Source organism: Bos mutus, chromosome 9, assembly GCF_027580195.1.
Source record: "Bos mutus isolate GX-2022 chromosome 9, NWIPB_WYAK_1.1, whole genome shotgun sequence".
NCBI lineage: Eukaryota > Metazoa > Chordata > Mammalia > Artiodactyla > Bovidae > Bos > Bos mutus.
The window spans coordinates 96,496,205-96,784,562 of NC_091625.1; the positions used below are offsets into that span (position 1 = coordinate 96,496,205).

At 48.2% G+C, this 288,358-nt stretch overlaps 2 protein-coding genes across 12 annotated transcripts in view; both read right to left on the reverse strand.

Annotated features, from left to right (window-relative positions):
• Window positions 1-6,067: 6,067 nt before the first annotated feature.
• AGPAT4 (1-acylglycerol-3-phosphate O-acyltransferase 4) lies at window positions 6,068-142,837 on the reverse strand. Of its 4 annotated transcripts, none has more exons than XM_070376993.1 (9): window positions 142,739-142,837; window positions 89,033-89,296; window positions 35,752-35,921; window positions 23,378-23,539; window positions 19,855-20,008; window positions 16,006-16,108; window positions 15,172-15,247; window positions 8,347-8,545; window positions 6,068-6,566 (listed from the first exon to the last, which is right to left on the reverse strand). In XM_070376993.1, exons 1-9 carry the CDS (start codon window positions 142,767-142,769, stop codon window positions 6,472-6,474), a joined length of 1,254 nt encoding a protein of 417 aa, XP_070233094.1. In that variant the 5' UTR covers window positions 142,770-142,837; the 3' UTR covers window positions 6,068-6,471. The 4 variants fall into 4 exon arrangements, with proteins under 4 accessions (XP_070233094.1, XP_070233093.1, XP_070233096.1 ...); XM_070376992.1 differs by lacking the exon at window positions 142,739-142,837 and adding an exon at window positions 142,058-142,285; XM_070376995.1 differs by lacking the exon at window positions 142,739-142,837 and adding an exon at window positions 125,503-125,547.
• A 36,507-nt stretch (window positions 142,838-179,344) lies between these two features.
• The window catches only part of PRKN (parkin RBR E3 ubiquitin protein ligase), a 1,238,243-nt gene continuing 1,129,229 nt past the window's right edge, over window positions 179,345-288,358 (reverse strand). For 3 of the 8 annotated variants that reach the window (XM_070376999.1, XM_070376996.1, XM_070377002.1), the window contains 2 exons: window positions 221,013-221,096; window positions 182,885-189,245 (listed from right to left, as the gene is read on the reverse strand). In XM_070376999.1, coding sequence (XP_070233100.1) covers window positions 188,931-189,245; window positions 221,013-221,096 — 399 coding nt within the window. In that variant the 3' untranslated portion in view covers window positions 182,885-188,930. Of the gene's footprint in view, window positions 182,377-182,884; window positions 189,246-221,012; window positions 221,097-288,358 lie in introns of those variants that run through there. The other 5 variants (XM_070377000.1, XM_070377003.1, XM_070377001.1 and 2 more) reach the window with 5 other exon arrangements.

Consider the following 288,358-nt stretch of genomic DNA (forward strand, 5'->3'; position numbering starts at 1 on the left):
ACGAGCCCGATCCCAAGGTGTGTGCACGTGGTAGCATTGTGTTAATTGCACCATCCCTTTTTATTGCTGAGTGTTGATCCATTGTATGGATCACCACGTGATTTATTTATTCATTGACTGCTTTCACTTTCTGGTTGCGGTAGATGACGCTGCTCCGGACATTTGCATACAGGTCTTGGTGTGGGTCTGTATTTTCATTTCTCTTGAGAGTGGAACTGCTGGCTCAGAGGGTAAATCATGTTCAATTTTTTAACAATCTGTCAAACTGACAGAGTGGCTGCTGTGTTGGCTTAAATTCCCAACCAGCAACACAGAAGGTTCTAGCTTTTTCCAGCCCTTGCCAGCTCTTGATACTGTCTTTTTATAGTAGCCATCCCGGTATATGTCAAGTGGTGTCTCATTATGGTTCTGGTCCGCATTTGTCTGACCATGGTGAGCGTTTCTTGTGTGTGTTGGCTGTTCATCTGTCTTCTTTAGTGAGGTGTCTATGTGAATTTTTGCCCAATTTTGATTTGGGTTACTTGTCTTCTTACTAAGCTGTGAGAGATTTTTATACATTCTGGATACAAATGCTTTCCCAGATACTTGACTTGCAAATGTTTTATCCCACAGTCTGTGGCTTATCTCTTCACATTTTAATGGTTTCTTTTAAAGTATAGAAATCTTAAATTTTGAAGTCTGGTGTACAACCTGCTTCTTTATTGCATGTGCTCTTGATATCATGACTTGATTCAAGGTCATGAAGTATTTATACCTATATTTTCTTCTAAGAGTTGTATAGTTTTGGCTCTCATATTTAGCTTGATAGTCTGTTTTTAATGTTTATATATCATATCAGATAAAGGTCCAAGTTCACCCTTCTGCATGTCAATATTTATTAGACCTTGCATTCATTTGTTAAAAAGACTTTTTCTCTGTTGAATTGTTTTGGCATCCTTGTTGAAATCACTTGAACACAAATCTAGGGGTGTACCTCTGGACTCTCAGTTCTGTTCCGTTGATCTGCACAGCTGTCTTATGTAGAACCCCGCTGTCTGGATTAATGTAGCTTTGTAAAGGAAGTTTTGAAGTTGGAAAGTGTGAGCTCTTCAACTTTGTTCTGCTTTCTCAAGATTGTTTTGGTTATTCTGGGTCGTTTCTGTTTCCCTAAGAATTTTAGGATCAGCTTGTTAAATTGTGGCCCCCACCGCCCCCCGCCCCAGCCCCCAGCCAGAAAACAGATCTGCTCTGGTGAGAATCATGTTTTTGTCATGATTTTGACCTTAGCTGGCAACAGTCGTTCTTTTATCTTATGGTGTTCCTTGTGGGCTTTTCATAAATGCCATGTATGAGGTTGAAGATGCTTCCTTGTTTTCCTGGTTTATTGAGTTGCTATCATGACTAGATGTTTGACTTTGCCTGATGTTCTTTCTGCATCTACTGAGATGATCAGTTGGTGTTTGTGATGGAAACGTCTGTGCTGTTTGGACTGCTTTGCCCTCCCTGTAGCCTGGCAGCCTCCTAAGTACCCAGCCTCATCCTGACTTAATGTTAGAGGGTCGCCAGTCCTCTGTTCTGAGGTGGGCCTCTAGTCACATGTTGCAGCGACCTGCCATCTCATCCTCCACTTGTTCTCTTCTTGAGTCAACTGTTATAAATTTTAGAAGCACATTTCTTTTCCTACATTAGGTGATTTTTTTTTTCTTGGTCCATTCAGATCATTCCTGTTTGAGTGACTTCCTCACATGTGCAGCCTTAGTGGTTTCTGACCCACCTTCTGAACGGATTGTTTTTCAGCATCCCAAACTTTGCATTCATACCACTTACTTCATTAAAACTCAAGGGAACATAGATGCTAGAAATTTCAAAACTCTCCAGTCACTGCAACATGTGAAACGAGACTGTGTAACAAAATAACAAAGGTAAAAATTGCAGGAATCTTGGTGGGTGAAGAGCTTCACCCAGGGTCCTAGGAGGTATTTTCTAGATACTGAAAAGGTCTTAAGTAAGTGCTTATTATTGTTTTTTAATTAATCCATAACCCTAATATTAAAATAGGACAAGGTACAGGGACTGGGGAATGCCTCATTTGTAGCTACTTATCCTTTACTGGAGAAACCCTTTGCTTTTTTTCCCCCCACTGATAACTGAAATTCACAGTGGTGACCAATTTCACTTTGGCTTCACTGTGCTCCAGAAAGGTTTCTATTTTTACTTTAGAGAAAGGAGTCAAAAGGAGACAACTGAAATTCAGTTATTAAAGCCTCTACATCAGTGTCCCTTCGTGACTGGCTGCCCGCTGTGGCACTGCAGGGGGGTGGGGAGTAGACAGGGAGGAGGCAGGAGCCGGCCTGCCCCCTGCAGAGGGGACAGCACACTAGCTGTTGAGGTGAAGCTGGGTATTCTGCTGTTTCTGCCCAGAAGAATGGTCATCTCCAACAGCCGAGCGCCATCAACAGACACCAGGTGGTGGCAGGTGCTGTGAGTGGGTCTCAGCTGTCCCAGGTCAAGAGATCCAGGACTGTGCGCTGAGCCTGCTCTCTGGGGGGTGCCCACTGCCCCGGACGCGCGGGTGGCAGGCGGGACAGGAAGCCCAGGGGCGTCTGCAGCACTCGGTTTCTGTGTAATGTGGTCAGAAGCTCTGAGACACCGACGCCAAGGATGCAGGCGGCGGAGACGCAGCCTCAGAGCTTGGGATGCCTGCTCGCGCGTCATTGCCGGGTCCGCGCTGCGGCTCAGGTGATTGGCTGAGAGCTGAGCCCCCCGGCTTTCTGTGCAGGGTGGGGGTCATCTCGGGGGGCAGAGGGACCAGCCCCGGGAGGCTTGCCCACCTGCACGTGTGGAGGAAAACCAGCTGTGTGTAACCTGCGGCTCCTGGAGGCAGGGCGCGCGAGTCAGCTGCTTAATCTGATGCTCTGTAAACAGCAGGAGGGGCTGCACAGTTAAGGCATCAGGAGCACAGCTGCTGAAGGAGGTGACGCTGACGCGGAACAGGTCAGCCTGAGTGACCGGCACACACTCAGCGGGACAGTCAGGCCAGCGGCCGCCCTCCTGAACATCCCCAGAGCAGGAGGGGAGGTCGGCAGCTGCAGGTGGAACCGCAGCCCCCGCAGGACCCCAGAGGACGCGCTCCTCCCACTCAGACCCAGCAGCGCGACAGACAAACGCTGGACGGAACCTCCTCTTGTGAGTGGGGAACGGGTCCCTCCAGTCTGCCTTCCCATGTCCGTCCACAGTTACAAGTGAGTTCTTAAAGTCTCTGAAAAGCCTCATCTGTTTGGCTTGGGGACCAGCCAGGACGCTGCTCCGCTTCTCTAGGAGGAAAACCAGAAACCGCTGGGGCCCTGTCTGTGTCTGTCACAGCTGTTTCTACATTGCGGCTGGACAGTTGCTGGACTGTACATCTCAAGCGTTGTCTTTCAGATCCATTTAGTGTCTATTAGAAAAGCACATCTAAAAATCTTTAAGTATCTTTAGCCGCTTTTACTCGGCTCTCTTTAGAGAAGGACATTCCAGTACTGCCGTGTGATCGTACGAAAAAGGCAAACTGTGTTTCCTCGACGAACGGTAAAGAGGTATCGGCCAGCTCAGAACGTGCATCCACGCTTTCTCCACCTCAGTCACAGAATGGTCCACTTCCCTTAAACTCATCTCACAAGCTTGGTGGTTTTTAAATCAAGTCCCTTTGTGGGCTTGGTTTCCTGGAAGAAGGGCATTCAGTGCCCCCTGCCTCAAAGCTGCAGGCCTAGGACGTGGCTCCTAACACCCGGGAGGACCCAGCGCCAACCCAGCGTGAAGCGAACTTGGCATTTTCTCTTCCACGTCTGGTCTCAGAGCAGGCTGAGCAAGGCCGACCTCAGCCGCCACGGAGACGTCAGACAGGATGTGACCCTGCGCTCCGTCCTCCACTGCTCGGGGAGAGGGGCAGCTTCACACCCACAGGTTTTTAATTCTTAGAAAAGTGACGCCCTGGGAACCAGCACCGCTCCCTGCTGAAGAGGCCGTGGCATCCGGGAGACCCTGAATGCAGGTTAAGGGACTGGGGAAGGGGTGATGTGTTTCTCCGTGGCTGTCTCTGCCATCATGGGACCGGAGAGGAGGAATAGCCAGGTCCCCGTCCCGCCAGACAGAATGCCCTCTCACAGAAGAGTGAGCCTCTGAAGCGCTGTTCAGGGTCCCTGCCGGCTCCGCACACTCTGGTCCTACGGCAGTGTCAGAAGGAGCGCCCGTCGGTCCTTCCCTGGGAGGATGTTCTGCCGCCCTCCCCTGACCCGGACCCTGAGGTCTGCACTGTCCGCAGCCTTGTTCGTTTGCTCGTTGTTTTGTGTTTGGTCCCAGAGACGAGTTCAGGAGAACGTTAAATGCCTGTGGGTCCCTTTCACGTTCCAGGCAGAAGGCGTGGGTGAACGCTATTAGGACTCAGATTACTGCTACTGAACGGGAAGATGACAGAAAAATGACACATTTTTGGACACCCCAAGGTAATTTCTGAGCATTTTGTTGAGACACAGCAGCATGGAGACAACTTTCTAATTGTTCTAATCCTTATTTGTTCAGTGCTGTGGGGTTCTTAAAGTGTGTTCACATGTATGGCCTCATTTCACCCTTGAGGCGACCCAAGAGGTGGGTGTTATCACCCCCGTTTTCCAGTTGGGAAAACAGGGTTTTGGAGCGAAAGAGCTGCAGGGTTTGAGCTGTGCAGCCTGGAGGGTGGCTGGTGTTCCTTAACGGCTCTCCTTTGTCTCCCAGGGTGCTGGGAGGGCCCGGGGCAAGACCGCCCGGTCCAGGTGGGGGGTGGCAGGTGCATGCCTGAGCATCTCGGCTCCTGGAGGAGGCTGCACTTGCGACCCCCGCGCGTGGCCTGACGCAGGGCGGGAAAGGCACGGGGGTCTCCTGCGGGACAGCAGGAAGAGCCAACCCTGATGGCCTCATGGACCCTCCCTTCCCACGACCACACCAGTGTCCCCTTTTCACCTCTGCGGTCTTGTCTCAGTGGTGCCCCGCCCTCCCTTAAGCAGAAAGCGCCTCTTAAACCCTCTTGCAACGTCCCTTGTGCCCGGTGAGCACTCTGTGACTTAAGAGCGAACCCAGGACGGGATTCAGAACAGAGTAAGCCTTTACAGAGCATCTGGCCACCGTCTATACGGGACAGCTCATCCCGTTAAAGAGTTTCAGCAGACCAGCAGGAAGGACCGGGCGGCATGGAGCGGCCCTTCCCCCGCTCCGTGCATGCATCCGGGGGACCCGGTGCCGGGGGCGGCGTCTCAGCCTGAGGTCACGTAGCGTCGGGTTTCGCATCGTCCTCCTCTGGAAATATCACTGCTTTTCTCCGCTCTTCTTTTGCACCTGGCGTCTGACGGCTGGCAGCTGTTTGCTGGAGCCCTGTACGCAGACTGTTACTCCAAATGCGGCCTTAGGTGCCACGGAGGAAAGGTCCTCCCAGTCAGGGGAATCTGCGCTTCCAGAAGGAAGGCAGAAGCAAGGAGGGGGGCGGGGACCGGGTACCCACGGCCGCTGAGTCCGAGCCTGTACAGAGGGGCACCTGGGCTCCTGTGTACGGCCCTCTAGTAAAAATGAGCCTGCACTGCTTTAGGGGACCCAATGTCTGCTTGCTACGGGGATAAACAGAGGACGCCAAGCCATCTCTCACATCCCTGCAGGACTGCCAGCCGTCATCTCAGTGTTCAAGACGAGTCTGCTCCTCGAGGAGGGTCTTTAGGGAGTGGGTGCGTCGTCACTACTCAGGCTGGATGGACTGCACCTCAGGGTGGCCCAGGGAACCAGGGCTGCCTCTGGGGCGTCCCTGGGCCCCGCACGTGTGCCCGGCTAGCCTCCTGGCACCTGCTGTCTCCACACAGAGTCTCACAAGCTCCCGCCACCGGGAACCCACCTCCTCCAGCCACCTGGCCTGCCCTCCACACCCCCAGCTCCCAGCTCCCTGCTCGGGAGCGCTCTGCGGTCCAGAACTCCAAAATACAGGAAGGGGGGTCTGAAGGGAAGGAGGGCAGCGCTGTGTGCACACACCAGAGAGAAGCCCAACAGTTTAATTTTTGTTTGTTTTTTTGGAGGCATAATTTAGTCATCTTACCAAAGTGTCTTTCACTCTGTAGTGAGCCAGGGTTAACAGAAAACTCAGCACCAAAGGATGGCAGGGAACCCCCCACCCTCCGAGGTCCCCATTTCTGCCCTCCCCCCGCACCTCAGATACCCTCGCAATGATCCCACTCAGCATACCTCATTCTCACGTATGTTCTTAACACACACATACACGCACTCACACAGACTCACACACGGAAAGAACGAGACCCGAAGCCCACTAAAGCGTGCTGGGGGAAAGATTTAAGTACATCCTCCTCCCCACCTGACGCTGAGACCGCAGCCCCTGCCTCCCCAGCAGGGGCTCCCCTAGCTTCATCACTGGGTCCCGCCCAGGGTGATGGCGGCGTCCACCAGTCCCCCCAAGGTCCCCTTCAGGTGGTGACACATCCCGGGTCAGTCGCTATGTTTCTGCTTGCTGTCCATGTTGCCGTAGGCAGAGCCCTTGTCAATTTCCGTGACGCCTATCATCCATCGGACCCCCATGGAAGCTGCGGAAACAGGAAGGGCAAGTCAGAGGCCTGTGGGGACTCCGGTGGGCCCTGCCTGACGGAATAAAGTGGGGGAGCTCTGTGAACCTCAAGCCTCAGCTGAGAGCTGGGTGGTCTGGGGTGCTTTTCACCATCCCTGCCTCACAGCTGCCCTTGAGCATGGGGCCAGGGTTCTAACTGGCCTGAGAGACGTTAGAACAGAGCCAGGCTGTTCTGTGTGGTGAGTTTCAGTCCTTGGACAGTGGAGGTGAGCGGAATGTGCTAAGCTGTATCTCCCGGTGCCCCTCCCTAGGACAAACGGTTCTTCGGTGAATACGGTGCAGCAGCTTACAGGCACCCTTCAGCAAAGCATAAGGAAGCGCGTTCCTGGACAAATAGCTATTTTAGTTTCCAGCCTGTCTCAACACAGCTTCTTGTGCGAGTTTCAGAGCAGCAGACAAGCCGCGTCCCTGCCTGCCTTTTCTCCGACAGCGGGATTTGGCCCAAAGAGATAAGAAGTGTAGGATGTACGCAAGAGCCCAGTTTAACCACCAAGAGGCTAAAAAACAGGATACGGAGGCAGGAGCTGTGGTTTACACGCTCCCTCCAGAGAGGACAGACGTGGTGAGCTCCTTGGGTGCGGGGACCACATCTACCTCAATCCCCTTGATGAGCCCGGCACCCATCACAGCCTGACTGCACAGTCTGCAGTAGGCGTGAAAAAGTGGATGGAGGAGGAGTGGCCGAAACCTCCCAAGTCGCGATGCATGAGTTTCCAGAGCCTCAGCATCCTGTCTGTGAACTATCAGACCAGGGACCCGACGAGGACAGGGGTCCACCCAGCCCACGAGGCTCATGGAGCCCGTGGGTCCGTTATAACGGGCTGCCTTCAGCCTGGGGCCAGCTCCGAACATCAGCCCCCTACCCCAGTATTAGAACTTTGTGCTGCGGAGTTGATGGCGTTGTGGAGCGAACCTGACTCCAGAGGTGAAAAGGCTTTGTGAGAGGACCAAGGAACAGTGATTCAGGGAAGTGGGAGGCAAGATGAGGGCTCAAGGGTGCTGAGGTCTGGGGAGAGAGTAGTCGGTTCCTCAAAAGCTGGAGGCGCCCTGTGTCTCCAGCCGTCACCTGCGGGGAGCCCCAGCCTCTTCCAGAGGGCGCTGCCTTCCTGCTGCTGCTGTGCAAGGCGGGACCCATCCCCTCCGGTGGGGCCTGGAGACCACAGCTCACCCCGACCCCATCCCACCCCCACCCCCCGCCCCCGGACACACGGCCAGCCAGACCCGGCCTGTGTACACAGACCCGGCCTGTGTAGCGGGAACTGGCTGCCCCCGCCATCAAAAAGCAGCAGTATCCAGGGAAGCGTGGGCCGTGGAGAAACGGCAGTCCTCTGAAACGACGCCCGTAGTGATGAGCCAAAGGACTGAGCTGACCATCTCCACGCGGCAGCCAGCCAAGGAGAAGCACCCATGCTGACTTCCCCCTAAAAGGTCCTGACCTGCTCTGAATGGCAAAGAGCCTCTGTCGCCTCCTGCTGGGACCCAGGAAATGGTTTTATTGCAGGTGAGGAGGAAGCGATTGTGACACAAGCCCTCTGCAGAGGCCAGGAGCTCGTCCCTGGAGGGGCTGGCTCCCTGTGTGCACAGGGCCCCGTGCATGCACCGGGAGGGGGCAAGGCAGTCCTCCAACCCCGGGATTCAGGACTCTGATCGGGGTGCTCCCCTCTTCCAGGGCCTCGTCCTCCCCTGCCCCCAGAGGCTCCCACCCGGCCCCAGCCCTGGCCCCGGCAGCCCGGACTCACCCACAAAGAAGACGAGAACAAAGCTGGCAAGCGTCAGGGAGGAGCCGCTGCTGACCATGTTGACGACGAAGCGAAAGAAGGGGTAGAGGAGCATCGAGGCCCAGAAGAGCCAGTTAACAAGCGTCCAGGGCCGCCGCGGGGGCACCACGGGCGTCTCGGGGAAGGTGCCCGTGCGGGAGTACTCCTCCTGGAAGGCGTCCTGTGGGCACAGGGCTGCTGATTGCCGGCCACCCCAACCCAGGCCCACTGGGTCCCACCCTCCCCAGCCCAGGCAAGACCACGGGAGTCTCCCCAGCTCAACCCAAATACCCTAACAGTATCCCAGGGCCGACAGGGCGCTCGCCCAACAAAGCGCATCAGTGGTCCAGACGGCCGGCTCACCCATTATGGCCCAGTTCTCCAGGCAGTTGAGTTTTCTGGAGAAATGAGCGTCCATGCACCCGAACCCTCTACCTTAAGTGCTGAATTTTGATGCTAAACCAAAATTAAGTGCTAAACTTTTATCCACTTGAGAAAGAGATGTCTAAAGTTGGCCATACTCGTCTTCTTCCCCAACCAAGATGTACTGGACGATGCCATGTTCCGAATGAATCCTCAGATGGGCCGCTTTGGAAGGAGAGCCTCTGGCCCTTCTTGGGCAGTTCAGGGGCTCTGCATGGCGGCTCCCGCCCGCCCCCCCAAACTCCTGCCCCTCCTCAACTTCCCTCCTGGGTCTCCTGGAGGGTGGGGGCAAGTCAGGAGGGTCTCAAGAAAAGCACATGATCAAGCAATTGTAAATAGACTGGACCGTGTGTGGAGTGTCCCACCCTCAAGAGGTAAAGGAGGGCTTCTCCGGTGGCACAGCGGATAGGGGCCTCCCTGCCAATGCATGAATTTGACCCCCGGCCTGGGAAGATGCCACAGGCCACTGAGCAACCAAGCCGTGTGCAGCCACTCTTGAAGCCTGTGCGCCCTAAGGCCCCTGCCTCACAGGAGAAGCCCACGCATCACAATAAAGAGCAGCTCTCTGGCTTGCGGCAGGAGAGGCCGTGTGCAGTAGCACAGCAAGGCAGACCCAGCACCAACGAACAAAGGAGGTGAGGGAGCCACAGCCAGTCCGCTAAGCGGAGGACTTCCTTGGAAGTGACAGTGACGTGTGGATGCCCCACAGGATGGTACCTAACTTGCCAGGGCCTCTGGTTCCACTTCTTGCCAGAATTGGGTGGTTTTTCTCATCGCGGTGAAGCCTGGTAACAAGGCTGCAGTGGGCTGGAAGTCTGCGCCTGTCTCCCTGAATTCCATGCTGAAACCTTAACCCCAAGATGAAGGTATGAGAAGGAGGGGCCTTGCAGGGTGTTACAGGTCATGAGAGTGGAGTCCCCGTGAATGCGATTATGAAAGAGACCCCCAGAGAGCCGTCTCGCCCCTCAACCGTAAGGACGCAGCAACGTGGACGACGGCTAGGACCAGAGTCCGCCCACGCGGGCACCCTCATCCTGAACTCAACATCCAACCTCCAGAACTGTGGGGAAGAAGTTTCTGCTGTTTACAAGCCACCCAGCCTCTGGCACTTTGTTTTAGAGGCCTGCCTGGACTAAGACAGGAAATGGTACTTCTGTGCCTTAAAAAAGAAAAGCAAAAGCTTTACTGGGGTACATTTACATATCATAAAATTCACCCTTTTAAAAAATGGGTGAGTTTCCTTTTCTCGAATTTTTTCCTTCAATAGCCTTGATCGTGCTTTTCTATTGTAATAATGTTGGGCTTCCCTGGTGGCAGTAACGGTAAAGAACCCGCCTGCCCAGGCAGGAGATGTAAGAGTACTGGGTAAGATCCCTGGGTTGGGAAGATCCCCTGGAGAAGGGCATGGCAACCCACTCTTGCCTGGAGAATCCCATGGACACAGGAGCCTGGCAGGGCACAGTCCATCGGGTGGCAGAGTCGGACACGACTGAGCACCTTAGCATGCACTGTGATGTCACAGTGGGGAACCGGGGATGCCTTTTCCTTCTCATTTCCACTAAGACACCTGCTAAGCCAGGATTTTTTCCTGTGTACCTCTAACAAGAGGAGAAGGCACTCCCTTTCTTAGGAGTCAGCAAGATTCAGAATTCATATTGAGAGTTTTTTCCTCTGGTTCAATTAGAAAACCAAACCTCACCCAAGACCCCACTGTTCCCGTGTCCCTGTGACTCCCGCCAGCCTCCCGGGCTGTGTCCCTGTGACCATGTCAGGTAAGACGCGGATGCCTGGCTCGGGGCCAGATGTCAGCTCCGCAGCCCTCTCTGGGCTGTGTTATTTCTTTTGTAGTAAAGTCCACCCAGCAGGGAGGAGACGGTTAATGGTGCCTCCATTTTTGGTCTCGCGTCTTACCATCCTCTGGCACATTATACACCGGAAGTGGGAGCTGATTCCTAGAAAGAAACATCAACCCCAAAGTCTGTAGGAGCAGGAGAGCCTGCTGGCGGAGGACAAGGGCCCCAAGGCTACACTGAGAGCAGCTGCCACCAACGCACGGGCCAGGAGGGCATGGAGGCTGGGCGCCCACGTACAGTTGGACTAAGCGGGCCTTGCCAGCGTTCACTCGGCAAAAGAAATTTTCTCTTATGACCCTGGGGTAGAAAGGGAGGAAAAGGGGAGGAAAAAGAAAGTGGGACGCAGAGGGCTGGGGGGTGGGCGGGGGGAGGCTTCTGGGAACAGCTCCCCCAGGCGCCAGCCAGGGCTCAGGCCGGGGAAAGTGGCGTTTGCAGAGGACGGTGCTGTGGGGCCAGGCCTGCCACCCTTCCGAGGAGTGACGCCCTCTGTGACAGTGGAACACCCAGCGGCAGCTTGAAAACCACGTAATTCCAGTTCCCGAAGGCCAGTGCTCCAGACAAAGCCCCTCCCGCCGGCTCCCTGCCCTGTGCCCCCAGCTCTGCACCGACTCAGACTGCCCTTAGCCTCGGGGACCCGGGGAACACCCACAGAGCCCCTCACAGCGTTGCCTCCTTCGCCCGTGCCTTAATTGGCACAGCTGTTGTTTAGTCGCTCAGTCGTGTCCGACTCTCTGCATCCCCAGAGACTCTAGCCCACTGGTCTCCTCTGTCCATGGGATCTCCCAGGCAAGAATACTGGAGTGGGTAGCTATTCCCTTCTCTAGGGGATCTTCCTAGACCCAGGGATCGAACCCATGGCTCCTGCATTGCAGGCAAATTCTTTACCACTGAACCACCCGGGAAGCACCATGAATGGCAAACTGCTAATCCTTTCCACAAACTTCAAACTATAACCCAGAGAAGCACTTTCAATTAGAGATGAAAAGTTACAAACCACACAAATGAGAAACCCTGAAGGCTCTGGGGAGCGAAGGGTCTAGCATCACGGGTAAATGGTGGCATTCACTTGGGAGCCAGCCGTGGGTTGCCAAGGAGAGTAGTCCAGGGTGGTCAATGCTTCTCAAAGCTGGTGCCACCCCCAACCCCCAGCCGGGGTGGGGTGTCCCAAATGCTGACATGTAATACATGTACATTTTCTAACTGTGAGATCTGTCCCACTTAAAGGATGGCCCTGTTCGCACAGCTGATACCTTCCTGTTTTAGAGAATGCTGAAATGGCAGAAGCAGCTTCCTCTTTATTGGCGTCCCTGCTGGAACAAAGTGTTGGCCCAGAGTCCGTGGCTGCCCGCCCCCTTCGTTTTTTGTTAAGTCTGAGAGCTGCACCCCTAAAACCCCAAGCCTGGAGTCAACAGAATTGTCTTTTGACACCGTCCACTGGAAACGTGAGGGTAAAAAGAAGTCCCCACCCCTTGGCCCCACGTGGTGGGTCACCGAGATTTTAAGCATGTCAAGCCCCAGACCCACGCAGGCTCCTGAGAAAACGAGGCTGACGCGGAAACCACAGAAGTTCGATCATGTTTCCTCGTGGAGGCACCGCTGACCACCTTCTCTCACTGGTCAGTGGTTGGCCCTCAAGGGAAAAGGGCAGCCTCAAAGGTCTGCTCACCGCCCCGGAGACGGGCTGCAGTCCCAGGCCTTTGTGGGGGCAGGCCCCAGCCCCCCAGCCTCTGGCTTTGATGAATGAGCTGGAAGATGCCTGCTGTTCCCTTGTCTTCTGGACCTTACTTTCCTCATCACGAGCTTGAGAGCTCTGACCTAGATGCTCCTTTTGAGAACTCCTTCCAAACTGACCACCGTCACTTCATGCTAAACAGTTTGGAGGGGGATCCAAGACCGTAAGAAGAAAAGGGGGCCTCTGAGGAAAGCCTGGTGGACTCGCTTTGCACAAAGACAGGCGAACGTCTGTTGCCAGTGGAGAAACACCTGCTTTGCTTCAATGGGGTTTGGAGGCCATGTTTGTAGGTTTGTGTGTGTGGCTCTTTATGAAAGGATTCAGCTCTGAGGCCTTTTCTTAGCACAAATTTCAGGTTTTTTTCTACCACTAAATGACACCGCCCTTATGACAGAAAGTGAAGAACAACTTAAGAGCCTCTTGATGAAAGTGAAAGAGAAGAGTAAAAAAGCTGGCTTAAAGCTGAACATTCAGAAAACTAAGATCATGGCATCTGGTCCCATCACTTCATGGCAAGTAGATGGGGAAACAGTGGCTGACTTTATTTCTGGGGGCTCCAAAATCACTGCAGATGGTGATTGCAGCCATGAAATGAAAAGACACTTACTCTTTGGAAGGAAAGTTATGACCAACCTAGACAGCATATTAAAAAGCAGAGACATTACTTTGCCAACGAAGGTCCGTCTAGCCAAGGCTATGGTTTTTCCTGTGGTCATGTATGAATGTGAGAGTTGGACTGTGAAGAAAGCTGAGCGCCAAAGAATTGATGCTTTTGAACTGTGGTGTTGGAGAACTCTTGAGAGTCCCTTGGACTGCAAGGAGATCCAACCAGTCACTCCTAAAGGAGATCAGTCCTCAGAGTTCATTGGAAGGAATGATGTTGAAGCTGAAACTCCAATACTTTGGCCACCTCATGCGAAGAGCTGACTCATTGGAAAAGACCCTGATGCTGGGAAAGATTGAGGGCAGGAGGAGAAGGGGATGACAGAGGATGAGATGGTTGGATGGCATCACCTACTCGATGGACATGAGTTTGAGTAGACTCTGGGAGTTGGTGATGGACAGGGAGGCCTGGCGTGCTGTGATTCATGAGGTCGCAAAGAGTTGGACACGACTGAGCGACTGAACTGAACTGAAATGACTAAAGCAGAAAACGGCACAAGGAAAATGCTGCCTTGTGCAGGAGACCTGCGGGAAGGGGCTTCTGCTGTCCTGTGTTCCTCTGTCTGGGCCCAGGCCTGGTGCCAGCACGTCGGAAACTCAGCATCTCGCTGCTGACAAGCGTCACTGGTTCTCCCTCAAAGCCCCTAAGACCCCGAGGCTGAGGCCCAGGAGTCTGCAATTCCATGCTCTGGGGGCAGGCAAACCAGTCTCTCCTAAGTGTTCGTGAGAGGAGAACAGACAGGTCTGCTGTAAATGCCCCCAAAAGGAGACTAAAGGCGGCTCGGAGAGAGGGTGTCTACAGTCATTGCTGGAAAAGCTCGTCCTTAGGAACACAGACGCGACTTCTAACATGAGAATATAGCGCCAGGATCTGGATTCCAAAAACCGAGCACATTTCTAAGAGCATCTCTTCCATCTGATGGTGGAGATTTGGGAGTCTTTTAGACCGAAATCCTAACACATTCTCAAAGGTAGGATTAAAATTCTTGTTTAGTGAAGCGCAGGCCCCCTTAAAGCTCTGTGTGACCATCTCTTAAGCCGTGGGGCGGAAAAAACGTGAACATTAGCCAGCCCGTATTCATAGACTTTGGTGAAAGGAAATCAGAGGCCTATGGAATGTATCTGATTCTAGATAACGAACTGGTTTGGGTTCCAAATGGATGATGGATTCAAAAAGACGTTTTCCTGTGCCTGAAAATGCTTCCCTCACCAGGTGGAGGCTAAACTTCTCCTGCGTTAGAGCGAGCAGTCGGTGCAATAGTGATTAAGTTTCCCTCTGCCCTGTGCATGTCTGTGTGGGGGAAACCACTGAAAGATGAGGCCTTGCTAAGAGGACAGAGAGAGAATGGGGGGATCAGAGATGCTGTCGGGGGCGGGGGGAGGCGGCAGGCTGGACACAGACAGGCGGCCGGGGGCTGGGCAGGGGTGATGGGGTGGGCACGGCACAGTTCAAACCTGGCCCGGCTGAACCTTGTGGGCCTTTGTCCTGCTTATGCTGGTGATGTTTTGGGACCAGACATGCTACCTAACTATGGACTCAGCCATGGCTGCTGCAGAGAACACCCGTACCCTCAAGAATATTCTGCCCTGGGACCAGTGGCAGGAAAATGGACAAGAGCTCCTGGACCCTTTTTTTTTTTTTGTCCACTACACCCGTAACATAGTTCCATTCTTTCTCTGAAGTCCACTTTTAAAAGTATTTTGCAAGTTCTTTTCCCTGTTGCCTGAGCTTCCCTGGTGGCTCAGATGGTAAAATCGTCTACTTGCAACGCTGGAGACCCGGGTTTGATCCCTGGGTCGGGAAGATCCCCTGGAGAAGGAAATGGTAACCCACTCCAGTGTTCTTGCCTCGAGAATCCCACGGACGGAGGAACCTCGTAGTCTACAGTCCATGGGGTGGCAAAGAGTCGGACACAACTGAGCAACTTCGCTTTCGCTTTTTCGCTTTTCCCTGTTGCCAAGTAGAGTGTTAGCCCCTACTGACTATTATTATCTGGGGTGGTTGTTATCCGGAGCATGAAGTCTCCCCCACAAGAAAGGTTCAGCCGCCTCTATAAACTCCCAAAGGCCCCAGCACCCACAGCTGCTGCTTGGAAGGGAGCTTTGGACGGCGCGGAGCTGGGCCCCAGCACTGACCTTCTCCTGGTAGAGTTTGTGCAGCCAGGCCGCACACTTGTCCTCCTCCTCCGGAACTTCTTCTAGAGGAATCCGCCTGCAAGGCAGAGAGTGGCTAGCAGAGGGGAGGCCCACGGCAAGTGCCCCGAACACCGGTTCAAACTAACAACGTTCAAACTAACATAACTAAAGGTGTTAGTTCAAACTAACACCTTTCAGCTTCTATTTCGGCAGCCTGGATAGCGTGCAAGTGAGAGGGTAATGCAATTGATCAAAGGAGGGGAAACCCACACCCTCCTTGGACTGGAGAAATTTAGGCCCGATGCAGTCACGGCCCACCAGGGGATGGGCCAGGGCCCATTCAACAACCCAGACCCGTCCAGGAGGATGCCTGCCTCTCCACACTCCCTAGCCTGGACTATAACACATAAGTGAGATGCTGCTAAAGTGGTCTCCATTTGCTTCTAGGTCCCTTTGTAAGTTCTAGAATGCTTGTATCTGTGTCCATTTCTATGGAGCAGATATATCCTCCAAGAAAAGGGTTCAATAAAATAAACTCTCACACTCAGCTTCAAAAATGACTGTAAAATACTGTCTCTCATTTGTTCAGACCCGAGCTCTTTGATGAGAGAGAGTCAGAGAGTGGCTGGGGAGAAGAGAGTTTTAACCTAATTATTTACAACAGAGCATGAGTCTCTCGATACAAACAGGACTGTGAACGCATTCCGTTCAATGCCGACTGCAGACACGAAATTATTGGCACACTCCCCTGGGAGAAGGTCTGTGGGTCATTTGTGACTTATTTGCTTTGGGATGGGCATTCCATTTTCTGGAAAGGAAATGGAGCCGACTTACCTAACGTATAAATCGGCGTGATATTTCTTGCCATTGAGGACTCCCAGCAGTGTTGGGTTTTCATTGTTTCTGAAATTGAGTGTACAGTCATATACAGCTGAAACTATAAAAAATAAAACAGATACAAGGCAGTATATAGCGTGTGAACCCAATTCCGGTTTGTAATATACATACTGGAAAACAAGAATCAAATTGCTGGCTGATTATCTGGGAATGAAGGAACTATGGTTTCTTCTTCACACTTTGCTATATTGTCCAAACACTCTACATTGAACACACATCACGTTCCATCATCATAAAAGCACACTATAACTTGGTAATAGAAAACACTTATTATTGAGGTCATATCAATTTAAAGCAATGCTACAATGACCCATCTAGGTGTGCTACAACAGGTATGTAAACAAATATTAACAGATAAAGCAATCCAAAGAATACTGTCTAAGGAAGTCTCTGAGTCATGGCAATGTAACCATTCTATGGGCATTTTTCCCCTAGAAAAATATGATTGTTATAAAATGAGAATAAGATACTGGAGACTTCCTAAGGAGTTGAAATATGGTGTAGTCAGTTGACACATGGCTGGGAAACAAACAAGATTGTGTGATTTTAATGTCTACCCAATGGTGAGTTAACCTGTCAACATACTGAAACGGGACAACAGAGGGTGAGATGGTTGGATGGCATCACGGACTCAGTGCACGTGTGTCTGAGCAAACTCCAGGCGATGGTGAAGGACAGGGAAGCCTGGCCTGCTGCCGTCCATGGGGTCGTAAAGAGACGGACACGTGGCTAAGTGACTGAACGATGAACAACGAATATGGAAGTTATGTCGACACCCACCGCTGCAGCCCCAGGGCCTGGCCCAGGCTTCATGAATGCTTCTTGGATGGGGGAGGACGCCCGAAGGAACAGTGAGGGGAGAGCAGGGTGGAAACACGGAGTGCCAACTGATGGCCCTTCCTACACAGCCAGTAAGATAGGACCGGACAGTGAAGAGAGCAGGAATTTTGCAGTCAGCCTGGGTGTGAGCCCCAGGACCACCTGTTCCCAGCTGTGGGATCTCCTCCTGGACAGTCCACTCGGCCTCCCTGAGCCTCATTCTCCTGGAGAACGGAGGTGACTCAGGACGATGAAAGTCAGCGCCTCCCAAAGGGTCCAGCGCCCTGTGCTCGGTAGACTTTAGCCAGAGCCCTGCACAGCCGCACTACCACCAACAGAGAGAGCGGCTGATGGGCGGGCAGAAAGTCACGTGGTCTGTCTGTTTGCTTCTGATTGGCTGCCCAACCACCACCTGGGGCCACAGCGGGGGCTCCGGCAGCTGGACCAGGTCTTAGCCAAGGGCCCTCCCGCTGACCTGAAGGGGTGAGGGCAGGCAGGTCCCCACCTCCCACCCCCAACCCAAGCAAGAAGACCACTCCCCTGTCCTCCCTGGCGGGGAGAAGAGGTCCCCCCGACCCCAGGAAGAGAAAGGCTGGTGGAGAATAACTTTCTCAGTTGAGTACATCGCCCAGCCATTGTAAGCACAGAATGAATGACACAGAAGGAAAATCCTTCAGGCTGCAGAGCCCCAGGGTATGAGGGTTCATGCTGGGTCAAGGGTTTCAAAACACACCTCCTTTCTTCAGGCCGCTCTGACATAGGAGCCTGACGCTTGCCACAGAGGTGGGGGTCCCTTTGATTAATCAAGCATAGGGGACAGCCCCCAGGAGGTCCCCCAGAGAACAGCCTAAATCTGTAGGGTTCCCTCCTTTTCCAGAAAAGAAACCTTAGGTCTTAAAGTGACAGAACCGGGCCAGGCACTAGACATACCTGCCTGCAGAGCCCAGGAGCACGAGGGTCCGGCCCCGCCCGCCAGGCTGCCTGGGTGTGACCATGGCCCACCGTGTAAGGGTAGAGCCGCTTGGGATAAGTTCCCCCATCCTTCAGCCCCAACTTCCCCATCTGCGAATTGGAAATCAAAACGTGTTTCCTTCTCTGCGTCCAGCGGGCACACACTCCGGTCATGCTGTGTGTGAGATGCTTGTGTTGCTGGGTGTCAGAAGTGCCCCGCCATCACCCATCATCATTATTACTATCCAGGGAAGTGGGGCAGCCTCTGGGCAGCCTGGCCCCTTCCGCCTGTAGGCAAAGCTCAGGGAGTCTCACGGGTCACCCCAGGCAGGGAAAATCAGAACCGGAAGCTCGACACCCCCGCCTGGAAGAGACCGCGAGGGGTGAAGCGGGCAGCAGAGGGCTCTGAGTCAGAGCCAACGTTCAATGAGATGTTTACGACGTGCCAGCCCTGATGCTGAGTCACCCACGTGTATTTTCTCATTTAAGCCCTGCTCATAACCCTAAGAAGTTTTACAGAAGAGCAAACGGAGGATCCGAGGGGTGGGGTGACCTGTCCCCGGGGTCTACAGTGGTGAGGGGAGGAGCCAGCGCCATCCCCAGGCCTCCTGACCCTGCTGGATGGAGCAGCTGCCAGGAGGTGTGTCTGCGAGATGGAGCAGGGCCAGGCATTCCTGTGCTGGTTGCTGGACTTCACCAGGGAACGACAGGGAGCTAGCTGACAGGGAGGTTCTAGCCTTTGGGGTGATACCAGAGCAAACCAGGTGTGCTGGCAGACAGCTGGGGCCCCTCTGAGGCCCGGCTCCCAGAGGGAAGGGGAGAGGGGCCACCTCCAGCAGGTCCTCGGTGCTGGGAGCTACTGAGTCCCGAACCAGTGGTCCCTTCCTCTCCCTGGAGTGATGGCGGGTTGCCTGGGTGATGTGAGGATTAGAGGCGGTGATGCAGGTAGCAGGGGGCCAGTGAGGAGCAATGTGGGGACCGCGGGCAGGAGGGAAGCGAGGGAAGACTCAGCGGAGGGGCCAGGGTCGCCGGGAGCAGAGTCCGAGACCTTTAGGACCCGCACGTGCTGGAGTCAGCATTGCCACTGTTCCCTCCGCGGGACAGGTCAGCGTGATCACAGGGACCCGCACGTGCTGGAGTCAGCATTGCCACTGTTCCCCCACGGGACAGGTCAGCGTGATCACAGAGCTCCGGGGGGTCCCCCCGCCCCGAGGCATGGGGACGGCAGAGAAACACCGCAGTGTCCACACCTACATCCCCCTACCCCCATCCCCAATGCAGGCCTGGGAGGAGGTGGAGGACTCGGCCTCACCGGGCGATGTGGCTGGGATTCAGGGGGTGCAGAGAGGGTGCAGGGGGGCATCAGGGTGGGGTGGGGTGGGGGGACTAGGGTGAAGGAGGGGAGGAGATCCCCTAGATCCTGCCTCCCGAGAGATGAGGGACAGGCAGTGGGGCCTCCAGGGCAGCCGCAGGGCAGGAAAGGGTAAAAACTCGCGTTTCCAAACCCAAAGGGAGGAGGGTTCAACTGGAGACCAGAGACTGGAGCAAGCTGGCTTTGTGGCTACTTGCGTCTCGTCTTTACCTACAGTCATCCAGGGCTCGGACGACAAGGCCACAGAGATCATTGTCTGGGGGTGAGGAGGGGGACAGCTAGTGCCACAGGACGGGCAAGAAATGCCACACAAAGCAAAACCACCCCAGAAACCTGGGCTGACCTGGCGCGGGACCCCCAGGGAACCCAGCGCCGCCCGCAGCCTGCAGTACCGGCACCAAGCAGTAGAGGGTAGGGTTGGCCTGGTGTGCACGCGTGTGCACGTACTGCACGGTGTCTGGGCACGTGGTCGGTGTTCACAGTGGTGTGTGTGCAGTCGTGAAGGGCTGTGGCCACTCGTGCGACGCCGGGAGCCTGGACCCAGGCTAACCAGGGGTGACCTGCCAGCCTCCGTCCCTGGCTCCCCTCTGGGTGCTGGGGGTCCCTTTCCCTGGCTGCAGGGGGCCCCGCGGGGTCATCCTTACCTACATTTCTCAAACTCCTCACGGTCACCGCGAAGCCCTTGGTGCGAGGCAGCAGGTGGTGCTTGAGGCTGGGCAGCCCCTTGGCCTGGGCCACCTGCATGCTGATCTGGTGTTTCTTCTCTGTGAACCGCGTGCCCTCGCAGTGAATCAGGAACTGAAGGGGACAGGACGGCCATCACAGACATCCCTGTGGCTGCTCAGATAGCTGTGAGGTCACATGCTCAGCCCCGCGGTCACACACTCAGCTCCAGTGTCACACGCTCAGCCCCCAGGTCACATGCGCACACACACAGCCCCGAGGTCACACACACATCCGTGCGGCCGCTCAGATAGCTGTGAGGTCACACACTCAGCCCCGCAGTCATACGCTCAGCTCCAGTGTCACACGCTCAGCCCCCAGGTCACACGCTCACACACACAGACCCGAGGTCACACACACATCCGTGTGGCTGCTCAGATAGCTGTGAGGTCACATGCTCAGCACCACGGTCACATGCTCAGCACCACGGTCACACGCTCAGCTCCAGTGTCACATGCTCAGCCCTGAGGTCACACGCTCACACACACAGCCCTGAGGTCACACACATGTCCGTGCGGCCGCTCAGATAGCTGTGAGGTCACATGCTCAGCCCTGAGGTCACACACACGTCCGTGCCCGAGGTCACACGCTCAGCCCTGAGGTCACAGCCTCAGTCCCGAGGTCACATGCTTAGCTCAGAGGTCACACACACAGCCCCGAGGTCACAGACTCAGGCCCAAGGTCACATGCTTAGCCCCAAGGTCATACATGCAGCCTGGAGGTCATATGCACCATCCCCCAGCCACGCCACAGTCACACACAGCCCCACAGGAGCCTGAGGAAGTGACCAGGGCAGTGGTGGCCTGACAGCTGAGCCTGCCTCCCCTCAGGGCATGACCTCTGGCCCCCACGTCTATAGTGTTCAAGTCTGTGAGCTTCGAAGAGAGAGGGATTGTGTTTGAGGAGGCTCAGGAAGCAGAGGGATGAGTGTGTGTGTGACCAGGGCCCTTGAGTGTGTGAGTGTGACTGGGGCACCCCAAGTGTGTGTGAGTGTGACCATGGTACCCTGAGTGTGTGTGACTGGAGCACCTTGAGTGTGTGTGAGACTGGGGCTCCCTGAGTGTGTGTGTGAGACCAAGGCCCCTGAGTATGTGTGAGTGTGATTGGGGCACCCCAAGTGTGTGTGATCAAGGCCCCAGAGTGTGTTTAAGTGTGACCAGGGCACCCCGAGTGTGTGAGTGTGACCAAGGCCCCTGAGTGTGTGTGTGTGACCAGGGCACCTCGAGTGTGTGTGTGACCAAGGCCCCTGAGGGTGTATGAGTGTTACTGGGGCACCCCAAGTGTGTGTGTGAGACCAAGGCCCCCAAGTGTGTGTGAGTATGACTGATCACCCCAAGAGTGTTTGAGTGTGGTTGGGCACCCTGAGAGTGTGAGTGTGACCAAGGCCCCTGCAAGTATGACCCAGGTGCCCAGAGAGTGTGTGACCAGTTGCCCTGTGTGTGACCAAGGCCCCCCAAGTGTGTGTGAATGTGACTAATCTCCCCGAGAGTGTGACAGTGATCAGGCACCCCAAAAGTGTGAGTGTGACCAGGGCCCCCAAGTGTGTGTGAACATGACCTGGGCACCTCGAGTGTATGTGTGTGACCTAAGCACCCTGAGTGTGTGTGAGTGTGACCTGGGCACCCTGATTGCGTGTTTGATGATCTCCCCGAGTGTGTGTGAGTGTGACTGGATGGCAAGAGCATGTGTGATGTGATCAGGCATCCCAAGTGTGAGTGACTGTGACTGCTCCAAGAGTGCGTGAGTGTATTCAAGGCACCCTGAGTGTGTATGAGTGTGACCAGGGCCTCTGAGTGTGTGTGAGGATGACCTAGGCACCCCGAATATGTGTGAGTGTGACCTGGGCACCCCGAGTGTGTGTGTGACAATCACGCCGAGTGTGTGTGTGACCTGGGCACCCTGAGTGTGTGTGTAATGATCGCCCCAAGTGTGTGTGAGTGTGACTGGATGCCCCAAGTGTGTGTGAATGTGATCAGGCACCCTGAATGTGAGTGAGTGTGACTGATTGCCTCGAGAGTGCATGAGTGTATTCGGGGCACCCCGAGTGTGTGTGTGACCTGGGCGCCCCAAGCATGTGTGAGTGTGACCTAGGCACCCTGGGCGTGTGTGTGACAATGGCCCTGAGTGTGTGTGAGTGTGGCCGAGGCACCCCAGGCATGTGTGTGACAATCACCCCAAGTGCGTGAGTGTGACCTAGGCACCCCGGGCGTGTGTGTGACGATCGCCCTGAGTGTGTGTGAGTGTGACCGGGGCTCCCTGGGTGTGTGTGTGACCAGGGCTCCCCAGGCATGTGTGTGACGATTGCCTGAGCGTGTGTGAATGTGACCAAGGCTCCCCAGGTGTATGTGTGATGATTGCCCCAAGTGTGTGTGAGTGTGACCTAGGCACCCTGAGTGTGTGTGTGATGACTGCCCTGAGTGTGTGTGAGTGTGACCGGGGCTCCCCAGGCATGTGTTTGACGACTGCCCGAGCTGTATGAGTGTGACCAGGGCTCCCCAGGCGTGTATGTGATGATCGCCCCGAGTATGTGTGTGACGATCACCCCGGGCATGTGTGTGACGATCACCCCGAGTGTGTGTGTGACCTGGGCACCCTGAGTGTATGTGTAATGATTGCCCTGAGTATGTGTGAGTGTGACTGGATGCCACAAGTGTGTGTGAATGTGATCAGGCACCCTGAATGTGAGTGTGACTGACTGCCTCAAGAGTGCGTGAGTGTATTCGGGGCACCCCGAGTGTGTGTGTGACCTGGGTGCCCTGAGCATGTGTGAGTGTGACCTGGGCACCCCAGGCATGTGTGTGATGATCACCTGAGTGTGTGTGAGTGTGACTGGGGCTCCCTGGGCGTGTGTGTGACCAGGGCTCCCCAGGCGTGATTGTGATGATCGCCCCGAGTGCGTGTGAGTGTGACCTAGGCACCCCGGGCATGTGTGTGATGATCGCCCCGAGCGTGTGTGAGTGTGATCTAGGCACCCTGAGTGTGTGTGTGACAATCGTCCGAGTATGTGTGAGTGTGGCCAGGGCTCTCCAGGTGTGTGTGTGACAATCGCCCTGAGTGTGTGTGAGTGTGACCTAGGCACCCTGAGTATGTGTGTGACGATCACCCTGAGTGTGTGTGAGTGTGACCAGGGCTCCCCAGATGTATGTGTGACGATTGCCCGAGTGTGCGTGAGTGTGACCTAGGCACCCTGAGTGTATGTGTGACTATCACCCGAGTGTGTGTGAGTGTGGCTGGGGCTCCCCAGGCGTGTATGTGATGATTGCCCCGAGTGTGTGTGTGTGTGACCTGGGCATCCTGAGTGTATGTGTGATGATCGCCCGAGTGAGTGTGTGACCTAGACAGCCTGAGTGTGTGTGAGTGTGGCCGGGGCACCCCGGGGGTGTGTGTGACGATCGTTGGAGCGTGTGCGAGTGTGACCGGACGCCCCGTGGGCCGCGCACGTACAAAGTACTTCTCGGGGTAGTCCCGCAGGTGCAGGAGGCTCTCGGAGACAGTCTTGCGGTCCTGCTCCCACTTGCGCGTGCAGAAGACCATCTCGGTGAAGTACCACATCCAGCCGATGATGGGGACGTAGGCCAGCTCCTTCTTGGCCAGGACCTTGGAGCCCTGAAACAGAGAGGGGGAAGCCCAGGCATCCGTGAAAGGGGGCATGAGGCCCTCCCCTGGGGCTGCCAGGGAGCTCCCTAGAAATAAGAGTGACCGTGCACTCCCAGCCCACAGAGACCACTTGTGTCTTGCCAAGACATGGAGGCAAGGAGCCACTGACCTGGCCGACCGCCCACCAGTCAGCTGGAGATCAAGGCCATGCCAGCCTTGCCCCACGAGTGAGGGGGCAAGGGCCAGGCTCTCTGGGGGGCAGACAGGCGCTCTGTGGGGAGGACAGGCTCTACAGTGGGTGGACAGGCTCTGTATGGGGAGGACAGGCTCTCATGGGGAGGGGAGGCTCTCCAGGGGGCGGCCAGGCTCTCTATGGGGAGGACAGGCTCTGTATGGGGAGGGGAGGCTCTCTGGTGGGAGGACAGGCTCTCTGTGGGGAGGACAGGCTCTGTCTGGGGAGGCGAGGCTCTCCTGGGGGAGGACAGGCTCTCTATGGGGAGGACAGGCTCTCTGGGGGGCGGACAGGCTCTCTGGTGGGGACAGGCTCTCTATGGGGAGGACAGGCTCTCGGCAGGGGGGACAGGCTCTCTATGGGGAGGACAGGCTCTCTATGCGGAGGGGAGGCTCTCTATGGGGAGGGGAGGCTCTCCAGGGCTGGGGGCAGGCTCTCTATGGGGAGGGGAGGCTCTCTGGGGGGCAGACAGGCTCTCTGCGGGGGGTGGACAGGCTCTCTATGGGGAGGGGAAGCTCTCTATGGGGAGGCCAGGCTCTCTAAGGGGGAACAGGCTCTCTGGGGGTGGCAGAGGCTCTCCGTGTGAAGGACAGGCTCTCCGTGTGGAGGACAGGCTCTCCGGGGGCGGGGGGAGGCACCCAGAGCGGTCGGGAACCCCCGGGGTCGCGGGGTGCCGCGTCATCCTTCACCGGGTCACGCAGGTGCCCGCCCCCAGGTGTGCTCCGCCTCGCACTCCTCCCTGCTCCTCAGTGCCCTTGCTGGCTCTGTGGGTGGGGGGACACCACTCTCCTTACAGACCAGGACAGCAGCCCAGTGGGGTCTCTGGGTTGGACGCTAGGAAACCAGGAGGTGAACTCAGATCCGTAGGGGTACTGGGCGCGCTCCACCTGTGCCCTGGCCAGAGCCTCGCCAAGGCTGCATGTGTGCAGGGATCTGGTTGGGGGGGAAGGGGCAGGGGACACACAAGACCAGCTTTGGATCTGAAAGACTGCGTTCTACTTTTTTGCCTCTAAGGTTGGAATTAACCAAGATGCTCCTAGAAACAGCCGTTATCCACCAGTGGCAGAGATGATGGAGGCAGTGATACGGACCGGTGGTGGCCTTAGCTGTGACAAGTGTCTGGCTCTGCCCCTCCTATGAGGCCCGGAATAAAGAACGATACTCCACCACAATACTCCAAAACAATTTTCACTCTCTTTTCCTCAATACTCCCGTGACAGCTGCAAAGCTCAGCAGAGAGGCAATCCCCCGAACCACTCACGAGGGCCAGAAGAGAGGTGTAAACAGCCACCTGCTCCCTAGACCTTAGAAAAATAGCAAATATTCTAAAGGACATCAGTCCCGAATAATCAATGGAAGGACTGATGCTGAAGTTGAAGCTCTAATACTTTGGTCACCTGATGCAAAGAACTGACTCATTGGAAAAGACCCTGGTGCTGGGAAAGATTGAAGGCAGGAGGAGAAGAGGATGACACAGGATGAGATGGTTGGATGGCATCACCGACTCAATGGACATGAGTCTGAGTAAACTCCAGGAGTTGGTGATGGACAGGGAGGCCTGGCGTGCTGCAGTCCATGGGGTTGCAAAGAGTCAGACACAACTGAGCGACTGAACGGAGCTGAATTTCCCCTTTGGGAGAAGAAAAAGCAAAGCTGCCTTTCAGGTGGCGCCTCGCCACGTTTTGACTCTGGTTCCAGTTTTCCCACACACCAGTTTCCACACCTGCAAATCCCCTCGAAGAGAACCAAGCCTGAAGAATTCCCTGGCGGTCCAGGGTTTAGGACTCCAAGCTCCAAATGCAAGGGACAAGGGCTCGACCCTGGCTGGGTTACCAAGATCCTGCATGCCAATCAGAGCAGCCAAAACAAGCAAAAAATGGAAGAGAGGCAGGAACCGCGCCGTAGAATCTGATGGCCTGCCCCAGAGGACCAGAGGGAGGTCCCCGCAGGTGGGGGCACTCGCTGACAGAGGGCTGGGGGCTCACGGGGTGCCAGGCACACAGGTCACTCTCTCCAGCTCACCACGCCCCTCGTGGAGGCCAGCTAAAGCCCAGCCCTTGTGTCCACGGATGGGTCTCAGGCCATGGGAGCCCCCCGGAGCCCCCCCACCCCGTCAGCCCGACTGTTCTCACGGCCCCTGCGCACAGCCTAGGGATGAAAACAAAACATCCTCACAATGAACTGAACATACCTTCTTGGCAGGTTAGGATTATTTAGAAAATCACATGTTCCTGAACTCTTTCCAAAAATAATCTGTGGCAACTTGAAGGACTTACAAACGTGATCTATCCTATAGCCAAGAATGTGTGTGCGCCTAGTCGCTTCAGTCGCGTCTGACTCTTTGCCACCCCATGGACTGCAGCCCGCCATGGTTCTCTGTCCATGGGATTCTCCGGGAAGAATATTGGAGTGGGTTGCCATGCCCTCCTCCAGGGGAATCTTTCAACCCAGTGGTTGAACCTGTGGCTCCTGCACTGCAGGCAGAGTCTTTACCACTGAGCCACAGCCAAGAGAAGGATCATATACTCCAGAGTAGCAGCCATGAGGTCTGGAGAAAGATCCTGTGTAGTAGATCACAGCTGTCTGCTGAGTACCGATACCCTCGGGGCAATTTCCTATTAGTAGAAATTAACCGTACCTCAATTTTTAAGAATTAAAGACTTCTATGAATCATGTTGTATATGATATATCATATCAAACAAGGGTAGCCGGTGGGCCAAATCTGCTCTGCCACCTGGTTTTATAAATAAAGTTTTATTGGGACACAGCTGCTCTCACATACACGTTGCTTACTGCTGGGAAAATGGCTGCTTCCATGCTCCAGCAGAGCTGAAAAGTCATGACGGAGGCCACATGGCCATGAAGACTAAAATATTCAGCTTGAATAATTACACACTCAGTTCATCAACACTCTTGATTTATAGCCGATGAAATTTGTTTTCTATGAATATTTAATGGCTGGGAAAATGAAGTCTAACTTTTTTTTTTTTTTAACGTAGACTCAAAGCTGAGTTAATAGTCTACTTGGAAAATGGTAAAAGCAGAGAAAAATAATAGTAACTATTGCTGGATAGTTAGACTAGAAGTGATTTTTAAATTTTGTTAGATTTTCCTGCTTCTCAATCGCAAAACTACTTTGCAGGGTCCCCTAACAACGCCCTTTTTAGGAAATGGCTGACATCAGCACATCTTTAGCCATTTGCTTCTGGAGCACAAGGCTCCGGATCAAAAACAGTCTGGTTATTTTTCATGAGAAACAGAACAGAGGAGCCATTTCCGGTTTTATGCGGAATTAGTCCATCTTTCAGCCTTAAAACCCTGGATGCTATCGTTAGGCCTAGGCCTTGGTGTGGATCACATTCACTTGGTGGGCCTGAACTTTCCTGGCTGTATTAAGAGCAAAGTCATGCTTAACTGAAAGCATGGCTGTAAAGATCTAATGTTACATGGAGACACATAGAGAAAGCTCCTCACTGAGAACAGGACACACAGGTGTTCAATAATGTGTAGCTGTCATTGTCACCACCAGGCAGGCACGGCGGCTGAACGTCCCTTTTAACTCAACCCATTTCTTAAGCCAGGTTTGGAATGCAGTAATAACAATAATTATACTCAGTAGAGCACTCAGCGATAGGCCCTGGGCCAGGAGATTCACAGGAGCCAACTCATTTATGACCAAAAGACTTGAAATGTATACTATTTAAATATGCTTACAGTCCTCCAGGACACTTGATACGCTACCAGTGACATGACTCCCCCAGGCCAAGCAAAGGTTTCTGTGCCTTTAGGAAAGAAGGTACGAGAAAGTATATATCTGACTTTGACTCATTAAAGAAAAGCCAGAGGATTTTGTTTGATAAAAAAGAAAATTTGGAGTGTCTAACTCAGGACTATACTTCAAAAATAAAGGGCACACTACCACTTCCAGAAATACACTTGGTTATGAGCTCAAGAAAAAAAAAAGAAAAGGGGTTTCCTAGGTGGCTCAGGTGGTAAAGAATCCACCTGCAGTGCAGGAGACCTGGGTTCGATTCCTGGGTCAGGAAGATCCCCTGGAGAAGGGAATGGCTACCCACTCCAGTATTCTTGCCTGGAGAATCCCATGGACAGAGGAGCCTGGCGGGCTACAGTCCATGGGGTTGCACAGGGTCAGACAGGACTGAGTGACTAACACTGCTTTTTCATGAGCTCAAGATGCATCGGCACTGCCCAGGGACTCCTTTCCATAGCAACGATTCTCCCAGCACCCGGGATTAGAAGGGTTTTCACCTCGCCCCGATTCTCTCGGGGTCCTTATCTGTGTCATCCGGACCCCAGCTAGCCTGGCCCAGCTGGAGAACGTGCAGAGGCAGAAGGTGGCCCCCTGCCTCCTCCCAGAGCTGCGGGTGCCTGGAAGCAAAGCGGACAAAGCTTCGGATTAACTGATTAACCGGGTGGGAGCAGGAGGGGAGGAGTCTCCCACAGACCCACCTGCGGGCACCCGAATCCGCCCTAACAGGGCTGACAGAGCCATGGCCGCGGGGGAACCCCTGGAGAGGGAAACAACACTTCTCCACATCGAGAAACTTCTACCCTCTCTGGAACCAAGCGCCCATGAAGAAGCCGGGATGAAGGCAAATGCAAAGGGACCTTGTGGTTCGTAACAGTGATGGGAGACTGCAGCTGCACAGGACCCAGGGCCAGGAGAGCGGGTTAAATCCCACTCAGAGGACACTCCGTCTCTCCTGCGTCCTCCACACCTTACCCTACTTTCATAAGGAAACTTTCAATGAGGGGAAACGGATTAGGGTCAAAGACACGAGTAATAACGCTGTGCCTACTTTGTGCTACGCACTTGATGAGGGATTTGACATACAGGAGTGTAGTAGTGCGTGTGCTCAGTCATGTCTGAGTCTTTGCAACCCCACGGACTGTAGCCCACCAAGCTTCTCTGTCCATGGGATTCTCCAGGCGAGAATACTGGAGTGGGTTGCCAGTTCCTCCTCCAGGGGATCTTCCCAACCCAGGGATCAAACCCGCATCTCTGTGTCTCCTACACTGGCAGACAGATTCTTAACCACTGAGCCACCTGGGAAGCCATTTAAATATATATATATATAACATATATTCATGAAACTCTTAAATAGCATGAAATGGGAAGGGTTCACCGAGGTTCAGAAAAGTCAGATAACCTCCCCGAGGTCCTGGAGCTGGTGAATGTAGGGGCCAGGCTGCCAGTGACGTGGGCAGGTTTTGCATACCCCTCTGTCTCTGCCCTGCCACCCTTACCAGAGAACTGGAGCAAGCAGATGGAAACAGAAGTGTCTGTTCTGGACACCTGGGCCCACATTCATCTCTTAGGGCATCTCCTTTCTTGCTTAGTTCTACATGTTTGAAAAATAAAACACAGGAAACCTACAATTTGGGGGAATGTGATCGTTGATGGGAGGTTTATAGGAAGTAACGTTCATGTAGCCTTTCTGAACAAATTGGCATCGACATTCTTCTTTCAGAAATCCATGATTAGAAAAGTGGTCCTTTTGGAATCAAACCCCAAGAAATGTGGGTTTTCAGATGCATGTGATCTGGCACAGGATGAACCATGTTTCCTGCCAGTGGTCAGAAGCATCCTGGAGAATTACACTGGAATAATGACATTCTGGGTTCAGTTCTTGATTTTCTCGGATTTTATGGTATCTCTTTTCTGACTTGGGTTAATAGGTTATGAAAGGTGGACTATAAAGAAAGCTGAGTGCCGAAGAATTGATGCTTTTGAACTGTGGTGTTGGAGAAGACTCTTGAGAGTCCCTTGGACTGCAAGGAGATCCAACCAGTCCATCCTAAAGGAGATCAGTCTTGGGTGTTCATTGGACAGACTGATGCTGAAGCTGAAACTCCAATACTTTGGCCACCTGATGTGAAGAGCTGACTCATTTGAAAAGACCCTGATGCTGGGAAAGATTGAGGGCAGGAGGAGAAGGGGACAACAGACGATGAGATGGTTGGATGGCATCACCGACTCAATGGACAAGAGTTTGGGTGAACTCCGGGAGTTGGTGATGGACAGGGAGGCCTGGCGTGCTGCGGTTCATGGGGTCGCAAAGAGTCCGACATGACTGAGTGACTGAACTGAACTGAATAGGTTCAAAATCACCCCGCAGTGACCTTGAGCAGGCAGCAGGAATGCTGATCTGGACCCTTGGCCACAGCAGGAAGAGTCGGTCAGCAGAGCCTGGGACCACGGCAGCTGGCCACACCCTCCCCGGGCTCTCCCTCCAGCTACCTCCATCCCCTGCCTCTTGTTTCTTCCTTTACCTCCGTCTCTTATCTCCTCCTAAAACCACCCGCCTCCTTCAAGGCCTGGGCCCGGTGTCATCACGGTCTGGGACGTTTCTCCATCCCTGGGCACAGCAGTCCGTGTGCTGGTACTGCCGAAATGTTATTTTCCAGTTGTTAAAACACTGAAGTCCTTCCCCACAGGTTGGTAAACAGAGCTGCCCCCGAACTCGCCCCTCAGATTCCACCTGTACCACCGTGACGCAGCTCCTCCCGGGACCTCTGTTTCCTGGCAGACAAAGGGGTGACACTCAGAATGAACCCCTGAAGCCGCTAGATGGCTGAGTGGTCAAATATCACACACGCACAGGGCGCCCCACGTGGACACGATCCCCCGCATTACAGTTCAGTGCCTGCGTCGCGTGGGCTTATGTGACACCTCATTGCCTCTCTGTATGATCTGAAGTCACTGAGAGCTTTCCACGCATCCTTGACCCGCCATCCTACCCAGCACAGTGACTTCTGCAGAAAACCTACGCAATCCGCTTGTTGGGTAAACATTTGGAAGACGCGTCAGTTGCCCTCATCGACATCTGCATCCTCGTGCCTGGAAGGCGCTGGGGAGCTTCGAGAGGGCCCGCTGCTTAGGAATCAGAGTTCCCTTCTCCTCCTTCCGCTCCTCCTGCACGTAGACACGTGACAGGAACTCAATCTATTTTCAGGTGGAGCTGTAATAGATCATGTTAGAGGAGCCTGGCGGGCTGCAGTCCATGGGGTCACAAAAGAGGCGGACAACAGCGACAGATGGAAACGCGAGGCTGGAGGCTGAAAGGGGTGGCGGGCAGCCTCCACGATGGCCCCTCTGATCTTTGTCCCCGGGTACTTCCGGGCACCTCCTCGCAGCCCCACCTGCTTCCTGGAGGGAGCGGGGCTCGTGGACTCCCCTATTGGGCAGAAGTTTGCGTTACAAGAAGGCTGTGGCTTCTCCCTCACTCGGGTGTTTTCTCCCACCCAGCTCGTATTGCTCCCCTGGGGATCAGAGGTGCCTGAGCAGAGACCCAGGCGGGAGGGTCACCCTGGCCACAAACGGGGCGAACCTGGACGCGGGTCCCTGCACAGCAAGCCTTCAGATGCCACCACCACCCAGCCCTGGAGGGACCCCGCCACGACCCCCACGGAGCTGAGCTGGGATCTCGGGCCACTCAAACCGTGACACTTTGCGTTTGTTTTGAGCCACTACATTCGGGGCTTGTCACCTGCTGTAGATGACTAACACCCAGGGCTTCTTTAAAGACCCGAACACAACATCCCAGTTGGCCTCTGGGGTAACCGCCAAGCCACAGTGACCCCAGCAGATAAAAATGGACACAAACAGCTGCCTTTACAGAGAGCTTCCCAGGCCCTGGAGCTGCTCAAAGACCCGACAAACACCATCTTAGGCAACCTTCAGGGCCACTGTGAAGGAGCTGGTGCATATTTTTACTGCAGCAGAAACATAAACAGACCCGAAGCTTCAGAAGTCATGACTCTTGCATTGCACACCCTGGCCCGTCCACACACCACACTCACTCAGGGCGGAACAAGTCAGCGAATCCCTTAAAGACCACGACCAGGGCCCATGCCAGCCCTCCAGCTCTAAGGGAACCAGAGTCACAGGGACAGGACCCTAGAATGACCAAATGGGGGAAAAGGTCATAAAAGACTGGAAGGCCTCCCCTTTTTTCTCTTTTTTTAAAAGAATCCCATTGCTTTCTCCCCAAATCCAATTTCACATTTACTAACTCTCCTCTCAAGAATTTCAGGACTCCTCAGTTGGCATTATTGGTGAAGAACCCGCCTACCAATGCAGAAGATGCAAGAGATGTGGGTTTGATCCCTGGGTTGGAAAGATCCCCTGGAGGAGGAAATGGCTACTCACTCCAGTATTCTTGCCTGAAGAATCCCATGGACAGAGAAGCCTGGTGGGCTACAGTCCAAAAGGGTCGCAAAGAGTCAGACACGACTGAAGCGACTGAGGCCGCATGCAAGAATGTCTTCGAATTTCACTCACTTCAATTTCAACTCACTTCCTCTTGGGCTGTTACGTGTGAAGATGAAAAATGCCTCATCAGGAACCTTCCTTATTATGTCCCTTCTCTTCTAAAATGCAAACTTCTTAGACTCCAGAAGGATCTCAACATCATGTGTTACTTTAAAAAAAAAGGGAAGAATCAGGCGAGTGTTTCTGAAGGTCAATGAAGACAGAAGCACCGCTGCACCATCCCTGTAACGAGATGCTGCCTGGTTCCTTTCCAGGGTAGAAGGAGAGAATGGGCGTCTTTGGAAAGGAGCCAGGCAGCTCCTCCTCCAGCCTCGCGCCCTCCAGGCAGACCTCAGCTGCTCTGGGAGACACAAATGGATGGTAACTGTTCCCTGCTTGGGAGAGAAAACGTCCCCCATCCCCGTCCTTGCCCCCACGGGAGAACAGTCTGCCGACTTCCACCTTCACGGGGCCCAGCCCCACAAGGTCACGGGCATCCTGTCTCATCCCCTCAGCGCCTCTGCCAGCACGTGGCTTCATCAGCATTTGTACAGACAGCTATGGTGGCCACAGCACCCGCTGTTTCCCCAGTGCTGGGCGGCGGGAAGACGTGGTCACTTGCTGCCTTCCCCCAAGCCTCCACTTCTGACGCCAACTCCAGGGCCCCAGAGAACATCTCAGCAAGAATCCAGACAACCTGCTGGCCCCCAGAGCAGGGATGCCTGGGCTCCTGCGAGGACGGAAACTGCATCGTCCCAGCCAAGGTCCTGAGACCTGCCTATCCAACCCTGGGTGGGACTCCTAAAACTCCTGAACAGTCTCCAGACCGAGGGGCAAGGCTCATGTAACGTGCTCGCAACCTTAGTTGTTTGGTTTCTAAGAGAGAAACGCAATCCGATCGCGGTGGTATTCATTCAGGAAGTCAGGGCTGGAGATGAGCGGTCCCCATGTCGTGGGCTGGACAATCACTCTGCTGGGGAAACCAGGATTTCAGAGTCTCTGCTAGAAAAATGCTCAAGGGCGCTGATAGTCACCGCTCCACAGAAGCCTCCTCTTCTCAATCCTGGTCCCCCTGTAGTCCCGGGACCGCTCTCCATGGGTAACTTCCCCTCCAAGCACCCCGCGGGGCCCACCCTCTTCACTGTGTGGCGCCCCTCCCTGTGGCTGCTGATTCTGTTTCCCTGAGCATCTCTGTGTTCCTGCTTCCTTAGTCCTGCTCCATCCCTGACCCTGTGAAGGTACTGAGGGTTTTCTCTCTTCAGAAGGAGTTGGAGGTGGGGGAGAAGACAAGACTAGAAACCTTCCCTCCCCGGGTTGCCCTGGTCATTTTCTGACACAGAGGGGACCGCCCACCACCACCAGCCGCCCCTCACCACTCCCCAGCTTTTCCTCTTAATACCGTCCAAGAGGAAAGAGAAGCAACTCAGAAATCAAGAGTTACTAATTCCCATCCTGGGGCACATTCTTTACCCAAACTGAGGCCCTGGCCGTCTATGTATAAGAAATAAATGGTGAACAGTGATCATACCATGTGGATTGGAAGCAGCACAAATCCAGCGAAATACGCACAGGAGAAGCCCAAGGTCATAAAGCCACCAGGGGGGCCACAGGTACGGGAAAGCACCTCTAAGTTCAACAGCTTGCTGTTGCCTCAAATTACACATCTCACATCCTAAGTGTGGACACACCCAAGCCGCCTGGGAAGCCGAGAAAATCAACAGCTACCCCCAGACTTCGCTTGAAGAACGGGTGTCCTGGGAAGCCTCCTTGAAGGCTTGTACCTCTAGTTCCAGTCAGGATGCGAGGACACCCCAGACCCGCTCCTGTGAGGGAGGAGGGTCTGTGTTCATGATGGGGCTCGGGTTAGGGTGGTTTTTCTCTCCTCTCAGAGAGAATAAAGCCACAGAACTGCAGCTAAGAGCTCTGCCCGAGGCCTCCACAGCAGAAAAAGGTGGATACTCGAATCTCTGGTTTTGTTCCTGAAAACAAAGTGCACACACACGCACACACAGGTCTGCACAGACATCATGTCAGAACAAACAGGAAAACAGAAAACTGCTGGCGAGCAGGCCTGTCCATTCCTGGAAGCCCCTTCAGCACACTCAGCCCCAGGCAATCCAGTTTTCTACAAGTCTTCAGGTAGCAGCAGAGACTCAACTGTTTCCATCTCTTGAAAAACTGCTAACAACTTTAGTTTAATGGCATGACAACCAATATTTGTCCCAAAGACATTATTGGAACCTGTTTTCAAGTATATTTCCTTCTCTCTCCTTTTGCCCAATAATTTTTTTTAAGAAAATAAAATAAATATAAAAATATATATATATTTTATTTAAAAATAAATAAGGTTACTGAGAACCTGTTAGCCAAGGGTCTTTCCAACAGGCAGAGAGCAACAAGACCCAAGGTTCCAAAGTCACTCTGGACCCACAGGCCACCAGGGACTGGACACACGGAGACCGTCCCTGGGGGATCTGATTCTTGGTCTGCTCCACTCTGCATGGTCTTCAGACTCCTACCTTCTCTGCACTGTGGTTCTGTCTACACGGGCCACCAAAAACAAGCACGCTGTGCGCAGCCCCCCTGAGTCTTCGGGGGCTGCTCTGGGTGCCACACGGGACCCCCAAGTTCTGCTGTGAGCCTCTCCCAGCCCTGGGCAGTATCTGCCACCCTTCCTGTAGGGACACCTGAGCCCGAGGGCCTGGTACCTGCTCGGAGCTCAACCATCACTCCTCACTGCGCTCACCATGATAGGAGTCAGTGGAGAGGCCCAGTCCCTAAGGCAGGCAAGAGGCCAAACGAGTTGGAGAAAAGCAGGATTTCGTATTCATTCAGAATGCTGAAGGTCACACGCCCTGGCATTGGCATTCAGCTTTCTCAGGCCCATGAAGGTGGACATTTCGGAGGCGAATGCTGCCTGTGACTCAGGGAGCCAGCAGAGCACAGAGATTAAGAAAACGAAGCTGTCGCAGGGCACCGGGGCTGAGCTCCCTGCGGTCTCCCGCAAATTCCTACTGGCGATTTCGGGTATGGTATGTCTATGCTTCAGTGCTACTCTCTCGATTCGTCCCCCCTCTCCTTCCCCCACTGTGCCCACAAGTCTGTTCTCTGTGTCTCTATTCCTGCCCTGCAATAGGTTCATCCATACCATCTTTCTAGATTCCATATATATGCATTAATATACCATATTTGTTTTTCTCTTTCTGACTTACTTCACTCTGTATACCAGGCTGGGGAGCGAGGTTCAAGAGGGAGGAGATGTATGTGTACCCGTGGCTGATTCATGCTGATGTGCGGCAGAAACCAACATAATATTGTAATTATCCCCCAATTAAAAATAAATAAATTGAAATAAATAAAAGGGAGGGAAAAGAATATGAAGATGGACGAGATAAAATTCAAATCGACTTAACAGTTGTGTGATCTGGAGCAGGGTAGTGAAGTGTAGAGTTTATATAAGGGCAGGTTCCTGACTCCCAAATGTTTCCACAAGGGTTAAATAAATTAATTGTTGGTAAAATGCCCAGCACACCATCACTGATGAATAAATATGATCCTTGCTCACAGCAGATGTTCATCTTGATTCTGAGCAAGAAGGAAAAGCAGTCAGTTAACATTTCAACAAGCCTATTAATGCTGCTGCAAGCGCTGAACGACTGAGAGTAAAGGGCCAGTTATGATGTTGGACAAAAGAGGTGTGCAGGTCTGACTTACCCCTAAGACCCCAAAGCGCTCAGCCAGGCTCCAGCCGCAGAGAAAGTCGATTTCAAACTTGTGGTTCAGAACGACAATGGCGTTTTCCTTCCCGTACTTGGGGTAGGCGCGGGGGTCCGTGTAGATGACACACTCCGTACCCGACCACCACTCCAGCAGCATCACCAGCTCTGGAACAGAGAGACAGACAGGCCTTTATTTCATGCACCTCTGCGACCAGAGCTCTGGACCCCGGGACAGGTTGGCACAGCAAGGCTCTGCCTTCCTAGCTGGAAGGGAAAGCAACTTCGAGGGGTCAAATGCAGGATGGTTTCAGCCAAGATCCCAATCCTTGACAGGGTTTAGAAAGAGAAGGAAAAAAAGAAAAAACAGAAGAGAAAACTCCACAAGTCTCCAGGGGAGGAGAGGAAGCTTTGAGAAGGCAAATGACTTGCAATCCTTGATTAAGTACCTTAGGGAAAAGTAAATCCAAAAGCCTGAATCCATGCCCTGGTGTTTACAGAGCTCTGAAGGGCAGCAGGAGGCGAGATACAGAATTATTAACGTTCTACGAAATGACTAATTGGGACACTTATACAATCCATCCAAAGAACACTAAATACCCAATTTTTCTCTCCTGTGAACGATGCTGGAATGTACCAGGAATGATGAAGCCCTGCGGGGAAATAGCAGCACCTGAAGGGCCAGGATGAATTAGGGTCATTCCCTCGTGGGCCTCAATGAAACTATAAAAACATTTTTAAAAGAGCTTGTGAAAACGGAAAAGTCCTTTTTCGGGCAATAAAGACCAACTTGCCATTTTTTTCTTCAGTGATACCTCTAAATCAGGTGACCAACTCCCCACCTGGTGCCCTGAGGACAAGCCTTTATGGTAGAAATTGTCCAGAAGAACAGCGGAACCTCGGCAATTCCAACTATAGCTAAAGAGCAGCTTTGCACTGGAATGCTACAGTTAAGTGTGTTCAGCAGGTAGGTAGGTGGGTGGCTGAGGGAGCCCTCTGGGAAGGATGGCTTAGTCGCTCAGCTGACTGCCAACATTTTCATAGTGACGCGAACACTGTTATAATAAAGGGTTCTGTGAGCACGCTTAGTCTCCAAGTCATGTCACATTCTTTGTGATCCCATGGACCGTAGCCTGCCAGGCTCCTCTCAGTTCAGTTCAGTTCAGTCGCTCAGTTCTGTCCAACTTTTTGCGACCCCATGAACTGCAGCACGCCAGGCCTCCCGGTCCATCACCAGCTCCCAGAGTTTACTCAAACTCGTGTCCATCCAGTTGGTGATGCCATCCAGCCATCTCATCCTCTGTTGTCCCCTTCTCCTTCCGCCTGCAATCTTTCCCAGCATCAGAGTCTTTTCAAATGAGTCAGTTCTTTCCATCAGGTGGCCAAGGCATTAGAGCATCAGCTTCAGCATCAATCCTTCCAATGAACACCCAGGACTGATCTCCTTTAGGATGGACTGGTTGGATCTCCTTGGAGAAGGGAATAGAAAACCATTTCAGTATTCTTGCCTTGAGAACCCCATGAACAGACTCCACTCTCAATGGGATTTTTCATCAAGAATACCAGAATGGGTTGATATTTCCTCCTCCAGGGGATATTCCCAACCCAGGGATTGAACCTGCATCTCTTGTGTCTGCTGCATTGCAGCTGGATTCTTGTACCCACTGAACCACTGGGGAAGCCCTGTGAAGGACATGCCCCTTTTTATCACCACTTAGAGGTATATGTCGGGCACTCACTCACTCATCACCTGCCCCAGCACATGTACACAGGCACGCCCACACACGCACCCCTGCATGCACAGACACACACACACACACACACACACACAAAGCCCAGCCAAGCCTCACAAATAAAAGGCTGGACTTGCTGCCCTTGGAAGTCTCTCTCTCCTTGAGGCTGGAGACCGGCAATGAGGTGCTGGAGCCAGAACTCTCTGGAAGGCACTACAGTCTAGTTTCTAAGCCCGAGCCCTCTGGGGCTTTGGACAGGTGAACCCCGAGGCACCCCAGCCTCCTAATCTTGGAAGGGGTGGCCTCAGGGGCTTTTGTGAGAAGCGATGGGTGTCACATACAACAGGCTCTCTGTGCAGAGCACGTGCCGGGCCCCCAGCAGACCCAGGCTTCACTGCCCACCCGTGTCATCAGAAAACAAACCAGAACACACCCCCTACTGAACACCATAGAGTCTGCCTGTTCCTAGAGCTGAGAAAATGCCGAGCCCCCAGGCAGCTGTCCTCCAGGGGCAGCAAGCCCGGGGGAGCCATCGGGGGAGGGAGGGGGACGGGTCCAACCCGTCCCGGTACCGTTCACGGGGGTGGACAATCCCAGGGCAGAGCCACATCCAGAGGCCGCCAGGTCAAGTGGGACGGCTCCCGGGACGCCTCCGGCCGCCACCTCCTGAAGGCCTCTCTGGGCCCTGCTGCTCCAAGTCCAGGGCAGGCCGGCCCTGCTTCCACTTGCCCAGTCCCTTCCAGGGTACTCATCGCACCCTGTGACATGGTGCGATGACCCCCTGCCCCCCCTACAGGCCACAGGCCCCGCGAGGCACAGACCCTAACCTCAGCCTTTCACCCCAGGACCCAGCACGGTGCGGGCACATGTCTGCTTCCAGCAAACACCGTCTGGTGGCCAGACGTGTGTAGGCAGAATATGCCAGGAGGCTGGAAGTGTGGCCACACGCCTGGGTGGCTCCCGGGGTCCCAGCCTCAGAGCCTGTGACCCAGGGAGCAGATAGCCTCATACCAAGAGGCGGCGAGACCGGGAGGGCAGAGGTGCTGCCTGGGACAGATGCTGTGCATGGATCTGGGGGCCAGGATCCTGTGCCAGGGGCACCACTCGACGGCTTTAAGACTTCCCGGTCTGTTTGGCAACGTCCCAGAAGCCTCAGCATCTTTGTGAATCCAGACAGGAAAAGCTGCTGGAGGTGCGATGGCTATGACAGCAGATTCTGTGGTCAAGGCGCCCAGAGTGATTCTGCACACACACGGGATGGTGAGCAGCCAGCTCCCGTGACTGTTACACACACGGCCCCCTGGACAGCAGGCATGGCTCTGTGACCACCAAGGGGAAGCGGGAAGGAGTGGAGAGGGGGACAGAGTCACAGCGGCTTCCGCACCAGGGTGGGCGGTCGTGATTTATGGTTGCACCACAGAGGCCGTGAGGCGTCACCGGAGCATTTCTTACAGAGGCTGCGGCAGCACCGAATCTGCGTTCTGAAAAGAGCATTCAGGCTCGAGCGGGTGCAGAGGAGAAGCAGAGGGGCCCGTGAGGGGTGGCTGCAGAGGCCCAGGGAGAGGCGATGACAGCTGGGCCAGGTGGGGACCAGGGGAGGCCAGGATCCCCACCTCGCCTCAACAGGCTGGAGTTACTCAACTCAACACTGAAATCTCACCGGATAAAAGGTCTTCCTTTTTCCTCCTAAGGGGTTTCATTTTTTTTTTAATTAACAAGAAATGTATTTATAGTCATAATGAACAATAATTCAATTAATCCAGAAGAATTTAGAGGAAACTGCGCCATTCCCCTTGAGGGCCCTAAGGCATGTCTATCCAAATCCCCTTTCTGGTGTGTTTCCAGTTGTAGCTCAGCTGGTAAAGAAGCCGCCTGCAATGTGAGAGACACCTGGGTTCGATCCCTGGGTTGGGAAGATCCCCTGGAGAAGGGAAAGGCTACCCACTCCAGTATTCTGGCCTGGAGGATTCCACGGACTGTGTAGTCCCTGGGGTCGCAAACAGTCGGACACAACTGAGTGACTTTCACTCTCACTTCAAAGGCCCACTCGGGAAGGTCTCAGGAGGCTGGGTGGGCTCCACAGGTCACACACGTGGTGGCTGACGTGCTGATTCACCTCCCAGAGAGAAGTGGCAGCCGCACTGCAATGGCTCCTTCCTCTCCATCCCCTTGGCTCCTGACTCCCTGGCCCAGCTGGGTCTGCTCCTGCTGGGGGGCTCGGCTTCTGCCCCCACACCGCCCACGTCATCTGCCCCCGCCCCACCCCAGGTGCAGTAAGAACCCACTGCGGTCTCAGTCTGGCCTCGGAGGGGGAGCCTGACCTCTGAGTCCCCTCCGTCCACATCCATCGCCCCTTCCCGAGGGCTGGCCCTAGGCCTTCCAGCTCCAGCAGGAGCTGCACAGACCACAGCCCTCCAGGGCCGGTCAGCCCCAACACATGACTAAGGACCACTCCCTTCCAGGGGGCGGGTATCTGCCAGCAGCTCCGCCTCTCTGGTTGAACGCTGGGCACTTCCTCACCAACAACCACAATCCAGCTCCCTTCCTCAGGGTTAAACACAAGAAACAGCCTGGGGGTGGCCTTCCAGGCCTGTCCTTAGGGGGTTACACAAGCACTTGTGCACATGCACAGTTTTTCCCCCTTGAATGGGTTCAAACTGTATTGACCTTTGTAAACATATGCATGCAGTTATTTTCTCCAGTGTATTTGGGGTTGCTGCTGCTGCTGCTAAGTCGCTTCAGTCGTGTCCGACTCTGTGCGACCCCATAGATGGCAGCCCATCAGGCTCCCCCGTCCCTGGGATTCTCCAGGCAAGAACACTGGAGTGGGTTGCCGTTTCCTTCTCCAATGCATGAAAGTGAAAAGTGAAAGTGAAGTCACTCAGTTGTGTCTGACCCTCAGCGACCCCATGGACTGCAGCCCACCAGGCTCCTCCGTCCATGGGATTTTCCAGGCAAGAGTACTGGAGTGGGGTGCCATTGCCTTCTCTGTATTTGGGGTTATTTCCATGTTAATACAGATAGATACACAGAGGTATCAGCAACTATGGACTGGGCTCTGGATGTGGGCTGGGCCATGTTCCAGGGCCATGTTCCAAGGCCACGTGCAATTGCATTAAATCCTCATGTTTAGTGGTAAAGAACCTGCCTGCCAATATAAGAAATGCAGGTTCAACCCCTGGGTCAGGAAGAACCCGTGGAGGAGGGCATGGCCACCCACTCCAGTGTTCTTGCCTGGAGAATCCCACGGACAGAGGAGCCTGGCAGGGCTACGGTCCGTGGGGTCGCAAAGAGTTGGACACAAATGAGCACAGGCACAGAATAGAACCCTGTGGGAGGAAATATGATTGTCCCCATTTTAAAAATGAAGAAACAGAGGCACAGGGATAACTCATCCTTTGTTCAATTCAGGAAATTCCCATTTTTCAGGTCAAAACTAGTCCAGAAGGGCAATTCCACGTGGGATAACCAGCTGCATGGCAGTTCCTGCTTCAGACATATTATGATTTATTCAGCCATTCCACCATCAATTAGGATCCCTCCCCAACCCTGTTTCTTATTGCTACAAATATTATAGTAAACATCCTTGAAAATGCATGTTTTTTAGAAAATTGTGTAAGGATTTCTCTAACATGGGTATACCAACAAGTAGAATTATGGATTGAAGGGTATATGTATGCTCAGTCGCTAAGTCTGACTTTTTGCGACCCCATGGACCCCACCAGGCTCCTCTGTCCATGGGGTTTCCTGGGCAAGAACACTGGAGTGGGTTGCCACTTCTTCCTCTGGGGCGGTGAGCAGGGGGTGGGGTGGGGATCTTCCCGACCCAGGGATCAAACTTGTGTCTCCTGCATTGGCGGGTGGGTTCTTTACCACTGAGCCAGATGTAAAAAGAAAGCTATAAACGGAAATGTCAGTATTTGTTTAAAGCAGAAGCTGGAGTGGATGCAGGGGAGACAGGAAGGGAGAATCCGCCTCACACAGATGTGAGATCCGTGGTCAAGTGGGTGGCCGGCTGGCCCAGGGCCTCATCACCGGAATCGGCTCCTCCATCCTCCTCCCTCCCACGGCCCTGAAAGGAGCCAACACTTAATATCATCATGGTCCTTCTGCCCACTGAAATCTCAGCCTGTGTATTAATTCCTGGGCCTCGTAGGAGGGAGGGGACACCCCAGTCACCCTATTCTCCCCAGAGGCGTGGACTGGGCCCACAGGGCCCCCGGTGTGGGGGGTGGCCGTCAGACACTGGTAACAGACAAGATGTGTAGCTGAGGTTTCTTCAGTATTACACAGCAATTTTGAAGCTTCCTGTCCCATTTTAAAAATGTTCACTTTGCTCAATTTTGTACTTTATTATTATTATTATTTTTTTGGCGGCCACGTCCCGAGGGCAGGGTGGCCAGAGACGCTGGAGAAGGCCCACACAGGCATCTTCCGGGAGCTCGGGCACCTCTGGATCCTGCGACACGGGGCCACGCCTGGCCCTGGCCAGTCATTGCCACCTGCTTGGCAAACTCCGCGTGGAGCCGGGTGGGGCTGGCTCTGAGCTCTTCGAGGTAATGGCCAGGGCGGGGTGGGAGGGAGGGGAAGTGACCATGGCTGCAAAATCTCAACCTGCCACCTCGGATTTCAGAGGCGGATCGGGGTAGGGGGGCCAGACTCTGGCTGCAAGGGTACATCGACTGAGGGACACATCTGTGCTGCGTAGCTCGATCACAAATAGGAAAGAGGTCGTAGATGAACAAAAAGGAGAGTGCGGCCAGGGGAGAAGCACCTGGTTCATATTTGCAAAGAAGGAGGAAAATGGTAACAGCCAACATCCCCTGAGTCAGCACACACGTCACTGTTCCCATTTCACAGATGAGGACATGGAAACACTGAGGCCCAGAAGCTGGGCCAGTTCCCAGTGCCCCGAGGCCAGCGTGCTGGGCCTTGAACCCAGACAGGGAGACTTACGAGAGTCCGTGAGGACACTAAAGCCAGAGTATCAGGTGACGGGGAGAGAAAGCACGTTGAGGGAGGGAAGAGGTCAGAGTTTAGAGGAGAAAGCTCGCACCTCTGACCTTGGGAAGCCCTTCTCTGTGAGAAGACGCCCACCTCAAGGCTGCCGGGAAGGGTACATGCACTAAAGCGATGGCAGCATTTCACACTTGCCCGCCCTGGAAACAGGGTTTTTCTCCTCCTGAATGCTATGACCAGCAGGGAAAACGCAGCAATGATGGCAAAAGAAATGATGAAGGGACAGAGGGAACAGCCAGGAAAAATAAACAGCAGGTGACATCCCTGCCTTCAGCCCTGATGTTGGTCGTCCAAGTCCAGATGCTGGGCAGCTGTAAGACCCGGCTCCTACTGTGCCGGATCCTAAGGATCCACATGCACCCAGGAACCCCAGCAATCCTCCAAACCCACAGCCGACCCCTTCTGCAAGCCCAGGTGATTGTGGGGGACTCCCTCCTCCCCACCAAACCTCTCCCCGTGTGCCCACTTGCACCTGCCATGATTGACATTTCACTTCTCTCTGCAGCCCTTTCTGGAAGCAGTGTCGAGAACACTAATAAGACAGGGAGGCAAAGTTCCTGCAGAAAAGACCTCGAAATCCAGACTGTTGTTTAGAGTTCACTGTTCAAACATACCAGCAGCCTCTAGAACCCCCCATGTCGGGGATATGGGGAGATGTCATCAAGATTGAGGAAAATGGTATTTTTATAATTAACTTCATCCAATCTTAATAATTACACAATCACATACATAATTTATATGTAATCTATAAACTAAGTGTATATAATTATGCACTTATAATTTTTTTTTAATAATTTGGCTGATAATAATTGAGGTTAAAAATGAAACCTCTCAGCCACAGGATTTTCCCAAATGCAGAATGGAAGAAGTTTCTGGGGTGTGATGTGAGACTGCTCCCTGTCGCAGACTTACTTATATTTCAGTTTGAACTGTGCTGTGTGCCAAGTCGCTTCAGTCGTGTCTGACTTTGCAACCCCATGGACTGTAACCCACCAGGCTCCTCTGTCCATGGAATTCTCCAGGGAAGAATACTGGAGTGAGTTGTTAAACCCTACTCCAGGGGATCTTCCCGACCCAGGGATCAAACCCACATCTCTTACATCTCCTGCTTTGGCAGGCAGGTTCTTTACCACTAGAGCCACTTGGGATGCCCCTTATTTGGAACTATTTCTAGTTAATTCCCCAGCATATACCTTTTTGCCATAACCAGATTTCAGTACTTTCTTTCCATGACACCAAACTGGGGGCCCAGTTGTACCTGCAACATTTCCATCCACACCCCAGTCACCCGGGCACTGCTTTTCCCACTTAAGTGCCCAGGTCACTGAACGATGCTAAGGCACGAAGCCCATAAACAGATACACAGTGTATCTGTGCTACTAACATTTCATAGGATGATTAGAAAAACAACATCTACAAAAGCTCCTTAGGATGAGGGGAAGGTTGGGAAGCCCTGCAGGACATCTCTGATAGAGATGGCAACACCAGAAGCCAGTTCTCCTGGACCACACGGCATCTCCATCACACCCTCCCAGCCCTGGACCACACTGCATCTCCATCGCGTCCTCCCAGCCCTGAACCACACCGTATCTCCATCACGACCTCCCAGCCCCGGACCACACAACATCTCCATCATGTCCTCCCAGCCCCGGACCACACAGCATCTCCATCGCATCCTCCCAGCCCCGGACCCCACAGCATCTCCATCACGTCCTCCCAGCCCCGGACCACATAGCATCTCCATCACGTCCTCCCAGCCCCGGACCCCACTGCATCTCCATCACGTCCTCCCAGCCCCGGACCCCACAGCATCTCCATCGCGTCCTCCCAGCCCTGAACCACACAGCATCTCCATCACGTCCTCCCAGCCCTGGACCACACCACATCTCCATCATGTCCTCCCAACCCTGGACCACACCTCATCTCCATCGCATCCTCCCAGCCCCGGACCCCACAGCATCTCCATCACGTCCTCCCAGCCCCGGACCACATAGCATCTCCATCACGTCCTCCCAGCCCCGGACCCCACAGCATCTCCATCACATCCTCCCAGCCCTGGACCACACCACATCTCCATCATGTCCTCCCAACCCTGGACCACACCTCATCTCCATCGCATCATCCCAGCCCTGGACCACATCTCATCTCCATCGCATCCTCCCAGCCCCGGACCCCACAGCATCTCCATCACGTCCTCCCAGCCCCGGACCACATAGCATCTCCATCACATCCTCCCAGCCCTGGACCACACTGCATCTCCATCGCGTCCTCCCAGCCCTGAACCACACCGTATCTCCATCACGACCTCCCAGCCCCGGACCACACAGCATCTCCATCATGTCCTCCCAGCCCCGGACCACACGGCATCTCCATTGCATCCTCCCAGCCCCGGACCCCACAGCATCTCCATCGCGTCCTCCCAGCCCTGGACCACACCTCATCTCCATCGCATCATCCCAGCCCTGGACCACACGGCATCTCATCATGTCCTCCCAGCCCAGGACCACACTTCATCTCCGTCACGTCCTCCCAGCCCCAGACCACACTGCATCTTCATCACGTCCTCTCAGCCCTGGACCACACTGCATCTCCATCGCATCCTCCCAGCCCTGGGGACATGCCTGTTTCTGTGCAGGATTTGCTCCTGGCTTCCCTGGTGGCTCAGATGGTAAAGAATCTGTCTGCAATGCAGGAGACCAGGCTTCGACCCCTGGGAGCAGGGTATGGCAACCCACTCCAGTATTCTTGTCTGGAAAAACCCCATGGATCTCATCTAGCCTGTGCCCAACGCCAGCTTAACACCCTCATTGAGTCCTCACCATCCACAGAGGAAGTGAGACTCCTTCACCAGCCTTTACTGCTGGGCCCACCCTCTTTCTTCTGCATCCCTTGAGCTAAGGCCAAGTTGAACTGCACACTGTTCCTTGAACCACCTAGAACTCACCATACCTACCCTTGGCCTCTTGTCCAAGTTGTTCTCTTGGCCAGAAAAGCCTTTCCCTTCCATAGCATCCCCAAACCTTCTCCGAGTTCCAAGCTTCAGCTCAGATGAGATATTGTCCATGAACTTGAGACCACCCCCACCTTCTATGAGAAGTAATCTGTCTCTCTTCTAAATCCCCCTTAGGGACACTGTGTCAATGCTCCTCTGAAGTCAGGCAGACCTGATCTGAATTCCCGCTCTGTCATTTACTAACCACCACCCCCTGACATGGGCATATTACTGAAGCTCTCTAGCCTTCAGTTTTAGATGTGAAAAAACTGAAGTTTTGATGTGAAAACACTCACAAAACTGTTATCAACATTGAAGAAGACTAACGCTTGGGACCTCCCTGATGGTCCAGTGATTAAGAATCCACCTTTCGAGGCAGGGGATGTGGGTTTTATCCCTTGGGAGGGAACTAAGACCCCACATGCCACAGAGCAGCTAAGCCTATGTGCTGCGAGCACTGAACCGGAGCACCTCAACCAGACCCCTCGCATCGTAGCTAAGACCACCCTCCCCTGATGCAGCCACAGAAAAATAAATAGTTTTTAAAAAGACTAATGTTAGACTAAAGGCTGAGCACCGAAGAGCTGATGCTTTCATACAGTGGGGCTGGAGAAGACTCTTGAAGACCCTTGACTACAAGGAGATCAAACCAGGCAATCTTCAAGGAAATCAACCCTGAATATTCACTGGAAGGACTGATGCTGAAGCTGAAACTCCAATACTTTGGCCAAGAACTGATGTAAAGAACTGACTCACTGGAAAAGACCCTGATGCTGGGAAAGATTGAAGGCAAAAGGAGAAGGAGGTGACAGAGAATGAGATGGTTGGATGGCATCACCGACTCAGCGGGTAGGAGTTTAAGCAAGCTCTGGGAGATAGTGAAGGACAGGGAGGCCTGGCGTGCTGCTGTCCAGGGAGTCACATGTGACTGAGCGACTGAACAGAAGCGTTTGAAAAGGAACTACAGGCAGCAGTGGTAATGAGCTTCCTCCCTTGGATCTCATGTTCCTTCCCACGAATCTGGTTCTGTTGGGTCTGGGTTGGTTCTCCTTCCATGTGGACCATGCAGTCCCTCAGGGAGGGTTTGTCTCATCCACTTTGTTGGCCTGCTGCCTGCAGCACACAGAACAGGGCTTGCACAGATAAATATCCACAGATTTCCATCATTTCACAGCTGCTGATGGCATAATGTGCAGCTCAGAGAAAATTCACAAGGATCCAGGTCATGTCAAAAATCCGTTAAGTGTGGCAGAGTCCTTGGGCCCATTTAATCCCACTCCTGGGCATAAATCTGGAGAAAACCATAATTCAAAAAGACACACGAACCCCAGTGTTCACTGCAGTGCTATTTACAATAGCCAGGACATGGGAGCAACTAAATGTCCATCAGCAGAGGAATGGGGCAATGATACACGAAGAAGATGTGGTGCATACATGCAATGGACTATTACTCAGCCATGAAAAAGAATTTTAAAAAATTTAAGCAACATTAAGAAGTTATTAATCTCTTTAGGAACACTTAAAGTGTAAAATCTACTGAAGATAAGTATCTACTAGAAATTGTCATCCTTTTAATGTTTCCTCTCATCTTCCCTCATCAAAATATAGTGAGCCTTCCATTCATACATGAGATTCATTACTGAGAGAAATACATATACTGTGATTGCTGAAAGGATTATAAAAAATGGAGATGCTGAAATGTACACAATTCCCAAACTAAATTTTAGGGCCAGAAATGTGAGGCAGAAACTACACTGCAATTATTTATTAAAAAAAGGTTTTCTTCACAAGAAATCATTTCCTTTTCTCAGCCTAGGAGGCCACGGGTTCTTGGTTTTGTCTTTTCTAATGCAGAAATGATTTCTCTGTCAGAGTAACTTATTTTCAACCGGTCATCTGCTTCATTCAGTTTTGGCTGTGCTGGGTCTTCACTGGGTTTTCTCTAGCTGTGACAACCGGGGGCTCCTCTCCAGTTGCGGTGCACAGGCTTTAGAGTGCACAGGCTTTAGAGTGCACGGGCTTTAGAGTGCATGGGCTTTAGAGTGCATGGGCTCGGTAGCTGTGGCAGTCGCACTCAGCTGTTCCTCGGCATGTGGAATTTTCCCAAGCCAGGGATCGAAGCTGTGTCTCCTGCATTGCCAGGCGGATCCCACTGCACCACCAGGAAAACCCTGTCAGAGTCGCTTTTAATTGCTGAGAGTAACATACAGATTGTTTGCTCTTCTCTGACTTGTGATAAATGAGACCACCAGAGAGCTCTGGACCGATCCTAACATCAGTTATTTCATACAAAACTTCTTGCGCTTTCAGCAAGGTAATATTCTGTCCCTGTTAAGGTTACCAGACAGAATGCAAAGTGCCCCATGAAATTTGAATATCAGATAAGCTTCAAATGATTCTTTAGCATACGTACATCTCCTGAAATACCAGATGAAAGATGTACTAACCTATCCACCGTAACATGTCTGGGAGATACTCATAACAATTATTCGATGTTTATCTGATATTCAAATTTAACGGGGAGTCCTGAATTTTTATTGGCTAAATCTGGCAGTCGGAGTCCTTATCAAGCTAGCAGTAACCATGGCAACAAGCACTGATGTGGCTCTAGGAACGAGCTGGAAACGAACGGTCAGGGTTGACTGGCACCCACGGCCCCATGGGGCTCCTGCCAGCACCACCTCAAGCACCCCGAATGGCCATCTGCTGAGACAGACTAGATGCACATTTATTCCCCATTTCACAGATGACAAAATGGAACGCACATGGCTTCCCCAAGGTCACGCAGATTTGGGGGAGCAGGACCACCACGCTCGGGGGCTGCCACCTGGAATTCCCCAGTGGATGGCAGGGTTCTGTCACCCTGCTGGCCTCATGAATATGCAGGAATCGTGTTCTGAGAATCTTGGCAACTTTCAAACAATAAACCTGTACTTCAATTATATCTCAATCTCATTCGCAAAGGTCCCTGACAAATCTTTTCCCTGGGGCTTGTCTGAGCTTTATCTAATCAAGTCCTGAAGCCAGTGGGTGGGCACCACAACCAGCTACTAAACCCTAATTGCTTGGCAGCCCTGGGAAGACCAAGGCTAAGAATTACGAGGCTCTGCCATCTGCGAACTGCCCTAGGTAATCCCCATCCAGCCGTCGTGAATTCTGGCTGAGTCCAAGTCTGATGCAAAATCTCCAGCACCCAGAGGGCTTGCAAGGCAGTGAGAAAGAAGGTGAGGTGACCCAGCCCAGGCTGACCGCTGGGGAGACAGCGTGTGTGTGTGTGTGTGTGTGTGTTAGCTGCTCAGTCGTGTCCGACTCTTTGCAACCCCATGGACTGTAGCCCACCAGGCTCCTCTGTCTGTGGAATTTTCCAGACAACAATGCGTGCCCTCCTCCGGGGGAGTCTTCCCCATCCAGGGATCGAACCTGGGTCTCCTGCACTGCAGGCTGATTCTTTACCCGGGGGACAGTGGAAGGACATACATGAGATGGAGGAGAAGTAAAGGTGGAGAAGCCAAGGATGGAGGGAGGAAGGGCTAGAGTTCCCTACTGAGCCCGAACTGCATGCAGGCAGTGAGCCTGTCACACACAAACCACTATTCCTCTGGCCCCAGAGTCAGCCGGCAGGGTTAGCTTTACTTCATACAGACGCAGAGACTGAGGCTCAGAAAGGTCTCATAACCCGGCCAGGGCCACCGAGAGACTGAAGATTTCTCTCTGGCTTGTGCACCCCAGGACCCAGGCTGTCCGGGGGAGGGGCCCAGACTCACACGGTCCCTCAACTTCCTGCTGCTTTACTTTCTGCATCACCCCCACCAACTCCCCTACAAAGCCCTCACTGACACCCCAAAGAGGCCAAAGTGGAATCATGGTGCAGTTTTTTCAAATATTTATTTTAGTTTCAATAAAGCACTGTCTTTGTGCAGGCCCTGCACTCTGGGTAGCATCTTATTAATTCTACTGTTCTCACTCTAGTATGCCTGAGATCAAGGGCGCCCATGATGTACCTAGTTTAATGTCTTCTTCTTAAGAAGTATATAAAATAAGGAGGTACCTTACAATTAACAATATCTTAGATTCTATGAAATACAGAAATTTTAAAAACAGGGTGACCTCAGCAAGGTGGCTCTTCAGCGGGCTGCATCTTGTCTGTGGCCGTGTGTCTGGAAAGTGCCGGGTGCTGGGGGTTGGGAAGGCAAGGTGAGCAGGTGGAAGACAGAGCATGTGAGGGCAGGCGACGAGCCCGTCTGACACCGCCAGGTGGGTATGTGACACCACCATGCGATCATGGCATCACTATCATATTGCTATGATGTTATCATGAAGATTCTCTGGAGGGTGACTCCGGGAGAGAGTAAAGGACAGGGAAGCCTGGTGTGCCGCAGTCCACGGGGTCGCCAAGAGTCAGATATGACCTAGCAAATGAACAGCAACATGATTTTATTGAGACCCACAGGCAGTATGACACAAAGACCCCTAAGGAACATTATGGACTTTAGGAATCTCAGTGTATCGACACAGGTTCGTCAGGTGTAAAAAAGGAATCACATCAATGAAAGATAATAAGCTAGGGGAAACTGTGTGTGTGAGTGTGTGTATGTATCTGTGTGTTGGAGCAAGGGGCAGGCAGTATATGGAAACTGTACTTTTGCACAATTCTCCTGGAAACTAAAAACTGCTGGTAAAAAAATAATAAAGTATATTAGTTTTAAGAAAACACAATGTGAGTTGATCTTTTATATTTCCTCCCCCCCCAAAAAATGTAACAGAAAACACAAAATTTTGCTTTCTGTTTCTGTCTTTGCCAGAGTTTCAGCTAGTTTCAATTACCTATGACAGATCAATACAGGAGCGACAGGCCTTTCACCCAGACGAAAACAAAATGAAGTGCTATCAGATTCTTAGGTCATAAGATTGTGATCAAAGAAGTAGAAAGATCCCAGCTCCACCTCAGCCTCTGAACACCAACTCACTCTCCAGTCACAGGGACGGTAAAAGAAGATGAGCAGTGTGCCAGGCCCCAGCAGGTCTGAAGGGAAGCGGAATGAAATACCTGCTCTAGAGGAAAGACAGTCAGAAGGAAATCATTAGAAAAGCCAATGGCTTTGGCCCTTGGGTCATAATTAAGTCCACTTGGCCAACAGACTACGTGCCTGCTAAGTCCCTTCAGTCGTGTCTGACTCTGCGATCCCATGGACTGTAGCCCACCGGGCTCCTCTGTCCATGGGATTTCCCAGGCAGTAATACAGAGGATGAGATGGCTGGATGGCATCACTGACTCGATGGACACGAGTCTCAGTGAACTCCGGGAGTTGGTGATGGACAGGGAGGCCTGGCGTGCTGCAATTCATGGGGTCGCAAAGAGTCAGACACGACTGAGCGACTGATCTGATCTGATCTGATCTGAATACTGGAGTGGGTTGCCATTTCCTTCTCCAGGAAACCTTCCCGACCCAGGGTTCAAACCCGCATCTCTTATGTCTCCTGCATTGGCAGGCGGGTTCTTTAAGGATAACAAACAAAATACAGTTTGTTCTTTGTTCTGGACAAATAAACCTCGAGAACAGTTCCCCAGACCAGATTTCCACGAACAGATTCACTGCCACTCTTGTGTGTTCACATCTCTCCAGCATCAGTCCACTGGTTTTTGAACCCTTTAAGAATATAATACTAAGAAGGCTGGCAACCGGATTCCAAATATAGTGACCCACTGACTAAGTGCTTATTATGGGCATAGTGACAACGTTTGCAGACAAGGATGCCAAGCAACAGAAAGAAAATGAACCACACATTTAGATAAAAGCGAAGGGATTTTCCACTTCCAGAAGTCCTGATAGTTGATGAAGCTACAGTCAGACAAGAATAGATGTGTATTTTTTTTTTTTCTCCACCTGTCATGGTCCTGGAGACATTGACTTGAGTAGTTAAGAACACAGTCAAGGCTAAATTGCCGCCATTTGACTTCTGTAGATTGACATTTAAAACATCAGTAACAAAGATTTGTCAGACATAGATTCTATGAGCTGAGAGATGGCATCGCCACCCGTCCAGCTGGTAAACATAAAGTTGCAGAACAGACAGGTAGTGTGGGCATAAAATACAGGGAGGTTACCGTGGCCTCCGCTCGTGCAAACTCTGGAGTCAAGGCAGTCTGATTAATGACTCTACTTTTTCTAGGCGATGATCTTTGACAAATTGTTTAATTGTTTTTCTTTCAATCTTGAAGACAGAAATGGTGCTTTCGACTCTTAACTCACACCTCCCCACCCCCTTTCTGAACACAACTGTACAGTGTATGACAGCAGGAATTGTTCCCCTTCCTGGATGTATAGTCACTGTCCAATCTTGTGCACTCTAGGCGACCCACACTTTCTCCTTCTTGCCTTCTTTCGGAATACATCTTTTTTTTTTTTTTCTGGCTGTACTGTGTGGCATGCAGGATCTTAAGTTCCCTGACCAGAGATGGAACCCACTGTCCCTGTAGTGGAAGCGTGGAGTCCTGACCACTGGAGCCGCAGGAAAAGTCACTGGAATCAGTATTTTAAGTCATTTTCCATGGGTATTTTAAATCAGTTTAGAATATGTAAAGTCTTACCATCTTCTAAGTAGTTACCCTGAAATACTTTCCAGAGATGGTCTGATATATCAACCTTTCAGCTGTGGGCACCTCTCCGTACTTCTGGTTTGGTGAACAAGTAGAGATCTTTCTCTAGGGGGATGCCTGCCCTCCCAGCACGCCTTTACTCACCTGCCCCAGTAGGAAGTGTACCTTACAGGACTAGCGAGTCTGGGAAGGTTAAACGGACATTCCTGGCTTGGCTCTGCCCGTCCTCCTCAGGTGAGCACTCTGCCCCTCCCTCTTGGACCCTAGGAGGCTGCCCTGTGCCTCTCTGGGCACATCTGCCCAATTTGAGGGTTCAGTCTATTTAAGTAACTTCACATGCAGTTATAACTTCCAAGATAGGCTCTATCATCCATCAAGAAAATAGTCTGTCTTCCATCCATCCCCCAAGCCTTTGCTTAATTTCTCGAATTGTTCAGACAAATAACTGAGAAGGGTGCTGTTCTTTAGGGCCCTCTTGGAGCTCTCAACTTTATCCAAGTCCAAACTTATTATCTAAAATTCCATATAGTGTTTTCTTAAAAAAAAAAAAAACCACACACACAATTTTATTTAACCACTTCAGAAACATTCAGAATTTGAAGCAAATGTCTCATTGAACTTAAAATCAAATTGAAGAGTAACCCAAGACAAGAAATCGGCTACAATTTTCAGAAGGAGGTTCTCGCTTTCCCTTTCCAATGGCAGTCTTCCCAAATAACAGGGGAAAAGCAATTATTCAGAGATAAGCATGGCAGGATAACAATTGGACTGGAAAACAAATTGGATTATTGTTGCTGTTGTTCAGCCCTAAGTCATATCTGGCTCCTTGCAACCACATGCACTGCAGTCCGCCAGGCTCCTCTGTAAATGCCAACACCAACAGAGAAACTGACCTAGAACTGTACATGTTTTCAATTGAATACGAGGTTACGCAGCCTGTTAAGGGAAAAATATGTGTGTGGTAGTTGCTCAGTCATGTCCGACTCTATGAGATCCCATGGACTATAGCCCGCCTCTGTCTGATTATAGACATTTTTTAATCTTTTTTTTTTAATTAGAGAATAATTACAATTTTGTGATGGTTTTTGCCAAACATCAACATGAGTCAGCATTAGGTATACATATGTCCCATCCCTCTTGAGCACCCCCTCCCACCTTCCTTCCCATCCCACCCCTCAAGGTTGTCCCAGAGCACTGGCTTTGAATTCCCACTGGTTATCTATTTTACATACAGTTACGTATAATGTTTCAATGCTACTCTCTCATGGCATCCCATCATCTCCTTCCCCCACTGTGTCCGAAATGTCTCTGTCTGCTTTGCTGCCCTGCAAGTAGCATCATCAGTACTGTCTTTCTGGATGCTATATATATGTCTTAGGATTACAGACATATTTTAAGTGAATGTTCATAGTGCGGTGTGTCCTGCAACGAATAGAGTCATCCAACGAATAACGCCACAGAGGGATTTCCTCATCCTTAGAATCAGCAGCTGATGCAGCAGCCAGTTATCTTTAAAAGCCCCAAGTAGGTTCCCAGAAGGCATTTAATGTCCCTCAGCATGTCCGCGGTGTATGCAGTAAAAGCATACTTAGCAGACCTCATCGAGGAGTCGAGACACAGAAGGAGAAAAGAAGCCTTGCAGCAGCTATCTGAGGCATGAAGTCGTGCCGGACACCACTCATCCTCAACTACTCTAAAAGGGGAAGAATTCTAGGAAAGCCATCCCTTATCTCAGATCTAAAACTACACGCGTAGAAACTCTACACAGGGCAGCTTAACACTCCCCGGGGCTCGTGCGACACGTGCTATTTTTATCCTAAGTCTCTCTGGCAGATGCGGTGGCCATTGGGCAGATCAACTCCCCAGGCTGAGGCGTTTTAAAGCCAGTCTTGAATGTGGACGTTCTCCAGGTCCGCTTTGATCTTATTTTTTTCCGAGGCATTCTGACCTCGTTAAAGCTCCCAGACTCTTCTCAGTGACCCGAGCATCTCAGTCTCACAGGTTTCATGATTCCTATGTTGCTGTACGTCTTGATATTCTAGAAGTCTTGAAGATGTCAGAAGTTTAGGACAAACGAGACTTGATGGACCTTATGGATACCACAAAAGAGAAAGATCAGGCTGACCTCTTCCCTGAATCACCGGGCTCAATCAACGCAGCAGTTGGGAACATGGGAAGTTACATATTGAACCCTGAGTGTTCAACTTTTACCAACATTTAAAGTAATGGTGAGAAAAATTCAGGAACTGGAGAGTCTGGGAGGCTGGAGAAAATCAAGAGAAAGGGTCTTGAAACTACGAGAAAATGTTTTAGGAAGAAAGAAGGAGGCAGTCAGCGCCAAATGCAACAGAGAAATCATATGGGTAACCTGTGATCGAGTAACTCAGCGAGGAGTGGGGCACGGTGAGGGCCACCTCGCCCTCAAACAGGTCGGAAGCCACAGGGTCAGGGTGAAGGCTGGACAGAGGGGTCACAGTTCAATGTGACGCATTTAATCCTAGAAGCAAAGAGAAGAAAGTGTTGACGACTGAGCAGCAATGGGATGCCTGGGAGAGTTACATCTGGACAGATCCTCGGGGGGCACTCGCTGGTGGCCAGCACTGTCCAAGGCACTGGGAACTCAGTGATCAAGAGAAGGAAATCTCTGCTCTTGTAGAACTTGTAGACGATCGGAGGAGACAGGACAGAAAAGCAGGCAGTGGTGTGCACTGGTGGGAACTGGAAAATCATAGAGGAATCTTTGTGACTCTAAATGGGAGTGAGGAAAGCATCAGAGCTGGGAAGGGCAATAAGTCCAAGCTGGTCAAACAGATGCAGACTTTACAACCCCCTAAACCACCTTCCCAAACTCTGTTCCACGGAACCCCAATTCAGTAACAAGCTATTGAAGTGATGCTAACAAGTGTTCAGATGGTAAAGACTCAGCCTGCAATGCAGGAGACCTGGGTTCAACCCCTGGTTCAGGAAGATCCCCTAGAGAAGGGCATGGTAACCCACTCCAGTGTTCTTGCCTGGAGAATCCCATGGACACAGGAGCCTGGGGGGTACAGTCCATGGGGTCGCAAAGAGTCGTACACGAATGAGCCACTAACACAACCACACGAGTGTTGTGGGATATTGGTCTTTTGGAAAAAACAAGACCAACCCATCTCTCCACCTCTGGACTTCTCAGAACATTTAATGTGCTGATGAGATTTTTTTTTAAAGAGGGGTCAGAGCACTGAGCCCTGCCCTCCACCCCGCTCCCCATCCCTGCCTTACCACCAGAGATGTTAAGGATCTAGCCTTCCAGGAGACCCTGGGTGGTTCCTGATGAAGTGCACAAGCTTCTCTTCATTCTTGACATTGTCCCCTCCATGTAATCGCGGTATACCTTTTCAGAGTCTAAGCCTAGTCCGCCCCTCTTTGGGAAACCTTCACAGCACTCGCTCCCTTCTCCAGCTCCCAAGGCACCCAAGGTCCGAGCCAGGCCGTCAGCCCCAGGCTGGTGCCCCTCCTGCCTCCGGGGCAGAGCAGAACCGTCATCGCATGGAAGCTCGTGGAAGGCTGAGGGGGGAGAGTGGAGAGTCTCCACAGGAAGGCTGCGGACCCAGCCCCCTCCTCGCAGCGAGGTCGCGGCAGAGGCCACTGGCCAGGACGGTCAAGTGTGCGGGCGTTCGAGTTCTGGGAAGGAAATTACTTCAGCCCTAGAGGTAACGTCCTGATCACGTCACCGCTGATTGGCTGAAATATGGTCTTGGCCTCATGGTCCACAGAAAGGAAAAACCACGCAGTTTACGCAAACTGCTCAGACCTAGCAACTTGTACATTCTCGCTTAATAGTTGCTCTTTTTGTCGTGTATGTAATTGTCACTTCTGCTTTTACCCCGCTCTTCCTCAATGTCCCAGATTTCATTCTTTCTTCACTCTCTTTTTACACTTGAACATCTTTCCCTTAGAAAATGAAAGTAAAGTCGCTCAGTTGTGTGGGACTCTTTGCGACCCTGTGGAGTGTAGCCTACCAGGTTCCTCCCTCTATGGGATTTTCTAGGCAAGAGTACTGGAGTGGGGTGCCACTGCCTTCTCCAGGGGATGTTCCTGATCCAGGGATCGAACCCGGGTCTCCTGCATTGCGGGCGGGCGCTTTGCCGTCTGAGCCACCGGGGAATGTGCGTATACTTCTATTGTACTTGCTGACATGCTTATGGAAGAGTTTTGTGCATCTTTCTTTTTTCCTTTTAATTCATTTATTTTACATTTTATTATTATTATTGGCACGCAGGATCTTTGTTCCATAACCAGGGATCGAACCCATGCCCTCAGAAGTAGAAGCGTGGAGTCCTAACCACTGGAGAGTCAGGGAATTCCCAAGTTTTGTGCTTCTTAATTTTTAAAGCAGATAGGTAAAATGATTTGTATATTCTTTCCAAAATATAATGAAAGCCTCTAACTTACACTGCTTATTTTTATAACTAATTGTAATCTTTAAATCATTCTCCCCTCCAGAACCATGGTTCTCAGCTGAGGGGCTCTGTGTCCCCTCCCCCATCCCTGGGACCTTTATTTCAAGTCTGGAGATATTTTTATGGATTCCTCTTGGGGGAAGGGAGAAGGCAATGGCACCCCACTCCAGTACTCTTGCCTGGAAAATCCCATGGATGGAGGAGCCTGGTAGGCTGCAGTCCATGGGGTCCTAAGAGTCGGACACGGCTGAGCAACTTCACTTTCACTTTTCACTTTCATGCATTGGAGAAGGAAATGGCAACCCACTCCAGGGTTCTTGCCTGGAGAATCCCAGGGACGGGGGAGCCTGGTGGGCTGCCATCTATGGGGTTGCAAACACGACTGAAGTGACTTAGCAGCAGCAGCTTGGGGGAGGGCTGCTCCTGGCATCAGACAGTAGGAGCCAGGGATGGGACTAAATATTCTACACAGCACGGAAGAGACCCGTGACAAAGAACTTTCCAGCCCACAATGTCACTAGTGCTGAGGCTGAGAAACCTGCTTTATAGCCTCCAACACTGAGAAAGTTAAGCCAGGTTTGCCTACAGTTTTAGGGCTGGATTTGGATACAGACTTGCCGAGTCTGGGTTGAATCCTGGCTCCTTTCTTGCTGGTTGTGAGTCTTCGGATCACGTGCTCGACCTCCCTGTGCCCGTCTTCCTCATTTGCAATGGTCGCTCTGAGCCAACACGTGAGAGTGCCAGGAACACTTTATGCATCGTTACTCTTTTCCCCTTTATTTTAGCTCAGTGTGTAAATGTCAATACCAATAGAGAAACTGACCTCCAACTTGTACGTGTTTTCATTGAATACAAGGTAACGTAGCCTGTTAAGGGGAAAATGTGTGTGTGTCAGTTGCTCAGTTGTGTCCGACTTTGCAACTCCACGGACTGTAGCCTGCCAGGCTCCTCTGTCCATAATTCACCAGACAAGAATACTGGAGTAGGTTGCCATTCCCTTCTCTAGGGGATCTTCATCACCCAGGGATTGAACTCATGTCTTCTGCTCTGCAGGTGGATTCTCACCATCTAAGCCACCAGGGAAGCCCCTGAGAGGAAAATACCTTGTTTATATTATCCAAGATTCTATATTTTAAACCCTAGAAAACCCTCCAACCAATCTATACCAGAATTATTGCTAATACGGATTCATTCTCTGAAGTTGTAGGGTTTGTTTCCACAATCCGTGATGCAAGAAACCTTGAGAATAGACTGTCTGTATTCTAACCATCTTCCCCTGGCCTGGTATAGAACATGTGGATACGACATGCCTACCAATGTGGGTTTTAAAGGATTCTAGCTTAGTAATTATAGAGCAATTACAAAGGCCATTCACTGACCTCTTCGCCTCTTCTGCATAAATAATATGTTTCAATACTGCATCAGACTTGCAGAAACCTATAAAAACTTGGCCTCAGGACTGCAGACATCTTGGGTGGGCATTTGGGTACCATTTCCTCCACGGACCTTCTTATCACACTCAGCTTCTTGTCATACTCACCACCTCTACAACTCATTCACTGTTCAAAGCTCTGGGTCAAAGAGGCCAGGGTTAAAGGTTCCAAGCAGGGGTTGGTTCCAGCCATGGCTGGGGTAATGGAGTTTTAGGTGTAAGTGGGCCGGGAGATAGCAATTATTTCATCAAACACTAACCTAAGGGTTGCTGGCCGTGAAGGTACTTTGTAGATGTGGTGTGTGTATGAGTATATAACCATATCCTGTTCCTCTTGGGAACCTGATTAATACAGCTAGCCCACCAGCCCCTTGATGATGGTGATCAGCCACGGACAAGAGAATGGTGGCCACATTCATCATGTGATGTCACCTGGTGTTATGCCCACTGCAGTGTGAATTCTTGCATCAAGAGTTTATGCCTCTTAAGACTTCCAGGCAGTCCAGTGGTTAAGAATTTGCCTTCCAATGCAGGGGATGTGGGATCGATCCCTGGTTAGGGAACTAAGACCCCACAGGCTGTGGGGCAACTAAGCCCATGCGCTGCAACTACTGAAGGAAGACACAAGGAAAGAAGGACAATCTTCCATTCAGTCCTAGTCTAATGACTCCAGCGAGGGAAACGCAAAATTGTGCATCACATCTACGAAAAAAATCACCGTAGCAGAATGCTAACGACCGTTAACACTGGAATATTTACTGTTCACCTACAAGGCATTCAATAAGTGTTATTAATGTTTTAAGTTAAAGCCTATGAGCCAAGCATGATAGTAAAGGATTTACAGGCCAGTGAGTAACGGTGTGGGCTTTATGTTAAATTCAGAGCGCTTTATCTTAAATAACATGCAGTCTCGTCCCCGAACGACAGAAATAACACCCTCATGACCTGTGGGAAGAGCTGTCCTCTCTGGCCACCTCTGCCCGGACCCTCCCCTCAGCTGGGCTGGAAAAGGAGAAACACAGTAAGTGTCTGTGGGCATAAGTCACGGTGCAGAGTAAGCTTATTTTCTGAAAGCTCAGGAATGCTTCGGAGGCAACTACCTGGGCCACTTCCCTCTTATTTATAACCTCGTCCTTTACTCTGACCAGGTGCACTGGGAGCCTCTTCTTCACCCTCTGTAAGGAATCAGGGACGAGCAATTGCTGCTCTGCATTCAAATGAAGACCTGTCTTGGGCCACTCAGCGTAGGCATCGCTTGGCTCTAGTCTCTAAGACCTTTCTACTCTTATTAACTCGTTGCTCTGTCGCTCAGTCGTGTCCGACTCTGCGGCCCCCTGGACTGTAGCCCACCAGGCTCCTCCGTCCATGGAATTCTCCAGCAAGAATACTGGAGCAGGTTGCCGCTTCCTACTCCTGGGGATCTTCCCAACCCAGGGATCAAACCCTCTACCACTAGCGCCACCTAGGAAGCCCCTGGGATGACTCTTCTAGAACCAGCCTGTTCTATACGGCCTCACTTCCTGATCGACCCAAACTCATCAACAGGGAGCTCCTCTGCCACCTGGTTTCAGGATAGTGGGTCCCGGTCACTGTTTGGGTCATGGCTCTAGCTGCAAGAACCCCAGCTTGGGGTCTGACCCAGGCAAGGCTGAGCCGGCCCGCCGCCCCCTCTGGAGACTGGGAGGTGAATTGCAGCCGCCTGCAGAGGCATCCTGCCCTCTAGCCGGCTGCAAGATAACCGCAGGGCAAGGAAGTCATCATCCACCCAGCGGTGTTACAAAGGAAGTCTTGTCCCATTGATCAGCTCCACTTCCTTGGCCACATTGATCTTCCAGGTCCTTCCCAGGGAAAATGAGCTGGCAGGGAAGTGGGGACTGGAAGCTTTTCAAGGGAGACTTAATTCTGCGCCTAATCAGATAAGGCGAAGGTTAAGCAGTCATTCAGGAAAAAGGACAATTTTCCTCGGGATGAGATGAACACTCACCACGGTCCTGAGGGAGATGTCAAAGTACTAAAAGAAAAGGAAGGTACAGGAACTAATTTACTTTTTTGTTTGTTTTTAACGTCTTATTTCTCATTCAAAGAGTCCTTTGGGTTAAAAATAGAAGACAGGGGTAAGAAAGTCCCTTGTAACGACTAGGGAAGACGGTCTCATGTCTCGTGTTATCTCTGTTTTCAAGGCTGTCGTCTGAATTCCAGTCTTCCTTTGCAGCTCAGTCAGTAGAGACTCTGCCTGCAGTGCAGGACACCGGCTTCGATCCCTGGGTTGGGAAGATCCCCTGGAGAAGGAAATGGCGACCCACTCCAGTATCCTTGCCTGGAAAATCTCATGGACAGAGGAGCCTGGGGGCTGCAGTCCATGGGGTTGCAAAGAATCGATTAACACTTACCTACTTACTTACTTATCTGAATTCCCCATCACAAGCCCTACCCATCTATGAGGTGTGAGGAATCCCCAGCGGGTGCCCAGCCTCTGGCTTCTGGAGCAGAGCTTTCCAAAATCCCACAGGCATTGGCCGCACCCAGCCATGCTGTTACCGTGAGGTCTGAGTGGCGTGAACCTGCTGTTTTAACTGCTCCAGGTGATGCTGAGGCTGCCCTGGGGTGCAGGGGTAGGTGAATTAACGCACCCCAACTAACTGGTCCTGCTCTCAGCTCTGTAAATACATTAGCTCTACTAAGTCTCTGAAGAGTGCAAGGGGAAGTCCCCATTTTAAAGCTAATCAGTTAGACTTCGGTCACCATTCACCCATAACTAACGCCCTATTTCCAATGTTCTTAAGTGGTACAAGGACACATGCCTCAGCCCACCATTCATCTGAGCCTTTGAAGGCGCATCTCATGTGTCTCCTCCTCCAGGAGGCTGTCCCGGCCTGGGAAGCCGGGACAAGGTGGCTTTCCTATATATGCCCAGTACGCACTGCCATGTATTTGCTCTGGATGCATGGTTATCTATAACTTTCTAGCAAGTGTCCCAAAACTTAATGCCTCGAAAACAACAATATACATTTATTATCTCTGACAATTTCTGGAGTCAAGAATTCAGGAGTGACGTGACTAAACAGTTCTGGCCTGGAGACTCTTGGGAGGTATGCCCATCAACAGCTAACTGGTTTCAGAAGATATGATACATATATATACATACACACAACACACACAGAGGAAATGGAATATTACTCAGCCATAACAACAGAATGAAATGCCATTTGGAATGAAAGAATGACAAGCAACAGATGGACCTAGACATTATCATACTAAGAGAAGTAAGTCAGCTAGATGAAGACAAATATCACAGGATACTACTGATGTGCGGAATCTAAGAACAAATGATACAGGTGAACTTGTTTACAAGACAGAACCAGACTCCCACCATAGAAAACAAACTTATGTTACCGAAAGAGAGGGAGGGATGGATGGAGAGATAAGCTGGGAGGTTGGGATGAACATATATCCACCACTAAATATAAAATGAGTAAACAGCAAGGGCCTACACATGGAACTATGCTCAGTGTCTTGTAATAACCTATAATGCAAAAGAGTATAACAACGATCTGTTGTTCAGTCACTGAGTCGTGTCCGGCTCTTTGCGACCCCATGGACTGCAGCACCCCAGGCTTCCCTGTCCGTCACTACCTCCCGGAGTTTGCTCAGATTCATGTCCACTGAATCAGTGATGCCATCCAACCATGTCACCCTCTGCCCCCGCCCTTATCCTGTCGCCTTCAATCTTTCCCAGATTTTATATATATATATATATGTGAATCGCTTGGCTGCACACTTGAAAGTAACACAGCACTGTAAATTACAATTCAATTTAAAAAGAAAGAAAGAGATATTTTTAGAGTTGACTGGGGTGGAGGATCTGACTTCAAGGTGGCCGCTCACAGGGCTGGTGCTGCGGTGGGTTCCTCCGTTCCTCTTCTCGGGGTCTCTCTTGGGGCACCCTGAAGGTCCTCCCCTGAAGTGGTGGGCTGCCCCAGCAAGGGAGTGGGAGGTAGGGGGGAAGTCAGGCTGCACCTTTCTCGGTCTCGCCTTAGAAGTCACAGACTGCTCTCTAGGCTCAGTTTTCTAGAAGAGTCACTAAGTCCTGCCCACTCCTAGAGTGAGAGGAATCAGGTCCCGCTCTCTGCAGGGAGGATGGTCAGGCATTTAAAATTCCTGTCCTGCAACAGATCGTGCCTTCTAAAGACGGCTGTGCTTCTGCTCCTCTGGAAGGAAGTGGTTGCCCTACGGAGAGGCAGAATCGAATTCCCCGCCCCTCGATTCCCAGAGGGCCACAAACATGCTTGTAACCAACAGGACGTGGTGGCAGCAAGGGTCGGCTCTCGAGGCTAGGTCATAAAAAGCAGAGCACGTCACCCTGAGCTAGGACCCTCGCTTTGGAAGCCGGGCACTGGCAGCTAGGAAATCCTGCTACCTCGAGCTTGCCGCACCGTGAGGACGCCCAGGCCACACGGAGAGAGTGTGCAATTAACAACCTCAGCTGACATCCCGGCCAACAGCCCAGACCTGTGAGGAATGACACCCTCAGGGTTCCGGCCCCCAGCTCCGGAATCTTCCCACTGAGAACCAGACCTCCTGGAACAGAGTCTAACTGTTCCCACAGGCCCCTGTTCAGATTCCTGACCCACGGGGTCCATTGGCATGGAACGGTTGCCTGAAGCCACTAGATTTGGGGGGTTGTCTTGTTACACAGCAAGTGATAACTGGAACACACACTGCATCATGATTGTCTATTCTCTCTCTCCCTGAAGATCCTTGGCCTGCAAGCTCCTCGGGCTTGTGTCTTCATCCTTCTTATAACACCAGCACTCGGAATAGTGCCTGGCATGTAATATGTGTTAAGCCAATGTTTGTTAAGTGAATAATTAGTAAGAGTTCATACAGTTTTGCTAGGATAGTTGTTTTTGGCTGGAATTCATAAGAACCATGGTGGTGGCTCAGATGGTAAAGAATCTGCCCGCAATGCAGGAGACCTGAGTTTCATCAATGGGTCCAGAAGATCCCCTGGAGAAAGGAATGGCTACCCACTCTAGTATTCTTGCCTGGAGAATTCCATGGACAGAGGAGCCTGGTGGGCTACAGTCCATGGAGTCGCAAAGAGTCAGACACAACTGATCTATTAACACTTTGACTTTCATGGATGGAAGAGAACTTCGCCTGTCCAGGTAGGATACCCATCTCCCTGCTGGAGAGGTGTTTGTTGCACTTTCATCCCACCCTCTTGTGACCTTCCAAATTCACCCTGAAAGCATTTAATCAGGAACTCTCTGCTGCCCTGCAAAGATGTACACCATTAACATAAATAAACAAACCATGATTATAACCGTGGTCGAGACCACAAAGCCAAAAAGATATTTATGTTACCTTTGATTCTAGGCTGTTAAACGTCTGGAAAGCAATTTCCAACTCTTGAGTTGATTTTACCTTCTTAATTTTAGATATTTAGATTATACAGGCTGGAAGTTGTGTTTAAAATTTTTTCTTAGTTGCATTCAAGAGTTTTTCTTAGTTGCATTCAAGATCAATGCATTTGATCTTCATATTAATAAATGTACAAAGGGGATTACAGCACAAACGGGGTTAATAGTGCGTTGGTTAACATTTTGCATTATCTTTCTGAAAATGTGGAGTTTATTTTAAACAAGTCTTAAATTTAAGAAAATGGCATCCAGTTAGTCTGCATGGAAGTTTCAACCACTTCATTTTCAAAATGTTCTTCAGTTGCTCCAGTGCCTTTTTTTGGATTTTGTTTTACCTATTTTTTGGATTTTGTTTTGCCTATTTTGTTGGATTTAATAATGAATACCTCCAATTTAGTATTCATGCAACCAATTTTATAACCAGCTCCAGCCTTGAAGGTAAATACTCCAGTTATTACTAATCCCCCCCACCAAGTCTCCCTCTCCTTCTATATTTACCCGGAAGCCACAGACAATTATCTGGAAACTGCACTCAGCCTTCATTACCTCATTTTCTCATGATTAAGTTTAACTCTCCCAAATTTTACAAATGCTAATTAAATCTTAAAAAGCAAACAAAACGTCAATCAAGACTGATCTACAGTTGTTTGTCATCAGCAGCTGTTAAAAAAAAAAAAGTGTTTTCTCAAACTCAAAAAATGTAGATGCTTTGGTGTCAAGCATAGTAGATATATGCTATGATGCGGCTGACGAAAGAGACAGGAATTTTTTCCCCCCCAGAATTAAATGTGTATTTGCAGTGAATCCAAGCTTCATCCCTTTATCCCCACTGTACTACCCTGTAACTATGCTGCTGCTGCTGCTAAGTCGCTTCAGTCATGTCCGACTCTGTGCGACCCCATAGACGGCAGCCCACCAGGCTCCCCCGTCCCTGCTCTCCCTGTAACTATGAGAGTCAGCTAAAAGAATAATTTCAGTTACAGTTAGTTCACAATCACCCCCAAATCTGAAAGATAACCAAGCTTAAAAATAAACCTGCTGTGAACGCCTACGTAACACTGTTGATTAAAGAGCCCTGGGGAGAAACCAAAGATGGCTCAGGCCTCAGCCTCACAGCTGGAGACTGGGCAGGGGGACCTGATGGTCCATCTACGGGCACTCGATGTTGCAAAGAAATGCCAGCTTGCCCAGGACGAAACAGACAAATGACTCACTGCCATGACTGACCCCAAAACACATCCCTTCCACCCCTTGTCCCTCCCGCCTCCCTTCCAGGCCGCCCCACCACACACAGTAGGCATGTCCAGCCCCCTGGCCACAGGGTCCCAGACAAGCTGCTCTCCAGGCTCAGCTGGGGAACAGAGGCCATGGACAGATGGCCAGCACTAAGCCCAAGTTTCCTTTCACCTCCATCTCCCGATGCTGAGGCTTGAGCAGTCTTTTTCTGTGTTGACTCTGGGCAATAACTCAGGCAATATGAAGGGTGACCCAGAGGGACACTTTAAGGTTAAAAGTCTGTAAGAGCAACACTCTCTGGAGAGAGAGGGCAGAGGCTCCGAAGCACATCTCAACTGAAAATGAATCCAGCTACTTCTATAAGGATGAGACGGTTGGATGGCATCACTGACTCACATCACAACTCCTGAGCAAACTCCAGGAGATGGTGATACACAGGGAAGCCTGGCATGCTGCAGTCCATGAGGTCGCAAAGAGTTGGACATGACTGCGTGACTGAACAGCACCACCGCTCTGATCCCCATTAGCAAAGAAAGGCCCAAGTGGGGGACCATTTTCAGGCTTTAACGAGGCATCTCCCTCAATTCCTCTACCTGCTGGGTGGTGTCAGAGATGACTGGCTGGGGAGCTGGAACTTTCACCACCCTCCAGTGGGAACCAGTCCCCCTGCCTCGGACATAACAAGGCACCCCTTCAGGGTGGTATTAGTGGAGGCCTGCAGGGAGCCCAGATGCCCACTCTGCCCAGCAATGAGGAGGCACCCTCCACCCATCCAGGGTGTCCATGGAGATGCGGTAGGGAACACGTCCTTCCACCCCTGCCAGGCAGTAAGCAAGGCAATAATGCCTCCTCGCACTAACTCTGTGTCAGAGAAAGCCTGCTGAAATAGGCTGAAATGATATCCAGAATCTCAAACCATAATGCCCCAAATATCCAGGATACAATGGAAACACTGTACAAGCAAGAGCCAGGGAAGTCTCAACCTTAATGAGAAAAGACAGTTGACACAGACCCACACTGAGACTGGTGTGTTTGAACTGTGGTGTTGGAGAAGACTCTTGACAGTCCCTTGGACTGCAAGGAGATCCAACCAGTCAATCCTAAAAGAAATCAGTTCCAAATATTCATTGCAAGGACCGATGCTGAAGCTGAAACGCCAATACTTCGGCCACCTGATGCTAAGAACTGACTCATTGGAAAAGACCCTGATGCTGGGAAAGATTGAAGGCAGGAGGAGAAGGGGACGACAGAGGATGAGATAGTTGGATGGCATCACCGACTCAATGGGCATGAGACTGAGCAAGCTCCAGAAGTTGGTGATGGACAGGGAGGCCTGGCGTGCTGCAGTCCATGGAGTCGCAGAGTCAGAAGTAACTGAGGAACTGAACTGAACTGAACTAGACACTGAGACAACACAGACGTTGGAATTATCTAACAGGAATTTTAAAGAGGCCATCATAGAAATTAAGAACACACTTGAAGTGAAGGAAGAGTAGAAAGTCTTGGCAAATAAACAGAAGATACAAAGTAGAGCCAGATGGCAATTTTGGAACTGAAAAAGCAAAAACTAAGGGAAGAAACACAATTGATGGACTCAAAAGAGGAAAGAATCAGTGAACTTGAAGACGGAACACAAAAAATTAGCCAATCTGAATAACAAAGAAAAGAGGCTGAAAGGGTAGAGCGAGATAGTCCTTCTGGTTACTTGATGGGCTATTCCAAGGAATCCCATGGTTCCTAGAAAGTATAACGCTATTATCCAGGTATTATTTCCAATACAGATGTGAATTTAAGAGTCTTACATTTTCTCCTGTGAAAAATAGTGGGCACGCAATCAGCAATTCTACAAACCCTCTGGAAGTAAATTTGCTAAAACCTCTTTTGCTGCCCTTGAAAGTAGCAATGGAATCAGTCACTGAAAAGATAAGAGCACCTCTTATCTAGTGCACTGGTTTGTACCCTCCTGTCCTCTGGTGAGCACCAGGGCCTCTCCCCTCCCCCAACAATGAAGCAAGTCTGAGGGAAACAAACCTCCCAGGTCACAACATGATGGGTGTCCAGGCCTTTTTGGGGTACCAGCTGTCATTCAGGGCACCAAGTTATGCTGTGAGATACTATAAAGCTGAGCCGTGAGATGCTTGCATGGCTGCACGCTCAGCTCAGTTCAGTTCAGTCTCTCAGTCGTGTCCAACTCTTCACAGCGCCATGGACTGTGGGCACGCAAGGCTCCTCTGTCCATGGAATTTTCCAGGCAAGAACACTGGAGTAGGGTGCCATTTCCCACTCCAAGAGACCTTCCCAACCCAGGGATCGAACCCATGTCTCTGCATTGGCAGGCAGACTCTTTACCACTGTGCCATCTGGAAACCCCATAAAGCTGGGTAACCATGCTGCTGCTAAGTCGCTTCAGTCATGTCTGACTCTGTGCAACCCCATAGACAGCAGCCCACGAGGCTCCCCCGTCCCTGGGATTCTCCAGGCAAGAACACTGGAGTGGGTTGCCATTTCCTTCTCCAATGCATGAAAGTGAAAAGTGAAAGTGAAGTCGCTCAGTCGTGTCCGAGTCTAAGGACCCCATGGACTGCAGCCTACCAGGCTCCTCCGTCCATGGGATTTTCCAGGCAAGAGTACTGGAGTGAGGTGCCATTGCCTTCTCTGAGGGTAACCATATTTGATAAAAGAAATCACAATGGATTCATTCTTTCAACAAATATTTATTCGTGCTGCTGGATGTCAAGCACTGTTCTATACAGCAGGGATATGGATGGGACCTAGGGACAGAAAGATCTGAAATACGCTCAAATTCTGGTGGCGTCGGGGCAGGGAGGGATGGAGAGAAATGATGATGAACAATCGAAATAATGAATTAGTTCAGTACAAAGTGACATTCCTCTGCTTACAAAAAAAAAAAATAAAGGTGGTTTAGCGTAAAGGGAATGCAGACGGGAGTCAGGGTCGATGGGGCAAGAGATGGAAAAAATCCCAGGGAACGAGAGTGGTGACCCACTGGCAGAGCGGGGGAAGTGTGAGAAGGGCTTCAGGGCACGGTGGTGAACTCGTGGGCCACACCCCTCCAGGAGCGGGCAAACACAGCCTGCAGCCTGAGTGGGAGCTCAGGACTAAGACACATGGATTCAGAGTCCTCCAGGCAGGGCCTCGAGGATCCGTATCCTTCGTGTTCTTAGAAGAGGCAGAACCACGAGAACTGACGGACCGCCGTTTCTGAGGCTTTCTTACCCTCCCCCAGTCGCAACCCTGCTGGCCTTGCTCAAAGTGAGGCTGGGTTGGGTTCCAATTCTAGTAGGAAGGACACTGTCAGTCAGTTTAAAGAAGGTTTTTCTGAAAACCAACTTTACATTTCAGTCTTTTTAAAATATGAAATTAACTACCAAGAAAAGCACTGTAGTACTAAAAAGGGAAGCTATGTGATGTTCAGATAGGTCTCGAGAGATGTTTCTACGGGGAATTAGCCCCCAACAGGTGTTTGTATGCCTGTCTCTGCAATGTTAGCCATGTTCCCTTTTTATTCCCACCTTAAAGTCCTTTGTTCTTTTTTCCTTATTTTTTACTTGAAGTAGAGTTGATTTACAATGCTGTGTTAGTTTCTGGTGTACAGCAAAAGTGATTCAGTTATTATTATCATTCATATATATTCTTTTTCATACTCTTTTCCACTATTAAGATACTGAATACAGTTGCCTGTGCTGTACAGTAGAATCTTGTTATTTATTTTATACACAGTAGTGTGTATCTGCTCTTTCCAAACTCCTGATTTATCCCTCCCCCTTCCTTCCTCTCTGATAAACAGAAACCTGTTTTCTACGTCTGTGCATCTGTTTCTGTTTTGTAAATCAGTTCATTTGTAGTACTTTTTAGATTCCACATACAAGTGATATCATAAGGTATTTGTCTTTCTCTTTCTGACTTACTTTACTTAATGTGATAATCTCTGGGTTCGTCCATGTTGCTACAAATGGCATTATTTAATTTAAAGTCCTTTGTTCTTAACAGCTCAATGCAACACATACATACACATTCCAGATGATATTAACATCTGCAGATCTGCAGGCTTTTCGCCCCCACAACACTCAAAATTTAAGGCAGAATCCAATAAGGAATAAACAACTCCTATCTCTGGAGGTCAAATCTGCATTCACCTCAAAACAACAATAACAACAACCAAAAAAAAATGGGCTTGCAATGGTCAACTTGATTGAAAAAGTAACCATCATTCAGATTTTCAAGATTCATAGGTAGAGAAAAAATTTAGAAGAAATAGAAAATAAGACGTGCTCGAAAGAAAACTATTGAGCACTGATGGATTTAAATAAAGAATCTTTCCCAACTATTTACATTAGGCACAAAAATAATCTTAATTCCATCAATTCACAATTGGTAACATTCAAACAGAAGCCTGGATGAAATGCTAGCTGCCCAACAGGAAAGAACAGCGAACAATAAGATGGAGCCGTGTAATCAGAACCACTGCTGTGAATGGAAGCAAAGAGGGTGAGTTCATGCTGGAAGAAATCCCTGCAACTATCACCATGACCTTGGGGGTCAGTTCTTGGAAAAACACATCACATCCAGCAAGGAAGACTGGCTCTGCCAAGGAAGTAGAAATGCAAACCAAAGAGGAAAAGCTGGGTCACCCATGAATCAGCCTGAAACCTGGTGATAGCATGAGAAAGACTCCTCATCAGAAGTGGAAACCTGACCCGGGAAATGGGTCTCCTCCTCCAGGGGACAGATAGATGGAGCGGGAAATCCCAGAGCCTGGCTCGAAGGTGATAACACAGACCCTTCCTCTCCTGCTGGAAGTGATCCCCGCGCTCACATCAATTTCTCCAACAGCCTGTGATACAGGGTGTGCCACGGGGCTGCATTAAAGGCTTTTGTGGGCACTCCCTTGTGAGGAAAGTGCTGCCCAGCCACTAGAAAGAATTTTTGCAAATTTAACTATAAACTATGTTTATGACCGTGACAAAGGCAGGAAGAGGAGGAGGTTTCTGCTGTCTGCTGTTACTCATCTTGACAGCCTGCACCCAACGTCACACAGTGAGGCGCTGGGGCCAGAACAGGGGCCTCTGAAGGCACTGGCCAGGTGAGACTGAGAACAAGGCTTTGAACTAGACAGGGCATGAGGGCACTGGGGCATCTGAGCGATCCTGCAGAGGCAGAAACCAATCCCAGCCTCCCGTCTGCCTGAGTGAGCTGAATTCGGGGGTAAGTCACTTCTTTGGTCTACTCTGTGCTTCCCTATCTGTGCGTTGGAAGAAGTCCACTGGCATCACTTCTGGACTCGCAGGAGCTGCCAAGGGCATGTTTAGTCCTCAGGGCCAGCAGTGATGTGCCTGGCACCTGCACTCTGCCATCAGCATCCCTCCTGGGGTAGTGCCTGCGAGAAGGACAATGTTTCAAAGCGTCCTGTGCTATGCTTCGGGGGAGAAAAGTATGCCCTTGCCACCTCCCAAGCCTATTCTGCCAGCTTTCCTTAGACAGAGCTGAGGAAAAGGCAACAGGACCTGGACTTCCCTGATGGCCCAGTGTTTCAGAACCTGCCTTCCAATGCAGGGGACTCCGGTCTGGTCCCTGGTCGAGAAACTAAGATCCCAAGTGCCACAGGGCAAAGAAGCCCTTGGGCCATAACCAGAGATGCCCTCGTGCCTCAGTGAAGACCCAGCACAGCCAAAACACAGGCAGCAGACCTGCCAGGGCAGTTTTGTAAAAGAGTCCACACACAGCTCAGAGAAGGCACTGGCGACCCGCTCCAGTACTCTTGCCTGGAAAATCCCATGGGTGGAAGGAGCCTGGTGGGCTGCCGTCTATGGGGTCGCACAGAGTCAGACACGACTGAAGCGACTTAGCAGCAGCAGCCACACACAGCTTGATGCCAACAAGTGTTTCCTTAGTAAGATTATAACCATCCTTTTTATATAATATTTTAAATACTGATTTAAATCTCCCAAAGGGAAGATCTAGAGGCTCCTCATTTCTGCAGACCTAAGCAACAATTGTAACACTCATTATTAGCTGAGTCCTGTGAAAAAGTTGGCTTAAAGCTCAGCATTCAGAAAACTAAGATCATGGCATCTGGTCCCATCACTTCATGGAAAATAGATGGGAAAACAGGGGAAACAGTGGCTGACTTTATTTTTCTGGGCTCCAAAATCACTGCAGATGGTGATTCCAGCCATGAAATTAAAAGACGCTTACTCCTTGGACGGAAAGTTATGACCAACCTAGACAGCACATTAGAAAGCAGAGACATGACTTTGTCAACAAAGGTCTAGTCAAGGCTCTGGTTTTTCAGTGTCATGTATGGACGTGAGAGTTGGACTATAAGAAAGCTGAGCACCAAAGAACTGATGCTTTTGAACTGTGGTGTTGGAGAAGACTCTTGAGAGTCCCTTGGACTGCAAGGAGATCCAACCAGTCCATCCTAAAGGAGACCAGTCCTGGGTGTTCATTGGAAGGACTGATGCTGAAGCTGCAACTCCAATATTTTGGCCACCTGATGCGAAGAGCTGACTCATTTGAAAAGACCATGATGCTGAGAAAGATTGAGGGCAGGAGAAGAAGGGGATGACAGAGGATGAGATGGTTAAATGGCATCACCAACTCAATGGACATGAATTTGGGTGGACTCCGGGAGATGGTGATGGACAGGGAGGCCTGGCGTGCTGCGGTTCATGGGATGGCAAGGAATCAGACACGACTGAGCGACTGAACTGAACTGAACTGTCCTGAAACACAATGGCACCCTAGTGGGAGAGGGACGGTGTGAGTGGCAACAGGAAGGAGGCATGTGGTGGGAGTTCGGGTCACACGGGGTGCGGGCAGTGCTGACTGTCACCTGGCCACCGGGACGGGTCCATGTGGGCAGCACGGCCCCTGGCCGGAGCGCAGCCAGCACGGGCTGGACCAGAGGTTTCTGGCTCTTTGATCCTCTTCCAGGGCTGAGCCATGTCTCGCAAAAGACCTTCATGTCCCGAACTGAGTAGCCGTCCCTTCCAATTACTTCCTCCAGATAATTAGGATGCTTACAAACATGTGACTACAACTTCTTTGAACAGATTAAATTCCCGTTTCTCCCACTAGAGGCAGGACGAGCGAGAGAAATTAGGGAGGAAACCCAGCACTAGCATCCGCCTGGCTCCACCCTGGGCCTGGATGCGGTCTGGAGGGTGGCAGGAAGCTTTCATCACAGGTCTCCACCTCAGCCCTCCCCCAGCACACCCTCCATCTGACACCCGAGACAGTTCTGCAAGCACACGCAAGCAGCGGAATGCCCCTGAATTCAATTCCGTCAGCAATTATGGAGCACCTTCTGTTGAGCACGGCCCAGGCGTTGTGCTCGCGGGGCTGGGTGCACAGGGATGAGGGGCCCCAGCTTCTGACCTCAGATACCGGTGCCCCCACGTCTCTCCTTAGCTGCACTTCCCACCCCCAGCTCCATGCCTCCTGACTTCCAGGTGCCAGGACCACGTGCTCCTCGGGGACTTAATCCCTGTGCGTTCACATCACCGGCCCTGTGTCTACTAGTTCTTTCTGCTTGTCAGCTTCCCCCTCCCTCCTCCCAGCCCTCCTCCCCTCCTCCTTTCCCTTCTCCCTTTCCCCCTCCCTCCTCCCTTCCCTCCTCCCCTCTTCCCTGCCCTCCCTCTCCCCTTCCCTCCTCCCTCTCTCTTTTCCTCCTTCCTCCCTTTATTTCTCCTAAATATACTCTGCCCATCTTTCATGACTGAAATGCCATGAATCAGGCCGGAGCTGTGAGACACCCAAAAGGAAACTGACAAGGAACTGATGACGGGAAAGCCTGAAGTCAAGGAAAGCACGCCGTGAGAACAGCACCTTCAGCAGGTGGAGGACAGGATCCAACCCAGCCAGCGCTAGGGAGTCGGGGAGGAGGTGAAGACTCAGGTGGAATCCCGGAGGAACAACATCTTAAAAAAGACAGCTGAGGGACCAGACGCTGTCTGAGCATCTCTGGAGTTTTCATGAGTACAGCCCAGTACAAGGGAGGGGAGGGTGGTATGAAGGCCATTTCACTCGCAGATGAAATAGCCGGAGGATACACGGAGGTGGCTGAGAGCTGTCTGCCCCAGGGCAGGGGAGACTGGGGCCCCAGTGCCCCGCCTCCACTCAGCTTTCCTCCCAGGCCCTGACAGCATTGCCCTGGCTCCCGAGATCTGCTCATTTGCACCCAGCCCTGCCCACACCCCCAGCGTGGAATCACAGCTCTTTCTCCAACAGAGGCAGCACCAACATTGTTTCTGGTCCAGATGTGTCCCAGTCTCCTTTGTCAGACTATGAAGGAGCTTTGTCAGATCTGCAGTGACGTGAACCCTCCGAAGCCTCGCAAGTTCGGCTTTAGTTCAATGTCATCTTTTGTTAGTCTTCTGAAACCCCCACTGTCGACAGGCCATGGAGCAAGAGAGAAGACAGTAGGTCTGAACCAGAATACAGAACAGCCTTCCATTTCTGGGGGCAGAGGAAGGTTGACACCCTTCGTAGAAGGATGAACATAGAAAAGTTTTACCTGTGGACATAGATTTAACTTGCTTTTGTCTACTCCATCCAAGCTGAAGTGCATATGGAGTGGTTCAGTTCAGTTCAGTTGCACAGTCGTGTCTGACTCTTTGTGACCCCATGGACTGCAGCATGCCAGGCTTCCCTGTCCATCACCAACTCCCGGAGTTTACTCAAACTCATGTCCGTTGAGTCGGTGATGCCATCCAACCATCTCATCCTCTGTCGTCCCCTTCTCCTCCTGCCTTCAATTTTTCCCAGCATCAGGGTCTTTTCAAATGAGTCAGCTCTTCGTGTCAGGTGGCCAAAGTATTGAGTTTCAGCTTCAACATCAGTCCTTCCAATGAATACCCAGGACTGATCTCCTTCAGAATAGACTGGTTGGATCTCCTTGCAGTCCAAGGGGCTCTCAAGCGTCTTCTCCAACACCACAGTTCAAAAACATCAATTCTTCGGTGCTCAGCTTTCTTTGTAGTCCAACTCTCACATCCATACATGACTACTGGAAAAATCATAGCCTTGACTACACAGACCTTTGTCCACAAAGTCATGTCTCTGCTTTTGAATATGCTGTCTAGGTTGGTCATAACTTTCCTTCCAAGGAGTAAGCGTCTTTTAATTTCATGGCTGCAATTACCATCTGCAGTGATTTTGGAGCCCCCAAAAATAAAGTCAGCCACTGTTTCCACTGTCTCCCCAAACCCACAGGCTAAGGCAGTGATCTTCAAATAATTTTGATCATTTAAGTTGAAAAATTAAATAGGCACCATTAGCATATACAAATTTTATACACATAAAATTTTGTTTTGTATAATTTATAAAATATATGCAATTTTTAAATCTTATCCATATATACTATTGTTGCTGTTGTTTAGTCGCTAAGTTGTGTCCAGCTCTTTTGTGACCCCATGGACTGTAGCCCGATAGGTTCCTCTGTCCATGGGATTCTCCAGGCAAGAATACTGGAATGGGTTGCCATTTCTTCTTCCAGGGAATCTCCTTGACCCAGGGATGGAACCCACTTATCTCCTGCACTGCAGGCAGATTCCTTACCACTGAGCCACATGGGAAGCCCTCTATCTATGATAAATGGAATATAAATTAGAAGCTCTAAGGTTTTCTTTCTATAATCTATGGCTCGTCTTGTTTTCCCCCCAGGGAATACCCAGCCCACTTTGAAGAACACACCCAACTGTTTTATCAAGTTACAAGACACCAAAGTCAAACTTACAACCTAATTTGAAAGCCGTAACCCAAGTCACAAGTGAAATTTAATGCTTGCAAAAACAAACGGGCACCTTGGCTGAGAATTAATTTATTTATAAACCACTTCAACAGCTCAGACACCTTGCTCCAAGGCAAGCATCTGCTCATACAACTCAGTATCACAGTTGTATTCCTAAATCTGCTGTTTCTTTAACACGTCTTAACATGTCTATTTGAAGTTGTGAGTGATTAAGCTTTCTATTTAAAATACCAGGTCATTTTTTTGTAGGAACAATCACACATACACCCTGCACTGTGAGTAAAACATATATATTTACGTGTGTGCACAAATATGGGGCTTCCCAGGTGGTGTAGTGGCAAGGAATCCACCTGCCAAGGCAGGAGATGCAGGAGACTCTGGTCCCAACCCTGGGTTGAGAAGATCCCCTGGAGAAGGAAACGGCAACCCACTCCATATTCTTGCCTTGGGAAATTCCATGAACAGTGTGTGGCAGGCTACAGTCCATGGGGTTACCAAAGAGTTGGACACGCCTGAGTGAGCACACATGCACACACACATATTGAAGATGCAGAAATGGATTGTTACTCATAATAAATGCTACAGCATAGTTACATTACTCTATTTTAAAAATCCAGGGCCCTTATCTATCACATCCCCTTTCAGTGGATCAATTGCATGAGACCGGCTGTATATTCACTATGCTTCCAATTGCCAGGTGTATCAACTACTTAGCTGTGATATTTATCGATGAATTGATCTGATAACACACTGATGTAATCATCAGTTCTCAAGGCCAGTATTTTTTCCCCTATGCAGACAAAGAATTGTTGGCACAAAAGGCTAATTTTATAACAAGCTTTGTGCGGGAAAAGGGAGCAAAGTAAATGTCCCATTCTAGATAGAATCTTTCCACTAGGAATCAGGCTGGAGTGTAGCACTGATTAGGAAGAAAAGACATTGGATCTGAACGAAGCTAGGAAGACAGCTTTCTGGATGCTTCCGAATGAAAGACACAGACGTGTGCAAGCCACCGGAACAGACTTCCTGGGTCAGATGACTTCATTCCTGTTACTTGTTTGCGCAAAGCAGGGAGAGGAAGAAAAGATTTGTTGTTCCTTTAATGGCCAGAGAGGCTGTTACTAGGACAGACCTGAGCATTGCTTTACAGACGGGCTTCCACACTTGATCCATTCGCCTCAGAGAACTCCCTCCAAGTTCGAAGGAGGGTTTCATTCTGGTTCTCCCAGGCAGACTGCTTTGGGGATTGGCCAAAGCAGTTCTGGACTTCAGAGTACTCAGAGAGATAAATGTAAACACCAGTTAAAAATACAAGGAAAACAGGGGGAAAGAAACCCAGCAAGACTTCATCTCCATCATCAAAGCTCCTCTGCACAGGCCAGCCCGGCTGCACACAGTCGCCAGCTCCACTTCACTCACGGACTTTAAGAAGCAGGAAGGAGGGCTTCTGTGGCTTGGCGCTTAAACACAAACAAGGCCTTCAGTCTGTGTAAGCTCTCATTCCCTGTACTGCCAGTGAAACAACTGGGAGTGGGGGAAGCCAGGTGAGGTGGGAGGAGAGGGAAATAAACAGCACCACCCCTGCCAGTGCCAGAGAACGGCCTTCACTTGGCACTTCACACGCACAGTGAGAGGGAAAAAGACCTGGATCACAGAGTGACGGTGTTCTGGGACTGCTATAAAGTACCCCAAAAGTGTTAGTCGCTCACCCGTGTCCGACTCTGTGCGACCCTGTGGACTGTAACCCGCCAGGCTCCTCTGTCCATGGGATTCTGCAGGCAAGAATACTGGAGTGGGTTGCCATTCCCTTCTCCAGGGGATCTTCCCCACCCAGGGATCAAGCCCAGGTCTCCCACATTGCAGGCAGATTCTTTACCAACTGAGCCATCAGGGAAGCTCTAAAGTTCCCCAAACTGGGGCCTTAAAACAAGAAATACATCGGGTTTTAATCCACCAGAATTTCTGTTCTTAAACACTTGGTGTGGCCAGGGCTGCCTCCCTGGAGGCTTTGGGGCACCTGCTCTCCTGGCTTCCAGTCTCCATGTTTTCACACCGTCCTCCTCTGGGCCTGTTGCCTCTGCATCTATTTGGGGTTGTTGTTCAGTTGCTCAGTCATGTCCGACTCTTTGCAACCCTATGGACTGCATCATGCCAGGCCTCTCCATCCTTCACCATCTCCCAGAGCTTGCTCAAACTCATGTCCATTGAGTCCGTGATGCCATCCAACCATCTCATCCTCTGCTGTCCCCTTCTCCTCCTGCCTTCAACCTTTCCCAGCATCAGGGTCTCTTCCAGTGAGTTGGCTCTTCATAACTGGTGGCCCAAGTATTGGAGCTTCAGCTTCAACATCAGTCCTTCCAGTGAATATTCAGGGTCGATTTCCTTTAGGATGGACTGGTTTGATCTGCTTTTGTGATCTCCCCTTTTACAAAGACACCGCCCTTAGCCGTAAAGTACTGGGGCCCACCCGCAGGACCACATCTCAATTTGACGATGAGCGAAGACTCAGCTTCTGAATAAAGCCCTATTGACAGGCGCAGAGTAAGAACATATACATCTTCTGGTGCGGGGCAGGGGTGGGGGGGACCCTGGGGACCCAGGGACGCAGCTCTGGGCCCTTTCTCTCGCCTCCACTGTCCTTGGTCACTGCGGCGATGAGAGTCGAATATGCTCTAGGCAGGCCCTGAAGGCGAGGCCTGAACATCGCATCACTCCTGGGCCCAGGAATGGGGAGCCCCCGCCAGCACACAGGAGGCTTTCTCACAAACACACACACAGTGCATGAAAGGCCCACTTTATATTTCCCTTTTCTAACCCCTTTCCTAGCTAATTCTTTCTGTTGTCTGGGCTTTTATTTTGTTTGGGTCTTTTTTTTCCCCCAGTTAATAAATACTTGGTATAAAGGCAATTAAGAAAACTCATCTCTAATTCTGATGCCTTAAAGCAGCACTCCGATCAACTTACTTACAGTCTGTATTTATGAAATTGGTATTACACAGCACCATTTTGCCTCATGCTATTTTTACGTAATATTATACTTAGGGTGTAACATGGTTCAAGGAAATAATGACCCACCCGGGTATCTTCCTATAAAAGATTATGTGTGAACAGATCTTTAAAAAAAAAAAAATTAACAGTTTCTCAAGGCACATTTCAAACAGAGCTGCTCAGGGCAAGACAAAAATAAACCTTGAAGGAAACGGATGGTTTACACGGCTTGGAATTTCCGGAGATGGCTCTGTGGGTGCGTCCATGGACCAAGCCCGAGGTGGACCAGCCACGCTGGGCGCCACTGGACACCACTGTCCTCCAGGCCATGGGTGGAGGGCACCCAGCTCCCGCCTCCTGACTCAGCAAGGTCGTGATGACACGTGGTAGGTCCTGCAGCTGAACAAACCAGCTCCCTGAACAAACCGGTGCAGATAAACCAGTACGACACCTGGCGATGCTGGAATATGCTTTTTCCTCAGCTCAGACGACCTTTCCCCTTCTTGCCGACATATCACACCTCCCGCTCATTCAGTAACTCCTGGTAGGATGCTGCTTCCATGGACCAGCCTCCATCCCTCCCCAGGATGGACTTGCTCCACGTTCCCTGCGTACGTCTAGCCTGGCCTCAGTCTGGCTCCTCTGCAGTGGCTGGCTCACATGCTTTCCCCAATAGCCTGGACCGCTCTGAAGGCAGCAGCTACATCCCCTTCACCTCTGAGCTCCAGGTGCTGGCCCAGGGTCAGGCCCCCAGGATGAACCCAAATGCACGCTTCTTAAGGAAGTGACAGACACCCTGCACAGCCCCCTGGGGCTGAGACAGGGCGTGGACACGCGCAGGGCTGATCCGAGCAGATGTCTGCTTCACACCAACCGTGGGTGATAAAATAAAAACTCTTACGCACACTGTCTTCTTCATTTTCCAAAATGTAGGAGAAAAATGGGACTTCCCTGGTTGTCCACTGGTTAAGAATCTGCCTGCCAAGGCAGGGAACTTGGGTTCGATCTTTGGTCTGGAGAGATTCCACATGCTGTGGGGCAGCTAAACCCAGGCACCACCACTGCTGAAGCCCACGGGCTCCAGAGCCCTTGCTCAGCAGCTACAGAAGCCGGAGCACTGCGGCTGGGGAGTAGCCCCCGCCCACCGCAACTAGAGAAAGACCCAAAGATGCATTTTTAAAAAAGGTAGGAGGAGAATGGATTTGGGAATCTCAGCTCTCCGACTTCCTGTGCTACCTTAGACAAGTCACCTGACCTCTCTGAGCCTCAGACAACTGATCCATGAAATGCCCTCTCTCTGCTTAGTCGCTCAGTCATGTCCGACTCTTTGTGACCCCCATGGACTGTAGCCCGCCAGGCTCTTCTGTCCATGGGATTCTCCAGGCAAGAATACTGGAGTGCGTTGGCATGAAACTATCAGGGCTTCCCTGATAGTTTAGCTGGTAAAGAATCTGCCTGCAATGCGGCAGACCTGGGTTCAATCCCTGGGTTGGGAAGATCCCCTGGAGAAGGGAAAGGCTACCCACTCCAGTATTCTTGGGCTTCCCTTGTGGCTCAGTTGGTAAAGAATCTGCCCACAATGCGGGAGACCTTGGTTCAATCCCTGGGTTGGGAAGATCCCCTGGAGAAGGGAAAGGCTACCCACTCCAGTATGCTGACCTGGAGAATTCCATGGACTGTATAGTTCACGGGGTCGCAAAGAGTCAACACGACTGAATGACTTTCACTTGGCATGAAATGGGAGACTGCCTATTCAGGGTGGTTATGTGTTTAAACAAGGTAAGGACATGAAAGGTCTCGCGTGAGGCCTAACACGTACCGCACGCCACAGACTGCAGGGATTACACGGATCAGCAATGGCAATAGCTGCGTGCCGTGACTTCACAATCGCCGCCGCCCTGTGGAACGCCGCCTACACCACCAGTGGACACGTGGCCTCGGCTCCAGAGCCTGGCTCCTACACCACCAGGCCGTGCTGGGCGGTGCTGCAGAGAGAAGTTTGCGCTCAGATGGCCCCAGTCTCAGCTCCTCCAACTTCCTGTGTGACCCTGGGCAAGCTGCTTAACCTCTCTGTGCCCAGTACTCAAAACAGCAGTTAGAATGGCAAATGCCTGCTAAGGATTAGCTGGCTGGAAGTCTACGGAATAAAGCAGCAGAATTGAGAAGCCTGACCCCGCTTAGCTTATACACACTCTGATTCTCTTCTTTTTCTCCTACCTATCATTCTGGTGCCATTTAAGTGCAGACACGTGCGCTCTTTGACTCTATAACACACTGTAAATAAGATCTACCTCAAGTCCATTTCTGGGTTGCTTCTGCTACTTCCGTTCAGAACGCTGAGTTGCTAACCAGGTATGGTTTTTCCTTCATTTGGTTGGTTGGTTGGTTGCCGTGCTACATGAAAAGCCTCAAAGTGAGGACAAGAGAAAACAAGGTTCATTTTGCCCAAACATGGGGCAAACAGGATGGTTTGGGTCTGTTCCTCACAATGACTTAGCCAAGGTGCCCTTGCAGGAAATGATTATGAGACTTCCAGAAAGCAGACCGCAAGCTCTCTGGGGGCGGGCTCATAGCTGTCTTTCTCACCACCAGGTGCCTAGTACCCAACACAGCGCCCGGCACACACCAGGCGCTCAGTGCTTGCTGAATGAATCACCAGGAAACCACTTAGAGCAAGATCTCTGCCGCCTGACGCGGTGGCGTCTTATTTCAGTTATGGAGGCCGCTGCCAAGGCCTGGGGTCTCCAGGGAGATACACACACACCCCTGGGCTCTTCATCAGCCCCGAGGGCACGGACTAGACAGCGTCTGTAGAAGCTGCCGAACCTCCCAGGCCCGGCTGTCAGAGCTGTAACCCCAGACGAAGCAGAGCTTGCTTGTGAGAGTCGTAAGGGCGTGGAGACCGACACACGGCGGAAGCAGGATATGGTACGAGCACAGGAGACAGAGTGAGATGAGCAAAGAAAGGACTGTCCCAGGAGAGGAATCCGGGTGCCCTCTGCTCGGTCCAGGGAGAGCCCTTCACCTCTGGGTCAGAACCACAGAAGCACCAGGAGTCCATGATTCGGCAGAATCAGCGACGGGAAGGGTCAGGACCAAGGCTCTGGGGCCAACCTAGCAAAGACCTTTCCCGACATCTTGCGGGTGATAAACTATTGCTCCAAGGGAAAGAGCCAAACCTGCTCCGGACCGGAAAGAGTGAAGAATCCGCTTGGACAAAAATAAGCAAGGCAGTCCTGCCATTCATCAGGCTGGGAAGAGACACGGAGCAAGCCAGCTGCCAAGTGAACGGCTCGTGTTATTTCTCCCAAGGTCACCGTGGAAAGTGCCACAGCATCGCCTCTTTGCTGGATCACCTTTTATCAAAGACACTCCGGTCTGGCCCTGTTCTTTCATGCAAAATGGGAGGGCACCCAATTGCGGCCCCCGCCTCATGACACACACAGGAATGTGTCTAAGCCCGGCTTCTCCTGGCCCTACTCAGAAATAGAAACCTCAGGAGGGCTGATCCTGCTTCCTTAGACAGCCCCCGACTCTGCCCCAGGATCTCCAGCCCTGCTCCGACCCCACCCTGACCCCAGGATCCACCGTGAGGCTATAAATACCCAGTGGGTCAAAGGGGAGGACCACTTCCCCAGGGCCTGCTCCCAGGGATCCACCTGCCTCTGAGAAACCTCCTACCAAAAGGATCAGTAACAACTCCCGTCTAGAGGAAATCCAGGGACAGACCTTGGGGGGCTCCTGGGCGTGTTCGCTCATCTGGAGCACCTCCTTCCTGTCCTGCCCCTCCCCCTCCCCTCCCCCTCCCATCCAGCGCTCCTGGCCCTGGTCCCTCTGCCCCCGAACAGCTGCTGTCTCCCGGCTACACCCCCACCAACTCATCTCAAAGCAAGGAAACTAATACGTGCCCAAGAATCTGGAACTCAAACCGAGACATTTAAAAAAAACAATTCTTATCCTGATTCAGGAGGGGCTATGGTAGGAGGCAGGTTCTTCAATTCCAGCGAGAGACAAACGAAAGGAAAACAGCAAAGTTCACGCTATGGGTGACGGCCTCATATTAAAGCGAACCTGGCCAGGTACTTGCCTGGTGGCCCCGTGGTTAAGACTTCACGCTCACAATGCAGAGGGCACAGGTTCGACCCCTGGTTTGGGGACCTAATCCCATATGCCAAACAGTTTGGCCTAAAACCAGCAAACTTTTTAAAAAAAGAAAGGCTTCCTTGGTGGCTCGGTGGTAAAGAATCAGCCTGTCAATGGAGGAGACACGGGTTTGATCCCTGGTTCAGGAAGATCCCACATGCTGCAGAGCGACTGAGCCCACGCGCCAGTTATTGATCTGGGGCTCGAAAGCCTGTGAGTTGCATCTAAGAGCTTGAGCTCCGAGACAAGAGAAGCCCCCTCGATGAGAAGCCCTCCACCACAACGAGATGGCAGCCCCCGCTCAGCACAACCAGAGAAGAGCCCACGTGGCAACGAAGACCCAGAACAGCCAAAAATAAATAAATTAAATTACTTTTAACAAGAAAAAACAAAGCACACCAGACCAGCTCCAGAGACCAGCCTGGCACCCAGGAGAATCAGACTGATCGTATGGCCAAAGTTGTTGTAGGGAGTGGGGGGAGTTGCTCCAAGAACCCGAGGTTCATCACCCCACAAGAGAGATGTCACCCTAAAAGTGGAACAGGGGAGCATCTTCAGTGAAGCCTGGTTCCCCGGGGCTCAGGGGAGGGTGCCTATCCATCTGAGACACTGAGCCCCACCCTCGGGTCACAGCTGGGTATTATTGTTAACAGCAGGAAGACTGACATCTGTTTCAAGCAAGGAACTGTGAGCGGTGTTATAGTTGGAGAAATAGAGCTTGCTTCTCTCATGCTCAGCCACCGTCTGCTGCAAATCAAGCAGCCGATAACCTTCAAGGAGCAGGGGGTGGGAATGCAGAAGGGAGGTGCTAAGAAGAGAAGTAACAAGTGCAAAAAGAAAAAACAAACAAACAAACTCTTTATTAGAAAAATACTGGAATTTGGTCAATTCCACTCCCTCCCCTTAATTCAAATGTAGTTCATTTTTTGAAGGTACCCAACCAAGTAAACTGCCATAATGAGAAGAAAGATGATAGCCTTACCTGTCCCCCCCACACCCTCCCCTCTGCAGTTCTCCTTCCCTCCGCAGACACAAATTTCAGTTTTCATCCTAAACAGATGTGCGTTACATAGCTCACGAAGCACTTTCGAATGTAGCATGTCATTCTGTTTCTTTGACCAGCCACTGTGATCCGTTCTGCTGCTCTATGCTGAACTCAGAGCGTTTGTGGGGCTCGCCCAAGGTGACAGCCTATAAGCAGGAGGGCAGGATGTTCTTGTTTCATCTCTGCACCCCAGATCCTGACCCCTCCTCAGCGTCACCAGCCCTTGGCCGTCAGAGGCACCCAGTGGATCCATGCATTGGGATGGCCGTGGAATCCGGGAGCATCACGCTCCAGAAAAAGTAAGAGACAGGCTCAAGGCACAGAGGAGGGGGAGCTACAGCATGGAATTTGGAAACCAGGCACCAGGGCTGGTGTGTGGGTGGGGTGTGGTGTCTCAATGGCAGTTCTGTGTCTCCAGCCCTTCGTGGAACATTAAGGTCAGCTGTCATCCTCCACTCTCCCCACCCCCACCCCCCCCACCCCACTTTTAAAACCTCTGCCATTAATAGGTTCTCCTAATTCTTCTCTGCTTTTTTTGAAACACACACAGTCAGGGAGAAGGAAAGCGAGCCAGCTGGTCTTGGCCACCTTTCCCTAGAGACTAAAGGGCACATCCTGGACAAGGGAAGGTAATATACAATTCTGTGTGGCAGCCCACTTCTTGTAACTTCCTTCCCTCTCCTCACCTTGCAGAGATCGGCTCCATACCCCACCCCCAACCCCCACCATTCAGCATGCTGCTGCTGCTGCTGCTGCTGCTAAGTCGCTTCAGTCGTGTCGGACTCTGTGCGACCCCAGAGATGGCAGCCCACCAGGCTCCGCCGTCCCTGGGATTCTCCAGGCAAGAACACTGGAGTGGGTTGCCATTTCCTTCTCCAATGCATGAAAGTGAAAAGTGAAAGTGAAGTCGCTCAGTCATGTCTGACTCTTAGCGACCCCATGGACTACAGCCTACCAGGCTCCTCCGTCCATGGCATTTTCCAGGCAAGAGTACTGGAGTGGGGTGCCATCGCCTAAGCCAGTCTATCTCAGCCTCTCAGGCTTAGGGGCCTACAAAGCTAGGCAAAAAGGAACTGCAACAGCCCTCCCAAAGCAGCCATCCAAGTCAAACAAACTCTCAAACTGTTGCTCCTCGTGGCAGCCCTGGCCACTAGTCTAAGGTCCTCTGCCTGTGTGTCATGATGGAAACCGACTCTGTTTGTCATTTACATCAGTGGCCTTTCGCATGCCATGGCTGGTGACTACTTGGGACTCACCTAGTGTGCCACCAAGCTGTTGATAAACATTAAAAAAAAATAAAGACGCATACAGACACAGCTGCATTAGTAAAAAGCGAGCAGGCAATGGAGGGATCTCGAATGTCTAGGAAACAATTTATCTGCTGTTTTTCTTTAAGAAGTCAGCTGCGAGAATGGTGAATGCGGCTGATTTTCTAAGCTTTAGAGTGGTTCGCTAAACCCCATGAAGAGTTTTTGTCTTAACCTGGAGAGGAGGAGAGTGACAGCAGAGAGGGCCTGATCACCTCTATTCTGCGCTGTTCAATAGCCCACGAATGACAGCCTCTGATGAGGCTTCCCAAACAGGCTGTCTCTTACACGTCTTTGGTTGTTGCTGCAAAACACTCCAAGGATCTATCAACTACAGAGGACAAGTTCAGAGAGAGAACAGCTTTATTTCTAAGACATGCTGGGATACCAGGAATGGAGATGCTGAGAAGACAGGGGGCTGGGGGTGGGTGGGGGGGCGGATTCCTCACCATAGTGAGTGCCCACAGCCAAACCCAGGAGGCATCACCCTCTCCAATTGCTACCACATTCTCCTTTCCCAAAAGCTAGACCTGCTCCTCCGGAGAGATGCCCTCCGTCCCTTTTCAGGTGACTGCTGCATCTGCTCAATCCAAACCCGTGGAAGCTCTCCTCTGGGACAGTAGGCAAACAGCATGGGGGAGACATCCCGGGATGGGAGGGACCTGGCCATGTACTTCTGACCCTGCTGTGAAATTGGACTGTTGGCCATTCACGACACCCTGGATGGAGAAACACCAGTGGTCTTGGATGGTTACGTTTCATTTGGAATCATGCTAAACAATTATTTGTCATGTTGAGAATCCACCTTGCTTTCTGAATGTGCTCCCCATCTTAATCTCCATCACAAGATCTCACGTGTTACATCTAAGACCCCCCCAGCACAGCCAAACACATAAATTAAATAAATAATAAATATTTAATAGAGAATATTGCCTTGGCATGTCTCCACTGCCTCCCAAAAGCAAAACAGACTCTTAGGAACTCTCGTTCCAAAGCCTATCTCTTATTTCTCAACTCCAAATGAAAATTCATTGCTTAAGCATCCACCTGAGATTTCAACAGAGGTCACAAGAATGCAAATACACGATTCCCAGTTGCAAACCGACAGATTTTGGAATCTCTGTAGGTGTGTGCAAGTCATATAAATGCAGGCTTCGATGAAAAGTGCAATTAACATTGTTTGTTAAACAAGTTTTGTTAAATAGACACTTAAGTGGAAAAAGACATTTAAAATTATAAAGTAAATCTGAAGCAATTATCTCCTTGATTATGCAAACTCCTTTCTCTGCAAACAGTTACAAGTCCGCGTCTGACCTCTCCTGCTGCCTCTGTCCTGCCTGAAAGGCTGTTCCCTCTTCTGTACCATGGTAGGTGCTTCAGTACTATAAACAGGATCAGAGTGAAATGCATGACTAACAAATTTGCATGACTGCACTGAGTGGGTGGCTGCAACCAATGGGCCATAGACAGGAGGATTAAAGATACACTCTTTGCAACTGTAACTTTATGGTCTTATGAACGTGCTCAAGACATTTATGTAAAATATTCCAACCCAAGACACAGTAGCTCTAGCACGCAGGCCACATTAGAAATAGTGGCAGACATATCTGCCAGTTCTGAGTCAGTGCAACATTACAAATGAGGATGTAGCTGTTATTCTTTTTCTCATAAGATCGTATCTTGAAGTTTCAGAAATAGCTCATTGAATCAGTAGTAATCCATCTGGACAACTGTATGCACCTTGTATTATTTTGATGCAAATTAAAATCTGATTGCTTCATTGAAACGGTTCCAAAGCAATATCCATAATTTTGAAATTCTTGGCATAATCAAAGGTAGCTGAGATTTTTTTAATTGCTTCATTTGAAAAAGTTCATTTAAAAAAATATATTCACAATCATATGTGTAATCAGAATGCTGATACACACAGCATTCTGTGCTACTGAGAACAGGTATAGATTTCTGGTCAATCAACACCAAACTCATCTCTAGACATGCCTGGATTCACTTTGTATTATTTTCATTTTTGAAATTCTGGCCAGTTGAATTATAGTCTAGTATAATCACACACACACATACACATGCACAGAGACATGAATGTAAATAAAACTGGAGAAATCCGAATAAAGTTGGTGGACTGTGTCAATGTCAGTTTTCTTATTGGCATGTTACACATTAGACGTGCAAGACGTCAACATCGGGGGAAACTGGCTGAAGGGTGTATGGGGTCTATCTGTATTGTTTCTTACAATCATATGTGCACCAATTATCTCAAAAAGTTAAAGAAAAGAACCAAGAAGGACAAACAATATATTATACCAGCATTTAGTCTTAAAAAGTATGTGTCCAGTTCACTTCAGTCCCATTCAGTCGCTCAATCGTGTCCAACACTTGGTGACCCCATGGACCGCAGCACGCCAGGCCTCCCTGTCCATCACTAACTCCAGGAGTTTACCCAAATTCATGTCCATCCAGTTGGTGATGCCATCCAACCATTTCATCCTCAGTCGTCCCCTTCTCCTCCTGCCCTCAATCTTTCCCAGCATCAGGGTCTTTTCTAATGAGTCAGCTCTCCCCATCAGGTGGTCAAAGTATTGGAGTTTCAGCTTCAACATCCGTCCTACCAATGAACACCCAGGACTGATCTCCTTTAGGATGGACTGGTTGGATCTCCTTGCAGTCCAAGGGACTCTCAAGAGTCTTCTCCAACACCACAGTTCAAAAGCATCAATTCTTCAGCGCTCAGCTTTCTCTATAGTCCAACTCTCACATCCATACATGACCACAGGAAAAACCATAGCCTTGACCAGACGGACCTTTGTTGCCAAAGTAATGTCTCTGCTCTTTAATATGCTGTCTAGGTAGGTCATAACTTCCCTTCCAAGGAGCAAGAGTCTTTTAATTTCATGGCTGCAATCACCATCTGCAGTGATTTTGGAGCCCCCAAAAATAAAGTCTGAACACTGTTTCCACTGTCTCCCCATCTATTTGCCATGAAGTGATGGGACCAGATGCCATGATCTTAGTTTTCTGAATGTTGAGCTTTAAGCCAACTTTTTTACTGTCCTCTTTTACTCTCATCAAGAGGCTGTTTAGTTCTTCTTCACTTTCTGCCGTAAGGGTGGTGTCATCTGCATATCTGAGGTTATTGATATTTCTCCTGGCAATCTTGATTCCAGCCTGTGCTTCTTCCAGCCCAGTGTTTCTCATGATGTACTCTGCATAGAAGTTAAATAAGCAGGGTGAAAATATACAACCTTGATGTACTCCTTTCCCTATTTGGAACCAGGCTGTTGCTCCATGTCCAGTTCTAACTGTTGCTTCCTGACCTGTATAGAGATTTCTCAAGAGGCAGGTCAGGTTGTCTGGTATTCCCATCTCTTTCAGAATTTTCCACAGTTTATTGTGATCCACACAGTCAAAGACTTTGGCATAGTCAATAAAGCAGAAATAGATGTTTTTCTGGAACTCTCTTGCTTTTTTGATGATCCAGCAGATGTTGGCAATTTGATCTCTGGTTCCTCTGCCTTTTCTAAAACTGGTTTGAACATCCGGAAGTTCATGGTTCATGTATTGCTGAAGGCTGGCTTGGAGAATTTTGAGCATTACTTTACTAGTGTGTGAGATGAGTGCAATTGTGCAGTAGTTTGAGCATTCTTTGGCATTGCCTTTCTTAGGGATTGAAATGAAAACTGACCTTTTCCAGTCCTGTGGCCACTGCTGAATTTTCCAAATTTGCTGGCATACTGAGTGCAGCAATTTCACAGCTTCGTCTTTTAGGATTTGAAATAGCTCAACTGGATTTCCATCACCTCCACTAGCTTTGTTTATAGTGATGCTTCCTAAGGCCCACTTGACTTCGCATTTCAGGATGTTTGGCTCTAGGTGAGTGATCACACCATCATGATTATCTGAATCATGAAGATCTTCTGTGTATTCTTGCCACCTCTTCTTAATATCTTCTTCTTCTGTTAGGTGCATATCATTTCTGTCCTTTATTGAGCCCATCTTTGCATGAAATGTTCCCTTGGTATCTCTAATTTTCTTAAAGAGATCTCTAGTCTTTCCCATCCTGTTGTTTTCCTCTATTTCTTTGCATTGATCACTGAGGAAGGCTTTCTTATCTCTTCTTGCTATTCTTTGGAACTCTGCATTCAAATGGGTATATCTTTCCTTTTCTCCTTTGCTTTTCACTTCTCTTCTTTTCACAGCTATTTGTAAGGCCTCCTCAGACAACCATTTTGCCTTTTTGCATTTCTTTTCCATGGGGATGGTCTTGATCCCTGTCTCCTGTACAATGTCACGAACCTCCGTTCATAGTTCATCAGGCACTCTATCAGATCTAGTCCCTTAAATCTATTTCTCACTTCCACTGTATAATCGTAAGGGATTTGTTTTAGGTCATACCTGAATGGTCTAGTGGTTTTTCCCTACTTTCTTCAATTTCAGTCTGAATTTGGCAATAAGGAGTTCATGATCTGAGCTACGTGTATGTCTTATATATCTATACACATACAGACCCACCTGCTTACACGTGCAATTGTAAGAGCCATACATACGTCTTTCCTTATAGAAATAACATATATATACACACATATATGCTATTTCTGTAAGGATAACTAAGAAATCACTGACAGTAACTCATTGGAAAAGACCCTGAGGCTGGGAAAGATTGAGGGCAGGAGGAGAAGGAGATGACAGAGGATGAGATGGTTGGACAGTATCATCGACTCAATTGACATGAATTTGAGCAAACTCCGGGAGTTGGTGATGGACAGGGAAGACTGGCGTGCTGCAGTCCACGGGGTCGCAAAGAGTCGGACACGACTGAGCGACTGAACAACAACAAATGATTGTTTCCGAGGAGGAAACCTAAAGAAACAGAGATGGAATGTTTATTCGCTTTTCCTAGGATCGCCTCCGTGTCTGCTGAATTTTGGCATTTGGCGGTGCTGTTGGCATTACTCATTTAAAAAATAGCTTGAGAATGATGACAAAAATAGACATCTTGCATTTTGTCAAAAACGCAAACAAACAGAAACAAACAAACAACATATCTAAGCATATACTGCAAGCCTAGTAACCTACATAGGAAGTCCTAACAGTAACGCCCATGCAAACAGAGAGCAGAAGGGAAGCCTCTTACGGCTGGAGACGCAGTAGGACAGCCGGCAGTTGATCTTCCGGAAGAGCTGCTTGTTCACCGGCCAGAGAAGGAGCGTGCAGAGCTGAATGGTGTTGATGATGAGCCCCGAGACAATGAAGACGTAGCAGAAGATGAGGTGGCAGAGGAAGTGAGACTTCAGCAAGGCGACGAGGTCCATTCCGGGGTCGTGCTCCTCGCCCAGACAGCGAACACCCACCGCAGAACACGGCCAGCGGGGCGGGAGGCTGGGACTCAGGAAAGCGCCTGAAACACACACCGAGGCCAAACGTTAGAAGAAACATTACTGCGCTCTTAGAGGCAGGGGGAAAAACACTCGGAAGACTAACACACTCTCAAGATTACACTGTACAGGCGTGGATTTCTCTTTTGTTTTGCAAACATTTATATAGTGCTTCCTTTGCCTCGGGCACAGTTTCAACCCCTTAAAAGAATATTGTTGTTGTTATTGTTGAGTCGCTCAGTCGTGTCCGACTCTTTGAGATCCCATGGACTGCAGCCCACCAGGCTTCCCTGTCTATCACCAACTCCTGGAGTTTGCTCAAATTCAGGTCCATTGATTCGGTGATGCTATCCAACCATCTCATTCTCTGTCATCCCCTTTTCCTCCTGCCTTCAATCCTTCCCAGCATCAGTCTTAAAAAGAATAGTTCTCTGATCGTCCTAACACATGTTAGGCAGGTACCATTGTTACAGAGAAGGAAATGAGGTCCAGGGAGGTTAAGCAACGGTGCCCATCACCACGGAGAACCTGAGGACCAGAGTCTGCATCTCCAGGACTTCCTGCCCGCCTGAATACTGTCCCCCAAGGACTCCCCTCCCCTCCACTCCTCATCTCCAGATCTCAGCCAAACATCCCTTCTTCTGGTGAGACCTCCCTGCACGCACGCCTGCCCTGGGGAGAGTGGGGGCCACTCCTGGGGTCGTGCTGGGGGTGGGGGTGGGGCGGGTGGCACCCCCTGAAGTTACGGTGTTACTAGTTCAACTGTTGGCCTTCTGACCCTGGACTGTCCCTTCTCCGGGGCACACAACTATTCTGAAGGTCGTCACCGTCTCTCCAGCCCTTGGAGCAGTCACTGGGCAGAACTGAAGCTTAATTTTAAAAATACATCTAGGGACGTCTCTGGCGATCCATGGGGCTTCCCTGATAGCTCAGTTGGTAAAGAATCCGCCTGCAATGCAGGAGACTCCAGTTCGATTCCTGGTCGGGAAGATCCACTGGAGAAGGGATAGGCTACCCACTCCAATAATCTTGGGCTTCCCTGGTGGCTCAGCTGGTAAAGAATACACCTGCAAGGCGGAGACCTGGCTTAGATCCCTGGGAGGGAAGATCCCCTGGAGAAGGGAAAGGCTACCCACTCCGGTATTCTGGCCTGGAGAGTTCCATGGACTGTAGAGTCCATGGGGTCACAGGGAGTTGGACACGACTGAGTGACTTTAACTCTCAGTGGTGGTCCACTGGGTAAGACTCTGAGCTTCCACTGTGGGGGAGCAGGTTAGATCCCTGGTCAGGGAATTAAGATCCCTTATGCCAAACAGCCAAAAAAAAAGGAAAAAAGAAAAATAATTTCTTGAATTGAATACAAATGAAATACAACGTATCAACTTAAAAATTATGAAAATATATATATATATATATCTGTGGAATGACTTAATGAAGGTTAAAGAGAGATCACCTTTGGGATGTCGGTAAATACAAATAATCAGCTATGAAGGCAAGAGAACCACCCTTCCACACTCCTGATGTGCACACATACACACATGCACGCTTAAGAGTTCTAAAATCGAACAGAAACTCAAAATATGCACAACAGCCAGACTCACAGTCCTGTCATCAGTCTCCAACCCCTGAAGAGAAAAATTAAATAACTGTGCAGGTAAAGTTATGACCAACCTAGACAGCATACTAAAAAGCAGAGACATTACTTTACTGTAATGTTCCGTCTAGTCAAGGCTATGGTTATTCCAGTAGTCATGTATGGATGTGAGAGTTGGACTATAAAGAAAGCTGAGCGCCAAAGAACTGATGCTTTTGAACTGTGGTGTTGGAGAAGACTATTAAGAGTCCCTTGGACTGCAAGAAGATCCAACTAGTCCATCCTAAAGGAGATCAGTCCTGGGTGTTCATTGGAAGGACTGATGCTGAAGCTGAAACTCCAATACTTTGGCCATCTGATGTGAAGAGCTGCCTCATTGGAAAAGACCCTGATGCTGGGAAAGATTGAAGGCAGGAGGAGAAGGGGATGACGAGATGGTTAGATGGCATCTTGACTTGATGGACATGACTTTGGGTGAACTCTGGGACTTGGTAATGGACAGGGAAGGCTGGCGTGCTGTGATTCATGGGGTCGCAAAGAGTCGGACACGACTGAGCGACTGAACTGAACTGAAGCAAATAAAGCCTTTGAGGAACAGCCTAAAGACAGGAGGCTGAAATACTCTGACAGAGAAAAAATAAGCTGAGGGCAGCTGAGATCATCACCCACAGCAGACTCACTCCTCCTGGAATCAGGACATGACTACAAACCGCCCCAAGAAGCGCCAAGATTACAGATTACTTTCTAAAATTAAGAGTTGGGAGAGCCTAGACTTCATTACAGTCTTTACTAATAATACTCCTCCCCAAAATCCGTTTGACAGTATCACATATATGATCTCAATTTAAGCCTCAGATGAATCCCATGAATAGTATTATCATCCCATTTTTTGGAGGAAGAAACTGAGACGCCCCCTAGCTTGGGTGATTTGCCTGAAGTTGCCACAGTCAGTAATGAATCCTCAGATTCAGGTGGACCTCCAAGCTCTTTTGCTTCCAGCACTCCGGGCAGTTTTGTTCCTGGGGGAGTGATGTGGGGGCTTCTCTTGGGCTCAGAACTCCCCTCTGGAGAGCAGCCCAGAAATGAGCCCAGGGCAAAACCAGGGCTGCCTTCAGAGAGGTTCTCAGTCCCAAACTACGCACAGAGTGGGGGCATGGGGCTCACTTCCGGGTCTCCTAGGCTGTTTTTTTAAATTTTTGGCTGCACTGGGTCTTCACTGCTTCGCCCTGGCTTCTCTAATTGCAGCACGTGGAGGCTACTCTCTAGGTGCAGTCCACCGGCTTCTCACTGCGCTGGCTTCTGTTGCAGAGCATGGGTTCTAGGGTGCAGGCTCAGTAATTGTGGTGCATGGGCTTGTGTAGCCCCAAGACACGTGCGAACCTCTTGGACCGGGGACTGACCCACGTCTCCTGCATTGGCAGGCAGACTCTAAACCACTGGACCACCAAGGAGGCCCCCCGTGCTGGTTCTGAGGAGTCTTGGGCAGAAGGACAGTCACAAGGGGCTTTCCTAGAATACATTACCCTTGCTTAGACTATTTGGAAGGCAAGCTCCGATTCCTGAGGATGTTTCTGAGAGGAGGGAAATCGAGAAACCACTGTTGGCCTGACTTCCCTGAAGTCAGCTCAGCTCAGCTCAGCTGAGGCCTCCATTTCCCCAGAAGCCCTGGTCTCTGGCACAAAACCAAGACCCCGCAGGGGCTGGAGAAGCCCACCTTTGACCTTTTTCAGACAGCTTGGCCCAGAGATACCTCCAAGCTGTCAAACTGTTCACCTGGTTACAACACACCCAGTGTCTCTCGAAGGAACAGACATGAAGCTGCCAGCTCCCTCTCAATGCACGTGAATTTCAGGAGCTCATGAACAGGAGTGATGGACGTTGGCTACAGTGTGGAAGCAGCTACTGTTCGAAGTTGAATATCCTCCTGCTTTATTCATTGCCCTTGGATTAGCCACTAAAAGCTCCCAGACAGCCTGCACCAGAAGTCTGATTCTTCATCAAGTTTCTGGGACCTAGTGTTTGGAGAGTATTTAACAAATCCTTCGCTTTGTTGACTTAACACTTAGAAAGGGAAGTCAGCTGACACCGGAAATGCGAGGGATTAAATGCTGCCTTCCTCAGTTTCCAGGCAGAGTAGGGCATTACGAAGAAAAAGTTTTGTTTTTCTTTATAAAAGTCCAAGGACCAGTATGCCCTTTAGTAAAATCCTTGCTAGCCCTGCAGGAATCAGGGGGTCTAACACAATGTCGGTGATGCTTAGGAATCGTGAACAAGGCATGAGGGGGTCACAGACAGACAGACCTTGGATGGCGTGGCTCTGCCCCGATTCCTTTCCTAGACTGGTGTGGGCTTTGGGTTTGAAGCTCTGTTATACTTCTTAGTGGTCATGAATTAACTTTTCTGAATCTCAGCCTTACACACTACAAAAAAACAACACTAAATTGCACCCAAAACTCCAAGGAGGCTATTGATTTTTGTAAACTTCAGTTGATTCTCAGATTTATACTCAGGAGCAAACCCCACTAAAGTATTGAAGGCATTTGATGATGAGGAGTAAGGTAAGTCATGCTATGAGAAGTTTCCTGGTGGTCCAGTGGTTAAGAATCTCCTGGAGACAGGTGGACACAGGTTCGACCCCTGGTCTGAGAAGATCCCACATGCCATGGAGTGACAAGGCTGGCATGACACAACTTCTGAGCCCAGGTGCCCTAGAGTCTGTGCTCCACAAGAGAAGCCACCGCAACACAAAGTCCACATGCTGCGACAAGAGCGTAAACCCACGCTCACCCCAACTAGAAAAAGCCTGTGCAGCAATAAAGACTCAGCACAGCCAAAAATACAAAGTAAATAAACAAAATTAACATTAAAACAAACAAAAAAAGAAGTGCTATGAGTTTGTAAAACAATTTAATTTGACTTTAGCCTCAGGGCTCATTAATAAAAGAGAGGCATGGCTAAATTACTTGGGCGGGGGGCGGGGGGTGTCTAGTGGGTAAATATGTGTTGTATGTCTTAAGCTTATTCCAGTTTGAAGTTGGAGGGAGGGGACCCTCCTACCCTTCTTCACTGAAGGCGAGCTTTCTCTCTACTGTAATTTGCCAATTTAGTGGCATGCTGAGGATAGTAAAGAATGTGCCCGCAATGCAGGAGACCCGGGTTCCACCCCTGGGTCAGGAAGGTCCCCTGGAGAAAGGAATGGCAACCCACTCCAGGATTCTTGCCTGGAAAATTTCATGGACAGAGGAGCCTGGCGGACTACATTCTCAGGGTTGCAAAGAGTCAGAGACACGACAGAGCAACTAACAGTTGAGAATGGATGGTATAAAGATCTGACCCGTGATGAAAACAGGTAAAGAGAAAACATTTTAAAGTTCTTTACCCTTTACTCTGATTTTCAGTGAAAGGGTTATGGGTGGTTTCTCTTTTCTTCCTGGTGTTTATTGTTCTTTCCTACGATGAGATACTCCCCCTTCCGGGGCACAGAGCCCGATGGGCGCATTTCCCAGCATCCCTGCTGATGGTTACATGCAGCCAGTGGATAGAGCTCCCAGGCTGATGGAGCTGGTACCTGCCGGCAAGAGGAAGGGCTACAGGGTGGGCTCGCCCATTAGGTGAGTGGAAAGGTGGAAATCCAACCCATCAACCAGAGAAGCTTTGGAACGTGCAGGCAATCTGAGACCACCTGGACTCCAAGCACTGTCATGGCGAGGGTGGTACAAGCGTCCCCAGCAGCTAGAGGGGAAGGATCTGTGCAGGAACATTTGAATCAGGCAGCTCTGGCCAAAAACCCGGGCTCAGCCACCTTCTAGCTCCATCTGCTACTGAACTTCCACAGCCCCCGGCTTCCTCCTCTGTGAAATCAGAACAATATCGCCAATACGAGGTTGCTGTAAAGCCCAAGTATAATAAAGCCTGGGAGGCTGGGAGCCGTAATTAATGAAGCCCACACACCCTCGAGCCTCTGCTCCTCAACGAGAAGACATCATGATGAGAACCCTGAGTGCTGTAACGAAGAGAAGCCCCCACTTGCCGCAACTAGAGAAAGTCTGCACAAAGCAATCAAGACCCAGTGCAGCCAAAAATACATTAAATAAGTGAATAATCCTTTTTAAAAAAAGAAGAGAAAAGAGGCAAAGAGGGAGCAGCTAAGATGGACTGCTTTGGAATCCTTGGGAAAGCCAAGGAGATATAAATCAGTTCTCCTTCTCACTCCATATCTAGATCCTGATGTTTTCTTTCATTTTCCGTAAGTATGTTAGAACATTTCCTCCCCTGCTTGTTTTCACTCTAACCTGTCCTTTACTGCTAGTGACTCTGAAGTGGGGTGTAATACGTTCACCAAAACTCACGTGGACGGTACCCTCTTAACTAGGCAAAGTCTTGGCACAGCGTGGGGATGATGAAGTGGATTTCAGAATACAGAGAAGTGCCAGCCGGCAGGATGCTTTCATTAGCCTCGTATTTCCCATGCAGATATCCACCCTGAAACTGTACAGCGCAGAGAAGCAGGCGTGCAAACACAGCAGAGCTTTGCTTCCTGGGACTCCTGCAGGGCGAGGGGTGGGAGTACAGACAGCATCACGTGCTGCCCGCCCGCCATCCGTGGAAGAATCTATAGAAGCAGCTCAGAATCTCACCACCAGAGAACTCAAGCTGCACCCTTCTCTAAAGATGCACATTGAGCTTCAGCATAAAGCATCAAGTTTGACAACGAATAGGAGGACCTGAGTTAAGCTCGAGTTAAGATTTAAGTCTCTGCCCTGGTCAATACTCTGCAACTCTTAAATAAGCATGAACTTTAGACACACACAGGAAGAGACTAGACTGGAAACGGGATGAACTCCCTCACTAGCTTGGTTTTAAAGATGTTGTCTGGCTTTTTTGTACCTGTACAGGACAGAAGTAAACCAGGTCAGGGTTTCTGAAGAAGCCAAGCTTCCTTCTGAAGAAACCACTCCAAGGGGAATTGCTGTGATGCCTGTGATCAATCTAGTGTCTTCACTGAAATCTTAACCCCTTATTTAGGCTCTTTTAATCCCAAACACCAGAACACTGTTGACAAAACAGAAAAGAAACCGAAGAAATGTTAATTGAAACAATACTATGTTTTTTATATTCCAAACTAAAATGGATAATACAGCACTTTAAAGGAGACGAGGTAAATCAGGACCCATGCTGGGTGTGAGGACAACCACTGCGGCTTTCAGAAAGCAATGCGACATGCACAGAATTAGCTCAGAGTCTTCACCACCTGAGGTCGTAAACCAACCTTTGACAACCCCTCTCAAGGATAAAATTAGCTTTCAGAAAATTCTCTCTGCACCAAGATATTCAACCAGTATTATTTAGAGGCACCCAAAAATAGAAACCACTTACATTTCTGACAGGAGGAAACAATCAAGTGAGTTATGGGAAACCCACACAATCAAAAGAAGAACGTTGCAGTATAATAGGTTTGTAGTAAGACACAGAAGAGGGCGGCAGAGGATGAGATGGCCGGATGGCATCACCGATGCAATGGACATGAACCTGGGCAAACTTCAGGAGATGGGGAGGGGCAGGGAGGCCTGGAATGCTGCAGTCCACGGGGTCGCAAAGAACCGGACGCGACTGGGCGACTGAACAACATGGATAGATTTTTGTTATGATATTAAGAGATAAAGGTCACCAAATTATATATAGAAAGAATAATCACAACTCCAAAAAACACTGTGTGTGTGTTAGTCCCTCGGTTGTGTCTGAGGCTTTGCGACCCCATGGACTGTAGCCCGCCGGGCTCCTCTGTCCATGGGATTCTCCAGGCAGGAATACTGGAGTGGGTAGCCATTCCCTTCTTCAGAGGATCTTCCCAACTCAGGGATCGAACCCACATCTCCTGCACTGCAGGCAGATTCTTTACCGCCTGAGCCACCAGGGAAGCCCTCTAAAAACAGCACCAGCAGTTATCTTTGTGAGTGTGTTCCTGGACCAGTACTTGGGGTCTGGAAGGCACAAAATGTCCAGGGACAGGGTGCCCGGAAGGCAAAGGATGCAGGTTCTGACCCAGGTGAGATGAGGGGTAGGGTGTTCCCGTCATCCAGTTTTCAGATCTCAGTTCTACTTTAGGTTAAATACATTTAGCAAAAATCTCCAAGAGGGCAGCAACTGACTTGTGGCAGCCCGCGGCCGTCACTCAGCACTTCCTCCTGAGAAGCAAGGATAAATTTAGTTTTTGGATTCCTGGGAGTTACACTGGCCCACGGCCCAAAACAAAACCAAAGAGAAAGTGTTCTACCCTGAATCCAACTGTCTCGGGGACCATCTCTAACTAAAATATTCCTCAGTTACAAAATGATCACTGACTAATGGGCTGGCAGAAGCCTCTATAAAATTAGCTTATTTAAAATTTGATGGATCAGTCCTTTGTCTAATATTCCTGTACTCTCCATGAAGTCCATTAAAATAAACCAAACTCCAGAGAAGTCATAAATCATACTCAACTTTTTCATTATATCCGATAATAAATAACCCTCAGTCTCTTTCCAGAATCTAATTTTAGGATAATAAAAACATAAGTCTGCAGAAAACTGAAGTTTCTAAGTTTAATAGTTGTTTCTGAACAGCTTATAAGAGAAAAACAAATTCTAAAGAGTTTTAACTCTAATCTAAGGAAACCAGGGCTCAGCTAAACCCAGATGGATAAGCTAGGTAACTTTTTCTGTCATGAGAAAAGGCAAAGATAAAAGGAATTAAATGAAGCATTCTCTAAGGCCTTTCGTAGCTCTGGCATCTACCAGACTGAAATATCAGGAGTGAAATTTCAGGCCTCCTGAGCAGTAACCAGGGCGGCAAGGTAAGTCTACTGAAAGTTTCACACGCACATTATCTCAATAACTGTCACCAAAACCTACTCTGGAAGGCATTGTTATCCCCATTTTACAGATAAAGAAGCTGAGGTTTAGTGAGACTACTGAAAGACAGTGTTAGTCACTCAGTCGTGTCCTACTCTTTGTGACCCCGTGGGCTATAGCCGACCAGGCTCCTCTTTCCATGGAATTCTCCAGGCAAGAATACTGGAGTGGGTAGCCTTTTCCTTCTCTAGGGGATCTTCCCGACCCAGGGATCAAACCTGGGTCTTCTACTTTGTAAGCAGATTCCTTACCATCTGAGCCACCAGGGAAGCCCTTAGTGAGATTAGGTAACGTGCAAAGGTCAAAAGGGGGGTAAAGGTCTGAAGCCCCAGCTCAGGTCAGGCTGCTTTTAACACAGGAAGTCCAAGGCAGCTGCACTCCACATGCACTTGGCCTTATTTCATGGACTTGGTTCCACATTTCAGCTCCTGGTCCTGTCTGACAGTTGGGCTGATCACGAGTTTCTGAGCCACTGCCCCACCAGTCAGTCTTGCAGAGCCCCCGTTCGCACCTTCCTTCCAGGTGGAATGCCTGCCGTCTCCAAACCCCATCTGGCTCTCCCACTGTTCCTGGGAGCCAAGAGCTCTGACATCACAGCATTGGGGCAGCTGGAGGGGGCTGGCGCCTAACTGCGTCTCCAACAACCGAGAGTGCGTGAACTACTTCATAAGACACTCAGTCTGAAACACATTTCTAAATTATGTTCAGTCCCTGCAAGTTTCCAAAAAATTTTATGAAGTCCTGATACAACTCTCATGTCACGAAACCCAAAACTGAAATGAGATGAGGAAAATTAACCTTCCAAGTGAGGAAACAGCCACCTTTCTGCCTTGAGTCTATGCCAATCAATCATGAAAGCTTTTCAGAAATGGAGGATGGGTGGAGGCTGAAAGGAGATGCTTGTGATCTTCACAGGCATATTGCTGCCACATGGCATGGCTGTCCGCTCAGCCACACACCTGTGAAGGCTGAAAATATGGAAACGGAAGGAGAGGAAGGGCGGGGAGATGGCCAGCGACCAGCTCTGGGCCCCCGGGAGCGGGTGTGAGGGGCATGCATCACCAGTTGGCGCCAGACACAAAAAGGAGAGCTCTGTTCAGTTTAGAAACCACCTCCTTCCGAGGCCTACCGTCACCACGGCAACCCGGTCAGGACAGCGGTCTCACCACCCTGCCCACCTCTTTCCCTCCCACTCTGGCCGTGACAGAGCCTCTGGGCCAAGGAACCCAGCCCAAGGGGACCCTCAGCAGGCGGCTGCTGGTGTCGACTCTATCTACCCACTGTGCGACCTTGGGAAAGGAACTTGTCACCTCTGAGCCTCAGTTTCCGTATCTGTTTAATGGAGGCAATAATCCCGCCTCCAGGATTGCTGCCCCAGGAGATGCAGCAGCCAGCTCAGGCCACGGAGGGGCTTCTGCGTGCCTGTGTAACCAGGCTGCTGGTCACACGCCCCCTCCTTCAGCCGCTTCCCACCCCCCAGCCCCAAACCAGCTACCATCATTTCTTACTAAACTTTCTGCTTGTGGCTCTCACGAGTCATTCCTGTTGCTTGTTTTCATGAGATTTTCCTCATTTGCCCTTCTTTTTCAGACATCCACACAATCCAGAATGACTCTGAGCCAAAAGTAGGCATGTAAGACCCCAAAAAGTCCATTCACCAGTTTTAATGAAGTTATTGTGTCTCTGTTCCTGACCGAAGGAAGGTAGTTTCAGAGCCGTCAGTTCTGAGGCTCTCTTCATGATGATGGATGCGTGCTAACTTGCTTCAGTCATGTCCTTCTCTTTGCGACCCTCTGGTCTGTAGCCCACCAGGCTCCTCTATCCATGGGATTCTCCAGGAGAGAATACCGGGGTGGGTTGCCATGTCCTCCTCCAGGGGATCTTCCCGACCCAGAGATCGAACCGATGGCTCTCATGTCACCTGCACTGGCAGGCAGGTTCTGCAGCAATATACCACCTGGGAAGCCCATAATGATGGGTAACACCTGTCAGTTCCCATAGAGACTGAATTAAAGAAACGAGTTGAGGAAGAGTATGGAGGGCCTCATAAAAACTAAAGGTAGAGTTGCTATCTGATCCAGCACTCCCACCCCTGGGCATATAACCAGAGAAAACTACAATTTGAAAAGACGTGCACCCCTATGCTCACAGCGGTACTGTTCACAAAAGCACTCTTCACCTAATGTCTGTCAACAGACGGTGGCCAGAGATGTGTACATACATACAAGGGGAAAACAAGCCCGGGAGCTGACTGTGGCTCAGATCGTGAGCTCCTTATTCCCAAATTCAGACTTAAATTGAAAAAAGTAGGGAATACCACTAGATCATTCAGATATGACCTAAATCAAATCCCTTACCATTACACAGTGGAAGTGCCAAATAGATTCAAGGGATTAGATCTGATAGACAGAGTGCCTGAAGACTATGGTCAGAGGTTCGTAACACTGTACAGGAGGTGGTGATCAAAACCATCCCCACGAAAAAGGAAGGCAAAATGGCTGTCTGGGGAGGCCTTACAAATAGCTGAGAAAAGAACAGAAGGGAAAGGCAAAGGAGAAAAGGAAAGATATATCCATCTGAATGCAGAGTTTCAAAGACTATCAAGGAGAGGTAAGAAAGCCTTCCTCAGCCATCAATGCAAAGAAACAGTGGAAAGCAACAGAATGGGAAAGACTAGAGATCTCTTCAAGAAAACTGAAGATACCAAGGGTATATTTCATGCAAAGATGGGCACAATAAAGGACAGAAACTGTATGGACCTAACAGAAGCAGAAGATATCAAGAAGAGGTGGCAAGAATACACAGAAGAACTGTACATAAACATCTTGATTACCCAGATAACCACAATGGTGTGATCACTTACCTAGAGCCAGACATCCTGAAGTGTGAAGTCAAGCGGCCCTTAGGAAGCATCACTACTAACAAAGCTAGTGGAGGTGATGGAATTCCAGCTGAGCTATTTCAAATCCTAAACAATGATGCTGTGAAAGTGCTGCACTCAATATGCCAGCAAATTTGGAAAATTCACCAGTGGCCACAGGACTGGAAAAGGTCAGTTTTCATTCCAATCCCAAAGAAAGGCAATGCCAAAGAATGTTCAAACTACCGCATAATTGCACTCGTCTCACACTCTAGCAAAGTAATGCTCAAATTCTTCAAGCCAGCCTTCAACAATACGTGAGCCGAGAACTTCCAAATATTCAAGCTGAATTTAGAAGAGGGAGAGAAACCAGAGATTAAATTGCCAACATCCATTGGATCATCGGAAAAGCAAGAGAGTTCCAGAAAAAAACATCTACTTTTGCTTTATTGACTATGTTAAAGCCTTTGACTGTGTGGATCCCAACAAACTGTGGAAAATTCTTAAAGAGACGGGAATACCAGACCACCTTACCTGCCTCCTGAGAAATCTGTATGCAGGTCAGGAAGCAACAGTTAGAACCGGACATGGAACAACGGACTGGTTCCAAATTGGGAAAGGAGTACATCAAGACTGTATATTGTCACCCTGCTTATTTAACTTATATGCAGAGTACATCACGAGAAATGATGGGCAGGATAAAGCACAGTTGGAATCATGATTGCTGGGAGAAATGTCAATAACCTCAGATATGCAGATGACACCACACTTACAGCAGAAAGTGAAGAGGAACTAAGAGCCTCTTGATGACAATGAAAGATGAGAGTGAAAAAGCTGGCTTAAAACTCAATATTCAAGAAACTAAGATCATTGCATCCGGTCCCATCACTTCACGGCAAATAGATGGGGAAACAATGGAAACAGTGACAGACTTTACTTTCTTGGGTTCCAAAATCAGTACAGATGGTGACTGCAGCCATGAAATCAAAAGATCCTTGCTCCTTGGAAGAAAAGCTATGACAAACCTAGACAGCATACTGAAAAGCAGAGATGTTACTTTGCTGACAAAGGTCCATATAGTCAAAGCTATAGTTTTTCCAGTAGTCATGTATGGATCTGAGAGTTGGACCATAAGGAAAGCTGAGGACCAAAGAATTGATGCTTCTGAACTGTGGTGTTGGAGAAGACTTATGAGAGTCCCTTGGATGGCAAGGAGATCAAACTAATCCATCCTAAAGGGAATCAGTCCTGAATATTCATTGAAACAACTGATGCTGGAGCTCCAATATTTGGCCACCTGATGTGAAGAACTGACTCATTAGACAAGACCCTGATGGTGGGAAAGATTGAAGGCAGGAGAAGGGGATGACAGAGGATGAGATGGTTGGATGGCATCACCAACTCAATGGACATGAGTTTGTGCCAGCCTTGGGAGCTGGTGATGGACAGGGAAACCTGCCGTGCTGCAGTTCGTGGGGTCGCAACGAGTCAGACATGACTGAGCAACTGAACTGAACTGATATAATGGAATACTACTCAGCCATAAAAAGGAGTGAAATAATGCCATTTGCAACAACATGGATGTACCTAGAGATGATCAGACCAAGGAAGTCAGAGAGAGAAAGACACATACCAGACGCTACCGCCTGTATGCGGAATCTAAGCGGTGACAGAGATGAACATCTCTGGGAAACAGAAACGGACGCACAGCCGCAGAGAACAGACGGGGTTGCCAGGGGGTCGGGAGGAGGGGGAGTGCGGAAGGACGGGCTGGGAGTTTGGGGTTGGCAGATGCAAACTGTCTCGTACAGGATGGATAAACGAGGTCCTCCTGTACAGCACAGGGAACTAGATTCAATATCCTGTGATAAACCAAAATGGGGAAGAACATCAAAAAGCACGTATGTACGTGCATAACTGAACCACCTCACACTGCAGTAGAAACGAACACAGCATTGTGAATCAACTATACTGCCGTAAGATAAATTGAAAAGAAATGAGTTGAACATACAATAAAGATGAACCTTTTTCTAACCTCGTGGAGGAAAAATAAAAACTGGCATTGACAAGACCCAGCCCTCATCACTTTGCTGCCCTGTGAATAAACCAGTTATTTCCCTGACCTCAGAGAGCCTTGCAATAAAGAGCTGAGAACACAGCTCTGGCCAGACAAGATGGACGATGTAAAGGATAAGCAGATACAAGCTGTGTCTGCATCACCGAGGGAGCAGATTGGGGTGGGCACTGTGAACCCGGAGCTGGTTACTATCGCAGACAGACACGTGCTTGGGTCCCCAGCAAATCATAGCACCTCCATTTTTTTTTTCCATTAAATCTGCTCTTCAATATTTCAGAATAAACTGAAAACCAATAAAAATAAAAGCCTTTAAAATTAAAGACTTGTGAGACTTCCCTGGTGGCCCACTGGCTGAGACTTCAAGCTCCCAAAGCTGGGGGCCCAAGTTTGATTCCTGGCCTGGGAACCAGGTCCCCCATGCCGGAACTAAAAGATCCCCCATGCCAAAACTAAGACCCAGTGCAGCCAAATAAATTAATCAGTAAAAATATGTATAGAAATAAACATTAAATGAAATAAAGGCTTACAGCAAGTTCCAAACTTTGTTGGAAATTTCCTTACACTTATAATTTTCATGTTCAATATGTATCGCAGGAAGGGTCACAACTTTAACCTTTCCAGTACTGAGAAGCTCTAACCTTTAAGCAGGCCCCCATATGGACACACGACCGCACGTGGTCTGTGGGTGGCCAGGTCAGGACACTGTGGGGATGCCACCAAACAGACACAACCAAGCCCAGCCTCTGGCATCGTTTTCCAGGAAAGATGAGACTATGGCCCAAATCCCTCCACTCCATCTGGCCTAGCCCGCCTGGTCTGTCTGGGTCACCGGCTTCAGCAGGAGCAGTAACTCTTCATCATCACGCACACGCTGAAACACCGCCCATGGCCACATGAGCAGGGCTTGCTACCAGCAGAGGTCCCCAGAGAGCGGCCATCTCAGAAAGCCAAGCAGATGTGACGTGATAGTAGCCAGAGCTTGAAAACCAGGTCACAAAACCACGAGGGCATGGGAAGCTATGGTGCAGTCGCTAAATCGTGTCCAACTCGTGGGACCCCATGGACTGTAACCCATCAGGCTCCTCTGTCCATGGGATTCTCCAGGCAAGAATACTGGAGTGGGTTGCCATTTCCTTCTCGAGGGGAATCTTCCAACCTAGGGATCGAACCCATGTCTCCTGCATTGCAGGTGGCCTCCTGACTGTTGAACCACCAGGGAAGCCCACGGGAAGCTATGCATGGCAGTTAAAGGTGCAAATGCAAGTCAAGGGTATTAAATGTCCGGGAAGGTACTCTGCACTGGGACACGGCCACTGGACTAGGGCTCTCCTTGGGAACCCAGAAATGGTGACTCTACTAGTGATCAAAGAAACAAATGCGGAAGTGGAGGCAGCAGGATTGAGTCAGGGGGCTGAGTCTGACCCCTGAGCATCTATCTTTGTGTCCATATCACCTTGGTGACTTGGCCTCTAGAAATCTCACCTCCCTCCTCTGTTAATGGGAGAATCTGGCAGACACACTGAACCCACACGAGTGGTGGGAGACTTCAAAGACATAAGGACATGCAGGGGTTCTCCTGGGGGTGCTTAGGTACCTGCAGCCACTCTTGATGTTATGGCTCAGAAAATGGGAAATGGGGCCATTCAGCCAGGCGCCCTCAACTGGAACGCTTCTGATTTATGGAAGTCCACACGGCCTTCATACCCTGGGTCCTTACCAGAGAGTAGGGTTGGGAAGAAGCACCCTGCTGACTCTGTCATGACCAGCAGAGACCTCTCTGTAGGTGGGGCCTCGGAAGAGCTAACTTGAGGGAGGGGAAGTCAACAAAAAGAAAGAAAAGAAATCTTGGCCTTCTTTTTCTTCTGCATCATAGACACTAGCAAACGGGCTCTTTCTCTCAGCGGGCCCCTCTCCATCGTCATTAGGCACACTTGACCCTCGAATTCTTGAAGACCGTGCTGTTGCCCACCCTGCTCTGGTAGGGAGGGTGGGGTGGTGGGTGGTAGGGAGGGTGGGGTGGTGGGTGGTAGGGAGGGTGGGGTGGTGGGTGGTAGGGAGGGTGGGGTGGTGGGTGGTAGGGAGGGTGGGGTGGTGGGTGGTAGGGAGGGTGGGGTGGTGGGTGGTAGGGGGGGGGGGTGGGTGGGGGGGTAGGGGGGGGGGTGGTGGGTGGTAGGGAGGGTGGGGTGGTGGGTGGTAGGGAGGGTGGGGGTGGTAGGGAGGGGGTGGTAGGGAGGGTGGGGTGGTGGGTGGTAGGGAGGGTGGGGTGGTGGGTGGTAGGGAGGGTGGGGTGGTGGGTGATCGAAAGGCTGGATTTTAAACCTTCCATTTCTCTGAGTTTCATAGACGGATGTCAATGAGCCCAGGCAATTCCTCTGACTTGACTCATGCATAATGGACCCGAAGTGAGACTTACTAGAAAACAAATGCACTTAGACGCTTTCCTGACATGAATCATTGATTGAAGTCAGAACTGCTGGCTGTTAGCGCCCAAAATAAGTTGACTTACAGTATCCTTGTTTCTCAATAGATCTGAAATACGACCACAGAATATTGAAGTACTCAGTGGTGAATGATGCTTTTGGGGTCATTATGGACTGGCTGTTCCTCGAAAAGTTTCATTAATAACAGCAAAGACAAAACACAGAGCAGGGCCCTGTCTCTCTCCTCTTCTTTTTCTACGTTCTTCAGTCACAAAGCTCAGGAGCAGAGGATGAGCAGTGAAAGCAGTGACTTTCTTTCCAGCGTCTGTTAAGCAGCATCTGGACAGGTTTTCTGGGATTCAGGCAAGCATTCATTCATCCACTAACAACTTAATTCATTCATTAGATCATCTGTCCACCAAGCTATCCATTCATCCATACATCAAAAAGTCACTGCTTCGTATTTATTGTTATGGCTTTGTTTACATCACTGCACTAGACTTCTGAAAGCAAGCACAGCGGATTCTTACAGAGCCCTGCTCCATGTTTTATGTGGGTCAGTATCATGGTGACTGCAGCCATGAAATTAAAAGACGCTTGCTCCTTGGAAGAAAGACTATGACCAGCCTAGACAGCATATTAAAAAGCAGAGACATTACTTTGCCAACAAAGGTCTGTCTAGTCACAGCTATGGTTTTTCCAGTAGTCATGTATGGATATGAGTTGGACTCTAAAGAAAGCTGAGCACTGAAGAATTGATGCTTTTGAACTGTGGTGTTGGAGGAGACTCTTGAGAATCCCTTGGACTGCAAGGAGATCCAACCAGTCCATTCTGAAGGAAATCAGTCCTGGGTGTTCTTTGGAAGGACTGATGCTGAAGCTGAAACTCCAAAACTTTGGCCACCTGATGTGAAGAACTGACTCATTGGAAATGACACTGATGCTGGGAAAGACTGAAGGCAGGAGAAGGGGATGAGAGAGGATGAGATGGTTGGATGGCATCACTGACTCGACGGACATGAGTTTGAGTAGGCTTCAGGAGTTGGTGACGGACAGGCAGGCCTGGCGTGCTGCAGTCCATGGGGTCGCAAAGAGTCAGACATGACTGAGCGACTAAACTGACTGACCAGGTTAAATAAACTAAAGCACTTACTGAGTAATTATTTCTAGGCCTTGGATGAATCCCCACTCTTGCCCTTCTTACAAAATAAATAGATGCTTAGTAGATGTTGGTTCAAGCAACATCTCTAGATGATCTAATTTGATTTAGTCTCCATACCAATAACCCTGAATTGTCAAAAACAATGTACCAAAGGATAGCAGAAACGAGAAAGTCCTATGTTTCTTTCCCATTACCATAAGAGTAGAGCCGATGACCCAACAATTTATTCTCCCTACAGAAGCCATGCAGATAAACCCACAGAATTTCTTTCTAAACCATTATATCCTGTAACCAAGCATAGAATCCTCTTCTTCTAGAACACTGAAATTGCATGAAGCAATGTACCAAATTGACAAGAAAATAACTAAAATGAAAGCAAATTACCTACTTAAACCCCAGTAGGGGAGTTCAGATGTTGGTTGAGAAGAGTTGACTCTTTTTAAGCAAAGAATCTTCTATTAAAATAAAATCTGATAAAACTAAAGGAAATTACTCTCACTGAGTAAGCCACTTAAGTCGTGAAATTTTTTAAAGGCAATTTCTCCCATTATAACAGTACTTCACATTCATTATAAAAAAATCTGTAGTTCTGAAAGGTAAAACCTTTACCACCTGTCACAGCTATCGACGTTTTGGGTTTACTTTCTCCTAGTCCTTGGTGAATGCACTGGCTTTTTTTTTTCTCTGCTAGATAAAACCGTTGCAGAGGCTTTTAGTTTTTAAATATAGCTGAGGTCTTAACATTAAATCAATTTTATATGCCCTTTTATTAACCTTCAGTGAGATCATTTTCAATGTCCTTATCACAATACACATAATCTAGTAGCTGCACTGGACATATCATAATTGTTAATTTATCACCTCATTGTTGTTTTATTTACTGTTCTTTTGTCTTTTTATTAGTAAGTAACAAAGAAAGCTTGGCATCAAAGAATTGATGCTTTTGAACGGTGTTGGAGAAGACTCTTGAGGGTCCCTTGGACTGCAAGGAGATCAAACCAGTCAATGATAAAAAAGTCAGTCCTGAGTATTCATTGGAAGGACTGATGCTGAAGCTGAAACTCCAATACTTTGGCCACTTGATGCAAAGAAATGACTCATTGGAAAAGACCCTGTAGCTGGGAAAGATTGAAGGTGGGAGGAGAAGGGGACAACAGAGGATGAGATGGTTGGATGGCATCACGGATTCAATGGACATGAGTTTGAGCAAACTCCGGGAGTTGGTGATGGACAGAGAGGCCTGGCGTGCTGCGGTCCATGGGGTCGCAAAGAGTCGAACACGACTGAGAGACAGAACTGAACTGAATGAACATACCAATTATTTAATAGCAAGTCCAGTTATAAAGTTTTTTTTCCCCTGAATTTTGGATAATTTCTTTAGAATAAATTCCTAGACACAGGATTTCCGGGCTCAAGGAACAAACATCTAATGGCATCTGGTGAATTTTGCCAAACTGATTTCCAAAAAGTTAATAGTTATTTATGTTCTTACCAACAATTTACAAAAGTACCCATTCCACCACGTTTGTCAACAATAAGAATTCTCATTTAAAAGCAATAAAAACCAGACTAACATTTCATGCTTTAAAAGTTACGTCTCACTGTTTTAATGTGTGTTTTGGGGGCCACAAGTGAAGTGGATTTTTTATTCATCTATCTCTTGTATGTTGACTTGCACGAGCTCGTCATATATTAAACAGAACACACATCTTACCCCTTTCATGTACAGTGACCAATTTTCCAGTCCAAAAGGTCAAAGGTCAAAGCAATTCACTGACTCTTTGAGATCCCAGGCTCTGTAGCCCACCAGGCTCCTCTGTCCATGGAGTTCTCCAGGCAAGAATACTGGAGCGGTTGCCATTCCCTTCTCCAGGGGATCTTCTCAACCCAGGGACTGAGCCTGAGTCTCCCACATTGCAGACAGATTCTTTACCATCTGAGTCACCAGGGAAGCCCGGTATTTTGGCTTATTAGAGCCTTAAATTATTATGGAGTAAGAACTGTGATTTCTTTCAGAAAGTTTAAGCTTAGAAAGGCCTTCCTTCCACCCTTAATTCTTGTCCTGCAGAGAACTGACACACATTTGCTTGTTTCACCTCATTTTTCCACGATTAACTTTATATCTTTTAACTCTTAGACCTGACGTTTATTTTTGGTTAGAATCTAAATGGGCTTATTTTCAAATCTTTAGTGAGCTGTATCCAAGGCATTTACTCAGAGATCCTTCCCTCCTTCATTAATTCACACTACAATTGCACACATTAAATACCATAAACAGAAGAAATGAACCGTAGGGATCAATACACTAACCGTTCATTAAACAGATGAAGCACTGGCAGTGACCAGCCCCACCCCTCGGGCAGGAGGGACGAAGCTCTGAGCATTCTTCCTCCCCTTGTGGCTTGCCTTCCTGCCCACCTAACCACTCCTCCCTTTGTTCTTATCACTTAGCCGCTCAGCCATGTCCAACTCTTTGTGGCCCCATCAACTGTAGCCCGCCAGGCTCCTCTGTCCAAGGGATTTCCCAGGTAAGAATACTGGAGTGGGTTACCATTTCCATCACTTCATCTCTTAGAGACAGTAAAACATTACGTTGCACGACAGATCAGCGTTCCCCGAGCACTGGTTAAATGTCTGTAGCAAATCAGGAAGCCAGACCTTAGAACTCCATTCACGCCAACATAATCTCAGATAGGAATGAGGGAAACCAAGCTGGACATGGAAGCCACTTCCTGGGCTGTACTCTTCCCATTCGAAGACCAGAATGATTCTTGATACTTCTACGGGGACTACTAGCTCTGACGCTGTACCAGTCTACCCATGGGAGGGTTTGTGCAGGAGAAAAAAGAAAAGCAGACAGGAAAAGTACTTCAGAGTTTTAAAAGGGGTTCCTCACCAACAAGTGATTGGGGAATGGAAGTCAGAGCAGGGAGGACGCTTAGGCTGCCTTCACTGTGCATCTTGGGGCTTCCCTGGTGGCTCAGACAGTAAAAAAATCTGCCTGCCATGCTGGAGACTCGGGTTCAATCCTTGGTCAGGAAGATCCCCTGGAGGAGGGCATGGCAACTCAAATCCAGTATCCTTGCCTGGAGAATCCCATGGACAGAGGAGCCTGGCGGGCTACAGTCCGTGGGGTTGCAAAGAGTCAGACACGACGAATAACTTGACATTTCACTTTCATGGTGCATCTCAGGAACCCAGAGCAAGAATTCCACAAGAAAACAGAAACGGATTCACAGACTTAGAGAAGGAGATTGTGGCTGCCCAAGGGAAGGATGGACAACGGGACAGTTAGGGAGCTTGGGGTGGACGTGTACACACTGCTATATTTAAAATGGATCAACAACAAGGACCTACTGTATAGCACAGAGAACTCTGCTCAATGTTAAGTGGTGGGGAGGGGAGTCTGGGGGAGAGCGGACGCATGTACATGTATGGCTGAGGCCCTTCGCTCTCCGCCTGAAACTGTCACAACACTGTTTGCTAATCGGCTCTACCTCAATACAAAATAAAAAGTATAAAAAATAAAAAGAGAATTTCACAGGAATAGAGAGGATGGCAAAGCCTCACGAGGCCCCTGAAACACTTTCTGCTAAGGGACCAACAGCCTAGAACACAGGGATACTGCAGGAAGCCCCGGACACAGTGGGGACTGAGTTCTGGAAACAGGGATGAAGAGAATCCTTTCCAACCCAGAGGTATGTTTGGTATTTTTGGCAATAGTATATAAAAGCTCCAGTTGCAAATTCCCTAACTCCTCAATGGATTGTTTGTGTGCTAGCTAAACCAGACTTGAACTTCTCTGCTTTTAGGTTCTGAGTGCCTCCAGTACCACAGACCAAATATATCATAAGTGAACTAGAAATAATTGCGACCCCATGGACTATACAGTCCATGGAATTCTCCAGGCCAGAACACTGGAGTGGGCAGCCTTTCCCTTCTCGAGGGGATCTTCCCAACCCAGGGATCGAACCCAGGTCTCCCACGCTGCAGGCGGATTCTTCACCAGCTGAGCCACCAGGGAAGCCCAGAAATAATTATGAACAATTACAAATGAATAATAGAAAATAATTATAAGATATTAACAGGAAGCCCCAGCAGTTACTACTTCCAAAAATTATTTCTGAAAAAAATTAATTGGAACAGGAAGTCTTGGGAGGGTCAGGACAAACAATGAGGGAAGTATATTTAATGACGAAAAGGTTTTTACAATATACAGAGTCAGTTAAAACATGCACCCTATGACATAAATTGTAAAGCCAAAACCCCCAGTGCATCTCTGTGCTTCAGAAGTATAGTAGTTGGTTGATAAGTCAAACATTTTTCTAATATCAGAAATATTTCAAATACACAAAACATTTTACTACATTGATATTTAGCCACATTTACTTCACTTTTTTAGGAAGTAAGACATAGATATTGAAGCCACCTGTGCCATTTGAGCTTGAAATGAGTGTTTCCATCAGTGTTCTTATTCTTTTACTGTATATGAATTACAACATATAAATTTTGTGTTGTAAAGATGTATGTGATTTCCTTTCTATACTCAACACTTCAGTTTTTAAAATGTTATGCATCCAGTTTAGTCATTTCAATTGTGCAAGAATATTCTTTTGTACACCTACACATGGAAAATTAATCTATTACCACATGGATGGACATTCGGGTCTTTCTAGTTGTTTTCTCTAACACAGTGCATGAATGAGCACTGGGATTGGAATTGCTGCGTCATTCTCATGCGACTGACGTCCTTGAGCTTCGCTGTGTGTGTGTGTTAGTCACTCGGTCGTGTCCGACTCTGTGACCCCATGGACTGTAGCCCGCCAGGCTCCTCTGTCCATGGAATTCTCCAGGCAAGAATACTGGAGTGGGTTGCCATTCCCTCCTCCAGGGAATCTTCCCAACCCAGGGGTCGAACCCAGGTTTTCTGCATTGTAGACAGATTCTTTACCATCTGAGCCATCAGGGAAGCCCCTCAGCTTCATTGCTGCTGCTGCTGCTGCTAAGTCACTTCAGTCGTGTCCGACTCTGTGCGACCCCATAGACGACAGCCCACCAGGCTCCGCCGTTCCTGGGATTCTTTAGGTATTAACAAATATTAACAAATTTCTTTTCAAAATGGTTGGACGAATAATATTCTGGGAAGATGTTTGGGGCTAGAGAGAATGGGAAATAAGACTTCTGCTTTATGCTTTCCTGTATATTCCAGCTATTCAACCAACCGTATTACTTGGGTAATATATTAAAGTTAAAAAAAAAAAGTTCAAATTTTTATGCTACATTTTCAGATTACTTACGCATGTTGACACAAACTGCTTGATACGGCCCTCTGACACTGCTCTCTGATTTCTTAGTGTACCCATTTTACACATAAGGAATGGAGGCTCAGGAGAGCTGTATGACTTGTTTTTTTGGTCAGTAAACTGCCCCATACCTTCTCTGAGCCTCAGTTTCCTCTTTATCTCTTCCACCGGCCTACCCCACAAATCTACTGGGAGTGGAAAATAAGACCGCTGACTTAAAGTACCAAAAAAACTTTCAAGTGATTTATAAATATATATAATCCACTGGCTATTTTTTCACGATTATGTTCTTTACATCTCTGTCCCTCTTCTGCACCTAGTAAGAAATAACTAAGTACCTAGGAATATGGGGGAAAGTACTTTCTTACAAAACCTCAGGTACCATTTCAACTGGCCCTTCCCACGGAAAGAAGTATGCATTAGCCAGTGGTTTACGGCTAGGAGACTAACCAACTCCCTGATCCTCGGTCTGAGCTTTATTCTGATCGGAACTTAACTCTGAAAGATGAGGAAATAGCGGCTCAAATGACAGAACAGAAAATGGCTTCAGAACTAAAAGCAAGTGCTTTCTGGTCTCGGACAACACTCTGCAGACAGCTTCCTAGTTTCTAAGAAAGCAAACCCTGGCAGAGCAGAGAGCTCGGGAAACACAACAGCGGGACTCAAAGAGCTAGTGCCCAGGAACTGTTGAGGAAAAGGCAGAAACTGTTGCACGCACGCAGCGAACCATCTGCACTGTCTGAGGGCAGTATGGGCCCAGCTGCCCTGCACAGCAATTACATTTTCCACAATACCCCATGCAAGCGCCAGGACGTGAGCGGAGCCCTCGGGACAGTCACTTCTTCATTCCTTTCCTGTGCTATTTCACAGATCAAGTTTTCGTGCAGTAATTCCATGGTAACAATTTGACGTGGATCTAAATACCAAAGGGACTGGGATTCAAAAATCTGAGATATCTTTGCAAAGTAGCATGCTTCCTTAGCTTCAGAGAAAACTTGAGGAAGTGAAGGGAAAACACCCAGCTCTAGTCCCTCAGATGTTAAACTGATCTGCCAGAGGACCCAGAAATTCCACTCATAGGTAAAAGCAAGCAATCGAACCGGGGTCTCCTGCATTGCAGGCAGATTCTTTACCAGCTGAGCCACCAGGGAAGCCCAATGAAAACGTTAAGTCCTCGCAAAAAAAACCTCCAGTGACCATCAACTGACACACAGATAAACAAGAGATGGACCTGTGGCTCCTCCACAATGGAATACTGTTGTTTAAGCTGAGTCCCAATCTTCTGCGACCCCACAGACTGTAGCCGCCAGTCTCCTCTATCCATGGGATTCTCCAGGCAAGAACACTGGAGTGGGTTGCCATTTCCTCCTCCAGGGGATCTTCCCGACCCAGGGATCAAACCTGTGTCTCCTGCATTGGTATGAGGATTCTTTACCACTGAGCCACCTTGGGAAGTCCACAATATTATTCAGTTACAGAGAAAAGAATAACTATTGATACATGTTACAACACGGATGAACTTCAAAACCATTACACTAAATGAAAGAGAAGGCCTTACACATTGTGTGAGTTTGTTTATATGAAATAGCCAGAAAAGGCAAATTTACAGAGACAAAAAGTAGCCTAATGACTGTCCAGGGCTGGAGGGCACAGGGGCATAAGGAACGCCCATGGCAAAGGGGTTTTTTTTGAGATGACGAAAATGTTCTAAGAGTAGGTGGTGGTGAGGGTTGCACAACTCTGAGTATCTTACAATATATTGCAAGCCACTGAATCATACACTTAAAATGGATAACTTTTATGGCATGTGAATTACCACCATTGTTTAAAAACACAAGACAAACCCTGGCCCTACAGAAGACAACACCTAAGCACAGCCAGCTTTCAGTCCACGTGCGATGTACACACGCATGTCCCAGCAGTGTTTGAATGAAGGACCAAATGGGACCGGGAGGTCTAGCCTGCAGGAAAAAGGCACTTCCCCTTCAGTAGGGAAAGATGGCCCTGTTGGCTGATGCCACAGTGCCAGTCCCAGTGCTGCTGGGGTGTAAAGGGGGTCCTCCTACACTGGTGTGATCTTTGTGAGCCTGGGCCAGAAATGAGGGAGGTGGGACCTCACCTCAGATCCTGAGTGTAGTCTGTGGGAAAGACTGGAAGCTGTTTATCACCCCAGCATTGTCCAGGAACCTCAAAGAGCAGAAGGAATGCACTCCCAGACGCACACAGTTAACTATTGCCACAATCGAGGCTTTGGCTTAAGAGCCAGAAGAAAGTACAGCAGTAGAGCAAAGGTGTTTTCCCCTTCAGGCAGGGCTGCTCTGAATACCTGAGGCTGAAGACTGCCTCTATTCATTACTACCGATGCCACCCACTCAAGTCGGGCTCAACTAAGACTCGAGCTCATGTTCGGTTGTGTCCGACTCTTTGCGACCCCATGGACTGTAGCCCCCCAGGCTCCTCCTTCCATGGAATTCTCCAGGCAAGAATACTGGAGGGGGTTGCCATTTCCTTCTCCAGGAGGTCGTCCCAAGCCAGGGATCCAACCTGTTGTCTCCTGCATTGGCAGGCAGATTCTTTACCATTGAGCCCACCAGGGAAGCCTACACTCAAGTCAGGAGTAGGCGATATATGCTCTAGCAGAATCACTGCGATGAAATTCAGATGAAATTTCAGGGTTCCGATATGCAGAAGAAATACCACTAGAGCCACAGATCAGCTGCCCTGCAATGCCAACCAGAGGCTTCCCTGGTGGCTCAGACGGTAAAGAATCTGGCTGCAATGTGGGAGATCTGGTTTGACCCCTGGGTCAGGAAGATCCCCTGGAGAAGGGAATGGCAACCCACTCTAGTACTCTTGCCTGGAGAATTCCATGGACAGAGGAGCCTGGCAGGCTACAGTCCGTGCAGTTGAAAAGAATCGGACAAGATGGATCAACTAACACTGTCTACACTTTCTCGACTTTTAGGTTGCGATTGTTTTTTAAGTCAAGCCCTTGCTAAGGAGGTCTGTGTATCCCACCCCCCACCCCCATCCCCCAGTGGAAAATGGAACTTATTTCTAACTCCTGCTTTGGATCAGGAATAAAAATAGTAAACTTAAATTTAGATGAAGGCTAAAAACAATCCAAATGCCCATTACCAGGTGGACAAGTGAACAATCCCAGGTGAGCAAATGAACAAGACACGGTCTACCCGTACAACAGAACAGCGATCAGCGGAGCAGAAGTGTGCCACTGACCGGCGAAACGTGGGGACAGACCTCAAAGCACTAAGCCTCGGGGATGGCAGCCACTCCCCACGAAGTATCCCCGTCTCTTAGCCCCTTTCTCAGAGGGTGCCTCTCACTCCAGGAACAAATATTTACTGAGGTACCATCCTCCGGGAGTGGAGGCACAAAGTAGCCTCAGGAACTTTCTATGCCATGGGAAAAACAACAAGAAAATTTAAATTGTGAGGTGGAAGGGCAGCAGCTACTCTCCTGCAAGGCGCCGTGTGTCTTCAGGATAAAAAGCCAGATGAGGGTACCTGGTGCCTGGGGCAGGGGCGGGGAGGGGAGGCTGGGTCAGGACAACCTTTGCGCAGAAGGGCCCGCTTCAGTGAGTGTCCACCATACCCAGCTCCTGGAACTTTCTGGACAGTTCCCATTCGTGCTTCTGAGTTCCTGCATCTTCCATCCCATCTGCTTGATGTCCTCCCCCTGCCTCCCCTCCCACTGCTGACTGGACAAGTGTGTGTACATCCTTCAAAATCTGCCCTAGCCCGTACCATCCTGCTTCTCTCACACAAGTGGAGAGATGCATCCGACCGTCCCTTCTACACTCGCTGCTAGGTTCACTATTAGAGAACTTAAAACCATGGTGTGCTTGTGAGCACTCAATGGCCTGAGTTAACGAAGTGAAAGGCTCAGCACAGTACTGAGGCCACTATGTAACATCAGCAAACGACATTTCCCTCCTGGTATGTCTGCCTTCCCACAAGCCTGAATTCCTTAGGCACTAAAGCGACTCTCATTTGGTACCCACAGAGTCTGGCAGGGACTTGGCCATGACAAGTGTTTAATAAATATTCTTAATATGAACGACTTGCACAGTCAGTCACACCCGGCATGCTGCTGAATAAAAATGCCCAGCTTAGGGCGTACTTGTGACCTGACTACAGTGTCAGGGGACTACAGCTGCTGTCCTGCCCCCAGATCGTCATCAGCAAAGCAAGCAGGCAGGTGGGATAGTTTACTTTCCCTAAATCCAGCTAATACTGCAACAGGACCAAGCTATATTTGATGTGGGAAAACTCAGTAATTTAACTCCACCTCTTCTAGAAATATATGTTGGTCAGAGATAACAGAAACTTCTAGACTCTTTCTACCATAACTTTCCACCACACCATTAAAGTAAAATCCAAGAATGTCAGGAAAAACAAAACAAAATCAGGGATAAGGAGGTTCTCTGCCATTGGCTCTATCTTCTTTACGTCCTTTGTCTATAATTGTGAAGGAGGCTGGCTGCTTCACATTGCCTTGTTACAACAGGTGGCCTTGAACCCACTGAGCATCCTAGGGGCTCCACAGTATAAAGGCAGCAGTCTGCACACCTGAGCAGCGGTTCACGAGCCAAGAGCTGGTGTGCCTTCACAGGCTGTTCAACCCTGGGCAAATTACTTAACCTCAGTGTCTTCACTTGTGAAATGGAGACAAGTAATATTTCCTGCCTCATAGGGTTGTGGTAAGGATTAGCTGTTTCTAGAACCCTGACTGGTACATGGTAATCTGAAAGGTAGCTACCATTGTCATCAACATTACCATCATCATCACCACCATCACCATCATAATCACCATCACCATCATCGTAAAGAACACCATCATCATCACCATCAACACCATCATCACCATCAACATCACCGCCTCCATCACCATCATCATTGTCACTATCATCAACATCACCATCATCACCATCACTGCCTTCATCACCATCATCGCCATCATCGCCATCATCATCATCACCATCACCATCATCAGCATCATCATCATCACTGCCATCATCACCATCACCATCATTGCCCTCATCACCATCATCACCACCATCATCATCACCATCATTGCCTTCATCACCATCATCGTCACCACTATCATCATCACCGTCATCATCGCCATCATCAGCATCATCACCATCATTATCATCACCATCACTGCCTTCATCACCACCATCGCCATTATCATCATCACCGTCATCAGCATCATCACCATCACTGTCATCATCACCATCATTGCCTTCATCACCATCATCACCATTATCATCATCGCCGTCATCAGCATCATCATCAACACCATCATCATTATTACGATCATCTTCACCATCACCCTCATCAGCATCGTCAACATCACCATCATCATCATCACTGCCTTCATGACCATCATCATCGTCACTATCATCAACATCACCATCATCACCCTCATTGGCATCATCACCGTCATTGTCACCATCACCACCACCATGGCCATCATCATGATTACTGTCATCATCACCACAACCACGGCCTGTGTCCAGGCTCCGGCTTCCTTTTTCCCCATCACTTTCCTGCTGGTCACGCTTCTCTCATCAGTGGCCCAGTTCTCCCCAAGTATTTCTAGAAACATCTAGAAAACTTAAGAACAAAAGCAAGGAAGCAGAAGGTTGATCATCTGATTCACGTGGGCCGAGGTGGAGCCCACAGCTGAGACTCTGCCACTGAGACCTGAGTCTGCAGCCCTTCAGCCAAGGCAGCACGTTCTCCTTTCACAGGATCCACAGCTGGTCCTCTGACTGCAGCGAAGCCCCAGCATCGGCGCAGGCCGCCAAGGCCTCCGCCCGTAGCTCCACTTCAGCTCAGCTCCTGGCTTTGATCAGCCGCTCCTCCTCCTATCTTAACGTCATGCTTGGAAGACCTGCCACTTCAGGTCTTCCTGAAGAGTGCCGCTTCAGGAAGGAGGGCCAGACCAGGAGCAGGCCACTGGACCCCCCACCCCTACCCCACACAGCAATCCCCTCACCCAAATCAGCCAGAGACCTCAGTGAAAGAACTTTCTGGAAAGCGAAGATGTCCAACTAGAATTGCCAAAAGATAAAACTCATCCCTGCATCAGGCAGATCCCCTGGAAGAGGGCACAGCCACCCACTCCAGTACTCTTGCCCGGCGAATCCAATGGACAGAGGAGCCTGGTGGGCTATGGCTACGGTCCATGGAGTCGCAAAGAGTCAGGCACGACAGAAGCAACTTAGCGTGCACGCATGACAGAACTTTTGTTTTGGTGACGGTCTTTCCAGCGTCACCAGGACTCTCCAGGCTTTGTAAGTGAAATACATGGGGACAGCACAGACCATGGGCTGCTGTTCATCAGCGAGTCTCAACCAGCAATCATCTTTTTAGTTCATTCTCCGTTTCTTTCCCTACCCTGACGATTACTGCTTTTCCAACATTTACCCAGGAAAACAGATAACCAAGCTCGTTAAGCCAGTCATTTCGGCATTTGCGTGTTAAGTAGGTTCCGGGTAAAATCAGATTAAGCCTAATGAAGCGCACAGGCTTTTGACAACAACGTTTCTCACTCTGTACTTTAGATCTAGAGCTGCTTTCCTCATGGTTGAGTCCGTCCCCAACTGGATATGTACCCATCTCTTCAATGGAATGTAATTCAGCAGACTTGTCAGTTTAACTTGAATTAGATAAACTCCCTGTGCTCAGAGAGCTGCTTTTCTCCATATTCCCCCCAGAATGCCAATCCCGTCATCTGTGTCAAACATTCCAGCAGATGATAGTACTTCTAAGCCAAAGACTGTGTGTGTGTGTGTGTGTGTGTGTGTTAGTCAATCAGTCCTGTCTCTTTGCCACCCCATGGACTGGAGCCCCCCAGGCCCCTCTGTCCAGTGAATTTTCCAGGCGAGAATACTGGAGTGGGTTGCCATGCCCTTCTCCAGGGGATCTTCCCGACCCAGAGACTGAACCCAGGTCTCCCGCATTGCAGGCAGTTTTTTACTGCCTGAGCCACTCGGGAAGCCCAAAGCACCTCGATAATTCGACAGCATTATTTCTATTTTCAAATGATTACTAGGAAATGTTGGGTTAAGGGACACTTCGTATCTGTGCTTAATAACCTGGTTTTAAAGAGGGCATAGTGGGACTTCCCTGGTGGTCCAGCGGCTAAGACTCCCACACTCTCAGTGCAGGGGGCCCAGGTCCCAACCCTGCTCAGAGAACTAGATTTCGAATGCCACAACTAAGGGTTCACATACCTCAACTATTTGGCACAGCCAAATAAATAAACATTTTAAAAAATGAAAAAATAAAAAGGGTACACACACACATATATAAGAGAAGTCCACCCTTCTTCCTTATTATTCTCTAATACATTAAAAAAAAAAAACACTTTATGCCTGGGCAAAAAATCCATCCACAGCTGCTTAGGTTTTTCTCCTCCAATGTCTTATTGTAAAGGGGAAAAAAAAAAAAGGAAAAGAGTTCTCTACTTGGGGTGGTGAGGTACTGGGTTCTTTCAATGTCTTACAATGAGGTCTACCCAGGGTTCTCATTTCACACAGCAGGTTTGGGTGAGGTTATTCTCCAATCCCCCTGGAGAATATGAGACCATTTGAGTGGCAGGTACCTTTATGACAGCTGAAGAGTCGGACACGACTGAGTGACTGAACTGGACTGAACTGTTAGTACCTGAACTGGCAAATTTCACCTGCCCGACTGCTGAGATTTTAAAATATAATCCTACGAAAAAAGGCTTGATGAGAATAGGAGGATAATTTAGTGTGTGTGTGTGTGTGTGTGTATGTGTTCCATTGTGTCTGACCCTTGGTGGCGCTAGGAGCAGTAGCCCACCAGGCTCCTCTGTCCATGGCATTTCCCAGACAAGAATACTAGAGCGGGTTGCCATTTCCTTCTCCAGGGGATCTTCCCGATCCAGGATTGAACCCAAGTCTCCTGCGTCTCCCGCAATGGCAGGCCGATTCTTTACCACTGCGTCACCTGGGAAGACCCATAACTTACTCAGATCAGATCAGATCAATCGCTCAGTCGTGTCTGACTCTTTGCGACCCCATGAATCGCAGCACGCCAGGCCTCCCTGTCCATCACCAACCCCTAGAGTTCACTCAGACTCACGTCCATCGAGTCAGTGATGCCATCCAGCCATCTCATCCTCTGTCGTCCCCTTCTCCTCTTGCCCTCAATCCCTCCCAGCATCAGAGTCTTTTCCAATGAGTCAACTCTTCGCATGAGGTGGCCAAAGTACTGGAGTTTCAGCTTTAGCATCATTCCTTCCAAAGAAATCCCAGGGCCGATCTCCTTCAGAATGGACTGGCTGGATCTCCTTGCAGTCCAAGGGACTCTCAGGAGTCTTCTCCAACACCACAGTTCAAAAGCATCAGTTCTTTGGCGCTCAGCCTTCTTCACAGTCCAACTCTCACATCCATACATGACCACTGGAAAAACCATAGCCTTGACTAGACGAACTTTTGTTGGCAAAGTAATGTCTCTGCTTTTGAATATGCTATCTAGGTTGGTCATAACTTTGCTTCCCAGGAGTAAGCGTCTTTTAATTTCATGGCTGCAGTCACCATCTGCAGTGATTTTGGAGCCCAGAAAAATAAAGTCTGACACTGTTTCCACTGTTTCCCCATCTATTTCCCATGAAGTGATGGGACCGGGTGCCATGATCTTTGTTTTCTGAATGTTGAGCTTTAAGCCAACTTTTTTACTCTCCACTTTCACTTTCATCAAGAGGCTTTTGAGTTCCTCTTCACTTTCTGCCATAAGGGTGGTGTCATATGCATATCTGAGGTTATTGACATTTCTCCCGGAAATCTTGATTCCAGCTTGTGTTTTTTCCAGTCCAGCGTTTCTCATGATGTACTCTGCATAGAAGTTAAATAAACAGGGTGACAATATACAGCCTTGACGAACTCCTTTCCCTATTTGGAACCAGTCTGTTGTTCCATGCCCAGTTCTAACTGTTGCTTCCTGACCTGCATACAAATTTCTCAAGAGGCAGATCAGGTGGTCTGGTATTCCCATCTCTTTAAGAATTTTCCACAGTTTATTGTGATCCACACAGTCAAAGGCTTTGGCATAATCAATAAAGCAGAAATAGATGTTTTTCTGGAACTCTCTTGCTTTTTCCATGATCCAGCGGATGTTGGCAATTTGATCTCTGGTTCCTCTGCCTTTTCAAAAACCAGCTTGAACATCAGGAAGTTCACGGTTCACATGTTGCTTAAGCCTGGTTTGGAGAATTTTGAGCATTACTTTACTAGCGTGTGAGATGAGTGCAATTGTGCAGTAGTTTGAGCATTCTTTGGCATTGCCTTTCTTTGGGATTGGAATGAAAACTGACCTTTTCCAGTCCTGTGGCCACTGCTGAGTGTTCCCAATTTGCTGGCATATTGAGTGCAGCACTTTCACAGCATCATCTTTCAGGATTTGGAATAGCTCAACTGGAATTCCATCACCTCCACTAGCTTTGTTTGTAGTGATGCTTTCTAAGCCCCACTTGACTTCACATTCCAGGATGTCTGGCTCTAGGTCAGTGATCACACCATCGTGATTATCTGGGTTGTGAAAATCTTTTTTGTACAGTTCTTCTGTGTATTCTTGCCATCTTTTCTTAATATCTTCTGCTTCTGTTAGGTCCATACCATTTCTGTCCTTTATCGAGCCCATCTTTGCATGAAATGTTCCTTTGGTATCTCTGATTTTCTTGAAGAGATCTCTAGTCTTTCCCATTCTGTTGTTTTCCTCTATTTCTTTGCATTGATCGCTGAAGAAGGCTTTCTTATCTCTTCTTGCTATTCTTTGGAACTCTGCATTCAGATGTTTATATCTTGCCTTTTCTCCTTTGCTTTTCGCTTCTCTTCTTTTCACAGCTATTTGTAAGGCCTCCCCAGACAGCCATTTTGCTTTTTTTGCATTTCTTTTCCATGGGGGATGGTCTTGATCCCTATCTCCTGTACAATGTCACAAACCTCATTCCATAGTTCATCAGGCACTCTATCTATCAGATCTAGGCCCTTAAATCTATTTCTCACTTCCACTGTATAATCATAAGGGATTTGATTTAGGTCATACCTGAATGGTCTAGTGGTTTTCCCTACTTTCTTCAATTTCAGTCTGAATTTGGCAATAAGGAGTTCATGGTCTGAGCCACAGTCAGCTCCTGGTCTTGTTTTTGCTGACTGTATAGAGCTTCTCCATCTTTGGCTGCAAAGAATATAATCAATCTGATTTCGGTGTTGACCACCTGGTGATGTCCACGTATAGAGTCTTCTCTTGTGTTGTTGGAAGAGGGTGTTTGTTATGACCAGTGCATTTTCTTGGCAAAACGCTATTCGTCTTTGCCCTGCTTCATTCTGTATTCCAAGGCCAAATTTGCCTGTTACTCCAGGTGTTTCTTGACTTTCTGCTTTTGCATTCCAGTCCCCTATAATGAAAAGGAGGAGCTATCCCACGTTGAAGGTCAGGAAGGGCGGCGGTGAGGAGATACCCCTTGTCCAAGGTAAAGAGCAATGGCTGTGCTTTGCTGGAGCAGCCGTGAAGAGATACCCTACTCCCATAACTTACTATAATACCACAAAATGGTGATATAACAGATACTAGCCAGCAGTAAGAGTTGATTCCTTATCCAAGAGATAGCCGAGGTATTTGGAGAAGAAGAGAGATCTGAAAGAAAAAAGTAGGGCCGGGCTCCTCCAGAGAAGAGACTATTCCAGTAACAAGGGAGGGAGGAGCCACAGGGTGATCAGAGACAAAGGGAAAGACCCAAGCACACTTCCATCAGCCCGCCTGTCTGCAGCAGACACAGAGGAGAAAACAGTCAGGAGGGCAACTTCTCGGGCAGGACTCAGGCCAGCCACATCCCACCCCGTCCCCAAGACTCAGCACTGGGGGCAGGAGGGAGGAAGAAAGTCATCCAGCTCAGCTGTCCTCTCAAAAATGTGCACAAGGCTTCCCTGGTGGTGCAGTGGATAAGAGTCCGCCTGCCAATCCAGGGGACATAGGTTCAATCCCCGGTCTGGGAAGATCCCACAGTGCACAGGGCAACTAAGTCTGTGCTCCACGACTGCTGGTGCCCATGTGCCCAGAGCCTGTGTTCTCAACAACAGAAGCCAGCGTGGTGAGGAGCCCGAGCACCACAGCAGAGTAGCCCCCACCACAGCCTGAGAAACAACGAAGACCCAGGGCAGCCACCAGCAGTTAGTGCAGTCGCTCAGTCGTGTCCGACTCTGAGACCCCATGAACCGCAGCACGCCAGGCCTCCCTGTCCATTACCAGCTCCCGGAGCTTCCTCAAACTCATGTCCATCGAGTCAGTGATGCCATCCAGCCATCTCATCCCTTTGTCCCCCTTTTCCTCCCGTCTTCAATCTTTCCCAGCATCAGGGTCTTTTCCAATGAGTCAGTTCTTCCCATCAGGTGGCCAAAGTACTGGAGCTTCAGCATCAGTCCTTCCAACGAATATTCAGGACTGATTTCCTTTAGGGTGGACTGGTTGGAAATACATTAATAACAACCAAAAAAATACCCCACCTCTATCTTCTTTACAAAAAAACAAAAATATGTCCACAGAAATACACAGAAATACTCCCTTCAGCAGAGGAAACTGACTCTGAAGGGTCTGGGAGCAATGGCCTAATGCCATCCAAACAACCCGGCCTGAAAAGTCTTCATTTTGTCTTTAAAAAGGTTACATAAATTTTGCGTTAGATCACGGCATGTCCGTGTTTGTTTCCTTTATTAAATCTCCATTCCTGGGACCTTCTGGCAACACAGATGCTTGAGTGAGCTGGACCGCGTTTGCCCAGCAGCTGGCACAGGACACAGATGGCCAGGATGTGGCAGCTGAAGAATCTGCATCTTCCCTGGATTCCTCCAGGACGAGACCAAGAAATGGGAGCCCAGGGTGTGCCAGCCCACTTCCCACTGCCAGGGCACAGCACAGACCCAGACAGCCCCTGGTTTCAAGGAGCCCAGGGTTCCACAGAGAGTAAGCAGGTGGCTGCAGCTTGGGCCAGACCTGGGCTCTGGACCTAGCCCCCCCCCACTTATGCCATGCCACCCGCCGTGATCCTAAAGAGCCCCCAGGACCCAGCAGAGAGTGCCTAGAGAAGGGGGCAGACGGTTTCCAGACTCTCACTAATGAAACGTTCCTGGGGCCTTCAACAAGGGCAGGACACCTTGACTGCCAGGATAATCCTCTCCCTGCCCAGAGGCAGGCAGGGTTAGGTCATGGGGTTATTAGGGGGAAAATTAGGCTATTAGAAAAAATTAGGACGGCTCAAGGCCTGCCCAGCACCCACAGGACACAGCAAACTCCTCGCTTTGCAAAGCACACACTCGAGAAGGTCCATCTCCTTTGGGGAGTCAGCCGGAGAGAAGCTTTTGAAACCAGACTGTTCTAAAAGACAAATCACAGTTTCAGCCTTTTCAGAACACAGAAGGAGTGGGAGAAAGAGGGAAGGAAGTGCCAACCTGGCTAAAATTGGAACCAATATAAATAATTAAAATAATCAGGCACATCTGAAATCTCTCTGTGCTCCTGGCTCTGTTTCCCCTAAACATTAGCCCTCTTATGCCCCTAGAAACATTTCCCTTTAATGTTAGCCCTCTTATTCCTCTAGAAATGGAGGTCAGATAATGATCTCAGTGACCTGAGATTATACTGTCTTCATTATATTGTCCAGTCTCTAGTAACTTCTTAAATTTCCTCCTGATTTGGGAGGTGAAGAGGAATTTCTGCACATCATGATGCTGTGAAAACCCTTTCCCCACAAAAAAGATCCAGGAAACTTGGGGGGAAAGAATCCATTACACAGGTAAACGCGATGCTTTTTAATTATTTGTAGATCAAAAGTCACAGTGTTTGCTCTACCAACAGCGATTCCTGGCTCTTTGACTCAGGAAAACCAGTTAACCAATCTGTGCCTCGATTTCAAGTCGGACCAGAGACGAGTTCACAATCCACGAGACTGGATAAAGGATGAAATGGGATCAGGCAGGCGGAGCACACAGCACTCAGCCAAGGATTATTAAGGGGCATAAATGACTACATTAGAAGACAAAATAGAAGAGGCCTTCGAGAAGAGCATTCCAGGAAAGGTTTCCTACTGCGTTTGCTATCTCAGAGTGTCAAAGGCCCTTGTGGAGCCCTATACCCACGGGGTGGAGCCCCACACCAAGATCAGAGGACAAAACTCTCTGGAACTGACAAAGCCCCATAGCAACAGCTCTCTGCACAACCCTTTGCAAAACCCTGGGGCTCCGTGTCCCACCATTCGGAGCCCAGCTCCTTCTGTATCCCCCACCCAGGCCTGGCCTCCACCTGGGGCCTGAGCGGGCCCTCCCTGCCTGCTCCCGCCCAGATCAGTTCAGGGTCCGAGGGACGTGGTGACCCCACCTCGCAGTCCGCACACTACCCCACACGGAACGCTCCTCTCATGACAGGTCATTTCTGATTCACAACCTGCCTCCTGCAAGTGGAGCACCCAAGCACTAGCACCCCACTCCCCAGACCTGAAGGAGGGGTTCTAGACTTCTCCAGGAAGCATTCCTGAGGCCCCAGGCCGGGGGCGGGGTGGTCAGGGGCTCCCCTTTCTGTGTTCCCACCCTCCTGCCAGTGTTAACAACGACCCACTTGGCTTTCTGTCTTGTCCTCCAGGCAGTGACCCTGTCTGGTGCCCCTGTGCACCCGCAGCCCCCCGCCCACAGCAGGCTGGACACGTGGATTCAGGACGATTCTGGAATTGCCTGGGGGTGCGGGAGTAAGACTCCCCGCAACTCCCGTCCATCTTTCTGGTCCCAGAGGGGAGGAGGGAGAAGGGCAGACACAAGTGACAGGGTAGTGACCGGACACCTCGTGAGCCCCAGGTGTGGGGCTGGGGAGCGGGCCTTACCTGAAGCAGGGCAGGTCTGGGAAGGGCAGGGACGGTGGTCTCCAATCCTGGGGGAGGCCAGAGACCAAAGACTAGAAGGACGGAAGGGGTTTGAAACACCCACTGCCACTGAGGGTGCTCAGAGAGCAGGGATCGCTAGAGAAACCAGGGCGTGGAGCATCTGAAGTCCCAGGAAATGAGGCAAAAGGGCAGATCCCAGCAGAGGTGAGCTCACTTATGCTGAGCAGCTCAAAATTCTTTCTACAGATACGTTAATCCATCCCACACAGAGTTCAGGCCACCCAGCCCAGGGCTGTGTGTTAGTCACTAAGGTCGCTATTTGCAAGCCCATGGACTGTCACCCACCAGGCAGCTCTGTCTGTGGGATTTCCCAGTACTGGCGTAGGTTGCCGTTTCCTTCTCTAGGGGATCTTCCTGAAACAGGGATTGAACCCGGGTCTCCTGTATTACGGGAAGATTCTTTATTTTCTGAACCACCAGGGAAGCCCTAGGATCTCCCTACATAGAGTTCTGAGAAGTGCTATCGGCCCACCCAGCCCTGCCCAGCTGCCTCCCGGCAGCCTGGGATTACAAGCTGACTCCGCTGGTTGTGTCAGAGAAAAGACAGTAAACCTGGAATACTTCCAGCTACTCTTACTTGGCGTGCGTGTGCACTCAGTCATGTCTGACTCTTGCGACCCCAAGGACTGTAGCCCGCCAGGCTCCTCCGCCCATGGGATTCTCCAGGCAAGAATACTGGAGTGGGTTGCCATTTCCTCCCCCAGGGGATCTTCCCAACCAAGGGATAAAACCCGTGTCTCCTGCATTGGCAGGCGAACTCTGCCACCAGGGAAGCCTTTCACTGTTCTATTATTGTTTTCCAATTCATATCTGTTAATTTCAGTGAATGAATTGCACCTCTGTTTGGACTCATCCTGGTAAACCTGGGAAGTACAGGTTAGCCCGGAGGGGCAGGAATGCTTGCACTGGGAAGTCAACCATGTGGGTCAAATGTGGGAACTTCCTAAAGCAGTGGTTCTTAACTGCAGGTGCCTTCACCCCTCCAGGGGACATCTGGCAAAGTCTGGGGCATTTCCGGCTGTCACAACTAGGGAAGGGGCAGCAGCTAGAGGGTGGAGGCCAGGAACGCTGCTGAACATCCTACAAGGCACAGGTTGGCCAAAAACGTCAACAGTGCTGAGATGAAGTGTATGTGTTCAGTTATTAAGTCACGTCCAACTCTTTGTGACCCCACGGACTGCAGCGAGCCAGGCCTCCCCGTCCTTCATTGTCTTCCAGACTTTGCTCAAACTCATGTCCGTTGAGTCGGTGACTTTTGCCTCTTTTGCTGCGATGAAGAACTCAAGCTGGGAGGACCTGGCTGGAAGGCATCAGATTAGGCAAGTCTAATCCCAGGTCTCTTGTGCCCACCTCTTTCTCTAGGCTACGGCATCCACTCAGTCGGTGCTAGAAACTTTGATGAGAAGCCCCCAGTGCGGTCACAAGGCTAGAACTGCTACCGCAGGCAGGGAGCTAGGTATGAGCAGAGAAATAGGGGCAGGGGCCAGGTGGCAGGAAATCATGCATCTTGTAAACCGCAGCGGTCCATAAGCGGACAGAGGAAAGCAGAAACCTTCAGACTGATAAAACACACATTTTCGGTGATAAGGGTCCCAGGAGCAGGCAAAGAAAGGTGGGGAGAGGCCAGAATATCTTGAGTCCAAAAGCTTTTTGTTCAGTGTGGTATTACAGTAAGAGAGCCTTCCAATAAGAACTAGTCGAACACCGAGGCCACGACACTTCTGATCACACGGGAATAAAATCCCTCCTCCCTCCCCAGTGACTTCCACCCCTTCATGTGAACACCCCTCATAACCCGCTTCCCAAAGACACCTGGTGTAGCAGCTCCTCACCGGTCAGCTCTCAGAGGGAGAGTGGATCCTCGTTAAAATAAACTCTCCCTTTCCTCTCTTAACCTCCCTGCTTTGTCTCTGAATTCCTTCACAACAAAGAAAGAGCCTCAAATTCACCGGCAATGGAACTGCAATGAATTGCCTATAACATAACAGCATCTGAAAAGAGGTAAGAGAAACCCAAGTATGACGGTGGGTGTTGCAAGAGGGCAGACACACTGAAACCATAATCACAGAAAACTAGTCAATCTAATCACACTAGGACCACAGCCTTGTCTAACTCAATGAAACTAAGCCATGCCCGTGGGGCCACCCAAGACGGGCGGGTCATGGTGGAGAGATCTGACAGAATGTGGTCCACTGGAGAAGGGAATGGCAAACCATTTCAGTATTCTTGCCTTGAGAACCCCATGAACGGTATGAAAAGGCAAAATGATAGGATACTGAAAGAGGAACTCCCCAGGTCAGTAGGTGCCCAATATTCTACTGGAGATCAGTGGAGAAATAACTCCAGAAAGAATGAAGGGATGGAGCCAAAGCAAAAACAATACCCAGCTGTGGATGTGACTGGTGATAGAAGCAAGGTCCGATTCTGTAAAGAGCAATATTGCATAGGAACCTGGAATGTCAGGTCCATGAATCAAGGCAAATTGGAAGTGGTCAAAAAGGAGATGGCAAGCGTGAACGTAGACATTCTAGGAATCAGCGAACTAAAATGGACTGGAATGGGTGAATTTAATTCAGATGACCATTATATCTACTACTGTGGGCAGGAATCCCTCAGAAGAAATGGAGTAGCCATCATGATCAAAAGAGTCCAAAATGCAGTACTTGGATGCAATCTCAAAAATGACAGAATGATCTCTGTTCATTTCCAAGGCAAACCATTCAAAAACAGGGTAATCCAAGTCTATGCCCCAACCTGTAACGCTGAAGAAGCTGAAGTTGAACAGTTCTATGAAGGCCTACAAGACCTTTTAGAACTAAACCCAAAAAATATTTCATTATAGGGGCCTGGAATGCAAAAGTAGGAAGTCAAGAAACACCTGGAGTAACAGGCAAATTTGGCCTTGGAGTAGGGAATGAAGCAGGGCAAAGGCTAATAGAGTTTTGCCAAGAGAATGCACTGGTCATAGCAAACACCCTCTTCCAACAACACAAGAGAAGACTCTACACATGGACATCACCAGATGATCAACACCGAAATCAGATTGATTATATTCTTTGCAGCCAAAGATGGAGAAGCTCTATACAGTCAGCAAAATCAAGACCGGGAGCTGACTGTGGCTCAGATCATGAACTCCTTATTGCCAAATTCAGACTGAAATTGAAGAAAGTAGGGAAAACCACTAGACCATTCAGGTATGACCTAAATCAAATCCCTTATGATTATACAGTGGAAGTGAGAAATAGATTTAAGGGCCTAGATCTGATAGACAGAGTGCCTGATGAACTATGGAATGAGGTTCGTGACATTGTACAGGAGACAGGGATCAAGACCATCCCCAAGGAAAAGACATGCAAAAAAGCAAAATGGCTGTCTGAGGAGGCCTTACAAATAGCACTGAAAAGAAGAGAAGCAAAAAGCAAAGGAGAAAAGGAAAGATATAAGCATCTGAATGCAGAGTTCCAAAGAATAGCAAGGAGAGATAAGAAAACCTTCCTCAGTGATCAATGCAAAGAAATAGAGAAAAACAACAGAATGGGAAAGACTAGAGATCTCTTCAAGAAAATTAGAGATATCAAGGGAACATTTCATGCAAAGATGGGCTCGATAAAGGACAGAAATGGTGTGGACCTAACAGAAGCAGAAGATATTAAGAAAAGATGGCAAGAATACACAGAACTGTACAAAAAAGATTTTCACGACCCAGATAATCACGATGGTGTGATCACTGACCTAGAGCCAGACATTCTGGAATGTGAAGTAAAGTGGGCCTTAGAAAGCATCACTATGAACAAAGCTAGTGGAGGTTATGGAATTCCAGCTGAGCTATTTCAAATCCTGAAAGATGATGCTGTGAAAGTGCTGCACTCGATATGCCAGCAAATTTGGAACACTCAGCAGTGGCCACAGGACTGGAAAAGGTCCATTTTCATTCTAATTCCAAAGAAAGGCAATGCCAAAGAATGCTCAAACTACCACACAATTGCACTCATCCCACACGCTAGTAAAGTAATGCTCAAAATTCTCTAAGCCAGGCTTCAGCAATACATGAACTGTGTACTTCCAGATGTTCAAGCCAGTTTTAGAAAGGGCAGAGGAACCAGAGATCAAATTGCCAACATCCGCTGGATCATGGAAAAAGCAAGAGAGTTCCAGAAAAACATCTATTTCTGCTTTATTGACTACACCAAAGCCTTTGGCTGTGTGGATCACAACAAACTGTGGAAAATTCTGAGAGATGGGAATACCAGACCACCTGATCTGCCTCTTGAGAAACCTGTATGCAGGTCAGAAAACAACAGTTAGAACTGGGCATGGAACAACAGACTGGTTCCAAATAGGGAAAGGAGTACGTCAAGGCTGTATGTTGTCACCCTGCTTATTTAACTTATATGCAGAGTACATCACGAGAAACGCTGGGCTGGAAGAAGCACAAGCTGGAATCAAGATTGCCGGGAGAAATATCAATAACCTCAGATATGCAGATGACACCACCCTTATGGCAGAAAGTGAAGAGGAACTCAAAAGCCTCTTGATGAAAGTGAAGGAGGAGAGTGAAAAAGTTGGCTTAAAGCTCAACATTCAGAAAATGAAGATTATGGCATCTGGTCCCATCACTTCATGGGAAATAGATGGAGAAACAGTGGAAACAGTGTCAGACTTTATTTTTTTGGGCTCCAGAATCACTGCAGATGGTGATTGCAGCCATGAAATTAAAAGACGCTTACTCCTTGGAAGGAAAGTTATGACCAACCTAGATAGTATATTCAAAAGCAGAGACATTACTTTGCCAACAAAGGTCCGTCTAGTCAAGGCTATGGTTTTTCCAGTGGTCATGGATGGATGTGAGAGTTGGACTGTGAAGAAAGCTGAGCACTGAAGAATTGAGGCTTTTGAACTGTGGTGTTGGAGAAGACTCTTGAGAGTCCCTTGGACTGCAAGGAGATCCAACCAATCCATCCTGAAGGAGATCAGTCCTGGGTGTTCCTTGGAAGGACTGATCCTAAAGCTGAAACTCCAATACTTTGGCTACCTGATGCGAAGAGTTGACTCATTGGAAAAGACCCTGATGCTGGGAGGGATTGGGGGCAGGAGGAGAAGGGGTCGACAGAGGATGAGATGGCTGGATGGCATCACCGACTAGATGGAATGAGTTTGAGTGAACTCCGGAGTTGGTGATGGACAGGGAGGCCTGGCGTGCTGCGATTCATGGGGTCGCAAAGAGTCGGACACGACTGAAACTGAACTGAACTGAAAAGAGCGACTGCTATGAAGCAGTAACGTGATTAAGTAAGAAGGTCAGGATAACACAGCAAGAGATTCTGGAGATGGGCCTCAAAGAGTGATAACATTTGGGAAGGCAGCTGCTCACCACACCTCCTTTCAGCTTACTCTTCCCCACAGCAGGAGAGGTTGTTTTTGTTTTCAACCTCAACCATGAGGAGATGCTGTCATTCACCATGGAGAATAATGACAGGGAGCTCAAACCAGTGCTCTATGACAATCTAGTTGCTCATCGTGTCCGACTCTGCGACCCCATGGGCTGCAGCACGCCAGGCCTCCCTGTCCATCACCATCTTCTGAAGTTTACTCAAACTCATGTCCATTGAGTCGGTGATGCCATCCCACCATCTCATCTTCTGTCGCCCCCTTCTCCTCCTGCTTCAAGCTTTCCCAGCATCAGTCTTTCCCATCAATCTTTCCAGTAAGAGAGAGGGAAGGGGAGGAACAAGCAGGTGCCCAGTAGGAGGTTTCAGATGTTGCTTTTGCTGGTGTGTGGACGGCTTCTGCATCCTGGGAGGAAGCGCTAGGGAAGGACAGACTATTTAAAATTTCATCAGCCTGGGTTAACCTCTGCCCACAGAGAGGGGACAGCTCAGGAGGGAGATGGGAAAAAGACCAACCTTCACTCAATTCATTTCTCTCATTCTCATTGTCCAAGATAAGCGCTGGCAGTATCTTTGCAGATAATTCTCTGCCTTTAGACTCGCTAATAGATTTGTTGACAATCAAAAACAGATAAGAAGAGCTGACTCCATCTACCCACAGCCTTGGGAATCACCGAGGGCAGGCATAGCAGGTATTTTAAGAGCAACTTCGTGGCAAAGTTCAATTCTTGATTAAAAATTGATTCTGATACTATCTTTAGGGTTTTCTATGTATAGTGTCATGTCACCTGCAAAGAGAGATTTACTTCTTTTCCAATCTGGATTCCTTTTATTTCTTTTTCTTCTCTGACTGCCATACCTATGACTTCCAGAATTATGTGGAATGATAGTGGCGAAAGTGGGCGCCCTCGTCTTTGTTCCTCATCTTAGAGGAGATGCTCTCAGTTATTCACCATTGAGAATAATGCCAGGAGCTCAAACCAGGGCTCTGACAATCCAGAGGGGTGGAATGGGGTGGGAGTTGGGACGGAGGTTCAAGAGGGAGGAGACATATGTATGCTGCTGCTGCTAAGTTGCTTCAGTCGTGTCTGACTCCGTGCGACCCCATAGACGGCAGCCCACCAGGCTCCCCCGTCCCTGGGATTCTCCAGCAAGAACACTGGAGTGGGCTGCCATTTCCTTCTCCAATGCATGAAAGTGAAAAGTGAAAGCGAAGTCGCTCAGTCGTGTCCGACTCTGTGCGACCCCATAGACGGCAGCCCACCAGGCTCCCCCGTCCCTGGGATTCTCCAGGCAAGAACACTGGAGTTCTATGGCTGATTCATGTGGATGTATGGCAGAAACCAACAGTATATTGTAAAGCAATTATCCTTCCATTAAAAATGAATAAATTAATAATACTTAGACTTCCTTGGTGGCCCACTGGTTCAGACTCACCTCTCCCAATGCAGGGACCCAGGTTCCATCCCTGGTCAGGAAACTAGATCCCATGTGCCACAATTAAAAGATTCTGCTAGCCACAACTAAGTAAATAAACACATTTATAATAATAATAATGCTTAAGCTGATTATATGTTGAGTTCAGTTCAGTCATGTATAAAAAAATTTTTAAACTGGTTCTGAGCACAGCTCATATTTAAAGTATGAACCGCACTGTCACTCAGATATTTTAATCATAGGGCCTGTTCCCTTCCTCCACTGTACCACCTCTGTGGCTAAACCGCAACAAAACAAGAAAGCTCCCTCAGTCAGTCAGTTCAGTTGCTCAGTCGTGTCTGACTCTTTGCGACCCCATGGACTGCAGCACGCCAGGCTTCCCTGTCCATCACACTCCCAGAGCTTGCTCAAACTCATGTCCATTGAGTCGGTGATGTCATCCAACCATCTAATCCTCTGTCGTCCCCTTCTCCTCCTGCCTTCAGTCTTTCCCAGCATCAGGGGCTTTTCCAATGAGTCGGCTCTTCACATCAGGTGGCCAAAGGATTGCAGTGTCAGTTTCAGCATGAGTGCTTCCAATGAATAATCAGGACTCATCTCCTTTATGATGGACTGGTTTGATCTCCTTGCAGTCCAAGGGACTCTCAAGAGTCTTCTCCAAAACCACAGTTGAGAAGCATCAATTGTTTGGTGCTCACCTTTCTTTATGGTCCAACCCTCACATCCATACATGACTACTGGAAAAACCGTAGCTTTGACTAAACAGATTTTTGTTGGCAAAGTAAATAAAATCTCTGCTTTTTAATATGCTGTCTAGGTTGGTTATAGCTTTTTTTCCAAGGAGCAAGCATCTTTTAATTTCATGGCTGCAATCACCATCTGCAGTGATTTTGGAGCCCAAAAAAATAAAGTCTGACACTGTTTCCATTGTTTCCCCATCTATTTGGCATGAAGTGATGGGACCAGATGCCATGATCTTAATTTTTTTAATGCTGAGTTTTAAGCCAGTTTTTCACTCTCCTCTTTCACTTTCGTCAAGAGGCTCTTAGTTCCTCTTGGCTTTCTGCCATAAGGGTGGTATCATCTGCATATGTGAGATTATTGATATTTCTTCCAGCAATCTTGATTTCAACTTGTGCTTCTTCCAGCCCAGTGTTTCTCATGATGTACTCTGCACATAAGTTAAATAAACAGGGTGACAATATACAGCCTTGATGTACTCCTTTCCCTATTTGGAACCAGTCTGTTGTTCCATGCCCAGTTCTAACTGTTGTTTCCTGACTTGCATACAGGTTTCTCAAGAGGCAGGTCAGGTGGTCTGGTATTCCCATCTCTTTCAGAATTTTCCACAGTTTGCTGTGATCCATACAGTCAAAGGCTTTAGCATAGTCAATAAAGCAGAAGTAGATGTTTTTCTGGAACTCTCTTGGTTTTTCGATGATCCAACTGATGTTGGCAATTTGTTCTCTGATTCCTCTTCCTTTTCTACATCCAGCTTGAACATCTGGAAGTTCTTGGTTCACATACTATTGAAACCTCGCTTGGAGAATTTTGCGCTATTGTGAACTACTATAAAGCCCCTTGGACTGCAAGGAGATCCAACCAGTCCATTCTGAAGGAGATCAGCCCTGCGATTTCTTTGGAAGGAATGATGCTAAAGCTGAAACTCCAATACTCTGGCCACCTCATGTGAAGAGTTGACTCATTAGAAAAGACTCTGATGCTGGGAGGGATTGGGGGCAGGAGGAGAAGGGGACGACAGAGGATGAGATGGCTGGATGGCATCACTGACTTGATGGACGTGAGTCTGAGTGAACTCCAGGAGTTGGTGAGAGACAGGGAGGCCTGGCGTGCTTCGATTCATGGGGTCGCAAAGAGTTGGACACGACTGAGCAACTGATCTATCTGATCTGATCTGATAAAGCAATTATCCTTCAATTAAAAATGAATAAATTTTTTTGCTATTGGGTGAGATAAGGGCAATTGTGCAACAGTTTGAACGTTCTTTGGCATTGCCTTTCTTAGGGATTGGAATGAAAATGGACCTTTTCCAGTCCTGTGGCCACTGCTGAGTTTTCCAAATTTGCTGGCATACTGAGTGCAGCACTTTCACAGCATCATCTTTTAGGATTTGAAATAGCTCAACTGGATTCCATCACCTTCACTAGCTTTGTTCGTAGTGATGCTTCCTAAGGCCCGCTTGACTTCACATTCCAGGATGTCTGGCTCTAAGTCAGTGATCACACCATCATGGTTATATGGGACATGAAGATCTTTTTTGTACAGTTCTTCTGTGTATTCCTGCCACCTCTTCTTAATATCGTCTGCTTCTGTTAGGTCCACACCATTTCTGTCCTTCATTGTACCCATCTTTGCATGAAATGTTCCCTTGGTGTCTCTAATTTTCTTGAAGAGATCTCTAGTCTTTCCCATTCTATTGTTTTCCTCTATTTCTTTGCATTGATCACTGAGGAAGGTTTCTTATGTCTCCTTGCTATTCTTTGGAACTCTGCGTTCAGATGCGTATATCTTTCCTTTTCTCCTTTAACCACCTCTATGGCTAAACCACAACAAAACAACAAAGCTCCCTGAAAACTATTAAAGTAGCTTGTCTTAGAAGTACTGCTATAAGTTCCCTCCCGCCTCAAGTTCTAAATTACTACTCTCTCTTCCAGAATTTCTGCAGCTCCTAAAACCTAGGATGAAAGGCATGCATGGGAAGGTCCACATGGCAGAGAGCTGTTGAGAACTGCAGGAACAGTGTGTATGTGCATCCCAGGCACTGGGCTGGGCCTGCGCACAGATGCAAGAACGTGATGCCACTGAAATGGGGGATTGTGGGGAAGAGCCGTACCATAGTCTTGAGTCCAGTCTCAGTTCTGTTTCAGTTACTTATTAGGATGTTAGGTGAGCAACATGCTCTCATCTTTACTTTCTCTCTATAAGACGGAGAGTGGTAACCAACATGCTCTCATCTTTACTCTCTCTATAAGACGGAGAGTGGTAACAGTTTTGCCCTGCTCTGTTTCTTACGAGAATAAAGGGAATGACGAAGTGTGAGGTCTGTGTAACTGACTAGCCCACGAGGTGCCCTCAGCCAGGTGGGCTGCTATGATTCTCACATACACCCTACAGGTTGGCGGGTCACCTCAGTGTCTCTGACCGCTTCTGTAGGTTACCCTTCAGCCCCCAGACTAAGGAATAATCTCCTGCAGGAAGTTCAGTGTCAGGAAGTGTCCTTCCGACCGCAAAGGTCACAATGTGCCTCTTCTCCTGCGGCTCCTACGTAGAAATGACCATGAAACAGCCATTCGGTATGACCCAAGGTCAGAGGGAAGAGACCTCTGCCGACCAGTTACCTGGAACAACTTCCTGCCAAAGGGAGAAGCTGACCTCATCTGCAAACAGAATAACGAAGAAGGGGGATCTGCTAAGTGTTCGCTCTGAAGGTCAGGCGGCACCAGAGGGGGTGTTCCGGATGAACTGTGTTAGGCTGCCCATATAATTTCCTGCTGAAGGTAGAAATTACAAGGGGCCAAACAATCCTGCTGAGAGGAGCTCCATGACAGCAGGAAATACAAACAGGAAGCGCTGCAACAAGTTTAAATACTTATTTAACATAATGTATTGGGGATATTTGGATTTAAGGTGTTGAAACCCACTTGCTTTTGTAGAATGAGAGACAGGTTTGCCATGCCTTATGGGAAATCTAATGACCAGGGATTATCTAGTAAAGTGATGAGCATATAATTTCAATGCAGTTGGGAGCTTGTCCTTTAAAAATGTCCTATTTTGAGTCCATCTGGAGGGAGCCGTAGTCCCATGGAAGTCTACAAGGAACTCACTCCTAGGGAACTTTGAGAGGTGATCTCACTCAGCTTGTGCTTTGCAGAAAGAGAATTTACAAGCCTGCTGCACATTGTATCTCTGTGTCTGCAGGGTCAAAACCTCGCTTCTCCCGTTTAGTTAGCCAACAAATGTTTACTGACATCAGACATACGCCCAACCAGTGAGGAAGACACAAGAAAATTATAAGATGAACAGTCAACTGCTAAGCACTCTACCTCTCTGCCCAGAACAGTCTATGTATAGAACTGTTCAATGAAAGAAACATCTGGTGCCATTAGCCAATAAATGCTTAAATCAAAAACAATACCCCCTGTATGTATCAGTTCAGTCGCTCAGTCGTGTCCACCTCTTTGCTACCCCATGGACTGCAGCACGCCAGGTTTCCCTGTCTACCACCAACTCCCAGAGCCTGCTCAAACTCATGTCCATTAAGTCGGTGATGCCATCCAACCATCTCATCCTCTGTCGTTCCCTTCTCTTCCTGCCTTCAATCCATCCCAGTCCCTGTCCCTGTATGTATGTGTGCGTGTATATATATGTGAACTGAAAGTTGCTCAGTCGTGTCCAACTCTTTGCAACCCCATGGTCTATACAGTCATTGGAGTTCTTCAGGCCAGGATACTGGAGTGGATAGCCTTTCCCTTCTCCAGGGGATCCTCCCAACCCAGGGATCGAATCCAGGTCTCCAGCATTGCAGGCGGACTCTTTACCAGCTGAGCCACAAAGTAAGCCCAAGAATACTGGAGTGGGTAGCCTATCCCTTCTCCAGCGGATCTTCCCGACCCAGGAATCGAACTGGGGTCTCCTGCATTGCAGATGGATCCTTTACCAACTGAGCTATCAGAGAAGAAAAACGGAATATTACTCAGCCATTCAAAAGAATGAAATGTTGCCATCTGCAGCAACACGACAGACCTAGAGATCATCATACTGAGTGAAGTAAATCAGGTAGAGAAAGACAAATATTATATCACATCACTTATATCTGGAATCTAAAAAATGAATCATACAAATCAATTTATTTACAAAACAGAAACAAGACTCACGGGCATAGAAAACAAGCTTATAGCTACCAAAAGGAAAGGGGAAGAGGGGGGATAAACTAGGAACATGAGATTCATAGATATACACTGCTCTCCATACAACAGACAAAGAGTAAGGACTTGCTGTATAGCCTGTGGAACTGTTTTCAATAAGTTCAATTTACAATAATCCGTAATGGAAAACAATCTGAAGTTGTACACTTGAAACTAACACAATATTGTAAATCAACTATGGGTTAATAATAGTAATAAAATGAATACTCGCTGGTTGAAGGGACTGTTTCTCCATCTTTCCCCCTGCTAGTTTCTGAGCTTCTTCAAGGAAGAAATAGTTGCCTATTTATGGCCACATCCGTAATATATAATGTCTGACACATGATACAAATCTCATTTTTGAGTGAATGAATAAATGGATGGATGATATAGGAATGAATGAGTGATGACTGAAAGGTAGAACCTAAGGTTAAAGGAAGAAGTAAAGCAAATCAGAGGAGGAACAAAAATAAACACAAGTAGAAAATCTTTGTAGAGAAAGCCTTTAAAAATAAAGGAAAACAGGTTAGAGAGACTGTTTCATCATAGCTTTCCCAAATATTGCACTTATTTTAAGATATTCAGGCACTCAGGGAAAACGGAGTCACCATCTTGGGCTCCAAAATGACTGTGGACGGTGACTGCAATCACTAAATTACAAGACGCTCACTCCTTGGAAGGAAAGTTATGATCAACCTAGACAGCATATTCAAAAGCAGAGACATGACTCTGTGGACAAAGGTCCGTCTAGTCAAGGCTATGGTTTTTCCAGTAGTCATGTATGGATGTGAGAGGTGGACTATAAAGAAAGCTGAGCGTCGAAGAACTGATGCTTTTGAACTGTGGTGTTGGAGAAGACTCTTGAGAGTCCCTTGGACTTCAAGGAGCTCCAACCAGTCCATCCTAAAGGAGATCAGTCCTGAATATTCATTGGAAGGACTGATGTTAAAGCTGAAACTCCAATACTTTGGCCACCTGATGCGAAGAGCGGACTCATTAGAAAAGACCCTGATGCTGGGAAAGATTGAAGGCAGGAGGAGAAGGGGACGACAGAGGATGAGATGGTTGGATGGCATCACCGACTCGATGGACATGAGTTTGAGCAAGCTCTGGGAGATAGTGAAAGACAGGCAAGCCTTGCGTGCTACAGTCCGTGGAGTTGCAAAGAGTCTGATACAGTGTCTGAACAACAAGCTATTTACGCATAATAAATGCACATAAATACTGTGAAAAGAGCAAGTTCATGATTTAAGCTTTCTCTTTCCCACCAGCTTAGCAGTGATCCTCCTTGGTTCCTACATGAAGCCAAATGTCCAAGTTAAAAAGCTTCGCAAATGGATTCTGCCCTGGGACGAAGCTTCTTGAATTAGCGATGCACAAACTCTATGGGATGTAGACGGTTTTTAAGCCAGGCTTGACTACATTTAAACATTGAGGTGTCCAAAACCATTCAGAACTATGAATACACTGTATTCCCATGCCCATGAGACCTCTTTTTCAGAATACAGCAGATCGAACAAAATATAGTTAAGTCTGCCCAGTGCTCACTTGAGCACCCCACAATTGAAAGCAACAGCAATGGTTAGTATTATTAGAATGACGTTGTGGGTGTGTGGGGGCTTCCTTTCCCAAATTTCTCACTTCTTTTAAGTCTGATTTAAGTCTAGCCTTCACTTCTTGGAGTTTCAACTCAACAATAACTGGATTAGGAAGGATTCTGCATTTTACTTACAGGGACTCAGATGGTAAAGAATCTGCCTGCAATGCTGAAGACCCAGGTTCAATCTCTTGGCCAGGAAGATCCCCTGTAGAAGGGAATGACTACCCTCTCCAGTATTTTTGCCTGGAGAAATCCATGGACAGAGGAACCTGGCAGGTTACAGTCTATAGTGTCGCAAAGAGTTGGACACAACCAAGTGATTAACACTTTCTCACTTTTTCTACCAGTCTTATTCTGAGTTAAACAAAATCCTGTCCCTGAATCACTACCGGTTCTCTCCACACCAGTTCTCTCCACCTGGCCCATTTCCAGACTAAAGATGGACTTCTCCCTGCTTCGGACAAGAACCTTGACCCAGGACCCATCACCCACCACCATCCTTGTTACCTGGGACACCTTTGCCTCCTCCCCTAGAAACATCTGTCTCCTCTCCTTCAAACCTTCAACCTCAACATCCCCGTAACAGTCTTCCCAGACTTACTGCATCCACTTCTCTTGCCCCGCCTCCTTTTCTCCAACTGTGTGCCGACCTACGCACGTTGTCACCGGTTTGACAACTTTTAAACTTGAGACCACAGACCACCACTTCTGTTTTCTTCACAAACTTGGCAGCGTCCAGTTCAGAGCCATGCAATCCCAACGACAGTGAATGACTAGCCCCAACTTCACCAGTTATCTCCTCAGCATCGCCTCCATCCCGCCTCTCAGGGGACCCCGAATTTGCTCTGCATCCACAGCTCCATTGACCTTCCCCAGGTCAAGAGTGTTTGCTCCATGGACCCACTCCACTGATCCTTCGTTGACCCTACCCAGGTCAAGAGTGTTAATCAAGTTTTCAAGTTCTACTCAGTCCAATTACAGGACAGTGATTCCTTCTCTTTTTTTGGCTGAAGTGACAAACAATTCTTGCTACTTTTCCTTTGAACCCCATCCTACAAGGCTTTTTGCTGTGCAACTCCTAGATTTGGAAGCTCAGGAGTGCCTGCATCACACTTGACTCGCACACTGTCCATCTATCCTGCAGGGTCATGTGGTCCATCTGATGCGGTCAATCTATGTCCGAGCTCCGTGAGGACATCTTCAGGCTGGCAAACAGTAACAGAGCCTGACTGCTTCCCACACTCTTTGCAAACCTACACTCCAACTATTTATATAGATTAGCCTGGGCTTTTCAAAACGATCATCTAATTTTTTAACAACACTTTTGTGTGCTTTATGTCTTGAAACCTGCCCTCTTTATTGAATTCCGCTAGTTTTGTGCCATGCTATTTTTCAGATAACTTTTGTATCTGTAATACTTAAGACCTCTTGTCCTATAAGTTTTATAAGTCATAGAAAAGAGCATGTTGAGATAAGGATCTTGGCAAGCAGAATCTCATTAAACCACCCCTTCTTCCTGCTTCCCCCGGGGAGGCGGGGGAGGGGAGGGGGAGTACTGGGAGGTTTCCAAGAGATGCTTTAGGCTTTCTAGCCGGAAGGCATTGTGAGGGCTAAGCCACCTTCACTCATCTTTATCCAAAACTACAGATAGTTTTAAGACTCAAGGGTGATATTACTGTTGATCCTTTCTATAAATCCTAATTTGGTAATTCAGGACACCCCTTAAAAGAATAGTGTCGGTTATCAAACATCTCAGATGCACTGAATGAAGACTGTCAACTTGACTCCTACCTGTTAATAAGCCGATCTGGACTATGTCTGTTCCACAGATGGGTCACTTGATTTTAATTATATTTAACTTTGCCTGTTACTAGGTAGATGATACTTTTTTCTCTCTGTTTTATATTTTTCTTGAAAATCAACTCTTTTTCCCTCCATAGAGGACATTAAGAAGATTTAGCAGTTCTAACTTAGGGCTTGACTTGCCCCTGATGTCCCTGCCCTGCTTACCCCACACACAATCACACACATCACACACACACCACAGACACTTTCTCCCTTAACTCACGATAGATACTTTTTTTTTTCCAACTGAGAATGCTTAACTAACAGTCACAGATGAGTTCATTCTTTTCCAGCTTTGAAAAAGAGGACTCTCACCTTAAGGGGAGGGGACAGCCTCTAATCCCTATTAGAAGGATACCCAAAAAACTGGGAACCCTGCTGGTAGTTACCTGATTGTTACTTATACTTGTTGAACTTATATGGTGTGCTACGTAAGTTCAGACTAGAACAAAGACCACTCTTTTAAACATTTAGACTCTTAAGCAAACCTGGGCAGAAAATAACACATCTGTCAGTGGATTCGCAAACACCCTCTAAAACTTTTCTCCAGGATCTCATCTCCTCTACTAAAGAAGTAAGTGCTACCCACCCACCCCCAACTTCTTTAGTTAGATCACGGATTTAACATCACGTCTTGAGAACAGTTTAGGTTTTCCAGAAAGACCAGAAACGGAAGACTTACATAAACATCAAATCACTGTTTTTCTAATTCCCAGATATGATGAAAAAAATTTCATAGGCTGAAAATTAAGTAAATAAAGACGTAAGTATAAAAGCCTGTTTCCTTGACAACTCCCCTCCCCCAGCCCGCCGGTAATAGGGAAAAACCAAAACGGGGGGTGAGGAGGGGTAGCCACGAAGCCAGGCTGCCTCTGAGCAGCCCCGGGCGAGAACCCGCGCGCGGAGAGCCACCGACGCGGAGCAAACACAAATAAAGCGATGGGTAGAGGGGATGCATTTGGTGTAGTCTTTTTGTGGTTGCCATAGAAACGCCAGAGACGGAAGAACATGTTGCCTGACACAAAAAGAGACCGATCGGTAACAGGAACCTTCGCACCGGCTTCATCTATTGCAGAGAAAATTCTTTCACCCGAGGCGGGGAGGTGGAGGGGGGTGGGGGAGGGTGGCTGGACAAGGGTGGGGAAATGAACCCCAGCGCAGCAGCTCGGCATCCCAAGGCGCACAGACACGCTCCCCCCGGCTGAGCACAAAGAGATGGTCCTTGTGCGGCGGCAAAGCCCCTCCACGTTCCCGCGGTCGCCTCACTTCCTTCTCCGCCTTCCTCGCCTCCTCTCGCTTACCTACCCCTTCCAGAGGTTTTAGGGAAATCCAGCCAAGGAGAGAAATAACGAGGGAGAGACAGAGGGGCGCACACATCCGCCACGCCCAGAGGTGAAGCCGCCTGCAAACAGCACGAACCGCAGATCCCTCCTTTCTGGCAGCCCTGGACACATGGACTTAGAGATCGGACACTGAAAGGGAGCAGGCTGGGGTGCAGAAATTGCCACTAGTTTACAGGCGCTGTAAGACAGCCAACACTGGAAAGAAAAAAGCGAGACTCCACCCATGGGGTGGACCCTTCGGGAAAAAAAAAAAAAAAAAAAAAAGTGGTCCTCAGCTGACGTCTCTCCCCACCCCATGTCACTTCCTTTTAAAGCTACAATTTAGCAGTTACAAGGAGGGAGAGACGAGCTGCTGTAAAATGAGTCCCTCCCCCTCCCCTTGCAATTAATGTAAGGAAGTGCTTCGGTAGGCTTCACGTTTTCGATCTCTGGACGGAGAACCTGCCAGAATCGGAAACAAAGCCCGCTAGGTGGCCTTTTTCTTTCTCGCCCGCGCCTCACAAATCCTGTTGCATCCTTGTGCCGACATGGCTCCTCCAACCTCAGCTCGGACCGAGCCGGCCCCGGCTGGGCTGAGACCTGGAAACTGCCTCCTCTTGTGTTTGGTAAAAGACCCGCACTCTGTAATGCCCCCCTCACCTCTCACTGGTACGCGGTGCGGGAAGGACATTGCATTCCACTCGGAGGAGCCCCAAAGCACCTTCGACCAAATTATACTGAAAACTCCAGCGATCTGAGGTGTTAAGAACTGGAGAAAAGAGGCTTGGAGGTCGATGAATTTTCTCCCCGCAAAGCAGCCGCCAGGGTCGATTGCCTGCGCGCGCGCGCACCCCGGAACGCATGCACGTGGCATTGGCGCCCAGAGTTAGGGTCTGGGCAGACCTTAACAGCAGAATAGTGCCCTCGTAACTTTGAAAGAGGGCGGGGCTGTTGGATCCTCGGAAATGCCAGGTCCCCAACATGCCTTCAACACTCTTTCAGCCTCCAAAGAGTTAAGGTGTGTGCCCTTCAAATGCTCTCTATTAGAACCATCGGCACAAATAATATTGGGTATTAAAGTACGATTCCTGTGTTCACCCCGTTCTTTAGATGTTTACAATCCACAGGGGGAAAAAAATAAAATGTTCACAAATAACTAGACCATATTGCAGAATTACTAAGAGCTACCAAAGTGCTAAAAACAGCGTGCCATGATAAAACAGAAAGGGAAAGAGCTCTTTTTGGTTATGCTGAGGGAAAAAAAAAGCATTCATAATTCAGCAAACCGTGGTTTGGACTGGGTCCTACAGGGTGTGCTGTGTTTTGATGGTCTGTGATTGAAAGAGGGAAAGAAATGAATGGGGATGAACAGGAAGATTGAGAGGGATGAAGGCCATCGGAGGCATAAACAAGGACCAGAACAGGAAACCCATTTGTGTCAATGGTTTATTTTAATATTTATGTGTAAATAAATTTGACCATGTAGACATGTTTATAAAAGATGTTTGCAAGAAGTTCTTGCAGCCAAAACAATTTAAAGAGTTCTCATGACTTTTCAGATTATGTTTTAAAATCCATTTGTTTCCAGTTTTTCAAAGCCCTTCTCAAGTAGAATTAGACTGATGGTTTTCCATATTCAAATTCTGAATGGGGATATATTTCAAAATCTGTGCTATATTAAGTGGCTCAGCTCGTAAAGAACCCGCCTGCTAATGTAGGAGAGGCAAGAGACGTGGGTTTGATCCTGGTTGGGAAGATCCCCTGCAGAAGGAAATGGCAGCCCACTCCAGTATTCTTGCCTGGAGAATCCATGGACAGAGGAGACTGGTGAGGTACAGTCCATGGGGTCGAAAAAAATCAGACACAACTGAGTGTGCTTGAATGTGTGCACACAAACACACACACACACAACTACCAGTGCAGCCAGTGATTTCAACAGAAACCATTTGAAATTAAAGTTTTTGACGGTTGCAAGTCTTATTCTGATCATAATACTTTTATGTCTTTATTCCATTAAGATTATCATTATTATGATGATTATTTTTGCTACTTTCACACTGCCTATTTAGGTGATGTTACTCACAATAGACTCAGTAGATATAGCTGGAAAATATGGGAGAAAAAAGACTACGTCTAAAAATTTAAAGTGGAAATACAACCTTCTAGAATTAAATCCTATAAGCTTTACTCAGGGTCCCTTTTAGAGACTCTCCTCATTTTAGACATCCTGATTTAGCTATTTCTATCTGAACAAAGAATTGTGAAAATTTCCAGATCACAATCTAACAATTCAGTTCAACAAATACTTTTTCAGTATCTGTGCTAGTTGCTGAAAATACAAAAACACAGACAAGACATGGGCATTGCCCCAAGGGGCTCAGTCTTAGGAAAGAAAGGACTGTAAACAGTTAAGATACAATGTAACAAGGACTTCCCTCCTGGCTTAGACTGTAAAGCATCTGCCTACAACGCGGGAGACCTGGGTTCGATCCCTGATCCCTGTGTCGGGAAGATCCGCTGGAGAATTCCATGGACAGAGGAGCCTGGCAGGTTATAGAGTCAGAGCAACTAGAACAAGCAAATACATTCTCCCAGGTGTGTAGTGAGTTGAATAGCATTCCTGCTCCTCCCTAAATTTACATCCACACAAGACCTCAGAATGTGACCTTATTGGGTAATGTAATTAGCTAAGCTGTGTTGTGCTGGACGAGGATGAGACCTTAATCCAATGACTGGTGTCCTAGGAAACACACACTGTGCAAAAAGGTCACTGAACTGCTAATGATTTTTTTTTCAGAACTGTGAGATTGAGGGTCGTTTTTATTTGCTTTTTGTATTTTATTGCATTTTGAAATTTTTCTACAATGAGTATTTACAACTTTTATATTAAAAATGATTATGATTAAAAAACAGAAGACTCAAGGTTTCTAAAGTCTTAGTGTTCTAGAACAATTTAGGACAGAAGCAAAGAATAATCGATGATGATTATAACATGTTTAATCCCCAAAAAGAAGTATCTTCAGAACCCTTTGTTAAAGGTTGAATATCACGTGTTTTAGAAAAGTTTCTTTTAACCTAAATTCTGGTACTTAGAATGATAAATATCATGTATATAAAGTGTTAACTTACCTACCATATATTTAGCTGTCATGCTAGGTGGTTATCAATGACATTATTTCAAATAGCCTTTTCTCTTAACACACTGACAACATTTTTCTTTCTTTTCATTTGGCTTATGCTATAAACATGAACACAGTAGCTATATCCATATAAATCTGTATACACAGTTTAAAATTTTCCACAGTTATAAAATACAAACGTATTACAGACTTGTGATTGTAATGACTTTATCGTATGCTGTATTAGGAATTGCTACTGTTTTGACGCAACAAAGAAAAGATGTAAATAATAAATTCAATTTGAAATTGGGGTCTTTAATCTTACATTTATAGTTGCATATTTTAAGCATTTCTAATTGAGTCTTACAAATATGTCACATAGATCACAACCAACCAGCAATCTCTTACGGTTATGTTGCTATTATTACAATCATTTTAAGTACATTCAAATAACTCTAACTTTGCCTATCACTGGTGCTGTTAGTGGTAAATAAAGAACCTGCCTACTGATGCAGGAGACATAAGAGGCATGGGTTCAATCGCTGGGTCGGGAAGATCCCCTGGAGGAGGGGATGGCAACCCACTCCAGTATTCTTGCCTGGAGAATCCTCTTGGACAGAGAGAGGAGCCTGGCGGGCTACAGTCCTCAGGGTCACAAAGAGTTGGACACGACTGAATGAGCACACATGCATGAGGAAAGCACGGAGAATTAGGCAAGATTCCTTCCTGATCAATAATGATTACAACCTAAGTGAAGTGAATTTGCTCAGTCGTGTCTGACCCTTTGCGACCCCGTGGACTGTAGCCCACCAGGCTCCTCCGTCCATGGGATTCTCCAGGCAAGGATACTGAAGTGGGTTGCCATTTCCTTCTCTAGGGTCTCCCCCATTGCAGGCAGACGCTTTAACCTCTGAGCCACCAGGGAAGCCTGATTACAACCTAAGGCATTCCTCAAATACTGAGGTCCATTGACCAGCTCTCACTGTATCTTAACTCAGAATTTTTCTTGAAATCTCTTACAAATTGATCTCAGCTCCTTTCTCTTTGGATCGCTCAGAGTCTGTTCAGCCTGGCAGAGATGATCCTGGGAAGTCATTCATTCCCTCCTCCTGTATCCAGGCACTGAACTACTGGAAATCAAATGATGTGGGAGCAAATCTACCACAACAGTAGGAGCTGAATTCAAATCAGTTAATGCTCAACTCACGGGCAGCAAATGGAAAAAGATCCCAGCTTCACAATCTGATTTTAAAGGAAGGAAGTGTTAGTCACTCAGTTAGTGGACTCTGCAATCCCGTGGACTGTAGCTCGCCAGGCTTCTCTGCCCATGGGATTCTCCAGGCTAGACCACTGGAGTAGGTTGCCATTTCCTTCTCAGGGGATCTTCCCGAAAAGAGATTGAACCCAGTTTTCCTGCATTGCAGGCAGATGTTTTACTGTCTAAGCCACCAGGGAAGCCCAGTTTTAAAGGATGTCATACAAAGAATACTAAGACTTAGCCCTCCCATTCTTTGCAGCCGAGTAGAAAGAAAGCACAGCACTTCAAGCGGTGTTCCACTCTGGGTGATTTTCAGCCCTTGTACTGTATATGTTGTGTGGTTTTTTTTAATTCATTAATTTTTTGTCTGCTTCCTGATAGTCATTGCATCACGCAGGATCTTTCATTGTGGCCTGTGAACTCTACAGTTCCCACGCTCGGGCTTAGCTGCTCTGAGGAATGTGGGCTCTTAGTTTCCTGGCCAGAAATCGAGCCCACGTGTGCTGCATAGCCCAGCGGATTCTTAAATCACTGAACCACCAGGGAGGTCACCATATTGTGTGATTTTTTTTTTAAATTTTGATAAGTATGGGTTACCTTTATAAACAGAGAACTGAAGCATTTTTTTAAATAAATATTGTTCTCACCTGATGACATAATGCTTTTCTTTTTTTAATATTTATTTTTATTTATTTATTTGGGTTGGATTTTTTAGCTGTAGCATTCGAACTCAGTTGCCGCATGTGGGATCTAGGTCCCTAGCCAGGGATTGAACCTGGGCCCCTGCACTGGAAGCGCAGAGTCTTAGCCACTGGACCACCAGGAAAGCCCCTCGATAGTGCCTTTCTTTATCTGGCAAGTTATAGCCTAGTGGCACCTTGGTGTGTGTTAGTCGCTGAGTCGTGTCTGCCTCCTTATGACCCCATGGACTATAGACCACCAGGCTCCTCTGTCCATGGGATTCTCCAGGCAGAATACTGCAGTGGGTTGCCATACCCTTCTCTAGGGGATATTCCTGACCAAGGGATCGAACCTGGGTCTCCTGCATGGCAGGCAGATTCTTTACCCTCTGAGCCACCAGGGAAGCCCAGGGGCACCTTGGAGGGTGATCTAATTAAAGTATGGCCTGATCCTGGACCATGAGGGTGGGAGCTTTTTAGAAATGCAGAGTCCAGGGCCCCGCCCCAGACCCAGTAAATTAGAAACTGCGTTTTCACAGCATCCCCAGGAAACGCACATGCACATGAGAGCTTGAGAAGTACTCGTCTGAGTCCCAATCTCTCATTTTACAGAAGACACTTCAGGTCCAGGAAGGCTGAGTCTGCTTGCCCTGGGTTCCCCAGCAAACAGGAAACAGAACTGAAACAAAGCCGCAGTTTTTAGTGATTCCCCGCCTCGGGATTCTTTCTGCCGTATTTCTCCGGCTTTCAGAAGAAAAGCAGGTCTGAAAGAAAACCTATTGGCATCAAAATGTTAAAAAGAGAATTTCTACTTGAACTCATGTTCATTATTCTAAGTGTAGTTATTAAACGTCCATCTATACTCCATACATTTGAGTTTGTGCTTAGTTTTACCCAAAGAAAATTAATCTTGGAATTTGGCAACTATCAGAGGAAAGTTGGCAAAAGTGCAAGTGACATCTTTTCTCCATGATCACTCATTTCATCTTGGTTTCAGGCCAAAGCCAAGTCTAGTTGAATAAAACCTAGCTCCACGACTGATTCGTAAGAGGCGACAGAAAGGAAAATGGGCTCCACAGGCCCCCTTGTTTCTGCTTCGCCACTTTCCAGTCTGCTTGTTCCTCATCCAGCTACCTTTGCCAAAGGGAGCTTTGCAAATAAAAATAAGAGAATGTGGTTCTCCCCTCTCCCATCTCTGTCCTTGGGTGCATGAGCATCCCCTGTATAAGTTTTCCTTTGAGTTACTTACAATAGACTCGTAATTCTTCATTTAACTTTTTGGAGCCTCAGCTTCCTCCTACCTCCAATTCATGGAGTGACTGTGATGTTTACATGAGACAGTGTATGTGGAGCACCTAAAATATCATAGAACCTCCAAAACCACTGTCATGCTTTTCTCTGTTCTACCCGATTCACTGGATTTCCCAGGTGGCGCTAATGGTAAAGAACCTGCCTGCCCGTGCAAGACACATAAGAGACAGGAGTTGGATCCCTAGGTCGGGAAGATCCCCTGGAGGGGGCATGGCAACCCACTGCAGTATTCTGGCCTGGAGAATCCCATGAACAGAGGAGCCTGGTGGCTACAGTCTGTAGAGTCACGAAGAGTCAGACACGACTGAAATAACTTAGCAGACATGCACACGCCTCATTCATTAAAATACAGATGACTTTCAGATCCATATATTTGGTTGGCCTCTGTCTTCTAAACCTCAGACCCATTTACCTAATTAGCTGATGAATATCTCCAGGAAGACATACTAAAATGCCAAGTGCTCAGTCGCTCAGTTGTGTCCGACTCTTTTCGACCCCATGGACTGCAGCCCACCAGGTTCCATGGGAGTCTCCAGGCAAAAAATACTAGAGTGAGTTGCCGTTTCTTCTCCAGGGGCATCTTTCTGACCCAGGGATTGAACACATGTCTCTGACGTCTCCTGCATTGGCAGGCAGATTCTTCCACACTGAGACACCTCAGGGAAGCTAGCCATCCTAAAGGCTTCTGCAATTGAACGCTTCCGAAAACTTTTGACCCCAAGCTAGCCAGCGTTCTGCAGTCCTTTCGGCAAGTTTCTGGTTCCCTATTGTGGTGAAAGGTGACGCCAGAGTTACCTGATTCTTTCCAATTCCTCTTGTAATCTTTCTCCCCACACCATGCCCACACCATCCTGTTAATCCTCTTCTCAAAGACGTTTACCAATAGCCCTCTCCCCTGGTGCTGCTCAGGACTTCTCTCCTGGTTGTCTGCCAAAAAAAAAAAAAAAAACCCGCTTCAGATTTTTTCAGTACACCAAGTCCCCACATAGGAACATTCAAGTTGCAAACTTTCAAAGATGCAAACATGCCTTTGCACATCCAATCACATATTTCTTCACGTGTCTGGTGCACACGGTCACATGCACACATCCTCTGCAGGGGGCCGCACTTCGCTGTTCAGCACAGTGGGAAAGAATCCACCTCCCAAGGCAGCAGTTGCAGGAGACTTGGGTTCAATCCCCAGTCAGGAAGATCCCCTGAAGGAGGAGATGGCAACCCGCTCCTGAATTCTTGCCTGGAGAATTCCATGGACAGAGCAACCTGGCGGGCTACAGTTCTCGGCGGTTGCAAAGAGCTGGACACGACTGAATGACTGAGCGTGTACACACACACACACACACACACACACACACACACACTGTATAGAGTACATTAGTACAGTATCTTTAGTTCAAGCCCAGGATGTTTGGAAGCAAGCATAAAAGCAGCAGCGGTGTAGCTGGTACCACTGTACTTTTCAAGGTCTGTACTGTAAGATTAGAAATGTTTTCTCTATTTTTTTGCGTATTGTTTGTGTAAAAATTATTATAAACCTATTACAGTGCAGTACTATACAGCCAATTGTGTTAGCCGGGTGCCTTGGCTAACTTTGTTGGACTTACGAACACAGTCTTGAAATGAAACTGGTTTGTAGTAGGGGACTTACCGTGTAAAACTTAAACTCCTTTGGGTTACATGCAATGCCCTTTATGATCCGGCCCTACTCTCGCTCCAATCTCACGCCTCCCTTCAATCTCCTCTCTTTCCGTACCCCTCCAAGGATCACCCTTCTTTCACGGTTCACCAGCTGACTTCACTCTCTCAAGCCTCCAAGACTTTACCTCCTCCAGGAAGCCCTCAACTCTTTAAAAGGAAAACCAGTCCAAGTGTATCTGTATTAATGCCCTTTACGAAATGACATCCAATTGGCTGTTGTTTCTATAGGTTTATTCTTGCCTAGCTTGTGAGGTTAGGATCTTTGTTTTCAAAGAGCTGACATGTCAAAGGCCTTTGTAAATACTCACTGCATCGGAGACATCATCACCAGGTCTCCTTTTTCCAAGGGGTAGCTGGGACTCTGTTTCCACTTCTGTAACTCAAAGTAGTTTCTTTTGAGCAATCCTTTTTATCCTTATTTTCGTATGTTAAAAATACATTCAAGAGAAAGCTTTGACTCTACAGAGTCACCTCCCTCGTTTTCACATATTGTGCTCTTTTTCAGTTTTTGTTCGTATGCAGGCATAGTTTCAAAGTAAAAGTCACTCAGTCGTGTCCAACTCTTTGGGACCCCATGGACTATATAGTCCATGGAATTCTCCAGGCCAGAATACTGGAGTGGGTAGCCTTTCCCTTCTCCAGGGGATCTTCCCAACCCAGGGATTGAACCCAGGTCTCCTGCGCTGCAGGCGGATTCTTTATCAACTGAGCTATCAGGGTAGGCATAGTTTATTTCCCTGTGTCGTACCAGTGAAGAAACTTCCATCACATTTTTGTTTCATGCATCCTAAGCAGATTTCTTTTCTGGAAAATTCTGTATTTACTTGTATTGATTTGTGGCCGTGCTGGGTCTTCATCGCTGTGCAGACTTTTCTCCAGCAGCAAGCGGGGGCTATCACTGCAGCGCCAGGGCTTCTCACGGCAGTGGTTTCTCTTGTTGCAGAGCATGGGCTCTCGGACCCACAGGAGTTGTAACCCAGGAGCTCAGCAGTTGCAATTCTTGGGCTCTAGAGGACAGGTTCAGGAGTTGAGGCACAAGGGCTTAGCTGTTCCAAGGCACGTGGGATCTTCCTGGGTCAGGGATCACACCCATGTCTCCTCCATTGGCAGGTGGATTCTTCACCACTGAGCCACCTGGGAAGCCTGGCCACTGTCTCCTGCCATGTAATTGAACACATCTCCCCTTGTTCCGAGTATGCTGCTGCTGCTGCTGCTGCTAAGTCACTTCAGTCGTGTCTGACTGTGCGACCCCATAGATAGTAGCCCACCAGGCTCCTCCGTCCCTGGGATTCTCTAGGCAAGAACACTGCAGGGGTTGCCATCTCCTTCTCCAGTGCATGCTAAGTCACTTCAGTCGTGTCCGACTCTGTGCAACCCCATGGACAGCAGCCCACCAGGCTCCTCTGTCAAAGGAATTCTCTAGGCAAGAGTACTGGAGTGGGTTGCCATTTCCTTCTCCATGTTCTGAGTGTGCTGACATGGAAAGAGGGTGGGCTTTTGGAGAAAACACAGCTGGGTCAGGACCCTGGCGGAGGAGATATAATCCTGTTGCAGCTGCATGCAGCCTTTCCCGAGGAGGAGAGCTGAGAGGTAGGGGACCCCTTGAGACAATCAGGAAGACGGAAGCACCCCCTGCCTGCCTTACCCCACAGACCCACCCACATCCCACACCAGGGCGGGAAAGTCTGGAGGACTTGAGCCTCGCTCCAAGTTGAAGCTGCCAGGCACGCCAGCCAGACGGCTCCCAAAGGACCCTGTGGCCCAGGGCAGTGGACGTGGCGGTGCCCAGAGGCAGATCTGGGGCAGCTGGCTGAGCAGGGACCTTTGCCAGAGGAAAAAGGGGAGGAGGGGGGCAGGGAACTCAACACAGCCAAAGTGGAAGAGAAACGGGCATGCCTCAGGGAAGAGAGCGATGCCAGCGTGGGGCTGACCGCCCTGCGTGTCCGCCTGCCACTCCGACACCGCTCTGCTTCTAGCTGAGCTGCGTTTGTCCCCCGAGGTTTGCTGTGAGTGACCCCCCCCCCCCGCACCCTTCGCTGTGCAGGGACCCAGGCACCTCCTGCAGTGACCCAGGCATTGGGAACACCTGCCCCTAAACCCGCAGCTGCTGCTTCTCTCCTCGGTAGTCTTGGCTCCGCTCCCACCAACTGTGTTTTTCCTGGCTGGCCACCGAGAAGCAGGCCTTGGGGATGTTTTCCTCCAGTTGCTGTGCTTTGCCTCAGATTTTCCAAATCCTGCTCAGGAGGTTGTTCCATTGACTCGGGCAGAATGGCTTTATCCCTCATCCTGGGTCTGGGTGCCTGCACCGCCAGCCCTGGAGTTCTTGGGACCGACTCACTCAGCGATGCTGGGTCCCCACTGAGTGACCGAGGAGCTTAGTCCTTGCCCTCGGAGAGAGCCAGGTTTCGCCTTTGACCAGCACGTGAATCGTGTGAGAGCAGGTCTCCGAGTGCTCGCATCCCTTCCCTGAAGTCTGCGGCCTGTGGTTTACTCATGCTGTATTTCCCACGAGCTGGTGTTCAGTTACCTTCGTGCATTTCTTCTGCGTGGACCTCCAGGCTCCAAGCGCTGACTGCGTAGGAGGTGGGTTTTCTCGTGCCCCCACCCTGAGCTGGTCCCAGCAGCGAGGGCAAGAGGAATATCCCAAAGGCTTTGAAAACCGATTCTTTGCTGACATGAAACGGAGGGTCTGAGTTATTTGTTTCTAAGAGCAACCTCTGAGTGGGGATCTTAACCAAGGTTTAGTTAAATTTTGAGATAAACCTTTTCAAACCAATTGTATAGTTTGGGGCCTAAAAAATGAATCCAGGGCTGCGAAAACTCTGTTTAGGAAGAAGCTGTATCCTTCCCTGTCCCCACACCTGTCACTATCCGCTCCCTCCCAGCTTTTCTTTGTGAACTTAGCGCTGTCCGTCTTTTTATAGAATATTTTTCAAAACGATTGCATCCTGTGAATGGAAAGAGAAGAAACTCAACAACATAACAGATTCACTAATGGGTCGACGAAGAGACCAAGTACTGAACAAGGAGCAGAAAGTACGAGGATTGGAAAAGTGTCAGTCGCTTCAGTCGCGTCCGACTCTTTGTGACCCCCATGGACTGCAGCCCTCCAGGCTCCTCTGTTCATAGGATTTTCCATGAGAAAATTCTTTCCAGAGAAGCACACTGGAATGGGTTGCCATTCCCTTCTCCAGGGGATCTTCCCAAGGTGGGGATCAAACCCAGGTCTCCTGCATTGCAGGCAGATTCTTTATTGTCTGAGCCACAAAGGAGAAATGAAATCTGCAAAGCATCGGCCCTGGTGGGTGCAGCTTCCATAGCCTCAGACTCAGCCGAGCAGAGGGTTGACTGCACTTTGCCATCTTATGTAAGAGACTTGGGCATCTTGGGAGTCTGGTATCTCCGGAGCTCCTGGAACCCAGAGTCCCCTGCTCACCTTTCTCCTCTGGCAACGTGTAGAAATCAAATTCCAGAAGGGTCTAATATAACGTTCGAATTAATGAGTTTTGCAAGGTCACCGTGCTGACACCCATGGTGCTGCGTGTCATGTGACAGAGGTATTTTCCAAAGACGCCCACAGCAACCTCTTCTACCCACACAGTCCTCTGCAGTGTGACCTTACCCCTCCCCACTTAAGGGATGGGGCTTCCTGCCCCTCCCCTCAAATCTGAGTGACCCAAAGAAGGGTGCTGCAGAAGGGTACGCAGAAGTGGTGCTGCGTACCTCCAAGCTTCAGTGCAGGGAGGTGGAGAGCTTCTGGAAGGGCTGGCTCTGCAGGGTGGGCCTCGGGGCTCTCCCTCTCAGAACCAACGCCGAGCTGTGAGATGGCTCGTGAAGGGGTCTATGACCCGTCCCCGAGGTGGCCCGGCACCCCATATGTGAGCAGAGAAGCTTCCAGATGCTTCCCCAGCCATTTGAGCCACCCCCACTTTCACACCCAGGGACAGAGGGGTGACATTCTACTGGTGCCTTGTCCCACTTGCTCATTCACAGACGCCACGGGCATCACAGAAGTGCTGCCATTTCACAACGTGAAGCTTAGGTGGTTTGTCACACAGCTCAGGAGGATCAAAACACACACTAATCGTGAACCGTTAGAAAAATGATGCTCAAAACAAAAGTATCTACAATAGCTTTAAAAACTCAAATAATTAAGGATGAATCTAATGACAGATGTGTAAGATTTTACACGGGAAGTTTAGTTGTTAAGTTGTGTCTGAGTTGCAGCTCCGTGGACTGTAGCCCACCAGTCTCCTCTGTCCATGGGATTCTCCAGGCAAGAATACTGGAGTGGGTTGCCATTTCCTTCTCCAGAGGATCTTCCCTAACCAGGGATCAAACCCAGGTCTCCTGCTTTGCAGGCAGATTCTTTCCCAACTGGGCTTCCAGGGAAGCCCCATAAAACTCTACATAGAGAAAGCAGAGAAGGTTTAAGTGAATAAAGGACTGTACCATAGACACAGATTCAAGTATTCATATAAAATGTGCAAATTTTCTCTAACCTGATCTGTAGTTTGATGCAATCCTTTCAAAGTCAACAGATGTGAGGGTGTTTCTAACCCTTGTATGGAAATGCAAAGAGTCAAGGAGAATAAGGAAAGAGGACCCGGTCTTCAGACCCCAGAGCTTGGGGCACATATTATATAGCTGCACTGACTGAAGCAGTGCAAGAATAGAAAACTGACCAAGGAAACCAAACAGAAAGCCCAGAAATAGATCTCTGCATTTCTGGGCACTTGATTTATGATGATGGCGGCATCACGGGGCAGCAGGAAAAGAATAGTCAGTAAGAAATTAATAAGGTATTAATTTGCTGAGTCAGTTAGAAAAACCGCACAAAAACTAAAACTCGACTCTTTCTTCATACCATACACAGATGTCATTCCCGGGTGCATCAAGATTTACCTTGGGAGAGGGAAAATTCTCCTAAACAGGACTCAAAAAGGAAAAGACTAAGAAGCTGGATGACCCCCAAACAAAGCTCTGTTTTCAAAAGTTAGGATTAAGAGAGTCAAAAGACAAGCTACAAAAACAAGAAGGTGTTCATTATATAAATGATTAACAAAGGGCCCTTATCCAGAATGGGCTAAAATATTCTTCAAACCAGTAAGAAAAAGTCAACCTCATAGAAAAAGTGTGAAGAATATGAATCGGCACTTCACGAAAGAGAATGTTCAAATCAACACAAACTTGAAAAGATCATCAACCTCGCTACTACACACCCGTCAGAATGACTACCAAACAGAGGGTGAAATCTACCTGTTGTTGACAAGACCGTGAAGCCAGGGCACAAACACTCCTGGAGGGAGGTTAAGAGACACAGCCACTTTGGCAAGTGGTGTCACGGGTCCTAATAAAGTCGAAGATGTTCAGCCCCTGCGATCCAGCAATTCTACCCTTAGGGGAACGCTTGGGGGAAACACACACACAACATTCAATAGTCTTCACGGCGGCTTTACGTGTGGTAGTGAGCAGCAACCTGATGCACAGCAGAACCGAACATATGGAGAACATGCATAGGAAGTGTGGCACTCTCAGACTCTAAGATACCGTTCAGCAAAGGACATGAATGGAACTCAGCTGAATGCAACCACGTGAAAAGATATCGCAAATACAATCTGACCACAGAGGCTAGAAACCAGAGATGACCTACTCTGTAATTTCACTGATAAGTTCAAAACCGGGGAAAACTAGCCTCCATGCTGTAGGTCAAGATGTGTTCTGAGCCTGTGTGGTTTCTTTGGAGCTGTGGGAGGGGACCTCTGGAGTAAGGGGGGAATGAGAAGGGGGCTCCTGAGTACTGGTAATGCTGTTTCTTGTTCTGTAGTCATATGGGTGGATTCACTTAGGAAAAGTTCACTGACGTGTATACACTTAGATTTGATGCCCTTCTCCATTTGTAGGGAGATTTTTTAAAAAGCCAAAAAAAAACTATTCACCCCAATTTGTCCACCTGTTATCCAAAAGAAAACTTGAGATTGCCTCTCAAAAGCCACAGAGTTTATGCTCTTGCAGCCCCATATTAATCTGTTCAAGGTACCCAGGGATGGAACTGATTCTTAATGTGGTTTATGAAAGGGCTTCAGCAGAAGTATCATAGGTAAGCATGGCTGAATGTGATCTCTATAGACTATAGTAGTTTGTCTTTGTTGGGAGATGCCTTGTAATTAGTCAGTTGTTTTTCTCATGTTTTGACTCCTTCCTTTATTGTAAGGATGTGTCTGATAGTTTACTATTTATAGCAACAACAGAAATATACGTATTATCATGTCTCTGCTACAAACACCAACCCTTTGAAGGTGCGTGTACTTGTGGACTTAGTTGTGTCCAACTCTTTGCAACACCATGGACTGTAGCCCACCAGGCTCCTGTGCCCCTGCGATTTCCTGGGCCAGAATACTAGAGTGAGTTGCTGTTTCCTTGGCTTCCCTGGTGGCTCAGAGGTTAAAGCGTCTGCCTGCAATGCGGGAGACCTGGGTTCCATCCCTGGGTAGGGAAGATCCCCTGGAGAAGGAAATGGCAACCCACTCTAGTCTTCTGGACTGGAGAATCCCATGGATGGAGGAGCCTGGTGGGCTACAGTCCACGGGGTCACAAAGAGTCGGACACAACTGAGCGACTTCACTTTCACTTTCTCCGCTTTGAAGGCCAGTTGCGGAATCCAGTCTGGTTCTGGGAAGAGGTTGTGTCTTCCGTTCACACAACCTGGACTGAACAGTACGTTGCCCGAAGTGTTTGTCGCTTTAAGGTTACAGGCTGTTCCTGCGTTTCATTGTGGCAACAGCGTTACCTAGCCAAGGTAGCGATGTTTCACGTGTAAACTCCTGATTCCTAAACTTTCACTGAAGCAAAACTGCTCCCAAGGCAAATGAGCTCCACCTTGCCTGGGAAATCTAGTTCCAGCTGAACTGTTTTCTTAAGACCCAGCAGCCTGCACCAGTCACTTTCTTCCTGAAGGATGAAAGTGCCTACAATTGATTGTGTACTCACTGCACTCCGGGCACCATTCTACGTACATTACATTTGTATTTCATGTATGTTTTCAACACCCCTTTGGCAAAGCATGCCTATTTTATAGAAAAGGAGACTGAGGCTCAGGGAAGCGGAGAATTTCCCAGAGGGAAGCCGAGCTGGACCGTCATCAGTCAGCCGGAGTGAAGCCTGGGCTTGCCACCCTGTCGTTCCGCCTAGGATCATTCCCGGAGGCTGTTATGGGAGGGTGGCAAGGGCCTGTGATTTTCGTCAGGATGAGTAAGTCACTTCAGCAAGCAACTGCCTTCATTTCTTCCTTGATCTCATCCCCTAAAACATTCCTGAACTAACATTGACAGCCTCACCCAGGAAAGTAATTATTGGGCTCCAAGTGGTGATACTTAACAGCCCCATTTGCAGTGAGACTCATTTTGACACATTCTGTTGCTGTCCTGGGTCACCTTGTGGGTCGTTACCCCTTAGACGTGGACAAGAATTATTGGGCAAGAATACTGGAGCGAGCTGCCATTTCCTACACCAGAGGATCTTCCCAACCCAGGAATCTAACCCACGTCTCCTGCCTAGGCAGGCTGATCCTTTACCAGTGTGCCACCTGGGAAGCCCATGGAAAGAAAGCCCACCAGAAAAGAAAGTGAAAGTGAAGTCGCTCAGTCATGTCTGACTCCTTGTGACCTCATGGACTGTAGCCTACCAGGCTCTTCCGTCCATGGGATTTTTCCAGGCAAGAGTACTGGAGTGGGTTGCCATTTCCTTCTCCAGAGAATCTTCCCGACCCAGAAATCGGACCCAGATCTCCTGCATTGTAAGCAAGATGCTTGACCACCTGCGCCACCAGGGAAGTCCTATGGAACATGAGAGGCCTAATTAAATTTGAATGCAGGTAAAGAGCTCTGGGAATTCCCTGGTGGCTCAGCTGGGAAAGAACCGCGTGCAATGTGGGAGACCTGGGTTCGATCCCTGGTTTGGAAGATCCCCTGGAGAATGGAAAGGCTGCCCACTCCAGTGTTCTGGCCTGGAGAATCCCATGGACTGTATAGTCCCTGGGCTCACAAAGAGTTACTTTCACCTTCACTTTCAAAGAGCTTTGAGCATATGCTTCATGCACCATTTACTTGTTGACCAAGTAAAGTAAATTTTTGGCACCATGCAATATTTGGGACATATTTATTCTAGAATTATGAGTTGTTCATCAGATTCAGATTGAACTGGGAGTTCTTCCTGCGGTTTGCTGAGTTCGGCCGTGCTTCACGGGAAGCAATAGCAGGGAGGGTGGGGGTGGGGTGGGGACTAAGCCCTGGGCCTGAAGCTGTAAGAGGCTGGGAGAAGGGAAGGGACAGGGAACAGGACAAAGAGAGACAGACGAGGCAGGAAGGGAACCACCTGAGGGTGCGGGGTCCTGGAGCCTGGAGGCTCCGCTGCCCTCCAGGAAGACAAGGACGGGGCGCTGGATTTGGTGATGGGGAGGCTGCGGGCAGCCTGACAGCAGCCGCCTTCAAGCGCACAAGCATTTTGTGACGCTGTGTGACCAGTGGTTACAGATTAGGGCTGTTCGTCTGATGGGGCCTGAATGCCGGCCGTGAGGTCAGGGCGCTGGGCTGATGACATTGACCTTTGTGCGCCGGATACTCCTCCTACCCGGAATATGCCCTTGAGGACCACAGAGCGGGGTTTTCGGCAGGTTCACTGGATACCTCCCTTGGCAAAGGTGACCTGTTTGCGGACATGGAGTCGCTAGTGATGAGCAGGGATGCGTGCTGTGAGAACAGGGAGGCTGCCTGCCCGGGGAAAGGACCCCAGGGCTGACCTGTCCCACCCAGCTTCGTTTCGAAGGAGCTCAGGGAAGCCAGACATCAACTCAGCGGGGAACCACGATGACGCATGAGAGAGGGTAGCTGGGTACCCACCGCACACGGGGCCACTTTCCAAAGCTCAAAGTTCAGCCCCTTTTCCCCCCCTGGGAAAAAAAGCAGCAGTGGTACCGCTTGAACCCTTCATTCTCTTACAATGGGGTTGTTACCGCTTTTGCTGAGTCCCTTCATTGAAGAAAAACCAGCATTTTTTTTTTTTCCCCCAACTGAAAGCAATGAGGTGCAGGCACTGGGTCACATTCCCGGAGCAGGACTTCTTTCTTAGAGTCAAAATCCAAAAGAAACGGACAAAGACAAACGTTCGATACACAGCTTGACCATCACTGTGCTGAAACCTGAAAATAGCCCTGAACGTGGGAGGCGAGAGGATTTTCATCCAGTGTCGCCCGGACACAAGGCATCTCCAGCTTCAACAGAACCCAGGGCTGCAGCTCAAAGGAACACCCTCCTCCCTTTTCACAGCCCGGAGCTCATCTCCATCCAAATGACATCATGACTGGGAACCCCAGTCAGCCTTTGATATCAGGAAATGAGCTACAGAATACGACTGCTCACGACCGCCAACAGTTAGCGGTGTTCTACTTGATTATTTTCTTTAAAGACAATATTTATTTAGCCATAAAAAAGAATGAAATGGCGCCGTTTGCAGCAACGAAGACGGACCTAGAGATTATCATACTAAGTGAAGTCAGAAAGAGAGAGACAGATATCACACGATATCACTTCTATGTGGAATCTTAAAAAAAAAAAAGACACAAAGGAACTTATTTACAAAACAGAAATAGACTCACAGGCATAGAAAACAAATTTCTGGTTACCGAAAGGGAAAGGGGGGATAAATTAGGGATTTGGGATCAACAGATACACACTACTGTATGTGAAATGAACAACACGGTCCTGCTGGATAGCAAAGGGAACTATATTCAATATCTTGTAATAACCTAAGTGTGTGCTAAGATGCTTCAGTCGTGTCTGACTCTTTGTGACCCCATGGACTGTAGCCCGCCAGGCTCCTCTGTTCATGGGATTCTCCAGCCAAGAATACTGGAGTGTGTTGCCATTTCCTTCTCCAGGGGATCTTCCTGATTCAGAGATCAAATCCAAGTCTCGGCTGTCTCCTGTATTGCAGGCGGATTCTTTACCACTAGTGCCATCTGGGAAGCCTTGTAATAAACTATAATAGAAAAGAATCTGAAGAAGTATATGTATATATATGTGTGTGTGTGTGTGTGTGTGTGTGTGTGTGTGAGTGTGTGTATGTACATATGAATCACTTTGCTGTACACCTGAAATATTATGTCAACTGTATTTCAATTTAAAAAATTAAATTAAAAAGACAGTATTTACTCTCACAACAGTGTGACTGAGTATATAATCTATCTACTTAAATCTAAATTCATTTTGTTTTTATAAGTCATCTCCCCCAAGAAACTCAGTGACACAGCTTTGAAAAATAACTTGCACAGATCTCTGTAAGTTACTGTGTGACTATCTCTGAAAGCTTTTCGTGTATTGTACATTTAATCAGATAGGGAGGTCTGGTTAATTGCACTGCTGTTCTTTTCAAAATTAATCAAGACGATAAAGCAACTAGACTCCAGTGGAAATTAATTTTAAATAAATAAAAATGAGTTGTGCCGTAGCCACTGAAGCCCACACGCCTACAGCCTGTGCTCTGCCGCAACAGAAGCTGCCACAATGAGAAGCCCATGTGCCACGACTAGAGCGTAGCCCCCACGCTCCGCAGCCAGAGAAAGCCTGCACACAGTAACGGAGACCCAGAGCAAGCAAAATAAAACAAATAATAGACACGAAGAAATAAAGATTGCAGTAAAACAGATGAGAAACACTTCGTACTTATATACTATGAAAATACACTTATTTTGGTGCAGCTGGTTCCTAAATCTAATGTGTCTAATATATTCTTTCTGACATCTGCTGCTGGTGGTTTGGTGGTTTAGTCACTAAGTGTGTCTGACTCTTTGCAACCCCATGGACTGTAACCCCACCAGGCTCCTCTGTCCACGTGATTCTCCGGGCAGGAATACTGGGGTGGGTTGCCATGTCCTCCTCCATTTCTAACATCTAATGATTTTTGAATACGTGCTCATTATCATCTTCCCCGCAGTGAACTGATGCGCCGGATCAGCACACAGGCTGCCAGCTCAACTTTTTATTTACATTAGAGCAGCAGTTCCCAAGCTTCAGCGTACCCCAGGATTGTCTGTGGGGCTGGTTACGTCACAGAGTTCTGGGCCCCACCCCCACCCCAGTTTCTGATCCAGTAGGTCTGGGCGGAGCCTGAGATCTCACCCCTCTACGCAGTTCCCAGGTGAAGCCAGTGCTGCTGGGCTGGAGAAGGGTGGTCCATCTGTAAGGAAGGTCTCCAGGGTGCACCAAGCAGGGACCCCAAAGAGCATCTGAGCCCAGCTCCCCCTTTACAGCTGAGAAACAACACAATGAAGGAAGGTCAGGTCAGTCCAGGCCTAGGGCATTCATTAGACTTAGTGTGTTTAGTTGCTTAAGTCGTGTCTGACTCTTTACAACCCCATGGACTGTAGCCCGCCAGGCTCCTCTGTCCATGGGGTTTCCCACGCAAGAATACTGGAGTGGGTTGTCATTTCCTTCTCCAGGGGATCTTCCCCACCCAGGGACTGAACCCATGTCTCCTGCATTGTAGGAAGATTCTTTACCATCTGAGCCACCCGCTGATTGAGGAGCAGTTTAGGCACAGAGGTCTGCAGCAGCACCACACTCCCCTCAGCCCCTTCCAGAAGCCACAGCCAGAGAAAAAGAAATCAGGTCTAACACGCCTGGGCCAGGACTGGCTTCCAGTCCTGTCTGTCGATAGTAGATTTCATAACCTCTGTATTGGGCAAGTCACTCGTCTTGGAGCGTTGCTTTTCTCACCCCAAAATGAAGGCATTGGTCCAGCTTATCGTAAAATCCCTTGGAATTCCAGTTTCCTATGAGTCTACCTAAACATGAAAAGCCTCTGACAAAGCTTTGTTGAGTGAGTAATTGGAAACATAAGTGTTTGTGTTCTGTCACGGGAAAACAGGTAGAGTGAATGGCTTCCGTTTGAGGGCGAGGGGGACATGCATGGCTCTGGGCAGGATGTTGGAGGGTATCTCCTTACTCGCGGAAAATCCCAGATAAAAGCAGAGGTTCCAGGTTCCAGTGGTGACCCACTCCAGTATTCTTGCCTAGAGAATTCCATGGAGAGAGGAGCCTGGTGGGCTATAGTCCATGGGGTCACAAAGAGTCCGACACGACTGAGCGACTAACATACTTTCCAGGCTCCAAACAGTTCAGACTGAGAGAATCATTTTTCCCTTTAAAGTGAGAACAGTCATAAAAGAATGAAAAGGAATCAACAAATCACGAAACTGGAACCAATAAACACAGGAAAGGAGGCCCTGGGATCCAGAGCAGTGATGAAAAGTGCGGTGGAAGTGGATGGAAGCCAGGTTGAAGAGGGCATGTTTCTTCCCATTCTGGGGTCTGTTCTGCACCCTGCGAGCAGATGGAGCCAATGGGCTCTGCGGACATTGAGAAGTTATTCTTGCAAATACTTAAACAAGAAATAAATGAGGCTTTTGCTAAGAGGAAAGAGGCAGAAATAAATCTTCAAATCCCTTTGTTTTAGCTTTGAAACAACTACAATTTTAAAATAAATGTAAGCTGGCTATATCAATATATCTATAGATTCTTGATATTTGGAAACCATAACTTCTTAGGAAGGAAAATGCTAACTGCATTATTAAAAAACCCAAGTTTTGTTTCCTTGGATAACCCTACTTGTGAAAGAGAACCAGAATTATATGTGGTGGGTCAGCTTTAAGTGCTATTATGCTGTTATATACACTAATATATGCTGTTTCCCTGGCGGCTCAGAGGGTAAAGCGTTTGCTTGCAATGTGGGAGACCTGGGTTCGATCCCTGGGTTGGGAAGATCCCCTGGAGAAGGAAATGGCAACCCACTCCAGTACTCTTGCCTGGAAAATCCCACGGACAGAGAAGCCTGGTAGGCTACAGTCCATGGGGTGGCAAAGTCGGACACGACTGAGCGACTTCACTTCACTTCATGCTGTTTCAGACCATGGAAATGTCTGACCTCAGACATGCAGGACACGTGAGCTCCTTGTGCCAAGAAGGTTCTGAAGGAGTATGCCACAAGGCAGGCACAGCCGGACCCCTCCAGCACTGCCGAGGATGAAAAGCCCCACTGAAATTCCTCCACGTTTACATCTTGAAACGGCAAAATGGCTTTCAAGTTCCAATAACCGATGGAGACATTTAGACAGTAGAGCACACGCTTGCCTGTTTTTTTTTAACTAGAATATTCAGAACATAATTTAACCTTTTTCTTGTTGACTCACCATGAATCATCATTCTGAATCAAAACCATAGAATTTTAGTACAAAAGGGTCCATAGAGACCAGCTAGTTCCAGTTCTTCCTTCTAAAGATGTTCGAGTGGAGGTGTGGTAGGAGTTGAGTGGAAAGCAGAAACATGCTGCCAGGCAGCTGGTGTGGAAGCCCCCGCTCTGATTCTTCATCCAAGGCTGTGACCCTCCACATCCAAGGCCTGGTAACTTCCAGATGTGGAAAAAATGAAAGAATAAAAGGGAGAATTACCTGGTCGTCCAGTGGTTACAGCACTGGGGCTTCGCTGGTGGCTTAGATGGTAAAGCATCTGCCTGCAATGCAGGAGACCCGAGTTCAATCCCTGGGCTGGGAAGATCCTCTGCAGAAGGAAACGGCAAACCACTCCAGTACTCTTGCTTGGAAAATTCCATGGACAGAGGAGCCTGGTAGGCTACAGTCCTACCAGGGGTTGCAAAGAGTTGGACACGACTGAGCGACTTCACTTTCCTCTCCAGTGGTTACAACTCGACGCTTTCACTGCCAGGATGGGGTTCAACTCCTGGTCAGGGAACTAAGATCCTTCAAGCTGCCTGGCGCATGGGAGCAGGGGCAGGGGTGGTGGTGGGGTGGGAGAAATATGGGGGGTTGTGGATAAAAGGGACCTTGAGGATCATCTGCAGCACTTTACATGGAGCTGAGACTGAAAATGAAAGAGAAGTCATTTCAAGTAAGAGTGAGGCCCCATGCAGTAGGTAAGAATCCGCCTGCCAATGGAGGGGACATAGGTTCAATCCCTGTTTTGAGAAGATTCCACATGTCCCTGGAGCCACTAAGCTTGTGCGCCATGATTGCTAAAGCCTGAGTGCCCTAGAGCACCTGTTTCATAACTAGAGAAGCCTCTGCAATGAGAAGTCAGTTCATGCCAACTAGACAGCAGGCCCCGCTCGTTGCAACTAGAGAAAAGCCTGTACAAAGGCAACAAAGACAGAGCACAGCCAAAAAGAAATAGATTAAAAAAAAAAAGAGTGAGGCCCCAGATGGAGTTTTAGAGTACGAGTTTGAAGTGGTGCAAAGCCAACAGAGAATTCTGAGATTGAGAGCCAAGCTGTCAAACGGGGCTGTGGGAGGGACGGGACACTGGGTGCTGGCCCAGGACCGCCAGCTAAGATGACCTTGGCCCCACAGCATTAGAAGCTCAAAGAATGCTGAAGTGGGGGCATCAGAAAGGCCCTCGTAGGCGTTAAGATCTCTGACCGTGACTGGATGAAGATGAAGTGTTTGCTCAGGGTCCGTGGCTGAGAGAGCATCCTTGGTTCTGCAGATTCGTGGTGGGTCCAGAAAGGCTGGGCTCTGCGTGGAGCAGACCATGGTCTGGGTCCTGGGTCTGTATCTGGTTGGTGGTGGGAGAGATCACCGTTTGTGCTGAGGGCCAGTCATGCTCCTCTCCACTCCTGAGAGTCAGTCCCTGACTTTTCTGATGCTGGTACTTGTTTTTTTGTGGAGGTGACCTGCCAGTGGTGACAGCCAATGTTGCCATTTGCCCCCAGAAATGATAATATGGTGGAGAAGAAGGAGGTTTGAGGCTTGCACTTTGCCAGGTGGCCCTTTGCCCCTGGGGAGAAGGCTAGGCTCTCATCCTGTCCTGGGTGACTCAGGGGTTGCAGGAGGACCTTTCTGAGCCAAGTCAACACCAGCTTGGCCATGATGTCATCAGAGCCTGAATCCTGCTCCCCAGCCTGCAGTGCCCTCCACTCCCATCCCGAGTCCCGTGGCTGCTCTCCCTCTCCTCCCCGTCTCACCTTAGCCAAGAAGTTCAGTCCTCTCCTGGTCCCGCAGGAGGGCAGAACCTTGCACAGCAGCTGGGAAGAGCCCCAGGGCCCCTGGTCCAGGCAGGTTTGGCTGCCCACTGCATCCCTGGGTCCATTTCCATTGCCTTCTGTGAAGTCCTTCTGAACAAGGACAGAGCCAGGGTGTTCCATCTTCTTTCTGACTTACGTTCATAAACAACTTCTCTGCTTTCCTCATTCCTAAGAGAGTCCCTTGGACTGCAAGGAGATCCAACCAGTCCATTCTAAAGGAAATCAGTCATGAATGTTCATTGGAAGGACTGATGTTTTAGCTCCAATACTTTGTCCACCTGGTGGGAAGAGTTGACTCATTGGAAAAGACCCTGCTGCTAGGAAAGATTGACGGCAGGAGAAGGGGATGACAGAGGGTGAGTAGGTTGGATGACATCACCGACTTGATGGACAGGACTTTGAGCAAGCTCCAGGAATTGGTGATGGACAGGGAAGCCTGGCGTGCTGCAGTCCCTGGGGTTGCAAAGAGTTAGACAGGACTGAGTGACTCAACTGAACTATCTGTTCAGGTGTTGTTTGGTCATCACTTCTGTAGGGACCAAAAGCACCTGGAGTGTGAAGGGCAGACTGGTCCCAGATACTTGGTCACGGGCGTCTTCTCCAAGGCACTGAGTCTACAGCTGGGGCCTCTCTTTGCGTGCTGGGGGTCTCCATGGAGCCCTGCAGTGTTTGCTCCTTTGATGAAACCCAGTCTGGGCTGTAGCCTGGCTGGACTCCTGTGTGTCAGCTGGGGCTCAACTGCACCCAACCTCCTCTGCCACGGGGCTTCCTTCTCTGTAGTTGAGTCCCTGGGTGTGACTGACACGGGCCCCAGGACCTCTTCCCCAAAGACTTCCAGCCTTGCCTTCATAGTTTCAACATTCTTCAAGTGGCTTCTGATCCTATGTTTTAAATGTAATCTTCTCCTCTTTTCTCTTTTATTAGAAAAAAAAAATTATCTCTAGATTGTGAGCTTCTTAAAATTAGAGATGAAAACCTTTCCTCTAAATTTGTATTGTGAAAAAATTTAAAGCTATAGAAAAGGTAAAAGATAAATGTAATGAACATTCCTTTACTCTTCACCTAAATTCACCACTTGTTACTATTTTGCAACATTTTGTCTTTTTCTGTATTGCAACATAATGACAATATTCAGGAATTTAACATTATTTCAACCTTATGATCTAATACAATGTTTCTATAGTTTTTGTTTTTTTTTAGAGATGATGAAGTTTTACGCCTTGAATCCATTCTTTTACCCCTCTTAATCAACACCATTCAGGATCTAGCACAAGATGACACATGCAAGGGTCCCTAAATAAATGTTAGTTGAACGAATGAAGACAGGGGTGAATAAATGAAAAGTCCTTTCGATGTGTTTTCAGACTTGAAAAAGGGTGCGACTGAGCACAGTGCGTGAACTCCCTGTGGGAATTACATGACCTTCAAAGCTCTTATTGATCTTGGCAAAAACCCTACACCTGACAGGATACATATTTTGCAACTGTGGTTTTTTTGGTCATTAGCTGGGTGATATTTAAGTTGCTGATGCTTAGAGGGAGGATCTGGAAGTTGGCAAACCTGTTCAAAGTGAAACATATCAGCATCTCTGTTAATCGCCCCTCATACATCCTACCAGCACACAGGCTCCAGCACCGCTTTCAGCTACTGAGAATGCAAACGAGCACCGTCAGATAGAAAGCAGAAGGAGGTGCAGCTTTGCGGTGCAGGATTTCATATTCGGCAGCAGAAAAGGGCAGAGCCTCGGCTGCGATGGCATGCGTGGTGTCGGCCATCGGCCACAAAGAGGCTTTTGTGGACACTGACAGCACATTCATTGCCCAGGGCACAGCGTTCCGTGCGGCAGACTTTCCTCTCTCACATTTGAGGGAAATTGTCTACTCGTATTTGGTATCAAATAGGCCCAGCGTGAAACACTACGTAAAGAGTGCCCTTTCCACAGGAGAATGGGTGCGAGGTGGGGGGCAGTGACATGACAGGTGCCCCCATCCTGTTGTCCCCCTCTTGCCGGCACCTGTGGCAGGGACATCCTCTCTAGGGCAGCAGGCAGACAGAGTTCAGAATTATGCCTACTCTTCATCGGAACTTAAGGGAGCTGAGCTTCAGTCTCTGTCTCTCCATTCTGACAGCTTATAATTTTGCTTCCTGCCCCCCACATTTCCTATGTGTCCTTTTAAGCCTGCAGGCATCCCAAGTTCTACATAAAATCTCAGCAGAGAGTTATCGTTAAATATGTCCCATGGGTGCATCAAAGCGATTACCCTACTGTGTGCTCTAAACAAGGGGGAACAAAGAAAGTGAAATTGAAGTCGATCCAGTCGTGTCCAATTCTTTGTGACCCCGTGGACTGTAGCCCGCCAGGCTCCTCTGTGGGATTTTCCAGGCAAGAATACTGGAGTGGGTTGCCATGCCCTCCTCCAGGGGATCTTCCCAACCCAGGGATCAAACCTGGGTCTCCTGCATTGTGGGCAGACTCTTTACCATCTGAGCCACCAGGGAAGTCATAAACAAGGGTACCTGGGTTCTAATTGCATCTGATAGACTTCAGATGAATATTACTGCACTTCAGAAGCACAAGCCATGGAGGAAATTCTCTTTTTCATTTTGGTCTCCTCTCCTGACCAATTTGTTTGAAAGACTGAAACTTGACTCTTGAGGGTGAGGATGAATCTGGGAATCCTTCTCCGGCTCCCAGTACTCTTCCACCCTGTGCCCAGCTTCTCCGTGCTTTGCCATCTACCCAGCGCCACCCACGTGGCGTGAAGAAAGAAAGCCTCACTATTTCACATCTGGACTGGCTCTTGTTGCTCTGCTCAGGGATCCAAGTCCCCTTCTCTCTTCCAGGAACGAGCTGGCTCCCAGACAATTGCCTAGTGTCCAGGCAGGGGCTGCGTTCCTTCCAGAGGACATCTGATGTGAAGAGATCATTGTTCATTACATCAGGGGAGGTGATCTGCTAGCTCTGGGCAGGTGCTCCAATTGTATTTGGTTTGCAAACTATAGATTTTCTTTGCTATGTGTTTCCTTTACACAGATTCTCTTTGTCTAAATTCACAGTATTACCTCTTGCTCAATAGTCTTTCAAATATCACCCTGAACAACAATGGTGGTGGTGGGGTCACAGAGAAATAACCAAATAGTTCTTCCTTATTATATCAGTGAATAATTTCCTACAGGATATAAAAGACATGGATGACATGAATATTAGTATCTATTAGTTTGGTGGTAGAGTTATTGTTAAAATGGTGGAATTTAGGGACATATTTTGCTTATTTTATAAACTGCATTACTCTGCCTTACCTATGCAGCCCAATGATAGATTTCTTAAAGGAAGTGACAAAACATTAGTTAGAACTATCCTAACCTTGGACAAGTAAGATGACAACCAGTAAAACTGTCAGCTACTTGGATGAAAGGCGTATTGTGCTGGCCCCAGTGTGGAGGGACAACACTGAAATTAGAGAAAAGCTTTGTTATTTAGTTGCTAAGCCGTGTCTGACTCTGTGATCCCCATGGACTGTAGCCCACCAGGCTCCTCTGTCCTTGGATTTCCTAGGCAAGAATACTGGAGTGGGTTGCCATTTCCTACTCCACGGGATCTTCCTGACCCAGGGATCAAACCCATGTCTCCTGCGTTGCAGGTGGATTCTTTACTACTGAACCACCATGGAAGTCAAGATAAGTTAGGGAAGGGAAATTGTTGACAACATCAGCTGGTGTCTTTGAAACTCAGTCTCTTGGTCACTGATGTCTTTCACGTGTTTGCTTTAGTGCACCCATAGCGGGTCACAATGTTGGCTTCTGACGTATTTTTTAAACTCTGAGTTAGAGCCAGTGGACTGAACTTGATTAATTGGATGAGCAAATAATCCTGCAGCATAAACTGTTCTCTACCTGGGATGCTCTGCTCATGTTGAGGTTAAGGATACAAATGAAACAAATTTCTGCATCCCTGAAGAAAGGGCAGTTCAGAAAAGAGGTCCAGAACCCCAAGCCCAGGCTCCAAGGAGGCCACTTGCCAGCTGGGCAACCTTGAGCAGGTCCATTTCTTCAAGGATCTCTCTCTTCCTGGGTCAGATGAAGGCAGCTTATTCAGAGGGCAAGAAGAGAAAAGCAAAATGAGATTGTGCCTGTGATATTCTTAGCAGTGTACCCGGGGAATATACATGATTGCTATTAGTACTACCAACTGTAAGCAGATGTTGTTGCTGTTTTAAAGTAAGAGGAACATTCATAAAGGTACATGTGGGTCTTTCCATTAAAAAAAGCAAGAAAGAACCAGGAAGGTCTCAATACCTGCTTCCTCAAAGTGAAGAGAAGACCCATTTCCTTGTTCTGTGATCTCTGTGCAGTTTTGAGAGCAGGGTCTTACAGCTTATACATTTTCTTCTGTTTCTGGCTTGACTACATTAGAATGCAAGACAAGACTTATGAGATATAGGTATTTATGTTCCTCTGGGGAAAAGGTACTGATTGACTCAAGCAGTCACTCAAGACACATTTATTAACACCTGATTGGTGACAGGTATAAAAATTCTATTCAAAAAAAACAAAACCTTCTAATCTTGTATTGGAGTATAGCCGATTAGCAATGTTGTGACAGTTTCGGGTGAGCAGTGACGGGACTCAGTTGTATATATACATGTATCCATTCTCTCCCCAAACTCCCTTCCCATCCAAGCTGCCACATAGCACTGAGCAGAGTTCCATGTGCTAGCGAATATACTCGTATCTGAAAGCAAACACTATGTTGCTGCATTAATTCTATGTCAAGTCAGAATCATAGCAAACCTGCTGTCTGTGAATGTCTTTAAAAGGGTCACATGTTGGCAAGTGGTGTACCAGAACTCATTCAGTTGTGAGCAACTGGAGCAACTGATTTCTTCAGGGTGGAGAATTCCCAAAATGTTTACCTCCAACCCTGGCTTCTGTGGATTTGTGCATCTTGTCACATCTTGTCTGTTCCCTTGGGTTTGTGCTGCTGGGCTCCGAGCTACAAAGGGACTCTCCTGTACATTTGAGGCTCCTGCACAGTGGCCAGTAGAGAGTGGCTTGAAGCAAAGCTGAAATTAAAGAAATAAAGAAGAAGGAAAAGCGAGACAGGAACAGAGAGATGGGTAACAAAAGAAGCAGTGGGGGCGAGAATTTCACCCTCATGTCTAGCTGTTGATCAAATTGTTACATTAGAGATGCAACAAATTGTTGCAATACAGAGCAGTACAAGTGAAGGATGTTTCTCCTTTTCCTGGATTCCAGAAGGAGAAGACATCCAAAGGAACAGGTCAGAGGTGCTCAAGTCAGAAGGGGCATGGGGGCGAACCTGTGCCTGTCCAGGAAGAAGCCGGCAGGGCCTCTGCCAAGAAGATGGTGGAGAGTGGCACTGTCCACCAGGAGATAGGGGAGCGACCGAGGCATCGCTGCTGGCACCTGGTTCGTTCCCAGTCCTGAGAACTTGGCAAAGGGGACTATGTCACTGCTGCTGCTGCTGCTGCTAAGTCGCTTCAGTCGTGTCCGACTCTGTGCGACCCCATAGACGGCAGCCCACCAGGCTCCCCGTCCCTGGGATTCTCCAGGCAAGAACACTGGAGTGGGTTGCCATTTCCTTCTCCAATGCATGAAAGTGAAAAGTGAAAGTGAAGGCACTCAGTCGTGTCTGACTCCTAGCGACCCCATGGACTGCAGCCCACCAGGCTCCTCTGTCCATGGGGTTCTCCAGGCAAGAATACTGGACTGGGTTGCCATTTCCTGCTCCATTTGTCTGGATACATGCTTTTATTTCTTTGTAATGTGGTTGGTCATCTTCCCTTGAGGCGTGTGGCTGAAAGGAGAGTGGATAACCCAAGAAAATCGAAGTCTCTTGGGCAAAAGAGGGATTGTGGATGCTGGCGAATAGCCAATAGTGGTCACTGCAAACTTTCTTTTTTTAAAAACAATTTAACTTCACGGACATGACTGTTATGTTCCACTCGTGAGTCATGCTCTTTACCAGGTTTAGAAAGCATCCTTCAATTTCTAGTTAAATGCTGTTCAATCATAATGAACATTTATTCCTTTGACATCAAATGTGATTTATGTTATCAATTTTGCTATAGTGTAATATGCTAAACTTACAGATTTCTCAGTACTAATAGAGCGTCAAATTAATGAGATCAAAAACTGATTGTAGTGGGTATGTCTCAGTTTGTGGTTAAAGTGGTATTCATGATTCTTTATTTAAAATGTTCACATCTAAGCTGTAATAGGTAGGTAGGGATTCCGTTCTCTGGACCACATGCAGATAATGTAGCTCATGTGCCCATAGTAGGATAAACCACTAGTAACTACAGCTAATGAATATTAATGAGCAAGGCAACCAGGAAGGAAATTCAGCAGTGGAAGGAGGTTCTGTGGCCTGAGAACCTGCAGAGACTTGCCCACTCAGAGAGGAAGGCAGGAAGCCCTCAGGAACCATTGCCTGGTCTGGATGGTGAACCACCCTCCTCTGTCCGGGTCACGGTTAACTCACCAGTCAGACCCGTTTAGACACCTTCAAGTGACCAGAAGACCATTCCGTTGTAACAGAACCTTGAACAGGGTCGGCTTCTCTACCGCCAGGGTCTCCTTACGTGGGCAGCACTGTGCCACCCGCCCTTCACAAGAGCCCCAGGACCTCTGCACGAGGCTGGCCTCTGGCCAAAGGTTTCTGGTGGGGTTCTCTCTTCACGATGGTGGCTCAGATGGTAAAGAATCTGCCCATGATGCAGGAGACCCAGGTTCAATCCCTGGGTTGGGAAGATGCCCTGGAGAAGGGAATCGTTACCCACTCCAGTATTCTTGCCTGGAAAATTCCATGGACAGAGGAGCCTGGCGGGCTAGAGTCCACGGGGTCGCAAAGAGTCGGACCTGAATGTGACTAACACTTTCACTTTCTATCTAAGTAAAGACTGGTTTTTCGGTGAACACGATGTCTCCTTGTTATAAAACATTCAACTACTAGAGAAAAGCACAAAGAAGAAGAGAAAAATCACCCTGCATCTCACCACCCACAAACGCCAGCATCACTTCGGGTGTACGCCTTACTCCATCAGTCTCTGTGAAACCTACAGATGGAAGGATCCTCGGATGTGGATATAAACGCAAATACATACGACTTCATTGTATAAAAAGTGAGTCACACTAGACATGCTCTTTTCTGGTTAAATATCAATTTTCATTTCATAGAAGTTGAGAGAAGAAAATGCAGTGAAAATGAACGGACTGTTGAACTTCTATATAATTACTCCTTCAGAAGATATAGTAGGTCCCAGAGTTGCTTCTAGTGTTGAGGAATTACAGTAACTGTGGAGAGTTCAGGCCACCTTACTTGCCTCCTGAGAAACCTATATGAAGGTCAACAGTTAGAACTGGACATAGAACTGGTTCAAATTGGGAAAGGCCACCCTGCTCATTTAACTTCTATGCAGAGTACATCATGGGAAACGCTGGGCTGGATGAAGCACAAGCTGGAATCAAGACTGCCGGGAGAGATACCAACAGCCTCAGATCTGCAGATGACACCACATTAATGGAAGAGAGCAGAGAGGAACCAAAGAGCCTTGTGATGAAAGTGAAAGAGGAGAGTGAAACTCAACATTCAAAAAACGAAGATCATGGCATCCAGTCCCATCACTTCATGACAAATAGACGGTGAAACAATGGAAACAGTGACAGACTTCATTTTCTTGGGCTTCAAAATCCCCATGGATGGTGACTGCAGCCATGAAATTAAAAGACAATTGCTCCCTGGATGATAAGCTATAACAAACCTAGACAGTCTATTAAAAAGCAGACATCACTTTGCCGACAAAGCCCATCTAGTCAAAGCTATGGTTTTTCCAGTGGTCATGTACAGATAGATGTGAGAGTTGGACTATAAAGAAAGCTGGGCACCAAAGAATTCATGCTTTTGAATTGTGCTGGAAAAGACTCTTGAGAGTCCCTTGGACTGCAAGGGGATCAAACCAGTCCATCCTAAAAGAGATCAGTCCTGAATATTCATTGGAAGGACTGATGCTAAAGCTGAAGCTCCAATACTTTGGCCACCTGATGGGAAGAACTGACTCATTGGAAAAGACCCTGATGCTGGGAAAGATTGAAGGCAAGAGGAGAAGGGGGTGACAGAGGATGAGATGGTTGGATGGCATCACTGACTCAGTGGCATGAGTTTGAGCAAACTCCAGGAGATACTGAGGGACAGGGAGGCCTGGCGTGCTGTGATTCAAGGGGTCACAAAGAGTCGGACATGACTGAGCGACTGAACTGAACTGAACTGATGTCAGATACAAAGGAGCACAATGGAGAAAAAGCAAGCTGGGCGGGGATGGGTTGGGGCGGGGGCAGTGGTCTGGACAGTGGAGGATGGGTTGGCTGGGAAAGGCTTGGCTGAGACAGGGACCCTGAGTGAGGCCTGCTGGATTGGAGGGAGCAGCTGATGGGGCCTCAGATGTCATCAGGGAAAGAGGCAGTGCTGACTCAACGGTGGTCAATGCACAGGACTCGTGTGAAATCACGAAATCGGAATGTCTCTGTGACAAACGGACCTGAAAATAAAGTCAGCTGCTAAAGCAGAGAGGCATTTCAGAATTCAGGGATTCTCAAGTACCACGTGGTTAAGAGTCCAGGGCTTTCTATGGGTTTAGCTGATCCTCCAGAGAAGGTGGCTCAGACAGGAAAGGATCTGCTTGCAATGCAGGAGACCTGGGTTTGATTCCTGGGTCAGGAAGATCCCCTGCAGGAGGGAATGGGTACCCACTCCATGGGGCCACAAAGAGTTGGACATGACTGAGCGACTAACACTTCTGGGTGGGACAAAGTCCTTGGGAGGTATCCGTGTTGACTGTTTTGGCTTGAGGGAGGATCAGGGGGAATTTCAGGCAGGGCCAGAGCAGTGACATTATCCAAGCCTACTGGGCCTGTGAGAGGCTCGTCCCTGGGTCTATGCTACTCCCCGCACCTGGCTCCCCGAGAAGTGGTCCACAGCAGGGAGACCAACTCATCTTCTTTGCCCAGGACGGACCCAGTTTCTGTGCAGGAACCTCCGGGTCCTGGGCTCAGGGAGAATGGTGGTCAGCACCCTGTGGGAAGAGAAGATGTTCATGAGAAAGTCAGGAGGGTCTGGACGCCGACCCTTCCAGGAGGCTGCAAGCTGAATCTCGTCTTCCCAGAGGCTCCATCCCACTCATTTTTCTTCCACTCTACCTTGTTCAAATCCACCTGGCAAAAGTCCTTTGCAAGAAGCAGCAGAGTGTCTCTACCATGTTTCATCATCATCTGAGTCAAGAGGAACCTGGCGGGCTGCAGTCCACGGGATCGCAAAGAGTCGGACACGACTGAGCGACTAAGCACAGCACAAGATAATGCAAGAATTGAATTACTGATGAGAAAAGTCTTCATTTCTTGACTGCACGCAATCTGGGCGGCTTAAACTGTCCTGGGAAATTAAAAATTGTTTTTCATTATAAAGTGATATTCTCACACTGCCAGGAAGTGTGGGTAGTAGAGACAAGTGAAAGTTCACAGATAATTTTATCACCATAGCAAACTGCATTTCAGTCACTTGTTTTAAACTTAATTTTAAAAAACCACTTGCAATTACAGCATGCGTACCATCTTGGTGAGCTCTCTTTTCACTCACCATCACATTATAAACATTTTTTCACAGCTGCATGCTTTCATACCCAAACTGTTTAATGACTCCATGAGAAATAACAGTTTTGAATTAGATCAGGACATTTAAAAGAAATACTTATTAACTTAATTAGCATGCAGTCGATCATACCAAGTCCTGAAAAACTGTCATCTTAGAAATCTGTTGAGACGGGAAGATGCTCGTCACATGTTTTTAAGTATTAATAAGTAAGTAATTATTTCTGGATGGTGGTTTTAATTTTCCCTTTTTGCCTTTTTTACTTTCTAGGATGTGATAATAAAATAATTAGTCTGTAATAAAGACACAAGGAACACTTTACAGGGAAAAAAAATTGCTGAGTGGAGATTTGAGGCTAAGCAGCATTCTTTAGACTTCCCTGGTGGGTCCAGTGTTTAAGCATCAACTTGCCAATACTGGGGTCACAGGCTTGATCCCCGGTTGGGGAAGATTCCACGTGCTGAAGAATAGCCACAATGGCTGAAGCTACTGCAATGAGAAGCCCCCGCTTGTTGCAACTGGAGAAAGCCCGTGGGCAGAAAGAAAGACCCAGCACAGCCAAAACTGAATGAATAAGTAAATAGCATCTTTCAAAAATGCCACTGAAGTCACCCTGAGTTTGGAATTAAGAAGCCAAAATTCATGAATAAAACAAAGGATAGGAAGGAAAACCCGCAGCGCTTGTCTCCGCTAGTACAGTTGGAGAGTTTTCAAGATCACCCAGGGTACAGGTGAGGTCACCCGGGCACTGGGGAGGAGCGGGCTCAGGGGGAGAACCCTCTGAGTGCAAGTCTCAGGGACTCCAGCTAAGGTTACCTGATCTGAGACCCGGGGTTTCCGGCCTGCCTGATACACGCCTTTGTAATGGAAATTGATCATCTGCCCAGGGGTCACTGACTCAGTGAGATGCAGCTCAGTCACTTAGCTCTGAATCTAGGCTCAACTAGTAAGCTTTTCATTGATGTTTGATTTTCTAAGTAGATTTGCTCAGAACTTCAATATGCAATTATCTACTTGTGGAGCCAGGAATGCGGCAGGCCTGCACTGGGTATTGTGGATACAAAGGTGGGACAATAGTTATGCTCTCCTGATCTGCTCCTAGGGGGACAGAGAGAAATAAACAGGTGAGTAAAGTTTTACACATTAAATGTTATTGTGAAATATGCATATGAATTTGTTCAGTTGCTCAGTCTGTGCGATTCTTTGTGACACCAGGACCTGCCAGACTCCTCTTGGAAATCCTTGGGATTTCCTAGGCAAGAATGCTGGAGTGGGTTGTCATTTCCTCCTCCTCTGTTGCCATTTCTTCCTCCAGGGGATCTTCCCCTGGATAGAATCCACGTCTCTGGCTTGGCAGGCAGGTTCTTTACCACTGAGCCACCTGGGAAATCCACGAATATGAATAAATGATAATAAATATGAATTAATATTAAAAATAGTAAATCTTGCGTTCCTGGCACATGACTCCTAAAACTTTTGGAATCTCCAAAGTGATGTGTATGCTAATGAGATGACCATGGTTGGCCTTAGACAGTTTCAGTTTGCCTAAGAGGAAAGTCAGGGCACCTTAGAGGGTTGGAACTTTAAGCCCCAACCTGAGATTTCTAAGGATGGGAGGGAGGCGGGAGGTTGGGTAAATTACTAAATGGCCAATGATCTAACCAATCGTGTCTACTTAAGGAACCTTCCACTAAAAAACCCGAAAGAAGTGGGTTCAGAGAGCTTCCCAGTTAGCAAACACACTGAGGAATGAGGAGGGTGATGTATCCACAGAGGGCATGGACACTCTGCACACCCTATCCCATCCCTGCTCAATGTGGCTCTTCCAGTGGCTGTTCTTGGATTTGAATTCTTTATAATAAACCAGTCGTGGGGGCTCCTCTGCTGGCTCAGCAGTAAAGAATCTGCCTGCCGATGCAGGAGACCTGGTTCGATCCCCTGGAGAAGGAAATGGCAACCCACTCCAGTACTCTTGCCTGGAAAACCCCATGGACAGAGGGCCCAGATGGGCTGCAGCCCACGGGGTAGCAAAGAGTCGGACATGACAGAGCGACTAGACAACAGCAAATAGTGGGTGAAGCTCCTTCCTCGCTTCTAGGAGCCATTCCAGGGAATTACTGAACTTAAGGGATGGGTCCTAGAAACCCCTGATTTGTAGCCAATTGGTCGAAGTAAAAGTACAAACCTGTGATGTGTGACTGGGGTCAGAGTTGGGGTGGTCTTGGGAGGCTGAGCCCTTAACCTGTGGATTCTGACATGTAATCTGGGTGGTTAGTGTCAGAATTTAACTGACTTGTCGGACACCCAGCGGTGTCTGAAGAACTGGGGGATTTGTTTGTGTTGGCAAAAGCACCACACAGCTGTGACTCAGGAAGCAGCGGAGCTCTGAAATTGCAGAGAAACGGCCCTTCATGCAGACCAGGAGAAGGGTTCCGGGAGAGGCGGATTACAGGGAGACCTAAGGTTGACCAGGCAAAGCTGGGAGGGCAGGGCTGTAATGAAATTATTCCAGGCAGATGGAAGATCAAGAGGCGAGCTTCTCATAGCAGACGCAAACTGTAAATGGACACTCTAGCTTCCGCACCTCATTCTCTCATAAGTTGGGTTACTATGAGTCTGTCTTCTGGGGTCCAGACATGTCCCCCAGTGACAAAGTTGATTCTCAGCCTATTGATCAGAGGATGAGATCAGGGAACAGCGAGTTCCCATCGAGACAGAGCCACTAATCTGAGTGCCAAATGGATCTTCCCAGAAAATACTCCCTGCCTTGTTCTGCATGATTGTTCAGACTGCAGTGAAAGTTCTTAAATATTTGTGGTTGGACAGTTTACTCACAGTGGGTGATCTGAAGACAGGCCCAGCGTTGTTTTGAGACAGGGTTTTCTTTTCGAAGCTGACATGGATCCTCTCCGTGGTGCAGAAGTGGCCTGGCAAGGGTGACTGGGGGCGGGAAGCACGCACCCGCACACCGCATCTGCTGGCTCACACTCACATCTACGCGTGCTCACTTCCACTCAGTGTCGGCTCTCTCCTGTCCACGCTGGAGGCCCTGCACAAGAGCTGGGTCCTGTCCCTTCAAGCCTTTTCAAACACAGCTGGCAACTTGCCTCTGTAGGGACATTTCTGGGGCCTTGGTTAATCCAACACTGAAACCCACCGCCTGTCTGTCACAGCAAAACCCCTAGCTCTGGGACTAGACACACACCTCGATCGCATCTGCAATTGGCTTGCGTTCTTTGTGCTTTTGGCTTGTTTGTTTGGGGTGGGGCCAGAGGGCTCCAGTGCCTGGTTCGTCTATTATTAATAATGATAAGGAACATGTACTGAGTGTCCCCGGGTTCAAGGTCCCGTCCTGAGGGCTTCATGTGCATCAGTTCATGCAGTCCTCATACCAGCCCCTCAAGGTGGCTGCTGTGACCCCAAGGCTCAGGCAGAGGGAGGCGGTGGGGTCGCTCCCCCCTCCCCCCTGCTTTTTCTGCCTTTCTTCCTAGAAAGGCAGTGTTTCCTCAGAGCATTTCCTGCGGGGTTTGGCCCCCAGGGGCCCTCGGGGTCTGCCGCTTGCCCCAGATACGTAGGAGAGCCCCAGGAATGTCGGCCTCACTCAGACACGGGCCCCTTGTGAAGTGAACAGTGGGCAGACACTGACACAGCGTCCAAGAAATGTGGCACCACACACCCACACGGAGGGCAACGGAAGTCCCAGCGCTCCTCGAGGCCGGACAGAGTCCTGCGGGCTTTCCAACTCAAACTCGCCTTAAACGTTTTCTTAGAAAAGTGTGCTGAGAAGGCAGGAAAGTAACTGCTAGATTTTTAAAGTTATACTTTGCTTTTTAGAGCCCTCTCAAAAATTTTTAAAAATTTATTGAAATTTAGTTGATTTACTTAAAGATTTATTGAAATACAGTTGGGTTATTTAAAAATTTATTGAAACATATTTATTTTAAAATATATTGAAATACAGTTGATTTACACAATAAATCAACTGTATTTCAATACACTAAAAAACAATTTTTTTTAACAGGGCTCTAAAAAGCAAACCATAACTTAAAAAAAAAAATCCACCAGCTGCTGATGGCCGTGAACTCCAGTATTCTTGCCTGGAGAATTCCATGGACAGAGGAGCCTGGAGGGGTCGCAAAGGGTCGGACACAACTGAGCGACTAGCACTCACCATGTAGTGTTAGCTTCTGCTGTACAGAAAAGTGACTCAGTTATACATTTTATTCTTTTTCATGTTCTTTTCCAGTATGTTCCAGATGTTGAATATAGTTCCTCGTGCTCTACAGTGGGCCCTTGTTTATCCATGCTACGCACGCTAGTCTGTCTGCTAACTCAGAACTCCCAGTCCTTCCCTCCCCTCCTCCCTGAAAAGACCTTTAAAATTTTGATGGCACTGAAGCTAGTACCTAGTTTTAAAAACAACCAGGAAGCTTCCCTGGTGGTCCAGCTTGGTTTAAGAATCTGCCTTGCAATACAAGAGACACGGGTTGGATCCCCGGTCTGGGAAGACCCTACGTGCCATGGAGCAACTAAATCTGTGCGCCACAGCCACTGGGCCTGTGCTCTGGAGCCTGGGAGCTGCAACTGCTGAACACATGTGCCACAGCGACTGAAACCCTTTGCAACAAAAGCCACCGCAACCAGAAGCCTGCCCACCGCAAGGAAGAGTAGCCCTCCCTCGCCGCAGCTAGAGAAAGCCAGAGCGCAGCGACAGAGATGCACCACTGCACAAAGGTAAATAAATGAGTAAATCTTTAGAAAGAACATAAACCACCAGAATGAATCAGGAGCTCGGAACGGAGACCAGGATGGCCACGGGCTCACTCGGCAACCCTTTCTGGACCCGAGAGACACAGCCTGGGCTACCCTCCCCCGCCTTCAGCATTTACGGACAACTTCAAAGATGGACTTGGACGCTCTTTCGATTCTTTTATTGACAATTTGAGTACGACCTTAGACAACTGTTGCCGAGTATTTCCTTATACAAATTAGAAAAAAATACTCTTCTGCAAAGACTCTTTTCTTTTGCTAGATTCAGATTTTTGTGACATTGTTCAGTGCTCAGACATGTTCATTTATAGTGGTTTGTGATTCAGACTCATTTACAGTGGCTGTTTGTCATTTAACTTGTTTTGAGAATCAATTTATGCTAATTTTGAAAAAAGAATAAAGGAAGGCTACCATCAGGAAAAGAGCTGAGACCTAGGGCTTCTACTGCTGGAACAAGTGGGAGTAAAGTGCTCAGCTTGGCATCCCCAACAAACCATGCAAATCGGGGAGGAGGCAATAACAGCAGCATCATTAAACCTCAGACCCATGGAGGGTATGAAACGCTGGGAGCACCCCACGACAGAGAGAGCCATCTGATTGTTCTGCGGGGTCGGGGGTAAGGAGCCGCTGGGACCACCGGTAATGTGCAGGAGGGCCCCCAGCGGGTTCTAGGCCCAGCCCTGATGCCAGCCAACCACAAGGGTGGCTCAAGCCCGATGCCCTGCCTTTTTCTCACTCGAGACACCAGCTCTGCATCATCTCTGTACCACCCATAGGCGCCCGACAGGAGCCGGCAGCCTTGGGGCCATGATGGGGAGGCTGGATCTTCAACAGAGTGAAGCCACGTGACTCCTTTCCCACTGATGGGGCTGTCTTCCGCCCATCACGTTCCAGGTTCAGGACCTCGGAGGGAGTGAGCAGGGTGGGACAGTCCTTGGATGGACGCATAGGGACAGGGGCACAGGACATCTGCGGGAGCTTGCTGAGGTTCACCTCCACCCCCAACTCCAGCAAGGATTTCTGGTGCTCTGTCTACAAAGATGAGGCTGGCTACTGGTCTCCAAATCCATCTGAAAGATGCCCTGTGCTCGCAGGAGAGTCATCACACCCTCAGGGACTGTCGCCACCTTCCAGAGAAGGCAGACCACGAGAACAAAAGGCAGCGGTTAGACTGTCCCACCCACACACTCTGCCGTGGAGAAGGAGGCTGGCGGCTTTCAGCGTGAACGCGTCTCTCTTTGATGCACTGCGAATGACTCATAAAACAAGGATGAAAACGATCAGCAATCCAATTCAAGCTGTGCTAATATGAGGAAATATTCTCCTGTGAATTTACAATCGTAGAGAAAAGGACTCTAAGTAACCCACTGGGTGGGCAGAGCCCCCGTGTGGGTTGCCCTGAACCTGGTTAATTACATTTATATTGTATTTTGATTCCACATCACAATTCATCCGCAGTGACCCCTTTATCCTTTCTAGGCACTTAAGTTGTTGTTGCAGTTTCCCTTTGCGTCTTATTGCTTTGACAACTGCAATTTGAATCAGATCTGAAAGAGATCAGAAGAAAATATATTCTGATATACAAAAGTGTAATTAACGTTATCCAGGCAGACAGAAAGAGCATGACCCTTCTGATCTGCCTGGTTTCATTCTGATGGGCTGGAAAGGTTCCTTCTTTAGAGATTCTGCTTTAATAAACTGCATGTTTGTTAACACTGAGAATCATTACTGAACTCATTTCTAACAGTGTCTCCTTTAGAGGCACCTTCATTACATGTACAGTGAAGCCAGACATATGAGCTTATTTTTCATGCTCAAAATGAGTGCTTAAAATCAAATTCTAGATTTTGTAATGTTTCAGAAAAACAACTTCTAAAGTTGCAGAGAGTTAAATGGAGTGAATGTTCAAATTCATACATTTTGAGCATTCAATGTTCAGATTAACTTTCATAATTTCTCACTTAGTTGACAAGCTGATTCATTCAGAGTTGATGTTTCATTAATGCAAGATATAAATATAGAATTCTTGGGGATAAACATATAGTTCTGACTACTGCCTGTGGCTCTTTGGGAATACATGCTTCCTGAAGATTTAAATAAGTCCATTGCTATTGAAGCCGCGCATGAAGTTCTCAGAATCCACTGCAGTCTTACAGAGAACCACAGGTAATCGTCCCTCAAAATCATTCCCCACCCCACCAAACGCTTCTTCCCAATATTTGCTGAAGGTAAAAGGTAATTGAGAAATCCGTCTCTATGTATTTATCCAGCCTGACTTGAATTCATTCAAGAATGACAGCGCACACAGACGGGGAACCACGCCGTCATCTGTGCTCTGACTGTTAGTGTATTTTCGGGGCTTGAAAATACTTCTGGCGGGACTCATCACTAGCTCGGCGGTCTCTCAGGGGTCCGGAGACGGGGATCCTGGGAGCTTCTCCAATAACTTTGCTTTGGTGGTTTTGGAAAGAACTGGAAATGTGAGTGTTTATATGTGTGTGTGTGCATGTGTGTGTGTGTTTAGAGAGAGGAAAAAGCAGAAGACAGTAGGGCCCAGCAGGATGGCGGCTGAGTGCGCCTGCGCGGCCGCTGCTCCAGCTACACGTCGAACCAGTGGTCGCCCATGCAGGCGCGGTTCCACTCGCAGCCGCAGTTCCAGCACCACTGGAACTGGCACCGGGGCTGCGGGCACTTCATATGCATGCATCCTCCTGCGGGCAGAGAGGGGACACGGATGAGCGCCTGGGCGACACTCCCACACCCGCCCGCGTGCCCACAGACGACTTTCCCGTGGAATTACCGCAAGCAACGGAAGGGCAGAGTCTGAACGGAAGAAAACAAATGCTGAAATTCTGACCTTCATGAAGAAGGGAGTGAATAACCTATATGGGAGAAGAATCTGGAGAAGACGGGTTCACTTAGCCCCTGAAACTAACCCAACACTGTAAATGAATTATGCGCCAATACAATTTTCTTTTTTTTAAATGAAGTCTTCCCTGATTGTCCAGTGGCTAAGATTCCATGCTTCCCAATGGAGGGAGCCTGGGTTCCCATCCTTGGTCAGGGAACCAGATCCCACACGCCAGGACTAAAATTCCCATGTGTTGCAACTGAGACCCAGCACAGCCAAAATAAAGATAAATGAATGTTTTTTAAGAAATGATTGAGATCGAAGCATGCCACTTTCATCGAGGACAAACTTTATTTGTAAATCTGAGTTTACTGACTTCTCTTGAGATGGGTTTTAAAGACAAATGCTTTGTGTTTCACAGCCAGGGGTCAATTCCTTAATTAAATATATAGTAAATTTAATATTTTAAGTATACAATAATGTATTTAGCAATTTAATATATAATAATGTTAATATATACCATGAGTAATTTTTATCACCTCTTCAGTGTTACTTGGCTTGAAAAAATTCATAATACAGGAGTTGGGACAGTTGTTTTAAAAGCATTTAATATTGAATACGATCCTTCGTGCTATTCAAAATTTTATTTAAGATGAAGATTGTTGTTGTTCAGTCGCTAAGTTGTGTCTGACTCTCTGTGACCCCATAGACTGCAGCACGCCAGGCTTCCCTGTCCTTCACTATCTCCCAGAGTTTGCTCAATGTCATGCCCATTGAGTCAGTGATGCCATCCAACCACCTCATCCTTTATCACCCCCTTCTCCTGCTGCCCTCAATCTTTCCCAGCCTCAGGGTCTTTTCCAATGAGTTGGCTCTTCCCATCACGTGGCCAAAGTATTGGAGCTTCAGCTTCAGCATCAGTCCTTCCAATGAATATTCAGGGTTGATTTCCCTTAGGATTGACTGGTTTGATCTCCTTGCAGTCCAAGGGACTCTCAAGAGTCTTCTCTAACCCCACAGTTTGAAAGCGTCAATTCTTTGGCACTCAGCCTTCTTTGTAGTCCAGCTCTCACATCCATACACGACTACTGGAGAAACCATAGCTTTGACTATATGAACTTTTATCAGGAAAGTGATGTCTCTGCTTTTTAATATGCTGTCTAGGTTGGTCATAGCTTTTCTTCGAAGGAGCAAGCATCTTGTAATTTCATGGCTGCAGTCACCATCTACAGTGATTTTGGAGCCAAGAAAACAAAATCTGTCACTGTTTTCACTTTTCCCCCATCTATTTGTCATGAAGTGATGGGACCAGATGCCATGATCTTAGTTTTTTGAATGCTGAGTTTTAAGCCAGCTTTTTTACTCTCCTTTTTCACCCTCATCAAGAGGCTCTTTAGTTCCCCTTCATTTTCTGCCATTAGAGTGGTATCACCTGCATATCTGAGCTTGTTGCTGTTTCTCCCGGCAGCCTTGACTCCAGCCTGTGCTTCCTGCAGCCCGGCATTTCGCATGATGGACTTTGCATTGCAGGTGGAGTCGTTACCACCTGAGTCACCAGGGAAACGCCAAGATGAGGGCAGTGAGAAACTAGTGAATAATGGCAGGTGCTCTGCATCTGTTACGTCATTGCTCCTCAGAGCACCTCGTGAGACTAAGGGGATTGCCCGGGTGCAGAATTTTCTCAAGGTTGAGTACTTTTAAGTGTATAGGCAGGGCTTCTCTGGTGGCTCAGTGGTAAAGAATCCGCCTGCCAGTGCAGAAGACATGGTTTCGATTCCTGATCCAGGAAGACCCCACATGCCACGGAGCAACTAAGCCCGTGTGACACACCACTGATTGAGCCTGTGCTCTGTGGTCCACGAGCCGCGACGTGTGAAGCCCATGTGTCCTGGAGCCGGGGCTCTGCAACAGGGAAAGCCATGGTGGTGAGAAGCCCCTCAACTAGAGAGGAGCCCCGCTCTCGGCAACTAGAGAAAAGAACGGCTGCAGCAAGGAAGACCCAACACAGCCAAAAATAAATAAACAGTGTGAAGCCAGAGGTTTAGCCAAGATCTGCGTGATTTCAACGTTCTTTCATTCAGGAAGCAGGGCCTTTCCAGTACGAAATGAAAAGTCCCTTATTCGGGGACTTATTTTGGGATTTCCCCACCTCCCCAATTTGTTAACTGCATTCTCTATTTGCTTCTGGGGATCAGACAGCAAGTCTGCTGTGACGTGAAGGGAAAGTTATTTGTATAAAATTGTATGTAGAGAACTGTTTGTGAGCGAATCTCCCAGACAATCCAGGCAGACATGGTTTCTTTGCTTGAATCTCACTTAGCATCGAATGCACTCCATTATTCAATTTTACCAATTATCTTGTTAAGCCATTTTTTTTCCTTGCCAAATTTTCCAAATAATTGCTTCAGGGCTGTCTCATTTTTATATTAAAAGCTTGGCATGAGAACTTGCACTAATATAAAATATTTATGAATATGTAACTAAAGGCATTTGTTTCAGGCTAACTGAAGGGTATTTAAAATCCCATACTTTTCTACTTCTTTTTGGTTTGCTTTAAAGGGCATTTAAGCATTTACATATGTGGAAAATAAAGGGAAAAACTCATTGTGATACTTTTAATATTTTCCAATTAGGATTACACAATTACAGGGTTGAGTATTTTCAACACATACTTACTGACTGTACACTTAGGATTTCAATAATTTAATAGTGTAATACTGTATAATCACTTAAATTTTTCTGGAATATCATAGAGAATGCTTAAGCAATGCATTCAAATTAGCTGAATATTAAAGGGAGGCTGAATGAAAGCTTGAGAATTTTTCCTATTACACTAAAATCTTAATGGATCTGGAGCACTAGCATTAACAAGTGAGATTTTATTATAGAAACTGGACTCACAGTGGCATAGCAGAATAAGAAAAAAAGGAAATAGCAGGAATGAAGACGATCATTTTGTTAACTCTCTTTTCTTCCTGGTATGTAATACAGAAGGAGTATTTTAGACCCCATAAAATGGAGAAATGTCAGGGACTCCAACTCTAAAAATCTTGCCAGCTTAAAAGTAAATGTCGCTCAGTCATGTCCACCTCTTTGTGACCCCATGGACTGTAGCTTCCGTCCCTGGGATTTTCCAGGCAAGAATACTGGAGTGGGTTGCCATTTCCTTCTCCAGGAGATCTTCCCAACCCAGGGATTGAACCCAGGTCTCCTGTATTGTAGGCAGACACTTTACTGTCTGAGCCACCGGGGAAGTTCCTGGTGTCACACTGATTTGTGGATATTTGGATGGAGAAAATCTGGTTTTCTTCTTAGAGAACTCTGTCTCCTGACCGCTGCTCAAACCATGGAAAGCCCAGACTGTGCAGAGCCAACACCATGGCCTGGGCTGGCCACTCTGCCATCAGATTTAATGAGAGAGCTGAAGTTTTGGAACAAGCTGAAGGCAGATTTAACGGGCAAAAGACACTTATTGATCAGGGAATGGAACCAGGATCTCACTGGTTTGAGATGGAACTGGTAGAAGTGAAGGAAGAATTTCCAGAGGTTGAAGGGTGTTATGGGAGCAAGCGCAAGGTTTAGCCTGCGTTTAAAATGGTGAGAATTCTCATGATCATGACAGCTTTGCTGAAGGTAGAACTACTCTTTAGGAATTCAGTTAAATATGAAACATTTAGGTGGAAAACTACCGTGAAACTAGCTTTTAAAAAAAATACTAGTTTTATATAACTTTCAGTGTTAGAAATACGTGATCATTTATCCCACTGATTAGGGTGAGTATTTAGAATATTACAGATTGTCTCTCCCTTTCCACTGTTATATGAAATGTTTTCTCTTTTTTCTTTACTTTTTAATACTTGAATGAAAGATTCTTTACATTCTATGAAGTAAAGTCGCTCAGTCATGTCCGACTCTTTGCAACCCCATGGACTGTAGCCTACAACGCTCCTCCGTCCATGGGATTATCCAGGCAGGAGTACTGGAGTGGGTTGCCATTTCCTTCTCCAGAGGATCTTCCCAACCCAGGGATCGAACCTGGGTCTCCTGCATTGTAGGCAGATGCTTTACCATCTGAGCCACAAACTAGCTTTTCTAATAGAGCCTAGGTTTGTTTAGGCTGTAGTGATAGCCTTTAGAACAGTTTAGACTATCATGAACTAGCTGAAAGGTTCAGCTTTTCAGTTCATAGGTTAAAAATCTATAGGTGTGACCTCTAAGCCAGTGGGAGAATCAGGTTTCCTTGAAATTAAATCCAGTTCTGCTTAATCTCAGTCTCTTAGATTTTCTGCCCTGGCCTGACTCTTTCTAAACATGAGTCATGCATCTCCAGTTGATTCAAACAGAATTTTGAGAAGACATAAACCTCTCCCTTCATCCTTCAGGATCACACTCTACACAAAATTGCAAAGAAGCATTTTTAGCTCAACGATACGTTCTGTGCACTTTTTGTTTTTTAAATATATATATCTCTGCCTTGTTCTTTGAAAGCTTGCCTGTCCCTGCGGCACTAAAGAACACTCACACGTGCCCCAGGTTTTCACTGTTATTGACTCTGAGAATACTCTGTAACACGTGGCCCCGGACCTTGTGCCAGCGATCAGGATTCCAAAGGACAGATTTGTGTGTACGGTGAGGATCCTGGATATGCTGTGCTGGTAACGTGAACACACATTCTGTGAACGTTAAAAGCGGTTGTAGAACATTAAAAAAAAAGCCTACAGGTGAAACATCAGTGCTTTCCATGTACACGGTACGTCACAGTATTTCGTAGAAAGAACCAGATTAGGAAATGTTGCTGCAGTCAGGAAGCACTTGACGCCTTTGATTCCATCTTCTGGGGGGTGCAGGTGTGGTCTGATTCAAGGCGGATCTGAGCCCGTGGGTTCTCGGCCTCAGGCCCTCGAGTGGCGCCCTGCCTTAGAGAACCGAGTCCAAGCCCCTCGGGTCACGCAGGGCCCTACACCGCGCCCACTCGCTTCAGCCGAGGCTCCTCGTCCTCACCCAGGAACGAGCTGGGCTTCTTGCACGCGCTGTGTGGACGGGTCACACTTGCTGCCTTTGCACCTGCCGGCTGCCTGGAGGCTTGCCTGCCTCGTGACACCGATTCTCATTCTGGGCTCAGGCATCATCTCCACCAGGAAGCCGTCTCTTGACCCCAGGGTCTTTCTCCAGCTCATTTTCTCTACCGTATTTTAGAAAAGCATCTATGTATGTGTCTTTCTCCTTTCCTAGCTCCTTTTACATTCACCAGGGTATTTATTTATCAGGTGCCCTTCTGGGCTCCAGGGGATAGACAGCCAGGGTTCCTGACCTTTGAAAATAGCAGAGTGGGTCTCTTACTGTTGAATCTGCATCCTTTAAGGACCCACGAGACAGAACACTGGCCCATGCTTCTCAGCGCTGTGCCTCCTCTCTGGTGAAAGGGCCTGGGCTGCTTTCTTAACCCTGCTCAGCCCGTGAGGACCAGGGAGGCTCTTTCCTCTGATTCTGGTGTTGTCTTCTCTTTACAGGTCCGGGCCAGGCCGCTGCAGGCCCAGGAACATTCCAGATCATGAAGGCATAACGATGACTCAGTGGATACATTCTAGGGACTTAACCTGTGGTGCTCTCACATTTGTCTTCGGTTGGTGCTGTTCAGTTGCTCAGGCCTGTCCAACCCTCTGCCACCCCATGGACGGCAGCACGCCAGGCTTCCCTGTCTCTCACCATCTCCCAGAGTGTGCTCAGATTCATATCCATCACGTCGGCAATGCCATCCAACCATCTCATCCTCTGTCGTCCCCTTCTCCTCCTGCCCTCAATCTTTCTCAGCATCAGGGTCTTTTCCAATGAGTCAGCTTGTCACATCAGGTGGCCAAAGGACTGGAGCTTCAGTTTCAGCACCAGTCTTTCCAGTGAACATTCAGGACTGATCTCCTTTAGGATGGACTGGTTGTATCTCCTTGCAGTCCGAAGGACTCTGAAGAGTCTTCTCCAGCCACACAAAAGACTTTCCATATAGTCCTTAGCAGAGGAAAGAGTGGCTGCAGGGCCCACCCTGGGGCTGCAGGTGGGGTTTCACTCACCACAGGCCAGCTCTCAGCCCCAGCCGATGAGTATCTCAGTATCAGAGCGCTCCAGGGAGACGGCAGACTGGGGAGTTTCCTGTGAGTGTCAGTCACTTAGTCATGTCCTGCTCTCTGTGACCCTGTGGGCTGTATTCCGCCAGGCTCCTCTGTCCATGGGATTCTCCAGGCCAGGATACTGGAGTGGGTTGCCATTCCCTTCTCCAGGAGAGTTCGATATGTTAATAGTAAGTAACATAAGGGCGGTTCGTGTTTCTTGAGCGCTGTCTCTATACCAGGCGCGGGGAAGCATTTGCCATCCGTCCTGCACCTAATCCTACGGTGGCTGTGCAGCTTCTGTTTAGCATCTCTATTTTACAGACGAGGACTTGCGGTTCAGGAGGTTAAGAAGCTTGACGTGGGTGCTGAGATTCAAACCCTGGCCAGATGGCCCCAAAGCCCCAGCGCTGAGCTCCCCAGCTAGCAAGCCCTTGTAGATCCCGACTTCTCTGCCGCCCTCCGAGGACAGCCCACCGCAGCCGCGCTCTTCGGTCAGCCCAGACTCACCGTTTTTTTCTACCGGCACGTGGCAGCGGGGACAGGGCTTGGTGGTCTTCTTGATTGTTTCTTTGGAGGCTTCCTCCCACCGGGCCTGCTCTGCCGCCTTCTCATTGACTCTGTAGGCCTGGGGAGAGAAGACAGAGGGAAGAGACAGTCAGATCTGCATAGTGGGCTGGACAAGGGTTCCTTGAAACGCTGTCCTGGAAATTCTTAGACATGGAGGTGCCTTCAGGCAAGAAGCTCAGAGGGAAACTCTCTTGACAAGTGATGGACAGGCCCCGACACAGTTTTCTTGGCATGTGGCCTGTGCTTACAAGGCAAGAAAAGACCATGTGGCTTTGTGGTTTGAGCTCCTCCTTTGTGCTGTTTTGACTACTAGTGATAAATAACATCTCTCGGGTGCTGATTACGTGGGCAGGGTGAGACAGGCTCTGAAACCCTTCTCGTTAGGTGTTTCCTCAGGTGTGTGCATTGGGTTTAATTTTACATCGAGGATTAGACAAGTTAAACCACTGCCTGAAGCCGGTAAGTAGGAGAATCTTTGTGACTCCAAAATCTTCGCTTTTCAGCTTTCTTCAACGTCTTACTATCTTGCATTCCTGCACCCGGACAGGAATGTGGTCACCAAAGAGACGGGGCAGGAAGAGGGAGGTGAAGCTGATGTGACAGAGCAAGGAACAGCCAGCGGTCAAGATGGGGCCTTGGAGCCAGCTGCCTGAGTTCAAATCCCTACGCGGGTAGGCGGGTTTGGGAACACTGCAGAACTCCCTGAAAGTTCCCATCTCAGATGGAAATCGACCTCTCCAGTGCACTGTACCGGGGATCGAGTGGGTCAATGTCTTTAAAGAAGCAAAAAAACAAGTGTCTGACACCCGTTAAGTGATGCTATGAATGACCTGGGCATCTACAACAAGCGCTCAGAAATATTTGCTAATGTCATTCACGTCAGAGGAATGACTTATCCCTGACTCAGACCACAGAAAGGAGGAGGGATTTCAAGGGCGCCACTGCAGATATTCTGTTCAGACACTACAATCTCTTTACTTACTTCAATGCTGAGTGACACGTGCAACGAAAGAGTTGGGACGTTTTTGGATTCAGTACAAGAACTCTGTGGTCTAGAAATATATTTCAAATGGTAATCCAAACAGAACCCCTCCATCTTGGCCTCTACGGAATTTAAAAATTTTCTTCTATGCTTTAAAATTAATACAAACATGCAAGTCATTTTATTAATCTGTGATGACTCTTAAAACATTCCCAGGCCTATTTGTAGGTCGCCTGCGTGCTAGGTTGCTTTAGTGGCACCTGACTGTTTGCAGACTTGTGGACTGTAGCTTGTCGGGCTCCTCTGTCCCTGGGATTCCCCAGGCAAGAATACTGGAGTGGGTTGCTATGCCCTCCTCGAGGGGATCTTCCCGATCAAGGGATCAAACCCATGTCTCTTATATCTCCTGCACTGGGAGGTGGGAAGCCCATTTTTAGATTAAGACACTACTAAAAATGACGAAGATCATGGCATCTGGTCCCACCACTTCATGGGAAATAGATGGGGAAACAGTGGAAACAGTGTCAGACTTTATTTTTCTGGGCTCCAAAATCACTGCAGATGGTGACTGCAGCCATGAAATTAAAAGATGCTTACTCCTTGGAAGGAAAGTTATGACCAACCTAGATAGCATATTCAAAAGCAGAGACATTACTTTGCCAACAAAGGTTCATCTAGTCAAGGCTATGGTTTTTCCTATGGTCATGTATAGATGTGAGAGTTGGACTGTGAAGAAGGCTGAGAGCCGAAAAATTGATGCTTTTGAACTGTGGTGTTGGAGAAGAGAGAGAGTCTTGAGAGACTCCTTGAGAGTCCCTTGGACTGCAAGGAGATCCAACCAGTCCATTCTGAAGGAGATCGGCCCTGGGATTTCTTTGGAGGGAATGATGCTGAAGCTGAAACTCCAGTACTTTGGCCACCTCATGCGAAGAGTTGACTCATTGGAAAAGACTCTGATGCTGGGAGGGATTGGGGGCAGGAGGAGAAGGGGACGACAGAGAATGAGATGACTGGATGGCATCACTGACTCGATGGACGTGAGTCTGAGTGAACTCCGGGAGTTGGTGATGGACAGGGAGGCCTGGCGTGCTGCGATTCATGGGGTCGAAAAGAGTTGGACACGACTGAGCAACTGAACTGAACTGAACTGAAAAATGACTTAAATATAAGTTAGTAAAGAAACCATATAATACAAAATGCTCTAACACTCCGATATTACTCTAATAATAACATTGATAAAGCTCTATAAATTTACAGCACATTATTTTTTTGCACTTTGATTTCCCTTATTCCAGTGGATCCTCATGGTAACCTGGAGAAGACAGGCAGATATCAAACCAAGGAAGCTTCTGAGTAGTAAAAAAGCCAAGGGCCGGGTGTCAGGATGCTCACCTTGTATAAAACAGTACCAGGGTGGACTGAATGCAAAGATTTGGGAAACCTGGAGGACGGAAACCCAAACCAGAGATTCTCTGGCCCAGAGCCTTGCGCTTTGAGGATCAAACTCCGCCCAGCACCGCTGCCTCTTAGCGGGTTTTCTACATGGTGAGAGTGAAGACAGTGAAGGCCGGAGGTGGGGAGGGCTGTGGTCAGCAATGTCTGCCTCAGTGAGTACAGCAGCCGCCCCCTGAAACCACCGTGCAGGGAGGGACCTAGGTCAGGCACGGAACCCGGCGAGTGTCCTTCACCCCAGATACCAATCCAACTGGTATCGTGTCATCATCAGAGTCTTACGTATTTTTGAAATATTTGAGTTTTCAGTCTTTTAAGAATGAAGTACTGGGAAGCAAATGGGCTTCCCTGGTAGCTCAGTAGTAAAGAATCAGCATGCCAAGCAGGAGTCACAGATTCATTCCCTGGATCAGGAAAATCCCCTGGAGAAGGAATTGGCAACCCGCTCCAGTACTCTTGCCTGGAGAATCCCATGTACAGAGGAGCCTGGCGGGCTACAGCCCATGGGGTCGTAAAGAGTCGGATATGACTCAGCGACTTAACAGTAAGCACACTTAGGAGGGAAATACCTGTCTTTACATCTCAGATGCAGCATTTCATGGTTTCATGGTAATGAGTATTTATATTTCTGTTACTTCCAACAGAAAGTGAGTTCATCCAAGGCCAAGGTCAGGGCTGTGTCTCCCTCATCTCTCCAGTGTCTGTCTGGCACAGTGGCCTGCACCCAGTGGGCACTCAGTACATTTTAGCTGAGTCAACGGACAAATGACACACCCCATGAAGGTGCCAACCTGACAGTCATCCGGAATCGAGCCCCGTGAGCCAAGAAGGGCATCTCCCCGATGGTGGTCATCGAGGTGAAACCAATTCCTTCCTCTTAATCGGCCCTTCTCTTCACAAAGGTAAACGTCCTTTATAACTCAGAGGGTGTCACGTGATTTCGAACACTTAGTTAGAATAAAGCGGACTCAGTAGAAGCAACCGCAGGACACAGAGGACTTCCTTTGGCTCTGGGACAATGTAAAGACTATTCCTGGCTGACAGCCCAGTGATAAAGCTGTGATGAATGAGAATGTCACAAGATTTAATAAGTAGGTTTGTATCTCCAGTATATGTCTTTCCTGACCCTATGTCCCTAGCTTCTTTTTTTTTTTTTTCTGTTAAGGTCCAGGAGCTTGTAATACTGTAGTGATGGTTTAAAATTGCTTACTAGGGACATAAAGATCAGAGAAATTTATGTTACTGACCGAAGACTAATTGGAAAATGCCGCTTTTCAGCAATCTGGTGCCTGCATGCTGAAGGCGGTTGCTCCCAGGTGTAAATACCTGAAGATGCTGGATGAATAAGTAGGAAAGCAACAGACGTCTTTGCTAAGTAAATGGTTGACTTGATGGGAACGTCAGGAAAATCCCTGAAGCTCAGGATGAGAAAGAGAAAATTCTGCTGGTTTAGGGAGGGAGGAATCTGATGTTAGCATTGGGGTGGTTTTCCTAATCCCAGGGTGCCCAGGGCTTGGTCTTTACAAGCAGAGGTGGAACCTGGGCCAGAGCCAAGGTGGAAGGTGGATCTTCCCATTACTTGGCTTACAGACACGCATACACACCTCATGCACAGAAATCTGTGAAAAGAATTCATACCACCTGATTAAGCCTTAAAAGAGCCTCATGCCAAAAAGTTGATTTGACAGTATAGCCAAGAACCTAGCTGAAGCAAAAATATTTTCTGTAGAGTAATGCTCTTTAAAAAGCCAAACCTCAAAAACAAACAAACAAACAAAAAACACAAATAACATTCCAAGAAACCTGGGATCACAAGTTTAAAAAAGTCAGCAAATACAGGAGAAAACAAGCTGCCATGAGAGAAAGTGGCAGAGACGCAACACGGCAGACCCCGACCCGCAAAGGCCGTGGGCGCCGGGACGGCCGGGCGGGACGCAGAATACAGACGCTCAGCAAGACGAGTGAGCTGACTTACAAAGGAGAAGCAGACTCAGGGACACAGAGAACAAACCTACGGTTACCACTGGGGAAAGTGGGGTGGGGAGGGACTCACAGATACGCCTACCGTATATAAAATAGATAACAGAGATTTACTGTATAACACAGAGAACTATATTAATCTCTTATAGTAACCTAAATGGAAAAGAATCTGAAAAAGAATCTGTATCTATACACACACACACACACACACACACATGTATTGAAGGATTCCCCGTGGCTCGATGGTAAAGAATCCACTGGCCAATCCCCCTGCCAGCGCAGGACATGCAGGAGACACAGGCTTTATCCCTGGGTTGGGAAGATCCCCTGGAAGAGGGCACAGCAACCCACTCCAGTATTCTTGCCTGGGAAAGCCCATGGACAGAGGAGCCTGGAGGGCTGGAGTCACAAGAACCAGACGTGGCTGAGAGACTGACCACACAATTGATATACGCATCACTCAATCATTTTGCTGTACACCTGAAACTAACACAATATTATAAATCAACTGTAGTTTAAAAATCACTGCAGATGGTGACTGCAGCCATGAAATTAAAAGACGCTTACTCTTTGGAAGAAAAGTTATGACCGACCTAGACAGCATGTTAAAAAGCAGAGCCATTACTTTGCCAACAAAGGTCCGTCTAGTCAAAGCTATGGGTTTTCCAGTGGTCGTGTATGAATGTGAGAGTTGGACCATAAAGAAAGCTGGGCTCAGATATACATATATATTCTTTCCATACTCTTTTCCATTACAGTTTAACACCAGATATTGAATATAGTTCCCTGTGCTAAACAGTAGGAGCTTGTTGCTTTTGCTTTTTAATATTTAGACCTGGTATGCGGCCAGTGCTTTTAAATTTCATTTGTTATCTTTCTTTTGGCTGCACTGGGTCTGCATCGCTTTCCGCGGGCTTGGTCGCCCTGTGGCAGGTGGGATCTTAGTTTTTGCACCAAGGGTTCGACCCAGGTTCCCGGCATCGGAAGGCAGATTCTAAGCCACTGGACCACCGGGGTAGTTGAAGTAGAACGTTGCTGTTTATCCAACAAGGTCGGATAAACTATTATTCTCTGTATAATAGTTTGCATTTGCTCTGTGCTCAGATGCTCAGTCATGTCTGACTCTTTGTGATCCCATGGACTGTAGCCGCCAGGCTCCTCTGTCCATGGGATTCTCCAGGCAGGAATACTGGAGTGGGTTTTGCCATTTCCTTCTCCAAGGGATCTTCCTGACTCAGGGATTGAACCCGGGTCTCTTGCACTGCAGGCAGATTCTTTAACAACTGAGCCACCAGGGAAGCCCTTTCCTGTGATGTGACAAATAGCAAAGAGGACTCAGGGCTGAAGGCCGTGGCAAGGTCACAGAGCGGTTCTAAAGGCTGAGGCCGAGGGCTGGACGTCAGCTCCTCGGAGCCCAGCGGCGCCTCCCGCCCCCACCCCCTTGCTTCTGCCTGACCTGCTGCAACTGCTCTCAAGGGGACGTGGATGAGGCCACGACTGTCAGAGCTGAGGCTGGCTTTTCCTTGTCCTTTTCATCTCTGCTTGTCTCACTGCCCAGCCTGCTCCCCCGGCTGCTGGCTGCCTTCCTCGTTGGGAGAACAGAGCCCCCGAGAGCACCACAATCCCCTTGGGGGCCTCCACGCCCATGTCAACATCATTCTTGCTTCTCTTGCTTCACCCAACTGGATCCACTGGAAGCAGGACAGTCAGGGGCCACCTCACTGCTGCGGGCCCGCCTGACGTCGGGGAACCAAGAAGCAAGCGCTGGGTCATCCTTCTAGTGGGTTCTGTGTCCAGGCGAACCGGGGGAAAAGTGCTGTCACCGAGCCTCTCCACCGACATCTTTCTCAGCATCCTTTATGAGCATCCTTGGTACCGATGTCCTAATCCTTCTGGAATGATCACAAGCAGTGTCGGGTGTACCACTGCTATGGGATCACTGAGGGATTTAAAAAACACACATGCACACCTTTGCTTGTGCTCACAACCTGGAGATGTGGATTCAGTAGCTCTAGGGTGGAGTCCAGAAATGTGACTGGTTGGGGGTGGGGTGGGGACTTCCGTGGTGGCCCAGTAGTTAAGAATCTGTCTTGCAACGCAGGAGATGCGGGTTCAATCCCTGGTTGGGCGGGGGGCCTAAGATCCCATGTGCCGTGGGGCGAGTAAGCCTGAGTGTCCCAACTACTGAGCCTGTGTGCCCTGGAGCCCGTGTGCCACAACCAGAGAGTCCAGGCGCTGCAGCGGAAGGCCTCACATACCACAACTGAGACCCGACGCAGCCAAATAAATAAGCACTTATAAAAATGCCCTGGGGGTTCGTGGGGGCACAGGCAGGCTTGGGAAGCACCTCACTTGAGACTAAGAGCCTGTCTAGTTGGATGAACTCACCCTCCCTCATGCTTTTAGGCAACAAGCTGTAAACCAGGGACTTGGCAGTGTGTGCCAGGAGGTGACTCAGCACCATTTTCCTACGTGAGCTTGACTGCGGCTCCCACAGGGCAGTGTGACAGTTAGGTGCACCGCACAGACCCCTGTGCCTGCTTTGTGTTCATCCAGCACGCGGGGGGACCGTGCGTGAGTGCACGTGGGGGGCAGGATGTGTGAGGGTGGGATGGGACGGTCTCTCTTCTTACATGAAAGTGAAAGTGGCTCAGTTGTGTCCGACTCTTTTTGACCCCATAGACTACATAGTCCTTGGAATTCTCCAGGTCAGAATACTGGAGTGGGCAGCCTTTCCCTCCTCCAGGGGACCTTCCCAATCCAGGGATCGAACCCAGGTCACCCGCCTTGTAAGCGGATCCTTTACCAAGTGAGCCACCAGGGAAGCCCAAGAACACTGGCGTGGGTAGCCTATCCCTTCTCCAGTGGATCTTGCCCACCCAGGAATCAAACCAGGGCCTCCGGCATTGCAGGTGGATTCTTTACCAACTGAGCTATCAGGGAAACTTTTTTACACAGTCAATGTCTAAAAAATCAGCAGTTTCTTCTAATTCCTATATACCTTCAAAATCCATCTTAGCAAGGTCAACTATTGGCATGATAGACAACCTGTGGCCCAAGCAGTGACCATGGCTTTGTTTGTAGGCGGTGATGGTTAAGTGAACGCTTAGAGCTGCCTGCATCCTGAGAAGTGGTTCAGAGCAGGGCTTAGAGGCATCGATCCCTGGGCTCAAATGCCAGCTTCCTTCTTCGCTTGCCGTGTAACCGTGGACAGACACCGAGCTCCAGTCTCTGGTCACCTGTGTGAAGGACACAGTTCACACCTCACAGCGGTGGCTGTGAGTCAAGAATATAAGCATGAAGGCTCTTAGCACAGAGCCTGGGGCACCCTGAAGGCATCAACATCACCAACCTCATCTTGTGTTTATAGAGGTGACACCATCAGACTGTGGGGTTTGTATAAACTGAAAAGACCAATGGAATCTCCTTTGAAAAATGCAGGTAAATCAAGCGCCCTCAGAGAGATTTTAAAATCTGTGCCTAGGAGACACTGTTGATATAGATGCAAGTTAGAGCTACTTGAAAATGCGGAAGCAGTGTCAGATTGCATTGTCTAGGGCTCCAAAATCACTGCGGATGGCGACTGCAGCCACGAAATTAAAAGACGCTTACTCCTTGGAAGAATAGCTACGACGAACTTGCTGCTGCTGCTGCTAAGTCACTTCAGTCGTGTTCGACTCTGTGCGACCCATAGACGGCACCCCACCAGGCTTCCCGTCCCTGGGTGTATTAAAAAGCAGAGACATCACTTTGCTGACAAAGGTCTGTGTAGTCAAACCTATGGTTTTTACAGTAGTCATGTATGGATGGATATGAGATTTGGACCATAAAGAAAGCTGAGTGCTGAAGAAATGATGCTTTCAAACTTTGGTGCTGGAGAAGATTCTTGAGAGTCCCTTGGACAGCAAGGAGATCCAACCAGTCAATCCTAAAGGAAATCAGTCCTGAATATTTATTGGAAGGACTGATGCTGAAGCTGAAACTCCAGTACTTTGGCCACCTGATGCGAAGAGTTGACTCATTGGAAAAGACCCTGATGCTGGGAAAGACTGAAGGCAGGAGGAGAAGGGGAGGACAGATGCTGGATGGTATCACTGACTCAATGGACATGAATTTGAGCAATCTCTGGGAGACAGTGATGGAGAGGGAAGCCTGGTGTGCTGCAGTCTATGAGGCTGCAAAGAGTTGGACATGACCAAGTGGCTGAACAACAGAACAACTTGGGAGATTGTTTGTATGCATGTCATCTTTCCAGCTTTAGGAAACTTATTTGTGACATCTGTTTACCCTGGGGCTTCCTGATGGCTCAGCAGTAAAGGATCCACCTGCCAATGCAGGAGCTGAGGGTTTGATCCCCGGCTCAGGAAGAACCCCTGGAGGATGAAAGGTTGTTGTTGAATCACTCGAATACACCGGGATTCTTGGCCCCCAGAGGAGAAGAATTCAATCCGGGGCCAGAGACGAGGCTTGATTGCTCAGAGCTTTTGTGTAATAAAGTTTTATTAAAGTATAAAGGAGATAGAGAAAGCTTCTGACATAGGCATCAGAAGGGGGCAGAAAGAGTACCCGCTTGCTAGTGTTAACAATGAAGTTATATAATCCAAAGAATATCTGGAGGTTGTAAAGACCTCATCAGACCTACTCCCATAATTTACATTTTAAGATAACATGGTCCTCAGGCAAGATACATCCTTGTAAAGACCAGGTCTACTCCCATAATTAACATTTTAAGATAACAGAAGGTTGAATCCAAAGACTGTCCTTAGGCAGGATACATTATTGTTATATAATCCTAAGGAATGTTTAGAAACAAAAAAAGTTTGTCCTTTCTTCCTCCTTGAGAATTCCAGACCCCTCTCTCCTTGGGGACCCCTAGATTGCCTATCAACCTGCCTAGGAAATGACTCTCTCATTGAGAGCTTGGCAACCCACTCCGGTACTCTTGCCTGGAGTATCCCATGGACGGAGGAACTTGGCAGGCTACGGTCCATGAAGTCACTAAGAGTTGGACACAACTTAGTGACTAAACAACAACAAATATCCTACTTCTAAAAGTCAACTTAAATCTATTTTCCAAAAAGGATCTGATTAGCATTAATTTCTGAAATTAGTTAGCTGAAATCAGATGAGAGTGTTTTCAGGTGAACGCCAACTGTGAAGTGTCGCCTTTATCATCAAAACTGAATGCCCAGATAGCACCCACTTGCCACATCTTTAACTGAAAACTCCTGCCTCTGCACAGAGTGGAGGTTCCAGCAGACAAATGTTCTAGTCCAAGAGCACTGCTTGTGAGCAGCGCGCCCCCTGCCGGTGAGTTAGAACACTGCGGTTCCCTTTCAGGCACAAAGATTCTTGGAACTATTAATATTTATTACTCTCTCTTTTTGAACTGTGGTGTTGGAGAAGACTCTTGGGAGTCCCTTGGACTGCAAGGAGATCCAAGCAGTCCATCCTAAAGAAGATCAGTCCTGGGTGTTCATTGGAAGGACTGATGTTGAGGCTGAAATTCCAATACTTTTGCCACCTGATATGAAGAGCTGACTCATTTGAAAAGACCCTGATGCTGGGAAAGACTGAGGGCAGGAGGAGGAGGGGACAACAGAGGATGAGATGGTTGGGTGGCATCACTGACTCAATGGACATGAGTTTGAGTAAACTCCGGGAGTTGGTGATGGACAGGGAGGCCTGGCGTGCTGCAGTCCATGGGGTTGCAAAGAGTCGGACATGACTGAGCGACCGAACTGAACTGAACTGAACATTTTTTGGGGGGGATCTATGTATTTATGGGCTTCCCTGGTGGCTCACTGGTGAAGAATTTGCCTACAATACAGGAGAGGCAGGAGATAGGGGTTCGATCCTTGGGTCGGGAAGATCCCTTGGAGGAAGAAATGGCAACCCATTCCAGTATTCTTATCTGGAGATTCCATGGACGGAGGAGCCTGCTGGGCTATGATTCACGGGGTAGCAAAGAGTCAGACACGACTGATGTCACTGAGCAGAGCACAGCAGCTGTGTGTTTACATAGCATTAGTTTATATAATACATATATTTAATCACTAAATACTGAGAATATATCTATCTCTACGTGTATTTAGAAGGAAATCACTTAAGTCCTAGAATGTAATGGAGTGTCAGGCAATGGACAGGGAGAGCTGCCAGGCTACACTCCCAGCGCTCAGCTCCAGACTTCCCAGGCCATGCCGTCAGATTCGGTCTGGAAGGATACTCTTGATGACGACAGTACCAGAGGTGATTTCTGCTCTTGGCGCGATCAGTACAAGGCACCACTGTGGGATTAGATCTTATACAGCCCTGCCTGCCCCAAGGGACCTCGGTCTGCTTCATGGAGTGGAAGGAAGGTAAATAATGTCTGTGAGCATGCTTTGAGATGGGTGGGGAAAGAGGACAGCCTAAATATTAAGCTGTGAGATAATTAATGAGGGTATCACTTAATGGGAATTTTAAAGTTCTTTGTGTTTCACTAGCCTCACGAATTGGCAAATGGGGGAAGTCTGCAGTCAGGTGGGGAAGGCAACCTGAGCTGGATGTTGGATGATGGAGGTCTCGAGTCCACGATCGCTCAGGCCGGTCAAGACTAAAATGATCAAGGCAGACAGGAGCTGGAATGTGGAGGCATCCCTGACGCAAAGAGGGAGCTGGAGCAGAGAACAAGCCTGTCCTTTGTGTGAAGTGCAGATATGCTGGTACAAAGCCGACTGTTATTTTTTTTGTCGAGCTGGCACAGAAACCCCTTCATTCAGCAAACATGTGGTGGATGCCTGCGATGTGCCAGGCACTGTTCTAGGTACTGGGAATATGTAAACAAAAGAGAATCTGCAGACAACAGACAAAAGAAGTCCCTGCTCTGTAGCGCTGACAAGTCAGCACAGCAGTGGCTCTCAGCCCGTGGGGGCACCTGGAGGGCTTGTTCAAACCCCGGTTGCTGTAGACCCCGCCCCCCCTCGCTCAACTCCCACCCTCAAAGCCAGCAGTCTCCTCCCAGTTTCTGGATCACCAGGGTTTTTACAATTCATTTATTTATTTTTTAAAACAGGACTGAATCTGAGCCCCCTGCGTTGGGAGCTCAGAGCCCAGTCACTGGATCATCAGGAAAGTCCCTGGATCAGTAGGTCTCACCATGTTCCTGAGTGATGCCCTAGTAGCTGGTCTGTGGACGACCCTTTGAGACAGGACATCTGCATACACTGCAGTCAGCACAGAGACAAGGAATTGTGTGTGTTTGTGTGCGCGCGTGTGCTCTAGCACAGATTGTCTTGGAGGTGTGCGTCTCATCTCTGCAGCCTGATGTAAACTTGTGGGGGGGTGTGTGTGCTGGGATGAGGATGGATGAGGGAAGAATATCGTGCTTAGTATACACCGTGATTGATCAGGATCCACGCTAGGCACGGTGCGTGCGTTATTCATTAAATCCTTTTGGTTTTACAACATCACGTTACAGATGAGGAAAGCATGTCTTGGAGAGGTGATATAATTCACTTACTGATGACTACAGCTCATGTGTCAGTGAGGGTTCATTCTCCAAACACACAGAACAATAGGAGATATATATATACACACATATATGTTTATATATATGGCTGCAAGGAGATCCAACCAGTCCATCCTAAAGGGAATCAGTCCTGGGTGTTCATTGGAAGGACTGATGTTGAAGCTGAAACTCCAGTACTTTGGTCACCTGATGCGAAGAGCTGACTCATTTGAAAAAGACCCTGATGCTGGGAAAGATTGAGGGCAGAAGAAGAAGGGGATGACAGAGGATGAGATGGCTGGATGGCATCACCGACTCGATGGACATGGGTTTGGGTGGACTCCGGGAGTTGGTGATGGACAGGGAGGCCTGGCGTGCTGTGGTTCATGAGGTTGCAAAGAGTTGGACACAACTGAGAGACTGAACTAAACTGATATATATATATATACACACACACATGTACATATGTACATGTACACGTGTACATACATATGTATAAAATATGGAGGAATTACTTTAAGGAATTGGCTCATGGGATTGTGGGAGCTGGTTAGTTCAAAATCTGTAGGGGAAGCTGGAAATGCAGGAGGAGTTTCCAAGTTATAATCACAAGGCTGAATTCCTTCTTCTCTGGAAAACCTCAGTCTTTGCTTCATGAACCTTATGACAGGGCTGATCCTAAGGCCTTCGGGTGATTAGATGAGGCCCACCCACATTGTGGGTCATCTATTTGACATGAGTCAGCGAACTGGTGGCAGGGGTTAACCACACCTACAAACTGACTTCCCAGCAGCACGGAGACTGGTGTCTAACAGAACAGCTGTGCAGCATGAGCCAAGCTGACCCCCATCAACCCCTGCAGCTAGTCCCAGTCGACACTCACTCTTAAGACCAGGCCTATTGGACTTCAAAGCCATTCTGCTTGGCCTTGGACTCCTCACAGGACAGGGCTGATCAGATAAGAGAGGTACACTTAATTTCTGCAGAAAGAAATTCAACGTGAACTTGGAAAACAACAGCCATTAGTTTGAATGTGCTGACGCGGGACTTCTCTGGCCGTCCAGTGGTTAAGAATCCGCCTCGCAATGCAGGGCACATGGGTTCAGTCCCTGGTGGGGGACTAAGATCCCACATGCCAGAGGAGCTAAGCCCACACGCCGGAAACGAGAGTCCACGCTCTGCAACGACAGGTCCCAAGTGTCCCAACTAAGACCCGACACAGCCAAACAAACAAATATTTTTAAAAAGCACCTCCAACGTGCTGACACTTCATGCATGTTTGGAAGCTGCTTCATTTGATAAGAGGCGATCAGACAGAGCAGGTGATCCATCTCCTGTCCTGCGGACAATATATACACCCCCCACGCCTCCATCTTTAACCCATCAGTGAATAAAGGGTTCATTACATTGTAGGTAGGACCCGGCTCTCAGTCTTTCAAGTCTGCACTTCACCCAGAAATGCTGCTTCTGTGTCTTGATTCTCCTGCCCTTGTTGTCAGTTGAAAGGGGTGAACCCTTGTGAAGTGAAGGTCACTTCACTTTGGCTACCAGTACTTGCAAAGTATGATTTCCCTTAAGGTTTTGGCGCCACCTGGTGACTGAGAGGAGCTCTGCAGCTATTTCCCGTCTTCTAATTGGAAACCCAGGGAATTGCCAGGCAGAGATGGTGTGTGTGAGGGGGTATGTGTAGTGTGTGTATGTGAGGCATGTGTGTGTGTGTATGTGCGCACATGCTCAGGTGTGCCACCATTTGCTTTTCAATGTTGTGTTTCATTTTTTCTCTCTCTGTGTTCAGCCGCTCAGTCGTGTCCGACTCTTTGCGACCCCAGGGACTGCAGCACGCCAGCCCTCCCTGTCCATCACCAACTCCCGGAGCTTGTTCAAACTCGTGTCCATCGAGTTGGTGATGCCATCCAACCATCTCATCCTCTGTCGTCCCCTTCTCCTCCTGCCCTCAATCTTTCCCAGCATCAGGGTCTTTTCAAATGAGCCAGTTCTTCGCATCAGGTGGCCAAAATGTTGGAGCATCAGCATCAGTCCTTCCAATGAATATTCAGGACTTATTTCCTTGTTGCTCAGTCGTGTCCAACTCTTTGCGACCCCACAGACTGTAGCCCACCAGTCTCCTCTGTCCATGGGAATTTCCAGGTAAGAATATTGGAGTGGGTTGCCATTTCCTACTCCATTCTCTCTCTCTCATGCCTGACCTTTTTTTTAGCATTCAGCCTTAAAAAACTCAAACCTCAAAGTTGTACCATTTTATAGTACAAGGCATAAAATACTTCCCATACATGCTCTTTCTATTATTTATAGCTCAGCAGGCCTTGCTGAGGGGCAGGGGAGGAGAACCCCTGGAAGAATGTGAGTGCCAGGCCTGGAAATCGGGGAACCACAGCCGCTCTGAGCCCCAGCCCAGGGCCGCTTCTGCTCCCCAGAGCCAACGAGTGAAGCGCGTGGGAGACGCGCCGCAGAAGTTCGGGGTTGTCTGCAGCACCTGCGCTGCACCTGTCTGTCGAATGATGGTGCAGACGGACCGCGCGGCTGCAGACGGACCGCGCGGCTGCAGACAACGACCTCACAGCTGCGTTTCAGGGGTTCTGTCATCATCATTAGGTGTCATTAGGCGTCTGCTCATCTTGTAACCAAGCAGGACCCTGTGGGTATCCCTGCCAAGTTTCTGATTAACATCTTTATCTGAATCTTTATTTCTTTTCTTGTTCAAACCTTTTTCTCCTCAAAATTAAGGAGTATCAAAGGAAAGGGGGGGATTGTAACCGAGCAGGACCCCAGGGGCCCTTTCTTAGACAGGCCCCCATATCCTCCACTCTAACTCCTCTCTGAAGTAGATAACAGTATCTGATGCAAGTTTCTTGAGTTGTTTCCCAGATGTGAAAGTGAAAGTCGCTCAGTTGTGTCCGACTCTTTGAGACCCCCATTGACTGTACAGTCCATGGAATTCTCCAGGCCAGAATACTGGAGTGGGTAGGCTTTCCCTTCTCCAGGGGATCTTTCCAACCCAGGGATTGAACCCAGGTCTCCAGCATTGCAGGCAGATTCTCTCCCAGCTGATCTGTGCAGATGTGAGACGCCCCACCCAAGGGAAGAAGTTAACTATTTTTGGCGACCCTGAGCGCACAGCCCCGGGTCCCCTGGAGCCTGAGGACTGATGGTAACCCCTGCTCCTCGCCCTGTTCTCTTGCCATCAGCCAGTCAGAGAACTGGGCATGAACTGATCACAGACCCCAGGACCCTCTCCTCCTTTTTTAAAAAGTGCTTTGCTGGAACACTTCTGGGAGCTCGACCCGTCTCTGCTGGGCCAAAAGCCACCCGTCTCCTCGAATGCTGTGCCTGCAGGCTGTAGTGTCCTTTGCGACCCCATGGACTCCAGCCCACCAGGCTCCTTTGTCCATAGGATTTTCCAGGCCAGAATACTGGGGTGGGTTGCCATTTCCTTCTCCGGGGGATCTTCCTGAGCCAGGGATGGAACCTGCATCTCCTGTGTCTCCTGCACTGCAGGTGGATTCTTTACCCGCTAAGCCATCCGGGCAGGGGCCTGCAATAAACTGCTCCCTGCTCCCGGCTCCTTTCGGCCTCGCTGTGCGTCAGGCACACGGACTTGTGCTAACAGTCTGCCACCCTTTGCATCCAGAGTCAAGGACTTGAATGAAGTAGCACTGACAAAGCTGCTTTACGTAAACCAACAAGTGATTCAGGAGCTACACTCCCAGAGAACTGTGGACCCAGACCTCCAGGAGTGATCTACCCCCGCCGCCCACCCTGGTCTCCCAATTCCGGGGCTGTCGTTACGTGAACGGCAGTGGACATCTGGGAGGAAAGCCCGCAGTGAGATGGCAAAGGGCACCCGGGAATCCAGCCTTCTGAGCTGTGGCTGTTCTCAGCTCCTTCTCCAGGGCAGGCACGTCTCTCAGCCTCTGGTTATAGAACTGGGGGTTGAAGTGCAGGGCCCTGAGATGATAAATCTAATCGGTGTCTTTTTCAGCTGAGCATCCCTCTGAGGTGGTCTACTCATCTCTTCCTTGACCCGCCGAGCACCTCTGCTGAGCTGCCCAGAGGGAACCCGTCATCCCTCCCTGAACACCTTGCTTCTGTCCATTGTTTCCATGTAAACTGACAACCATACCCGATGCTGTGCCTCCACCAGGTAGAATCCGGTGGCTCGGGGTCAAAGGTGGGAGCAGGACCGGCCCCTCTTGCCGCAACTCCCAGGGACCCACCTGGGAATCTGTGCTCTGTCTGCGCAGCTCTGAGCCTCACAGGTACAAAGGCTCTGGTTTCCACAGGGAAAAATGTTTCTACTATGAAATACATCACAAATTCTGTTAAACTTGGAGTGCTTCCCTGGCAATCCAGTGGCTAAGACTCCCTGCTCCCCATGCAGGGGGCCAGGGTTCAATTCCTGGTCAGGGAACTAGATCCCACATGCCGAAACTAAGAGCCAGCGCGGTCAAATAAATACATTTTTTTTAATAAAAGGGACTTTCTTGGCGGTCCAGTGGCTAAGACTCCTTACTCCCAATGCAGGGGGTGGTATGGGTTCAATCCCTGGTCAGGGGACTATATCTCATATGCTGCAATGGAAAGATCCTGCGTGCCGTAACTAAGATCTGGTGCAGCCAAATAAAGAAAATTTTTTTTAAGCATTAGGGTTTAAAAAGAAAAAGGGCTCCCTTGGTGGCTCAGTGGTAAAGAATTAGCCTGCCAGTGCAGGAGACATAGATTCAGTCCCAGGTCTGGGAAGATCCCACGTGTCACAGAGCAACGAAGCCCAAGTGCAGCAACTACTGAGCCTGTGCTCTGGAGCCTGGGAGCTGCAACTCCTGAGCCTGGGATATATATGAAGAATTCTGTTCAACTTGAAGCTGTCTTTATGTTGCTCGCCCAGAGACTGGAGGGCAAGGGGAGGAGCTGCCACTCTGGCAGCATAACGGACTGTCAGGAAGGTTCACAGGAGGAAGGTAAGTAGGGGTCCGCAGCTCCCTGCACTGCAGCTGGTCTGGAGGTGGCGTCTGCTTCACGGCAGTCACCCTCAGCCATGCACTCCAGGTCATCCCTGATGGGTCCAAGCCCCTGGCCACCTGCTCTTCTAAAGCACGGCTACTGAGCTTGACCATCTGCTCTCCAGGCTGGGCAGGAGGGCACCAACAGATGGCACGGTGAGTCACCTAGGCACCAACCTGCTCCTCTTCCCTCCGTTATGGCTGCAGCCCTGCCTCTTCCTGACGGTCAGGGAGGATTTTTACTCTGTTTCATCCTTTACCCTTCCAATACGCCTCTGATTGGATGAATTCCACTGACCGGTCTTTGACTTTGCTTTATCCTTTCTCCTGCTTGATCTAGTCTGCGTTCGAAACTTTCGATCACAATTTTCTGTTCAGTTACTGTATTCTCCAGCTCTGTGATTTCTGGTTGGTACTTTTTAATAGTTTCTCTTTGTTGAAACCATATACGCATTGCTTGTATATGCACCTTGTATCGTTCTACCGACCTCAGTGAATGTCTGCATGACTGTTACCCCAAGGGTGGATTGTAGTCGTGCTGAGACCCTGGCCAGAACAACTATTTCCCTGGCCATGAGGTGTGTTGGCCGAATAGCTCTCGGTGATAGACTCCAACCAGGAATTGCCCTCAGCTGAAAGAAGTGGCTTCCTCCCCCGTGTCACGTTCCCTGCTGGGTCGGGGGCCCACAGACAAAGGCGGGTCTGTGCTTGGGGGAGTGCATTCCTGCTGCCCGCCCTCCTTGATGCAGAGATCTGAGGGCTCATCCTGGCTCCAGAGCTCCTCACAGGACGGGCTGAACCCCCTGCTGCAACTGAAGCCCCTTCTTCTGCCGCCTGCGGCTTTCACTATGCACAGCAAGACCCCCAAGTGCACCCCCCGCCCCAAGCCTGCACCCCCTGACCCCAAGCCTACACTCACATCTCTAGGGGCTCAGCGCTTGCTTCCTGAAAACACGACATGGAGTTTAGACCTAACATTTCCTAATTGATTTTCTGTCTGGTGATACATCTACTGTTGTAAGTGAGGTGCTGAAATTCCCTGCTGCTATCATATGGTTATCTGTTTCTTCCTTCAGCTCCATAAATATTTGTTTTAAATATTTAGGTGCTCCTGTGTGGAGTGAATAAATATTTACTAGCGTTAAAAAATATTTCCTAATGTTATATCTTCGTGATGAACTATCTCTTTTATTTATTTTTTTTTTTGCACATTTTTAATTTTTAATGTCAAGCTTAAAGAAAAGTTCCAAAAATAATACAAATAATATCCATATAACCTCTGCCCAGATTTTTCACTTGTTCTTATTTCACCCCATTTCTTTATTATTTGTCTGCTCCCACCCAAAAAGTTTTTTTCTAAACTCTTGGAAGGCCTGCTGCAGATATCATGGTTTTTATTCCCATGAAGTATCCCACATACTTCAGTACATATTTCTGAATTTCCTAAGAATAGGATATTGGTTAATAACTGTAATAGTACAGTTGTCAGCTTCAGTAATTTAACATGGATAAAATACTTTTATTAAATCTACTGTCTGTATTCTAATACTGTTAACTGACCCTCAGTGTCCTTTTTAGCACTTTTTCCTTCTAGTACAAGATCTAGTCCAGGATCAGATATTGCATTTCATTGTCATGTTGATAAAGTCTCTTTTAATCTGGAACACTTTTACAGCCTTTCTTTGTTTTTTTATGATATTGTCATTGTTAAAGAATACTGCCCTACTTTTTTTTTTTTTTTTTGACAGCTTTAATTTTTCAGCACTTTATTTTTTTTTTTATTTGATAAATTTAACGCCTTTTATAAATATACCTCATTTTACTGTGCTTTGCTTTAGTGAGCTTTATAGATACATGTTTTTTTGTTTTTTGTTTTTTTCCTTGTTAATTTTCTGTTTAGTTGATCTATCCATAAGTGTGAGTGGGGTATTAAAGTCTCCCACTATTATTGTGTTATTGTTAATTTCTCCTTTTTCATACTTGTTAGGAACATATCATGTGTGCTCCCATGTTGGGTGGATATATATTTATAATTGTTATATCTTCTTCTTGGATTGATCCTTTGAGTGACCTTCTTTGTCTCTTTTCACAGCCTTTGTTTTAAAGTCTAATTTATCTGATACGAGTATCATCAATATATTGTGCCCTTTAAACTTATAAAATGTTATATGTCAATATTTCATTTGGGCTTCCCTGGTGGGTCAGACTGTAAATAATCTGCCTGTAATGCAGGAGACCTGGGTTCAATCCCTGGGTTGGGAAGTTTCCCCGGAGTAGGGAACGGCTTACCCACTTCAGTATCCTTGCCTGGAGAATTCCATGGACAGAGGAGCCTGGTGGGCTACAGTCCATGGGGTCGCACAGAGTCGGACACGACTGAGCAACTAAGACTTTCACTTTTCATAATTCATGCATGGTCTATTTCATTAAATAGTGTGCCCCATAAATTTCTTATAGTATCTTTCTTCTGTTTCATCCTTTACCCTTCCAATACGCCTCTGATTGGATGAATTCCACTGACTGGTCTTTGAGTTTGCTTTATCCTTTCTCCTGCTTGATCTAGTCTGCATTCGAAACTTCGGATCGCAAATTTCTGTTCAGTTATTGTATTCTTCAGCTCTGTGATTTCTGGTTGGTGCTTTTTAATAGTTTCTCTTTGTTGAAGTATATATGCACATATATGCATTGCTTGTATATGCACCCTGTACACGCATTGCTCTACTGACCTCAGTGAACATGTATGACTGTTACCCTATCAGGAAAATCACTTATCTCCATGAAAATAAGATCTGTTTCTGGAGATGTATCTTGTTCTTTTGTCTGGAACATTTTCCTGTTTCTCTGTTTTTCTGACTCCGTGGGCGTTTCTGTGCCTTAGATGAAACAGACACAGCTCTCAGCTTTGACCGAACGGCCTAGTGCAGGGGCTGAATATTATCAAGCAGACTGGCCTGGGCTACCGGTTGTCTCTCTGCCTTCTGTGATTGTCCAAGCCTCCTCCTCTGTTCTTAGTGGCTCCCGGCAGGTGAGCGTGTGCCAAGACCTGTCACTGTCCCAAAGGGGAGGATGGCACTCAGCCCAGTTGCACCTGGGCCAATTAGAAGTGGATTCTCAGGCAGCAGCTGGGAAAACATGTCATTAGGTCCCTTCCAGGGAGCACCTGCTCCCTCTCTGCTGGGTATGAGTGGGTACTTGCAGGGGGCGGTGGCGATGTTCCTGTGCCTACTAAGAACTGTTTCTTTGGGACTTCCCAGGGGGTACAGTGGATAAATAAGACTCCATCTGCCAATGCAAGGGACACGGGTTTGATCCCTGGTCCAGGAAGATGCCACATGCCAAGGAGCAACTAAGCCCCAGCACCACAACAACTGAGCCCGTGTGCTCTAGAGCCCAGGCTCTGCAACAAGGGAAGCCACGCAGTGGGAAGCCCGTGGGCCACAACTCGAGAGCAGCCCCCGCTCTCTGCAACTAGAGAAAGCCCTCTCGCCACACGGAGGATCCAATGCAACCAAAAAACACCTAAATGACTGCTTCTTTGCTCCAGTCCTGCAGGACTCATGGATGCAAGCCCCTTTGGCTATTAGGGCCAGGTGACCCCAGGTGGGTGGGGTCACCTCAAGTGGAAGCTGCAAAAGCTGGGTGTGTACAAACTCCTTCCTGCGAGATGCTGAGGCCTCGGCTCCATTATCGGAGCGGGCTGAGAGGAGAAAGGGGAGATGTACCTGCCTGCTGCCCTGGCCTCTGGGAAGAGCTGCAGTCAGCCCTGGAGGCCACTAAATTAGAAGCCTGGGCCCCAGGTGGCACTTTCAAAATGCCCCTTTCAGGATGGAAGATAGGCATTTTTTCTTTTGGTCTGCTCCCAGCTCAGAATTGCTTCTTTGTTTGCTCCAGTCCCGAGGGACTCATGAGTGGAAGACTCGTTGTCCATCAGAGCGGTATGTGATCCGTTCTGAGGGCAGCAGCCTTAACGGCTGCAGTGCAGACGTGTGCACGGGCTCCTTCCAGGGGGGCACCGGTGACTCATCGTGGACTGCACAGAGAAGGCAGGGGAACTGTGCTCTGGCTTCCCTGGTCTTCGGGGGTCACAGCCCGCCCTGCTGCTGCTACTGCTGCTAAGTTGCTGCAGTCGTGTCCGACTCTGTGCGACCCCAGAGACGGCAGCCCACCAGGCTCCGCCATCCCTGGGATTCTCCAGGCAAGAACACTGGAGTGGGTTGCCATTTCCTTCTCCAATGCATGAAAGTGAAAAGTGAAAGTGAAGTCGCTCAGTCATGTCCGACTCTTAGCGACCCCATGGACTGTAGCCCACCAGGCTCCTCCGTCCATGGGATTTTCCAGGCAAGAGTACTGGAGTGGGATGCCATCGCCTTCTGCCCACCCTAAGTGCCTGCTAAACACTGTCAAAGTAGGCAGATCACCTCTCTGACGGAAAGACCGTGAGATTTTGCCTGCGCCCTCTGCACTAAGCCCTGCGGGGAGAGCTATGGCGAGTGCTGCGCATCTTGTTAAGAATCACTTCTTGGTTTGCTACAGTCCTGTGGGTCTCATGCACACAAGCTCTGTTGGTTTTTAGAGCTAGCTGCTTTGGGAGTCAGTCCCTCCAGTGGGAATCCCAACAGTTGGTGCACAAGATGTGGGGTCCAAACCCTTTGGTCCTCGGGGAGAAGCTGCGTGTTGGGGGTTCCCTTGCAGTTCCAAGGGTCAATGCTGGGGTGGGGATGTTTTTTGCTGTGCTGCACGGATCATGCTCAGTCACTCAGTCGTATCTGGCTCTTTGTGACCCCGTGGACTATAGCCTGCCAGGCTCCTCCGTTCCCACTCCAGGGGATCTTCCTGATCCAGGGATCCAGGGATGGAACCTGTGTTTCCTGCAGCTCCTGCATTGGCAGGCGGATTCTCACCTGGGGCACTGTATGGCATGCAAGATCAAACCTGTGCTCCTTGAAGTAGAAGTGCCAAGTCTTAGCCACTGGACGGCCAGGGAAATCCTGGGGGGCGGGTTTTAGCGCAAGAGTGTGTCAGCCTTTCCTGCCTGTTTCCATGAGGGCATCTTCTCCTTTGTCTGGTGTGCAGGAGTCACTCAGCTTGTCCCTGGATCCCTGTCATTGTACGGTGGACGCTGTACAGTCAGAGCTGGTTCTATTATGTCTCACGTTACTGCACTTCACAGGTATTCACTGTTCCAATCGCATTTGCTCACTTTGAGTTTTTGTGTCACATTTTGGTAATTCTTGTGATATTTCAAACTTTTCCATTATTATTATATGGGTTATGGTGATCTATGACCAGTGACCCTTGATGTTACTATTGCAATTGTTCTGAGGCACCATGAATCTTTGAACTTAGCTGAGAAATGTTGTGTGTGTTGTGACTGCCCTGGAGCCCATGAGTTCCCCTGCCTTTCTCCCTCTTCTCAGGCCTCCTTATTCCCTGAGACACAACAGGATGGAAATTATGCCGATCAATAACCCTCAACGGTCTCTAAGAGAAAGGAAGAGTTGCAAGTCTCCGACTTTACATCAAAAGCTAGAAGTGACTAAGCTTAGTGAGGAAGCCATGTCCAAAACCTCGACAGGCTGAAAGCCAGACCTCCTGCACCAAACTGTTAAGTTCTGAATGCAAGGGGAAAGTTCTTGAAGGAAATTTAAAGTGCTACTCCAGTGAACACACAAACAATAAGAAAGTGAAAACAGCCTTACTGTGCATGTGGAGAAAGTTGTATGATCTGGAAAGAAGACCAAGCCAACCACAACACTCCCTTAAACCAAAGCCGGATCCAGAGCAGGGCTGTGCTCAGTCACTTCGGCCGTGTTCAACTCTTTGTGACTGCATGGACTGTAGTCCACAGGCTTCTCTGTCCATGGGATTTTCCTAGCAAGAACACTGGAGTGGGTTGCCATGCCCTCCTCCAGGGGCTCTTCCTGAACAAGAGATTGAACCTGTGTCTCCTGTGTCTCCTGCATTGCAGGCGATTCTTTACCAGTGAGCCACCGGGAAAGCCCTGAGCAAGGCTCTAACTCTCTTCAATTCTATGAAGGCTGAGAGCGGTGAGGAAGCTACATAAGAAAGGTTTGAGGCTGGCAGAGGTTGGCTTACGAGGTTTAAGGAAAGACGTCACTTCCATAACATAAAAGTGCAGAGTGAAGCAGCAAGGGCTGATGTAGAAGCGGCAGCAAGTTATTGAGAAGATCTAGCTAATTCATGAAGGTGGTTACACTGAACAACAGAAGAAACAGCGTTATCTTAGAAGAAGATGCCATCAGCACTCTCATAGTTAGAGAGGAGAAGCCAACGCTTGGCTTCAAAGCTTCAAAGGACAGGCTTATCCTCTTGTTAGGGGTGAATGCAGCTGATGACTTCAGTTCAGTTCAGTCGCTCAGTCGTGTCTGACTCTTTGCATACAGGGACTGCAGCACGCCAGGCTTCCCTGTCCGTCACCAACTCCTGGAGCTTGCTCAGACTCATGTCCACAGAGTCAGTGATAAGTTGAAGCCAACACGCATCTACCATCCCCCAAATCCCAGGGCCCTTAAGAATCGTGCTCTGTCTACTCTGCGTGTGCTCAATAAAAGCAGCAGCAAAGCCTGGATGACAGCACCCCTGCTCACAACACGGTTTACTGAGTATTTCCAGCCCATGGTTGAGACCTACTGCTCAGAAAAAAAGGGTTCCTTTCAAGGTGTTACTACTCACTGCCAAGGCACCTGGTGACCACAGAGCCCTGATGGAGACGCACAATGAGACTCACGCTGTTTTCATGCCTGTTGAGACAACATCCGTTCTGCCGCCCAAGCATCAGGGCCACTTCGATTTTCAAGTCTTATGACTTAAGAAACACACTTCATAAGGCTATACCTGCCATAGACAGTGATTCCTCTGGTTGATTTTGGCGAAGTAAATTGAATACCTCTGGAAAGGACTCAACATCTGAGATGCCATGAAGAACATTCATGATTCATGGGAAGAGGTCAAAATGTGAACATTCACGGGAGTTTGAAAGAAACTGATTCCAGTCCTCAAGGGTGATTTTGAGGAAGGAACAGCAGATGTGGTGGAAATGGTGAGAGAACTAGAACTGCAGCCTGAAGATGTGACTGAATTGCTGCAATCTCATGGTAAACTTTATGGATAAGGAGCTGCTTCTTGTGGATGAACAAGTAAGGTTGTTTCCTGAGATGGAATTGACTCCTGGGCCAGATGCTGTGACAATGGTTGAAACAACAACAAATGATTTGGAATATTACCTAAACTGGCTTCATAAAGCAGTGGCAGGATTTGAGAAGACTGACCTCAATTGTGAAGGCAGTTCTACTGTGGAGAAATGTTACAGAGACATTGTTCGTGAAAGGAAGAGTCAATCCATGTGGCAGATTTCATTGCTGTCTTATTTTGAGAGATTTCCATAGCCATCCCAACCTTCAGCAACCACCACCCTGATCAGTCAGCAGCCTCAACACTTGCTCCTTGGAAGGAAAGCTATGACAGACCTAGATAGCATTTTAAAAAACAAAGACATCACTCTGCCAATAAAGCTCCATGTAGTCAAAGCTATGGTTTTTCCAGTGGTTATGTATGGATATGAGAGTTGGACCATAAAGAAGGCTGAGCACCGAAGAATTGATGCTTTTGAACTGTGGTTTTTGGAGAAGACTCTTCAGAGTCCCTTGAACTGCAAGGAGATCCAACCAGTCCATTCTCTTAAAGGAGATCAGTCCTGAGTGTACATTGGAAAGACTGATGTTGAAGCTGAAACTCCAATACTTTGGCCACCTGATGTGAAGAGTCGACTCATTGGAGAAAACCCTGCCTGATGCTGGGAAACATTGAGGGCAAGAGAAGAAGGGGGTGACAGAGGATGAGATGGTTGGATGGCATCATCGACTCAATGGACATGAGTTTCAGCAAACTCGGGGAGATAGTGAAGGACAGAGGAGTCTTGTGTGTTACAGTTCATGGAGTCACAAAAAGGCAGACCCAACTTAGTGAATGAACAATAGCTTCTTATTAAGGTATGTACTTTTGGAACACAATGATATTGTATACTTAATAGAATACAATAGAGTGCAAACATAACTTTTATATGCACTGGGAAACAAAAACATTTGTGAGACTTGCTTTACTGTGATATTGCCTTGTTGTGATGGTCTGGAACTGAACCTGTATTATTATCTCTGAGGTGTGCCAGTGGGTTTTGTGTGGCCGTGAGAAGCGGGGGGCTTAGGGGTTCCTGTGTCACCATCTTGGCCTCTGTCCCCCTCCCCATTCCTGTAGCATGCTTTCCCAGCCTCACAATGAGGCTGAACACGTGAGGATGAAAGTGGGGGGGGTGTCATCATTCATTCACTAACATTTAATGGGTACAGCCTAAGCTGGACACTGGGGTTATAAAGACAAAACAGGTACAAATCTTGCACCAAGAAAGCTTAGAATCTTAGGGAAGATCCAAGGAAACAGCACTTCAATGTGATGAATGGATCACAGAGGTCTGTGTAGTAGTCTGAGAGCTTGGAGGAAGTCGTGGGCTGGGCGCATGGCTTCATGGAGGAGGTAACACATGCTCTGGGTCTTGCAGGTCAAGTAGGAGCTTGGCAGGCAGGGGTGCACACTCCCATTAGACACAGTAGATTTATGCATCAGAGAGAGGGGTCAGTGTTCCCAGACTTCTTTAAGCAGGCACAGCCAATGAAAATAATCTCCTCTGTGGCTTTGGACAACACTGCTACAACTCTGGAAGTCTCATTCGCCTTCTTGTTGAATAGGAGGAGGAACGTCAACTGCTTAGAACCCCTGGGAGAACGAATCAATTTATGTGGTTTACAAGAGCAAGTGTTTACTTATTAGAAAGCCTCCAGGGGAACACATGGAGGAGAACACCCCGCTTGAGCAAGCAGCAGCAAATGGGGCTGGACTCGCATTAGCCCGAGAAGGATTGATCTTCTGTCACTGATTCCCCAGACCCCCAGCAGTTTTGACTTCAAGCTCGTTCAATATTTTAAAACCAATTTAAAACCAATTTTTGAGTTTTTTTTTTTTTTAAATATTGCATTAATCAAAAAATGCATTAAGTGTAGGGTCAAATAGCTTAGTTGATAGGAAAAGCCCAATTGGGCCCCAGGAGACACAGGCTTGTCTGGTTGGATAATGTCATATCAAAGCCCAGAAACCGCTCAGCTTTCAAGACAGAACAGTGGAGCATGGCCACGGACGGCTGAAAGGAAAAGCCTTACAAGTGAATTGAATGGAAAGGAAATTTGAAGAAGGCTAATGACGGTATTTTGTTGTATTAGCAACATTCAGACATGAGGATTCATCTGAAGCCTTCCGTCCCAGGAGGGGAGGCTGCGATGAGATTTTTATTGTCAGGTGTGTGGAGTGCCATCCTTTCAAAGGTTTCAGGTCAATGGGATTGCAGAGGTCACCCATTTGAAGATCACTGTGGTCTGAGAGAAATGAAGGAAACAGAAAATAAACTGGCTCTAGGAAAATAAAAACCCTTCATTCTCTTGCCAAATGGAATTGGCTCTCTCAGTTTGATGAAATAGATTGTTGGGTTCATCCTTCTCCATGTCCAAGAGTAGTCCTGGGTGAAATGAGGAAACCGGAGACGTGGAGAATATACGGGTTATCCTGGGTTCTTTTCTCTCTCTGCCTTGCATAGGGAAGGCTGAATCCTTTGTGGCTGGTTCAGCTGGGTGTGGCCAGGGGAGACATTAGCAAGAGCCCAGAGGATGGGTGGGAGAAGCCAAGGTGTGGTCATCACTCCCCTCCAGCTTTGGGTCCACTCCTGGCAACGTAGACTCCCCGCCCCCCAATTGCGTCTCTTTTCAGAGCTCCTCTGTGGCTCCGGCCCTTGAGGCGGGTCCCTGTGAAACACCCTTTCCGCCTCCTCTCCCTCAGGCCTGGGGCAGTCACGGCTCCCCCCGATGCTGGACTCTCAGACCTTCCCCATCAATCTTGGTTCTTGCGACCCTTCCCCCCACTGCAGGTCACTGTGACCCTTCAGTTACAGTCTCTTCATGTGTGCATCTGAGGAGGACCCTCAGTGGGTCAGAGACTTAGGAAGAAATGGCAGCAAACCCCCCAAACTCCAGTTGCCTTCTGTTCTCAGGCAGTCGTGGACCAGCAGAATTTTCCAGTTTGGTTGGGCCATTAGCTTCATTTTGAAATAAGAGAAATAAGAGAAATAAGCACCAGCTTGGGGCTGGTGCACTGGGACGACCCAGAGGGATGGTGTGGGAAGGGAGGAGGGAGGAGGGTTCAGGATGGGGAACACATGTATGCCTGTGGCGGATTCATTTTGATATTTAGCAAAACTAATACAATTATGTAAAGTTTAAAAATAAAATAAAATTAAAAAAAAATGAAATAAGAGAAATATGAGGCCTGGTTCAGTTACCAGGGGCACCAGGCAGGAAGGAGGCTCATTTTAGAGAGGTCCTATTCCAGAGGTGTCTCTTCTGAATCCTCTCCTGGATATCCCTGTCTAGGATTAAAGATTCCTTGTTGGAATTCCTATCATATTGACTGTGCAGCCCTGTGGCATCTACCGTGTGTGTGCTCAGTTGCTAAGTCATGTCCGACCCTTTGCAACCCCATGGACTGACTGTAGCCCACTAGGCTCCTCTGTCCATGGGATTTTTCAGGCAGGAATACTGGAATGGGTTGCCATTTCCTCCTCCAGAGGACCTTCCTGACCCAGGACAGAATCCACATCTCCTACGTCTCCTGCATTGCAGGCAGATTTTTTTTTTTTTTTTTTTAGCCACAGAGCCACCTGGGGAGCCTGTGACATCTGATAAAGTAACACAAACTCCATGAGAGCAGGCACTTTATCCCCGCAGACGAGAACAAAGCCTAACCTGTTAGAGGTGTTTAATACTATTGAAGAAATGAAAGAACCTCTTTTCCTTGATAGATGCCACTGTGGAAAGGGAACGTTGCCTGAAATCAGGCCATCGCCACGGCAGCGGCCCCTCCCCTGAGGGAAGTTCAAGAGTGCAGAAAACCAGGAACCGCTCTATGCCCTGGGTACTGGCCAAGGTAGGCAAGATGTACATCGAAGGGATAATTTCAGAGCCCGGACCCTTGCACCTTCCCACACAAAGAAAGGCACTAAAATCATTAATGTGAGAGGTCTGTTTTGTGTGATTAGCAGTAATCTTTGCTGCCCCAGTGGCTCAATTGGTAAAGAATCTGCCTGCAGTGCAGGAGACCCAGCTTCGAGCTCTGGGTGGGGAAGATCCCCTGGAGAAGGAAATGGCAATCCACTCCAGTATCTTGCCTGGAGAATTCCATGGACAGAGGAGCCGGGGAAGGCTACAGTCCTTGGGATCGCAAAGAGTCGGACACGACTGAGTGATTAACTTAACTTTGATGTTTGACTCCATTTTTTTTTTTCAGCACAAACTATTATCAGAAAAGAACAAAAACAAAAACTCCTATTATTCTCCTCCTCCCTTACATCTTCAGAGTGGTTCTTCAGATCTGTCTGAGAGTCTGTCTCCTGGCTATAGTCCTCAGTAAGGTCCCTAGATAAAAACTTAATTCACAACTTTTAGGGTGTGCATTTTTCTTCAATTGACACCATCATCACTCAACAAACACCTATTAGATGTCAGTGCACCGCGTACTGTCTTGAGCCTCAGGATGCAGGGATGAACAGAAGTCTAGCTGGCGAGAACCTTGCTTCTGCACTTTGTCCATTTGGTGCCCTCTGCTGGAACGTTCTATGTCACCTTATTCCCCTGTCCCCTTGACAAGCTCTGACCCGCCTTTCATGACTTTCTTAGGGAAGTGTTATACAAAACTGGATTTGCTACATTTTGTTTTGGCATATTATTACCATTACCTATTTTCCCATAAGCCTCCCCTATAGCTCCCTGGTGAGCCTCTGAAGATAAATGTACTTCTCTGAATTTTTTCAGAGAATCTAGCAGGGTGACTGTCCCATAGAAATGCTGTTTAATACCTGCTAATAGATGGTGTCTGCAGACACAGGCCCCTTGATACTGGCCATCTGTCCCTAAGGCCAGCTATAACGTTCTTTCTCCCATATTGTGGAGCTCCTTTCCTTTTTTTTAATTTGGGCTACCTTAACCAATGGGGCTTCCCTGGTGGCTCAGTGGTAAACAACTCACCTGCCAAGGCAGGAGACGTGGGTTCAATCCCTGGTCTGGGAAGATCCCCTGGAGAAGGAAACAGATACCCACTCCAGTATTCCTGGCTGGAGAACTCCAGGGACAGAGGAGCCTGGCGGGCTACAGGCCATGGGGTCACAAATGAGTCGGACACGACTGAGAGATTTATTAACAACAACCTTAGTGGTCAACACCAAGGTTGGTTGGTTCCTCCTGAATGAAGGGGTTGATGGAGTGGGTCAGGCGCTGGCCAGCTTTGGGTTAAGCAGTGCTCTTCTTCACTTCACTGCTACTGTTGGGAGATAGACAGATGTTAGGGTATCCCTTCTCGGAAGGCCTTGTCCATGCTCTTATCAAATGAACAGAGGGGTGTGAACTGATGGACAACACCCATTTCCAAGAGTATCTGCCGGTCTTCCGGTCTAGCCCTTCTGGTCCTGAGGCGGTGGCGGGGGTGGGTGGGGGTGGCGGGAGTCTCAGGGACACCATTATTCCTGACCTCTGGACCCAGCGAGCTTGCATTCGAATGCCCTGGAGCTAAAATGAGTCAACAGAAAGGGCGTGTGCTGCCTCTGCTGTAGGAAGGGCAGCCCAGTCCTAAAGCTCCCAACATGGTCGGGCCAGCATACTAGGAGCTGCTGAGAAGCCCTGAGCTCATGTACTGCGCTTCCATGGCTACTTTAAATTGAGTAGAACCCTCCACAGAATCTCATAGGGATTCACTTCTTTATGCTCTCATTTTAGAGCATTTTTTTTAAAAACAGGCTTTATTTCATTTTTTGTTTTTAGAATGTTAACATTCATTTCTTTTTGGCTCTGCTGTTTCTCTGCTATGCAGGCTCCTTTCTAAGGTGTGATGTGAGAGTTTCTCATTGCAGGGGCTGCTCTTGTTGCAGAGCTGGGGCTTTAGAGTGCGTGGTTTCAGAAGTTGCAGCTTGCGGACTCAGGCTCAGTACCTGTGTGCACAGACTTAGCTGCCCTGAGGCATGGGGATCCTCAAAGATCAGGGATTGAATCCGTGCCACCTGCGTTGGCAAGCGGATTATCGCTGAGCCACAGGGAAGCCCTTTAGAACCTTCTGATATTTACCATTCTCAACTTTTGAAATTAAAATGTTCTGGAACTTCTATGCCTATTGATGAGGTTCCTGTCAATAGAATGGCTAAAGGATTTATCTGGGTAGATTTCATGTTTATACCCCTCTTAATGTCTCTATCAGGAGAAAAATAATGAGCAAATTCATCAAGTGTGTTGAAATTTTTACTCCTTTCCCCTAAGGTTTGGCCGATCATTGTTGTTGTTCAGTCACTAAGTCATGTCTGACTCTTTGTGACCCCATGGACTGCAGCTTCCCTGTCCTTCAGTGTCTCCTGGAGTTTGCTCAAACTCATATCCATTGAGTTGGTTATGCCATCCCACCATCTCATCCTCTGTCGCCCACTTCTCTTCCCGCCCTCAAGCTTTCCCAGCATCAGGGTCTTTTCCAAAAGTGAGTGATAATCAATAAATAAAAGAAAATACATTTGCATTTCCTAAAGCCTGATACAACACTTCAGAGAGTCAGCCTCAGTAAACACGTGCTTTACCTCATCAAGACTGAAATGAGGTATAGCACAGCTCTTTGCAGGATGACACCCTCAGCAGGAAACCCCTTTTCTTGTCAGTTTAGAAGGAAATGGCAAGCCACTCCAGTGTTCTTGCCTGGAGAATCCCAGGGACGGGGGAACCTGCTGGGCTGCCGTCTATGGGGTCACACAGAGTCGGACACGACTGAAGTGACTTAGCAGCAGCAGCAGCAGCAAAGCTACATTGTAACTTTTAAACCAGGTGCCCCTAAGCTCTGTTCATCCAGGGTGGAGCACACCTATCAGATCTTTTGATCATATAATAGCTTGTCTAACCTGTTGGTTCTTTCCATAGATCAAAGAAGTGGGAATGATGAATAAGCAATTAGCATATGACCAGATCTCCTCAGAGTTTAGTAATCTCTCGAACAAGCTATGTGAACAAGAGAGCATCCAAAGAAAGCTCACAAGAAGTCAACAAGCCTGCACGCAGGGGGATGACGATGACTCTGAGCCCTCATCTCAGTGACTCACCGATACTACTTCCCTTTTTCCCCTTAAAACCTTCATGGCTGAGCAGACTCTTCAGAGATGGTTTCTGGGGGACACTGAGTCCACCATCTCCTCAGATTGCCGGCTTTCTGACCAAAAGCAATTTTCCTTTCTACCAACAGCTGCCTCTCAGGGATTGATTTTCCAGCAGTGAGGAGCTGGACCTGAGTTTGGTAAGAATATTGCTAAAGAAACAACGATATTTTTGCATCATATAATACTTCTATCACATCATTCATGGAGAGAGTTCTCACCAAAGACTTTAAACAAGGGCACTTAAAAAAAAATAATGTGAAGTTAGTATTGATTTCCCTGATTCAGAGGTTGTTAAATTGCTTGATGTCTTTTCTAAAGACTCCTCCAATCACGCTAGACTCCTTATCCCTACTCCACTCGCCCCTGGGGAACAACTCCCGTGGAAGAACCAACACACCACACATAACCGTTGGGAAGTCTGCAGTGGGACCCTGAGGACAGGGGTCGTCTGGAGGGACTGATGACTGGGGAGCTGGAGCCTCATTACCATGGCCGTAGGCTGCTAGTCTGGTCCTTTCTTTTTCAGATTGGAACCTTTGGTGATCTCCAGAAACCAGCTCCTGTCCCTGACGAGAGCCTGAGCCCCGATCTGGGGAAGGAAGAGGGCGCATTACCTGAGTGACTGTTCCTGAGGCTTCAATCACGGCGCCGCAGTCACCCTCGTGGTACGGTTCCTTACAGTCCCGGCAGAAGACGAACTGCGGGAGAACACAAGCAGGTTAGAGGCGGGCCTGCGGGCCCCGTTTGGTCACAGCCTGCTTTCCTTTCCCTAGCTTGCTCTACTCCTGCCCCTGACTTGGTGATGCTTTCTGAGCCAAACTACCTTTCGCAAAGAGGACAAACAGTCCTATTTTGATGACACTGTTCACTCTTTACTAAAGAATGTTCTAAGCACCGCAGAAGCATTTTGAAAATGAGTCACATTTCCTCTCTTCAAAATGTTTCTAGCCTAGCAGAAGAGACAGCAATGCAAAGAAATACCTATGGTTAAGTGTTACTGGTGTTAGCATATGAGGAAAACAACTCAGCCAAGAATTTCACATCTGATATTTATTTACTTGCATCAGTTCAGTTCAGTCCCTCAGTCGTGTCTGACTCTTTGTGACCCCATGGACTGTAGTATTCCAGGCTTCCCTGTCCATCACTAATTCCTGGAGCTTGCTCAAACTCATGTCCATCAAGTTGGTGATGCCATCCAACCATCTCATCCTCTGTCGTCCCCTTCTCTTGCCCTCAATCTTTCCTAGCATCAGGGTCTTTTCCAATGAGTCAGTTCTTCACACCAGGTGGCCAAAGTATTGGGAGTTTCAGCTTCAGCATCAGTCCTTTCAATTAATATTCAGGACTGATTTCCTTTAGGATGGACTGGTTGGATCTCCTTGCAGTCCAAGGGACTCTCAAGAGTCTTCTCCAACACCACAGTTCAAAAGCATCAATTCTTCAGTGCTCAGCTTTCTTTATGGTCCAACTTTCACATCCATATGTGACTACTGGAAAAACTATAGCTTGACTAGACAGATGTTTGTTGGCAAAGTAATGTCTCAGCTTTTTAATATGGTGTCTAGGTTGGTCATAGCTTTTCTTCCAAGGAGCAAGTGTCTTTTAATTTCATGGCTACAGGCACCATCTGCAGTGATTCTGGAGCGCAAGAAAATAAAGTCTCGCACTGTTTCCATTGTTTCTCCATCTATTTACCACGAAGTGATGGAACCCGATGCCATGATCTTAGCTTTTGGAGTGTTGCGTTTTAAGCCAGCTTTTTCACTCTCCTCTTTCACTTTCATTAAGAGGCTCTTTACTTCCTTTTCACTCTCTGCCATAATGGTGGTGTCATCTGCATATCTGAGGTGATTGATATTTCTCCCTGCAATCTTGTGCAGGGAGTCTTCCAGCTTGTGCTTCATCCAGCCTGGCATTTTGCATGATGTATTCTGCATATGTTTTCTTGAATAAAGGATTTATATATCCATGTTAAAGGTCTTACTTTTGTATTGAAAGCCTACTGTGGAAAGAAGAATGGGCCATCATGGGTTGAATTCCGTGCCGCCAAAACTCATATGTGGAAGTCCTAACCCCCGGCACCTCAGAATGTGACAGTGTTTGGAGATAAGACCTTTGAAGAGGTAAGTAAGATAAAATGGGGTTTCTCAGGTGGTGCTAGTGCTAAAGAACATACCTGCCAATGCTGGCGACATCAGAGATGTGGGTTCAATGCCTGGTTGGGGAAGATCCCCTGGAGAAGGAAATGGCAACCCACTCCAGTATTCTTGCCTGGAGAATCCCATGGACAGAGGAGCCTGATGGGCTACAGTCCATGGGGTTGCAAAGAGTCAGACATGACTGAAGTGGCTTAGCACACACGCATGCAAGGTAAAATGAGGTCCTTGGGTGGGATTGTGCAATAGGACTGGTGTCCTTACAGAAGGCGATCAGGACAGGCACTGGGACTGAGAGACGACCATGTGTGGGTGAGGGAACGTGAAGTGTGAGTCACTCTGACGTGTCTGACGGGACTGTGGCCCGCCAGGCTCCTCTGTCCCTGGGATTCTCCAGGCAAGAGTACCGGTGTGGGTTGCCATGCCCTCCTCCAGGGCATCTTCCCGACCCAGGGCTCGAACCGGGGTCTCCTGCCCCAGGGACGTCGAAGGAGAAGGTGGCCATCTGCGAGCCGAGGAGAGAGGTCTCCGAGAAACCGCCCCTGCTCCCCCGTTCTCGGACCCCCGGCCTCAGGAACTGTGAGAACATACGTTCCTGTGGTCTTAGCCCCGCTGTGGCGCCCCAGGAAGCTAAGGCGTGGCTGAAGTGAAGCCTCTCACCCGGAGACGGCGCTCCTGTCAGCATTCAGCGCTCCCTTCAGGATGGAGGAGACCTAGGAGTCGATGGTCCTCCCCTTTCACTGACTGAGGAGGAGGCTGGAGACGTGAATGCTGCAAAAGGAAGCTGGCCTACGCCGGCGGGCCTCGCTCGGCCCTGCGGCCTGCTTCCCCTGCCCCACGCCGGCCGGCCTCGCTCGGCCCTGCAGCCTGCCTCCCCTCCCCGGCCCCGGCCGGCTCGGAGGCGCCGCGGCGGCTGAGGGCCTGGGCTCCGCGGCGACGCCCCGGGCTGGAGCCATCGCCCCGCCCCTTGACGACCAAGACCACCTTGGAAGAGCGGCCTCGGAGCCTGGGCCTCGGTTTCCTCCTCTGAGAAGACAGGGTGACAATGATAACTGTCTCACATGAGCGCCACGAGAGGTAGCTGAAATAAAACACATGCTCAGTGGCTACAGGCAGGCCTGGCACACGGTGTTTTCTGAGGAGATGCCAGCCAGGCACTGCCCTTATTTCACGGCTGGAGAAGGAGTTAGTTAGATAGTGTTGGCTGCTCAGTCACGTCCAACTCTATGCCCACCGGGCTCCTCTGTCCATGGGATTCTCCAGGCAAGAACACTGCAGCTGGTTGCCATTTCCTTCTCCAGGGGATCTTCCCAACCCAGGGATCAAACCTGCATCTCCTGTGTGTCCTGCATTGGCAGGGGGTCCTTTACCACTGGTGCCACCTGGGAGATGAGTTCCTTCACTAGAAAACTGGTTCCCTTCAACAACCACTCAATTTACTCCGTGGGGAGTAACATCTCTCCCAGCAGAAGCTGTATTCAGGGAAGATGTTCCAGCAGAAAAGAGAGCCGGTCAACGAGTATGGCGTGTGGGCGATGGTGGTGGTTTTAGAGAACAGGCCCTGTGAGATCTGATACTCCTCTGCTTGAGAGGCAGGCTCCATACCCCTCCTGCCTAAATCTGGATGTGCTGACCCCTCGACCAGAGTTGGGAGAAGTGACAGCCTGCCACTATTGGGGCCCTGGCATGCTGCAGTCCATGGGGTTGCAAGGCATCAGACACAACTGAGCTACTGAACTGAACTCACAAAAGCTGGCAGCTTCCACTCTCTGTCTCCTGGGACATTTGCTCTTGAAGCCCAGTCACAATGGAGAGGCGTGCATGGAGAGGAACTGAGGCCCCCAGCCAACAGCACTCTTGCCGGCCGGTGTCTGAGCCGTGTTTCACCTGGGTCTTCCAGCATCTGGGTGACCTGCCCCCGCTCACCCCACGTGGACTGGAGACAAATGCTTGCACAGGGCTCTGTCCAAATTACAGGTTTGCGGGCAAAGGCAAAACAAAGCAAAGCAGGAACCAGACTGTCACTGTTCTAAACCCTAAGTTTGGGGATGCTTTTTACATGGCAATCGATAAGCCCATACAGCAATCACACTGTGTTCCTGGAAGCCTCGAAGAATTTCCAGAGGCTGGAAAGCTCCCAAATTCATATACTAGAGCATAAACCAGAAATTTCACTCAATTTTGCTTGAGATAAGACTGATTTGGGGACTTCCCTGGTGGTCCAGTGGTTCAGAATCCTCTTTCCAATGCAGGGGACACGGGTTCGATCCTGGTGGGGGAAGTAAGATCCCACATGCTGTGAAGCAGCTAAGCCCACTTGCCACAACTAGAGAGAGGCCCTTGAGCTGCGGCTAAGACCTGATGCAGCCAAAAAGAAGGTTGAACTGATAACCCCCCAAACAAACAGGATCTAGAAAAACCCAGCTTCATCCCAAACACATCACCACTCTGCCTCACCTCAAAATAACAGCCTTTTCAGGACGGTTTTTTTCACATTGTCTTTTCAGAAACAGGTTCCCTGCTCCCTCCTACCCTCCCCACGGTCACTTTCTTGTTTCAACAACTCATCTGAAAATAATTTTAATGTCAGGGCATAACAAACAAGAAGAACAAGTATTTTATGAGGAAGAGGCCTCCTCTACAGATGTCACCATCTGGCTTCCGAGCCAACACTTTCAGAGTCTTTTAGCCTTCTTATTTCTTCTCACAGCAAAGAGACTGAGCCGCCTTTTGTGGGACGTAAGCGTTCCTCAAAGGTTCATCTTGGTGGGAGAGGGGGGTGTGTCAGCTCGTGTTTACACAAAGCACCAAGACCGCCAGGCTTTCACTTCTGACATTTTAACTTTCCCTGAACTGAAAGCTAATGCAGCGAACAGTGAACAGGTTGGATCCTAGAGTTCCTTCTTAAGGTTTTTCTTTTATTTTTTTTTAACGTATCCGCTCATCTGGGTTTGCCTCAGACCCATCACTCTGCTCTTGTGTAGAAAAACTGTGAGCTGTGTGGTTCACTCATTGAGAAGAGCTCACTGTATGATCTCAGCCCAGCGCTTTCCATGGAAGCAAGTCTGATCTCTTGGCGTGACAGGGAAAATGCTTCACATCTTATTAGCTCGTGGGTGAGATATAAAACCAGTTTCATGGTAGAGGAACACCCTGGAGGTTGATCATTTTGTCAGAATAAATAGGGCTTTCCTGACACAAAGACATTAAATTCCCTTTCCTACCAGTGCTACAAAGAATAGAGTATTAAAAAAAAACCGGAAAAGAAAGCGCATATAAAAATTAAACCCTCACCGCTTCAGTATGGCAAAAGGCAAGCAAAAGCTTGAAGAATGTGCTGGTGATGATTTAGCATGAATGCACTTGCTAATTTGCTCTTATTCAGAGAGTATAACTTAAGTTTAGCTACATCGTGCCTTTGGCTTTCTAGTTAAATAACTCAAATCTGTCTCATACAAAATGAGGACATAATTAGAAGGTCTGGTTTGATCTAAAAAATATCTTCAGGTTTTTAATTTAATTATGTAGAAGACTGTCAACCAGGTGCTTGAACAAATGCTTAGGCCTTCGTTTCTCAAACTGTGTAACAAGGAGCCCTGGGATGCCACAACAAATTCACAGAGGTGTGGTGGGATTATTTACATTTTTGAGGAAAAGCACAGTGATGCTTGGCATCTGTGGGACTCTGAATTACTAACTCATGGCATTAATGTACATTGTACTGCTCTTCTTTTGATGACATCCTGTTTTTGCAAAGCAGGATTTTTGGAGGTTACTGTGTGATAAGAAAGACAGGTGAACATTTCTTTGGACCAGGAGATGTAGTTATTTAAGAATGAAATAAATACAATTTTTTTCTTTCAATTTATATGAACTGTTTTTTCAAATGGCTATTAAGTTGTTAAGATATTAATTCTTACTATGTTATTTGGACCTAAATATTTAATAAACAGAACTGTTAGGCATTTCTTATGGCCTAGAAGCACCAGGAGAAGCAGCCACAAAGGGCAAGGTGAACAGAGGAAGTTTGGGGAATTCTGGCTTAGGCAGACATAGGATTCCTTGAAATCATATTTTGGGTTTGTTTGCAAAAACTCCCAGGGCACAGGTATTTCCAAAGAGCTTGAGGAGGAAGCAAATCTGACTGTAATATTTTCACAGTCTTTCTACCGACTTACCTGTCTCCTTTCTAGGGCACATAGATCTGGCTTTACCAATAGTGTCGACGGCCACAATTTCCCCAGGGGCTTATTAGTGATTAACTGTGGGCTCACTTTTGCTGAGGCTCTTTTAAGATGCCTTATGAGTAAACACTAATAGAATCGACTACCACCCATTTACATTGTATACTTTTCCTGGGTTATTTTCTTTAGAGATAGATCTGACAAATGCCAACAATTTCTGCAGTTTTTTAAAAAAAGAATCTTTAAAGCTTAAAAAAAAATCTTAACAGTAATAATACTTACTCTATTGATTTTCTAAACTCTATCCCCTTATGAAATTTGATTAAAAACCGATACATATGGGCTGTATTATCTTAGTGTCTGTGATGTTAGTTTCATGTGTCCACTCGGCTAGACTATGGTGGTGGTGGTTTAGTTGCTGAGCCGTGTCCGACTCTTGCAATCCCATGGACTGTAGCCTGCTAGGCTCCTCTGTCCATGGGATTTTCCAGGCAACAACACTGGAGTGGTTTGCCGTTTCTAGTGCCCAGTTATTCAGCCAAGCACTAATCTAGGTTTCTCAGTGTAGGTATTTTGTAGGTAAGACCAATAGTCACTTTACCTTAAGGAAGGGAGATGGTCCTAGGTAATCTGGATAGGACTGATTCCATCAGTTGAAAGTTTTTAGGAGCAGAACTGAAGCTTCCTCAAGAAGAGAGTTCACCTGTGGACAACTGAGTTCCAGCCTGCCCTTCCTTGCAGCCTGCTCTATGGATTTAGGCCTTGCCTGGCCAGCCCCATAACCACATAAGCCAGTTCCTTGTGATCAAGCTCTCTCTGTCTATATAGATGTAGGTGTATTAGATATATAGATATCTACATATACATAGGGCTTCCCTTGTGGCTCAGCTGGTAAAGAATCCGCCTGCAACGTGGGAGACCTGGGTTTGATCCCTGGGTTGGGGAGATCCCCTGGAGAAGGGAAAGCCTACCTGCTCCAGTATTCTGGCCTGGAGAATTCTATGGACTGTATAGTCCATGGGGTCACAAAGAGTCTGACAGGACTGAGTGACTTTCACTTCACTCACATATAAATATATACTAGAGATCTCCTATTGTTGTTTTTTGCTGTTGTCCAGTCGCCATGTCATGTCCGACTCTGTTCAACCCCACGGGCTGCAGTATGCCAGGCTTCTCTGTCCTTCACTGTTTCCCAGAGTTTGCTACCCACGGGATGATGCATCTTAGAATATAACAGCAGGAGCAAGTTAATCACACCCAACAACATGATGGCTTCCCTTTATTTGACAATGAACTTGGTGATCCAATACATTTTTCTCTTTGGAGTAGCTGCCTGGGAAGTTGAGGGCAAGTTTCTCACGTAACTATAGTAATTAGCTCATTCTAGATGCCTAAAATGAAGCATACAATTTTTTTTTTAAGTTTTTTGGCCATGCCATGCAGCGTAACAGGATCTTAGTTCCCCAACCAGGAATCGAACCTGTGCCCCCTGCGGTGGAGCATGGAGTCTTAACCACTGGACTGCCAGGGGAGTCCTAAAATATACAATTTTAAAACAACTATTCAATTAGGGATAAGTCCAATGAGATAAACTTTTTTTTCCTAGTAAGAAATAGCCAAACTGTTCTTAACATTCAAGTCATATATCTGTCTTGAAATTAGTATGTGTTGAGTATTTACTTTTGAAATGAATGAAAACTTGGACCTGGACAATATGTAAGAGAATAGCATATTGTAATTCATGAAATCATATAGCGATATTTATATATTAAAAAAATCAGATACAATTTAGTGTTTAAAAGTAAAGCCTCTGAAGCCTGAGAGACCTTGAGTCAGAGACTCTTTTCTACCATTTATTATCCGTGTGATCCTAACATCTCTTTACTTTAGTTTTTTTGCATCTGTAAAGAAGAAATAATAGATAACTAAGACCTCATCCAGTTTCTGGCATACAGTAAACATGAGAAATGGTTTTCTCATGGAGTTACGATGTTTTATACACAAAAATATTCTACAGAAAAGTAAGGTGATAATTAAGCACCTTGTTAATTAAAGTAATTCCCAGTGTACTAATAACTGCTGTGGTTCTGTGAGGCCCCGAGTGAAACTGAGGACCTCCTGGGAAGTGCCAGGCTTGTCAACTCGCCATGACTGCAGCAGAGAGAGGGGATACTGACCTCTTCTTCTTCCTGTACGTGCAGAGGTATCGTCACTGCCAGTCCTCTCAGGAAATCCCGTACTATCTTACAGCTAAATGAACCGCCCATCACTTTATCTTTCAGTATCATGTCAGTAGACAAGTTGTTTGATTGATGCTTGAGCTTGATCTCCCATATGCTCATAATGGAGACATTCAAAAGGAGATGTATGTATATTTTCTCTTTGGAAGCATAAAAAGGAATCAAACGAACAGCCTCCAGTGCTATCAAAATTTTCAAGTGGCTGCTGATCAATAAAGTTGAGAGCCAGTCAATACCTGTAAGTGATGACCCTCGAAATAAGGGTTTGATCCTCCAAGTTGAAATGTCTCTATATGAATGCCCAAAGTTCTTTGCACGTGTTTTCTATCACGACATCATCTATTATAAAAGCATTTTATTATGCTTATTATTATTTATTTTTCTTCCACAGCTCTGAAGTTCTGTGTTAAAAGAGCAGGAGAACATCAAATGCCATCTCAGGACCCCTTACTGTAGTTAAGAGAAACATCAAAACTATAAAGCACACGTTTGTCCTTCTCTGGGAATAGATAAAATATTGTTCTTCTAGGCGTCTGACTTTCCAGAAGATGGCAGCAGTGATATAAGAGATTCGGCCCCAGTGTATTAAAAATAGTCCATCGGAAGAGCCAGGCTCCCTGTGGGGCGACTAGATGCCCATATATGCAAAACTGGTTCTGACAAGACGGTGCCACAGAACAGAAATGGTGTTAAGAGTCTAACTTGCTAAAGCACAATTCTGAAAGCAAGAATGTCAGGTTATTTCCTTTCAAGTCCACAACATTTTAAAATCACAGAATTTTATGGTGGGAAGCAGCTGTAAACTGGGCCACGCTCTAAATGCAAACAGACTAAGACGATCCTTTACACGCCATCTCCAGACGGCTAAAAATAAATAACTTCAAGGAAACTGAATATAGCTCAGTAGCTGAGTTCTTTTGTCTTTTTCAAGTTCTATCCAGCTCCTCGAGGGTGGGTCGACGATGCCATCTCGATTCCCACCAAGTGCTGTCACTTCTATGCCCTCTCCCCTCGCCCCGTCCCCTGAATTATTTTTGTTTTAGGTTTGCTACATGAAAAGCCCCTTACTTTCCTTGGTTTAATTTCTATTCACGGGAGCTCTTAAAAGAACCCCGAAAATTCTTTTTTTTTTTTTTTTCCAGTAGCATCATGAGGTCATCAAGTACAAGTATGTATCCATTCAGTCTTTAGGTTGTACAGAGTCTTAATTTATACGATTACCGTGAGTACCATCTAATGGGAAACTTTATCACCATCTGTCTTGGAACCTATTAGAGAAGATGAGCTCACACTATAAGAGACCATATCTTCCAGGCTACTTTCAACAGGACTGACCTTGGAACCTTAAATTAAGAGAAGAGCCTGATAAATGCTTCCAACAGTGAGGGTGGGGCTCCTGGGGATGACACTGCCGGGAACTGAGGCGTCCACGGTATGATTATAGACAAAAGCATCTGAACTTGGTTTCTTCTTTAAGCTATTTATAGTTTTTCCTTACTGTTGTGTGAAAATTGTATAAATCATATGTTGAAAATTGTATAAATAGTTATGCTTAATTGGTTCAAAGTGCTTTTCAGGTCTATTATATCCTTCTACTTCTCTGTATATTCATTCTATTAATTTTTGAGAGTTTGATATTGAATCTCCAACTAAAAATCTTCATTTATCTACTTAAAAAATAAATGTAATATATAACTTTATATATTTATAAATTTATAATTTATATATTTATAAATGTATATAACTTTGTTCAGTATTTTCCAAGCCTCTTGTAAATGTGTTATCATAGTTTCATAATTTTAAAAAAATTGTAAAAAGATATTCTTGTGTTTTCAAACTTAAAAATGTTTTCAAAAACAGCTTTATTGGGACATAATTCACATGGTCTGAGTTTTAAAAAGTAGTTTATGTATTTTTTGAGTGGATAATGCACACAGCACAAATTTAAAAGATGCAAAAGGCAAATAGTAAAAAAAAAAAACGTCTCCCTTCCTCCTTGGTCAGCTTACCAAACTCCCCAGAGACAATCGCTGTCACCTGCATAAATGAACGCTATTTTGAGACTAAAAGCAGCACAGAGTATTGCTTTAGGCAACGGGCTCTGCCCCTCACTTTCCATGTCATACACTCACAGCCTGTCCTGTATCAGCACCTGCTGAGCGGCCCTGAACAGCTGAAATCTTCCTCAACGGCCACACGATAGTCAAGTCGACAGATGTATCTTAACTCACACATTTATGAATGAATTCAAGCAGCCCCCACGGATGAGCATTTAGGTCCTTTCCAGTATTTTGCCATGATAAGCAAAGCCGTGGGGCGTGTCCTTCTCCACAGGTCATTTTGCACATCCGAGAGGAGACCTGCAGGGTGAGTTTCCAGAAGTGACATAGCTGGATCAAAGGGTGTGTGACGTTCATATTTTGACTGCTTTTGCGAGCCTGATCTCCGTGGAGGGTGCGCTGGTCCCGGGTCCAACAGCCAAGTGTGTGAGAGAGGGCTTGCCCCGGTCCTCTCCAGGGCGCCGTGTCAACCATCAGGGCCTGCGTCAAACCCAACAAGGCCACAAGAGAATCTCTAACTCTAAAACCTGCTTCACCCACATTGGATTTCTGCAAAGACACCTTCCTGGATGGAGAAATAGCTTCGAGTCACTTCTGAGCCTTGTCCAGAAGGCTGAACCGGGGTCAAGCGTGAGCTGCGGCCGGCCCTCCATCGCTTGTTTCCCTGTCTCCCCCAAACCTGGGCTCTGAAACAAGGTGCTCGGAGCCTGTCACCAACTTGTTCAGACTGTCCTGATTCCATCCTGCTGCCGAGAAAAGGATTCTAAGTGAATTTTTGCTTTGGTGGTTTTAAACAACTGATGGCCAACAAACTGGAGGTCCAGCTGAGGGAGAAAGAAACAGGAGACACAGGAGCAGCAGGTTCAGATGCCCCTGCTGTGTCCTGGGCCTTAACCCTGAGCTGAACAGACTCAGCGCCGCTGCCAGGACGTCAGCCAGGACAGGGCAGGGGCCCTGGGGCAGTGTGACAGGTGCGACCTATGGCAGTGACTCCTCTCCCTGAGCCCCACACTTCCCATCTCACCCTCTCTTGCTGTAACCATTTCAAAGAAGCATTCCCGTGGTGCCTGCCCCACCATCATCCTCCCCAGCTCCCTCTCTCCCTTCATGGCTCCCCTTGTCTCTGAAGGCTAAGGTCGGATTGGCCTGCCAACTGGGACCCTTGTGTGTCTTTGCTGAAGACGTTCACAGCATCCGTGTTCCTTCCAACAAACTTCTTGGTGGGCGAATTTCTGCATCTAACTGGAAACTCCCTCTAACATCTTGCAAGGCCGGCTCAATTTTGCTTTCCAATCAGCATTTCCCAGGCCTTATGGAGCATTTGGCTCCTTCCGGAGACGGAGCACTGGTCTCAGAGTATCACATTCAGCACCACTTTCAAATATTGCCATTCATTAGTGGGGCCCATTCAAATATTGCCATTAATTAGTGAACATGCTTGAATATGGCCATTCATTAGTAAAATGCACAGCATATGTCTTCTATAATTTTTTAACTGGTCTCTAATCCTTGTGACCTTATCATTTACAATCTGTAGCAAGACACTAGACTCTGTAAAAACGATTATACTCTGCCAGTCAAAATGTGAAATCCAGGCCATATGGCAGCTTGAGCCCAATTTGTCCCATGTGCCCGTGGGCATCCTTCTGCTTGCTGGTGTGGCAGGGGAGCTGGATATTTCCCTTGAACACCTGGGGCCGACCCCGGGCAGCTCTGGGCAGGGTCAGCCTTGGAAAGGGGCCGGCAGTGTTGGCGGCACTCCCACTGGCACATCTTAGAGACGCTTGTCTCGGGAGGTTTTGCAGCTTGTCAGTGATAGATAAATCAATCAAAATTATATAGCAATCCTTGCCTGTGTGTTGGGCAGTTTTATAGGTGCCCTGAGAGTATACCCACTTCCGCCCACTCCCCATAGCCTCAGCCAAAAAAATGGCAGGGTATTTTCTCTCCAGGACTGTCTCTTTCTTATAGTCCTCTATTAAATATTGAATATTTATCTCAAAGATTTGCTCAATAACTTCAGTCGTGTCCGACTCTTGGTGGCCCCATGGACTGCAGCCCGCCAGACTCCTCTGTCCATGGGGATCCTCCAGGCAACAACACTGGAGTGGGTTACTACGTCCTCCTCCAGAGGATATTCCGATCCAGGGGTCGAACGTGCGTCTTCTGCACCGCAGGCAGATTCTTTACCGATGAGCCACCAGGGAAACCCGAACCAAGAGGACTTGGATCTCACTCATCCGTGTTTCCCCAGATTCAACGTCTGGAACGTATCTGGAACATAGCAGGTGATCTCTGTCTGTCTGGCGCATACCAGGCTCCCAGCTCAAGGCTGGAGAGACCGTGGAGAACAAGAGGTGGAGGACAACAGCCCCAGGTTGTGTGCTGGAGTGTCCAGGGGATGCAAGTCTGCAGAAACCGCCAGAGCTGAGCCCTGGGTGGGCTGGTGTTTGGCAGCAGTGGCATTTACTTTTCTGTCCTTCACATTCCATTCCCTCCTTAGGCAGTGGTTCTAACACCAGGCTAATTCCTCTTTGCTTTGCTGTTGTTGTTCAGTTACCAAGTTGTGTCCCCGTGGGCTGCAGCACGCCAGGCTCCTCTGTCCTGCACTCTCTCTCAGAGTTTGATCAAATTCATGTCCATTGAGTCGGTGATGCTATCTAACCATCTCATCCTCCGCTGCCCCCTTCTTTTACCTTAAATCATTCCCGGCATCATGGTCTTTTCCAGTGAGTCAGCTCTTGGCATCAGGTGGACAAAGTTTGGAGTTTCAGCTTCAGCAACAGTAAATATTCAGGGAAGATTTCCTTTAGGATGGGTTTGATCTCCTTGCAGTCCAAGGGACTCTCAAGACTCTTCTCCAACACCACAGTTCAAAAGCATCAATTCTTTGGTGCTTAGCTTTCTCGATAGTCCAGCTCTCACATCTGTACGTGATTACTGGAAAAACCATAGCTTTGACTAGATGGATCTTTGTTGGCTAAGTGATGTCTCTGCTTTTTAATACACTGTCTAAGTTTGCAATAGCTTTTCTTCCAAGGAGCAAGTGTCTTTTAATTTCATGGCTGCAGTTACTGTCCACGGTGATTTTGGCGCCCAGGAAAATAAAATCTGTCACTGCTTCCACTTTCCCCATCTCCCCATTCCCAACCTCCCTTCTAAGTTATGGTGCTGCCCGCTGCACGTTCCCAGCTGGTTTGGATGCCGTCACTTTAAATTCACACCAACACAAATCCCATGTGATTATTATGGAAAAGAAGACTGGGATGAAAGAGCAGAAGTTCAAAGAGTTAAACTGAGGGACAGAGTAGGGGATCCTGGGTCCAGCCCTCCTCCATCCCTGCTTTCTTCATTCAGAGAACACCCAGTTATCCCAAAACGCTAAGCACTGACCTCACATCCTCCCAGAACTACTCATTAATGCCAGGGCTAACACAGCAGTTGTCACGTAGGCACGCTAGACAGACATTTGTAAAATGAATGAGTGGTAGGAGCTGGAAAACTCTAAACTCTCGAGAAGCATGGGGAGAGCCCAGGTTCAGCAGGATCCAGCCACTGGAGGTTGGCCCAAGGAGCAGGAGGATGGCACCAAGACATTTTTTTAAATTCAGTTATGCAATCTGTAGCTGAGTTCAGAAGCTAAGATCACAGGGCTGAGGGAGAGGGGAAGGCTTCATCACAGAGGGGTTTGGATTGGTTTGAAACCAGAAAAAGAAAAGGAAAATGAATGAAGATGCTAGAACGAAGCGGAATAAGGGTGGGAGGAAGACCCTGGAGAAAGTCAAGGCCAGGAAGACCTAAACACTCCAGAGTTGTGGCTTCATGGGACACAGCAGATTTGCAGCTTGTGGGAAGGCAGACTCCAGGGGTGGCAACTTGCTGATGAGAAGGTTGTTTGAAGGAGGTTACATCTCATTAGTGTGATGCCAGCTAATTAGTTACTCTTCTGGAGGCAAGAGGAAGAGGAGAGGTAAGGATGGAGGAGGCTGGAACAGCCATTGTCAGTCAAGAGATGACACACGAAGCAAAGGAAGCCCAGACACGCTGAGGACCCAGCTGACGTCACAGCCCCAGCCTTTGGCTCCTTGGGACTTTAACTGTGGCCCCAGACCAGAGGGCTCGGTATCACCTAGAAGCCCAAGGCAGAATCTCAGGCCCCACCCAGACATGCTGAAGAACCTGCATTTAGTGAGGTCAATGATGACCTGTGTGCACACTGCAGGTCAGAAGGCCTGCTCGAGCTCATTCATTCATTCAGAAGTACTGAGCACACGCACTATGAGCCAGGCATCCTGAGGGCATACACAGATGTATACATTTCCAGTCTCACATGAATCACAGATCACCCCTCCCTCCTTTACTCCGTCTCTCTACCCAGCCCTCCCTCCAGCCAATGAGTATTTATTGAGAACGTATTATGTGCCTGGTGCCACGCAGGGCCTTCTTCTTGACCTCACTGACTTTATGCTTAGCTGTATCCTATCACAGAGGACAAGGTTGGGAGAAGCATAAGATATGAGCACCCACTAACCTGGGCAGTCAGCCTAGGTCTCCAGGAGGAAGTGGAGAGTAAATTGAGACCCAGTTGAGTTTGGTCAGATGATGGGTCCCTGAACGGTACTTGCTCCAGGTTTGGGACAGTGCAAGTTCTGGGGGCTTTCGGGGAGGAAGGTGGATCCTTTCACTCTAGACCACTGAGTAGGAGGTGCTGAAGTGAGGAGGAGAGGTGGGGGTGGGACTGGAGGTAGAGGGAGGCTCAGGGTGGGAGGCAAGGCTCTGCGGAGGCTGTGGGTTCTGGTTGAATGGCTGGGGTGGGAGCAGGGGCTATAGCAGGCAAACTGAGTCAGGCTGGGAGCCCCAGGGAGCTGGAAAGCCTCAGCACCCACAGCCCGCTAATTAGAGTCAGACACAGGCGGTGGAAGAAAACCATCACGCAGAAAATCAGTTTTGGCCAGTGGGATGGCATTGCTAATCAAACGCAGCAGGAACAGACTCTGCCAGTGTAATTCTGCAGCATTTCAGTCTTTCTGATTTGGAAACCATTGGCAAAAGGACACAGTAGAACAGAGCCTACACAGGAGCAACTTTAAGTGTCTTAGTAGCCGCACTGCATGCATGCTGAGTCACTTCAGTTCAGTTCAGTTCAGTCTCCCAGTCGTGTCCGACTCCTTGTGACCCCATGGACTGCAGCACACCAGGCTTCCCTGTCCATCACCAACTCCTGGAGCTTGCTCAAACTCATGTCCATCAAGTTGGTGATGCCATCCAACCATCTCATCCTCTGTCATCCCCTTCTGCCTTCAATCTTTCCCAGCATCAGGGTCTTTTCCAACGAGTCAGTTCTTCACACCAGGTGGCCAAAGTATTGGAGTTTCAGCTTCAACATCAGTCCTTTCAATGAATATTCAGGACTGATTTCCTTTAGGATGGACTGGTTGAATCTCCTTGCAGTCCAAGGGACTCTCAAGAGTCTTCTCCAACACCACAGTTCAAAAACATCAATTCTTCAGCGCTCAGCTTTCTTTATAGTCCAGTTCTCACATCCATACATGACTCCTGGAAGTCACTTCAGTCTTGTCCAACTCTTTGCAACACTATGGTCTGTAGCCCACCAGGCTCCTCTGCCCATGGGATTCTCCAGGCAAGAATACTGCAGTGGGTTGCCATGCCTTCCTCCAGGGGATCTTCCCCACCCAGGGACTGAACCCATGTCTCTTATGTCTCCTGCATTGGCAGGTGGGTTCTTTACCTGGGAAGCTCAAAATAAAAAGAAACAGGTGAAATAAATTTTAATATCTTATTTAGCCCAATATGGACATATCAGGTTCCCTGGTGGCTCAACTGGTAAAGAATCTGCCTACAATTTGGAAGAGCTGGGTTCGATTCCTGGGTTACGAAGATCCCCTGGAGAAGGGAATAGCTACCCACTCCAGTATTCTGATCTGGAGAATTCCATGGACTGTACAGTCCATGGGGTCGAAAAGAGTCAGACATGACTGAGTGACTTTCATTTTTAAACCAATTTAGCCAAGGCACATTTTCAACATGTGGCCAACATAAAAGGTGTTGTTACTTTACATTTTTCTCACGGAGTCTTTGAAGTTTCATGTGTAATTAAGGCTCACATCATCTCAATTTAGACAGCTGCCTTCCGGACACTCAACTACCTACCTCACAGGGCTGGTGACTTCCATGCTTCCAGTCACTCAGCTGCCTCACAGGGCTGATGGCTTCTGTGTGTGACAGAGTGGTTCTAGAACTCTCTAGGTTGAGGACTACCTGGCCAGCTGAAGTACCAGGACAAAAAGAAGCAGAGCACCTTGCATATGGTGTAGTGAGTAGGACAAGATGAGGTGGCGGACTGCCACTGCTACTGCTAAGTCGCTTCAGTCGTGTCTGACTCTGTGCGACCCCATAGACGGCAGCCCACCAGGCTCCCCGTCCATGGGATTCTCCAGGCAAGAACACTGGAGTGGGTTGCCATTGCCTTCTCCAATGCATGAAAGTGAAAAGTGAAAGTGAAGTTGCTAGTCGTGTCCAACCCTTACTCTGCTGCTGCTGCTGCTGCTAAGTCGCTTCAGTCGTGTCCGACTCTGTGCGACTCCATAGACGGCAGCCCACCAGGCTCCCCCGTCCCTGGGATTCTCCAGGCAAGAACACTGGAGTGGGTTGCCATTTCCTTCTCCAATGCATGAAAGTGAAAAGTGAGAGTGAAGTCGCTCAGTCGTGTCCAACTCTTATCGACCCCGTGGACTGCAGTCTACCAGGCTCCTCTGTCCATGGGATTTTCCAGGCAAGAGTACTGGAGTGGGGTGCCATTGCCTTCTCCGGAGGTGGAGGACAAGAGGAGATAAAAAATCAGCCATGTTAACAGAAAGAAATTTAGATTTTTTTCTAATAAAGGATGCTCTTCACTTTTAGGCTTTGAAACACTTATTTTGTGCTATGATGTAGGAGAGGTGTGTAGAAACAGAAAATCAGAAATAAGAAAATGTGGTGTAATTGTCTGCAAAGAGAGTGTATGAATTTTCCCGCCACACACAGAGTTATTTGTGAAAATAAAGTAAAAAAAAAAAATCAGAATTGACCTGAGTTATCTCTAACTTTCCTGGTGTCTCTGGGTGCTGGGTTTACCTGCTTGCTCATTGTCAAGTCTTGTAGCAAGGACAGATAGTGTCCAGACCATTAATCACAGAGTAGACTGTTGATCTGAACTGCTGCAAGTAAGTACCTGTTTCTAATGTCTGCAATCTTATCCTTCCTTTAAATGGTGATATAGGATGGATGTAGTAAATGTACAGCCACAGAGATCTACAATTCCAGTCATATTAGTTGGACCCACTATGACTATGGTCTCTTAATTTAGTCAACCCAGAGGTTTATGTTAGGGACTTCTGCTTTTTAGATGTGAAGTATCAGGATGGTGAGGAGGAAATGGCAACCCACTCCTGTATTCTTGCGGGGATAATTCCATGGCCAGAGGAGCCTGGTGGGCTATAGTCCATGGCATTGCAAAGAGTCCGACAAGACTTAGCAACTGCACAAATCAGGCTGCCGCCCTGAGTTTGGAAGCCTCGGTCTACATGATTTTAGACAAAGACTTTCATTTGAGGTGGTAGACCCTGGTGAGTTAGGTAAAGATCACCTTACCACAGACGGGTCACACTACGGCAATTGATGTTGATGTTGAATTGATGTTGAAACTTAAAATCAGGACTTCCCTGGTGGCAGAGTGGATAAGAATCCACCTGTCTGGTGAAGTGGACACGGGTTCCATCCCTGGTCCAGGAAGTCCTCACATGCTGTGAGCTAAGCTAAGCTCCTGCACCACAGCTACTAAAGCCCGCTTGTCCTCGAGCTACAACTACTGAGCTCGTTACATCGAGAGCCTGTGCTTCCCAGCAAGCGAAGCCACCGCAGTGAGAAGCCTGCACATCGTGACTAGAGAGCACGCTCCACTCGCTGTCACCAGGGAAAGCCCGTGAGCAACGAAGACACAGTGCAACTGAAAATACATAAATAAAAAGGAAGTGAGAACCCCGACTGGATTTCATCCTTGAAGTCATGACTGACGCTGAAACAAATCTCCAAAACTTCCCGTCACGACACAAAGTTCTCATGGGCACGGGGCATTTAGGGGCAGGAGGCTTGTTACTCCCTGTTCAAGGTTTTCCTGAACCTCTGGTGTTCTCTGCCCCAGGACCTGTGACCTCAATTATTACTGATGAAGTTTCCTGCTCAAAAAGAAAGAGAAGAACCAGGAGGTGGGGTCTGAGGTTCACATACACACACAGGTCTCCATGGAGCTGAGCCATTGGAGGCTTCTGTAGATGGCGGTGACACTTCCTTAGGAAGGTTCCGGCTCTCAATAGTGGCAGGAAGAGGCCCCCTTACCCTCTTCAATGGGCCTCTGTGCCCTGATGAGCAGGTGGTGGTGAAAGCCCTCCACTGAGAGAGCCCCTTCCCCTGAGGCCTTCCCTCAGGGCCTGGGCAGGCCTCCTCAGGTGCGTGTGAGCGCGAGACAATGCCCGCCTCAGGCTGAGGAGAGCCAGAAGCCCGGTGCCTCCAGTGACCGGAAAACCCTTATCTCCCAGCAACATGCACCTTGCAGAGTCTTACTAAGTTCAGTTCAGTCGCTCAGTTGTGTCCAACTCTTTGCAACCCCATGAATCCCAGCATGCCAGGCCTCCATGTCCATCACCAACTCCCGGAGTTTACCCAAACTCATGTCCATTGAGTTGGTGATACCATCCAGCCATCTCATCCTCTGTCGTCCCCTTCTCCTCCTGCCCCCAATCCCTCCCAGTATCAGAGTCTTTTCCAATGAGTCAACTCTTCACATGAGCTGGCCAAAGTACTGGAGTTTCAGCTTCAACATCAGTTCTTCCAATGAGCACCCAGGACTGGTCTCCTTTAGGATAGACTGATTGGATCTCCTTGCAGTCCAAGGGACTCTGAAGAGTCTTCTCCAACACCACAGTTCAAAAGCATCAATTCTTCAACGCTCAACTTTCTTCACAGTCTCACTCTCACATCCATACATGACCACTGGAAAAACCATAGTGTTGACTAGACGGACCTTTGTTGGCAAAGTAATGTCTCTGCTTTTTAATATGTTATCTAGGTTGGTCACAACTTTCCTTCCGAGGAGTGAGCATCTTTAATTTCATGGCTGCAATCACCATCTGCAGTGATTTTGGAGCCCCCCAAAACAAAGTCTGACACTGTTTCCTCTGTTTCCCCATCTATTTCCCATGAAGTGATGGGACCAGATGCCATGATCTTAGTCTTCTGAATGTTGAGCTTTAAGCCAACTTTTTCAATCTCCTCTTTCACCTTCATCAAGAAGCTTTTTAGTTCCTCTTCACTCTCTGCCATAAGGGTGGTGTTATCTGCATATCTGAGGTCATTGATATTTCTCCCGGCAATCTTGATTTCAGCTTGTGCTTCTTCCAGCCCAGAGTTTCTCATGATGTACTCTGCATAGAAGTTAAATAAGCAGGGTGACAATATACAGCCTTGACGTACTCCTTTTCCTATTTGGAACCAGTCTGTTGTTCCATGTCCAGTTCTAACTGTTGCTTCCTGACCTGCATATGGGTTTCTCAAGAGGCAGGTCAAGTGGTCTGGTATTCCCATCTCTTTCAGAATTTTCCACAGTTTATTGTGATCCACACAGTCAAAGGCTTTGGCATAGTCAATAAAGCAGAAATAGATGTTATTCTGGAACTCTCTTGCTGTTTTGATTATCCAGCAGATGTTGGCAATTTGATCTCTGGTTCCTCTGCCTTTTCGAAAACCAGCTTGAACATATGGAAGTTCATGGTTCATGTATTGCTGAAGGCTGGCTTGGAGAATTTTGAGCATTACTTTACTAGTGTGAGATGAGAGTGCAATTGTGCGGTAGTTTGAGCATTCTTTGGCATTGCCTTTCTCTGGATTGAAAACTGACCTTTTCCAGTCCTGTGGCCACTGCTGAGTTTTTCCAGATTTGCTGGCATATTGAGTGCAGCACTTTCACAGCATCATCTTTCAGGATTTGAAATAGCTTAACTAGAATTCCATCACCTCCACTAGCTTTATTCGTAGTGATGCTTTCTAAGGCCCACTTGACTTCACATTCCAGGATGTCTGGCTCTAGGTGAGTGATCACACCATCATGATTATCTGAGTGAGTGACTCATTGTGAGTCTTACTAAAGTGTGAAAGAAAACCCAGACTTATCCGACTGCCCCTTCCCACACCCTAGGTGTTTGTTCTTTTTTTTCCCCTCCTGATTTTATTGCTTGTGGAGGAAGGAGTAAGCCCGCTGATTAAGTGGCCGCTAAAGAGCAAGTGCCTGGACTCAGAGCTAATGGTAGATTGCGGGAGGGTGAGGTGCCATGTCATCTCCACCACCACCTCCTCCTGCTCTGTGGCACCAGGGATGTCCGTGAGGCCGACTAAGGGTGGACACAGGTGCGTGGACGGCTCAGCCTGCGGCTCCCCTTCCTCCTCCCTCTCAAGCTGGCAGCAGAGAATTCAGAGCCTCGGGGCCCTCACAGAGCAGCCCTGATCACCTCTAGGGTGTGATGGTCCCCTTTCCCTCGGCCATTCTTACCAAGGCTGGGACACAGTACTATTCTGAGTTTTAAAACGTTGCCCCCTATGTTGGATGATGCCAGCCACAGTGGGCATTCGGTGACTGTTTTCAGGGATAATCACTAAGATCTAATGCCTTATTCTTTGAAGTCTTGTTTTCGCCAGTGGGGCTTCCCTGGTGGTTCAGCTGGTAAAGAATCTGCCCACAATGCAGGAGACCTGGGTTCGATCCCTGGGTTGGGAAGATCCCCTGGAGAAGGAAAAGGCTACCCACACCACTATTCTGGCCTGGAGAATTCCATGGACTGTATAGACCATGGGGTCACAAAGAGTCGGAGATGACAGAGAGACTTTCACTTTCTTTCGCCAGGGACTAGAATCAGATTTTCACAAGGCTCCTAGCTCCTAACGGAGAAGGCAATGGCACCCCACTCAGTACTCTTGCCTGGAAAATCCCATGGATGGAGGAGCCTGGTAGGCTGCAGTCCATGGGGTTGTTAAGAGTCGGACACGACTGAGCGACTTCACTTTCACTTTTCACTTTCATGCACTGGAGAAGGAAATGGCAACCCACTCCAGTGTTCTTGCCTGGAGAATCCCAGGGACGGGGGAGCCTGGTGGGCTTCCGTCTATGGGGTCGCACAGAGTCGGACATGACTGAAGTGACTTAGCAGCAGCAGCAGCAGCATAGCTCCTAAAGGAACCTCCACTGCCACGACCCCGGGGGGAGATGGCCAGGGCTCACGGGCTCACTGTTCCGTGGGAACTGCTCCCTCTTCCAGCAGCATCTGTTGAGAGGCTGCCCAGTGCTGGGCCGTGCGGGGCGGGGCAGGGTCGCAGAGGTGAGGATGTAGTCTCTGGGAGGGGACATCTGTTGTGGAGATGCCCCCGCTCTCCCTTGGGTCCCCCCGCCCCGAGGTCCACCTTGTCCAGCAAGCCCATGAACGTGGTTTTTCGCTTCTCAGCTGGGCAGTCACTCTGGGCAGATTCCCTGGCGCCCAAGCCTGGGTTCACCGCCCCTCTGGCTGGTTCCCTACCCCCCACACCCACCCTTTACCTGCTCTTCATTCCCCTCACCTGTACCAGGTGTGTTCTGACCCATTATCTCCTCTAGACCTTTGTCCCCCGAGGGCAGGAGCACAGTGGTATTCAACCAAGTGTCCCCAGCACTGCCCTCCCCAGCACCTGGCCCAGAGGAGGTACTTTTAAAAGGTTTATTCAAGGAAGGATGGAAGAAACACAGCAATACCTATGCAGATAATTATAACATAATGCCAAAATGCCATGATTGGGGTTGGACCCATCATGGACTATGAACAGGTCAGCTCTCTCTGCAAGGCTGGGCACATAGCTTGGTGACACTTCAGGTTTTTTTTTTTTTTTTTTTCTTTTGGAAATTCATCAGAAGCTATGCTTTTTTTTTTTTAATTAAAGAATAGTTGATTTACATTGTTGTGTTAATTTCCATTGTACAGCAAAGGGATTCAGTTACACATGTACATAAATATTTTTTATATTCTTTTTCCTTATGGTTTATCTCAGGATACTGAATATAGTTCTCTGTGCTATACAGTAGCACCTTGTTTATCCATCTATATATAATAGTTTGCGTGTATCAGTCACTCAGTCCTGTCTGACTCTTTGCAATGCAATGGATGGCAGTCAGCCAGGCTCCCCTGTGCGTGGGATTTCCCAGGCAAATGAACTGGAGTGGGTTGCCATTTCCTTCTCCAGCGGATCTTCTCAACCCAGGGATCAAACCCATGTCTCTTTCATCTCCTGCAGTGCAGGAGGGTTCTTTATCACTGAGCCGCCTGGGAAGCCCCAACTCCCAGCCTATTACTCCCCACTCCCTTTGCCCTGGGCAACCACGAGTGTGTTCTCTGCTGTGTCTGTGAGTCTGTTTCTGGTTTGTGGATAGCTCATTTGTGAACCTATGAACTGAGATTTGAACAGGACAGTCCCACAGAAGGAGGTGATATTGTCTGTATCCACAGTCCCACCTAGAGCCTGAGCATGGCTTCCTATCTCAGTGACCCTGACGGCATCGGCAAGTTCCAGTTAGTTAAGATCCACAGTTCAGGTAACGAAACGGGCCAGAATCCCCTCTGCTTACATCGCCTGTGATCTTCCACGTCTACAACTCCGTGTCGCAGTGTCGTAGGAAAATGTGTCGTGGTGTCTCCCTCTTGCACAATGACTCCACTCACCCTGAAATACTCGCCGTGGGGAGGCGGCATCTAAGGAGGGAAGCGCTCATTCCAAGGAGGTCACCGGAACCCTGCAGACGCCACGACTTCTGCTTTACTGCTACAGAGAACCCGACAACTTCCTGTTTCAAGGCAGCAGCAACAGCTTCTAAACAACCTAACAGTGCAAAATTGTATCACCGGGGTTAGGTTTCCAGAAGAAAGTGATCATCTCCTTTGGAGTCTTAGAGAAAAGTGGAATGGATCACTCCTCTATATATTAAGACCATAGCCATGGGGCTCCCCGGGTGGCTCAGTGGTTAAGAATCCGCCTTGTAATGCAAGGGACATCGCTTCGATCCCTGGTCCGGGAAGACCCCACATGCGGCGGAGCAACTAAGCCCGTGGAGCAACTAAGCCCATGCACTGCAACTACCGAGCCCACGTGCCCTACAGCTCGGGCTCTGCAACAAGAGGAGCGACCACGAAGCCTGCACACAGCAACGAAGAGTCGCCCCTGCTCTCAGAAACCAGAGGAAGCCGGTGTGCAGCAAAGCAGACTCAGCATGGCCGAAAAATAAAAGATGTTAAAAAAACAAAAGAATCTTTAAAAGAAGGAATGAAAGAATGAAGAATGGGATGAATTCTCCTATTGGGGTGGCCTGGACATAGGTTTTTTTGTTTTTTTGAGGTTTCATTGGAGGCAGGAGGATGGACAAAATGCTAAAGTTGCTCTCACCACCTCCTTCAGCTCTGGGACTCCACCTTGAACGCTGGTCTGGTCCTCACGTGTCTCGCAGGCCTTCAGATCAGTGCAGACCGGCAGCAGGTGGCCTGGCGTGAAACCAGCTGTGTCACACAGCGAGTGACAAGACTTAGAGCAGGATCTTGGGGGGAAGCCTGTTAACTGTCACTCGTGGCGGCCGCAGGCGCCACCGACGGCCTTTCCTTAGATGCGGGCCCACCGTGGGCAGTATTCCTGGCTGTTGTCCAGGGAACATGAATGGGAACCAAGGGTCCTCAAGGACTCTCGTCCAGGCAGGCTCCTGGTGGAGCCTCACCCTTGGGTGAATCAGGAAGTAGCAATAGGGGATTTGGAAGGTAACCTGCAAATCTACACCTGAGGTTGTCAGGTGGCAGTTAAAACAGTGGATTTTTAAAACGTGGATGCTTGCTCGTGTCAGTTTTGAAAGATACACTGTGCTGAAGTGAAGTTAGTCGGTCTCAGGGATCATATATAAACATGTGTCTGATACAGGTCCACGCTGGAAATAAACCATTAACTAGGGATGCCAGTCAACGGTCTGGACAGGAATGACCCTCACGACCTCTAGGTTTTTTTTCCCTCACATATGCTTGCAGTTTGATTTGAACAGATTCTGGCATTTGCAATGAAATTGTCCCATTATTTTAAGTTGTAAAGTTTGATTTGATGCTTTCTGAAAGAAAGCTGATGCTACCACCACGGGCCTATTTTTGCTATTTCTCAAATCTCTCAAACGAGTAAGGTGTCCAAGTCCTACCTTTTGGAGGGAAAAGTCAGCTCAGTGTATATAAACCTTTTAACGTTGTTTTTCTTTTTCTTTTTGTGGTCACGTCATGGCTCGTGGGATCTCAGTTCCCCAACCTGGGATTGAACTGTTGCTCTTAATGGCAAAAGCATGGAGTCTAGCCACTAGACTGCTGGGGAAGTTCTTGGAGAAACCTCTCAATGCTTACATCACCGTGAAGTGACAGGACCTCCTCACTCCGCACCTCTGATCTGTGACCTATGTCTTGCTTTGAAACATCACTAACTATGGGGCTTGAGTGCAACGCCTCATGAACCACGACAGAGTGGTTCTTAGTATCGGCTCTAAGGAAATGCCTTTCAGGCTAATGACAGTAAACTGACTCGCAACAAGCAATTTCTAGACTCCTTTCTCCACCAGTAATTTCCATTCCACTCAGGCGAGGTAGATCCTTCTCTTTCCACGTTCAGTGATCAGCACTGTTGCAAGGCAAGTACAACGTGTTTCTGTCAATCTGCGCTCCTGCCGAGTCATGCTCGGCATCATCACCGAGTCCTGGAATGTGCAAATCTGTAATCGGTTTTCAGATGATGAGTTACGATGTCAACACAATTATACCAACCTTGAAGAGCAGGAAAATGCAGCCAGAACTAAAAAAGAATGCTTGGGCGCTGGTTGGGGCAGGTGGGACACAGCTTGCTGTGTGAGGGACAAGTGGCGTTTCAGCTAGCCAAGGCTTTAGGTTCATTTGGTATTTCAAATAAATGGAACTTTAGAGGACTTTGAAGTGTAATTTTAAGATTAAGATTAATTTAATGTAAATCACATTTACATTAAAACCTCTATAAGTACACTATATGCATGCGTGCTCAGTTGCTAACTCGTGTCCAACTCTTTGCGACCCTATGGACCTCACCAGGCTCTTCTGTCCCTGAGATTCTCCAGGTGAGAACACTGGAGTGGGTTGTCATTTTCTCCTCTAGGGGATCTTCCCAACCCAGGGATCGAACTGCGTCTCCTGTGTCTCCTGCATTGGCAGGAGGATTCTTTACCACTAGCGCCACCTGGCAAGCCCAAGTACACTATATCTGTCATTAAAATGTCTTAATATCTGTGTTAACACATTCTCATAATTTTTAACACCAAGGAGAGTCAGAGTCGTACCAACATTATAATTTCTAAGAAGTATGCTGTGTGTGTGTGTTTGTCGCTTAGTCGTGTCCGACTCTTTGCAACCCCATAGACGGCAGCCCACCAGGCTCCCCCATCCCTGGGATTCTCCAGGCAAGAACACTGGAGTGGGTTGCCAATTCCTTCTCCAAAAGGAGCTATAGAAAGAAAGTGAAGTCGCCCAGTTGTGTCCGACTCTTTGCGACCCCATCGACTGCAGCCTACCACGCTCCTCCATCCATGGAATTTTCCAGGCAAGAGTACTGGAGTGGGTTGCCAGTTAGTAGTAATTAATTTTAGTGCATCACAAACTGCCATGATGAACAAGAAATAACTGCTTATCATTTGGCAAAGGTGGAAAGAGGAGCTGGCGGGGGCCGGTGGGCCGCTTCACTCTGCTGGAGGAGGGACCACACGCTGTGTGCAGTGGTTTTCCGGGAGGTAAGGCCACAATGCCGGCTGGCTTAATTCTGAGATGGCCTTCATTGTAAAGAGTACCTTCAATCTAATAATAGCTTGACTACAGAAGGAAAAAACACTGCCATCATATATGTCCACATTCCTTTAAAACATTTCCCTGATTTCCCTTAAATTCATAAATGTTACATAAGGTAACATTTATGCTGTGTGCAAAGTTTAAGAAACATGCATGTAGTTCCACCCTCAAACTTCCTCTTCGAGGAATTTTTCCTAAAGAAAACTCAGAAACATAGCAAAAAGTAATCCATGGGAAAACGGTCACCATTCTGAAAGATAAATTAAGACAAATACAAGTAAAGCATGGCGCAGCCACATGAATGGATGTTTGCATGAGTGCTCAGTTGCAAAGTCGTGTTTGACTTTTTGCAACTCCATGGACTCTAGCCTGCCAGGTTCCTCTGTCCATGGGATTCTCCAGGCAAGAATACTGTCGTGGGTTGCCATTTCCTCCTCCAGGGGATCTTCCTGACCCAGGAATCGAACCTGCATCTCCCGTGTCTCCTGCATGGGCAGGTGGATTCTTTACCAGTGTGCCACCTGGAAAGCCCAACCGGATGTTTGGTCACCATTAAACTCAGCCTTAGAGAAACGGAAGGTTGCTTGCAACATACCTTCTTAGGGGAGAAAACTGCTAACCCAGCACATGGGGAGCCCAGGAAATGGGGAAGGAAACTGTGTCCAAAATGGCACACCCTGCCCATTTCTAGGCTGTCCTCACACCATTCACAAGCCCACAGCCCGTCTTGCAGATGGAGCATGAGAAAAGACAGTTTTTCAAACACTGTGTTATGTTGAGAACATGCTTCAGAACTACAAGCATTTTGGACAGAAACTATTTCTCAGACTCTGAAGCCATTACATGATCTCTGATGTGTCACGCCATAATGGCCATGTGGCTCCCAGAGTAGGATCTTTAAGAATAAATGATGAAGCGGTGCATGAACACGTGATGTGCTGAAACACAGACAGATACGCCAAAGGGGCAGAGACCCAGTGTGTTTGGGGTGGCTCCTCTCCAAGGACATAGACAGCAACTTTTGTACTGAAAGCACTGCTCATTTCAGAGGAAAGTTGTGTGCTTGCTGGATATTTTTAGATTGCCAGAAGGTTCAAAGGAATCACGTAAGGCTGTCACTATAAAAATGAAAGCAAGCCTAACCTTGGTATGATATTTCTGCAATAAACAGCAAACCACGGAATAAGAATTTAAAGCCCTATTTGAAATCACGTGCTGCAAACCCAGGTCCCTTTCAAAGTCCGACCCCCATCAGCTGGCAGAGTTCGGGACCACCCTCACAAAACTCGCGTTCTCCATGACAGCTTGCTGTTCTCTCATTACCAACGTCCTTGCTGGCTCCCTGAGATCAGTAGAACTGCTACGTATCTACATAAATCTGAGAGGCAGATCCATTCACAGATCAAGTTTACCTGATCTTGCTTTTCAGCTGAGCAGCAGAATTGAAAAGGATTTCGGAGAGCATGTGAAACAGGAAGATTAAATTCTGTCCTATGTGTATCGTGAACAAAAGTGCTAAGTTGGCACCGATGTCCTTTTTAGTCTCGGTGTCAGGATGATAAAGGTCGCGGGTGCAGGCCCCGGGCACAGGGGGGATCTGCTGGGTCAGCACCTCGGCGACTCCAGGGCCAGCTGCTTTAGGAGGGGGCAGGCCTGGGGCACAGCGGGGGTCTGAAAGTGAGTGTGAGCAGGACAGAGCAGCTGTGTGAGGGGAGCGTGAGAGCGGATAAGTAAGAGTGGGCGTGTCTCACGAGTTGGGGTGTGTGCACGTGTACAGAGACGTGCCTGCTTCAAACGTCCGCGTAAGCAGCACAAGTCAAGCGTGGCCCTCCTACCGTGCTAGGCGGCCTCTGTGTGCCCCTCGGCCTGCGTCTGGAGGCGGGTGTTGGTGCTGCTGCTCTGAGACCCATTTCATCCACTGGACCTGGGTCTCTGCCAGCCCTTCGCTGACGGGAGGAGGCCCGTACCTGCCCTCAGCCATGAGCACCGAATGCAGTCTTTCACCAAGACCGGGGTCCATGGACTGACTACGATGGGCTGCGAGTCTGAGCTTTCAGGCCCGCACAGATCCCCCTCAACCCCGCCAGCTACCTAAGGCCCTGCTTCTGGGCTGATGCTCGGAGGGGCCCTGGGACCCAGCTGGCCCGACTTCCAACAGCAAAGAGGCAGGGTGAGCATTCCCTACACCCTGGCTCTCATCCACCATGGGCCACACAGACTGTTACGTGGAAGCAGACGGAGCTGGGGGAGCACCACTCCATGGGAGGCTGGGAGGATGTGGAGTCACGTGAGGGACAGAAGGACTGACGTGTAAAAGACATCATCAGTTCTCATGACAATGGTATATGAAGAGTCTAGAGGTCAGCGGCACCAAGTACAGAAAATTAATCAGAGGACTGACAGAATGCTTCACCCCCAGGATTTTGCTTGCTCCTTGGAAGAAAAGCTATTGCATACCTAGACAGTATATTAAAAAGCAGAGACATCACTTTGCCAAAAAAGGTCCGTCTAGTAAAAGCTCTGGTTTTTCCAGTAGTCATGAATAGATGTGAGATGGACTATAAAGAAAGTTGAGCACCGAAGAATTGATGCTTTTGAACTGTGGTGCTGGAAAAGAGTTTTGAGAGTCCCTTGGACTGCAAGGAGATCCAACCAGTCCATCCTAAAGGAGATTAGTCCTGGGTGTTCACTGGAAGGACTAATGCTGAAGCTGAAACTCCAATACTTTGGTCACCTGATTGGAAGAGCTGACTCATTGGAAAAGACCCTGATGCTGGGAAAGATCGAAGGCAGGAGGAGAAGGGGACGACAGAGGAAGAGATGGTTGGATGACATCACCGACTCAAAGGACATGGGTTTGAGTAAGCTCTGGGAGTTGGTGATGGACAGGGAAGCCTGGCGTGCTGCAGTCCATGGGGCTGCAAAGAGTTGGACATGATGGAGCGACTGAAGAACAACAACAGAAGGATTTGAGATTCCTTAAGACACACAGACAAACCAAGTTATCTCCCACCGTTATGGATAAGAGGAAAGGCCATGGATGGCGTGATGATGTTTATAGGTCCTGGGTCCAGCAGGTAGGGTTCTCATCTGAAGCCATTCCCTCAAACAGAAAGAAGGGCCTCTACATACTGCCTCCCCTTAGCTGATTTTATTGTTCAAATCAATACATTAACCCTGTAAGCAATAATATAAGCCCTTGCAGTTCTTGCAAGATATAAACCATTGCAGGATGCTTGTAAGCTCTTGTTTCATTATGAGGCAAGATTTCTTACCTCTGTTTTTCCGATGGGACCCCAGAGACCCTGTGTCAGAGACTGGAAGCCATGATGACAGGCATGACTACAGAGTTAAATACAGGGGCTGTGTGGGAAGCCTCACATGGCATAAGCTGTGGCCTCGGAATATGTGCATTCATTCATTCATTCAATGCATGCTTGTGCGTGTGTGCATGCGTGCTAAGTCGCTTCAGTCATGTCCGACTCTTTGCAACCTCATGGACTGTAGCCCTTCAGGCTCCTCTGTCCGTGGGATTATCCAGGCAAGAATACTGGAGTGGGTTGCCATCCCCTCCTCCAGGGGATCTTCCTGACCCAGGGATCGAACCCGTGTATCTCATGTCTCCAGCATCGGCAGGCAGGTTCTTTACCACTAGTGCCGCCTGGGAAGCCCTCAATGCATGCTTCCTGAGCATCAATTCTTGTGTCCATTTCGGTGGTTTGTAACGACTACACAAAGCCATGCTAAGAGCCCGCCCTCTGGGCTGCAACAGTCAATACTCAATCCATCAGTACTCAATCCTGCTGTCCACTGGACTAGCATATCTCAGGATTACGTTTCATTCTTGCAGCAGTTAATTAGGCTGCTGTGGAAATGGCATGGCCTTTCCAAACACCCAAACAGCACAGCAGCTACTGAGGAGCCTGCAGGGAGGAGGACTGTGTATCAGGCTGAGAACCCTGGATGGTGACCTCAGAAGCGTGGTCTGGTACATCCGTGCCAGACTCCCCATCACACACGTCTCCCGGCCAGGGTCCCTGACCTCCTTCCTCTTTCCCCTGCCCAAGTTCATTTCCTCTAGAAGAAAGGCCATTTACAATTCATATACATATATTACAGAAAGGGGAAATGACTGAGCAATGGATCAGCACATCAACACAGGTGAAGCGAATGAATGACAGGTGGCCCAGGGACGTGGCCAGTTGGGGGTGGAGCCCCAGGTGGGAACAGTGCCGTGGGCTACAAAGGAAAAAGGAGGTGAAGAGATGCTCCTTGTCACAGATCACAGGAAAGATGGGGGCTTCTCAATTTGCTTTGCAAAACTGTGAAACCCTTATTCTTAGATGTGATGCTGCTACTGCTGCTAAGTCGCTTCAGTCGTGTCCGACTCTGTGCGACCCCACAGACAGAAGCCCACCAGGCTCCCCCGTCCTTGGGATTCTCTAGGCAAGAACACTGGAGTGGGGTGCCATTGCCTTCTCTTCTTAGATGTGATAAACAGCCATAAATGTGTGCCCATTGTCATTCACAAACAGATTCTGGAGCTAATTCAACTTTCATTTGCAAGGAATAATTGAAAAACAAACAAACAAACAAACGAACAAACAACCGATAAATCTCAAAATCACCCAAAAGGGGGACCCCTTTACCGCAGTCTCCCCAGGTCGTGGTGGGGAGGGCAAGTGAGGACAGGCTGTGGATGGAATTTCAGTTTGTACTTCGCTCCTTCCCCACTTCGAGTGCCTCCCTGGCGCACAAGCTGTTCGTTTTGCCTCCAAATGCTGTGAGAACCGGTGGAGACCCAGCAGTAAGTTCTAGGTCTCTGTGTACAGTTAGTGCAAGAGGTTCCTTTCAGCCTCTCTCATCACATATCACAGCTGCGCACCTGGGTGCCCTTTCTCCAGGAGGCTGAGACGCCCTGCCTGCTGTACTCAGGGTTCTGTTCGTCTGGGTGAGCAGCTAGTCTCTTTCATCTCTGGAGCTCGACCCTGGGTCCTGATATTCCCAGCTTCCGCTTAAACTGACCCAACACCCACCGGAGTGAGCTCAGTGCCGGAGGTCTTCCTGGACAGCTGTCCACAGCTTCTACTCCCAAAACAGTGGGAGGCAAAACCACTCTGAAACATCCTCCTGTCTCTTACTGGAAGCATAACCTTCATATGAAAATCTCATTTAGAGACTTCCCTGGTGGCTCAGATGGTCAAGAATCTGCCTGCAATGTGGGAGACTTGGGCTCGATCCCTGGATCAGGAAGATTCCCTGGGGGAGGGCATGGCAACCCACTCCAGTATTCTTGCCTGGAGAATCCCATGGACCAGAGGAGCCTGGTGGGTTACAGTCCGTGGGGTCACAAAGAGTCAGACACGACTGAGTGACTAACACCTCCACTTTCTCATTTAGAAGGCTAGCTAAATAATTATTTATCAACTTCTGGGTTTTTGGCTGAAACGTGTTTCAAAACTAGAAAAAGTCAGGCCATTTGGGTTTAATTCTCCTGCTGAGTGGCCCTCTCCTCATCACCTTGGATCGGTCTTCCTAGTGAAGCAGGAGGCCCACAGTCCTTGAGAAGAGACTGCCCTTGGCCCAGGAGGGCGGTGTCTGCAGGCCAGGACTGCGTCGGGGTCCAGCTCAGGGAAGAGTCTTCAGTTGTCTGAGTCTGTGTTATACTTGGGCTGTGAATGGGTGGGCTTCCGTCATCTTGTCATCCACAGGAAATTAAACTCTCTTTCAAAAGGTGCTGGGCACATAAGCAATTCTCTCTCTTCTGCAGAACATGGCCGGAGCTCCTCTGAGCCCTCCTGTGGCCAGCGAGCTGCTGTCACTGTGTCACCTGCTTCACATCCTGGCAGGTGCCACTCGACTGACTGTGAGTATGTAAAGAACACGCTGGGGTCAGAAGGCAAGACCTATGGTCGAACTGCGGGACACTGGGCCTCCGTAAAAACCTGGGGGAGCGCGGCTAACCACCTCACTAGCACATACCCCAAAGGGTCCAGGGAAGGAGTCCTAAGGGAGACCCACTCAGTGTCAGAACCATCCTCCTGGACTCTCACCGTAACTGTTCCTTTAGGTGGGTTTGCTTGTTTTTTTCTTAAACTCATTTTATAGAGGTAGGGAACTGAGACTCCGAGATTCCGAACCTTTGGAAGATCGTACCGCTGGTAACTGCTCTAACTCAGGCATGCATCCAGGTTTGAATGGCTCCGTCGTAACGATGGTGACCATCTTCACGTTTACCGCGTGGTGATGATTCAGCACTTTGTGTCTTAAAAAGGGGAAGAGAGGAACTTCCCTGGTGGTCGAGTGGCTCAGACTCCCCCTCCCAAAGCAGGGGGCCTGGGTTCGACCCCTGCTTGATCAGGGAACAAGATCCTGCATGCGGAAACAAAGACTGAAGATCCCGAGTGCTGCTCCTAAGACCTGGTGCAGCCACGTCAATGAGTAAGGGAAGAGAAGAAGGATCCGTGTCTGTTCCTCACCAGCACTTGGGCTGGGGTGACACGCCTGATGTTTCCTATAGTCAGCCTAAGAGTCCTGCACGTCACGCAACTTCCAGGTGAGGAAATCTGGACTCAGCGACTCTCACAGTGTGCAGGGGATGGGGGCTGTCAACTACTCACTCGTTCCCTCCTTAGTCCCAGAGGCAGTGCCCGCGCCCCACAGGTGACACTGGGGAGCTGCAGGCCGGCTTCAGGACCCAGGGGGGCCCGAACCCCTGGTGCAGCCGAGTTCTTCCCCCTGCTCCGTGCCCCCGGGTGCTGTCACAGCCCGGCCCTCCTGTGAGCTCAGTGTCATCATCCCCGGACTTGCTCTAAGCAAAGCCTCCAGGATGAGCGGAGCTGCATGCTAAGCAGACAACACCATCTAGAAAAGGCATCGTTGAGTCTCAATAAAAACATTTGCATAACAAAGTTACAGAAAGGGGAAGTTTACTTTGGAAATGTTAATATGCAATGAGCTAGACAAATAGTGTGTTTGGAGCGGTCTCTGCCAGCCTGTCATGCCCACGTAGTGCAGAGAAACAGGTGACTCAAGCCAGACGTTTTTACTTGGCACTTGAACTAAATCACTTGGAGCAGCTCTTGTCAGCCTAGTTTTATGGGAAAAAACCAACAATTTTGGAGGAGAAAAGGGAACTCTTTATACCAGAGAGTAAATTTGTCTATATTCATGGAAGTGTACGTGGTTTAATTTTTGCTTTTAAACTCCAGTGTTGGCTTTTTGGTTCCCGAAATCAAAATATTCAACATTGTTTTTGGGTTCATATACAGGCAAGTGGGCTTCCCAGGTGGCTCAGTGGGTAAAGAATCTGCCTGCAGTGCAGGAGACACAGGCAGATTTAATGCCTGGGTTGGGAAGATCCGCTGGAGGAGGGCATGGCAACCCATTCCAGGATGCTTGGCTGGAGAATCCCATGGACAGGGGAACCTGGTGGGCTCCAGTCCATAGAGTCACAAAGACACGACGGAAGCGACTGGGCATGCGTGCATCCAAACAGGCAGTGCAAGCAGCAGCTCTTCTCAGTGAAGAAATACTCTCACCATAAACCAGCAGGTGGCACTGTTCACTTATCGTAGATCCTGCGGGAGCGCCAAGGCAATTGCTAAAATAACAAGCATGTTTTTTGGAAATAAAATAACCAGTAAGAGCTGGGAAAGGATTGTTTTCTTTCACAGGTGTCTCCAAATCAAAGCTGAAGCATGAACAACAATTCACTCTTGGTACGGCCTCCCACGTAGTATTTTCTTCTAAAACTTTAGCACCGTCGGAAGCATTCCTTCTAAGCCGTGTTTGCACCTCAGATCTAACTGCCTGACCCCGTAAACATTTAGTGGTTGATTCAGCTTATAAAGTACATTGGCATTTTCAGATACAGGCAATGGAGTTTTCTAGTATTTCAGCCTGAATCAGAAAATGATACTTCCTGTTGCCTACTTAGAAACACACAGAAACAATCGCAGGTGCTTAGAATACTTTGGCCACAATTTGCGAAGGGCAGACTCATTGGGAAAGACCCTGATGCTGGGAAGGACTGAAGGCAGAAAGAGAAGAGGGATGACAGAGATGAGATTGCTGGATGGCATCATCGACTCAATAGACATAATTTTGAGCAACTCTGGGAGTGAACAGGGAATCTTGGCATGCTGCAGTTCACGGGGCCGCAAAGAGTTGGACACGACTTAGCAACCTAACAACAGTAACTTAGAAATGAAACATTAAGGCAAGTCTCTAAAAATATCTTAAATGCTAACACATTATTTACACCAGGGGCATAGACTTATATATTCACACAGTTAGTGCTCAATAAATACTTTGTAATGAAGAAGAATAGCAGTGATCCTTTACGAACATAATGCCCTAGACATGGGCTCGTATGCTTTGCGCCCGTGTCTCTCTCAGTCCCCTCTTTTAGCCTATTTTTGGGCTTCCCAAGTGGTGCAGTGGCAAAGAATCCACCTCCCAATGCCCCAGACACAAGGGATTTGAGTTTGATCCCTGGGTTGAGAAGATCCCCTGCAGAAGGAAATGGCAACCCACTCCAGTATTTTTGCCTGGGAAATCCCATGGACAGAGGAGCCTGGAGGGTTATAGTCCACGGGGTCACAAAGGGTCAGACATGACTTGGCGGCTAAACCACAACAAGGGCCCTTTCAGAAGCCTGAAGTCTTAGGCAGAAAAGGTGGCTGAAGAGATGGCCAAATGGCCTTCCCTTGGGAAGTGAGGGTGGATTAGCAATATTTGTCTGAGTCCAAGGACAACAGAGTTCTCTCCCCGTGCACCACCAGAGGGAGTGCGATAGAAGAGTCTGGAAGGGAGCAGGGTTTCACCGCTGCACTGAACCGCGAGGACAGCCACCACCGTTGCACACTGTGCTGGGTGCTGGGCCTTGTGTTAATTCCATCTTGCCACACTAAGCAACGTGCGATAGTATTTGTGATTTTCCTCAACCTTGTTGAGTTTCCTTCTCTGAAATGCCTGTTCTTTACTAGCTTTCATTTTGTGCCTGAGCCACTGAAGGCAGTGACTGGAGAAAAGCAACGTGCGTAGAGAAAGAAGGGCCTCCTTTGCTTTGGGTGATGATGAGACGAAATAGCTGGAAATCCATCCGGATGAGCCTTTACTCTGCAGGCAGCCCCGGGGAAGGTGAGGACTCTCTTACACCACAAGCAGGAATGTCAAGGCATTACTCACTGCGATTTTGAATCAATACTCACATGGACACCTAAGTGTTCACTTAAATGCTCACTTAAACACACTGAATTCTCGACATATATGAAGATACTTCAAATAGCAAAAAGAATCAATCTTTTCTAAACAACGAACTAGTAGGTGTAGAATTTCCATCCAAAACTTGCAGAAAAGTGGTCAGAAGAGAGTCAGATATTGGCAGTTATGCCTGGAGTTTAACCACTTTCTGGGTCATAACCAATGCCCTGAGCCCATGTAGTAATTATGTTCACTCAAATTTAAGAAGGATCAGCATGAGGGTGCTTAGAGTACTTTGTAAGTTCTACAGATGACGTTCCCTTTTCCTTAACAGAAGAACATGGAAGACCTTTGAGATCACAGAAGGCTACATGTACCTCTCGGTCCTGTTTCCAAAGCTGGTTGTTGTACACTGTTCTACAGGAACCATATTAGGTAATCAGATAAAAAGTGAAAGGTGCATGAAATTAACCTAAGACGAATTTACGTGCAGGGTCTACACAGAACAAATCACACAAAGAGTAGAGAAGTGAGCTAACATTTTGAAATATGCTTTTTGAAATTCTAGATGATCTGGTTTATTCTGGATTCAGTACATGAGTCAGATTTAATATCAGTGGTGGTGAAAAGATTTTTGTTATATCTCAGACAAAAGAGTGGATATGATAATGGACATAGAATTAGAATTTAGTGAATTTTAAAAGTAAAGGGTTTTGATAAAAGAGAATGAAAGATTCTCTGGACTGTTAGTATAGGGCTACCATTAACAAATGGCACCATGGAAACATACAGTGAAGAAAACACCTTTAGATTTAACTACAAGAAATCATTTGTGATAACTAGTGAGGGATCCACAGCAAAGATAACAAGCAACGATTCCAACTTATTTCAGCAGTTGAAGGCAAAAACAATAGCCACCCAAAACAAAAAAAAAACCAGGAAAACAAAAATTAAACTAAAATTCCAAGAAACTTTATGCCTTTCTCCTTTGTTTATTGGACTAATATCTGTAAACTTCCATGTAGTTCTTCTGTTTATACTCCATCTTCTTGTTTCTTTATTCCTTTCTCTATATTCAAAGAATTAAGGCAAAGGAAGAAATTTAAGGAGAAGAAAGGAAGAAAGAAGGGGAAAAAAAATGTCCTGGAGGCAAATGACATATTTTTAAATCGGCTTCTTCCTCTAGGCTGGTAATTTCCAAATGAGGAGTCGTGCTCTGGCCTTGTGTTCCAGACGCCCATAAATAAATGGGGATGATGCCAGCGACGGCCCTCTTTCAGTGTAGCAGGCATCAGCTGCCACATCACTCACAGCCCGTGGACCAAAATATGAGACAAGCTGGGCTTGCGACCAGGCATTTTGTTTGTGGCTTTTAGAAAGCGTTTATATTTCCTATAAATCCACTCACTTCTCAGTATCGTGTTAAGTGAAAAACGCACCGACGACGGAAGACCTTGATCCATCAAGAGCGGCGGCACTCTCAGGACGGCCCTGATGGCTGCAATGGGCTCAGGGACACCAGCATCCTCAATTCATCACATCCGGGCACGGGTCTGGCTTGCCTTCCTCACCTGGGAAGGTGTGGCCGCCGAATGCACAGCGGGGCCTCAGAGTCCGTCTTTCTTGTCCAGCACCTGAAGGGCCATGCTCACGCCCTTACCTCACTGTCCCACATGCAGGCTGTCAGCATTGAGTGGAGAGAGCTGACAGATGCTGCGGGACTCCCAGCTCACTAGTGAGCAGGGAGGGGAGGACTCGCCGTTAGTGACGCAGTGTAACCATCTGAGTTTTACTTGGGAGACCTTGTACACTTATCTGGGCTTCCTGGGTGGCGCTAGTGGTAAAGAAAGTAAAAGTCGCTCAGTTGTGTCTGACTCTTCGCAACCCCATGGACTATACCGTCCATAGAATTCTCTAGGCCAGGATACTGGAGTGGGCAGCCTTTCCCTTCTCCAGGGGATCTTCCCAACCCAGGGATGGAACCCAGGTCTCCCGCATTGCAGGCGGATTCTTCACTAGCTGAGCCACTAGGGAAGCCCTCCCATGCTAATGCAGGAGATGTAAGAGACACGATTTCAATCCCTGGGTCAGAAAAGTCCCCTGGAGGAGGGCATGGCAACCCACTCCAGTATTCTTGCCTGGAGAATCCCATGGACAGAGGAGCCTGGCGGGCTACACTCCATACAGTTGCACAGAGTCAGACATGACTGAAGCAAGTTAGCACACAGGCATGTACGCTTATCCATGTGTGAAGAATACTTCACCTGAATGGCGATAGTCTGTTTGTCAAGCTCTGGAATGAGGATGACAAAGTACATCTCAAAAGGCCTTGATTTGGGGCCAATGACAAATAAAACATTGATAGATTTAGATTCCTTGTCAATCCCAGGCTGGGGCTTTTCAAGCTCCCTGGCCTCATTTTAAAGTTGCCTCTTTAGAGATGCCTTCTCTGAGCACTCTCATTGGAGCAGACCCCATCCTGCCTCCCACCGCCCACCAGTCTCTCTCGCTGCATCCTGTTTGACCCCTCAGAGGACTTCACCTGCCACCGTTTGTCTGCAGGAGGGCAGGCACTCTGTCTGGGCTTTATAATTGTATATCTATTGGCTAGAAAATTACAGAGATAGGCAGTGCTGAATCAATATCAGCTGAATGAATGAATTCAATTTTCATTATTAAGTTTCTGGGTTTTTAAAAAAAGAGTCTACAGACTAGATGTGCACGAGCCAAAGGTGTTTTTGAGAAAACGTGAAGAGAGTATGTGGACTGGGGTCCCGTGAGTGGGAACTAGCCTCCAGTTACTCACTCAACCTCAGACAGCAGTTCCAGCCCAAGTCACATCTTGTCCCAACAAGGGGAGTGGAGAATTTGGAGAGGATTTAGACGCGTCCGCTGAGAATAATCAAGTATGGGAGGAATTAAGGTATCTATGAATGAATATTGGGCTTCCCTGATGGCTCAGATGGTAAAGAATCTTGCCTGCAGTGCAGGAGACCAGGGTTCGATCCCTGGGTCGGGAAGATCCCCTGGAGAAGGAAATGGCCATCCACTCCAGTATTCTTGCCTGGGAAATCCCATGGACAGAGGATCCTGTACAGTCCATAGGGTTGCAAAGAGTCGGACACAACTTAGTGACTAAACAACAGCAACTGGAAAAAGTAATAGTGAATTTGTAGCTTCATCATAGGCAAGTGTTAAGGAAGTGATGCCTGGGGATTTCTTCTATTTCTGTGAATTTCTATGGAGAAACCAATGTTTATCGAGCACTTAAGTACTGAGCTGGGCATTTCTCTCTCTCTCTCTGTGGTGTACACACACACACACACACACACACACTTTAACATGGAGGAAACTGCATCGCAGAGCAGTTAGTATAACTACTTTACATCACTAGTAGGTGGCAGAGCAGCTGGGATTCAAACATCGGCTGCTCTGACTATAGAAGCCAGAGTCTTTCCATTGAACTGTGTCAGAGAACAGAGGCTGGAGAGGTGACACTGAGGCTCTGTGTTCCATGACTTCGCTCTCCCACACATCAAAGTGTGGCCTCCGCAATGTGACCACTACATTAAAACGGTATCGCTGCAGACGTTTACGCCCAAGATGAACGTTTACAACGCTTGTTGGCCCTGTCCACCACAGTCCCGCCTGAGGAGGCTGATGGAAGGCGCATCGGGTGGGCTGCGGGGAGAGGCGGCTCAGGCCTGTGTTCAGTGCGTATCCATGGCTGGTCTCACAGTTTCTCATCGCCCTCCTCTCTTGAGATCAGAGCCCCCAGCCGATTCAGTTTTCATCTTTGATGCACCAGATCAAGGCCCAAGGCCCAGGGCTGCTCCCCACCAAACACGCCAAAGGCAGCTCACAGCTCTCCAGTGAGGTGTTTTCTCCTGGCAGTCAAGATTGCAATGGCATTTGGGGGTGATCAGGTTCACAGAGAATTACAAGGAGAGTAATTGGGTCCAGTTGCTCACAGTTTCATGCTTTGTAAAATACAGTCTGAAGTATAACAGATTAGACCCATTGCCAGCTCATGAATCCCGCCCCTGCCCCGCCAATTCACAAGGCACTTGTGTTCTTCGGACGACAAGGCATTTTTAAATCCTCATGTGGGGGCCCAGGATTTCCATGAGGTACTGTGGTCTGTCCCACCATCCTTCTAAGACAAGTCCCATGTCAGTTCCCGAAGTAGGAGTAGTGACAGCGATGTGTTTCAAGCCTGCTTTTGGATGTTGGATGTTAAGGGGGACTACTGAGGAGGAGTGATGGCCATCCAGTTAATTAATGGAGAGTTTGAACACAAAACTGTAGGAATGTAAAGCTAATGTGAGCCTGGAGGGAAAAATGGATAAATAAAATGAAAAGAGGAAGAGAAGAGATTGTTAATGAGGAAGAAAGGAAACAAAATGTCTGCTGCCTCTGAATTTCCAAGGTGAGGTGCTCAAGTACCTTAGCAATTATGTTATTACACATTGTCATGGAGCTGACACTATTCAGTTCAGTTTAGTTCAGTTGCTCAGTCATGTCTGACTCTTTGCAACCCCATGAACTGCAGCACGCCAGGCCTCCAAGGCTGCACGGGTGCAGGAGGGCCGAGAGGAGCTACTCCACGTTCAAGGTCAGGAGGGGTGGTGGTGAGGAGATACCCCTCCTCCAAGGTAAGGAGCAGCAGCTGCGCTTTGCTGGAGCAGCCGTGAAGAGATACCCCACGTCCAAGGTAAGAGAAACCCAAGTAAGACGGTGGGTGTTGCAAGAGGGCATCAGAGGGCAGACACACTAAAACCATGCTCACAGAAAACTAGTCAATCTAATCACACTAGGACCACAGCCTTGTCTAACGCAATGAAACTAAGCCATGCCCTGTGGGGCAACCCAAGACGGGCAGGTCATGGTGGAGAGATCTGACAGGATGTGGTCCACTGGAGAAGGGAATGGCAAACCACTTCAGTATTCTTGCCTCGAGAACCCCATGAACAGTATGAAAAGGCAAAATGATAGGATACTTAAAGAGGAACTCCCCAGGTCGGTAAGTGCCCAATATGCTACTGGAGATCAGTGGAGAAATAACTCCAGAAAGAAGGAAGGGATGGAGCCAAAGCAAAAAGAATACCCAGCTGTGGATGTGACTGGTGATAGAAGCAAGGTCCGATGCCGTAAAGAGCAATATTGCATAGGAACCTGGAATGTCAGGTCCATGAATCAAGGCAAATTGGAAGTGGTCAAACAGGAGATGGCAAGAGTGAACGTCGACATTCTAGGAATCAGAGAACTGAAATGGACTGTAATGGGTGAATTTAACTCAGATGACCATTATATCTACTACTGAGGGCAGGAATCCCTTAGAAGAAATGGAGTAGCCATTATGGTCAACAAAAGAGTCTGAAATGCAGTACTTGGATGCAATCTCAAAAACAACAGAATGATCTCAAAAACAACAGAATGATCTCTGTTCGTTTCCAAGGCAAACCATTCACTATCACAGTAATCCAAGCCTATGCTGACACTAAAACAGTGCTTTAAACAAATTATCTTGTTGAATCCTCAGATATGCAGATGAAACCACTCTAATGACAAAAAGTGAAGAGGAACTAAAGAGCTTCTTTTGAGGGTGAAGGGGGAGAGTGAAAAAGCAGGCTTGAAACTCAATATTCATAAAACTTAAGATCACAGGATCCGGTCCCATCACTTCATGGCAAACAGGAGAAAATATGGAAGCAGTGACAGATTTCATTTTCTTGGGCTCCAAAATCACTGTGGAAGGTGAGTACAGCCATGAAATTAAAAGATGCTTGCTCCTTGGAAGGAAAGCAATGAGAAACCTAGACAGCATATTAAAAACAGAGACATTACTTTGCCAACAAAGGTCTGTCGAGTCAAGGCTATGGTTTTTCCAGTAGTCATGTATGGATGTGAGAGTTGGACTATAAAGAAAGCTGAGTGCTGAAGAACTGATGCTTTTGAACTGTGGTGTTGGAGAAGACTCTTGGGAGTCCCTTGGACTGCAAGGGGATCCAGCCAGTCCATCCTAAAGGAAATCAGTTCTGAATATTCATTGGAAGGACTGATGCTGAAGCTGAAACTCCAATACTTTGGCCACCTGATGCAAAGAACTGAGTCACTGGAAAAGACCCAGAGGATGGGAAAGATTGAAGGCAGGGGGAGAAGGGGATAACAGAGGATGAGGTGATTGGATAGCATCACTGACTCAGTGGAAATGAGTTTGAGCAAACTCCGGGAGATAGTGAAGGACAGGGAAGCTTGGTGTGCTGCAGTCCATGGGGTCATATAGAGTTGGACATGACTTAATGACTGAACAACAACAAAAACCCCTTACTGGTAGGTATTAAAACTAATATCGTCTGCATTTCCAGTTGAGGAAACAGGAACATAGAAGTTGGATAGTTCACCCAAGATCACAGTTTATAGAATTTGGGATGAGAATTCAGATAGAACTGACTCAAGAATTTTACTATTCTTCTGAGTTACTGACAAGCCACTAAATTCATTCAGCAACATCATAACTCTATCTCTTGTCTGAGTTGCTAATAATCAGCAATTATTATGTACAATCTGACACGCTAGAGTGAAACACAGCTTCAAGATGCTTTGAACTATGGACATTAAAATATGTATGAATCTACCTATCTGTTATCTATTCATCATCTCTTCTCTGTCTCTGTCTTAGGATAAAGTTTCTTTGCTTCTGCTGTTTTCTACATTTAGGCATTTGGTGGGACATTTAAGGAGTATCAAGGAAGAAGGATAAACTATCAGGCTCTCTTGTTGAATTCCCCATTTCACTCCCAAAGCACAGATTTATACACGCTTTGTGTCAGTGACTTGTTTTCGTTTCTCTGATATTTTGAGCAGACCATTTCTGCCTAGGCACGATCTGAGACCAAAATAAATCTTGTGAGTACATCTAAAAAGCAGAGTTCCCCCCGCTGGAGAGAAGTCTTGCTTTGAGGGGTGAGCTCGGAGTGTCCTGCAGAAGCGGGTGTGCTGGCAGCCCCAGTGTGGCTTGCACGCTGGTGTGTGGATGCAGGCTCACCTGGGCGTGACGCTTTGCATTACATCGCACTGTGTACGTGGGCACGTTCACTGTGGGGAGCATTTCCTCAAAGCCGCAAACCTCAGTCCTGGTGCCACACGTGCCAGTTTCTCTCTTTTACTCACATGCTGAATGAGGTACGTTAATAACTGACCCTTTTCTCCAAGGACTCCAGCTCTTCCCCTGACAGATGGCGCTGCCCGGATGGCACCCGGCTCTGAGAAGGGTAGAGGTGTCAGTTCCTGGTGTGATGGAGGGTAGGGGGGCGGGGTTGGCCGGGCGCCGGGCTCAGAGGAGGGGGCATCCCGGGCTCTGCACCTCTGTCAGCCCCCGGGTGGCACAGGGAGCCACTGCAGGCGACCACTCTCAGGGCAACAGCCAGAAATCCCGCTGACGCTTCCTGTGTTTCTGAGTGTGTTGCCCTGTGGCCTGTGATCGTTTGGAGGGTTTGTTCTACTCTGTGAGGGCTTTTTCACGTGTCTCAGGGTGATTCTTTGTCAACAGTTACTGCCTGGCTCAAGAATCAGCAATTCACATAGTCTAATAAGGTTCACGACAAAAAGCCTATATTCATATTTTTTCTTTTTTATTTTCTTGCCTGAGCTCTTCTACCTTTGAAAAATCTCCATCTTCTTGTGTGCATGGGTGTGTGTGTGAGTGTGTGTGTGCACATGCGTGTTTAAAGCCAGGTCCTCCTGGGTCGATGACTGTGTGAGCCCCACATGGTTATTCTGCGGGTATTGCTGACCACATCCCTAGCGCTGCTGACCCACTGCTGGGGTGCCTTCTTCCTGAGGGCTAGGTGTACACTTTTGCCTCAAGACTGGAAGACCAGCGGACCCACTCAGGGGAGCTGGCTCGAGAAGGAGGAAGCATTGTTCATGCTCAAGATGTCACTTAAGATACTCCTCTTAGAAGACCAGCAGATGGCATGCTGGCTGAGCTGAACGTGCCTTGAGTTAGGCACCTTTCCTTTAATGAGCATGCTCTAATCACCAGGTTACACTGAATAGGCTGTAGGAGAAAACATTCATAGTCTTGCTCCTTTAATGAATACATTTTAAGATTTATTCTCTTATTAACTCACCCAACAAATACTCATCAAGTATGTGGTATGTGCCAGGTGCAGGGCTGGCTGCTGGGAGGCAGTGGGGCACAGGACAGGCGAGTTCCTGCCCTCAGGAGCTGACCGTAAGGTGTGGGCAGGCAAGCAGGGCACTGTACTGAAACTGTGTGCTTGGTGCTATCATGCGGGTGGGGGGCGGGAGGCGGTGGTGATGGTGATGAGGGAGGGATCGAGCCAACACGGAAACGCAGGGCTGACGTCCCTGCCCTCCTATTTTACAAAAGCAAGACTCATCCTTTACCAACACGGTCTCACTGGAAAAGACCCTGATGCTGGGAAAGATTGAGGGCAGGAGGAGAAGGGGATGACAGAGGATGAGATGGTTGGATGGCATCACCGACACAATGGACATGAGTTTGAGAAAGCTCCAGGAGGTGGTGAAGGACAGGGAAGCCTGGTGTGCTGCAGTCCATGGGGTTGCAAAGAGTCAGATGTGAGTGAGCGACTGAACAAACAGCAAATACTGGGAGACACTTGCTCCTTGGAAGGAAAGCTATGACAAACCTAGACAGTGTATTAAGAAGCAGAGACACCACTTTGCCAACAAAGATCTGTATAGTCAAGGCTATGGTTTTTCCATTGGTCATGTATGGATGTGAGAGTTGGACCATAAAGAAAGCTGAGCGCCGAAGAATTGATGCTTTCAAATTGTGGTGTTGGAGAAGACTCTTGAGAGTCCCTTGGACTGCAAGGAGATCAAACCAGTCCATCCTAAAGGAAATCAGTTCTGAATATTCATTGGAAGGACTGATGCTGAAGCTGAAGCTCCAATTCTTTAGCCACCTAATGGGAAGAGCCAACTCACTGGAAAAGACCCTGATGCTGATTGAGGGCAGGAGGAGAGGGGGGTGACAGAGGATGAGATGGTTGTATGGCATCATCGACTCAGTGGACAAGAATATGAGCAAACTCTGGGAGATATAAAGGACAGAGAGGCCTGGTGTGCCACAGTCCACGGGGTCCTGAAGAATCTGACATGACTGAGCGACTGAACAACATCAACAGTCTCCACACTCACTCCTAGGGCAGAATCAACCCGAAAGACATTTTGAACAACTGAAGTAGCTCATTCCCTTGAACATAACACATATTTTCAGGGACTACCAAATTTTTACATGGAGTGTTAGATCAAATCTGCCGATAAAAATTTTATGCGATTCCTTTTAGGTTTGGTGTGCATTATTTAACAAGGTAGTTAAAGCCCACATTATTTTAAATCACCTAATGAAATATTTATTCCAAGTAAAGTCAATACTCATCATATTTCATATTATAAAGTGTTTACTATTTCCACCTCTTATTAACAAAAATTAAAATTATATGCTGGCTGCTGAGTCAGACATCTTTCTCTCTCACACACATACTTACATACTTCTACTTTAACCATGCAGAAAACTTCTGACCACTAATAAAAATCATTTCTGAATTATTGCACATGACGCTTGCTTAGTTATTCACAGACACCTAACGCCAGAATGCATTTAATACACAAAAATGCACAAATAGGCACCAGCAAGTCTCCAGGCCATCCTTGCTTCCCAAATAACATAATTTCAGCTACATATAGTATTATTGTATTACACATTAAGCACAAAGAGAGAGAGATTTATTTTTGTTTTTAAACATTATGAAATGGATTCTGTATCATTTTAACCCTGATTTTCATAACCATCTTGCAAGGTGCATATCTGTTTTTCAGTGACATTTACAGTATTTGTTGAGATTCATACATTTACTTGCATTGAAAAATAAATCTGGTTTTCTGATTTTGTTGACTGGTTTGACTATGAGGACTGAGCTTGCTAATTACTTTTGTTAAGAGATATTTTATTGGCAAAGGTGTATTGGAATAATGATATTTAAATTTTTAAAAATATTTTTAAATATATTAAACAAAGGGTTTATTCACTTACAAAGTAAAGGTATAATTGATAGTCACTTGCTAGAGCTTCATAAAGCCTTTTTGGTGTACTTTCCAGAAACTGAAAAAAAAATTACCACTCTGGCTGGGCAACATATAAATCCTTTTTTGCCTAGTTCCTTGCTTCCCAAAATTCTGAAAATTAAAGTAGCTTCTGATGATAGACCACTATGTGATTTCTGGGCATATAACTGCAAAGGAACTTTTTTTAAATGAAATTATATTCTTAGAAAAAGATACCCTCCATTATAACCTAATTATAGAAACAAAGTTCTTTAGTGCTTATATTAATAAAAATTAAAGAGAAAGAATTCATATTGAACCCCTCCTCATTCTGCTGCTGCTGCTAAGTCGCTTCAGTCGTGTCCGACTCTGTGCGACCCCATGGACTGCAGCCTACCAGGCTTCCCCGTCCCTGGGATTCTCCAGGCAAGAACACTGGAGCGGGTTGCCATTTCCTTCTCCAATGCATGAAAGTGAAAAGTGAAAGTGAAGTTACTCAGTCGTGTCTGACTCTTAGTGACCCCATGGACTGTAGCCTACCAGGCTTCTCCATCCATGGGATTTTCCGGGCAACAGTACTGGATTGGGGTGCCATTGCCTTCTCCACCTCCTCATTCTAGTAGCCAGTAAAATATATTTATAACATCTTATTAAGGCATGCATTACCATTAACATTTTACTTCTTGTTTAACAAATATTCAACAAAATTTGTAATATATTTTTGCTTTTGATTAATTGTATAAGATTAATCATTTTAATGATAACTGGAAAACATTAATACTTAGAAACTCATGTCTGTTAATAAATTAAATTCAAAAAAATTACATATTTTGTAACAGAGATACACACTAGGTGATCAATAAAGGATTTTTAAACATGAAAGCAAACTGCATCAGAGACTGAGGGAAATGGAAGGAAAATACCAGGAGTAAAAGACAGGACACAAAGTCCCCACTGGTAAAGAGAAAGCTGCTCGTGTATTTAGAAAATGAATGATGTTGTACACCGACGGCTGATTCGTGTCAATGTATGGCAAAAACCACTACAGTATTGTAAAGTAACTAGCCTCCAAGTAAAATTAACAAATTAATTAAAAAAAAAAGAAAACGAGTGATGTAAATAAATATCAAATGCCTATACCTGTGGCATCTACTTCATTCATTTAAAAGAGTCCTATTTCACTTCTTAAAAAAAACTAGCAATTTCACTTTTTGCACATATTTATACTTAGGAACAATTTTATAGATCAATTAAAACACTTAGTGAGGAGGTATATAGTTTTTAAAATGTGGTTTGGGGGTATATCTGACTCTTTGTGATGCTGCCAGGCTCCTCTGTTCATGGGATTCTCCAGGCAAGAATACAGCAGTGGGTAGCCATGTCCTCCTCCAGGGGGGTCTTCCCGACCCAGGGATTGAACCCGGGTCTCCTGTATTGCAGGCGGATTCTTCACTGTCTGAACCACCAGGGAAACCCCTTTGAGGGTATACAGGGAAAGCAATTTGGACATCACCATTTTGTAAATAAACCTTCTCTCCACTTGCTGTTTTGCTCAAGGGATGGTGCTAGTCTGCTATTTCAGCTGATCATGGCCATATATCATTGGAAGATGATTTCAGTTCAGTTCAGTTGCTCAGTCGTATTCGACTCTTTGCGACCCCATGGACTGCAGCACGCCAGGCCTCCCTGTCCATCACCAACTCCTGGAGCTTACTCAAACTTATGTCCATTGAATCGGTGATGCCATCCAACCATCTCCTCCTCTGTTGTCCCCTTCTCCTCCTGCCTTCAATCTTTCCCAGCATCTTTTTCCAATGAGTCAGTTCTTTGCATCAGGTGGCCAAAGTATTGGAGCGTTAACTTAAGCATCAGTCCTTCCAATGAATATTCATGATTGATTTCCTTTAGGATGGACTGGTTGGATCTCCTTGCTGTCCAAGGGACTCTCAAGAGTCTTCTCCAACACCATAGTTCAAAAACATCAATTCTTCGGTGCTCAGCTTTCTTTATGGTCCAACTCACACATCCATACATGACTATTGGAAAAACCATAGGTTTGACTGCTGCTGCTGCTAAGTCGCTTCAGTCGTGTCCGACTCTGTGCGATCCCATAGACGGCAGCCCACCAGGCTCCCCAGTCCCTGGGATTCTCCAGGCAAGAACACTGGAGTGGGTTGCCATTTCCTTCTCCAATGTATGAAAGTGAAAAGTGAAAGTGAAGTTGCTCAGTCGTGTCCGACTCTTCATGACTCTATGGACTATAGCCTACCAGGCTCCTCCGTCCATGGGATTTTCCAGGCAAGAGTACTGCAGTGGGTTGCCATTGCCTTCTCCAGGCGGACCTTTGTTGGTAAAGTAATGTCTCTGCTTTATCATATGCTGTCTACGTTGGTCATAGCTTTTCTTCCAAGGAGCAAGGGTCTTTTAATTTCATGGCTGCAGTCATCATCTGCAGTGATTTTGGAGCCCCCAGAAATAAAGTCTGTCACTGTTTCCATTGTTTCCCCATCTATTTCCCATGAAGTGATGGAACTGGATGCCACGATCTTAGTTTTCTGAATGTTGGGTTTTAAGCCAGCTTTTTCACTCTCCTCTTTCACTTTCATCAAGAGGGTCTCCTCAGTTTACCTGAGATTTCCTGTGTCCTCTTCTCCCTCTGCTGTTATCCCGGGCAGTGTCTGCTGTGCAGGGTAGGGGCTGGCCCCTGCCTGCCGCTTGGTACCCACCTCCCTGCTTTTCTGCTTCTCCCCCACTTTCCTCTGGTGTCAGAGCCTCTGAAGCCACAGGAACTGGGCCCCATCTGTCAGGGGCACGGACTCTCTGGGGCTGGGGTGTGCACCCGCACACAACTGTAACACAGACTGTTCTAGAACACACACAGTGGGGCCTGTATTTTGCTGCCTGTGTAACTGCTGAGCAAGTCACCTCTCCCCGAACCTTAGCATTCTCATCTGCCAAGTGACGATTTGCCGACCTTCAGCCTGTCTCTTGAGGGCTCCTGCTGACCTGGGAACGGGGAGCTCTTTGAAAATGCGAACCCGTTATTAGACACAAAATCTCCAAGCACCTCTTAGATTGCTTGGCATGTGGAAATAAATTCAGTAGCATTTTGCTTTCCATTGACAGATGCATCTTTAACAATAACAATAACCCTGTGTACGAGACAGCAAAAGTGACGCTGATGTATGGAACAGTCTTATGGACTCTGTGGGAGAGGGAGAGGGTGGGAAGATTTGGGAGAATGGCATTGAAACATGTAAAATATCATGTATGAAACGAGATACCAGTCCAGGTTCAATGCACGATACTGGATGCTTGGGGCTGGTGCACTGGGACGACCTGGAGGGATGGTGTGGGGTGGGAGGAGGGAGGAGGGTTCAGGAGGGGGAGCACATGTATACCTGTGATGGATTCATTATGATGTTTGGCAAAACTAATACAATTACTTAAAGTTTAAAAATAAAATAAAATTTAAAAAAATACAAAAAAAAAAAAGATAAATGTTGTTAAAAGCAAAAAAAAAAAAAAAAAGTATACAAACAGAGAGAACCATGAGCCTGGCAAACACCCACCGTGGGTAGCGCAGTCTCTGTTTCTGGGAGGGGGAGGGAGGAGGGTTGGGGGGCGATCCTGGGACGAGGAGGCCCGGCTTCCCGGGGACGATGTGCAGACAGCCCTCCTCCTTCCATTCTTCCATCCGGAATATTCTCTCGCTCCCCTGCGCTTGTGACAAAGAAATATAACCTTTGGCCAATTGCATTTTTTTTGTTCCACTGGTAACTAGGTTAATGTGACCTGACAGGGCTGGATGAGACGGAGCTGGAAGAAATAATTTCTGTACTTCTGTGCAGGTCCATGTGACAGAGGTGACCTGGGTAGCATACAAAGGTTTGGGAAAAAGAGGGGTTATTTCGCCAGTAAAAGATATTGCGGGATAGTATCTTACAAACCACCTTCTGGATATATGGTCTCTGTGGTTGCGTCCCCACTGACCTGAACATTCCCAGAGTGGTTGTGCTTGTTCGTCTCCCTCCCTGCTTTTCAGGCACACTGCCTGATTTGGGATAACCCCTAACACCAGCGATTAGTGGGCAAGTAAAGGAAATAATTTTGTTCATGTAGGTTTATAAAGAGCACTGAGTTCCCACTTTGTACAAAGAGGTTTAGAAATACTATTTCTAAAAATTAATTTTTAAAATAAAGTGTTACTTTTATTTTCTTGAGTTCTTAAAAATTGAAGCACAGTGGATGTGAAATACTGTTTAAGTTACAGGGGAATAATATAGCAATTCACAATTTTTAAAGATTGTACAGTCTTTACAGTTGTATAAAATATCAGCAATATTCTTGGATTGTACAGTATATTCTTGTAGCTTACAAAGGATAGTTTATACCTCTTAATCCTCTACCTCTGAATAGACCCTCCCCCTTCCCTCTCCCTACTGGTAACCACTACTTCGTCCTCTGTATCTGTGAGCCTGCTTCTTCTTTGTTATTCTCATCGTTTGTTGCAGTTTCTAGACTCCACATGTAAGTGACATCATACAGTACTTGTCTTTCTCTGACTTCCTTCACTTTGCATAATGCCCTCCAAGTCCATCCATGTTGCAGCAAAACGGCAAGATTTCATTCTTTATGGCTGAATAGTATTACACTGTGATGTGACATAAAGCACCTTCTTTATCCTGAGATGTGCTGCTTTTAGATAGTAGTATGGGCCTCACCGTTATTCCCATGCTTTCATTGAGGAAAGGGAGTTTCAGGGATGCTGAGAGACCACAAAGTCTCAGCATGTTCAAAACCCTTCCAGAAATCTGAACACCCTTCCAGATTTCTCTGGCTTCAGAGTTCTTTTGCTTTTTTCTGTATTACACTTCCTGTATCAGGAACAATATTTAAATTAATCTGGAATGTAAAATATAGTTACTTTTCCAGGCAGATGAATGTGTTTCTGGATTTATTTATTTTTAAAGGAAACCCATCTCTCCATGAAAACTCCAGGCATCACCTTCCTGTTGCTGGTGTGTGGAGGTGTGCCAGGGGGAAGGGGGCACTGGCCCCTCCTCCCTGCAGTGCCTGTGCGGATCGGGGAGAGCAGGGGAGGGGGCAGGACAGGTTCTGTGTAGTCCAGCATCCATAGGTTTTGTCCTCTGAAGTGGAGAGGAAGGAGCATCCATAGAGCCATGATGTTCTAGAAGCTTGCTAACCCCTTTCTGTACAATGTGGAGATTCTTTTAAGGGCAGGAAATGCCTTTTCAGGGTTACAAGCGTTCCTTAGAAGGGTTGCATTTTTGGTGATCAGTGACTTCCTGGTGAGGAAGGCATGGCTACCCACTCCAGTATTCTTTCCTGGAGAATCCCAAGGACAGAGGAGCCTGGTGGGCTACAGTCCATGGGGTCGCAGAGAGTCAGACACGACTGAGTGACTTAGCAGCAGCAGTAGTAGACTTCTTGGTAGGAGGGGTCCACGAGATGTTTAGGTGAATGGCTGTGATTTGGGAGTGAGGGAGATGGGAGGAATCAAGATACGTGGGAAGGTGGGTCAGGCCCACAGCTGCTCTACCCTGACCCCTGGCTGCTTCTCAGTGTCCCTGATGACCATCTGTGGGTATCTCTGTGCCCAGGGCACCTGAATCAGGAGCAGTTCCTCAGGCCTTCTGCGCATGAAAATGTCTGTCTCTGTAAAAACAAATTTCATCATCTGAAATGGCCTTGCCTCTTTCTCTACCCTAGCCGTGGAGAGGCGTCGGGGAGAGAGAGGACTTGGGCCCACCTGGAATCAGCTTTGGCAGGGCCTGTGGTCTCCAGGGCCCTCGGGCTAGGCGGGCATGTGGTGGAGGCCTGTGAGCTTGGAGGCATGACGGCCGTGGTGTTGATGTCGCTGACAGCGGCTGAGGCAGCCACACTGGCCAAGTGGATGCTCTGGGGACTGAAGTATGGGGGCCTGGGGAAGGGTCTTCCTTTGGCTTTTTACATCAGTAACATCAAAGACTGTAACACACCTGCATTGGGATTGTCTGTCTGTGAAAAACAAGCATTGTAATTCTGACATCATATATTAATGTGTCAACAAGATGAAAACTAAAATAATGATTTCCTCAAAATATTAACGCTATATCTACAAAGTAAGTGTTAGTTGCTCAGTCATGCCCAAATCTTTGTGACCCCATGGGCTGCAGCCCACCAGGCTCCCCTGTCCATGAGATTTTCCAGGCAAGGATACTGGAGTGGGTTGCCATATGTCTGCTGCTGCTGCTGCTGCTAAGTCGCTTCAGTCGCGTCCGACTCTGTGTGACCCCATAGACGGCAGCCCACCAGGCTGCCCCGTCCCTGGGATTCTCTAGGCAAGAACACTGGAGTGGGTTGCCATTTCCTTCTCCAATGCATGAAAGTGAAAAGTCAAAGTGAAGTCGCTCAGTCGTGTCCGACTCTTAGCGACCCCATGGACTGCAGCCTACTAGGCTCCTCCGTCCGTGGGATTCTCCAGGCAAGAGTACTGGAGTGGGATGCCATATGTCTACTAGCCTCATCTAAATTAAGCTCATCTGTAGGTCAGAAATAAGCATCGTCTGTATCTGACAGCATGTTCTAGAAGTGGTTGTTACATGAATATTAAATAAAAGATGCTTTCCTTCCCAAAGGAACACTAGCATAACTACCCAGTGCTGGTCGCTGTGACTACTTGGTCAATAAACGTGGGTTTATTCCTCCTGTAATGGATGAAGTTATTTCATGGGCCTTGGTCTGTCCAGATACTTCTAAATACAGAACTATGAAGATGCATGAAGTCAGGGTGGCGATGTCTAAGGCAGGGATGTAATGCTCTGAGTCAGGGTGCAGCGGAGAGCATGCAATGCATCACTTAAACATCCACACAGGGAGGTGGGCTGTGCTTGGAATTTCACCACTGAACAGAACAGGCAGTGTTTCTACTTTCTTACAAACTCACTAACGTGGAGAAACACATTCAACCTAATACACAGCACGTAGGGTAGAAGGCACACTTTATACATGTAGAATTTCTTACCATCATTCTCCCAGGAAGGGAAAAAAGGGGAATAGGGTACGTTCAAATGCAGGGTTGGTATAGAAACCGAGAGAGAAAGAACATAGAAAAAAACAAATGATGGATGTTTTTAAAGGATTGCTAACTTGTAAAGTGTTAGTCACTCCATCGTGTCTGACTCTTTGGGATCCCACAGACTGTAGCCCGCCAGGCAAGAATACTGGAATGGGTTGCCATTCCCTTCTCCAAGGGGATCTTCCTAACCCAGGGATCGAACCCAGGTCTCCTGTATTGCAGGTAAATTCTTTACCATCTGAGCCACCAGGGAAGCCCCACTGTAAAGTGATGTATAAATATCAGGTATCTAGATGGTCATCATAAATATGGCTATTTTGAGCAATGCTGCCTGTACATTAGCAAAGCAAAATTAACTGTACATTTTATTCAGCTAATACACATTTTGCAGAAACCAGGATAGACACAGCCATCTTGTTTATTTTGAGAAATATAAGCACACAATAGGCATGAAAAGGTAGATACTGCATTCTCTCGGCACTAAAACTAAATTCTTAAATGGAAACTGTTCTTTTGTTTTAGTCATTTCCGATTAGGCTGTAGCAGTTGACTGCTACAGACTTTTTTTTTTGCAAGTTGTATTTCTTTCAGAGACGGAAGGAAGGTCAGTCTCACCTTATGAGACAGAAGAAAAGGTGACCCTTGTCATTCTGACATAATGTAACTGGGCCCCAGGTGTAATGGGGAAAAAAAGGAAACGAGGTCCCGTGTAATGTCGCAGCTGAAGGGGAGGCTGATGCCAGCGAGCTTCTCAGAAGAACAATGACTCATTACTCACGGCTCCACAACAGATGCGAGTCCCCAGCCACTGGCTTCCCTCCAAAGACAGGGAGGAACTAAAGAGGGCGGAGGCGGAGGAGACTGCCCGAGTCTCGCCCGACGGGGAGTCTTTCTAGTAGGCGTGGAGCAATCAGAAAAGTGTTTGGGAATCACAAAAGTACACAGCAAGTGTCAGCTGTGGGAGACGTCGACACACAGACAGAGGGGAGGCAAACAGGATGGATGCAGGGGAGTGTGCAGCCGGAGCTGGTGACAACCCCAGGGCAGCTCCGTCTGTAATTATCTGGGTGCTGTTAGCTGCGTGGGAGCAGCCAGCAAGGAGCACATAAGAGACACCACCTGTAGTTAGACATCTTCCCCTCCCAGGGGCAGAGCGAGATCTCCAAGAGCACGCAATCTACCCTGAACTAAACCAGTTTGTGCCAAAGGGCTAGAAGTGTACCTCTGGTCAGATACAAAAGCTGGATTTTCACTATTTACCACACATTGTAACATAATTCTTAGCACTAACTGAAAAATAGATGGTGGGAAATCCGGCTTCAGTAGACAACATAGATGGTGGGAAATCCGGCTTCAGTCAACAAGCACGGAAACCCACCCACACCGTTTAGGTCTCTCCTCACAGGCATCTCCTGAAGCCGATGTTAGGGGCTCTGAGAGACTCGGTCAAGGTCACTGGGTCAAGAGACAGTCAAACGGATATCTGAGTATCAGGATGTATCTTGGGCCTGGAAGCGCTACCCTGCAAGCTTCCACCTGGAGGCAATTATGTCCCCCACCCCCAGGGGACACTTGACAAATGCCTGGGGGACAGTTTCGGTTCACAACTAGGGGTGCTCCCGGCATCCAGTGGGCAGTGGCCAGGGATGCTACTACACATCCCTCAGTGCGCAGAACAGTCCCCTAAACAAAGAACTGTCTGGCCCTGAGGGTCACTCAGGCTGACGCTGTGGTTGGGAAGTTGCCTCATCGCCTCCACCACGCAGGCTCCACCTGGAGACAAACAGAGTCGCTCAGGAAAGAGACAGTTGCAGACCTAAGGGTCCTTACAAGGGCCTCCGAGTCGCTGGATGGGAATAAGGAAGTCCCGCATCCACCCCACAGACAGGGGGTGGTTGGCGGTGAGGCTGAGCTCTCACAGCTGATTTGTCAGAAGCACATTCTGAGGCTGCCTGGGTCTCCACTGCCCTTTCAGAACCCGAGACGTGTTTGCCATGCTGCCTGAGCTCGCGATGGCTCCCTAACCTCGCTCCGCCCTGCGGGACAGAAAGGGGAACAGCCCTGGGCTTTCCCTGGGTTCTCTGTCTTCCAGAACATGAAGGACTGACGCCTCGCCGAATACAAATCGGAGGCTAATGTAATAAGAGGCTGAACTGATGGTGTCTCTGGAAAATTGAAGACCAAAATGTCAGTTGAATGACAAAAAGAAAGATGGGGCCGCTTTTGAAAAATCTCATTGATACAGACGTACAGGGTTTTCCTAACCAAAGTGTCCTGAACTAATGGAATCTCTGAGGGGTTTTGAATTGAAAGCAGCTAAACAACATCAGGGGTTTTGGGGGGTTAGTCAAGCAAAGTCAGAAAGGAGCTGTCTGCCACACAAAACCGATGGATCACTGAGGGCATGGAACACTGTGAAATGCCTGGGAAAAGGGCTGGATGGGGTCCGGTGAGGAAGACGGAAGCGAGCCAAGTCCCAGAGAAGCCGTGGCCTGAGGCATCATCAACCCGATTTCGGAGGAAGCACGCACTTATCTCTGTTTTAGGCTTTGGTGGGAAACCTCGCTTAGCAGTTCACCTTTTCCCCAATTTTACTGATGTGTGAATTCCAGAAAGGGTCTAGGGTCTGGAGGGCTCTGACACTTTCCCACAGTTTCATGGGCTGCATCGGCCAGGGTGGGCTCTGCTGCCTGAGAATCGCAGGGCCTCCAGGGCCCGGGAGATGCTGAGCACGGAGCCCTGGACCTCCCGCCTTGCTTCCCGGCCTCTGGCTCCGACTCTGGGAAACATGCTCCCAGGGAGGAGTGACCTCCCATGGAAGTGGATGAACAACGACTTCGGCTGGTGTGAGTCTGCTAAAGACATCCCTGGGAGCATCTCAAACGGGAGACCGTAGTCCCCGAGTCTCCTGCTAAAGACATCCCTGGGAGCATCTCAAATGGGAGACCGTAGTCCCCGAGTCTCCTGCTAAAGACATCCCTGGGAGCATCTCAAATGGGAGACCGTAGTCCCCAAGTCTCCGATTCTCGCTACAAAGCCTACAGGACACTGTAAGACACAATTCAGTGAGATAATACAGCGACACTGATCGGCTTCGTTTTCATGCCTACTTTAATAAACATACATGTGCCACGCTAGCTCTGAATTATTGAAAACTACAGCAGTCAGAAGAGAGACCTTCTCAAAGTCTTGTCAGAAGGATTTTTAATCATCTTTAAGTAAACTTCAATATCACTGAAACTGAAGGGGAATTATTTTTTCCACTTTAAAATTCAGATCCACTGAAGGGTCTTTCTATCTCCTACCACAAGTGAAAACATGAAATGATTAGTGCCAAAAAAAAAAAAAATATACCATGAAATGAGTTTAAAGTCCTTACCCTTGAAGGCTAGATTTAAGACACTATTACTTACCGTCCCTTAAAAGGTTTACTTTACTGATAATAACAAATAGCCTTTACTCAAAACCATTCGTCAGTATGATTTAAAAGATCCTACGCTTAATCTTTTGGAAAATCCATCCACTCACTTCTACCCCAGCAGATGAGGCAATGGCCCTGACTCGCTCATCAAGCTTAAGGGCCCGGGCTCGCTGGGGGCAGGGGAGGACTTGCTTTCCTGCTGAAAGGAGCTGTGTGGGCACCGCCAGGTCACCTGGTGGTGGCCAGGAGCTGGGTGGCTTTTGCTGGCTTGGATGTGGTCTGGGATGTAGCTGTTCATCCTTCAGTCCCATGTACATACAAACAGCCACTTAGGCCTTGAGACAAATTTGCTGAAATGGTGACAGCAGGGATGGATGCTTAGAGAGAGGATCTGGGAGAGTGGGATAGGAAGGCTCTCCTACTTGAATTCTGGAGACGACAATCCCTGAGCTTGGCATTTGTGGATTCTCTGTTACCACTGAATAGAAACTCTCATTTGCTGTCAACGGCAAATGGAACGAGGCTAATTAGTTATTATTATCTCTATTTTGTGCTGTGCTCAATCACTCAGTCGGGTCTGATTCTTTGCAACTCTGTAGCCCTCCAGGCTCCTCTGTGCATGGAATCTTCCAGGCAAAAATACTGGAGTGGGTTGCCACTTCCTATTCCAGGGAATCTTCTTGACCCAGGGATCAAACCCGAGTCTCTTGCATCACCTGCATTGAAAGGTGGGTTCTTTACCATGAGCGCCACCTGGGAAGCCCCATCTCTGTTTTAGAGAGAAGGAAATTGGGGTTCAGGAAGGTTCACTGGCCTGCCAAAGGTTAAGATGAGGGATGGTTAGAATCAGGGGGCTGAGGTCCCCAAACCTGGGGTTTTCTATTTGGGTAATGTGCCTCCTCAAGGTAGAGGGTGGAGACCTGGCTAGACGATGGATAAACTACAGCCGCAGAGTTTAATGCCACTAACAACTGTGACTGGGTGAGGGAACCTCTGAATGGTCATCATGAAATGACCCCTTGTAGATAAAGCTCAGTATTGTACTCAACTTCCTAACGTCCTAATAAAGGAAATCTGACAGCAGGTTCAGAAGTCTCACTAGATAGGTCATTAATCATAAGGAATCAGTGCAGAGAGTGGTAGGTAAACACTGCTATTTACGTGAACAATCAGCTTTAAAAAATGGTCATAACCAAAAAGAAAAAAAATCCTTTACAATCAGCAGAGTGATGTCCGTCGGCATTACTTTTGAAGTGGGAAAAAAAAAAGTGCTCTGGCTACTAAAATGACTCACAACCAAGCTGAAATTCTGGGGAGGCCGAGCCAAGGATTAACGGAAAGAGTGGAGCAAGCTGAGCATTTGCTGTTAGGCACTGGCTTCCCTCGTGGCTCAGCTGGTAAAGAATCTGCCTGCAATGCGGGAGACCTGGGTTTGATCCCTGGGTCAGGAAGATCCCCTGGAGAAGGGAAAGGCTACTCACTCCAGTTTTCTGGCCTGGAGAATTCCATGGACTGTATAAACTGTGGGGCACAAAGAGTCAGACACAATTGAGCGACTTTCACTTTCATGACTTTCTCAGTGGTCTTCAGCTGGAGTAATGAATGCACTAATTGCGTCACTAAAGATCCTGGGCTTTCCGTGACAAATGTAAAGATGCTGGTATTCATGATCTGCTGATGTTTGATTTGTACGGAGTTCAGTCACTCAGTCATGTCTACTCTTTGAGACCCCAAGGACTGTAGCACACCAGGCCTCCCTGTCCATCACCAATTCCAGAGCTTACTCAAACTCATGTCCATTGAGTCGGTGATGCCATCCAACCATCTCATCCTTTGTCATCCCCTTCTCTTCTTGTCTTCAATCTTTCCCAGCCTCTGGGTCTTTTCCAATGAGTCATTTCTTTGCATCAGGTGGCGAAAGTACTGGAGTTTCAGCTTCAGTATCAGGCCTTCCAATGAATATTCAGAACTGATCTCCTTTAGGATGGACTAGTTGGATCTCCTTGCTGTCCAAGGGACTCTCAAGAGTCTTCTCCAACACCAGAGTTCAAAAGCATCAATTCTTCAGCACTCAGCTTTCTTTATGGTCCAACTCACACATCCATACATGACTGGAAAAACCATAGCTTTGACTAGGTGGACCTTTGTTGGTAAAGTAATGTCTCTGCTTTTGAATATGCTGTATAGTTTGGTCATAACTTTTCTTCCAAGGACCAAGTGTCTTTTAATTTCATGGCTGAAGTCACCATCTGCAGTGATTTTGGAGCCCCCCCCAAAATAAATTCTGTCACTGTTTCCATTGTTGCCCCATCTATTTGCCATGAAGTGATGGGACCGGATGCCATGATCTTCGTTTTCTGAATGTTGGGTTTTAAGCCAACTTTTTCACTCTCCTATTTCACTTTCATCTAGAGGCTCTTTAGTTCTTCTTCACTTTCTGCCATAAGGGTGGTGTCATCTGCATATCTGAGGTTATTGATATTTCTCCCAGCAATCTTGATTCCAGCTTGTGCTTCATCTAGTCCAGCATTTCTCATGATGTACTCTGCATAAAAGTTAAATAAACAGGGTGACAATATACAGCCTTGATGTACTCCTTTCCCTATTTGGAACTAGTCTGTTGTTCCACGTCCAGTTCTAACTGTTACTTCTTGAACTGCATACAGATTTCTCAGGAGGCAGGTCAGGTGGTCTGGTATTCCCATCTCTTGAAGAATTTTCCAGTTTGTTGTGAGCCACACAGTCAAAGGCTTTGGCATAGTCAGTAAAGCAGAAGTAGATGCTTTTTCTGGAACACTCTTGCTTTTTCAACGATTCAATGGATGTGGGCAATTTGATCTATGGTTTCTCTGCCTTTTCTAAATCCAGCTTGAACATCTGGAAGTTCACGGTTCACATACTGTTGAAGCCTGAATTGGAGAATTTTTAGCATTACTTTGCTAGCATGTGAGATGAATGCAATTGTGCGGGAGTTTGGGCATTCTTTGGCATTGCCTTTCTTTGGGATTGGAATGAAAACTGACCTTTTCCAGTCCTGTGGCCACTGCTGAATTTTCCAAATGTGCTGGCATATTGAGTGCAGCACTTTCACAGCATCATCTTTTAGGATTTGAAATAGCTCAACTGGAATTCCATCACCTCCACTAGCTTTGTTCATAGTGATGTTTCCTAAGGCCTGCTTGACTTCACATTCCAGGATATCTGGCTCTAGGTGAGTGATCACACCACTGTGATTATCTGGGTCGTGAAGATCTTTTTTGTACAGTTCTTCTGTGTATTCTTGCCACCTCTTCTTAATATCTTCTGCTCCTGTTAGGTCCCTACCATTTCTGTCCTTTATTGTGCCCATCTTTGCATGAAATGTTCCCTTGGTATCTCTAATTTTCTTGCGGAGATCCCTAGTCTTTCCCCTTCTGTTGTTTTCCTCTATTTCTTTGCATTGATCGCTGAGGAAGGCTTTCTTATCTCTCCTTGCTATTCTTTGGAACTCTGCATTCAGATGAGTATATCTTTCCTTTTCGCTTCCCTTCTTTTCACAGCTATTTGTAAGGCCTCCTCAGACAGCCATTTTGCTTTTTTGCATTTCTTTTTCTTGGGGATGGTCTTGTTCCCTGTCTCCTGTACAATGTCATGAACCTCCATCCATAGTTCATTAGGCACTCTATCTATCAGATCTAGTCCCTTAAATCTATTTCTTACTTCCAGTGTATAATCGTTAGGGATTTGATTTAGGTCATACCTGAATGGTCTAGTGGTTTTCCTACTTTATTCAACTTAAGTCTGAATCTGGCAATAAGGAGTTCATGATCTGAGCCACAGTCAGCTCCTGGTCTTGTTTTTGCTGACTGTATAGAGCTTCTCCATCTTTGGTTGCAAAGACTATAATCAATCTGATTTCCGTATGGACCATCTGGTGATGTCCATGTGTAAAGTCTTCTCTTGTGTTGTTGGAAGAGGGTGTTTGCTATGACCAGTGCATTCTCTTGGCAAAACTCTATTAGCCTTTGCCCTGCTTCATTCTGTACTCCAAGGCCAAATTTGCCTGTTACTCCAGGTGTTTCTTTACTTCCTACTTTTGCATTCCAGTCCCCTATAATGAAAAGGACATCTTTTTTGGGTGTTAGTTCTAGAAGGTCTTGTAGGTCTTCATAGAACTGTTCAGCTTTAGCTTCTTCAGTGTTACTGGTTGGGGCATAGACCAGTGGAGTTCAAGCCAATGTATAATCATGAGTTACAGGCGCCTGTTAGGTGGCCAAGGATGATGCCTGTGTTGATGGGGTGGTTAGGGCATCGGGGGCTGTCACTACCTTATCTGCTCCCCCTCCCCCACCACCAAGTTCCCAGGAGACCAGAGCTCCAACTCCAGACACCTCCCGTCACTGAGTTTACACAGGAAACTCTTATGCCTGCCAACTTGTCACATCATTTTAAGAGACGTGTAAGACTCCCTCCAAGGGCTTCCCTGGTGGCTCCGCAGTAAAGAACCTGCCTGCCAGTGCAGGAACCCAGGTTTGATTCTGGATCAAGAAGATTCCCTGGAGGAGGCAATGGCAACCCACTCCAGGATTCTTTCCTGGAAAATCCCATGGACAGAGGAGCCAGGCAGATTACAGTCCATGGGGTTGCAGAGAGTGGGACACAACCGAGTGACTCAAACAAGACTCTCCGCTACAAAGACACATTTTCTGATTAATAGGAGCAAGATCTAGAATGTGCTTGGCTGAAGCAACAAAGCCACCTGCCTCCAGCAACACACCTTTCTGTGCACAAACCCTCAAGTGCATCAGACCTGGCGGGCTTGCAAACAGCATTCTGCTTCGGCCCATTGCTTTTCTATTTCAACTATAAACCAGCAGCTCGCTGAGCGCTCGCCACGCTCTGCAAAGTCCTCGCGGCACCCTGGCTGCTGGGACAGGTATAGCAGGCGTTCAATCAAGAAATATTAATTGATGTGGTGAGGCTGTGCTCTGAAAAGCCAAGATCCTCCTGAGAGGCTAATTCAGTGCGCTCGGCCTGTCTGCGGGTAGTGGGGCTCCCGATCCCAGGCGAGCCCTGGGCGAGAGCTGCTCTGTAGTGGCGGAGGCAGGGATGTTTGTTCCAATGATGGATGAAATAACGCTCTTAGCATGCTGTATGGGCAGAGTCTTTACGTGTAATTTATTTTGCATTTCAATTGCTTTAGAAAAAGGCTTCTGGGGCTTTGGCCAGAGGTGTGTGTAAGTTATCAGTTTAATGGATTTATTCTTGCTTTGCTAAGGTAAGTAATGGTTATTTATTTTATTTTTTAAAAAGCCTGAAAACAAAACTCTCCATTTGGCATTTCCATTTATTCTTGGCAGGATCTTTGCTAACTAGGGTCTTTGGAATGCTGTATTTTATTTCTAGGTTGTTGCTGTTCAGCCACTAAGTCATGTCTGACTCTTTGTGCCCCCATGGATTGCAGCACGCCAGGCTTCCCTGTCCTTTACTGTCTCCCTGAGCTTGCTCAAACACATGTGCATTGAGTCAGTGACGCCATCCAAACATCTCATCCTCTGTTGTCCCCTTCTCCACCTGCCTTCAATCTTTCCCAGCATCAGAGTCTTTTCCAATGACTCAGTTCTTCCCATCAGGTGGCTAAAGTATTGGAGCTTCAGCATCAGTCCTTCCAATGAATATTCAGGACTGATTTCCTTTAGGATGGACTGGTTGGATCTCCTTGCAGTCCAAGGGACACTCAAGAGTCTTCTCCAACACCACAGTTCAAAAGCATCGATTCTTCCATGCTCAGCTTTCTTTATGGTCCAACTCTCACATCCGTCCATGACCACTGGAAAAACCATAGCTAGTGCTTATATTCATCTATGATCCTGGAGAGTCGATGTTCACAGCCCCACAGGCCTGCACATGTCCACCAGCGCCATCCTCACCCTGAGCAGACAGGGCAGAGGGAGATGGAAACCAAACTCTGATCCCATTTGGGGGCTGCCTGGCTTCGGAATCAGAGGACAATGAAACTCAAACGGAGCGGCAGTCTTGGTGCTCAGAACAGACAGGGGGAGGGAGGGCATCTGGCCTGGAGTGAAGTTACCAGGGGCTTCCCAGGTGGCTCAGTGGTAAAGAATCCGCCTGCAATGCAGGAGACTTGGGTTCCAACCCTGGATCAGGAAGAGACCCTGGAGAAGGGAATGGCAACCCACTCTAGTATTCTTCCCTGGAGAACATGGACAGAGGAGCCTGGTGGGTTACAGTCCGCGGGGTCACAAGGAGTCGGACATGGTGAGGGACTGAGCACACACGCCTGAAGTTACTAGAGGCCCAAGGACAACGGGCTGCCAGGTCAAGGGGGCAGACACAGGCTTTCTGAAGAGCAAGCTGAGACCCTAGGGCCACCGTCCCCTGTCTCCTACAAAAGGACAGTTCTGAATGGGAATAAAGACAGATGACCTTCCTCCAGGATCGAAGGCTCCTGTACCCATTTCCTGGACTTGAAAGCATCTTAGAGTGCACTGGCTACGATCCCAGTGGCCGACAGCAGAGTAGGGCCCCCAGCACTGCCCAGCCTGCCTATCTCCAATGTCTGATGAGCGCAGCATCCCTGAGGCCCAGTGAATCACATGCTTGCAGCCCGAAGCCCAGGAGCCTGCTTCCAGGCGGGCGTGTAGCACCATCAGTCAGTGAGAAGCTAGCCGAGCCGACTTCCTGCCATCAGCCCATTAGCTTCCCTGACCCTCTCGAGAGCAACCCTCACCCTGGGGTGTGCTCCTCTGCCTGGGGGAGAGGTCAGAGGCTGGAGGAAGGCAGCTTTTCTCAGGGAGAGCTGGAAGCAGGCACCCATGCCAGAGCGCAGCCGCTCAAAGGGTGGCTTGAGGATGGCAGCTTCCAGCTCTCCCCTTGTTGTTACTTAGAACTCTGGGGGCTGCAGGAGCTGGGACAGGGCTGGAGGCTGCCCGGGGTGAACACAAAGCCCCTTCCTTGGTCGTGGGCTTTGGGTGAGCTTTTGGAGTCCAGAGGTGACTTGGAGGAGCTGCAGGACTCCCACCAAGCCACAGTGACCCAGAGGGGCCAGGCTTGGGACGCTGACCATCCCCAGGAGGGGAAGGCCCCACAAGAACGCCGATTCTGGTGACCCCGGAGCCCAGTGGCTGAGCCAGCCTGGACATCGCTTAGAAGTGTACAGGACTAGGACATTACGTGCATTTGGGTGTCAGGAAGGAATTCATACCTGTTCCTGGAGCAGCCTATTTTTAACCTTGTTAACCCAAACTGCACTTTAAAGTAAAGGGAGCCTCTTGTCTGTCTCTGATTTATGAGCCTCTTCCTTCTATCAAATTAAAGCTCTCCACAGATAAAACAATTTATCCTTATCTCATTTGCACCCTCCTCCTACGCTGGGAATTGGGAGCCAGGAGAGAGGGGGGGAACGTGTGGGAGGCAAAGCGTGCACAGCAGGCAGTGCTCCCTGTTCTCTGAATCCCCACTTCACTCCATCCATCCATCTATCCATCCTCCCGCCATCAATTCCCTACCCCGCCCCTGCCCCCGACCACAGTAACCAGCCCACTACGGTCGATTCCTGGCTGCGTGTGGAGACGGCTCTGCAGTGCCGGACATCTCCCCTCCCCAGATGCCAAGGTGGGCTTTTTTTCCCCCTCTTCAGGCTACATAGGATTTCTTTTCTTCCAGCGCAGGTCAGGTGACTTCTTAACGATCTTCATGGAAAGAACCGAGAGAAGGAAAATATCCTTCCTTAATCCCATTTCACTTCTCACCACACACTGAGCTGTTGCTATAGCAACCTCTTACCTGCTACCAGGACAGCTCAGGGTCCCTGTGAAGGTAAGGGAGTGCGGCTCTTTCACTCCGAGGAGGGACCACTGTTCATTGACCAGTGTTCCCTGGGTGTCTAAATTTGTAAGCTCTCTACGACTTGCTCCATCTAGGGTGTCCTGTGGCTAAAACCTAAAATTCACTTTGAAACTCCCAATGGCATAATCCTGCAGGACCTGAACTCAGTAGAAATAAATTTACATTTTGTTTTCAATAAGAATAACTTCTCTCCACTGGCTTAAGTTTAGAAAAGGCCCCTGTAAGGAAAACAATTTTGGAAAAATCTTCAATACTCCTGTACCATTCCTTCTTTATTTCTTCACATCTCTCTCTCTCTATATGTGTGTGTATGTGTGTGTGTATAATGAAATATTTTCAATACACAGAAAATACAGAGCCTAAGGTAATAAGTCCTCATGGACCCACCTCTCAGGTTTAACAAATGCTGATTTGCTGGCAAAGTGAAAAGGTTAGTCGCTCAGTCGTGTCCGACTCTTTGCGGTCCCATGGACTGTAGCCCACCAGGCTCCTCTGTCTATGGGGATTCCCTAGGCAAGAATACTGGAGTGGGTTGCCACGCCCTTCTCCAGGGGATCTTCCTGACCCAGGGATCGAACCTGGGTCTCCTGCACTGCAGGCAGATTCTTTACCATCTGAGCCCCAGGGATTTGCTGGCAGGGGTGGGGCATGGAATGGCTCAGATTTACAAGAAGTAAAAGATCACAGTCATAGTGCTACTGCTAGCGTCTCTTCTGAGGTTCACGTGTATCTTCTCTATCCAAGTCTTGGCACTTCTGTTACACATTTATGTGCAAAACTTTTTGATCGGCTTTCTCATAATCAGCAGGGGAAGGAACCAAGGCATCTCTGGTTGCAGACGTGACCCTGGAAGTCTGGGTAGCTGAGAGTCCCGGGACTTTTAGCTGTTCCTTTCATCTATGTGCCTGACAGTCCTTATAAGCCAGAGTCCAAGATCATCTTCCCAGTGAATGGGTTTATTGTTTTAAAATAAAGGCATCCAAACCAGAGGGTGGTTCTGGGTCTTGTGCGATTCAGGAAGACCAGAGTTTTCTCCCCCAGGTCACACTAAAACGGCAGTGGGCCTGAGACCTTGTCTGTTCAAAATAAAGAGACAAAGGGTCAATACAGAGAGGACAGTCACTATTCTGGGGTGGACGGCTTACCTACGGGCATTATGAATGAGGCTATCAGGGCTCAGGTAGGAGCGTTATCTTGGATACATGGTTTGTGGTTATCGATTTGGACCAACCTGACAGAAAGGAAGCTCCATGTATTATTGCTACAATTACTTGATTTATACTTGCAATTTAGAATTTGTATGCTTAGTCAATTCTGTCAATATAAAAAAGCAACACTCTAGTTTCAAATTCTGACATTTGGATTTTGTCCCAAGATTTAGTGTGTCCTCTAAGCAAAGTCAGTGTCAACCTGAGTCATTTGCTGTCAAAGAGAACTTGAAACACAAGTAATCAGGGAAAAAGCCAACCAAACAAACATGAAACGATGCAAATCAGGTTTCAAGGTTTACAAAAGTAAAAGAAGAAGACTTTTTTCATCCATCCTTACGTATTCTATCATTGCTCATTAGGTGCCCCACAGAAAGCTTATTTTGTTGGAAGGAGGTAACACAAAAAATGCTTCCCTGGTGGCCCAGTAGTGAAGAATCCATCTGCCAATGCAGGAGATGCAGGTTCGATCCCTGGGTTGGGAAGATCCCCTGGAGAAGGAAGTGGCAACGCACTCTAAGACTCTTGCCTGGGAAATCCCATGGACAGGAGCCTGTCGCAAAGAGTCAGACATAACTTGGCTCAGAAAACATTCTGGGCTGTGGCATTCACAATGGCCAGTGCTTGACAAGGAGTCTCATGTTCCATAGGAATCCACATCAAAATGAAAATGAAAAATCTGGTCGGTAATCACACACAGTGAAGAGGGCAGCCAAGCATTTCTCTACTTAATTCTAAATCTTTTCAAAGGCGAAAGATGATTAGCTACTAAGGAAACTATTGTATCACCCAAACAATTATTTTAGGTTAGGCTCCATATAATTTGGAGGACTCTCTTCTCAGCTTGCTTGTAATTGCACTGTAAACAGAAATTTTAGCTGGGGCATTGACTAGGTTCTTCATGGCAACCCATGCGGGACCAACTGAATCTTATTTATAGTTGCCATGGTGGTGATTCCAACTCAAAGGAGTTGGGCACATAGCAGACATCAATTTATTTGCTGAATAAATAATTCGCTATTTAAATCTGCCCACTAATTACCACCTAATGAGTAGAAAAATTTCAAATGAAAGTCTTTCAGATGAAAAATTCTTAATCACCCCTTTTGATATAGAGATCTACATGTGTAGTCACTATTCTAGCTAAATCAGTCACATTGGGTCCCTTACAGAAGTTCCAGAAATATTAGATGAATAGAAATAAACACATGTAATTTAACTCATTATAATATACAGCAGAGCAGCAAACACTGACGATTTTCGGCAATGTGTGTTCACAGTTTCTTTCATTTCAACATGAATATTTCCAAAGCATTTTTCTAAGGAAAACGTTGACCTCTAGGGGAAGTAAAAGTCTCCTCCATTCTCCTACTTCATCAGCTTTAATCCTGCCTGAAAAGGAACAGGATTAAGGGCAGGACAGTATACTGCCCAAAGAGAAAAAACATTCGGATTTGAGTATACCCACCTATAAGATCTTATACATCTGTAAGATCCTTTACTAACACCAACTCTCAAGGCATCCCCACTGAACACAGAACTCTAATAATTTCTACCAAAAATGTCAACAGAGTCAACAGTGTTAGTATTTAAATAGGATTCCTCTTTTCTAATTACTCTTTGATGATGCAACTATATTCTTAAAGGGCACATGGGTTTCACAAATAATTCAAGATTCCTGTTTATATCGAGTGCGCAGGACACTGGTCCTGCTTGATTGCGCAGTGTACGTATGGGATGAGGGATGGATGGGTAAATGGAGGGATGGATGAATTAACAAATGCTGTGTAATCTGAGGGCCCAAGGTATGTTACATAAAGCTCCTGAAAGGGCAGAGGGCACAATCAAGAAATAAAAAAACCTACTGGTAGCTACAAATGTGCTTCTAGAGGAGAGAGAGATTCTGAAAATACAGAGACTGAAAACTACCAATCAATTCCATATGTGCTTTATCACACTACTTAAACCTACATGATGAGGAGGCCAGCATCTTGTAGACAACCACATACAAAAGTTTATTATTTTTTTTTTTAAAAGACAGTCTTCTTCTGTCCTTCCTTTGTAGCTATTTGGAGAGACAATAATAATAATCAGAAGATCTTCAAAAAACGAGATTCGGTATTTCAAAGGTTGCGGGCTATTACGGGACCCAAGCTGAACTATCATGCAGAAAATGACTACCTTCTGAATTACCTGGGATGCTTGAAACTCCAGAGAGAAAAATAGAATCCTATAGCCTGTTATAAGAACACTGAGAAGAAGAGAGAGAGAAATACATCTTGCCCGACATTCAGATTTCCTTGGCTTAAAATAAGGCCGTCCCCTTTAAGGAAAGCTTTGGGGACAGGACAGAAATAAATCTCAGGGAGGCTGCCTTTCTAGCTGAAGAAGGTCAGGTGTCTCTTATGCCACTTACAGATTTTAAAAACGCGTTGTCATTCTCTAATCATGGTCATTATTGGAGAGTATGATTGAAATTTTAATTATTAAGTAGAAAGGATTGTCAGGCA

What these genes read in the sequence shown, in the direction of transcription:
- AGPAT4 (XM_070376992.1), bottom strand. Translation starts at nt 142,133, where the DNA reads ATGTGTGCGCCCCTCTGTCTCTCCCTCGTTATTTCTCTCCTTGGCTGG. An exon ending in AAAACCTCTGGAAGGGGTAG is followed by an intron (nt 89,297 to 142,057) that starts GTAAGCGAGAGG and finishes TGTGTGTTTCAG; the next exon opens with GCGCTTTCCTGAGTCCCAGC. An exon ending in CACGCCGATTTATACGTTAG is followed by an intron (nt 15,248 to 16,005) that starts GTAAGTCGGCTC and finishes TCTGCCTTGCAG; the next exon opens with GCGGATTCCTCTAGAAGAAG.